The sequence below is a fragment of the Dromiciops gliroides genome, chromosome 2 (assembly GCF_019393635.1).
Source record: "Dromiciops gliroides isolate mDroGli1 chromosome 2, mDroGli1.pri, whole genome shotgun sequence".
Lineage (NCBI taxonomy): Eukaryota > Metazoa > Chordata > Mammalia > Microbiotheria > Microbiotheriidae > Dromiciops > Dromiciops gliroides.
Window position 1 is genome coordinate 234,886,546 of NC_057862.1, and position 288,358 is coordinate 235,174,903.

At 40.2% G+C, this 288,358-nt stretch overlaps 3 protein-coding genes across 10 annotated transcripts in view; 1 reads left to right on the plus strand and 2 right to left on the minus strand.

Moving 5' to 3' along the window:
* Positions 1 to 8,887: 8,887 nt before the first annotated feature.
* IFT43 (intraflagellar transport 43) lies at positions 8,888 to 129,861 on the minus strand. Its single transcript, XM_043986802.1, has 9 exons — positions 129,738 to 129,861; positions 125,880 to 125,966; positions 94,119 to 94,183; positions 45,817 to 45,849; positions 44,852 to 44,898; positions 12,021 to 12,093; positions 11,667 to 11,742; positions 10,745 to 10,807; positions 8,888 to 9,222 (listed from the first exon to the last, which is right to left on the minus strand). Exons 1-9 carry the CDS (start codon positions 129,789 to 129,791, stop codon positions 9,103 to 9,105), a joined length of 618 nt encoding a protein of 205 aa, XP_043842737.1. The 5' UTR covers positions 129,792 to 129,861; the 3' UTR covers positions 8,888 to 9,102.
* Positions 129,862 to 145,672: 15,811 nt separating this feature from the next.
* Positions 145,673 to 186,021, plus strand: TGFB3 (transforming growth factor beta 3). The gene is made up of 7 exons (XM_043985340.1): positions 145,673 to 147,029; positions 161,840 to 162,003; positions 164,761 to 164,890; positions 173,366 to 173,473; positions 179,710 to 179,881; positions 181,679 to 181,832; positions 183,823 to 186,021. The coding sequence occupies exons 1-7, from the start codon at positions 146,678 to 146,680 to the stop codon at positions 183,979 to 183,981; spliced, it is 1,239 nt and encodes a 412-aa protein (XP_043841275.1). The 5' UTR covers positions 145,673 to 146,677; the 3' UTR covers positions 183,982 to 186,021.
* Positions 186,022 to 186,504: 483 nt separating this feature from the next.
* TTLL5 (tubulin tyrosine ligase like 5) overlaps positions 186,505 to 288,358 on the minus strand; it is a 342,013-nt gene continuing 240,159 nt past the window's right edge. For 7 of the 8 annotated variants that reach the window (XM_043985336.1, XM_043985334.1, XM_043985333.1 and 4 more), the window contains 3 exons: positions 270,737 to 270,932; positions 251,966 to 252,180; positions 186,505 to 188,638 (listed from right to left, as the gene is read on the minus strand). In XM_043985336.1, the coding sequence (XP_043841271.1) occupies positions 188,608 to 188,638; positions 251,966 to 252,180; positions 270,737 to 270,932 (442 nt within the window). In that variant the 3' untranslated portion in view covers positions 186,505 to 188,607. Of the gene's footprint in view, positions 188,639 to 251,961; positions 252,181 to 270,736; positions 270,933 to 288,358 lie in introns of those variants that run through there. The other variant, XM_043985335.1, reaches the window with a different exon arrangement.

A 288,358-nucleotide genomic window follows, 5' to 3' on the forward strand; every position in this document is an offset into this window, starting at 1 on the left:
GAGCAGCTAGCCTGCTGCTTTTGCCTTAAGAAGAAGCTTCCTTAGTTCTCTGGATGAAGTCCTGACCCTTGCTCAGGAATCCAATCCATAATCCTCAGTACAATTGCTGATAATAGATAGCACCTGATTACTAACTAGATTGATGTCAGTGGACTTTTGTCAAGCAACACCAAATATCTCGTAGCATCCAGTGTGTATTCTTAATAAATGCAGGATTGTTAGAAGGTAGTTGAATCAAATGGAGTTCAACAAAAACAAACCTAACATCTGGGGAAACTGAGATGCCCGGAAGTTCAATCATCTTTCCATTCTGCCCTACATCCAGCTACCATACACTCAACAGGTCCAATTCAAGTGATCCAAGGCATTTCCAGGGAGTTTCACCCACAGGAGCTGACAATGCTCCTTTGTCAAGCCTGCATACCTGGTACATCCCAGCCTGGCTGGGAGCAGGAAGGGAGGAGCTGGAGGTTGGCAACAGGATCACGGCTTCTTGTTTTCCTTTCTCTCCACTGCAACAATAAACAGTTCTGTTTCTGGTGGCCCCAAACCCCCAAGAATAGGAAATGCAGCAGGGTGGAGAAAGCTCCCTTTCACATGTTTTTCTGCAGACCCAAGATCCCAAAGGCCTGACTGACCAACAAAAGGAAGAGAAGAGTCTACACAAGATCAAAGATTTAGACCAAGAGAAGGTCTTCGGGACCATCTAGTCTGATCCATTCATTTTATAGATAAAGAAACAGGTCCAGAACACAGGACAGACAGACTACAACCCAGGTCTACCACTGATCTTTACACTATATGCTTCTGTAAAATATATATAATAAATATACATGTATATATAATGTGTTATATACTATAATGGATCCATCATTAAAATATAGAATATATTCTAATATATAAAATTTTATATATTAGTACATGTTATTTATTATTTATTATATATACACTATATAGACATCATATACTGTATATACAATGTATACATTGTATATACACACAATATACATACATGTGTATATTATATATTATTGTGGGGTAGTTAGGTGGCACATTGGATAAAGAATTGGCCCTGAAGTTGGGAGGACCTGAGTTCAAATATGACCTCAGAGACTTACTAACTGTGTGACCCTGGGCAAAACACTTAACCCCAGTTGCCTTAAATATCTGGGGTCATCTCCAGTCATCCTGATCAATATCGTGTCACTGGCAGATATAGTCACTTCAGATGGCTCTGGAGGAGAGAATGAGGTTGGTGACCTTGCACAGCCCTCCCTCACTTAAATCCAATTCCCTGCAAGTCATGACATCACTCCAATGTCATGGGGTCAAGAATAAAAGACAAAAATAATATATTATTTTATACATCTCATTATATATGCATATATTCTATTATGTATATATTACATATTATATAGGAAATGTCTTTTGTCCCTCTTTATATCCCCAGTGTTTAGCATGGCATCTGGTGCATATGTGTATATTCTTATTACATACTATATAAGAATGTATAATATATTACATATATAATATAGTAGTATTCTAATATAGGAATAATACATCTCATATATGAATATAATATACACATAACATAATAATATATACACAAGAAATGATATGCACACCATAATATGTTATGTACATTGTATATAATAGAATGTTATAGATTAAATTCTATATTATAAATTATATAACTAATAAATATATTCTATTCTGTGATATAATATAATATATTATCTAACAAATAATGTTACAATATTATATATAATTAATATATAACACATATAATCACAATTTTACAAAATGTCGAGCTGGAAGGGACATTAGAAAGCATTCAGTTCAATCACCTTATTTAACAGATGAGGAAACTGAGGCCAACAAAGGTAGTAAATGGCAGACCTAGAACTCAAACTTGGGTCCTCTGACTACAAATGCATTCATCTTTCTTCTGAGTCGTGCTCCCTCTGGCAAACCTAGGGCTCCCAAGGATGGAAGGACAGAGAAGAATGAAGTAGAAGAGCCAGACTCCCCCTTTCCCCCACTGGGGTTCTGGAATGTTCCAGACTGCAGTAGCATCTCTGTTGGGTTTTTTTGTTTGTTTGTTTGTTTGTTTTTTAGTGAGGCAATTGGGGTTAAGTGACTTGCCCAGGGTCACACAGCTAGTAAGTGTTAAGTGTCTGAGGCCGGATTTGAACTCAGGTACTCCTGACTCCAGGGCCCATGCTCTATCTACTGCGCCACCTAGCTGCCCTGCAGTAGCATCTCTGAAGTTATTGTACTGTGTCAAAGACTCAATGGGAAACATTTCTCATTAGCAGCAACTTCTGATGTCTGCTTAGAAGTGACAGGGTACTAGTCCTGGTTAAACGACTATGGGGCCAAAAGATACCTGAATGTTAAAGGAAGATACATCAACATCCGTTTAATCAATGCTATCCACCTCCAGAGAGAGAGAATTGGTGAACTCTGAGTGCAGACTGAAGCATGCTTTTTCCACTTTATTGTTCTTGCTTCTTTTTTTTTTGAAACATGGCTAATTTAGAAATACATTTTACATGACTTTGCATGTATAATTGATATATTACTTGCTTTCTCAATGGTTGGGGAAGGGGCTGGAAGGAGGGAGAGAACTTGGAACTCAGAATTTTAAAAAATAAATGTTAATTTTTTTAAAAATCCATTTGATCATATAGCCAATGTCTCTTCAAAAAATTTAAGTAGGAGTAGGAATGCTATGCAAATATTTCTAGCCTTTATCTCATACTCCTCTCCTTCACATACTTGATATTTCAGCCAAACTGGACTACTCAGAATCCTTCATTGTCACTCTCCCTACTCCCATTCCTGTATCTTTGCTCCACCATCTCCAGTGTAGAATGAACTCCTTTCATGTCAGCCTGTCAAAGCCCTTCCCTTCCTTCAGGATCCAATTCAAGTGCCTCCTCCACCAAGAAATATTTGCTGACATCCTGACCCATTTCACATAATTTCTTTCTCCACAAGTTTCTCCCATCATTTTATCTTAAACTCCTCCCTTTGCATTTAATACATTCTTCATTGTGGCATAGGTATTCGGGTACACGTGTCACCCACTCTCTCCAATTAAATGGAAAGTTACTTAAAGGTAGCGTATTTCCTATTACATCTCTGAATTACCTGTGTCTATAACAGCGTCTCACACATAAACATGCTATTAAAACGTTTGCCCAATGTGAATTCATGTTCATTATTTCATCATTGAGGCTTCATGTTGCTGTGCCTTGTCTGCAGGTTCAATGAGACAGTGAACTGGGATGCACATTCCTATCAGGTGATTCAGAAAATAGTACCTTGAAGTAGATTCTGTGACCATAAGCTAAGATCACAGGATCACAGAAAGATGTCTCCCAAGTGCTGTTCCCAACACCCAAGATCCTGAAAACCTGAATGACTAAAGAAACAGAGAGAAGAAAAACCTAGAGAAGTTGAGAGGCTTGTATAGAACTGGAAAGGATCTTTGAGATTATGTAGTCCTGGAGTTTTTAATGTCGGGTACACAGAACCCCTGGGGGTTCTTGGATAGACTTCAGTGGATCTGTGAATTTGGATGAGGAAAAAAAATACATTTTTCTTTTCATTAGCCTCTAACCGAAATTTAAATGTCCTTCAATTATGAATATTAATAATAATAAGTAGGGGTCCATAGGCTTCATGGGAAGGGGTCCATGACACAAACACAAAAAATCTTAAGAACCCCTGCTCTAATTCAATCACCTCATTTTATAGGGGAGGAAACTGAGGCCTGAAGAGAGAAAGAGACTTGCCCAAGGTCACACAGGTAGGAAAGAGCAAAGCCTGGATTTTAATTTCAGGTCTTCCTAGTCCAGATGATGATGGTGGTGGTGGCAGTGGTGGCGATGATGATGACAACGATAGTGATGACAACGATAGCTATGATATAATGTGTCCCCAAAATGTTAGGGTATTTTTTTATATATATTTTTCTATTTATTGGTGTGGTTTTTTTTGCGGGACAATGAGGGTTAAGTGACTTGCCCAGGGTCACACAGCTAATAAGTGTCAAGAGTCTGAGGCCAGATTTGAACTCAGGTCCTCCTGAATCCAGGGCCGGTACTCTATCCACTGCGCCACCTAGCTGCCCCCTAATGTACTTTTAAGTTACCAAAACTAGTTTAAAACTCCACTAAGACTTTTGGGATACTCTGTGTCTAAGGGCTTTAAAATTTGTAAAGCACCTTACATACATTATCTTAGAACTTCATGACTACCCTGTCAGGTAGGTACTATAGGCATTTTGCAGATGAGGCTCACAAAAAAGGGTAAGGGGGCTGGTCTGTGGTCACATAGCTGTTAGGTGTCAGAAAAGATATTGGCAACAAAGTGAAGAGGAGATGTTCTAGAGTAGAATGAGTCACTTTAGAGTCAGGAAAACCTGATTTCATTAGTTCACAAATACTTGGCTGTGTAACCCTGGGCAAGTCACTTAAGCCTCAGATAATTCTCCAAGTCACTAAGTCATAGATTAGAGGGTGATCTGTATTGGTTGATGGAGTTTCCTCATTAGAACACTAATGAAATCACAGGTAGGGGCTGGAAAAATTAAAATCCATTCCTATGTAACTTTGTGAGGTAGGGATCAGTTCACTGTATCAACATGAATGGATATGATTCTCCCATTAAGGGGGCAGCTTAACTGGGGAATATCCAGAGAACAGTTGCTGGTTGACCACATACCCTTGTTTCCTCTATGGTTAGATACCCTGAGGACAAGGACTGTCTTCTGCCCCCTTTTTGTATCCCTTTGCTCAGTGAGAGGCACACAGTAGGTGCTTAATAAATGACCAATTGGTTGTTCTTTGTGTTCATCCTGCTCTACCATTTGGGAACCTACATGCATCTTTCAACCTGTAGCCGCCACCCAAGGACATCTCCTCCTCTTTGCCTGGCAACCCTGACTTCCCAGGCATGGCCTTTCAAATAGAGGCCTGGGACAGTCATAGCATCCTCCCAGTCATCCAAGGTTGAAACCTTGGACTTTTTCTTCCATCTCTTTTAGCCCTAGGGGACTTTCAATCCATTGCTGAATCCTTACAATTTTCTACCTGAGCGACTAGGTGACACAGTGGATGGAACACCAGGCCTGGAGTCAAGAAGTCTTGATTTCAAACCCAACCTCAGACACTTACTAGTTTGTGTGACACTGGGCAAATTAATTTAACCCCTGCCTGCCTCAGTTTCCTCAACTGTAAAATGAGAATAAATAAAAACAGTACCTACCTCTCAGGGTTGTTGTGATGATTAAATGAGAGAATATTTGTAAGAGTATTTGTCTCAGTTCCTGGCACATAGTAGATGCTTAATAAATGCTTCTGATAATAACAATAATATTAACTAACATTTATATAGCTCTCATCTCTACCTCTATATCCTCTCTTGCATCTGCCCCCTCCTTCCTACCCTATTCACACCTCCATCATCTTACTTTAGTTTCTTTTAACTTTTCACCTATGGTACAAGGGTTCTCAGAGTGTGGCCCAAGTACTCCCAAAACGTTTTTAGGGAACTGGGGAGGTCAAAACTACCTTCCTAATATTACTAAAAGACATTTTAAGTTAAAATATAGTAAATATCACGAGATGTATTTTAATTAGAGCCAAAGTGGTCTGCTAACACTTAGCACCCAGCACATAGTAGGTGGTTAATGTTTATTCACTGGCCATTGTTTCCCCACCTCTCCAGCTTCTGTGTATTCCCTTAGGCCATCCTCAATGCCTATATTGCATTGCCTTTATATTCCCACCTATTGAAATCCTTTTCTTCTTGAAAGCCCTGTTCTGGATGCCACCTCCTCCTTCACTAAGCCTTCCCTGATCTCTGCCCCTTCCCTTCTCTCTCCTTTTTAATGACTTTCTTATAGAACACTGGACTCCTCCTTTCCCTTATCACATTTTTTTTAATTTTATCAAGCACATTTGTGCATACTTTATCCCCTCCCTACCCACCCCCATCAGATTGCATGTTGATGGAGTGCAGGAAAATCAGAGACTAGCCCAGTACCTAGTACATTTTTTTCTTTCAGTAGAGGCCTGTGACTTCATTAAAATCCTTGGTGAGGCAATTAAGTGTAATAGGGTGCTGGATTTAGGAATCAGGAAGACTTGAGTTCAAATCTAGCCTCAGTCATTTATTGACTGTGTGACTCTGGGCAAGTCACTTAGCCTTGTGCCTTGGTTTCATTATGACCTATAAGATTGGGGGTAGGGATGGAGGTGGCCTCTGCCTCTAAGGTCCCTTTCAACTCTAAATCTATGATCCCATAGCTATCGGCCTGCAACTTCAGAGAGTTGTCTGGATGCACTAAGAGATCTAGTGACTTGCCCAGGGCCATCAGACAGAGTCACTTTAGAACCAAGACAATCTGGTTTTGAGTTCCATCTCTTTGTATTTAAGAGCAGTGTGACCCTGGGTGGGAGGTGGGATTTGAACCCAGTCTTCCTGACTCTTGAGTCCAAAACTCTATCCACTAGGTGACACTGCCTCACCGAGTACACAGCAAGCATTTAATAAATGTTTATTTCTACAACATCAGCAAAGAGGGCTAAGATCTGTGATTACCTGAACCCTACTAGGTCAGCATGGATACCTGGCCTGTGGAGCTGAAAGGCCAGAAATGCTAATTCCCCACATAGCTTTTCCTAACTCATTGCTCATTTGGCCCTTCCCAGCCTAGATTGCCTTCCCAAGCTCATCAGCTTCTAGCTGAAGCGGAGTGGAAAGAGCAGCAAATGAAAGGATGGATCAAAGACCCAGCTCTTGCTCAGGTTGGATGGAGGATCCCTGAGGTTGGTTCTCAGGTACCTGGGGTGGTTGAATGAGCCAGCAACTGAGGGAGCGGTGATATCAACTGTTCCCTCTTGGTTACAGAATGACTTGGGTTCACGACAAAACAGACTGGATGGAAAACCTCTTGGCAGTCATGGGATTTGCTCAAAAGAGGAGCTATGTTGGGCTAGGATTGTGATTCCAGAAAGGAAGGGAAAAGGGGACCCCAAAGCCACTAAATCCCTGAGTTTATAATTAACGTGAAAGCATCTTCTTTTTTCTGAACCAGAACTGCACGGCTCACCAGGGGAAGGGCACCGTGGTAACACAAAAATAACCCCCCAGTGGGTTTTTGATGTGCGGATCCTCTTTGTTTTTCTGAATTTTAATGAAGGGCTTTCCAGGCGGGATGAGAGAAGTGCCCAGCCTTCCCTCTGGCCGAGGAGCTGGGCTCTGTTAGCTGGTTGCTGGGTTGTGTGGGTCTGTTCTAAGCGGTGTCTCCAAGAGGCAGGCAGCCGGGGTAGGGCTCAGATGAGCTGCCTCAGTGGGAAGCAGATTAAAAAAAAAAAACAAAAAACAAAAATTAAAAGATCTTTCTCTTCAGAGAAAAAGCCTGGCCTCAACTCTAGATTTTGGCTCACTATAGGAGAGTAGGCTTGTGGTGCTGGGGTGGGCGGGCAGGTGGCTGGCATGGGTAGAAAAGGGAAATGTTACTTTTGTGAACGGGCAGGGGACCCTTCAGGTGAGGGGAGACACTCCATTTCTTAGATTGAGGCATGAGGAGGCAGGAGAGAAGGCATAAGATGGCGCATTTAATCGTGTTTACTGACTTTACCTAAATGGGTAAATGAATCTTTCTAGTTGATGCCAAAAGATGCACCCGGGGAAAGCTTTTAAGGAGCCTTGGGTAAGGATGCTAAGGAGGATCCATATGGAACAACACTGTGAGCTATGGGAGCCAGAATCACAGTCACTGGTGACTCTCCTTGAGTGAGTGAGTGAATGTGTCAAAGTAGGACTCCGGGCTATCATCCTACTGATGGTGTCCTTTCCTAAGGATCCCAGGCTCTTACATTTAGAGTGGGAGGGGACCTTAGGGGCCATTAATTGCAATCCCCACTCCTCCAGTAATCCTCTTATTTTACAGATAAGGAAATTGAGACCAAGAGAAGTAAAGTTGCTTGCCCAGGGTCTCACAGCTCTTGTGATAACATCTGAACTCAGGTCTCCCTTATTCCAAACCCAGTAGGAAGGCTAAAGAATTTCCCAAAACGGTAGAATTGTCTGCTTTGTGCTCAATACCACATCTGGCTTTCACCTCTGACTCCCCAGAAGCGGTTATATCATTTGAATTTGAACTGCATATTTCCACTGGGATGCAACCAATGATCACATTTAATGTAATTATAACTTTGAAAAGTACAAATTCAAATACATGAGACCACTTCCAAGGATTCATTATTTGCACTAATTGAGACTTAGTGATAACAAGGGTCTCTGCCAACATCATCAGTCAAGTACTAGAATGCTCTCTCTTCAGGCCTGTATCTGGGGCAGTCCCCACCTTCTTCTTCTTCTTCTTCTTCTTTTTTTTTTTGGCAGGGCAATGGGGGTTAAGTGACTTGCCCAGGGTCACACAGCTAGTAAGTGTCAAGTATCTGAGTTCAGATTTGAACTCAGGTCCTCCTGAATCCAGGGTCAGTGCTTTATCCACTGTGCCACCTAGTTGCGCCCCCACCTTATTCTTAACCCTAGTAAATTGTCACTTATGGTCACACAAAGACCGTGCAAACCTCTGATCAGATCTAGTGCCCTGGGGAATTCTTTAAAACACAGGGCTCTGTGCACAGTAAGTGGCTAATACATGTTTGTTGGATTGAATTGTCCAGTTTGATCTGTCATTCTACCTTCTTAAAACCCAAATTATGCTTCTTCACCTTCTCCCCAATGTAGCTAATTCCTATCAGGCTACACTCTAAGACCTCTGTCCCTCAACCTTGAAGCAGCTCATGGAGGGCCCGGGTATTCTTGCTAAGAAGATGGTTAGAGAAAAATGGGAGAGATGCTCACTGGACAGTGAAGCGATTTATTGCATTTGAAATGATCCAGTATTTTCTGCAGAGAACACATGGATCTTCGTATTACAAAATATTCGATATAAAAATCCAGGCTCCCGCCAGCATCTGACTCTTTTTAGTTTCAGGCTTAGAGCCTTTTGTCCAATACAAAACAGTGATTATTATGTACAGGGGTGAAATAGGCTCCAGTCCGAGCGAGAGTTCAGGCGTGTTTCGGCTGCCCAACATTGTCTTCTTTCTCTGACTGCCCAAGATCCCACTCGGTGAGAAGCTCTGAAGATACTTCAGTGTAGAGGTGATCCCAGTCCCAGCTGACGTCATCCTGCCAAGAGAGGCAACAGCGCATCAGAGAAGAGCCTCTCCAGCTTCTGTCACAACCGGTCTCTCATGCCTGCATGAGGCCAAACTGGTATCAAGCCTGAGCCTGTGTGCATCTAACCAGTGATCAGGGCACAGAGAGGGAGCGAGGGGGGCACTTGGACAAGCAATACCATTTTTAGTCCCTCGTGTCAGGTAAGTGGCTTTATAGGGTTCAGGCCTCTTAACATAGGTAAAATTTAGAGCTGGATATGGATGAGTTAGTTCCTAAGGATCCCTGCCCAGCCCCTTACAAAGTTCTTCCACCATCATTGGCAGCACAAGTTCCCAACTATTTATGTCCTGGGCCCTGAATAAGCTTGCCTCCCCTTAGCACTCAGGAGAAAATATACAATATTGGGGCAGCTAGTTGGCGCAGTGGATAGAGCACCAGACCTGGAGTCAGGAGGACCTGAGTTCAAATCTGGCCTCAGACACTTGGCACTTACTAGCTGTGTGGCCTTGGGCAACTCACTTAACCAGAATTGCCTCACCAAAAAAAAAGTGTAAAAAAAAAAAAGAAAATATACAATATTGCTAGGCTTCCTGGTATGGAGAATTTTAGCAAAATAAAATAAGAGCACTCAAGGGCTATAAACTAAGAAATATCAGTTGGAAGGTGTGCTAAATGCCACAAGGCTTAAAAAAATTGGGCCAACGTTTTCTATCTGAATTCCAAGAAATTCCAACTGACTCTCAGTCTCCACCTCCTTCCTATCCCTCTCCCTTTTTTCTTTTTTTTTTTAGTGAGGCAATTGGGGTTAAGTGACTTGCCCACGGTCATACAGCTAGTAAGTGTTAAGTGTCTGAGGCCAGATTTGAACTCAGGTACTCCTGACTCCAGGGCCAGTGCTCTATCCACTGTGCCACCTAGCTGCCTCTCCCTTTTTTCAAACCCTGTTTTCTCCAAGAAGGCTCCTGTTCACTACAACAGAGAGCCAAGCAAGATGTATGACTGAAAGTTCATCCTTTCAGCCCATCCTTAAATCCCAGCCCAAGAAGCATAGATTCAGGGGTTACAGAGTATTTTAAAGAGGCAGGCATGGGGGCAGCTAGGTGGCGAAATGGATAGAGCACTGGCCCTGGAGTCAGGAAGACCTGAGTTCAAATCTGGTCTCAGACACTTGACACATACTAGCTGTGTGACCCTGGGCAAGTCACTTAACCCCAATTGCTTCGCAAAAAGAGAGAGAGAGAGAGAGAGAGAGAGAGAGAGAGAGAGAGAGAGAGAGAGAGAGGCATGGGACTCTTGAAATCTGACCAAACACTTAATATAAATACTTTTTGGATGGACTGATTATCAGTTTGTTAGATGATTTGGAGTTAAACTGATAATAACTTCTCTGTGTCTCCATAAAGGAGCATATTGGGCACTTAGGAATGTCACAGAGTGTTTCAAGGACAGCTGAGTATAAATGCCTGAGTGTCCTAAGCTGCTCAGGAAGAAGGCCTTCTATCAGCTTCTGGTGCTACCATTATGTCTATACCTCTCGAACTTCATGCTCTGGAGCAAGGACTTTGGTGAGGAGTTTCAGATCGATCTCTCCATCCTGTGAATAGGAAAAAAAAAAAAAAGGTTCATCCCAGCTGGCTTATTTGCATTATTCCAACTGACCTTCTTGCAAGATGGCAAGAGTCAGGCTATGTTTGATTCCGCCTTAAATAGAAAACTCCAGGGACAGTTAGGTGGCACAGTGGATAAAGCACCAGCCCTGAATTCAGGAGGACCTGAGTTCAAATCTGGCCTCAGATACTTGACACTTACTAGCTGTGTGACCCTGGGCAAGTCACTTAACCCTCATTGCCCTGCCCCCTTCCAAAAAAAAAAAAAAACCCTCAATGGTATGAAATAGTGCATTCCCCAATCCAGTGTTACAAAAATCTCCCAACGGAAAGGTAGAGCTATGGGCTGATTCTACGGCCTGTGCAGTGGAGGAAGCACCACACCAGTGCAGGCTCTTTTTGGTATGCATTGCTTGCACACCATTGCTAGGGGAGAGTTGGCACAGAATCCCAGATTGGAGCTAGGAGGCATTAACATCATGAGGACAGAATAGGCGCTGTATCTGCCAAGACTGAATGGAAAGAGCACAGTTGCATTTGGAAATCTGGAAATATGTGAGGACCAAGGAACTTAGACCCATAGAACAATGTGAGATCTTTCAGTGGCCCAAGAGGACAGAGTTAGTGTCATGGGAACTTGCGACTCAGGACATAGGAAGGCAGCGGGGGTGGAAAAGAAATGCCTGTGCTACTTGGCCATTCGGGAGCAGAGATATTCATCTTGAGGTGTGTTTTGCTTGTTTTGTCAAGTAAAATCACACGTGGGAAGCTCGATGTAGATATTAGCTGTGATTGTGGGTATTATTATCAGTACTAGTACTTATTTACAGAAGCCACTCTACTCACTAGTGTCTGGAAGGCAGCGTACTTCATCAGGTCATTGTCTAAGTCACGATAAGTCATCACCCGATTTACTTGGATGCTGCAGAAGAAGGATGTAGAAATATCAGGACCAGCCCATGGAAGCCTACCGCCGTGCCAAACAGCCAGCCAGTAGTACTCTCATGACACTGAGGGAGCACACTCAGGCATGACAAAATGAAAACCTGAGGGGTGAATCCCAGCTCTGGCAATGTTGGCAACCAATGTTCTCTCAAGGAGCCAAGCTCTCCTGCAAATGGCAGATGTTTGGAGAAAACAAAGGACAATTCAGCTGGTTCCCTTCTACTCCTGCCTAGGTTTCAACCTCATTTCTCTTACCTGGGAGGGGCAGCCACTTGCAGAACAAAGTCTTCTTCCTGAACCTCTTCTAGGTCTGGGATCACTGGAATATCTGCAGCATGAGACAAATAAAAGAACATGAGGGACGTGAAAAGAATTCCAGGGATGCTTTCCCTTTCCTGCTCATAAGGGCTCCCACTGGGATTACAGACCCATGGGGGACATCACGCCATTCCTCACATGAGTCATAACAATCTAGGATTGATGAAACTATCAAACATATCAGCATTTTACCATGGCTTGCTTAGAGCCCCTCGTATGACACCTGACACAAAGCCATTAACACCAATATTCTCCTATTGATACTATCTACTTGTTGACTCTGGAATACCACAATCTTCAGAGAATCAGAGCTGTGAGAGCCCCAGAGGTTAATGGAGAGAGACGATGTGTTGCCAATAACAATCTAAGCACAGGAAGTGTCACAGAAGAAAGAGGCAGGTGGAACTGCCTGGGCACTACTTGGTGTCCATGCATAACCGAAGATATCTGGGCTTGGGTACATTCTCTACAGAAGAACACAGCAGATAGAGCACTAGACTTGGAGTTAGGAAGCTCTGACGTCAAATCTGGCCTCAGCCACTTCTTAGCAAGTCACTTACCTCCTCTCAACCTCAGTTTTCTTATCTGAAAAATAGGGATAGCAATAGCACCAATCTCCCAAGTAGTGGTAAGGCTCAAATGAGGCTTTCCATATGGAAAAGCATTTTGCAAACATTAAAGTGCTATAGAAATGCTACCAATTGTTATTCTATGAAGAAGGTATGGAAGGGTGCATTCTGCAGCCGAGGGGGGAGAGGTCACAGATTCGTAGAAGTATCAGAATATTGCTTACTGCCCCATGTCTAGCTAGAGCACCCTAATGCTCCAAGAGGTGTCTCTTCTTCCTCAGATCAAGGATTCTGAATGCTCGAGTTTTCTCTATTCACAAAAGCAAGACAGACAGACAGAGACAGAGAAATCGGGAAACAGAGAGAGACTGAGAGGGGGAAAGTCAGACAGAGATAAGAAACAAAGAGATAAACAGAAATAGAGACAGACCGAGGCAGAGAGACAGACTGACAGAGTGACAGAGACAGAAGATGAACAGAGAAAGATGGACAGAGACTAAGTGCAAGAGAAAGAGACAGAGGCAGATAGATCAATAAAGAGACAGAGACAGACAGATGGACAGAGATAGTGAGAGATAGACAGGCAAATAGACAGAGAGCCAGAGACAGAAAGAGGGAGGGAGGGAGAGAAAATGGCCACTGGGGTGGGGGTTCAACTGCACCCAGGTCATATTGTAGACAATGAAACAGAAATAACCAGAGAAGAGATTAGTTGAGCTGGTCAAGCAGGGACCATTCCTCTTAGGTGTATAGGCTGAATTCAGTTGTGGGTTTCTTTTTTTTTTTGTTTTGTTTTTAGTGAGGCAATTGGGGTTAAGTGACTTGCCCAGGGTCACACAGCTAGTAAGTGTCAAGTGTCTGAGGTCAGATTTGAACTCAAGTCCTCCTGAATCCAGGGCTGGTGTTCTACCCACTGCACCACCTAGCTGCCCCTCAGTTTTATTTTTAAAAGAAGAATGCAATCATTCCAGGAGCAGCTAGGAAGACTCCTGCCACTTTCAGACTATTCATTATTTAGACTTTGAGATTGCTCTAGTCAAGCTAAGCTGGAATATATAAATGTCAGCTCCAAACCTGGTGTCTATTACTACTCCCAACTGTGGAAGAGAGAGACACTGAGACTGGCAGTCAGAGAGAGACAGAGATAGAGAGGACAGAAAGGGATGGGAGGGGATAGGAAGAAGGGAGAAGAGGAGAGGAGAGGAGAGGAGAGGAGAGGAGAGGAGAGGAGAGGAGAGGAGAGGAGAGGAGAGGAGAGGAGAGGAGAGGAGAGGAGAGGAGAGGAGAGGAGAGGGAAGGGAGGGAAGAGACAGAGACAGAGAGAGGAGAGAGAGAGAAAGGAGAATTTTTAAAAATGGAAAAGGAGGTGGATAAGATAAAAAAATAAAGGACTAGTAGAGAACATTAAAAAGGTGACAAAAGGGGCAGCTAGGTGGCGCAGTAGATAGAGCATGGGCCCTGGAGTCAGGAGTACCTGAGTTCAAATCTGACCTCAGACACTTAACACTTGCTAGCTGTGTGACCCTGGGTAAGTCACTTAACCCCAATTGCTTCACTTAAAAAGAAAAAGTGACAAATGCCATACCAGCTACTAAACTATGGCTATAATGACCTGCATGTAGGGGGAGCACATTTATTTTTCAATGGTCATGCAGTGTCCTTTATCTGAGAATGAGGAGTAGCTTTTAAAATTCTATCGCTTGTGCAAAGAATAAAGTGCTTTTAAAAAAACAAACTGATTTGCTGTGTATGCAACATAAGCATCCAGAGCTGGGTGCAAATTCTGCTCATGTGGCTCTCCAGCAGCCCCAGTAGACTCCTGGGGCAGCCTGGGCCCCAGGCCCAACGCGGCCATCTTGCTCCAGCCCCACAGTATTGTAATGAAGAGGCTGGCTGCTCTGCACTCGATAGGTTACATGTCATTTTTGGAAGGAGCCAGTGAGCTGCTGTCTAGTTCTCCCTGACTGTATTGCTGCAGCCTGAGATGAATATTCAGGAGATGGAAAGTCAGCTCTACCTGCTGGGTCTGGGGCTCAGGACAGGGTTTTCCGAAATTCCATTCTCCCTCTACAACTCTTCAGTTTTAGGGTCCGATCTGTCAACCCTGCCCAGCTTCTCAGAGCTCTAAGGAACAGAACTTCCGCCCAATGTCCACTCTGCCCCTCTGCAGGCGCCCGCCTTCTTGTCTGTCCTCCCCTTCCAAATGTGCACACAGCGCAGTGCTGGCCCATCTGTGACAGATCAGAGGTCGGCTCAGGCCTCGGCGAAGGGGCCACTCGCAGCTACACTGGTGGGCTGGCCACACAGTGGGATTTCTCTCTAATTGGCTGCCTGGCGCCCAGCAGAACCCAGCAAACTGCCTGACTGGGACAGAGCCTGCAATGACAGCAAGGCCGAGACAAGCTGGAGCGTTCCGGTACGGTGACAGCTTGAGCCATCTCAGCAGAGTGAGGCCAGCCAACTCCCCAGCTCCCGCCCGAACAGGTGGCCATGAAGCCATTTTCAGACTCAGGCAAACTTCAAAGAACCTAAAAAAATAGGCAAGTTCTGGTTCACAAGTCACAAAATACATGTGCGCAAAGGAAGAGGTACTTAGAGCTCCCCTACTGCCCCGCCCTCCACAACAACAACAACACACAGAAACACAACAACACACACACACACACACACACACATGTAATGACCACACAGAAGGATCCAGAGAAGGAAGCTACATATAAAGAATGTCTGGGACTGTCATACAATCATCTATGCTAAATGATCTGACCCTACGCCTCTAGAAACTGACCTGGAAGTCTAGGGTTGCTAATGTTATTTGAGACCCAGAGGGTATTTTTTTTTAGCATTTAAAAATTCAAACAAAAAAGAAATTTTTGACAGGGGTTACATAAGATTCTTGGTTGGTGTTTAGTCATTTTCAGTCCTGTCTGACGTTTTGTGACCCTATTTGGGATTTTCTTAGCAACTGTACCGGAGTGATTTGGCATTTCCTTTTCCAGCTCATTTTAGAAGATGAGGAAACTGAGACAAACAGGATGAAGTGACTTGCTCATAGTCACACAGTTAGGAAGTATTTTATTCTTTACTAAGGTCCTACTCAAAAGCTTCCCTCACCTCGGTGTTGCAGAAGCCCCCAGCTTCCTTAAAAGCTTTGCCAACCGGAGCAGCTAGGTGGTGCAGTGGATAGAGCACCGGCCTTGGAGTCAGGAGGACCTGAGTTCAAATCCGGCCTCAGACACTTAACACTTACTAGCTGTGTGACCCTGGGCAAGTCACTTAACCCCAATTGCCTCACTAAAAAAAAAAAAGAAGAAAGAAAGAAAAAAAAAAAGCTTTGCCAACTAATCACAAGCCCTGGCAAGGCCTCACCCTGCCACAAAGTCTTTATGTACAGGCCCATGCTGTATGCGTATGGTGGAAGAACCAACCTAGTTAAGCTTAAGAAGAGAGAGTGCTGACCCTGGAGTCAGGAACATGTAAGTTCAAATTCAGTCTTAGACCCTCTTACTGTGTAACCTTAGGCAAGTCGCTGTCTGCCTCAGTTTCCTCATTTATAAAAAGGATATAGTAATAGAAAAGCACCTACCTCCCAGGGTTATTGTAAGAACTAAATGAGATCATATTTGTAAAATGCTTTGCAAACTTTAAAGTGCTCATTAAATGTTGGTCATTACTATTATTGTTACTAGAAAGCCACATTATTAGGCTGGCCACAAGGTGATGGATTTTTTCAGGATAGCAACTGTCAAGAGAGCCTCTCTGGGGCAGCTAGGTGGTACAGTGGATAAAGCACTGGCCCTGGATTCAGAAGGTCCTGAGTTCAAATCTGGCCTCAGACACTTGACATTTACTAGCTGTGTGACAACTCTGGGCAAGTCACTTAACCCCAAATGCCACACACACACACACACACACACACACACACACACACACACACACAAAGTGAACGTCAAGAGAGCCTCTCTCGAGTCAGTGGAAGGGCCGGACAAAGCCTTGATGTTCTGAAGTGTGTAAGATACAGTCTATGACTTGGTTCCAATACCAATGAAAGCCTACCTATCCATGGCTCACATTCATGTTGGAAAGTAGAACAAGCCATCTTCTGCAATTAACTTTAAAAGCATGCTTCCCTTTCCCGCCACTGCTAATCAAATGTTAAACCTCTTGATTAAACAGGATCTTGATCTTGGTCAGTGACTGGGCAAAGACAGCAACTGTTATTTATTTAGCAAATCGACTCCTCTATCAGCTGGACAATTCTCTCTTAGAAACATAGACTTGCCACTTATACAGCCTCATGAAGAGGCAGCATGTTATAGTGAATGGAGGATATGCTCTGAAATCAATAAGGCCTGGGTTCAAGTCTTATCTCTGAAGTGGGGGGGAAGCAGAAGGGAAGAAGTGTTTATTTTAGTATTTACCATGTGCCAAGCATTTGGCTAAAGGCTCTACAACATTATCTCGTTTGATCCTGACAATAAACCCATGAGATAGGTACTATTATTATCCCCATTTTACAGATCAGGAAACAGGCAAACAGAGGCTCAAACAGAGGGTGACACAGCTAGTAAGTGTCTAAGTCCAGATTAGAACTCTGGTCTTCTTCTTTTTTTTTTTTTTAGTGAGGCAATTGGGGTTAAGTGACTTGCCCAGGGTCACACAGCTAGTAAGTGTTAAGTGTCTGAGGCCAGATTTGAACTCTGGTACTCCTAACTCCAGGGTCGGTGCTCTATCCACTGTGCCACCTAGCTGCCTCTCCCTTTTTTCAAACCCTGTTTTCTCCAAGAAGGCTCCTGTTCACTACAACAGAGAGCCAAGCAAGATGTATGACTGAAAGTTCATCCTTTCAGCCCATCCTTAAAGCCCAGCCCAAGAAGCATAGATTCAGAGGTTACAGAGTATTTTAAAGAGGCAGGCATGGGGGCAGCTAGGTGGCGAAATGGATAGAGCACTGGCCCTGGAGTCAGGAAGACCTGAGTTCAAATCCGGTCTCAGACACTTGACACATACTAGCTGTGTGACCCTGGGCAAGTCACTTAACCCCAATTGCTTCGCAAAAAAGAGAGAGAGAGAGAGAGAGAGAGAGAGAGAGAGAGAGAGAGAGAGAGAGAGAGAGAGAGAGAGAGGCATGGGACTCTTTCCTCATCTGGGAGTTCCCTCTGCCATTTAAATTGCAGGTTCCATCCCTATCCCTAATGAACATCCCTCAGTACCTAGAGTGCCCTCTATTAGTCAGGGGTCCCTAAAGACCTCTACCTATTTTTTTGGGTGACCAGGCCAATTGAGAAAGAATGACAAAGTGTGCAGACCATAGGGATTCCTGGAGACACCAGTCTTTGGGTCCTTGGGGGGGTGTGTGAGGGGGTGTTTCAGCAGTTGAGGAGCTTCCCTTACTATATCTTATTAAACTTGGACCCAGAGAGCAGAAGGCGCCCAGGTGATCTCAATAGCCACAGAGGGATGTACCTTAAATATAAAGACAATTAACAAAGAAAGCCCCTTGGTTGCAATTAGACAAAATGATTCCCAATTCTTTGAGCTAAATTGCCATTTTCCTTTTGCGAAGGTGGCTTTTCTTTCTCATTTTCTTTGTTCTTTGTGGCTCCCAGGCTCCATTCCTCCCCCCCACCCTCCTCCTGTGGTCACAGATTGCTATGCCATAAGCATAGAATTCAGATTAATGACTTGATAATGATGGATTTACATAGAGAGCATTCTTCACTCAGGAAGATTCCCAGTCTATGGAGTAGAGGCACTGTCGGGAAAGCAGCCTGTACCGCAACACAGCCACCTCTGGAGGGGAGGAAGCTCCATTTCCTTTCATTCCCTTGTTCTCTAGTCACTTCACATGTGAGGTCAGAAGAGGAAGAGGAATCCAGTCTGTGACTGAACTGCTTTGGGGGAGGAGAGTATGACCATTACCATCACCGAAAACTGGCCAGAATTCTGACATTTGTATTTCATGTCACCTCTTACGACACTGTCCAAACATTGTCATTCTCCTTGTCCAAATCTTCTTCTTCTCCTTCTTCTTCTCCTTCTCCTCCTCCTCCTCCTCCTTCTTCTCCTTCTTCTCCTCCTCCTCCTCCCTTTTTTTTTTTTGCAAGGCAATGAGGGTTAGGTGACTTGTCCAGGGTCACACAGCTAGTAAGTGTTGTGTCCAAGGTCAGATTTGAACTCAGGTCCTCCTGAATCCAGGGCTGGTGCTTTATTCACTGCGCCACCTACCTGCCCCATGATACTAGTGCTTCTTAAACACAGATATTCATTCTTCATTCTTCTCAACTTACTTATTGCCTCGGCTGCTAACACAGGCTCTCCTTCCCATATTTTGCTGGCATGTCTGCAGCATACACAGCCAGCAGGGGGTAGTAAAATCATTCTCAGAAGGTAAATGCAGAAAACTACCCATTGACCAAAATTTCATGAGAACCTACTATGTGCAAGGTTCTATTATGGCTTTCCAAGTACATAAGACACAGTCCCTGACCTTGAGAAACTTACAGTCTACTTGAGAGGATGTGATATATGCATATAAAAAGCTAACGATATTACAAAAACGTGGAATTCTTCAAGCATTTGCATGCTGTTTTCATGCAGAGGTCATTTTAATATTCTCAGCATCATTCCAATTTCAGTGTATAGGTACCTGTCCCCAAACAGTTCTTAAGTAGGATTCTTTATAAGAGAGAAGCAAAAGCTCTCCACGGATACTTTCTGGGGCTCTACTATCAGAATTACCCTGCCTTTAATTGATTGTGCTAGATAACTTGTTTCTCAAGACCTCGTATGAGAGGCTAGCTTTATCATTGCCATTCCATGTCTGGGAAAATAAGGTGCCAGGTTGTCGTGGCAAAGGCTCAGAGCTGGCATTCAAATCTGGACCCCTGAACCCCTTTCCTTTAGGGCTCCCTCCTCTGAACACAGAGCCTATGCAGAGTAATGTACTGCCCTACCAGAGATGACATTTAGGTTGCCGAGAAGAAAGTTCTCCAGGGGGTACCTAGACCAATGCATGAGTCAGGAATGCTCTATGTTATCCTTGCACCATTTGAGCACAAGTTTCTCCCAGGCATCCTCTCTGTAAGAGGGATGCTTTGCAATAACTGATAGGAATAGGACTACACTTGTGATCCCACTAACACAGGGAACTCCTGCTGCCAATGCTGGTCAGGATCTTCTCTGCAGCTTCAAGAGGGTTGTCCAGAGCAGAGATGTCAATCACAGGCCAATCCTGCCCAGCTGCACGTAACTGGGAAACACTGAACAAAATGAATGAAAGTGTGATAGAGCATAGACCACATTTAAGTTGCCCTATTTCTATCTGAGCTGGACAGCCCTGGCCTTGAGCACTGAGAAGTTAACAGATTTGCTTAAGGTCACACAGTCAACGTGTATCAGGGGCAACACTTGAACCCAGGTCTTGTTGACTCAGAGGCCAACTTTCCATCCGCTACACCGTGTTCCTACTTCTCAGGATCTAAAAGGAAGTTAAAATATTAGCCTTACCAAATAAGTAGCAGTTGAGACGCCTGGTTGGATGCTCCCTTCTTGGGAATGTTCTGTTAATGACAGCTAGCATTTATATAGCGGTTGATGGTTTTCAACTAGGGGCAGGATGGGGAGAGAATAAGCATTTCTATGAGCCCCACTCTATGCCAGGGGCTGTCTTCACAACCTCATGGGGGGGGTAGGTGCCAGCCATTATTATACTCGTTTTACAATTGAGAAAACTGAGACAAATAGAGGTCAAGTGACTTGCCCAGGGTCACGAGGCTGGTGAGTGTCTGAGGCCAGGCCTGAACTGACTCTAGCTACTGAGCCACCTAGATGCCTTCTAAAAAAATCATTTGATTTCATCCATATAACAGCCTTGTTGGGTAGGTGCTATCATTAACCCCACTTTACAGATGAAGAAACTGAGGCCGACAACCATTAAATCGCTTGCCGAGAGTTAGGCGTTTAGTGGGTATCTAAGGCTATATTTGAACTCAGGTCTCCTGACTCCAGTGCTCTATTCACTGTACAGCCTAGAAGGGATTCCTGTGCAGATCAGACTAGATGACCCCTAAAGTCCCTTCCAGGTCTAAATCTATAATCCTGGCACCTCTGAGGGCCAATTCCTATGCTGGGACTCTAATCCTCTCATACCTGGGCCTGTGTTTGAGCTCTATTGAGTCTTACTTACCTTTTTCTCCTCTTGTATCTCTGATCTGCCTTGCACGGTTTTGAAATAATTAGTACAGAATTATGTACTTCAAAGGTGCAATGTGCATGGCTAAAATAATTGCTAAGAGCCAAATTTAAAGAACTGAATCTTCGAGTGGCCGAGTTTATCAAGAAAGGTATCCCATGAATATTAAGAAGCGTTACCTTGCTTTCCTTCTGACACAGTGTGACACGGGTCTGCATGTCATGCCAATTAAATGCCCAAGAGAAGATGATGGTGGGTCTTAGATAAGTAGAAGTATTAAAATACTAGATCACCACTGTAAATAATTAAATTGGGTTTTCAAAGATCTGAAAAACTGGCAATCACATTCATCTACATATTTATCATTACATTATGTTATATTTATATTACATTATTATTACATTAAAGCACTACTCTGCAAAGTTCCAGAAAAGAGTCATTCCAGCTTGTGAAAATGGATTATTTTTTTAAAGCCCCTTACTTGGTTTGTACAAACTTTCCCTTTCAAAATAGCTTGCAATGGATGTTATGTGATGCATTTTGTAAGGCCCTGAATTAAGGACTCACTTGTCTTTATAGAAAGAGATGTCCTTGAGCCATCAGCAAGTTTCTAAAGAACACACATTGAGAATCCTATATGTTCTTTACTGTAGAGAGCAAAACTTAAGCCATTTTGCAAGAAAAAAGAGAACAAAAGCTACATTTCAGCCTGACCTCTAAGCCACAACCCAGGTAAACGTCCTTCAGGAGAGGATCTGCCTACTATACTATATTCTTCCAGGTTTGTCTCTTTTGTTGATTTATCTTGGTTAGTGATTTTTGAATGAGATTTCCTTGTAGAGTCCATCAGATACCATTCTTTGTTTGGCCCAAGAGGGTTGTTTGAGAGCTTTCCTTTTCTATAATCCCTAATACTCCCTTCATCCTGATACCTTACCCAAAGGGTAAGAATAAATCACAGCCATATGTGACCACTTAGGGATCTGTATTGGCCTTCAGTGAATTTTAGCTGAGTTTGTAGCCTCATTGAAAGTATAAGCAGAGGGGACAACCTTTCTGCTGGGATGACCTCTTTCACTTTCTTAACTAAGCTCTGACCACAAGGAAAAATCTTCCCATAGACATATGTCCTATTTGATCATATTTGATCATTCCTTACATCATTCAACTGTCTTTCTAGTAGCCTGTCCATAGTCAATATGTCAAAGGCATATTATTAAATGCCAGAAATTTTTAATAACAAAAAAATATAAGATTTGGAGATACTGCTTAAGACCACCCCAAAAAGGTTGGTACAGTTAGACACCTGACTAGCTCTGTCCACCAAGTCAATGGTGGGATGAAATTAGAAGAACCCCCGATAGCTGATAAACAAAAGGAAATAACTTCTATTATTGGAGAAGGAGAAGATAACTTCAAACCAACGATCATTATAATTTTTCTCTGCTGCTGCAAAACTTTGTTTTACTGAATGCTGTTACCTTCTGCATCACGTATGGGGAATTTTAAACAGCCAAATGGAAGAAGGTCTGATTGAAGATGAAGTTAAGTGAAAGAAATTGGTCTCATTTAGCACATGACAGGATTCATCTGTGTTCCCAAGTCCACTGAGGTAGCATCATGGGCGTTTCATATTCATGAGCTGCTGCGACACTATGTCCCCTCATTTACAAAGAGCCGTGTTCAGCAAATTCCGTCCCTGTGGACACTCCGTGCATTTCATGGTCTTGTCAGAGAGACATCAAACACTCCAGTAACCAAATACCAGAAAATGGCTTTAATTAGTGGATCTCAATCGTATAAATAATTTTTTTTTCTAAGTGGAAAAAATGGAGAATAAAAAAAAAAAGAAAGAAAGAAAAGTGGAAAACGATAGGCAACAGGCTTCAAAAACCTGAAGGAACAAGGGAAAGAGGCAGACCCTGTGGAACACACAAACAAGCTCGAGGTCTCTTGGAAGCCTGACACAGTCCCCTGTGCAATAGCTGAATCAGAGAACAAGGGGGGCAAAAACAGCTCTCCAGGCACCTGGCAGGCCCATTTTATGAAGGTGCATCCCTGGTGATTTCAATTGATTATGGTTGATTCCAGCCTGCCGGTTGCAGTTGCTGACAAAGGGAGAAAAGAGCAAGGAAGCCCCCACTGGGGCAGGGCAGGCACAACAATAGGACCTTAGAAAGCTGAGAAAAGAAAGTATAATATGGGTCATAAAATTCAGTGAGAAGGCTGCTGGGAAGGTGTGGTACATAGCCCCACTCTGGGACAGTGGTCATGGAAGATAAGAGAAATTCTAGGAGATACTGCCACAAGGAGGGTGCTAAGGAACACTGTAGGTTTCTCATCAGTGTTCCATATACTGAAATGCCAAAGAGTGTCTTTGCTAATACTGTTGCGGGCAGGGAGGGGTGGGGGAGAGAGAAGATCACAGATGGGCAGAGAAAGATCAAAATAGGTGGCTAGTTCAAGCATGAACTTCAAACTGTGACAAACTCCCTTGCCTGAAAATAGATTGGTAAAAAGGCTTCTGAGTTGGCCTGGGTTTCTAAGTTAAGTGAGTCTCTGGTTAATTCAATTTGGGATTAGTGGGATCATCTAGGCACAAAATGGGAATTTCCTGAGAAGTTAATATAGCTCAAATATTAAACTCCTGATGTTGGAGGGTAGAGATTGATCACAATGACCATATATGTACCACATCCACCCCCACCCCATTCATTCCTAGTCACATACCCAGTCACCAAAAATTCTACCAGAATCAATACTAAGGTTAGTCAAACAGGAATGATCTTCCCAAACTACTCAAAGGGTAGGGTGGTGGAAGGTCTGGTAAGGTCCAGATGGCAAGAATTTTGACTGTCAGCCTAGGACCCAGGGCCAAAGAACTGACCAATGCGACTCCTAGGAGTGACCTTTATGACATTACTGGAAGGCTAATACTTAACTTTGTTGAGGAGATTCACACCAATAATGGTTGGTAGAAATGAAAACCAACTAACGACTATAGAAAATAGTTCTACAAGAACATAAACTCTCTCAGAATTTCATTAGTAGTTAAACTTCCCCTTGTTTTAGTATATATTTTTTTTCTCTGAAGATATGCTAAGGACAAGTATGGGTAAAGAAACTGAAGAAGAGATGAGGAATGGTGTGTGTGTGTGTGTGTGTGTGTGTGTGTGTGTGTGTGTGCAGGGGGGGGATGCTGGCCAGAAGAGAAGTGATGTGGTATTAATGTAACAGAGGAAGAGCCTTCTCAGAACCTCCTGTGGAAGTATGTTAGAGACCAAGCATATCTGATTCTATTTCATCCTCTTCATGTTACATTGAAAAAAAAAAAACAAGACAAACTACATTTCTTTTATGCTAAATCCTTAGGTTTTGTATTTTTTTCCTTATATATATTTATTAAAAAAATTTGCCTTTGATCGGTGCAACCCGTGACATCCCCACATACAGAATGCTTCTGAGAAGTTCCCTCTGCACAAGGCCACTGCTGGTGACAGCCAGCCGGTTTTGATCACAGCCATCCCGAATCGGATTTTCATAAGATAGATGAGGAGTCTCACTGCTGCTCTCTCTCATATCAGATGAGAAACAGGGGGGGAGGGGGAGAACGGGTCCTGAGGGAACATCGCAACAATCAAGGGCTCCGTGCTTCTTTCTCTGTCCCTCCGCTGCTGCAATTTTCAAAGGAGTTTGCCTCGGGCAGTTTTAAATGATGGTGTCTCAATTCTGTAATCATCTTTCAAGAGCTTTTTCTTAAAGGGTCTTTTAGGTAAACCTAGTCCGTCAACTACACTTATGGGCTCAGCAATCACATTCCCAATATGAGTCCCTCTGCTTGTGTATATATAGATATGTATATGTGGGCATATATACATATACACACGCATATAGTGCACATATGTGTATTTGTAGAAAGCAAGTAAAATCCAAAGATAGAAGACACCTAACTGGCCACACTCGGTTCATCTCTTACGCAGCATAAGAAATCATGGGTAATACTGCTTATTCCCCAGTGTTTTGTCAAGTACAGGTTTTAATTTCTGAAGTGAAGGGACACTCCTTACAAACTAATCTCCATGTATGTTGCGTCTCATTGAAAAGACTTCTCTAACCAAGGGCAACTGTAAGTTACGTCCTAAACCATAGACTGAGGTGATTTAACAGACAGAGCCGACTCTAGATGCATAAATGTGCCTGTCTCTTCCCATCTAATCTAAGTGATATCTGGCTTCCAGGTACATGGAACAATACACTTGGAAAATTCAAACTAAAAGATAATGAAGTATTGACTATTAATGATGGTACTATTCACCACCAATTCCAGGTCATGGCTCCCTCTTTGGCTTCACCCATAGCCCATTCTATGTAACCCTCAAACACCACCTGTCTTTCTCCTGATTCTTTCCTTGTTGCAAAACACAGCACATCTCCACACAGTTCTTATCATTGGAAATAGGTGTCTTTACTTACAAGTCTGAACCCCAACTTCTTTCTTAGATAAATCATCAAATTCCTACGCACTATATTGTTTCCCTAGGGAGTTGGTCTCCCTACTGGAAGCTTGTCAGCATTCAGGTCCTCTCACATTCTCATCTACTCTTTGTGAAATATATGGAATCAGTCTGAGTGTTCCTCTAAATGGGCCACCATTGGATGGGATGGTAGATAGAATATGGAGACAGATACGGAATCATTCAGAACGAAGCAGGATTAGCCCTACTCTGTCCTTATTCTGTCCTCCACATTCAATTGGACCAGAACCAGAGCTGGTATAGAATAAATAACTTGATCTCTGTAATGATCTCAGAAAGATTTAACTCTTTTACTTTCATCAAGTGCTAATGTTAGGCAATTTGTAATTTATCACTTTCCTCCAAATGGACTTCGGCATGACAGAATGCTGACAGTGCTTCCCTTTTTCATGCTCCTGGAGGAAGGTTAACACAACCTGCTTCCAATTAAAGCACACACACACACACACACACACACACACACACACACACACACGCACACACACGCACACGCACGCCCCAAGCAATGATATCTTTTAGTAATGAGTGAGCACTCTCAAGACTCCAAACCAGGTTTCAATTTTCCTATTCATCTCTTCACAAGGGGGAAACGCAAGCAAATTACTCGAATGAATTAGCATGAGGGGAAAATTCCTTACAAAGAAAGTCGATTCATAGATAACTGTCACAGTCAGTGAGGTATGGATAGTAGCACAAAGGGCTTCCCATGAATGAGGAAGGTCTTCTATCCTTTTTCTCTCTGTGTCTGTCTGTCTGTCTGTCTCCCTGTCTCTGTCTGTGTCTGTCTCTGTCTGTCTGTCTGTGTCTGTCTCTCTCTCTGTCTGTCTGTGTCTGTCTCTCTGTCCCTCTCTGTCTCTCTCTGTCTCTGTCTGCCCCTCTCTCTCTCTCTCTCTCTCTCTCTCTCTCTCTCTCTCTCTCTCTCTCTCTCTCTCTGTCTTTCTCTCATCAGCTGCTACAGGTTCAATCATCACCTCTATACAATGGCTCCTGGATCTGCTAGCCTCAGTTCCTTTCCTTAACCTCAGTCCTGAGCCTCAACAATTACCTCCTGCCTCTTTCTGTTTTGTGGCATCTCCCATTCGATAAGCGTAACATAGAACTCAATATTTTCACCACCCCAAACCATCCCCTTTTCCAAATATCCCTATTTCTATGGAGGGCACTACCATCCTTCAATTTACTCAGGTTTACAACTTCAAAGTCCTTCTCAACTCTTCCTTACACTTCACCTTTCACATCCAATTTTTGTTCTTTCTTCCTCCCTTGTACATCTCTCATTTGTCCTCCCCTTTCCACGTACACAGCTATCATCCTTGTTCATGCCCTCATCACCTCCTACTTACACAGCGGTACCAGCCTCCTGATTGGTCTCCCATCCTCCAGCCCCTCTCTTCTCTGATCCATCCTCCTCACCGTCGCCAAACTGCTATTCCTAAAGCACAGTTCTAACCATACCGCCCTCTGGCTCCTGAAGCTCTAGTCATTTCTTCTTGTTTCTAGGACAGGGGTTCTTAACCATGTGTCTGTGAACTTGTTTCTTTTCTTTTCTTTTTTAACAATTTTGAGGACTATTTCAACATCATAGATTTCCTTTGTAACTTGCATTTAAAAAACATTATTCTGGGCAGCTAGGTGGCTCAGTGGATAAAGCACCAGCCCTGGATCCAGGAGGACCTGAGTTCAAATCCGGCCTCAGACACTTGACACTTACTAGCTGTGTGACCCTGGGCAAGTCACTTAACCCTCACTGCCCTGCCAAAACCAAAACAAAACAAAACAAAAAAAAACCCATTATTCTGAGAAGGTTTTGCCAGATTGACACAGACAGTCCATGGTGTAAACAAGTCAAGAGCCCTTGTGCCAGGATAAAATCCAAATGCCTCTTCTGGACTTCTAAGGCTCTTCACCACCTATATTTGAAGGCTTCAATCTACCTTTTTTTTTTGGCCTTTTCTACATTTCTTTCCTTGACTCACTCCAGGTTTCAGCCAAACCAGCCTGCTTGCTGTTCCACATAAATCACATGCCATCTCCTGATTCCGTGGCTTTGTGGAGGTTGTCCCCAAGCTTAGAACGCCTTCCTTCCTCACCTCTGGCTCATAGAATCTCTAGCTTCTTTCAAAGCTCAGCCCCAAGCCAAACATCATTCTCAACGTTTCCCTCAACTTTATGACTTTTTTATGGCTAGTATAAAAAGCCACCCTTATTCCACAACATTTATGAAACCCAAAGCACTGCATTAGGTGCTTGGGAGATACCAAGATAAATAAAGTATGATTACATCAGGTCACAGGAGCAGTGTGGAATAAATGCTGGACTTGGAATCAGGAAATAGGGTTCAGATTTTGTGTCTGATACATATCGGCTATCCTTCAACATTTGATCGCCTCCAACAACTCTCTAAGACTATAAATTATGGGTCTTTTGTGACAAACATAGGTGGAAGGAGCACCTAAAGCAACAAAATCACAGGTCCTTGATGTATGTCAGTTTTTCTCATCTAAATCTTCACAGAATAAAGTTATTCTCAATTTCCCTTTTCCTCACTGATCCTTTTCTGATGGCATACCTAGTACTTGATAGATGTCTCATAGCTTCTGTAGGGTTTGTAGGACATGTCTTCATATGGGATACCCCAACTTTTGGGTTACCTCCTTAAAAAAATTATAATCACTACCATTTACCCTTTTAAGGTTTTGTAAAGCACTTAACCTATATTAACTTATTTGATCCCTACAACAATCCTGGAAGGTAGGTACTACTATTATTCCCATTTTACAGATGAGGAAACTGAGACATGGAGAGGTTAAATGACTTTTCCAGGGTCACACAGCTAGTTAAATGGCTGAGGCCTTCCTGATTCCAAGTCCTGTTGGAGTATTCTATCCACTGTGCCACCTACCTGCTTACTAAAAATAATTCTATCACGTGAAGACTCTGGATTGCATCTTAAAGCTGCTCAACATTTGGCAAAAATGTATAGACAATGGCTGACAAACCCATTTTAGGCATCAGACCTAACCAGGTCAACATCAGAGAATAGCAAAGGCAACATCTTGTTTATTAGGGTGCATATATAATGAATCCATTTTTCTGTAGGATGTAGGTGTCAATATGGCTTTAATAGTCTATTGACAAGGAACTGAATTCAGGCTCCTAATTCACACATCCTTCTTTAGTGACTAAAATCAGCCTCTTCTTGTCCTTAGATTATATCATCCCAATGGATGGGGTTTTCATGGACATGTTCATGTTAGCAGAAGTTCTAAGATGTCATTTATAAAAAACAATGATAACTCATATTTGTACAGCACCGCATAACAACTTTGAGCAAGACTATCTAAAATCCTTAACTACTCAATACAATACAATTCGATACAACTATCGAATAAAGTCTGTCTGTGGGCTTTTTGACAGTCTCTCATGACATCCTTATGGACAAGATGGAGCGGTATGGACTGAATGATATTCCACCTTAGTGGATTTAGATTAGGTTGAACAAGATCCAAAGACTTTGGTCCCATTCTGTTAAAAAACTTTACTGATGCCTTAGGTGCTTATTACATTTATGGATTATTATTCTAATACTGACTTTTTTTAAGATGTGAAAGGTTGGAGAGAAGCTTATGTCTCTCACATAAACCCTAAAAATATATAGAGAAAGGCCCTAGAAAGACCAATGATAAAGAAAGCTAAATACAGAAATAAGCTCCTCTCCCCAGGTCATTACAGCATCTAAAATGGCCAGAAGAAAGGCGAAAGCATCAAGAAAGCTGGAAGGAGGGCAGCTAGGTGGTGCAGTAGATAGAGCACCAGCCCTGGATTCAGGAGGACCTGAGTTCAAATCTGGCCTCAGACACTTGACACTTACTAGCTGTGTGACCCTGGGCAAGTCACTTAACCCCAATTGCCTCACCAAAAACAAACAAACAAACAGAAAGAAAGAAAGCTTGCTCGACCTCAGCCAGAAGCAAAGTCAGGCCAGGGAAACAAGCCCAAATTCATACACCTAGACCTGAAACCAGCAAGTGCTCTGAAGAGAGAGGTACTAAGTCAACATGAACTCCAATAATAAGGGGTCTGTAGCCTTATCCCAGCCCCAGCCTGTCAGAACAAAAGTGGGAGACGGAGCTAGTCCCAAAGAGACACACAGGGAGCCCGGGCCCCACCAGCCCTAACTCCTCAGAGCACAATTTGTTATAGCAGTATCAGGGACGCTTGCAAAGGCCTGAGACTAATGGGATCTCCCTCTTCAGCATCCCACTGAGGGCTGTCAGGGCCATAAATAAGGGACAGAACCAACTCCTAATTGGGGATTGTGCACAAAAAGTAAAATACTGGTCTATACCAGAACCCAGAGTGGTCTGGCAGGAGACAGAAATGAGCGATTGAAGCAGGGAGTGGACCTGATACCAGCCACACCATCCACATTGGCAGGGAGAACAGCAGCCAAAGTACAAAGGAAACAGGACCTACATAATAAGGTCTACCCACCCCAAACAAGAGAAGACAGGTAAAAATATGAGAAAAAGAAAGAAATACCTAACATAATGAGGAAAAACTATGGGTTAGGACAAGTCTAAGAGGTAAATCTAGAAGAGGAAAGCAACCCAATATAACTACATGTAAAGCCTCAGAAGAAAAAAAAAATGGCTTGGCCGAAAGAAAAACTAGAAGAAATGGAGCAAGAGATAAGAAATGGAATTACAAATTAAATTATAGTTCAACTGGAAGAAAGTGAAAAGAGAACAAACAACTTAGAATAGAAGGTGGAAAATCTTAACAAAGCAGTGGACTCCCTGGAAAACTAGGGAAGAAATGGAAAAAAAGGGAGAAGAAATTACTATTTTACATAATGTGAGCATACAAACATTTAGGAAAGGATAAGAGAGTGGCAGCTCAGGACCTCATTCTTATCTCATCCAGGCTAGGGAGGGGTGAATATACACAGAGTTTAGTAGAAAAATACTTTAAACTCAATAGGGAGAGACAAAGAGGAGAGAGGGACAAAAGAGGGAGAGTAGAAGCTAGGAAAAAATAATCACAAGAAAAGTTAAAGTCCCCTTCAAGGGGTCAAACTTTAGCTGAGGACTAAAGAGAGACAGAGAATGTATAAGAAGCACAGATCAGTTATTATGTGTGTGTGTGTATATATATATATATATAACCTATATCAGATTACCTGTTGTCGAAGGGAGGGGGAAGGGAGGGGAGGGAGAAAAATCTGAAATTGTAAAGCTTGTATAAACAAAAGTTGAGAACTATCTTTATATGTAACGGAAAAAAAATAAAATACTTTAATAATTAAAAAAAAAAAAGAAGCACAGATCAGGGCCTGAGCTTGGTTAAAATATGAGGGATGGGAAATACAGAAGAAAAAAAGATCATTTCAATTACAGACTACTGTTATTGATCAGATTTCCTTTCTTTCTCCTCCCTTCTTCTTTGTAAGAGAGGAGGAGGGCTGGGAGGAAAAGAGGAAAAAATATAAGGATAGTATGGAGGGAAATATACAATTTAATAATCATAACCATGAATATGAATGGAATGAACTTACCCATAAAACACAGTAGCGTAACGGAGTGGATTAGAATACAGAATCCAACAAAATTTTGTTCACAAGAAACATACTTGAAGCCAAGATTGACATCGCTTTAAAGTGAAATGGAGCAGATTTTTTAATTCATGAGGCAAATTTTAAAAAGGGGGTGCAAAAATGATTTCATATAAAGTCACAGTAAAACCAGATATTATTAAAAGAAATAAGCAATGAAATATTATGCTGAAATGCATCTGAGATAATAAATTAAACCAATATCTAATATATATGCAACCAAGAGTTTGGCATCTAAATTCATGAAAGGTTAATCAAATTACATAGAAAAAATAGACATCAAAATTATAATAATTAGGGATGTTACTATGTCCTTTTCAGAACTAGACAAATATTTTAAAAATAAATAAGTGGGGGCAGCTAGGTGATGCAGTGGATAAAGAACCAGCCCTGGATTCAGGAGGACCTGAGTTCAAATCCAGCCTCAGACACTTGACACTTACTATCTATGTGACCCTGGGCAAGTCACTTAACCCCCATTGCCCAGCAAAAAATACTACTACTACTAATAATTAATTTGATTTAATTTTTAAAAAATATATAATTTAAGGATACAAATGGAATTTTAGAAAAGTTAAATGAGAGAGATCTCTGGACATTACCATGTAGGAATAGAATGAAATATATATATTTCTCAGCTCTGTATGACAACTTTACAAGACTTGAACATTATTCTAGGACATTAAAAACCTCAAAAACAGAAGCAGGAAAGCTGAAATATTAAATACATCCTTACTGACAACAATGTAAGAAAAAGTATAATCAATGAAGTGTATTTAAAGAACGAATTCAAACTTAAATGGAAACAAAATAATTTAACCCTAAGGAATTGTTGGGTCAAAGAATAAATCATAGAAATAACAAATAATTTTAGAAAATGACAGCAATGAGACATGTCAAAATTTTGGGGATACGAAGTGGTCTTATAGAAAAATGGACATCTCTAGACATTTCCATCAACAAAAGAACAATTCAATAAATTGGGCACACAGCAATAAAGAAGTAAAAATTATAACAAGTATAAAAATCCAACTACATATAAAAAAAATTTTCTGAAAATTAAAGAAAATATAAACTTGGGAAAACACTACTGAATTGACAAATAAAGCTAGAGGCTGTTTAAAAAAACAACAACAGAGGGGCAGCTAGATGGCGCAGTGGATAGAGCACCGGCCCTGGAGTCAGGAGTACCTGAGTTCAAATACCGCCTCAGACACTTAACACTTACTAGCTGTGTGACCCTGGGCAAGTCACTTAACCCCAATTGCCTCACTAAAAAAAAAACAAAAACAAAAACAAAAAAAAACACAACAACAACAGGGGGCAGCTAGGTGGCGCAGTGGATAGAGCACTGGCCTTGGAGTCAGGAGTACCTGAGTTCAAATCCAGCCTCAGACACTTAACACTTACTAGCTGTGTGATCCTGGGCAAGTCACTTAACCCCAATTGCCTCACATAAAAAAAAACAAAAAACAACAGACACATACCACAATAAGCTCCAAATAGATATATGACCTAGATATAAAAAGTCATAATATAAATAAACTAGAAAAGTAGGAAAGGAGATACCTTCCACTCCTATGGTCAGGGAAAGACTTCTTGATCAAACAAAGAATGGCAAGATCACAAGAAATAAAGTGTATTATTTTTAATCACTTAAAATGGAAACATTTTTGTACAAACAAAACCAACAGTTAGAATTAGAAGAGAAAAAGTTAATTATGAAAAGGTCTCTATAGAAAATCTATATGCTAAAGGTCTGATATCATATAGGGAACTAACACAAATGAACACAAGCCATTCTCTAACAGATAAACAATCCAAAGATATGAACAGGGAATTTTCAAAGGTTAAAAAAAGAAAAGCTTTCAACAGTCATGACAAAAAATGCTCCAAATCACTAATAACAAAAATTCGTATTAAAACAACTCTCAGGTTGCATTTTATGCCTATTAGATTGGCAAAGATGACCAAAAAAAAAAAAAAAAAAGGAAAATGACAATCATTGGAGGAGTTTGGGGAGGACAGGCATGCTAATATGCATTAGTGGTTAGTGACTGACCATTGCTTTAAAAATAAATAAATAAATAAACATTTTTATTTAATGTTTTCAGTTCCAAATTCTATTCCTGCTTCCCTCTCCCCCTAAAGTGGTAAACAATCAGATATAGGTTACATATGGACCATTGCTTTTTGAAAGCAATTTGATACTATATGTCAAGTCACTAAAGTGTGCATACTATTTTGTTTTTTAATTTTTCATTACTTATAGGATGACAGGATCATAGCTATGGAGCTAGAAAGAACTTCAAAGGTCATTTAGTCCAACTCTCTCCTTGAGGTAAGGTTAACTGCTTTTCCCAAGTTCAAAAGGTAGTATGAATAAGAGGAAGAATTTGAACCCAGGTCTTCTGTCTCAGAGCTAGTACTCTTTCTATTATACCATGATGCCTCCCATTCTGAATTTGACAAACACACACACACACACACACAAACAGAAAAAGAGGATTGCACATGAAACTGTGTCTCATACACAGCTTGGGTTTGGGTTTTTTGTTGTTTTGTTTAGCACATTAGCTCCAAAACTGTCTCATTTGTCTGTTTGTGCATAACTCTTGACTTAAGAGATCCTGCCATTAGGCTTGGCCAGAGGTGTGCTGGAGTCAGCTCATACCAGCTTGAGAGAACTAATTGTTAAATTTCTAGTGCAAGCATTTACACCTTGGAAATTGGCAAATACTATAAATCAAGGTCTAATTTATTGTCTTGTTGATTGTCTAGACTTAAGAAAGTAATGGAGAAGATGTTAATAATGCAAATTAAATTTAAGTGTCATGGAGTTGTTAAATATTTGTCATTACACCCCTACTTATACCTCAAAAAGATAAAAGAGTAAAAAGACCAATAGATAAACATAAATTTAAAGCAGCGCTTTTTTGGTAGCAAAAAATGGAAACAAAGTAGGTGTTTATATATTGGGATAGCTGAACAAATGAATATTATCATGCCATATAAAATAATAAAAGGGATGGATTTTGAGAAACCTGGAAGATTTATATGAACTGGTACAGAGTGAAGTAAGCAAAACCAGAATAATTTATGCAATGACTACAAGGAAAGTAAAGGGAAATAATGGTGAAGAACTCTGATCAACACAATGACCAATCACAACTCCAGAAGGTATACAGACTAGAGGTTCAGAATGAGACATGCAACTTCAGATATAGACAAATGTGAATTTATGTTGCATTACTATACTTGTTACAAGGAGAAGTCTTTAATTTTGGTGGGGAAGAAAGTTGGAGATGTAGACAGTGATACAAAAAGGAAGAAAAGAAAGAAAAGAACCCCAAAGTAAACTATTTAAAAATATAACCAATAGAGCAGATGGGAGTTCAGAAAGGAATACAGATGAGCTGGAAAATATCATAACTACTATGTTAAATTTTAAATAGACAACAATAAAATCAAGCTGTATATTGGTCAGATTCATAGTTTCTTATGCACTCTTCTTTTGTTCTTTGTAGAAGGAAACATTCATGTTTATTGATGCTTGCTAAGTTTGTAATAATAAAAAGAAAAATCTTGAAAATTAAATTTATGAATAACATAAAGTTGAGAAGTATAGTTAACATACAAGATGGCAGACTTAGGATCCAAAAAGAGCTTGGCAAGCAAGAACAATGAGATAAATCATATAAGATGAAATTTGGTTGGGGAAAATGTATAATTTGACACTTGGGATCAAACAATTAATTGATTTATGCAATACAGAATGGCGGAGGTATAGGTAGATAATAGCTCATGGGGAAAATATGAGGCTTTTAGGGGACTCAATGATAGTCAAAAGTGTGATACAACATTCAGAAACAGTAACATGATTTTTATACATATATATCTTCTTTATGTATGTATGTGTATGCACGGATGTATGTATATGATTTCATACATGTAGGGAACTTGTGACATGGAAGCTCTCTGATTTGATGTAGGCTAGCATTGTGTCAGTAAGTCACAGTCTTTTTTTTTTGGAAGGGTAATTGGGGTTAAGTGACTTGCCCAGGGTCACACAGCTAGTAAGTGTTAAGTGTCTGAGGTCGGATTTGAACTCATATTCTCCTGAATCCAGGGCTGGTGCTCTATCCACTGTGCCACCTAGCTGCCCCAGCAAATCACAGTCTTAAAGAGGGGTCTGGGGCATTAGGAGATAACATGACTTGCCTGTGATCACATGTTTCATATGCATCAGGAGCAGGACTTGAGCCCTTACTGATCCCAAGGCCAACCTTCTAAGCGTTATGCCATACATGGAATTGTACCTTCATAGGGCGTAGAACCACAAGGATTAGAGGTCTACTGTACTGCCTGCGCAGGTTAGATGCCAACTGGAGGACGATGTGCAGTTCTAGGTGTCACATTTTCAAAGCCATGTTCACAGGAGGGTGTTTCCAGAAAACACTGCCCAGGAGGGTGAGGGTAACTTCAAACTACATCATATAAAGATTGAATGATGGATCTGGGAGCTATTTAGCCTGCAGAAAAGAGGAATCATGGGAAATATGACATCTCTCTTTAAGCAGTTGCAGGGCTGTTGTGAAGAAGAGAGAACAGACTTAGGATCACAAGATTTAAGAAATATTAGGGACCTCAGAACTCATCTAGTCTGGACCCTCAATTATAGAGAAGGTCCAAAGAGCATAAGGGAATTGCCCAGTCACAAAGGTGACATAGCAGACCTAGGATTTAAGGAACTAAGATCTCCAATTCCAAAATCAATGTGTATAGTATTTTTTGTTTTGTTTTGTTTTGTACAGTATTTTTTTAACTGGGAAAACTATGAACAATGGCTAAAAATAATAGACAGGTCCAGATTCAAAATAAGGAAAAACCTACTTGTCATTAGAGCAGATCAAAAGTGGAATGGGTTGCCCCAGGAGGTAGTTGAGCCCCACATGACTAGAGGTCTTGGAACAGAGTTGGGAAAACCCCCTGTTGGGAATATTGAAAAGGCATTACTTCTCTTCTACTGATTAGACTATATGACTTCTGGCCTCTCTTCCAACTCTGAGGTTCTATGGTCATTGTACTGCTTTGGTCACTTTTAATTTTCTTTAGAGCTACTATAATGCTAGTTATAGTAACAGTGATGTGATGACCTTCACCAATTCCACCAATAGCCTCACAATGGCATCCACCTGACCTGACCCTGTTGGCCCAAATTCTTATTTCATGAGATTCCTCCAGCATCTTTTCCTCATGCCTTTCTGATGCTGCTGAATTTCTTCTCATCCATTTCTGGGGAAATATACCACTGGGGGCACTGCCACCTTAATTTCCCATGTTCTGAGCACCCCGCATGATCCTTTAGGTCTTGATAATCCATGCAAACTCATCAGCATCCACGTTTCAATTCACATGGCCCCAGTGAGGCTCTTTCCAGTTTTTCTGAAACTGAAGGCCTGTGACCTGCTAAGAAATGTCTCTCTTTTGAATAGAATTCTCATGCTGTGCACCAATTGCCACAGGCACAAGAATACATTATCCACAAGTAATTTCTATAGATTTGATGGAAAAGAAAACACATGTAGAATGAGAGAGTCTAATTGACTGATGATTCTGGTCCACGTCACTGGAGCTTCCGTCTCATCTTCAGCTATTCCTTCTGAGCTGGGTGCCAAATGGGCTGCCCTCTACTCTGGGCCTTTCTTTACCACCAAACCTTAATGTGCCTGTAGACAAGGCTGCAGAGCTTAAGAAACTAGGGCCAATGACTTAAAAACAATTAAATAAATGGACTGAAACACATATACTCCAAATATTCTAAGAAGTGAAAGGCTCTAAAAACAAACTGAAATTCATTGCTGATAAGGACCAAAATTACTTCTTTCTAAAAAAAGGTGGGGGGCACAAGAACAAATGTACAGCTTAATATACAAATATGCAGCTTAATCCCATAGGCAACTAGGTGGTTCAATGAATAGACTACAGGATTTGGAGTCAGGAAGACCTGAATTCAAATTCAACCTCAGATACTTACTAGCTATGTGACCCTGGGTATGTCACCTAACCTTTGACTGCCTCTGTTTCTTCATCTATAAAATGGAGATAATATTTGGGGGTAGCTAGGTGGTGCAGTGGATAAAGAACCGGCCCTGGATTCAGAAGGACCTGACTTCAAATCTGGCCTCAGACACTTGACACTAGCTCTGTGACTCTGAGCAAGTCACTTAACCCTCATTGCCCCGCAAAAGAGAGAGAGAGAGAGAGAGAGAGAATATATTAGCACCTACCTCTCATTGTGAGGATTAAATAAGATAACATTTGTAAAGTGTTTTGCAAATCTTAAAGCATATTGTGGTATTATTATTTTATTAATTTTAATTCAATGAACTAGGACAAAAGATAAATAAGGGGATAATACTAAGACACCACTTAGCAATAATACATAAATTCAAGTCTCCTGAATGTAAATGAATTATACCCCAAGAACTTGGAGATATGATTGCTGACCTACTGTCTGTGATCTGTGGACAATGTGAAGACAAGCAAATGTCTTGCTTTTCAAAAAAGGAGGAGGATTCCACAGATAGGTAAGAATGACGTCGAATCTGAGTGGAATTCTAGAATTACTAAAAATGAACACTCAAAAAGGAAAGCAATTGGGGATAGCCAAGTGGTGCAGTGGATAAAGAACTGGCCCTGGGTTCAGGAGGACCTGAGTTCAAATCCGGCCTCAGACACTTGACACTTACTAGCTGTGTGACCCTGGGCCAGTCACCTAACCCTTGTTGCCCCCCCCCCCCCCGTCCCGAAAAAAAGGAAAGCAATGATTATATGGAGCTAGCCTGGATTCACTGAGAACAAAGTATAACAAATTAACTTTCAATAAAGGTTCTATTGTTAGTGTTCATTTCCTAACTTTTTCTGTTTAATATGGCAGATGGGTATTCTTCAATGACCCTGAACTGTACTAGTCCTTCTATCTCTTCTACTTCCCTTCAAAAAATTACCCTAACGACTATTTTTATTTCTTAAAATGAGCTTGGTAGAGAGGCAGCATGGGGTCATGGGAAGGGCATAGCTTTTGGAGTCACAAAACTTAGGTTAATGCCAAGGCTCTGACACTTATGTGCATAATCATGAACTTAAATTTCTATGTCCCTGGGTTTCCTTATTTGAAAAATAGGTCAAATAAAACTGTTATGAACTACCACATAGTCTTATTGTGAGGAAAGGGTATGGTGAATGGTAAAGTTCTTTGGGTAGATGGGATGATAATAAAGGATGACAGAAGGAAGGTAATGGGGCTCAACTCTCATCTTATTTCTGTTTCCTCTGCCAAGGAAAAGGATCTTTGGACTGTAAAGGAAACAACAAAAATGGTGACTGGGAAGATAAAAAATATAAGAAAGGAAATAGTAAGAGAACAAATAGGTGTTCTTGGTAAGTTCATGTCACCAGACCCAGACAAACCACATCCCAGACCATTATAAGAACAAGTAGATGTGACTGTGGGCCACTGTCAACAATCTATGAGAGGCTGTGGCAAATGGAAGAAGTGCCTTTGGACTGGACAAGGCTAAATGTTCCAATTTTGAGAAAAGGGAAGAGAACGGAGTCTGCATTCTATTGCATCCATTGAGCTTGCCTTCCACAAATAGTTTCATAGTCTTAGGGCTGGAAGAGATCATTTTACAGGTAAAGAAACTGTGGTAAAAATTATTTGTGGTAAAGATTAATATCAGAAGTTTTAGCGGAATCATTTGAGAGATTGCGCATGCTACTGAAGCAGCTTTTGAAGGACCTCCCTTTTGGGGAGGAGAATGCAAGGAACTTCCCTGGACGCTGACTTAAAAGTGAGGGGAGGAATGGAAGTTCTCTCTCTCTGGAGGTGAACTTAGCAGCTACGGAACGGGATTGAACGGAGTGCACATGGTTTGGTGTTCAGTATTTTCAGGGATTCAAAGTCTGGCAGGCAGTTTGGGATTCTGTGAGTTTTATAAAGGAATAGACTAAGTTTAGATCTAAGATTATTCATTTGTATTTCTCCTTCCTTATTTCCCTAATTGGTTTCAGCTCTTGTTGTCTAATTAATTCTCAAGCAATAAATTTTTTTTAAAAACTGATTCCTCACAGATTAAAGCTCAGTGGCTCCTTTTTCTTATTGGTCTGTGATATATATATATATATATATATGAAAGTTAAAGGGGGAGATTAATGCTCCATATATCCAATTTGGCTCTCACAAAACCAAGACTCAAAGAGGACACATGACTTGCCCAAGATTACACAAATATAAATGGAGAAGGTAGGATCTGAACTCAGGTACTCCGACTCTAAATCTAGAACTCTTTCCAATTCCTGGTAAAATTCTAGAAAAATTAAAAGAAAATTTAGTAAATATCAAAGAAAAGAAGTTAAAAAAACCCCAAAAGAGTCAGCATGGCTTCACAGGGAATAGGTCAGGCCAAACTAATATCATTTTGTTTTTTGATAGGTCTATTATATTGTGCTAATAGGCTGATCAGGGAAATTTTGGACTTAAATGAAATGAAATATAGACTTTAAGCAAGCATTTGACACAAATCTCTCATGGTATTCTTGAAAAAAAAAGATGGCAATGTGTAGGCCAGCTGATGGCCTGATTGGATGGAGGTAGAACTGAATGGCCAGAGCCAAAGAGGAGTCATAACAGTTCCATGTCATGAATACAATGTCTGTCCTGTTTGAACATCTTTGTCAATGACGTATATAAAGACAGAGATGGGCTGCCTCTGGAAGAAATGGAAACCCCATCATTAGAAGTCTAAGCAAAGTCTGGGAGGCCATTTGTCAAGTGATATTATGGAAGGGGGTCTTACTCTGGTATAGGTTAAACCAGCAGGCAGGGGTACTAGGGGATACAACATGGGCAAACAGAACCAAATGCCAGGTTATGCAATGCTGTTTGGTTAGAATGCAGAATGCATGGAATAAAGATAGATTGGACCTGTGATTTCATTAAGATTGGATACTTCTGGGGCAGCTAGGTGGAGCAGTGGATAAAGCACCGGCCCTGGATTCAGGAGGACCTGAGTTCAAATCTGGCCTCAGACACTTAACACTTACTGGCTGTGTGACCCTGGGCAAGTCACTTAACCCCAATTGCCTCACAAAAAAAAAAAAGAGTATCATGTAATAAAGAATAGCAAAAGAGAATCATAGAATCACAGAGTTGGAAAGAACTTCAGATGTCATCTAGTATTTTAGTTAATCCTTTACTTGAACAAGAATGAATCCCTTCTACAATATCTCAGACAAGTAGCTTATCCAGGTTTCAGTGGAAGATCTCCAGGTATCTGGCAGTCAGATGACTTGCCCATATGTTGGTTGTTGTTTGTTTGTTGTTTTTTCCATCACATCTTGCTTCCTCTCCATACCTTAAAATGCCAATAACTCTTAAGTTCAAGGGCCTCCTTTTCTCCCTCCACTAAAGCAGCTCACAATCCCTCTGTGACAATGGAAACAAAAATTCATCACCCAACAACTAATCTGGTACTTAGCCTCTTTGAAATTAGTTAGGCTGTGGAAAGACTTACATGAACTGATGTATTGTGAAGTGAGCAGAACCAAGAGAATGTTGTGCACAGTGAAAGCAATATTGTTTGATGAAGAACCGTGAATGACTTAACTATTCTCAGCAATACAATGATCCAAGCCAATCCCAAAGGACTAATGATAAAGCATACTATCCCCCTCCAAAGAAAGAACTGATATTGATAGAACACAGACTGAAATATTCTATTTTTCACTTTCTTTCATTTTTTCTTCTATTCAAGTTTTCTTATACAAAATGACCAATGTGGCAGTGTTTTACATAATTGCACATGTGTAACCTTTATCTGATTGCTTACCACCGCAGAGAGCGGGGAGGGGAGGGAAAGGAAGGAGGGATAGAATTTGGAACTCAAAATTTTAAATAATTTTTTTAAAAAAAGAAATTAGGTTGGTTCTCAAATGATGAACAAATAGTTCATGCTCAATCTTGGTAAGGGTCTACCAGAACTTTGGGTCGAAAGCACAGAAAACCTTGGAAAACCCATTGCCATTTCTCTGGGCCTCAGTTTCTTTATCTGTAAAACAAAGTCAGAGTAGAAAACATCTGAGGTCCTGCCCAACACTAAATCCATTATTTATAATTAATCTCCACAATATAAGCCCTGACAGTAGATAGTAGTGTTTCTCTCTCTCTCTCTCTCTCTCTCTCTCTCTCTCTCTCTCTCTGTCACTTTAGAAGGATCATAGACTTAGAACTCCAAAAGACCCTTGAGATCATCAAGTTTTTACAGGAAGGTAGGGAAACTACAGAGAACGATGTAATTCAAAAACAGGTATGAATGCCCATCCATTCCAACGAATAGGAAAAGCTAAAGAATAAATCCCCCAAAATAAGAGAATCCCAGAAAAAAAAATTTTCATTTCTTGAGAGAGGAAAAGAGGCATATGGATTCCAGTTTTATTTCTACTTTAAGTATTCTTCTTTCATTTTTTATTTCTCCAAATGAAAGCTGACTAGGCTCCAAAGTGGTTCCTTGTGGGAAAAGGGCACTGGAAATGGTCAGAGACTAGAGAAGGCAGGAGAAAGGAGAGTCTAGAGACAGCAAAGCGGAAATGAGGGGAAAACTGAGCCTGGGAGAGTGGGAAAGATAGACTCCTACAGATAGCATTTTTCTCATTCCACTGACAGCCCAGCATCTCAGATCTCATCCAGCTTCATTGCTTGGCCATGTTCGGCCACTTTTACCCATTTTCCCTGTTGACACAGACAGAAAATTGAGCAATTACCCTTAAACTCCACTCTTTCAGATCACTCAGATTGCTACACTTACTGAATTAAGCCCCTAGTCGCCCCAGGCTAGAAGTAGCTCAACAGGGCCTGTCCTTTAGGAATTGAACATTTTTGGTGGGGTTGGTCATGAGGCTTTATTATTCCTAAGGTTGTCAACGTATTTAATCCTGTCAAAACATATAACCCAGGATGCAAAGAGGGAGGGTTCTCTTCCTGAGTCCAACACAGGGAGGTGGTTTGGTGCCACACAGAGGTTGCCACTGTGAGCCATCAGAAGGGTGGCCCTTATTTATCATGTAGCACCCCTGTTTCAGAGCTGTGCAGAACTATGCCACATTAGCAGTGACATTGTTAAGCCTGAGAAGGATGGGGTTTTTTAGCCTGTTTTCAAAGGCTTTCAACTTAATATAAGATTTGGGGGGGCTGACAGTTCTCTTAGAATCTGCAGTAAGCTCACAGGTAAATTATGTCAAATTCAGCTCCAATCCCAATTGCATATTTTGATATTTTTTTCAATTGAAACTTTTTGCTTCTTTTTCTTTTGCAAATTGAGAATGTTTTTTCCTGTTTACATGCCTACTAAACTCTCTTCTTTAACATGACAAACACTACACAAGCTTAATTTGCTGTAAGCACAGGTCTCATAGTCCCATAGAGGTGGAAGAGACCCTCAAAAGCATTTAGCAAATTTCTTATGTTTCCTTTAACAGATGAGGAAACTGAGGCACTGAGGCCTTAAGTGTCTGGATCAAGGCTAAGAGCCAGTTAGTAGCAGGGCCTGGACTTATATTAAGTCTCTCTCCCTTCAGTTTCTTCATCTGTAAATGGGGATAATAACACTCATAATTTTTCCTAGGATCAAATAAAGATAGCATGTTTTTAAAAAGCAACTTTGTAAACCTTAAAGCACTGTATAACTATCTGTAATTATTATAGTTAATTGTCTGGAGGCAGTCAGGTAGCAAATAAAGTGTTGGACTTGGAATCAGGAAGACCTGAGTTCAAGTTCAGCTCAGTTTGCTCATCTATAAAATGGAGAAAATAACAGCACCTATCTCCCAGGGTTGTTGTGAGGATGAAATGAGACACTAACTGTAAAGTGCTTTACAAACCTTTAAGTGCTATAGAAATGCCAGATATTATCATAACATTATAACTGCTGCCCTCTGTGAGAGATTCTAGTCTCAATTATGCCACTGCCATAGAATCTCAACTCTGAGTAAATTGCTTCAAATCTCCAGTCCTCGATTCCTAATGTGTAACCCAAAGGGTTTGACTGATCCTTTCTTTGTTCCTAAGGGTCTAAGACTCTAGGAAATGATGTTATCAGGGTGGGGGCAGCTCTTAAATTCCAAATATGTATAAGCTTTCACATTCAGGAGTTTGGGGTTAGAAACTGTGTGAGTTAGTCTGTGGAATTCTCCCTTTCATCAGAAGATTTGGGAAGGAAGCGAGATTCTGGGAGTCTTCTGAAGATGGTGCGGTCAAGGCCTAAGAAGAAAAAGCATAACAGCCCTTGGAGTGAAGAAGAAAGGTGCTACAAATCTAAGGAAGAAGGCATAATCAGCGAACTTGGTTTTCATGGATTTAATTCTTCCTCCATGTTGTGTTTCATTAGAAAGTTCCTTCCAAAAGGCCACAGAGCAATTTTTCCTGAATTTAATGGGTTTTTTTTACTTCCTTTTCTTGAGCCCCCAAAAACTACACATAAGCTTTTATACAGTGTTGGCTAGAGTCATCAGCCTGTTTCCAAAGGTATCAGTGGATCAGATGGCTCCTACAACACACAGCCATTTGCAAGATTTTCTTTTTTTTTTCCTTTTTCTTTATTTTTTTAGCGAGGCAATTGTGGTTAAGTGACTTGCCCAGGGTCACACAGCTAGTAAGTATTAAGTGTCTGAGGCCCGATCTGAACTCAGGTACTCCTGACTGCAGGGCCGGTGCTCTATCCACTGCGCCACCTAGCTGCCCCCATTTGCAAGATTTTCAATGCCAGTGATCTGTCCTTTGGAGCGGTTCCCCTCCCCTGGCTAAACTCTTAGGGCTCCTGGATCGCTGTAACTCCTACAGTTTAAGACAGGGAGGAATTGTTAGCCATTACATTTTCTATGCCTATTGTCCTGCTAGTTTCTTAACAGCTTTATTAATGTCCTGGCTCAGACCCTGCCTTGTCAAGTCCTTCAGCTGTTTCTCTTGGTTGGTCCTGCTGCTGTCTGGTGACTGAAACAGAAGATGGGACTACAGCGGAGAGGATGGGCAGATCAAAAGCCTGGCTGGGGCCCAGCAGGAATGCACAGCTGCCAGGTCAGTGCTGGCAGAAGACAATTTCACACACATGTTAGGGAAACCAGATTTTGGAAAGTGAATTACAGGGCACCTTATTTAATAGTGTCATAAGGGATTATTAGGAGGGTGGAGAGACTTGGCAACTGAAAGGGTTTGGGGTGAAGTCATATAGCAAGATCTGGCAACCAGGAGTAGGCTTGTCCTTAAGGGATGCCAGAAGAGCTGTAGTTCAAATCAAGTGGAAAACTGGGAACCACAGGAAGAATGATTAAGACTTATGGCTAGGGTTTTCCATAGTCCCAGGGCATGCACTGAACTCCTGACCTTTTGGCTTTTTGATCTCACCTGGGACTTACCTTCTTTCCTTCTGAGTCTGGTTCTTGAATCTAAATTGAGGCCCTAAAACTATTGGTGTCTTCCCTTTCATTCTGTGCCTTGATTTCCAGTGATCCTTGTGTACACAAAAGTGACCGCCTCTGGATTTTTGAAGAATCTGTATACTCTTTCTTATTGTATGACATAATCTTGATAGATAGACAGACAGATGGATAGATGATGGATGGATAGACAGATGCTCTCTCTCTATGCACATACATATATTCATGTGTGTACGTGTGTACAGAGATCATGTCTCTATTTCATACCTCGGCTGCACCTTGGCTACAATCTGGTTTCTTTCTTGTCTTTCTGCTATCATCCAAGGAACAGCTGTAGTTGCCCATTTGCCCAAAGGATGACTCACCCCCTCCATCATCAGATCCTTCCATGCTCCGTTGTCTGAGGCGCTGGCTGCTCCCCACCACAAAAAAAAAAAAAAAATCAGGAAAAAATTTCAAATACAGGAATGGAAAACAAAATTCCCTACTTTCCCTACTTTTTCTTGTTCCAATGCCAAATGAGCCAAGAGTTTTCCATCTTCTGTCATCTTTAATTTGATTTAATTCAACAACGCTTTATTAAGTACCTACCAGGGGTAAGGCATTGTACTGGGTGCTAGGGATACAAAAATGAACCCATCTCTGCCTTCATTCTACATTCTGCCTTGAATGTGAAGGTCGTAGGGCCAGACAACTCATTTTTTTTACCCTCCACATTTAACTAGGAACGCTTTACTTTCAATAAAGACCATGGGAGAAGATTTGAGATGACAAACCATGAAATCAGAATAGAACAGAAACGCTCCTTTAAGATGGCAAAGGTAGAGTGCAGGTTCCTTATGCCTGTCAGTTTTAGTGAGGCAGAATGTACAGGTTTCATCTTTTTTTTTTTTCTTTTTTCTTGCGGGGCAATGAGGGTTAGGTGACTTGCCCAGGGTCACACAGCTAGTAAGTGTCAAGTGTCTGAGGCCAGATTTGAACTCAGGTCCCCCTGAATCCAGGGCCGGTGCTTTATCCACTGCACCACCTAGCTGCCCCCACATTTCATCTTTGTGCCAGGACTCACACTTCTAAGGCACAACCCAGTTGATCAATGCCAGGCTCTACACTCTTAGTTCCAGAGAGCAGCATGAGCCATGATCCAAGACCGAGATTTATCCTCCCAGCCCCAGACTATAGCCAAATTAGCATTCACAGTTTCCTAGTATTATAAATTGCATGCTTGAGCCTCTAGTGTTCACTCAATATGGGTGTGTCCAATTTAAGAATATGTACTGTTGACAAAGGCACTAAGATATCACTAAATTCTGTAAAAATGTGGAAAACTTACTCTTCTACTTCTTCAGCAACCTTCCTTCCTGACCTGTAAAGATAAGAAAAGAAAGGCTTATTAAAACCTAATGTCATGGGGGACAAGGATGTGTGTATGTGTGGTGGGAAGGTGTGTCAGGGAGGCCTAGTCAAAAGAGGCCCAAGAAACACACTGGTCAGTTAACTATGACCTCATTCATGATCTACAAAGTCATTTTGGATGTAACTAAACTCATCTTTCCCTCTAAAACCTGCCCATTCTTCTGATGTCCATACTTCTATTAATGAGAGCACCATTGATCAATAAGCGTTTATTAAGTACCTACTATACTAGGCACAAATGCTAGACATGATCTACCCAATAACCCTGAGAATCATCTTTGACTTTTCCCTCCATATTATCCTCTCACACTCAACTAGTTGCAAAGAACTGTTGATTCTATCTATACAAAGTCTAGTAAATCTGTTTCACCATCATCCCCATCCTATTGTTGCCTCCATCCCTAGTTATGTTTTTATCATTTTTTTCTTGGACTGAAGGACAACAGCCTCATAACCAGTCTCTCTTCTGTAGTCTTTGCCCCTTCCATTTTATTTTAAACCAAAGTATCAGGATAATCTTCCTAATGCATAATTCTGATCATGCTATCTATACCCTGCCCCTGCTACCACAAGCCTTTATAACCACTAACAGAATGAAGAATCCCGTTTGCTGACAAGAAAAAAAATCCAGACTCCAACACCCTTCAAGGACCTTCATAATCTATTTCCATTTTCCTCTCTTAGAATACAGTCTTTCTTAACAAGAGAAGTATTTTCATATCAGTTACCTAGAACTGACATTGTTCATTGTATTACTGCATTTATCTAAATTCAGTTGTCTTTAGTGGTTTCCATTTACATAACTGCAACCAATGTATATATTGCTCTCTGAATTTACTTTCTTTGCTCTCACTTCATATAAATCACCCATTATTTCTCTGAATTCTTCATATACATTTTTTTCTTGCAGTGCAGGTATATTACATTGTACTCATATACCACAATTTGTTTAACCATACCACGAATTGAAAGGCATATACTTGATTTCTAGCGTTTGACTGCTACAATTAGTGCACATTTTCTCTTTGAGAATATATGATAGAAAGCACATTTTGAAAATTTTAGCATTTTTTTCTTCTCTTCTGTATATTTTCATTCCCAATCAATTGTGCTTTCTTTTGTTTCTTTGGTGAGATTAGCATTTCAGTTTCCAGTTTTTCTATTCTGTCCATTATTTTGCTATGCAGACCATAAATTCTGCTCTCCAGAATTGCAATTCTCTTTTACACTACAGAAACAGTGTACTGTAGTTCCATGCGCTTCTCAACTTCCACAGAGTCATCAAGTGTTGGGTTGTTTTACTTTGTTTTGCAGTGTTTATTCATTTTTATTGCCTGAACTGGAGGCCATATTTCCTTCTACTGTTAATACTTTCCATATTGATTTTTCTGTTTATATTATAGGTCTTTCAGTTTCCTGAGATCTTTAAGAATTTCAGTCTCCCCACCTACTCCCCATCATTTTCCCCTATTGCTCACTTGCTAACTCCCTTCCCTCTCTGATGATGATTTCTCTGGAGGATGGGTCTTCAAGCATCTTAGCTTCCTCCTATCATGCTTCACTAGCCCCAAGTGACTTCTGGGGGAACAGAAGTATCCCTGTCAGGTGCTGGGCTTTTTCTCTCTGGTTGAGTGGAATGTCAAACCGCTCCCCCCCCCTACACACACACACACACACACACACACACACACACACACACACACACACACACACACTGTCCTGTTCTGGTGTCCCAGCAGTAGTAGTTCAGAATCATTGCATTGCTGCTACTGGGTTGGCTTCTATAGTCTGGATCTCTGAGGCTCTAGGAGGGGTGGGGAGAGTCAGGGTGTAGGGTTGAACTCTGTTTCAAGCCCAAACACATGTCCTGCCCCCTTCCCTCTGTTCCTCTGCTCACCTACAGACATCTCTTGCTGCACAGAATATTGTCGTAGAATTGACTTTCATGGCCCCAGGAAAATTCCACAGCCTGAAGCCCAGATCTACATGGCACTAGAAGGAGGGAAAGGGGGTTACAGAGGTGTGGGACTGGTTTTGTTGCAAGTCTAATGGCGGGGTATTGGGTCACCTAGTGCAGTCTCACTGCTGAAATGAGATGGGGGGACCTAGGAGAAGAGAAACTGTGTGAGTTCATTTTTTTAAAACCTACCTTTGGGTTCCTAGTTTCCTAGGCCATGGAGACACCTGAAGTTATTTTATCTTTGGCACATAATTTCTTTTAGAGAGATCTGAGAAATCATAGGGATCAGAGAAAATGGCTAATCTTCTATCTTGTTGGTCAATAAAAGTTTGTACTTTTTTAGAAGTTGCTTATATCTTTTGACAACTTATCTACTGTATAAAGTCTCTTATCCTCATAAATTTGTGTCAATTCCCTGTAGATTTTTGCAAATTAGATATTTATAATGGTGAATGTGGTTTTATTTTTCCCCAATTTGTACCTTTTCTTCAAACAAATCTAGTCTAGTACAGTGATTTTGTTCATTTAAATGGCTTTTAATTTTATGTAATCCAAATTATTTCTTTTGTCTTAAATAATATCCTCTATCCCTTATTTGGTTAAAAAGTTTTCCCCTTAACCATATTTGTCCTTTTTTTCTAATTTTTAAAAAATGTGACTTATTATATTTCAACTCAGTGTCCATTCAGAATATATTGCAGTATATGACATGAGGGGTAGTGTGGTGTAGTATTTTGGGAGGCAGTCTCAGACTCAGGAAAATCAGGGTTCAAGTCCTCAGACATATATGTGTTATATAATTCTGGGCAAGTGACTGAACCTCTCAGTCTCCTAGGCAATTATTCAAAACTTCAAGCTGCAGAACATGTGCCAACTCATAATAGTAGAAAGGGAATTCTCGGAATTCCCTATACCAACCAATGAAATCAGAGGTATGGACAAAAGCAAATGTGTAAGATATTGATGTGAAACTTTTTTCTGCCAAATTGCTCTCTAGTATAGAATAAGGACTTCCCCAGTAATCTATGTTCTTAAGTTTAGCAAATGCTGAGTCACTGGAATGCTATAGTTATATATATTATATTCCATTATCTACTTTTAACCAGTACCAAATGACAATTATTGCTTTATAATATAATTTTATCTCCAATAATCTGATGAGATCATTTTCATTTCCTTTTTTCTTCCTTTTTTCCCTTAAAATTCATAACTTTATATTTCTTAATATGCATTTTTATATTTTTCTCTATTTCTTTAAAGTTTCTCCCTTGCTAGTATGATTGACATAGTATTAAATATGTAGGTTAATTTATGTAAGAATATAATTTCTATTATATTGGTATGGTCTAGTAATGAATATTGAATAACTCCAATTATCCCTAACCTTTTTTTCTTGATTTCTATAAAGACTGTTTTATAGTTGTATTTATATAAGATCTCTCAGTTCTTTGGTAGGTTAACTTCCACACAGTTTATATACTTTGCAGTTCTTTTCTTTTTTTTTTTTTTTAATTTTTTTGCAGGGCAATGAGGGTTAAGTGACTTGCTCAGGGTCACACAGCTAGCAAGTATCTGAAGCCGGATTTGAACTCGGGTCCTCCTGAATCCAGGGCCAGTGTTTTATCCATTGTGCCACCTAGCTGCCCCCTTTGCAGTTATTTTAAATGGAATTTTTCTATCTTCTCTCCTATCAAAAAAATGCTGACTATTTTCTGGATATTTTATATACTGCTACTTGGATGAAGCAATTGTTTTGATTAGTTTATTTTGTTGGATAAGGAGTTTTCTAAATAAACTATCATGTCATCGGCAAACATGAACAATTTTGCCTCCTCTTTGTCAATGTTTGTTCCCTTAATTTCTTTCTCTTGTCTTGTGGCCATAGCTAGCAATTATAGCAATATGTCAAATAAGAGTGGAGAAATGAAGCATCATTGCTTCATCCCCGAACTTTAAAAGAAAGCTCTAAGTGTTTCTCTTATCATAAATAATGCTAGCTGGGGCAGCTAGGTGGCACAGTGGATAAAAGCACTAGCCCTGGATTCAGAAGGATATGAGTTCAAATCTGGCCTCAGACACTTAACACTTACTAGCTGTGTGACCCTGGGCAAGTCACTTAACCCCAATTGCCTCACTAAGAAAAACAAAACAAAACAAAACACCCCACAAAAACATAAATAATGCTAACTCTAGATTTGAGATGAATGCTGATAATACATCTGTTTTAAGTGTTTTTTTAAAACTGAAAATGCCTTTTCTGTATTGATATAATCATGAAGTTTTTGTTTTCATTGTTTATATGATTAATTGTGCTAACAATTTTTACTAATGTTGAACCATCCTTGTATCCCTGGTACATTTTGAACTGGGTCATAATGAATACAACCAAATCCCAATTAGTGCGAACAATGAATACTTTTAAGTAGTGGTATTTTTCAAATTCACACTACATATTTCCATTGGACCAAAACCAATTACCATATTCTACTAATACATGTGACCACTTCAGGAGAATTATTTGTCAAACTAATCAGGACCTAGCTGTAATTTTTTTTTTTTTAAGATTGCTACAGTGGCCATTGCTATTAAAGGTACCACCATTCTTCCAGCCACCTAGGTTCAGAACCTCAGATTCATCCTTAACTCTTCACTCTTCTTCCCCCTATATATCTGACCAGTTGTTGAATCTAGTCAATTCTACCCCCACTACATCTCCAATATACTTATATACAATATATCAAAGAGCCACCACTTTTAGTTGGGCCTTCATCAATCTCTCACTGGACTTTTGCAATAGCCTCCTCATTGATTTCTCTAAGTCTCTCCCTACTCCAATCTGTCCTTCACCCAGCTACAAAAGTGATTTTTCCTAAAGGGTAGATCTGACCATATCACTATTCTAACTCAATGTATTCCACTGGGTCCCTATTATGTCTAGGGTCAAATACAAACTCCTCTTTTGGACATTCAAAGGACTTTACAACCTTGCCTCGACCTACCTTTCCAGGCTTATTTACATTTCTTCCCTTCATATGTACCAAAGTCTAGTCGAACTGTCCTTCTCACTGTTCTGTACACATGGTACTCCACCTTCCACCTTTGTGCCTTTATCTGGCGGATCCCATACTTGCGATACACTCTCTTCAACTTTGCTGAGAAAAATATCTAGTTTGCTTCAAGGTACAGCTCATACACTAACCACATGAAGCTCTTCTGGAAAGATCAAGCATTTATTAAGTGCTTACCCTATGTCTGGCATTGTACTAAGCAGTGGGGACAGAACTACAGGGAAACAAGACAGTCACATCCCTCGAGAAGTTTACATTCTTTTTTTTTTTCTTTTTATGGGGCAATGAGGGTTAAGTGACTTGCCCAGGGTCACACAGCTAGTAAGTGTCAAGTGTCTGAGGTCAGATTTGAACTCAGGTCCTCCTGAATCCAGGGCCAGTGCTTTATCCACTGCGCCACCTAGCTGCCCCAAGAAGCTTACATTCTAATGGAGAAAAACAATACAGAAAGAGGTGCTCACAATAAGGGATAGGGAAAGAGAGGGAGATTGTATAGCATGATGAAGAGATGTCCAGGAAATGCCAAAGAGTCCTGGTCCCTGGAAGGTTATGGTGAAGAGCAGGGAGACACAGGGATGAAGTCCAAGGCTCCAATGGGAGATGGATGAGGATGATGACTGGAGAGCAAGCAGTATGGAGAGGAAATGGCAGGGAATTATCTCTCCATTCGCTAACACCTTCCTCCCAAAATTTCTTGTCTCTTTTTTGTATATTTTATGAATATGCACAAAGGAGATTTAGCAGTATCAGACCTTAAAGTATACTATAAGGCAAGAGCTTTGCTGAAGTGTAAAATGGATATTATTATTATTATTATTATTTTGCGGGACAATGAAGGTTAAGTGACTTTCCCAGGGTCACACAGCTAGTAAGTGTCAAGTGTCTGATGCCGGATTTGAACTCAGGTCCTCCTGAACCGAGGGCCGGTGCTTTATCCACTTCACCACCTAGCTGCTCCTAAAATGGGTGATTTTGACCATTTAAAATTAAAAGTTTATTGTATAAATAAAACCAATGTAGCCAAGAATAGAAGGAATGCAGAAAATTGGAGGAAAAAACCTTTCATGGACAATCTCTTAGATAGGATGTGATTGTGTTGGAATACTGCTGTGATGTAGGAAACAATGAGTTACTTGATTTAAAAACACATGGAAAGACTTGGACCTATGAAGGAAGATGCTATTCACCTCCAGAGAAAGAGATGACGGGGTAGCTAGGTGGCACAGTGGATAGAGCACTGGCCCTGGAGTCAGGAGTACCTGAGCTCAAATCCGGCCTCAGACACTTAACATTTACTAGCTGTGTGACCCTGGGCAAGTCGCTTAACCCCAATTGCCTCACTAAAAAAAAAAAGAAAAAAAAAGAAAGAGATGACAAGTGGAAATATGCACAGTATGGTCTTCCATACATGCATATATGTATGTGTATGAGTATTATATAGATATCTATATATATGTATATAAATATGCATTTAATTGAAGTCTTCTTTAGGGCAGGGGGGTGGGAAGTGTAGTGGGGAGGGAAAAATAAAGTAAAAAATGCACAGCAGAGAACAAAAGAAAACCTACAAAGAAGTAAAGAAAAGCTGGGTAGCTTTGAAAACAATGTGTAGTATTATTATATAGGTTTTCTTGAAATGGAAATTTATTGTTTTATATTGCATCCTCTCATGTTCTGCTGTATACATGAAAATGTTCTTTTTTTTTCTTTTCTCATTTTCTATTTAAGTTTAAAAATGAATTAAAAATTTAACAATCAGGAAAATAAAAGATATGCACATCTTGTTGCCTGGAGCTAGACTTTAAGTTTCTCCAGGACAGGAACTGTTTCACTTTGGGTTCTGTATCCCCAGAACTTTGCACAGTGCCTGGTGCTTAATAAATGAGTAGGAACTTGTTTAAAAATTTTGAATCAATATTCATTAGTCATATTTGTCTTTATTTATCTGCTTTTTGGTCTGCTTTATCCTCCTTGGTTTGGTTAGTAGGTCAATATTTATCTCAAGAAAGGAGTTTGGCAGAATGTCTTCTTGCACTGTTATTATTTTTTTTTTTTTTAGTGAGGGAATTGGGGTTAAGTGACTTGCCCAGAGTCACACAGCTAGTAAATGTTAAGTGTCTGAGGCCGGATTTGAACTCAGGTACTCCTGAATCCAGGGCCGGTGCTCTATCCACTGCGCCACCTAGCTGCCCCCCTTGCACTGTTATTGAGAATAATTTATGTAGCCTGAGCATTAAATATTCTTTAACCTGGATTTGGAGTCAGAAGACCTGAGTTGAATATAAATTCCCCATTTACAGCCTGTGTGATCTTGGGCAAATCACTTAATCTCTCTGGGTTTTAGTTTCCTCATCTGTAAAATTAGAGGGGCTTACTAGGTGATATCTTTGGTTCCTTTCAGCCTTAAGTTCTAATAGTCTATGACTCTAAGAATTCAGTTGTAGATATATCTAGACTAGAATTTTTTTTTCCCCTTGATAGTTCAATTACGGCTTGTTTGATTTCTCTTTCTGAAACGGTTTCTTTGCTAATTTGGGAATTTTACATTTTTAAGCTATTTATCTATATTCTTTTAATTTTTTATCTTTACTGGCACATTATTTGGAATAAGAATTCCGATAATTTTCTTTTTTCTCTAATAATTGTGAATTCATCATGTTCATTTTTAAATCTTAATTTATTTTCCTCTTTTGAAAAATCAAATTATTCAATAGCTTATCAATTTTGTTAGTTTCTATTACTCCTTTAGTCTTTTTTTTTTAAAAATCAGTGTAACAATCTTTTTGCTTTGATTTCTCCTTTGATTTTCAAAATTCCTCCTCTTGTTCTTACCTTGATGCTACTGATTACAACTCTCAACACCTCCTTCTCTAACTGTATTGTTCCCTCCCAAAGTTCTAGATCCCTAAAGTTTATTTTGTTTATACCAGTTTGATCCCAGCCTCCTCCCATAAACCTCTCTCCTTATTCTTTAGTCTGAATGACATTACAATAAATATTAATTCTGTTCTTCCCACTACCTGCTTTTTCCCCCTTAACATCTACTACTCCCTTCTCCCCCTTCAAGGGCCTTCCACATAGATGTTCTCTCTTTATTGTCTTGATAATTCTCACATGGTGTGAGACTCACTCCTCCTTACTCAGCTTAGATGAGAATGGGATTCTGAATCTTTCCCCCACTTCAATCCCCTATTTACCATCTTTTTGTTGGAAAGACCTTTATCCGTGGAGCCCCAATCCTAGAAGTATTCATTCATTCATGAAAGAAGCAGCGTGTTGTGATCTCAGTCCAACATCAAAGGATCCGGGACATGTCTAGGCCCTGCTAGTCACAATCTGCTTTCTCTGGAATCATCAGATCATCCCCATCCCCCTCAGTTCCCCAACTCACAAAATTGCATACACTGGGTCATAAGCTCATAGATTTATAGCCAAAAGGGACCCCCAAATATCCATTAAGTCCATTGGCTCCCCTTAATTTGTTAAATTAAATGACTTGTTCAAAATCCCAATAGTAGTAAGTGGAAGAGCAAGAATGTACTCTACCCAGGCAGCTAGAAGACATACTAGATAGTACCTAGGGTCTGCAATCAGAAGACCTTATTGGACACTTACTAGCTGTGAGACCCTGGGCAAGTCACTTAAACCTGTTTTCCTCAGTTTCCTTCTCTGTAAAATGAACTGGAGGAGATGGCAAACCACTCCAGAATCTTTCCCAAGAAAACCTCAAATGGGGTCACAGAGAATTGGATGCAACTGAAATGACTAACCTCGAGTTCCAAGTCTAGGAATCTAATAACTATTTCCAGTTGACTCTATTCCTCTTTTCCTTCCTCACTATTCCATGACTCCTGTTTCAACTCCCTGTCCCAACTCCCCAGTCTCCCTCTTTGAATGACATTTGTCTGTGACCATCCATTCAATTCTTCTCTTCTATCCTCCCTCCATGCTGTTACTTTTGTTTGGCTCTTTTTTGTGCTGCTATAAGGATTCTTTTTGTTTTTTCAGTGGTTCAAAGACAAAGTGAGAGTTCTTTTAAAAAAAAATTTTTTTGTCCTTTTCTCCCCTCCTTCTCTCTCCCCCTCCCTTCCTTTCTCTTTCCTCTCTTCTTTTTCCCTTCCTCTCTCTCTGTCCCCTTCTCTTTCTCTCCCTCCCTCTCTCTTTCTCTCTTCTTCCCCTTCCCCTCTCTTCCTCTTTCTCTATCCTATCTCACCCAGGTCGGAAGTCTGTTTTTCTGACCTGGGTCAGTCTGCCAGTCTAGTGACTCTCTGCTCCAAGGGGCTCATTATATTGGTGCTGGACTTAGCATGGTCATTTGATCAGCTTCAGTATTAACATAGCTAAAACTCCCAATCCTTCAGTCTCAGCCTCCCCAGCAGTAGGGACTACAGGTGTGCACCACCATATGCAGTTTTATATTTCTTAAGGTTTTTTGTTTTTGTTTTGTTTTGCATATCAGATTCCCTGCTCACCTCAGACTTCTAAGTCCTCCCTTTTGCACACACACACACAAAATGCACCCTTTTTCTTTTCTTTTCTTTTCTTTTTTTTTTTTTTTTGGTGAGGCAATTGGGGTTAAATGACTTGCCCAGGGTCACACAGCTAGTAAGTGTCAAGCATCTAAGGCCGGATTTGAACTCAGGTACTCCTGAATCCAGGGCTGGTGCTCTATCCACTGCGCCACCTAGCTTTCCCAAAATGAACCCTTTTTCAAGCACAAATCCCACCTTTGTCCATGAAGCTTTCTGGGATGCCCTGAACTGGAAAAGATTTCTCCCTCCTCTGATCTCATAGCACCTTGATATTTCATTAAAATACTTATCATGTTCTAATTTGTATATTTATCTATGCAATCTTATCTCTGGTACCTACTAGACTACAAATTCCTTGAAGGTAGGGACCATGTCTTTTTTCTTATTACATCTCTCCCACAACTTGGAATGGTGCAACCAAAAATGCCTGCTGAATGAAAAATCATTTTACAGAGGAGAAAACTGAGGCACAGTGAAGCTAAATAAATTTTTCCAGGTGAGAGCTAGTTAGTAATAAATTTAATATTAGAGAACAGGTCTCCCACATTTCACATTAGGTACTAAAACATGCATGTGATGATGTGACATGTCCAAATATTATCCAAATGTCTTTTTTTATATAAAAAAGCAGATTTTCATATGCTCCTAAGGTTTTGTGACAGCTTTTTGTACTTGCTAGAGCTATAATCAGTTCTCAACTCTCTACAGTTATTTATGGAGGATCTAGAATAATATGGAGAATTTAAATCTATGCTTAGTTGTCCAAACTTTATTTTAGATATCAATTTTAACTTTCTCCTCTAACAAACTAAAACTGTTCCACAATGTGGCAGCAGAATTGACAGGTGAACATTTTACACACCTCCTTAAACTGCCCTCTCTCTAGTGGGCAGGGACCAAAGGCTAGCAAACTGGAGACAGGGAGAAAGCAAAGCAAGAGGCCTGGATGACCCACTAACACAAAAATCAGAGAATTCACCTTTCTTGATGGTACACGATACAAATAGATGAGTGGGTTGAAGCTTTAAGGGACTGGTAAATAGTAGCTCTCTTGTTCTCGACCCCAGCAAGCCCAGAAGTAATTCAGTTCAGATTAGGGATGCTTGTTCAATATTCAAAATGTAAAACATGAAGGTTGCTGAACCAGCACTTTGAAAAGTTAATTAAATGCCAGATTTCTTTTTAAGAGATACTCCATCACTTGCTGATTGCTTTGACCATTTTACAGAATGAAGTTTTAACTCTGTACAATGAAAGTAAATATTCTCCCCCACCTTCTGCTCCCTGGAGACAGAGTAACATGATTGGGAATATATTGTCTTTTTTCCCCTCCCTATTCCGGCATGTTATATCCCCAACTTGCTCAGAAAGAGGGAAGTAAATGTAGTCACTGTCATATATCAGTGTTTCTCTTTTCCGGATAATGTTGAATCTGCTATAGTATAGGATTATTTCCTACACCTATGTGGTTCTATAAAGGAGGACAGACCTTATCCTCTGGGTATCATGGCACCATCAATCTCAGACTATGCATAATGTTATCAAGTCAATATCATATTAAGGATTATGATGATAATCACAACTGGCCTTTACTTGGCGTCGTAAATCTTGTTAAGCACTTTACCTGCATTCTATCACTTTAGCCTCATAACAACACTAGGAGGGAAATATAGGTTTAACCCCCCTTTTATATATAAAGAAACTGAGGCTCACACAGTCAGTGTCATACGTGAGACATGAATTCAGATCTTCCTCAATCCAAGGGCAGCATTCTGTACAACACTTCTCTCCTAAGGATGATGACCATTCAGATAAGGTAGGAGGGAAAATAAGAAATAGCAGAGAGATGGTAATCATTAAATGAAGAAGTACAATTTTCTTCATATTCTAGTCTTTATTTTAAGAAAAGATTAACGGGGTGGGGGGGGGGTGGCGCAGCTAGGTGGTACAGTGGATAAAGCACTGGCCCTGGATTCAAGAGGACCTGAGTTCAAATCCGACCTCAGACACTTGACACTTGCTAGCTGTCAAATTAAAACAAAACAAAACAAAGACAGCCCCTGCCTTCAAGGAGCTTACATTCAAATAGAGAAAACTGCATATATAGGAGAATGGGGGTCAGAGAGGGGCATATTGTTGTTACAGGGATAATGAGTTGCATCACAGGAGGAATAGATTGACACATCTATCCAGGAACAATGGCAGAGTTGATTTGATCATGGTTCATGGTTACTGAACTAGAGGGTGGGAGGGATTGGAGGAAAATGTATATACGTGCATTGTACACAGATAGATGCTTAGTAGGTTTGTCAAAGTGAATTTTTATGACTTGTTTTAAAAAAATTTTTAGTCAGTCTCTTAAGAGAGAGGACACTTTCTCCCTCACTGTGACATCCTGATGGAAATTTGAAAAGTCACAATTATTTTCTAAGGCCACTCATCTTCCATTAAGTTTTTGTTTTTTTGTTTTTTGTGGGGCAATAAGGGTTAAGTGACTTGCCCAGGGTCACACAGCTAGTAAGTGTCAAGTGTCTGAGACCGGATTTGAACTCAGGTCCTCCTGAATCCAGGGCCGGTGCCTTATCCACTGTGCCACCTAGCTGCCCTGGCAATTGTACTTTTAAAAAATTCTTACTCTGCCATTATAGGGCATGATGGGAGAGAAAGAAGAGCCCTACCATGTTCTAAGCCATACTTAGCAAATACTTGCTGACTCCTAGAAATTGCATGGTGTAAGGTTTATTATTCCTTCCCATCTCCCTTTTCATTTCTGGGGGTACATATTGGCTCTCGAGACCAGGAAAGGGTGTGTCCCACTATGGAAGCAAGTTGGTCTTCAACACGCCAGCAGAAATACCGCAGTCTCCTTGGGGTAAACTTTAAAAAAAAAAAAGAAAACCAGGATTCCCCTGCAAGTGGTCATAGGACTTCATCTTTAGCTTTTACAGGTTATGTGCTGAAGGGTGAAAGACAGTCCTAATGTAGACATCATCTATGTTAAACTGTTTCTTTCTCATTTAATGGAATACCGCGGAGATCTAAATGGAGATAAAGTACCACGGCTCAGAGAACAGCGAGGATGCTATCTTTATGCAGCATGACAATGTTCAGTGGTTAATTAGACACCGTTAACCTATTTTAGCAGGGGACATAACTGGGATAAATGGGGGGAAATGTCCTTGAAGTCTCTTAATATCCACAGTGCATACAGGACCCTAGATTCACCTTCTCGCTGCAGGACAGAAGCATACTTAAAATATAATAAAGGTTTGATTGATTGATTGATTGATTGATGCCAAAGCACCAGGCAACAAGAATCTGATTTGGAGACGTGGATGTACCTGTTTGAACCTATCCCCAATCTTCTATGACCTTTGTTCTATAAAGGGACATGAAAGATTTGGGAATCTTATCTTGTTTCCTGGTTAGAAATAACCAATAAGGATTATTAAGACAACTTGTTGCTGATGGAACAGGAGGTAAAACTGAAGGAAGTATCCCATATAAATCAAGTTACAGCAGGAAGCTTTGTACCTGGCAGTGACTGATTAGTGTCTGATCACTCAGTAAATGGAATTATGTGAAAGACGTTACTAACTAAATTGGTACCCAAATCACTTGAATAGGCTTGTTAAAGTCTTAGAAAAGAAATCACCCAAATATCCTTTCCTTACAGGTAGTTTTTTTTTTTTTTAAGTGAGGCAATTGGGGTTAAGTGACTTGCCCAGGATCACACAGCTAGTACATGTAAAGGGTCTGAGGCCGGATTTGAACTCAGGTCCTCCTGATTCCAGGGCCGGTGCTCTATCCGCTGCACCACCTAGCTGCCCCACAGGTAGGTTTTTAATCTTGAAATTTCAAAGTGTTCAATATCAACTTAGTTTCTTTAATACCTCATAGCTTACAAATAAGCACGACTTCTAGAATAATTAAGGAACACAAAGGAAAAGTTATTTATTTTAAGGCAATATGACAGGGCACAGAATACAAGATTTGGGACTATATGGTCTGGACAATAAGTTTTCACAGAAAGAACCAAAACCTAAAAACAAGAAAAAACTTGTTATTCTAACTTAGAATTAACTGTGAAAAGGAATATGACAACAAATCTATGTTGTTCTTTCAATATCAGATTTTAGACAGGCCAACCAATTTCATTTGCTTCATGGCCCTCCTAAAACCTGAGTAAAACCTTTGATAAAAAGTCAGAAACTTCGCAGGGCCATGGATTGAGAGTGGTAAAGGTCTTTAGAGGTCATCCAGTGCAAGCATCTAACTTAATAGATGAGGAAACTGAGGCACAGAGACTTTAAGCTACTTGCCTAAGGTCACACAAGGTTGGCAATAAGCCACAGAGGTAAGATTCAAACTTAGATACTCCAAATCCTTAGATCTTCCGCCCCATTGTACCATGCCACTATCTCTTATGGGACTTGCTTTTTCCTGAGCTAGTGAATATTCTCTCAATTAGGTATCGCCTGAAAACTGATGCCCTTCACAGTTTTCCCATGATTCCCAGGATTACTTTCATTCACTTATGTTTAGTTTCTGGGAATTTGTTGGATTTCTCTCTTGTCTACGCTTCAGCAAGAATTCCCCAGGCTCAGAATCCCTGTACTCAGGGGTTTTAGCCCATATTAGGCTACATTCGGTTTCCACCTGCACAGTTCATTTAGAAAAAAAAAAAAAAAAGCTTCCAGAAGAGAGATGAAAGTATAAGTGGGTCTACTCTCTACAGGCTGTCAAGCTCTATGCCTCCTTCTAAAGGTGCAGCCAATCCTATTGGCTATTACTGAGTCAAGTTTGCCACCTGCTGGCCACATCCCCAAACAACATCTTTAGTTCCATTGAAGGTGAAATTACTACTATTATAACACCATTACTTAGAACCCTACATAGTCATAATAATATTTCAAGACACATTAAACTCTGAGGAAGAATATAGAAAGATTATTTATGTATCAATTGGGAGAGAAGGGGAAAAAGGGAATTCAGTTTCTCTTGTTGCCTCTAAAGCTCAGATATTAAAAACATGGATCAGGAGGTATTTGTTTCATGTCAACAATGAGTGGAAGCTATCATTGTTAAGCATTTAGACTAGAAATTCGCTTCAGAGAGCTTATTATATGTAGACAAATGAAGATCACTTGAAAAGAAAGAAGCAAAGCCTACCATTTTATTCAGTCAAGTTAAATGACTTGCCCAAAGGTCAAATTTTCTATCTTTGTGACTTTTGGCAAATCACTTCATCTCTCCGTAGCTCATTTTTCTTATAGCTGAAATTACCTTTAATATACCTGTACCTCTAAATTTGAAGTCCTGTGTGTGGTCTTCTGATCTTGAGTTTTTTTGTTTGTTTGGTTGGTTTTTTTGTTTTTTTTTTAGTGAGGCAATTGGGGTTAAGTGACTTGCCCACGGTCACACAGCTAGTGAGTGTTAAGTGTCTGAGGCCAGATTTGAACTCAGGTACTCCTGACTCCAGAGCCGGCGCTCTATCCACTGTGCCATCTAGCTGCCCCTGATCTTGAGTTTTAACCCTAAGTAGATGGCACAATGGAAAGAATGCTGGACCTGAAGTCAAGACTCAACTTCATGAGTTCAAATCTGGATTCAGACACTTACTAGCTGGTGACTCTGTCACTTCACCCTGTTTACCTCAGTTTCCTCATCTGTAAAATGAGCTGGAGAAGGAAATGCCAAATCACTCCAGTATCTCTGCCAAGAAAACCCCCAATGGGATTACAAGAGTCAGAAACAAGTAGAAAAAAAAAAAGACTTAACAGCAACAGATAGCTTCTCCTGGAGAGACTCTTCTGGTCTCTAACAGATCAATCTGCTTGGATTTTCTTGTCTACCATTCACATTCAGCAATTATTTTCTTTGCTCCTAATAAAAGCCGAACTTATGCATGCAACTAGCCTTACCCTGTGTGGATAAAGAGGGAAGAGAATGGGTAATGGAAGAAGGCCACAAGTTGAAAGCAGAGGCATCACATGAAATCTGGCTAACAGTCTCCAGGAGAGCAGTACTTTATGGAAATTAAATTATTTGGGCCAGGTACCACAGGTTTGGTATAATAATGCATATACTCCCCTCCATGTTAAAAGGATCAAAGGCAGGATGAGACATTGGGATCACGGTGGCAGGTCCAGAAGACCAACAAAGTAGGAATGAGAGCCGTGTGGCATTACTATCTGTGGGCCATGCTGTGGTTTTGCTCTTATAATCCTCAGCTTGCACCCTTTGAATCACTACTAAAAGTGGCTCAAGCAACCATATTTCAAAACAACCACTCCACTGTGCAAGAGCAGTTGCAAGAAGAGAAGCTATCGAGCCAGGAATAAGGTCCACCAGTAGAATAGGTAAGGGTCATGATCAGAGTTCACTGGAAGAGCCCAGGAACAGAAGAGCAGGGAGGTCTGCAGGTCAAGAGTATTTTAACAGAGGAACACGAAGGAGCCACATTGCACGCGTATGTTAATGCATGCTCTGTGTGCCTTCGTGCTTTTTCTTTCATGAGTCACCTGGAAACAAAATCGCTTTCAGTAGCTTTTGGGATAAAAGAATAAAAAGAGAAAAGAAATAGCTGTGATGTTCACAGATGTGTTTTTATTTGGGGGAGATTGAGTTCATCAAAGGGAGAACAAGGAGATCATTGATGAAGGGGGAATTTTAACCAATGACAGGCATTCCTAATCACTCCCTCTTGGCTCTTAGCCACACGCACTGCAAAACAAGGCCCTCTCAGCAGAGATGAGCTGGCCCGGGAGACTGAACTTTTCTTTGCTTCAAAATGTTTTGTTCGACTCATATGATCAACATCTCATTTCTGTTAGTATCCCAGAGGATGGAAGTCAAGACAACTTTACTAGGACAGACTTCACATCACACAAATGGTACAATGCAGAACCCCCTTTCTAACTTAACACACTCAGTTCTCACAGTTTCATCCAGGATACATTTTAAACACCAATCTTATAATAATAATGATGATAATATTAGCACTTAACTTAGAAGCTTTTAAACTATTAAAGCTTCCGATTGCACTAAGACTTTTGGGGACAAGGCTGCATGGTTTACAAAATATCCTACAAATAATATCCCATTTTCATCCTTATAACCACCTTAGAAGGTAAGTATTATCATCATTCCCATTTTGCAGAAGAAGAAACTAAAGCAGATAGTGGTTAAGTGACTTGCCAAGGGTCCCACAGCAAAGTATCTGAGGTAGGATTTGAACTCAGCTCTTCCCAAATCAGGGCCCCAGAACTCCATCCATTGCATCATGCATCTGCCTCTCCTACTTGTCATTCGCTATTAGAAAAATGGCTTTGAGGAAGTCACTTCATCTATCTGATTAAGTGAATTCTTGGTTTCTTCACCAGTGAAGTAAATGTGTAGGGCTAGATGATAACTAAGGCCCCTTCACTGCATTCCCTTACCAGCCCTGCCTTGACAACCTTTTACCACCCACCACCACTTGCTCTCATTTACTACAGTATCTCTAGTCTGAAAACTATCTAGTTAGGGGACTGACATTTATATAATACTTACTATATGCCAGGCACTGTGCTAAGTGCTTTTAAAATTATTATCTCATTTGATCCTCATAACAACCCAGTGAGTTATTATCACCATTTTACAGACTAGAAAACTGAAACAGACAGGAGTTATGGGACCTGCCCAAGGTCACACAGCTAGTAAGTGTCTGAATCCAGATTTGAACTCAGGTCTTCCTGACTCCAGGCCCAGTGAGCTATTCACTGAGCCACCCAACTGCCTCTTTGTTGATAACAACCACTACCACCACCACCACCACTACTAATACTGTTTATATAGTGCCAGGCATTGTATTAATTGCTTTTACAATTATTATGTCATTTGATTCCTATAACCCGGTAAGGTGGGTGCTATTATTATCCTCATTTAACAAATGAGAAAACTGAGGCAGACAGAGGGGATATGACTTGCCCAAGGTCGTATAGCTAGTAAAGTGTCTGAGGCTGGAATCTGAACTCAGGAGTCTTCTGACTCCAGGCCCAGCTCACTATCCACCAGACCACCTTACTGCCCCTTCACTGACAGCTCTTAAATCAATCTCCCCCCTTTCCTAGCTCCAAATCACCGCCTAAGAAATGACAGTTTAGTTGACACCTTGAACTCAACCTGGCACAGACAAAAAACTCAGCCTCTCACTCTTCAGAGAAGGCACTAAAATCTCTGTTTCGTGGCACTCTTAGATGAAGCTCTTCTCTCCTTATTCTCCTCTTCCTCTTTCCAGGTGTTGCCCTATTCTATCATTTCTTCTTCTAGTAGGAGTCTGTAACCCGGGGTCTGTGAATTTAAAAAAATATATTGTATTTCCATAGAATTGGCTTTCTCTGCAATCCTATGTGGTGTGGGTTTTTTTGTTTGTTTTATGCATTTTAAAACATGGTTCTAAGAAGGCTTGTCTAGGTTTCCTCAGATTGCCATAGGGGTCCTTGAGCCCCCAAAAGGTAAGAAGCCCAGGGGCAGCTAGGTGGAACAGTGGATAAAGCACTGGCTCTGGATTCAGAAGGACTGGAGTTCAAATCTGGCCTCAGACACTTACACTTACTAGCTTTGTGACCCTGGAAAAGTCACTTAACCCTCAATGCCCTGCAAGAAAAAAAAAAGAAAGGTAAGAACCCCTAATATAGCCCATTTCTAAAGTTTTACTCACCTTTTCTATGCCCCTGCTCACACAATGAACCATAGTTTAGTATCTGTTTTTCACTTTCATGTTTGTTTGTTTGAATTAAGCTCCCCGTTTACCTCCTTTCTGCCAGTTAGAATGATCCTTCTCCTTTTCGTTCCTGTTCAGTGACATCATACTTACTCGGTAGAGCCTCTTTCCCTGGCAGCCCAGCGCTGTCGGAATCACACTTAACCTCGAGCTCTTGACTGTAAGCTTCCCTGCTGTGTTACTGGGCTCTTCAGCTCCAGCTTTCCTATAGTCTTCAATGCTGGCTCATTTTCCCTCAACAACTTCCAAATCAAACAATCAGAGAAGGGACCTTCGAGATCAGGATCTGAAAAGTCACCTCTCTCCATGCCTCCAAACCCTTTCACAAGACTTGCCTTCCTCTGGGAGGCTAAAATCCCCCTCTATGCTGCATACACGCCTGACCCCGCTGTACCACACAGCACAGTCATCAATCCTTAGAGCAAGGACCTTCTCATCCAGCGAATTCCAAATCCAGGCCTGACTGGTACAGGCCATACTGTTTCATAAGTGTGAAGCAGCATGGAGAACTGGACCCTGATCCAAATAGAGAGGGAACCAGACAGAACAATAATGCCTAGCATTCATATAGCGTTTGAAGTGCAAAGCATTTTATAAATATTACCTCACAATAACCCTAAGGAGTAGATGTTATTATTCTTTTTTTTATTTTTATGGGGCAATGAGGGTTAAGTGACTTGCCCAAGGTCACACAGCTAGTAAGTGTCAAGTGTCTGAGGCTGGATTTGAACTCAGGTCCTCCTGAATCCAAGGCCAGTACTTTATCCACTGCGCCACCTAGCTGCCCTGGTAGATGCTATTATTAACCCCATTTTACGAATAAGGAAACTGAGGCTAAGTGCAGTGAAGGCATTTGTCCAGGGTCACACACTAGCATGTCTGAGGCAGGATTTGAACTGGGGTCTCCTTGACTCTAAGTCTAGTGGATAGAATGGATAGAGCTATCCACTGATCCACTCACACATTCATAATTGGTACCAGATCATCTTATGGACAACTAGGCGGCATAGTAGTAGATAGAGTAGAGACCTTGGAGTCAGGAAGACTCATCTTCCTGAGTTCAAATCTGACTTCAGACACTTACTATCTGTGTGACCCCTAGCAAGTCACTTAACATTGTTTGCCTCAGTTTTTTCATCTGTAAAATGAACAGGAGAAGGAAATGGCAAACCACTCTAGTATCTTATGACCCAAATGGGGTCACAGAGAGTTGGATGTGACTGAAAAATGACTCAACAACAACATCTTAACATGGTCTCTTAAAAGGGCAGCTATGTGGCACAATGGATAAAACACCAGCCCTGAAGTCAGGAGGACCTAAGTTCAAATCCAGCTACAGACACTTAACACTTACTAGATATGTGACCCTGGGCAAGTCACTTAACACCAATTACCTTGCCCTCCCCCCAAAAGGATAGTCTCTTCAGGAAATGTAAAAAAGGGGGAAGAGACAGAAACAGAATGTAGTCTGCCAGGGAATTACTACCAGAGGAGATAGCAACATATTTGGGCAATGAGGAAGGCAAAAATTTATCATGGACTGGGAGAAAACATCATGCCACAGCATGGTACAATCTTTCCACACTTTGCACTGCAGAAGAGGAACCTACATTTTAGGACATAAACTTTTTCATCTATGAGTCCCCCTAGTGCTGTGCACATAATAGACATGATAAAATCTGCTGACAAGGTAACAGACTTTGCACATTGCCTGCTTTGATTAAAAAAAAAAAAAACCTTCAATACTTCCCTTGTGCACAAAGAATATGTGACGAGTTGGGGAAGTTATACTAGGGATTCTTCTGGGTATAGATCGGACAAGATGTACCCTTCTGAAATACTGTAATTGTGTGGCAAAGTGCACTCTCCTTACTCTTGGTTTGTAAAATCTCTGCAATGGACCTTTACAGATCTCTCCCAATTTATCTCTTCTCTGCTTCAGGCTGGCCAGAATACTTACTTACAGAATACTGTCCCCAGAACATGGCAACCATTCCTGCCTCTATGATTTGGCACACCCTTCCCTTGTCTCCATGCTCAATTATCTAATCCTCCATCAATGCCCATCTCAAGTCACACTACCTCCATGAAGTCTTCCTCAACACCACTAGGTCACACTGCTCATGGCTCTTTTCTGGGGGGGGGGGTGGGACAATGAGGGTTAAGTGATTTGCCCAGGGTCACACAGCTAGTAAGTATCAAGTGTCTGAGGTTGGATTTGAATTCAGGTCCTCCTGAGTCCAGGGCTGGTATTTATCCACTGTGCCACCTAGTTGTCCCCACTCATAGCTCTTGTTTGTTTTTTTTTTTGGGGGGGGTGGGTTTTTTTGTTTTTGTTTTGCGGGGCAATGGGGGTTAAGTGACCTGCCCAGGGTCACACAGCTAGTAAGTGTCAAGTGTCTGAGGCTGGATTTGAACTCAGGTACTCCTGAATCCAGGGCCGGTGCCTTATCCACTGTGCCACCTAGCTGCCCCCCCCCACTTATAGCTCTTAATAGACCCATATGGCACTGATCACCTGTATCACTCATTTGGCACTTAGAATGACACCCAGTACAGTTATCCCTTCCACATCGTGACTTTCCCATCACAGTTTTAATATATCAAGGACTGGCATAAGAAATTATATGGTCCCACCAAAAAAAAAAAAAGAAAAAGAAATTAAATAGGAATTTTGGGGGAGTCTTGCAGAAGCTGCAGACGACACAGAAAAGCCTGCAGATGATACAGAGCCTATGACCAAATACTTAACCTAAATTTTATAGTAAGGCACTGTAAACACCCCATAAAAGAAAAAAATCAGACTTCTTCTCTGATATAAAGGTAGAGACAAAAAATTTTACGTGGATTTTCCAGATCACAGGGGCGCCACACCTCTAACCCCCACAATGTGGAAGGCATAACAGTCTTGTGACATCCTCATCTTCATATTCTCCATCCTATTATTCATATTCCTTGCCACTCCTAACATTTAAGAAACCCTTACAGCAGGGAACACGGTCTTATGTTTCTGTGTCCCTAATACCCAAGGCATATAAACATGATGTAGTGATGGATCACAGAATCATAGATTTCAAAGCTGTAAGGAGCCTGAGTGGGCATCTGTCACTTAGCCCAAACCCCTCGTTTTATAGATGACAAGATTGAAGCCTAGAAAGGTTGAGTGATTTGAGCAACATCACAAAGGTAGCAACTGGCAGAGGAAAGATCTGAACCAAAGTCAGGGGCAGCTAGGTGGTGCAGTAGATAGAGTTCTGAGCCTGAAGTCAGGAGTTCAAATCTAGCCTCAGACACTTATTAGATGTGTGACCCTGGGTGAGTCACTTAACCCTCTCTGCCTCAGTTTTCTCATCTGTAAAATGAGGAGAAGAAAAAGGCGAACTCCTCCAGTACCCTTGCCAAGGAAACCCCAAATGGGGTCACGAAGAATTGGACACGACTGAACAATAATAGAGGATCGAAAGTTTAGAGCTGGAAGAGACCTCGAAGATCCTGCCTAAATTGGACACTCTTCCCACACCACACATATCTTCCCGTGGTGGAGGTGGTGATAATGAATGCACTGAATACTAATGATCAACCATCACCACCATTTACTAAGACCAATGTCTGCATCTCATTATACTAAGTACTATAGGGGCTTACAGAGCTGGATTATATAGTGTCTTTGTCCTTGAGGAATTTTTTTTAATACAGAAGGGGAGACAAGCAGTGAACCAAAATTATATATGTAAATATATACACATATGTGTTTGTACTGTGTGTATACACAGATGCATGCATGCATGTATCTAGTCAAAATACACATTCATGCACATCCAAGATGTGGAAAGTGCAAGGGGATTAGGGGCTTCGATTTCACTGGGGAAATGGGTTTTCTGCAAAGTCTTAAAGGAAGATAGGTAGATGGGAAAGAGAGAAGTCTGCAAGAAGTGAAAAAAAGCTGGAGAAACAAAGGTCTCTCCAGGATACCTGGCAAACAGCTTTGTGGGGCCAGAATCAAAGGAATCAATGCTGTCATTTCTGTCTCCACCACCACCTCTCAAATACCTCCCCTTCTCCCTGCTCATGAAGCCACCACTCTGGTTCAGGCCCTCATCACCTCTCACCTGGACTATTGCCTCCTATTTGATCTCCCTGCCCCAAGCCTCTCCTCACATCGATCTGTCTGCTACAGAATCACCAAAGGGATTTTCCTAAAGCTCAGAACTTACCTTGTCACTCCATGCCCTCTCCTCACTTAATAAACTCCAGTGGCTCCCTATTACCTCTAGGATCAAAATGCCTGAAATGCCCTCCTTCCTCACATCCATCCGTCAGCTCAAACAGCAGCTTCTATGTGAAGCCTTCTCGGATCTCCCAGCTGCTAGTGCTGTCCTTTCCCAAAACTACCTTATAAACCAAGTAGATGCCCATCTTTTGGGAATGGTAAAACAAATTGTGGTACATGAATGTAACAGGATATTGCTGTGCTGTAAGAGAAGATAAACGTGTCAAATACAGAGAAGTATGGAGAGATCTGTATGAAATGATGCAGAGCCAAGAAAACAATGTATGCAATGACTTCGACGATGCAAATGGAAAGAACAAACCACCTCAAAAAAGTGAATGTTGTGAAATTATAAAGAGCAAGCTTGGATCAAAAGAAGAGATATAAAGATAACCCCACACCACCCCTTTGCAGAGGTAGGAGGAGGTCCACAAGGGTTGTAGATTGGGGATATTTTCAACCTTTTTTCAGCATGTTGATCCAAAAGACTGACTTTTTCCTCTTCTTTTTTTTTTCCTTTAAAAATACTATTTGTTGGGTCAGCTAAGTGGCACAGTGGATAAAGCACCGGCCCTGGATTCAGGAGGACCTGAGTTCAAATCCGACCTTAGACACTTGACACTTACCAGCTGTGTGACCCTGGGCAAGTCACTTAACCCTCACTGCCCCATCCCCCTAAAATATTATTTGTTATATAGAATGATTCTCTGGGAAAGGAGAAGGGAGGAATACAAAGCAAAATTATGTTGATGTGAAAGTCACAAAATATCAAGAGAAACATAAAAACCTATTTTGTATTCATTTTGTACATAACCCATACAGATGCACATGTCATCTCCCCTGTTAGATGATAAATTCCTTGAGGGCTGGGACTATTTCATTTCTGTCTTCGTATTCTCAGCACTTTGCACTATGCTTGGCACATAGCGGGTATTCAATAAATGCTGCTACTGGTTAGTCCAAAGGGACTATCAAAAGTCATCTTGAATTCCTAAAGGAAACCACATTTGTCCAACTGGTGATGATTTCTTTGGAGACAGGGGGGTAGAAGGCAGCAGATCTCCCACTCTACAAAGCTGAGGGCCATTCTAGACAGAGGCTATAGACAATCCCTAGGGATAGAAAGCCCTCAACAACATGCAGTGGACAAAAAGACCCTAAGGGATCTTCCTTCTATTTGCTGAAAGACTTTGGGGGAATTTTCGGTGCTGTTAGGAACCAGGCCAGCCGATTCCACCTGCTGCCTGAACCAGGTGTTTGCCTCCCACAAGATAGCAAATGGGTCTCCTAGTGAAGGAAGCTGGTTCAGAATTTAAGTGCTCGAAATGGTCACAGCAGCTCAGAGGTCTCTGGAGCCCTCTGCTGGGGACCTTGCAAAATGGCCATTTCCATTTGTTTTAGGAAACAAGGATCACTCACTGGCTTAGAAAATCCCTGATTTAGAGCTGGAATCTGCCCGGGAGGTCATCTGGTCCAACCCCGCCCCCTCATTTCACAAATCAGGAAAATGAGGGCCAGACAAGTGACACGATTCGTCCAAGCTCGCGCTGTTAGAAGTGGCAGGGCTGGGATTTGAAGCTGAACTTTCCGACTCCAAATTCAGCGCTCTTTCCAGGGAACCACACCAGATTCTGCAAAGCTGGGCAAGAGGCCAGAGCACAAGGGAGGTGCTGGTGCCTCCACAGATCACACACGACAGAGCTAATTTGTTCCAAAGTCGGAAGCCTGCTCAGATAAGGTAGGGAGGAAGAGCGAGCAGAAAGGATGGAGGATAGAGCTTTCCCCCAGAATAGGCCCTGACAAAGGCTTCCCAAGAGTTTGTACCAGGGGACACCAAGAGGCCAGGTTTGGAATGAAACATTTAGTGAGGTCACTTCCCTTCTATGGACTCGGTTTCCTCATTTGTAAAAAGAAGTTGGACTCTGGCCTCTAAGGTCCAAATGACCAGGGCATGGGAGTGCCCTGTTCCTCACCTAAGAGTGCCTTTCAATTTCCAGACTCCGTGTCTCTGCTCACGCCATTCTCCTTGTGTGGAAAACACAATGCATTTCTCTCTAATGAAATCCTGCCCACAGTTCAAAACCCAGCTTGTCTTCCTTCTTCCATACAGCCATCTCTGACTATTCTAGCCCATTGGGATAATTCTGTCCTCTGCACTCACAGCACTTGCTGAGGAAATAAGCATAGTCTGCCTTGAGAAATCACTTGATTTTTTTCAATTGTTATTTGATTCTTGCATTGTTAAATGCTTATGACTTTTTAAAACTATACTGTATGGTTTAAGCTCTCTAAATTGTAAGTTCTTAGTAAATCATATTGTAATTGAATATAGCTCTCTGCATCTAGTAAGCTAAAACCCCTCCTTCTACAGGAAGCTTTCCCAATCCCTATTAATTTTAGTGTTTGCCTTCTGTGGATGATTTTCTATTTATCCTATATATAGCTTGCTTTTATATCTTTGTTTGCTTGTTGTCTCCCCCAAAAGACTGTGAACTCCTTGAGGACAAGAACTGTCTTTTGTATCCCCAGCATTTAGCACAGTGCCTAGTATAATAGTCGGTGCTTAATAACATGCTTATTGACTATGTGACCCTGGAAAAATCACTAAACCCCTTTCAGCCTCAGTTTCCTCAACTGTAAAATGGGGATAATCATAGCACCCGCCTCACAGGGTCATTTCTGAGGATCCAATGGGATCATTTTTGTAAAAGGCTTTAGCACTGTGCTTAATAAAGGCTTGTTGCCTTTACCCTTTTTGTACTAACGAGGTTTTAGCACCTTTTCAAAAAAGGAAGAAAGTAGGGGAAAGGAAGGGGTGCACAGAGTCAAATCTCCCACTCCGTTTGACTCGAAAGCTCAAGTTTTCCATCTTTTGGCTAACAGATGTTCTAACTGCTTTCCTCACAACCCTGTACCCCAGGAAGGGCAACCTAAATGCCAGAATCCCAAATCAAGAAACAGCTATACCAAGAAGCAGGATCAAGCGACAGCACCGACCGCCTGGGAACAGATCCAATTCCTGACGGGCAAAAGAATGATCATTTCCGATGTCTAAATGAACCTAATAATTTGCCTAATTAAGTCTTTGAACGGCAGCATTAGCCTGCTCTCTCCATGGAAGTAGGCAATTCACTTAGCTCTCACCTTCTCAAAAGCCTGGCAGCCACACAGCAACTTTGGAGATAGGCTGAGTGATGGGATGCCAAGGGCTTGTCTCCTCATCCATAATTCTCTCAGGGACATTCCCTGTTTCCCAGGGAAACAGGTTGCATATACATCAAAGATACTCAGCAACAAATGTTTATAGAGTACCTACTATAAGCAAGGTATACAGGTGCCGACAGGGATACAGACAGGTAAAAGACAGTCCCTACCCTCATGGAGATTACAATCTAATGGGAAGGCATGGCAGATGAACAGATAATTAAGAATCCTTCCGTCAATTAACCATACAAAGAAATGAATCATAAATATCAGTTAAATGGTAAAGAAAAAAATCATCTCCCAACTACTTGCTTGGGAATACTTCTCTCTATAACTATCTTAGAGGGAAGAGAGAGAGACGGCACCTTAGAGAAAAGGATGAGACCCAAATCAGTCTTTTCTAACAGGGTTTCTTAAACTTTTTTCCATTCAAGACCTCATTTTGCCGCCCCCCCCCAAATTTTATGCAACCCCAGGTATATGGGTATATAAAATAGATATACATAACCTTTTACTGTTGCCAAATTTTTTTTGCAACCCCCACATTCAGTCACATGACCCCACAAGGGGTCACAACCACACCTTAAGAAGCTTTGTTTTTAAAATCTCACCTTTCTGGGGCAATTGTATGTTTTCCTTAGTATGTGATAGTGATTCTACTGACTTCAGAAAGACACAGGCTACTTATCTAGTAATGGGAACAAATTCACATTGAGACATCTACATTGTCTTGCCTTTGTGACAATTAGCATCCATCCAATTAGTTGCTAAATCTTGTTGATTCTACCTCTTGTGTCTGTAACCTCCTTTCCATTTTTCCTATTGCCACTTAATCCAGGCTTTCATTATCTCTTGCCTAGACTATTATAAAAGTCTCTGGACCCATATTCTTGTTTCCACTTGTAACCTGTCTTCAATCCCTTCTTTACTTCATTCTAGACGTATCTTCCTTATGCACACATCTGATCACATCACTGCTGCTCAAAACCTGCCAATGACTCCCTATTTTGATGTTATTCAGTCGTTTTTCTGTCATGAATGACTCTTTGTGACCCCATTTGGGGTTTTCTTAGCAAAGATACTGGAGTGGCTTGCCACTTTCTTTTCCAGCTCATTTTACAGATGAGGAAACTGAGGCAAACAGGGTTAAGTGGTTCCACAGCTAGTAAGTGTCTGAGGTCAGATTTGAACTCAGGAAGATGAGGCTTCCTGAATCCAGACCCAGTGCTCCAACCACTATGCCACCTAGCTACCCCAATTCCAAACTCTTGAAGGTTACAACATAACTTTTTTACCATACCCTCTTTACACTGCTAAATTAGACTACTTATTACCTTCTAAAAATAGCCTGTGTTTCTCCCATCTCTGTACCTGCGCTTATTCTGGTCCCTCCATTTAGAATGCCCAGCCCTTACAATTCTGTTGCTTTATCCATCCTTCCAAGTCCTTCCCACAGAATCTTTCCTGATCAGAAGTGAATTTTCTGTGCCATGAACTCCTGTAGTACTTTGCATATTATCACACATTTACCTTCTGCTTTTTAAAAAATAGTTATGTGCAACTGTAACCTGTGACCCCTTAACTAAAGTTCTGGGTTTATATCAATTGGGTTCTATCATGGGGATCCCTTGTATCAATCTCTCTTTGGCTCATACTCCCACTCAGGGCTTTACCTGGCAATACCAGAATTTGGCTTATGCCTCCGTCTATAAAAAGTTAAGGCCCTTGGGGGGCAGCTAGGTGGTGCAGTGGATTAAAGCACCGGCCCTGGATTTAGGAGGACCTGAGTTCAAATTCGACCTCAGACACTTGACACTAGCTGTGTGACCCTGGACACTTAACCTTCACTGCCTGCAAAAAGAAAGAAACTAAGAAAGAAAGAAAGAAAGAAAGAAAGAAAGAAAGAAAGAAAGAAAGAAAGAAAGAAAGAAAGAAAGAAAGAAAGAAAGAAAGAAAGAAAGAAAGAAAGAAAGAAAGAAAGAAAGAAACCAAAAAGTTAAGGCTCCTCTCCTCCCCTGAAAGTCCTATGGTTAGCATAACATCAAGTATAGAATAGATTCTGTCTCTCCCAACAAAAATCACAGGACACAAACAATGTTTACACCCAAGGCGAAAGTCAAATTGGGGGCAGCTAGGTGGCACAGTGGATTAAAGCACCAGGCCTGGATTCAGGAGGACCTGAGTTCAAATCTGGCTTCAGACACTTGACACTTACTAGCTGTATGACCCTGGCCAAGTCACTTAACCCTCATTGTTCCACCAAAACAAAAAAAAACAGTAAAATCAATTTCTCTTCTCTCTTTGGTGAGTCCCATGTTCCCCGGTAACATACATTATCCACTCAATCTTTGGTTTCCAAAGTGGAAAGTGACTATGGATTTAATTATTATTTCATCATTATCCCATCCTTTTAAAGTAAATAAATAAATAAAATGCTTTAAGATTTGTGAAGAACTTTAATATTACCTCATTTGATCCTCACAGCAACCTTGTGAGATAGGTGTTATTATTATCCCCCTTTTTACATATAAGGAAACTGAGACAAACAGAGATTAAGTGACTTGCCCAGGGTCACCCAGTCAGTAAGTATCTAAGGCTGGATTTGAAGTCAAGTCTTCCTGACTTCTAGGCTTGTGCTCTGTCCACTGTGCCAACTGATTATCAATACAGAAGTATACATACATTGTGCTTTTTTTTTTTCTAAGCGAGGCAATTGGGGTTAAGTGACTTGCCCAGGGTCACACAGCTAGTAAGTGTTAAGTGTCTGAGGCCGGATTTGAACTCAGGTACTCCTGACTCCAGGGCCGGTGCTTTATCCTGCGCCACCTAGCTGCCCTACATTGTGCTTTAAAGTGTTTTCTAGAGAGGGGAGGGTGTGCAATTAGAAAAGTCTAGAGTCCATTGTTTGAACTCCTCTTGTTAGCGTTAAAAACAGGAATCACTAGAGTTGCCCACCTTCTGGACTGGCACATTCCATACAAATCCCAGCAACGGGACAAGGTCTGGGCTTAGTCCTCTACATCCCGGCTCTCTTCCTTGTTCTTCCTCTGCTCTGGCTTCTGCTCAATCTAGGGACTTCTCCCTTGTGTACAGGAAGCTTGGTCCAGGAATTCTTTTTTTAGGAACTCTGTTCCTGTTTAGGAAGTTTGGCAGCTCCAGGACCATTGTCCTACCACTGTCTGCTCTAGAGCCATGAAGACCCATGCAACTGATGGGGCTAACTGGGGACACATGCTTTTTCCAGGAAATGAGAATTTGTGTGTGTGTGTGTGTGTGTGTGTGTGTGTGTGTGTGTGTGTGTGTGTGCATGCACAAACAAGCATGGTTGAAACTGGCTCCTCTCCCTTTCTCTGTTTTAAAGTCCAAACTCAAGGTGGTAGCTCAGTAACTTCATTTGCAAAGAGATGGGTGCAAAGTACCAAAGAACTTCATCATTAAGGCAGAGCCAGCCCAGTGGTACCTGAGACAAAGGGAGTTGATACCTTGTTCAAGAGAGATCCTCAATGCCACAACAAAAGCTTTCTCTCTGTTTCAACCTAGATAAGATTCCTCAGCACTTGTGTTGTCAAGGAATTTCATACCTAAAGGAGGCGCAGGACAGGATTCAGGGGACTTTCCCCAGCTCCTCCTGAGGCACACTTTCTACACGACTTAACTCCCAACTAGACAGTAAACTCTAGGAGGTCAAAGCTGGTGTCTTCATTATTATATGTGGGGAAGTTAAAGACAGTGTTTTCTTCATTGTAATATGCGGAGTGTTCAGGGAGGACCATCACCTCTGCTATGTATACACACACACACAGCATGTCACACAGCATGACACACACACACACACACACACACACACAACACATACACACATATCTGTGCATGGTGAATACATAACAAGTATCTGTTGAACCGAAATAGATTACCGAAAGCTGAAGGTTTGGGGTTCCCTGCATTGATAATTTAATAGAGTGTCTAGAATGGTCAAACCCCACAAATGCGGCCTCATTTACAACACACAATAAAGTAAAATCTAGAAACCCAGGGTTTTTTAGAGTAGGAATTCCTATGTCTTTTCCCAGCTTTAATTTCTGGTTGAACATTTGAAACTAATCAACCCCATTCCCACGGGTGAAATGTCACGAGAGGCTGAAGAGGTTGATGGGACAAGAGAATTCCCCAAAAATGGGACACAAAATGATTGACACCAATGGAGAAATGATGCACCAGTTTTCTGGGCATGGCTGGTTGATTAAAATGGTTTTGCTTTTTTTTTTAGGATACTTTTAGGAGTCCCTAAACTCCTTCCACACCTTCATAGGCCCAATTGTATCACAAGCCCACCCTAGGACCAACAGTTAGGAACGGTTAGCTGTAAAATCCCTTCTATACACTGGCTGGAAAGGACTCATAATAATGAAAATAATAATGATAATGATAGAATTTACATAGAACTTTAGGGTCTGCAAAGCACTTTACACATTATCTCATTTTATCCTCACAACAAGCCTGGGAGGTAGGAACTAAATTAATATCCCCCTTTTTGAGAAGACAAAATCAAGGCTTTGCAGATGACAAAACCAAGGCAGAGACCAAGTGACTTACCCAAGGTCACACAGCTAATAAATGTCTGAAGCTGAATTTGAACTCAAGTCTTCCTAACTCCGGGTCCAGTGCTCTATTCCACTGTACCACCGAGTGATATATTAGCTGGCTGGTAGAACTTTAAACAGCCTTATAGAAATGCAGTTGATATGTTATGGTTAGCCCCAAGGCCTCAATCAAAATCATGTTCTCTTAAGCCTCAGGTTTGTCCCTAACCACAGTGAGAGTCTGCCCAGGAGAATTATTTCATCTGTCTCTAAACTACAAGGAGAAAACCAACAGTAGACATTTGACAGCCACGGTACTTTAACTTTCCAGAGCAGGAAGTAAAGTTTCTGAATGATATAGCACGTGCGGCTTTGGGGAACAGATTTCTATTCCCTTCACTTGGGAAACACATGACAGATTTTCAAGATTCCAATTATTTCTGACTTAGTCATTTGCACATGCAAATTGAGTTTATGACACCAGGCACGACTCCCCTAGCACTAGGTTCCAAAAACTATAACTTCAACCATTCCTGCTTGTTCTGCACCTGACATCCCTGTCCTATTCCAAAGGAACATGGGACAAATATGCCCAAACAGCATTTCTCAGTGACGAAAAAGTAGTCGGTCACTAAATATTTGTTCCATGCCAACCGTGTGCCAGGCATCGTACTAAACGCTGGGGATACTAAGAAAGGTAAAAGCCGGCCCCTGCTCCCAAGGAGCTCACAGTCTAATGGAGGAGATAACATGCAAACAACTAGGTACAAACAAGCTAAATTGGAGATAACTGACAGAGGGAAGGCACTAGAATGAGGAGGGATCAGGGGCCAGTAGAAGATGAGGTCTTAGCTGAGATTTGATGGGAACCAGGGAAGGCAGTAGGTAGAGATGAGAGGGGAGGGCACTCCAAGCATGGGGGACAGCCAGAGAAAGTGGCAGCAGTCGGGAGATGGAGTGTCTTGTTCGAGAAATAGTGAGGAAGCCAGTGTCTCTGGATCAAAGAGTATGTGGGGGCTGGGGAGGAGGAGAAGTAGTAACAAAATTGGGGGGAGATTGTCAGGAGAGGATAAGTAATGAAAGCCATAATATTTTATATTTGATCCTGGAAGGGATAGGGAGTCACTGAAATTAGATTGGGGGAGGGGATGGGGAGAGAGCTGGATATGCTCCAATCTCTTCTTTAGGGAGATCACTTTGGAGGCTGAGTGGAGGACAGACTAAAGAGGGGAGAGATCTGTGGAAGAGAGAACAACTGGCAAGCTATTATACTAGCCCAAGTGTGAGGGATGAAGGCCTGCCTCAGTGTCAGAAGGAGAAAAGAGGGCTTATACAAGAGATGCTGCTGTGAACAAGGGCTTGGTAATGACCATACTATGTATTAGAATTCCCCTTCTTCATAGGGGAGTAGGACGATGGAGTCACACAACAACCAGCCAATGAGAAGGCCTCTGAAGCCCAAACCTCCTTGACATACCAGTGATCCTTTGCAAGTGAACTCTAGCTGAATTTGGAGATGCCTATAGCTGCCAGAAACCACAGCAAGGGCAACCTTGAGCAGAACACTCAAGACCTTGCTCAGGACTTTCTAAACATCCTTCTGCCTGGCTTACTGTGTCTACACATGTCCTCTCCCTTATCCCCAGCTCTCCACCCTTTCTTCACTCCCATTTGGCAGCTGAAGAATTCTCTCTCTTTCTTTCCCTGCTCCTTTCTAGGATCTTCTCTCCTCTACAAGCCTTTTCTCAGAAAAGCTTTTAATTGGCATACCTGACTCTGTTTTATTTCAGGTCCCTTTATTGGCTCCAAGGGTCTTTTGTTAGTACAAGGGTAAAATCAACAGGCCTTGGTAACAGACTGGATTTTGGAAGGGGATGGAGCAGGGGTGAGAAAGAGTAAGAAAAAGAGAATGACACCTAGGTTACAAACCTGAGGGATTGGGAGGAACGTGGTGCCCCCTCTGACAGTAAGAGAGGAGTTTGGGGGACAGCTAGGTGGCGCAGTGGATAAAGCACTGGTCTTGCCTGGAGAGAGAGAGAGAGAGAGAGGGAGGGAGGAGTTTGGAAGAGGGAAGGTCTTGTAGCTAAGAGTTCCATTTTGGACATCCTGAGCTTAAGATGATCACAGGATAGGGACAGCTAGGTGGCGCAGTGGATAAGGCACTGGCCTTGGATTCAGGAGGACCTGAGTTCAAATCTGGCCTCAGATCCTTGACATTTACTAGCTGTGTGACCCTAGGCAAGTCACTTAACCCCAACTGCCTCACCAAAAAAAAAAGATAACTATAGGATATCTGATTTTCCGTTTTAGATGTCCAATAAGCAGTTGGAGATGTCAGGCTTCAGGTCAGCAGAAAAGTTAGGGCTAGATAAGTAGATTTGCAAATCATCAGCATAGAGATAACAGATCAGCATAGAGCTGACAGATCTCCAAGTGGAAATTGCACAGAGGGAAGAAAGAGGACCCAGAATGGAGCCCTAGGGGCCTCCCAAGGTTAAAAGGTGGCATGACCTGGAAGAAACAAAGGAGATTGAAGAGGAGTGGTCAGATAGTCTATCCTCCCCACCCTCTTTATGATATGGAGCACAAGCAACACATTTAAAACCTTGAGCACCTTTTCCATAGGATCCCAGTTAGGAATGCTGAGAAGGACTGAAAGGCTGCTTCTCAGACATAGGAAATGTCATGCCTGATGCCTGGTCACAGATTCCTCTATGGATAAAAGTAATCAAAACAATGACTCTACAAACTTCAAAACCCAGCAGAAAACAGATCCATCATCTGTAAGTGCCATTTGTCCTACTTCCAAGGCACTATCAGTCTTAGGTCAAGTAAGAGAAATATTGGGAAAGTCCGCACATATCCTACTTAAGCGTGTCCGGTGTATTTTTCATCCTTTCACTCCAACACTCATTTTTAGCAAAATGGCAACCTAATTCCACCTTTCAATCATACCTTAGAATCCAGAGAAATCAATACACTACAGTAGTAAGAAGATGTCAAAGAGGGATGAGAGGAGAGGGACTAAGCATTTATATAAAACCAACTATCTACCAGGCACTGTACTATGTGCTTTACGATTATCTAATTTGATCTTCACAACGGAACTTCAACAACGATCCCTTTTTTGCAGCTGAGGAAACTGAGACAGCGCTTTAAGTGACTTGCTCAGGGTTACAGAGCTAGCAAGTGTCTGAGGTCAGATTTGAACTTAGGTCTTCCTGACTCCAGGCCCAGTGCAGATAAATAACACAGTAGTCTTTTATTATTTGTCATATCTGATACCCTAGGTGTGAAAAATGTTGCTGCCACATCATTAATTGTGGCCCAAGAATGCCACCTTAAAAGAAACTTTTATGTCTGAAAAAAAAAAAAAGGCCAGGTTGTGACAACAGGGTGGGCCAAAAGTCATGAAGGGTTTCACTCTTTTCACTCCTTTATTTTTTGTTTTTAATTTATACCATAGCATCACACATAGTATATGTAGGAAATGAATTTATATTATGTGTGAAAAATCAAATCTCATAAATGTCAAAGGATAAAGAAAAAATAATTTACAAAAAGTTACTAAGACATTGTGACTTTTGGCCTGCCCTGTACAAGGGCAGCAGCATGGTTTCAATCCAGTGTTAAGAGACTGATCACAAACATTTATAAAAATTTTGTTCATGGGAGGCAGCTAGGTGGCGCAGTGAATAAAGCACTGGCCCTGGATTCAGGAGGACCTGAGTTCAAATCCGGCTTCAGATACTTGACACTTACTAGCTGCGTGACCTTGGGCAAGTCACTTAATTCTGATTGTCCCGCCCCCCCCCCCCCCCAAAAAAAAATTGTTTGTTAGACTATTTTTTTCCACTTCAGCATCCAGGCCTCCAGAGACCATGCCCTGAGGGTACCAAGCCTTTCAATGTTTCAGATTCTTGCCCTGGGACTATGTAGTGTAGATGATCAAGCACCTACTATACCCAAGAGGTAATCAACCTTGCTTCTCCTTGATCATTCTCTTTAATGCCAGCACCCAATTGTTCCCTGTCTACTTCTAAGAGCATTACCATTGCTTCTAGGAAGGGGGTAGACATATTAATCCAAGGTGTCAAGGTTCCACTCACTTGTTCCTTGAGGACAGGAGGCTATCTCTCTTTTGAATCTTTAGTATGGTGCCTGGCACATAATAAATGTTTAATAAATACTTTTCTATTCATTAATCCATCTGAAGTGGGAGAAAACTACAGTTTTATGGCAATTATGGCAATGCATCCTTCCCCTAAACAAGATTTGGAATAGTTGAAGATCTGGGTGAAGGGCAAGGGGTGAAAGGGATAGTTTGGGGAAATTTCTTCAGTAGCACCAATCCATGTCATCCATATGGAAATACACATCCCACTTTCCCCTGCTGGATGGGGAATGTTTTGTTGTTTTTTTTTTTCATTAGAGAGACTGGGTGTTAGTCACTTCATTTTTAGCAGTGGGTTCACTGTTAACAAAATCTCACGAAAACAACACAGAGGCCTCAAGGAAGTGATCCTCTTTCAAAGTTACTTTCTACATCTTAAGCAAAAGATAAGTCCAAAGCAAATAGCCTACCAACTGGAAGTCTCCATAGAAAGAACTAAAACTGAGACTACTGCTAAGAGAATTTCTAATTGACTAAGAATCCAAAGAACCAGAATCAGGTTCACTATTGATAATATAATCTTCCTGGGACTTCATTTTCCCCTAGTGTTAGATCTGACATGACATTCAGCTCCTTGTCCATCTAATGGGACCATGGTAAGAATAAACTAAATAATAATTGGAAAGGTTTGTTTTTTTTTAAGCTCCTCAGATTAAAAATAAACCAAACATTTAACTTAATCATACTCTTCATATGTATTATCTTGGGCTTAGAATAATGAAGAATTTTGCACAGCCCCAGCCAACAATGTTCTTGAGACTGAACAACTCTGTATTCCTAAGCCCTCACTCACTTAAATCCAATTCAGTACAAGTCATGGCATCACCCCAAAGTCATGGTCCTCTTCAGAGAAAGAAGGACAAAAAACAACAAGATATTCCTAGAGAATGCCTAGCTCACCACTGGGGCATATCAAACCAGAGTATGGTGATGCTGGTTTAAAGGAATGGAATACCTCGCCACCACCATGCTCACCTAAGAGCTCCTCAGCTTCTGAGTTCTTACCTTTTGCTTCTACAGGCCAACAAGAATGTAAGAACCAGCTGCGACCAGCAAAGGTGAAGGGACTGCGCTATGGGCAATGACATAAAGGAAGAGGACAGAAGCCCTTTAGTATTCCTTGAACATCTTGGCCATTAAAAAAAGAGCGGGGGGAGCGCAAGAGAGAGGGAGAAACTCTGGGCCTGACACACTGCAGCCTGCCTGCCATCTTGATGTCCTTGATGCGTGCAGATGGTGTGGAAGTGGCTGGCACTAGAATAACCCATGAGAAAGAATGAGAGGCCAATGGAGATTTATGTGAGGAGAGTGAGATGGACAAGGTAAAATTGTCAGGAGGAGTTGTTAGAAAGTAAAATATATTGTGACAATTCCACTCCTGCCGTTCATCAATAAACTGACAGATCATTTAGTGTCAATTAGGAGTGATAGATGGACAAGTCCCCATGATCCTGGGCCAAAATTAATGGCTGGGAGGGAGAGGGTGATTGAAAATGACGGCTGACATTGAGAAGAAAGTCCTGAAGGTCCCTGAGGGGCCATTACTTGCCTCATTCCCTTGCAGATCAATGCAGGGACAAACCCCAAAACAGACACTTTGAGACAAAACTTAATCAGACTTCCTTTTCTTCCTTCTTTTTCTAAGTTTAGCCCTGCCTTGTTCGGCTTTGTTCTTCTCTGCTGGCTCTGTCCATCCCAATCAACGGCAGGAGGCTATGGGGCAGCCCCCTGCCTCCTTCTGTAGGCCTGTCCATGGTGATGGGTGACCCTCCTCTAGGCTAAGAGCCACCAGAAACCCTTGATTTGGGTGTAGGGGACAAGACAGGTGTGAATGCTCCCAGAAATAGACACGTTTGGGGCAGCCCTTGACCTCAACCCAGGTCAACCTCGCTGCCCATGAGGAAGCCTTCTATTTCAGGTTCTCAGATTCTCCCAGCCTGAATCACAACATCAAAGGACTTTGCTTTAGAGCTAAAAAGGACCTTCGAGGACGCTGAGTCCAGGCCCCCTCATATTTGCAGATGAGAAAACTGAGGGAGGCGAAGTGACTTGTCCTGAGGTGGGATTTGAACCCATATCTTCCTGACTCTGGGTCTAGCACTCTATCCGGTTTTTCTGCCTCTTGGGTCATTTTACATGGATAAACCACAATGACATTTGAAAGCCGTCATTCTTTCCCAGGGGGTTCAAGTTCACTTTTCATCTGTAAATTCCCTAGATCTACCCAGGGCCAGAATCTGTTGAAAGAGCCCCACTCTAGCTCAGGATTAGGCTTTTGCTCATTTTGCATGTAAATCTGTGAGTCTATAATGGCCCTGTCATGGTAGGCTTTTCCCTCACCCCTGGGGCCTTTGCTTCCTGCCACTTGGAATGGCTGGAGGAGGCAAATGCTTTTAATATAAATAGAGGGGCTGCTAGGCATATCACCCTATATAGTTGACACAATTTATTCAGGGATTTCAGGTAAGGGTAGACTGAGCTTCTATCAATGCCTTAGAAGAGTCTTTGGACAATAAAGGTGATCAAAAGCCAACCTCTTGTAGAATTGTTCTTACAGATGTTAAGAACATAATAGACTGTAGCCTCAGCAACAAACTGTCTCCCCATTGCCCACAGAATAAAATCCAAATGCCTCTGGCTGGAATTCTGGGCCATGGTTCCAACTTAATCTTCCTGTATTCCGCTACACAAATCCTCTGCTGCAAGCAGACTTGATTGACTTACTGTCCTGACTTTATTCATACCTGATTATAGCCTCATCTCCATACCATTTTCTCTACCTGAAATGCCCTCCCTACTCCTTTCTAGGTACATGTACTTTCTACCCATCTTTTTAAAAAATAATAAACATTTTTATTTATAGTTTTGAGTTTCAAATTTTATCCTTCTCTCCTTTCTTCCTTCTTTTCCCCCCTCCCTGAGGCGATAAGCAATCAGATGTGGGTTATGCATGTGCAATTATGTAAAACATTACCATATTAGTCATTTTGTACTAGAAAACTTGAATAAAAGAAAAAAGTGAAAGAAAATGATAATGGCATGCTTCAGTCTGTGTTCAATCAATATCAGTTCTTTCTTTGGAGGTGGATAGTATGCTTCATCAATAGTCCTTTGGCATTCATTGTCTTGGATCATTGTACTGCTGAGAATAGTTAAGTCATTCACAGTTCTTCATTAAACAATATTGCTGTCACGACAAATTTTCTCCTGGTTCTGCTCACTTCACTATACATCAGTTCATACAAGTCTTTCCAGGCTTTTCTGAAATCATCCTGCTTGTCATTTCTTATAGCATAATATTATTCCATTCACCATCATATATCACAGCTTGTTTAGCCATTCCTCAATTGATGGGCATTCCTTTGATTTCCAATCCTTAGCCACCACAAAAAGAGCTGCTAGAAATGGTTTTGTACAAATAGGTCTTTTTCTCTTTTTGGGGATGTCTCTGGGATATAAACCTAGCAGTGGTATTGCTAGAACAAAGGTTATGCACAGTTTTATAACCCTTTGGGTACAGTTTCTATTCATCTTTTGAAGACCCATCTGAGCTGTGAAGTTTGACCTGACTACTCTGCCCACAGTAAACCCCTTTTTCTCCCTCGTCCTCCTTGGGGACTCCCAGAAGTACCTAGCATATAGGACCTTGCAAAGAGTTGGCACTAAATAAATATATATGGATTGATTGTTGATTAAAATGCCTGGATTCAAGAGCAAGCTATCCTAGGCTCAAATAATCCCCATGAAAGTGTATTGCTGCTACCTCCTCCTGTATGAAGTACTGAAGTGACTGAACACCAAGGTGGACCACTGTTACCTTCTATTTCTTTAGTGTACTTGAGATTAGGTAGAGAATTCACAGAGAATCTCTCTGCCAGGGGTAAGGTCTCTGTAATGATTGGAATGACGCCACCTACTGGAGACTTGCTGTGGAGAGCTCCACCATGAGGAAAATGCCTCAGAGGCATTGTGGCTTTTCCTTGGCGTCAGGAAATGACGTTTGCTCATGGGTGCTGTCTATCAAGTCTACCAGCCAATCAACTGGAGGAGCCTCCTATGGTCTGGGAGGAGACAGGAAGGAGGAAAGGGAGCCTGCGCAGGGAGCGCTGGCCTTTTTTGGCTTCCGGACTTGATGGTGGTGGGGGCAGAGGACTTCACAGGAGATTTGAGGAAAGATAGGAATGCCAGGCTGTTAGAATTCTGTTCTCAATCTTTTTCTTTCTATTTTCCAATAAACCCTTAAAAACCTAAACTCGTTTTATCAGTGATTTTTAGTCAGTTTCCCCCAAACTGGGGGAACACATTAGAATCCACATTTAGAATCTTAAATTACACAGTCTCCAAGTGGAAATCTGCAATGATTATTTTTGATGGTTCAGTCATGGCATAGTAGATTGAGTGCTGACTTAGGAAGTCAGAAAGACCAAGGTTCAAATACACCCTAGCTGTATGATCCTGGGCAAGTCACTTAATTTCTTTGACTCAGTTTCCTCAGCTGTAAAGTGAAGAGGCTGGAAGTGATGGCCTCTAAAGTCCCTTTTAGTTCTGAATCTATGACCCCGTCATACAATAATAATTCCAAACTTAGGACCACAATAGGGATCTATGCTAATTTTACAATCCTATAGATTGGCATAAGCATTAATAATACTAATCCCTCCTAATTGTTGTAGCTCTTTGCAGGACATTCCTCTAAGACAGGGAGTGTTGTGGGACCCTCCCCCCATGGAGGCTCACACTGAAATCCAATGTCGGGGGTGGCATGGGGGGGGTCACGGAGACCAGTTCTACAGCATCAAATGGCTATTTGGTGGTCACACTAGTCTAACTTCTGGGCTATCATGTAAGATTTAGAGCTGAAAGGAACTTTAGAATCATCCAAGACCTTCCTTTGAGGCCCAGAGGAGTTAAGTGAGGAGTTAAGGTCCAGGGTTTCCTGGGTAGTAAACAGCAGAGATGGGACCCCAAATCCAAGGTTCTTTCTACTACAATACACTTTCTCTGTGACATGGGCTAGCCAGTCCCCTCTACTTCTATGTACTCCAGATGTTAAGATCAGCCACCCAAAAAGGGAGAGACAAAAAAAAAATCAGATTTTCTGGTTTTGGTGGAACAACACGGAGAATGGAGGGAGTGGGTACCTACAGGATGAAAAATATCAAATACTCCTGACCAAAAGTATATTTGTTTTCTTGTTGTGGCCCAAACAGAGCCAGGATGGTCTTTTCTCCCCCCCCCCCCCCCCCATGATGCTTCTCTTTCCCACTAACAAGCATTCTGGTAGTGAGATCAGTGACATAAAAGGGAGCTCCATCTTCTGTTCACTGTTGCTGCTGCAACCACAGTGAAGGAGGTGGAAAGTTAAAAGTGCTCGTAATACCTGCCAGAAAGGGATCCTAAGAGCAGAGGTTTAGAACATGAAGAGGTTTAGAGCATCACGACTCTCCAGTCTAAGTCTCATTTCACCGAAGAGGAAACCAAGGCAACAATAGCTGCCCCTATACGATATCCTTTTAACTGCATCCTTTTAACTGCATCATGGAAAGGAGAGGATGAAAAAGACAATTAATAATAATAGCCATGGGGTGGCTAGGTGGCACAGTGGATAGAGCACCGGCCCTGGAGTCAGGAGTACCTGGGTTCAAATCCGGCCTCAGACATTTACCACTTACTAGCTGTGTGACCCTGGGCAAGTCACTTAACCCCAACTGCCTCACTAAAAATAATAATAATAATAGCCACTATTATTATTATTATTAACCATTATAGCATTTATATAACATTTTAAGGTTGGCAAAGCACTTTACCAACCTTATCTCATTTTATCCTCACCATATCCCTGGGAGGTAGGTGCCATTATCATCTCCATTCTATAGATGAGGAAACTGAGGTAGGTAAGAGTTAACTGGCATGTTCCAGGCCCTAAAGCTGGTAAACGTCTGAGGCTGGATCTGAACTCAGGTGTCCCTGACTGCAAGTCCAGAGCTCTATACACTGTGTCATCAAGCTGCCCTCTAGCCTGGTGAATAGCCAAACAGAAGGAGGTCATTTATGAAAAAGGAAAGGTGACACGGAGTCAACATTTACAAGTAAGAATGTCAAAGTCTCCATAATCCACTAAACATCTGAAATGATTTTCATATCCCAGGTTCCTTTGGTCCCTTTAGAACTTTCAGGGCAGCTAGGTGGCACAGTGGATAAAGCACCAGCCCTGGATTCAGGAGGACCAAGTTCACATCCAGCCTCAGATACTTGACACCTACTAGCTGTATGGCCCTGGGCAAGTCACTTAACCCTCATTGCCCCACCAAAGAGAGAGAGAGAGAGAGAGAGAGAGAGAGAGAGAGAGAGAGAGAGAGAGAGAGAGAGAACTTTCAGCCACGTAAGCATGGATAAACTCGTTAACTTCTCTGAGTTTAAGTTTCCTCATCTGTAAAATGGGATGATCACCTTTCCCCACCTATCTCACAAGGCTATTGTGAACCCTGGATAAGATAATACATGTAGAAAGTGCTTTGTAAACCACAGGATGTTACACAAAAAATAAGTTGTTCTTAAAGAGTGTAACTGAAGGTTTAATACAGCAAATGCTCATAATATGCCTGCTAGAAATGGATCCTAAGAGCAGAGTTTTAGACCACAGTTTTCTTGTTATGACCCAAACATAGCCAGGGAGGATCAGGAGGTACAAATAAAAAGTTTTTTAAATGGTTGCAGGGCAACTAGGTGGTGCAGTGGATAAAGCACCAGCCCTGGATTCAGGAGGACCTGAGTTCAAATCTGGCCTCAGATACTTGACACTTAGTAGCTGTGTGACCCTTATTGCCCTGCAAAAAAAAAATGGTTGTGGCCCTTGAGAACAAGAGTAGAAGATGTTTGGGGATTATACAGAAAGGGATGGGTAATCACTGCTCTGTTTGGGCCCATGGATCAAAAAACTCCCCAAAATCCTACTGACAAAAGACTCCCTTCTGCCTGTTCCCATTTGCTACTTGGGGGGAAAATTAGAAGTAAAAGGATAAGGATCCTGCTTGGAGAAGAGAAAAAAAAAAGAGTGAAAATGAGTGAAATGAGAAAAATGACAGTGAGAATGAAATGAGCTAAAAATGTCAAGAGAGGCAGGAAAAGGATAAAAAGATATAGGGGAAACTGGGGGGTGGAGGTTCTAGAAGTGGGGAAAGGAATATGGGAAAAGAAATGATGGCTGGGGACTGACCTCTCCCTGACCCCAGTACCAGCCCTGATGATGCTGTATTACACATAGGGACTCAGAGTCCCTGATCACACTTAGCACCTCTCTCTCTTCCCTTTCCTACTGACAAGTATTTTGGTAGTGATATCAGTGACATGAATGGGAGCTCCAGCTTATGATATGATATTGTATATAAGGTGGCAGCTAGGTGACTCAGTGGATAGAGTGCTAATCCTGGAGTCAGGAAGACCTGAGTTCAAATCCAGCCTCAGACACTCACTAGCTGGGTGACCTCTGCTTCAATCCACTGAAGGAGGAAATGGCAAACCACTCCAATATCCATATGGAAAACCTCCTGGACCGTGTAGTCCATAGGCCCACAAAGAGTCAGACACAACTCAACAACAACACTGCATGTAACTTTTATTTATTTGTTACTGATATTCAGGGTGGGGGAATCTGTGTTTTATTTATACTTTATACCACTTTCAATACCTACCATAGAACTTTGCACACAGTAGGTGCTTAACAGCTATCTGTTGAATGAATGAATGAATCTTTAAATATCAAAAGGGGCAGTCAAGTTACTACCCACCTGAAATGAAGAGTGCTGGACAGGTGTGATGCAAGAGCTCTAATTATGATAGGAGGAAGACAAAAGGCCAGAGGGTGTTGGATAAGCAGGACCTAAGGATCAGCAATGACTTAACACTCATTAGGTTACTACCATGTGGCAAGGACCACATCCTAAGCATGGAGAAGGTGCAAAGAAAAAGTAAAAATGGTTCCTGCCCTCAAGAAACTTACATTGGGGTGGGGGTCGGGGTGCATATAAAGAAATAAATATATATATACAGGATAAACAGAGAATGGATGAAAGATACCCTTACATGGGGATGACACTCATGGGAAGGACAGAAGCTGGATGATGCAATGGATTGAACCTTGGTCTCAGGGAAACCTGCGTTCAAATCCTACCTAAGTAAGATCTAGCTGTGGGATTCTAGGCAAGTCACTCAATGTCCACCTGCCTCAGTTTCCTCATCTGTAAAATAACATCTCAAAGTGTTGTAAGGATCAAATGACTTAAAGCAAGTCACTTTGCAAACCTTAAAGTCCTATATAAATGCTAGCTGTTATTATTGTTGCTATTGTTATTGTGATAGGGTTAGGGTTAGGGTTGGAAGCGATGACCATCATCAACCCACACCTCAGTAGGGGTCCCCTCCACAACAGACCTGATGAGTGGCCATATTGGCTTCACCTGTGGAGTTCTGGTAAGTTACTAACTCCTGAGACAGCCCATTTCACATTGGGACTCCACTAATTGTTCAGCAAAACAGATAGGAGGACTTTAAAAATAAAATTCTGATGGCCTCAATTATAAAAACATTTTAATTTGTGAGAACAAACCCCCAAATATTTAGTTTTCGAAAGCAATTTATTATGTTGTTTGGTGGAAGGGAGTGAATTAGAAAGGAGGTGGGCTTCCTGTCATTCAGGCTCTGGAAGGTTTACATTTCTTGCAGTGGATAAAGTTCTAGGCCTAAAGTTAGCAAGACTCATCTTGCTGAGTTCAAATCTGGCCCCAGACACTTACTAGCTATGTAACCCCGGGCAAATCACTTAACCCTGTATGCCTTCCTTTCCTTATCTGTAAAATGAGTAAAAGCAGCCACATGTAGCTAACGATTAAGTATAGTGCTCCACAGTTAAAGAACTTGCTTGCTCTCACTCTTTTTTATTTTAGAATTATGCTACAGGATGTTGTGCCTACTTGTTGGTATCTGAGGCAGGATTTAAAGTCAGATCATCCTGAGTGCTCTATCTACTGTTTAGTAATTTTTCAGTCATGTCCAACTCTTAGGGTTTTCTTGGCAAAGATACGGGAATGATTTGCCATTTCCTTCTCTAGCTCATTTAACAGGTAAGGAAACTGAGGCAAACAGAGTTAAGTGATGTGCCCAGAGTCACACAGCTAGTAAGTGTCTGAGGCTAGATTTGAACTCAGCAAGTTGAGTCTTCCTGACTTCACGCCCAGCACTGTATCCACTGCACCACCCAGCTGCCCTATCTCCTCAGCTACCAAGCTATATTAAGATCTGATCATTTTGTCAGGAAGGTTAAAGACTCAGAAAAAAAAATAAAAACTTGCAGAAGATGTGAAAGTAAACAAAACAAACAAACAAAAAGACCTAGGATGAGGTCAAGAAAAAAAGGCAGAAATAGGATAGATACCCAGGGCAGATAATACAATATTAATGTCAGATAGGAGCGCAAGCAAAACAAGCAATCCCCCCATGCCTGCCACCACTCCCCCAATCCAATTTAACAAACATTTCTTAAGCACTTACTATGCCCAGAGCACTGTGCCAGGTCCTGGGGGAAATCCAAAGTACAGATAAGACATAGGCCTTGCCTTTACAGAACTTACAGGTTAGTAGAGGATGCAATAGCATTAACAACTCTAAATCAGGGTTCAGAATCTTTTGTGAATCAGACCTTTGCCGGTCTGGTAAAGCCGACAGATCCCTCTTCAGAATTAGGTTTTTGAACATATAAAATAGAACATTGAGGAAATCAATTATATTAAAATAGTTATAAAAAAAGGTCACAGACCCTAGGTAAAGAACCTATCCCCTAAATGACACAAAAGTAAGTAAGCATTCCAAAAATGATCACAAAGAAATGTTCATTACCTTCAATTTATGATGATTTTACTCTGGGGTGTTAAAGCCATTCGATGTTCTAATAACAAAGAAATTAAAGGAGGAGGGGGTACAATGGAAGGTGTGATGTGTTTGGAACCAGAAGACCTAGGTTCAAATCTTGCCGCTGCTGTTATCTACCTACATGATCTTTGGCAAGTCACTTCACTCCTTCTTTAAGGTCCTCAGGTCAGGCCACAGTAAAATGAATGACTCAGACTAGAGGACCTCAAAATTCCTTTTCATCTCTAAATCCATTGTTGTCGTCATCATTGTCATCATCATCATCGTTGTTGTTGTTGTTGTTGTTGCTGAATCATGTCCAACTGCCTTCATGGCTATTGGGACAAATTATTTTCATCTGCCCATTCTTCCTGGAGAGAAGTCTTCACATGCTTGGGATAGATATCCCCCTAACTCATATATGGGTTTGAAGCCTGTGGGTTGCCCTCAACTTATTTAGCCTGCCTGCCGAGTCGGTTTTACCAGGCTGTGGCCTCTGGTCAAGCTTTTTGGAGCCACAGGTGAGAATTGAGTGCCAGGCAGATACCAACCTTTAGCCAGGCATATGTATTTCCAAGGCAACACCTAGAATGATGTCTGGTTGATGTAGTAGACTCAGCACTGTATCTAGAGTCAAGAAGTCCTGAATTCAAAACCGGCCTGAGACACCTACCAGCTGTGTGACCCTGGGGGTGGCACTTAACCTCTGTTTGTCTCAGTTTCCTCATTTGCAAAAAGGGGATAATAATAGCATCTACCTCCCGGGTTTGCTGTGAGGATAAAAAAGAGATATTTGTAAAGTGCTCTACAAACTTTAAGGTGCTATATAAGTGCAATGATGATGATGATGATTGGACTGAACACAGTTTTATTTGCTTTGTTTTAATTAAATATTTTTCAATTATCAATATATCCCAAAGAACTGCAAAGAAAAAAGGTAGCCCCAGCCAACCCCTGTTTATTCAGGAGAGTGCCTACTAATGAAATGCATCACTGAAAGAGGTGAGTCCGGGGTGAAAGAATTCAAATATTTTAAGGTATGATTTTCTACAATTATATGACTGAAAGGAAATTTCTGTTAATTCCCTCATTCTACAAGAAATTTCTTCTCCCTGTTAAGTTTCTTCTGTCCTTCACTGAAAACCAATGGGATAAGTTACAATAGGAGGTCATGAGTTCCTTAACACTGGGAAGCCTTCAATCCAAGGCTGATAGGCAACTGTTGGAGGTATGGTGGGCAGGAGTCATACCTTGGGAAAGGGTTGTATACTCTGTTACTCTATGATTTCATGACTCTGTGTGGTTTACTGACCTTCCCTTTTCAACAAAAAGGAAATCTTGATTCATTTTTATATGAGGGGGAAGGATAAGGACAAGGTAAAAAGGGTGGGTCAAGAAAAAACCTTTGACAACCACCACCTTGTCCGCATGGCTGTGTAGCACAGGGGTTCTTATACTACCCTTTTGTGTCATGAACCTTTTTGGTGATCAGGTGATGCCTAAGGAATATGTGCATACAATAAAATTCAAAATGAAATACAATTTAATACAATTTTAAAAGCCCAAGGAATAAATGCATACAAAAAATTACAAAGTGACCTGATTCTATTGAAATACAGTTATCGAATTATTTTTCCAAACAAGTTCAAAGACCCAAGGTTAAGAATTTCTGGACAGAATAATGAATACAACTTAGGTTAGTTCCACTCTTCTAAGTTAGGAAGAAACGTTAATAGTTCAGTTTCAAACACCTCGTGTGATGGGACACTGGACACTTCTCAAAATAAATGTTTGAATTTCTGCTATTCCTACTCTGGTCATCAAATGACAAGTTCTCCAATGTAAACTTGCCGTGAAGAAAAACTCTGATATTCAAAATGATCCTTGCTTTTTTTTTTTTTTTCATTTAAAACAGTGTCCTGAACAGTCTCATATGAAAGTGTCTAGGTAAATTTTAACCACACCAGGGCTCTTGCAATCTTATGTTAAAAAAAAAATTTGTGAGTATGTGTATATATGTATGTATGTATATATCTCTATATATGTACATATGTGTATATATGTTTATATAAGTATATATACACATATTCTCTTGCAATCTTATATAAATATATGTGTATAAGTATGTGCACATATCTATCCATCTATCTATCTATCTAGTCATCCTCCCTAGTTACTATGCTATATGATCAATGCCTGGATATGATATTTGAAATAGTCTCAGAAGTCAAATCGAAGAATCATAAAAGTAGGAAGGCGTTGCCATTACCACAGGAAAGGGAGTGTGAAAGCACCTCTGACCTATAAGATTGTTGTTTGTTCATCCTTTCTACTTGAAGAGGACCAATGACATCACCATGTTGGGGTCAAGGTACAATGTGGCTGATCAGACCAATACAAGCTTGGAAGGCTTTACCACAGGTCAGACACAAGTAGTCTGTTTGAATATCTGGGATGGAGATGTCCCTAGATTTGTGCAGCTCGTGTTTCCTGTGAGTTACTGAGATTCTGCTTTACCCACAGAGTACAGAGCTTTCTTTGATGCGGGCACACCATGCTGGGCAGTCCTGTGCCAGTGATTTCCACATCTCACAATAGATTCCAAACTTCTCCAGGGAGACCTTGAGAGTGTGCTTAAATTGCTTCTTCTGATCTCCATGTGATCACTTGCTTCCAAGGTAAGAAAACCCATCCATAGAATTCAACATTTCTCTGTTTGCTGTAATTTGCCAACTGATATAGAGCAACCAGGGATTGCAGCAAGTAGAGAGCTGGACCTGGAGTCTTCCTGACACACAAAACTCCCTGAGTTCAAATCTGGCCTCAAACACTTACTAGCTGTGTGACCCAGATCCAGTCACTTAATTTTTGCCTGTCCAGTTTCCCCAACTATAAAATGGGGATAATTATAGCAGTCATCTTTCCAAGGTTGTTGTGAAGATAAAATCAAATATTTACAAAGTGCTTTGCAAACCTTAAAGTGCTATATAAATGCTGGCTATTATTATTATTGTTGTTGTTGTTATTGGTTTTTTTTGGGTTTTTTTTTTGGTTTTTTAGTGAGGCAATTGGGGTTAAGTGACTTGCCCAGGGTCACACAGCTAGTAAGTGTGTGTTAAGTGTCTGAGGCCAGATTTGAACTCAGGTACTCCTGACTCCAGGGCCGGTGCTCTATCCACTGCGCCACCTAGCTGCCCCTGTTGTTATTGTTAATATTATTATATTCCACCTGAAGCTTATACTCAGCGCTTATCTTAAATGTAAGATATCAGCTGAGTAATATATGTGGTAAGACTAGTGTTTCCCAGACAAATTTTTTTCTCCCATATAAAATATTAGGAGGCTGTACCTAAAAGGAACCAAATCTCACACACACACACACACACACACACACACACACACACACACACACACCCTTCCCCCGGGTCTGACTGGCCTCAACTTTCCTGATACAGCTTCTTTCCCTATCCCAACATGCCATCCTCCCACCCACCACCACCACCAGCAGCAGCAGCAGCCAACATGGAGTAGGCCCAGGACAACGTTTCCCCTAGAACCCGATTGGCCCCAGCTTCTCTGACATGGCTTTCTGGTTATCTAGGAGCATAAAAACTATCTTTTCTGATAGAATAATTTGTGCACTGAGGAGTCCCACTGGCCACCCAACCTTTCCATTGCACTTTGGGGATTTACTTCCAGTAGAACAAATTTACCAAGACAAGGAAACGACCATTCTCACTGTGAAAACTCTGGGTACTCACTTTGAGACTTTCACAGAATCATCTGCCCATCCTCCTTGTCGTCGGGCTGGCTTTGGTGGGGGACCCTGTAAAGTGGGGGGAAAAGAAGAAAAAGCCAAAACAACATAGTTATATATAAGTTTGATGACTCTAACTATAATTTGTTTTTTAAAAAAATCTTGTGGCAATCCAAAGAATTACATAAACTGAAGTCAAGGTATCTTTTGTCTATTGAAAAATTTGTTCATAGAACCAAAACCATGTCTTCAGGAGAGAGAATGTGTTAACTAATACAAAAACTGAAGTATCAAGGTTCTCAGCCTCCTTCAAACTCTGCTTTTGTTAAAAGTTCACAGAGTAATGTTTTCATGAACTATATACTTGGCTCAATAAAACCTGTGTTGATTATTTAGGCAGAAAATAATAAGTTGCAATGGAGCAGTTGGGAAACCCAATTTTAAGACTTCAGAACATAAGAACTGAAAATATTCAGTGACTGTGAATAACAACATCTAACTGAATGGGGGGTAAATCAGAAGTACCAACATAGAGACAGAAAAGCAGCTTCATCATGTGTGTGTGTGTGTGTGTGTGTGTGTTTCAGGGCAATGAGGGTTAGGTGACTTGCCCAGGGTCACACAGCTAGTACATGTCAAGTGTCTGAGGCCAGATTTGAACTAAGGTCCTCCAGAATCCAAGGTCAGTGCTTTATCCACTATGCCACCTAGCTGCCCCAAAGCTTCATCTTTTTTGGTTTAATAACCAAGAATGAACTGGCAAAAACATTAATTTATAATTAATCAATAAAGAATATTAATTACTATCAACAAACTGGTATTAGTAAAATTCATAATTCATAATTAATTATAAATAAGTAAATTAATGAAAATTAATAGTAAAAGTGACTAGCAAAAACATAAATTTTGTTTTCTAAGAAATTTAAATATTTATTACTGTTTTCAGTAAATTTTAGAAATGTCAGTAATATTAATGTATTGAAATGTTATACTCATTGAAATTTCCTATGAATTACTCAAAACTTTAAAAAAATGCTTTATTAATGATAAAAACAAAAGCTTTAAATCTAGAAGTACCCCCCCCAAAACCCCAACTTCCCCTTTTGCCAAACAATAAAAACAAAAACAAGTTAAGCAAACCTATATGAATGAGGCTAAAAAGACTAAGTATCACCTCTGTTTATGGTTTACTATATTCCTTAACAGAGAGGAAATGTATTTTCATAGCAGTCACCTGGAACCAATTCTGGATACCTTTTGTATTTGATCTAGATCTAGTAACTATTCAATATATTTTTCTCCAGCTTCTGTTTTGTGCATTAGTTCATATTAGTCTTCCCGTGTTTCTCTGAATTCCTCATGCTTGTCATTCATTAGATCGTAAACTCCTTGAGGGTAGGCAGTGTCTTTTGACTCTTTTTATATCCCCAGAGCTTAGCACAGTGCCTGACACACAGTAGACATTTAATACCTGTTTATTAATTTATTATGGCACACAATACTTCATTACATAAAAATGCCACAGTTTGTTTAATTATTCTGACCAATTAATGAGCATATGCTTTGTTCCTAACTTTGTCCTACTACAAAAAAATATTTCTATGAATAGTCTGGAATATATGGCACCTTTTATCATTAACCTCTTTGGTTAAAAGTCCAGTAATGGGACCGATGGGTTGAAGGGTACAGTCAGTGGTGTTATTTTGCATAACTCCAAATTGGCAGGTCTAATTCAAGGCTCCCTGGATTAGTGTACCTGTCATGCTTTAGTCCTTACCACATTACTATTTCCTTCCTTCACCATCTTTGCTAATGTGATAGGTTTGAGGTGATTGACTCAGAGTTGCTATAATTTGGATTTGTCTTCTTATTCATGATTAGGAGCATTTTTCTACATAGTTGTTGATATTATCAGTTTATTCTCTTGGATATTGTTTGTTTATATCCTTTTATTTGATTGCTGACCTTTGGGGGAATGGCTCCTAGTCTTATATGTGTGTCTGTTGATTCCCTATAGATTATGGGACATTAGTTTTGGTTTTTTATGAGCTGTTTGATGAAAATATTCTTCTTAATCTCCAGTTTTACTTTTTAACCTAGTCTATGACTTTTTTCTGAGTACTAGTTTTCAAGGTGTCAAAACATCTTTTATCGTTTCTATTTAAGGTAGTGTGGGGTAATGGAAAGAGTGTCAAAGCTGGAATTAAATGTAAGTCCTGGGGGCAGCTAGGTGGCGCAGTGGATAGAGCACCAGCCCTGGAGTCAGGAGTCCCTGAGTTCAAATCTGGCTTCAGACACTTAACACCTACTAGCTGTGTGACCCTGGGCAAGTCACTTAACCCCAATTGCCTCACTTAAAAAAAAAAATGTAAGTCCTGGCTCTGTCACTGATTAACTGTCTAATCTGGGAAAAGTCTTCTGAACCTCAGTTTCTTTGTCTGTATAATGGAGATGATACTATCTGGGTATTGTGAAGATCCCATATATAAATGGCAGTCATGCTAGTATGCCATGAAGGAGGGTAGAAAGGACATTATTCTTCTTCTCTAGAGATGGAAACCCATGAGCAACACAACCAACATCCTAAAGTGCCACACTGAATCCTTCTGCATAGACTGCAATGGAACATGCTGTCAACTCTCCAACAAGAAGCTCTGGGGGGCGGCTAGGTGGCGAAGTGGATAAAGCACCGGCCCTGGATTCAGGAGTATCTGAGTTCAAATCCGGCCTCAGACACTTGACACTTACTAGCTGTGTGACCCAGGGCAAGTCACTTAACCCTCATTGCCCCGCAAAAAAAAAAAAAAAAAAAAAAAAAAAAAAGCTCTGAACTACTTCAATTCCAGTCTGGTGCAGTGCAAAGAACACTGGATGGGGGAATCAGGAGACCTGGGTTCAAATCTCAGCTCTGTTATTAATCACTTGTGTGACCTTGGGCAAGTCACTTAATTTCTCTGGGCCTCAGGTACCCACATATATAAAATGGGATGGTGTTTTTTTTTAATCTTGTGGCAATCCAAAGAATTATATAAACTGAAGCCAAGCTATCTTTTGTCTCTTGAAAACACAAAATAAAGATCAATATTTGTCAAATGGATGAGGATGAATGCATGAGAAAGAGGGTGAAAAATGGTTGGAAGCTGAAAAAGAGGCAGATTAAGGCTTAGCATTAAAAAAAAGAGTTTCAAAATCTTGGGATTTAGACTCAATGACTTCTGAGTATTCTACCAACTACAACATTTTATGAATCTAGTTCCATCCATGGTTCCTAGCCAGATTGGGAAGGGGAGAATCAGTTAGCATTGATCATATGTACCCTAGAGAGCACCCACCCTGAGCTCAATACAGTGCTGGATACTGAAGAGGACAAAGAAAAAGAAATGGAACCTACCCTTGAGGAGTTTACAATTCAGATGGGAAAACAAGATTTGCACATATGAAATAACCAGCAAACAAAACAAGGGAGTATATGAACAAAAACCCGAACTAGGAACAATGGGCAGAAGTCGCAAAGATGAATTTAGGGTTGATGTAAGGAAAAATTCCTTAACAATTCAAGCTATCCAACAGTGGAATGAGCTGCTTTGAAAAGTATTTCATATTGGAAGGAATCTTAGAAATTGCCCAGTCTGACCCCCACCCCCCCTTATTTTACAGAAGAGACACATGAGGCTCAGCATTAATGGTTCCTTCTCCTTGAAGGCCTTTGAGCCAAGACCAGAAGACCAGTTGTCAGGGATGCTGATTTGTTCCATTATGAGTCGGAAAAGACTTCGGTCCCTTCCATCTTTGAGATTTTCTGATTATCTAAACTAAATGGGATGCTATGTGATATAGACCATTAAGTACTTAGGAAGGAAATAAGCATTTATTAAACACCTACTATGTGCCTGGTACTTTGCTAAGCATTTTATAAATATTATCTCATTTGTAGACAGCTGATGGACTCAAAGAGCAATGTGAAGCATGTTTTTCCCCTTTATTTTTCTTTATTTTTTTTTCAGAACATGACTAATATACTTTGTATGACTTCTTATGTATAATGTGTATCCTATTTCTAGCCTTCTCAATGGGTGGGGAAGGGGCTGGGAGAGGAAGAGAATTTGGAACTGAAAGCAAAAATAAAATTTAAAATAAATATAATCTCATTTGATCCTTATAACAACCCTGGAAGACAGGTGTTGGTCACCATTTTACAGCTGACAAAATTGAAGCAAATGAAGGTTAAGTGACTTGTTCAAGATCACACAGCTAATAAGTAAGTATCTGTGAATCACATTTGAACTCAAATCTCCAGGACCTGATTTCAAATCCAACCTCACACTAGCTGTGTGACTCTGGTCAAATCACTTAACCCTGTTTGCCTCGATTTCCTAATCTGTAACATGAGCCAGAGAAGGAAATGGCAAACCACTTCCAGCATCTTTGCCAAGAAAACCCCAAATGGGGTCACCAAGGGACACAACTGAAAAAACTGAACAATAACAACGTTAGGACTCAGGCTACCTAACTGACTCTAGGCATTCAAAGGATGAATAATACTTCTAGGCATTCAAAACTGAGATAAAATTCCAGGAAGGGTAAAAAACGTTAGGAAATGCTTAATGGAGGAAGAAAGCCTAAGCACCACCTTCTTCAGCAAAAAGGGCCACTGCCCCCACTCCCAAACTAACTAGTATTTAACTTCTCCATATCTATTTGTGTTTGTCATCTTTATATTTACATGGTATGTGTATTTTATATGTTCTTATTGTATCCCTAATTAAAGTGTAAGCTCACTCTAGTAGGGATTGTTTCATATCTCCTAGTAGTATTCCCAGCAGTGTCTCTTGCACATAGTAGGTGCTTAATCAATACCTGTTGATTGATATGTGAGGGATGAGTCGCACAGACAGGACAAAATGTATGAGTAAAAATAATTAATACAAAATAAATCAACCTGCTTCTGAAATACAAGGAAATAATCCCAAGAAACACAATGGGAAAACAACTTCAAAATTTGGCAGGCTATATCCCCCAGGTAACGTTACCCGGGCTCATTAAAAAAAAGGATTCTTAAGAGGTCCATCACCAAAAGAGACAGAAATAGGAAGGGGGTGACGGCAGCCCTCAGGCAGCGCATCCCGCGTGTTCTTTCTTGAAAGTCAGAGTCATGACTATGAGTGTGGGAAATGAACATTGCCTGCCAGTGGCCACTGCCTGATGGAAGGAGGGGGCAAGACCCCGCATAGCTCCATATGAGAAGCAAAAATATTCATTCTCCAAAAATAAACAGAGAGCAGGAATGATTGGGAGTAAAGAGATGGAAACGCAAGGCTGGAGGCTACAGTCCCGAAATACCAGGTCTCTTCAAACGAGATCGTGGGAGAGGCAGAGAGGAGATTCAGGAGAGGGAATCTTTATATGGCCTCATCAGAATGGGCAAGGATTCAACTATCTGGAATCACCATGTCATACAGAGTTCTTCAGGGGACAGAGATTTTTCTGATCTTTATATGGCTCCCTCAGATTCTTAAAATGCCAAGCCTGAAAAGATGTTGTGGTGCCAAAAAAGGAGTCTTTTGAGTTTGGAAACTTCTCGTACACACCAGAAACCCCAGAAAAACCCCATGATATCTATCGGCCTATGAATAAGTCTCCGCCTCCACCCCTGGAATGACTATAGTTATTATGCACCCTGGTTCAAATAAGCACTCTGAACAATGACACAAATTCCCAAGACCCACACCATGCCTGCTCACCAAGCCCAGTGGCTCTTATAGGAAGATGTTATACATTGCCAAACATTAGCCACTAAAGGGAAATATGATCCTTCATCACTCCTTCCTGGTAGGGACAGCCTGGGACCCTGAACCCAAGAGCCCTGAGAATCGCAGGATCCCTCAAGCCAATGGACCTGCTTCCAGCCCAACCCCCACTGCCATGAGGGAAGAAATCATTGTAGAGTGGGAGTCCATCTTCTTCACCACCCCCCAGCAACAACTGCTGACCAAATGTCCACCAACAGTCAGACTGGCACATGAGCTCTGGCAGTGGCAATAACTCCCCAAACACCATTGTTTCTTCCAGTCTGACCCTCATAGCCAACATGCAGGAGAGCATCTCCTATGCAGCAAGAGCCAGCCATCACCCACAGCCACACACAGGGCAGGCAAGCCAAGCTTGCTGAAGCATCAGGGCTCCCTGAGGGAGAGGCGGGATGTCTCTCCAGTGTGCCGGGCGAGTGGCCACCGCCACCATCTTGACCACCATCTCCCCTCAGACCCTGGGGGCTTTTCCCACATGGTCATTTCTTTACTAATATATAATACTAATTAATAATAAATGTTTACTACCAAAACAGGTGCAATAGCCATTAATATACAGTAGTAATAATTTTAAAAACACAGTCCTGGGGCAGCTAGATGGCGCAGTGGATAAAGCACCTGCCCTGGATTCAGGAGTACCTGAGTTCAAATCCGGCCTCAGACACTTGACACTTGCTAGCTGTGTGACCCTGGGCAAGTCACTTAACCCCCATTGCCCCGCAACAAACAAACAAACAAAAAAAACAGTCCTGCCAGCTCCCCACCAACCCTTAACATGCACCCATCCCCACCCCCAGACCGTCTGTTTGAGTTTGAAACATCTGGTATGGAGGATAGACTGAGAGAGGAATAGAATGGAGGCAGGGAGGCCAGTGAGAAGGCTATCATATAGTCAGGGTGGTAAGTAATTAGGGCCTCAACTACGATGGCAACTGCATGAATGGAGAGAGGAGATGAATGTGAGAAAATTGGCAATTGGCTAGATATGGGGTATAAGGCATAGGAAAGGGAGGAGGACGAGTCTAAGGGTTGCAAACCTGGCAACCACTTTTCAACTTTGATTCGTAATAAGTTCAGGCTCTCCCCAGAACTCACTTCATCCTGTAAATAGAGAGAATACGTATTATGAATTTGGCCGGGGCCGGGGTGGGGTGGTGGTGGGGGAGGTGTTTGTTTTTCGTGGAATTTGGGTTAATGAAAAGTGATGTACTGTCTCAGCTTGTTATTGAACTCTATGTAAAATCATGCCCTTTCAGCCAAAGCGGACATATTGGAAATGGTCAATTCTGGACTATAGGGAAGAAACCCAGATCCCAGGGATCCGGATGAACAAAAGAAAAGACTCAAATGCCAGGATGATGGTTGTTTGTGGTCACTGTCTGACTCAGAAACTGGCTCATTTTACATTTGTTATTCTAAGCTGCTTCCCTCTTCATATGGGTACACGGATACAAGATCAGACTTCAACATCTCAAATCAAGAGTACACTGAGGATTGGGTATGTTAATCCTCCTATGTGGTAGGCCACATTCCTGAATAGGTGGGTCTCACTCCACACTCTGAAGAGTCAGAAAACAATTCTTCAACCAAAATGTCTGCTTGATAGACCCCCCTTCTAAAAGTAGAAGCTAATGGAGTAAGTGTTCATAAAGAAAAGTAAAATCCCTCTCGATCTAATTTATCCTGACTTCCTGAGAACCAAAAGATGGTTTTACATAGAATTAAATACCGATCTGGAGGCTAACACTATTAAGCAAAGAACACCACTAAAACTGTGTGGTGTGAAGGGAAGAACTAAACTGTGGGTTAAGAGGCCTGAATTCCATGCTGTTATTTTGCTATGTGACCTTGGGTGGGTCACCTGCTGGAGGGGGTGAGCTCAATCTCTAAAATCAAGTCTCTAAAATTCAATGATTTGTATGAATTAGAAACATCTTAGGACCACAGAACAGACATAAGTATGGGCAGTAGGAATTAAGGTATAGTGTTTGACATGATTTTGAGCTGGTGACATGGTACTGGGAGCAGGAATTGGGGGTGGGGGTGGGGTAGGAAGGCCCTAGGATGAAAATGAAAATAAGAAACCATGATGATTTGATTAAGGGTGGAGGAGCTACTGTACGCTACTTGACTAGAGAGGAGGCGGCCAGAAGAGGTTTAAGAGCAGGGTGTAACCACTAAAAGGAATTTTTCCACTAGGTCTTAGTGGAAATATATTAAGTTAAATTCATTTACTTAGGAATTAGAGAGACTAGGTCAGGAAGATCTCTTCAAGTTACAGACCTGGGGAGTATTACAACTCATACATCAGAAGTTTCTTGGGGATGAATTCTGTGCTCGACTCAACAAAACAGAAAGGGCATTCCTTCTTCATTGTTTGGGTGGGGGTGCTGTTTTCTAGGCTAACTGATAAAACCTCTCACACACAAAAATGTAGTCCTAGTCCTAATTTTTGTTTACTCAGCCCCTGGGAGAGTTGGAAGAGAAGGGATATGTTTACTTAGACTATGATAAGCAAAGCAATGCTGAGAGAAAATTGTTAAAAGCCCAAGCAGTGGGTTAAACTGAGTCACAATGTATTCAATTAGTAAACTACCTGTAAGGCAGCTGGGTGGCTCAGTAGATAAAGTGCTACTGACCTGGAGTCAAGAAGACCTGAGTTTAAATCTTGACTCAGACACTTATTAATTATGTGACCCTGGGCAAGTCACTTCTGTCTGCCTCAGTTTCTTCAACTGCAAAATGGGGATAAGAACACCTATCTCCCAGGGTTGTTTGTGAGGATCAAAGGAGATAATAGTTCTAAAGTACTTAGCACAGTATATTAAGCACATAGTAGGTGCTTAACAAAAGCTTGTTCCCTCCCTCTAAATGACTAACCTTTGTGGAGTGGTCCCCATTTCTTAACATTCAAACTCGGTGATCAATTCATGGCTTGGGGAAGGGATAGGTACAAGCAAAAGGAATAAGACCAGACTTTAGAGGAGGAGACCTTAATCCTTCAGGAAAATAGCAGGGTAAAGTTAGCAGCATCAGAACACCAAGAGCCCATTTCATCACTGGCTCTAACCTACACAGCTTTCTTGAACACCTAAACTTTAAGGAAGGCTGGGCCAAGTGAATAAAGGAATCGTGCCTCAGTTACCCACAGGGAGAGATGCATTGGAACAAGCATGCCAATGGCTGCAAGGCATTTGTGATCATGCTTCCCCCAAATCAAAAGAATAACCCAAATGCCTGGACCAATGACTCATGAGATGGTGCTGCCAGCATTTTCTCTTAAAGAGATTAATCCAAAATTCCATCACAATTTTGAAAATATTTCCTTAAAATTAAGCCTGAATTTTCCTATTGTTTTGCTACTTCCATTGGTACCCTTCAGGGTCATCTTGAATAAGTGCTCTTGCTTCCCGGATTCTATACCTTCTAGATGCTTACTTGTGGACAAATACCATATTTTTCCACATTCACTCCTATTCAGCCAAAATAAACATCCATTTAAATCTTTCATCACAAATCAAATCCTCCGAGCCTTTCATCCTTGTTGTGATTCTTTGAACTCTTTCCAGGTTGTCAGCGTGTCTCTAGTTCTTATGTAGCCACAAAAGCATAGGGTACAGTCGATGTGAGTTTCCCAGTACTCTAAGAAGAATCATCTCCAGCCACCTAGGCTATGATGAATAGTCTAGACTTGCTACCTCAACCAAACCCAGAGAGGAGCAAGTTTTAAGTTGTAAGAGACGGGCAATAAAATATGTGAAAACTCTGGTACTTTCAGAAACCCAGTGCTTCATGGGTCATGACAATGGGCAAAAACAGAAAACTAATGGATACCGCTCAGAAAAAAAAAAAAAATCCAGTCACCAGCTGACAACTTCTACAGCCCTACCTCAGGTGCATGGTGTCATCTCAGGTCAAATGTTGCTGCCCCAGGCCCTCTACCACTTCACAATTTGCTCTTCACTCTCTGGGGTAGGAACACTTTGGGAAGACACCGTAAGTGCTAAGCAATGGCCACTGCTGTCAACTTGACATTTTTGCAAGAATTTTCAGAGTCCTTGCTAGCCTCTGTGCAAATAGGCCAGCACAGGTTACAGACAGACAGGTATACCACAGTTAATTTATCTACTCAATACTATAACACACCCATCAGTACATAATGGATATGGGACAATTCTAGATTATGTGTGTCTATATGTGTGTGTATATATATATACACACATGCATACATACTATATAGATACATATGTACACATATACATACTATGTGTGTATATTTTACATATCCATATATATATATACTTTATATACTATATATGTATATTTCATATTTTTATGGAATTTAATATGAGTGCATGTTCTTCTTGTCTCTCTCGTTAGAATGTAAGAATGTGTGTGTATGAGTTTATGAGTCTTCCAGACTCCAGGCCTGGCACTCTATCCACTGCTCTACCTAACTGCCCCCTGGCACATAACAGGTACTTAATAAAATTCTTGCTGATTGATTAGCCAATCCTTACCAGCTTCACTTTATCTGAGAATTTGACAAACATGCCATTCAAGTCTTTATCAAGTCACTGACAAAAACATGTAATAGAACAGAGCCAGTGATGGAGCCCTGGGCCCCACATGGCTTACCTCCAGGTTGACATGGATCTATTAATCAAATACTCTTTGGGATTGGTCAGTCAGCCAAGTCCACTTTTCTCTAGATAAATTGAACTGTGACCTTGGACAGGACATGACATCTTAAGACTTTAAAGAGACCTAAGATATCAGCTAAGAAAGACAACACCATACTGAACTATATCATCCCTGAGACATGGTCTTCTATTTCTATTTGAAAACTTCAAGCAAAGGTTTGCAAGGCATTGTGATCTATTTTAGGATAGGTTAAACTGTTCTGATGTTTTTTACATCAAAGGGAAATCAACTTCCCTATTACTTCCATCCTCCTTATGCTGTGTAGAGCACAGTTAAAGCAACTATCATATCAATAATCTCTCTGTATTTCCAGTTCCTCATCTGGAAAGGGAGATAGCAGCATCTGTTCTATATGTCTTAAAGGACTGTTATTGCGAATAAAATGAGATGCTTCTGATAAGACAATGCCCCTTCCAAATCTAAAACTCTAGAATGTGGGTGTCAAAGCATAAATGTGCTGTTATTGATTCTATACACACTATAATTGATGTAGAAATAAGAGATTTAGAACAACAAATGTACACTGACTCTGAATGTCAAAATAACAATGGATAAATTGGAAAATAAACACCAGAAAATAAAAAAGCAAGATTAGAAGGGGACATAGAAACAAACAAAATCCTTGTTAAACTTAAAGCGCTGTAAATAATCTGAAGCTTATGACTGATGTCTGGTGTCATTTTTGGTTTGTTTCTTTGAATTTTTTGTTAATGATTACTGGATAGTCAGAACACTAATCACAATAAGGGATTTAAGTTAGACCCAAGGAATGGCCTTTGTCAGGAATGCCTTAACAAAAAAGAAAAATCATACCCATACGTCTTACTCGGTCTCATTATGTTTCCCTTAATTCAACTTTTTTTCTCTCTCACTTTCACATTATTACAAGTTTTAAAAATAGATGCTAGTCTTAAAAATTACAAGATTTTTTTATCCAATTAAATCATCAGTCTTAAAAATTACAAGATTTTTTTTATCCAATTAAATCATTGTCTTAGCCTCAGAACCTCAGAACTAGAAAAATCTTTGTAAATCATCAGGTCCAATACCTTCATAGGACCACAGATCTATAACAAGACAGGACCTTGGAGATAATCTAGTCCCTAGCTTCTTAAACTGTGGGTTGCCACCCCATATGGGCTCATGTAACTGAATGTGGGAGGCACAAAAAATTTGGCAACAGTAAAAGGTAATGTATACCTATTTTATAGACCTTATATAGGTCTATATGTGACTGGGTCACGTAAACATTTCTCAGGCAAAAAGGGGTAACGAGTGGAAAAAGTTTAAGAAGCCCTGGCCTAATCCAACTCCCTCATCTTACAAATGAGGAAAATGAGGCTCAGGAAGATTAAATCTTTTGCCCACAGTCATATAAGTAGTAAATGACACAAGTGGTATTTAAACTTAAGTCTAGTGATTTTAAGTTTGGTGCTCCAAGTTCCACTGAAATCTTTCTACTTTCTCACAAGAGTCCTTGGACAAGGGCACACAGCCAGTTAGCAAGAGCTGACATAAGAACTCAGGGTCTCCTGACTCCTGCATCAGTTCTCTTTCCTCTAAACCATCCTATCTCATAGTTCATTGTAATCCTCCAATCTGCAAAGGTGATCAAAAATAACTCTAAGCTAGCAATCAGAAAATCTAGGTCTGGTTTCTAAATTGCCTAAAAATAGGAAATATGTGTTGTTATCTCTCTAGTATTCATCCCCAAGTCCCAGTACAATGCTCTACATACAGGCTGCATTCGGTAAATGCTGTGATCGAATAGCTATGCTATGAGTAACCTTACTAAAATTATATAACCTCTCTGCTGAAGTCTATTTCCTCATTGGAAATAATGCTTGCCCCAACTTATTTCACTGGGATGTTGTAAGACTGTGTGAAATCAAACATGAAAATTATTCTCATTCCATTTATTCTTACATTCAGCATCCATTTTTAAGAGCTTGCTAGGTATGTACAAAGGACCATACTAAGCACTAAGGAAGATATACAAGATAATTAAAATACGTACGGCCTTTGCTATCAGAGAACTTACAATCTAGCAGGAAGGATATGCCATATATTTGTACGTGTAATAAAGAGCCCTGTTCTTAATCATCTGCATTCCCTGCACTAATGCATACTGCAAATCCTCTAATGTCTCATGGGTTGCCACAGGCAAACGAAATCATCATATGTTGGTCAGCCTTGGAGTAATGAGCCTCTCCAAACTTAGCCAAGATAATTATGGTGGTAGAAATGGTTTGTCAGTGATAGGTCCTTTCTTTTTGGTTAGGATCTATCAGAACCTAGCCTTCGAAAACCCATAGTCACTTCCATAACAACATAAGGCAATAAATAGAGTAGGACTTTAGTGGGAAAACTATACAATAACTCTTCAGAAGAAAGGTTTTATTGAAATCCAAAGGACTGCCAGATTCTAGTTTCTATTTTGAGTACAGGACACTAACCTCCTGGGGACACAAGGGGCAGAGGACATAAAATCTGAGCCTACAGTTCATTTTTTTATTCTTCCCTCTGGGATGAGAAGTAGTACCACAAGGTAACTACCACACGGTAAGATGGAATGGATATCCCTTATGTTATGAGACCTTTTAAGGCTTAGCAACTACAATACCAGTATAGAATTTAGTAATCAGAGATCCTTTTCCCATTAGAAAGCAAAAGGATGTCAATGGTACCCTAACGGTCTGCCTACCTTGCAGATGCAGTAAAAAGTGGTTTGAATCAATAAACAAAGCATTTCAATTGTTTAGTCATGTTATAGACCTAATTAAATCTCTTACTTCACTCCTTTTAAGTCCATGATGTCTCTAAATCAAAATCAACCTTGCTGCTTTGCATCAATCTGAATCTAAATTCTTGTTATTTTTATGTGTAAGTTCTTTAGTTCCTTTCTTCATTTTTTGACAGACTTTGTGACCTTAACAAATTGGAAAACTCTAGCTCTTATAATCTTAATAGTTCTATTAGATGAGGCGATGCTGGACTAGGTAGCCAAAGAGACCTAGGTTTGAGTCCCAGCCCTGACTTAAACACTCACTAGGTGACTATCAACCATATAATGTCTAGATGATCTCTGAAGGTCCCTTCTACATCTAATATTTTATGACTCATTCTTCTTGTTAGAGAAAGTGTTTGTTGTGGCCTTTTGGGATACTCCAAAATATTTATCCTTTTAGTAGCTAGGTAGTATGGTAGATAGAGTACTGGACCTGGAGTCAGGAAAACCGGAGTTCAAATGCAGCCTCAGAGACTTATGCAAACAACGGGCAGGCGGTAAAAAGCACCTATCTTCCAGGGTTATTGTGAGGAGCAAGTGAGATAATAAATGTAAAGCATTTAGCACAGTGCCTGGTCTATAATAACTGCTACATAAATGTTAGCTATCATGATCATTACTATCTTTTATTGTATCGCTCTAAATTGCCCAGTTCAACTATAAGCCAACCCTCAGTTTTACAAAAAGTCGCATAAATTCATTTTACACATACAGTAAATAAATAACTTAAGAACTACGGATAAGACATAAAACCCCACCCCCACCACGCAAGGCAACCATTAATTATTATATATTTAGTATACAGCAAAATGGGCAGCTAGGTGACACAGTGGATAGAGCAGCAGATCTGGAGTCAGGAAGATGAGTCTGGCCTCAGATAGTCACTAGGCTGGGTGACCCTGGGCAAGTCACTTAACCCTGTTTGCCATAGTTTCCTCATGTGTAAAATGAGCTGGAGAAGGAAATGGCAAACCACTCTAGTATCTTTACCAAGAACACCCTAAATGGGGTCATGAAGAGTCGAAACACATTTGAACAACAAAATGCAGCATTATATACAAGGTATCCCCAAACTCTTTAACTTAAATAAGCTTAAAACTTTGGGGATACTGTGTGTGCATGAGTGTGTGTATAAGTCTCTGTGTGTGTGTTTTTATACACATATACTCAGGTTTTACAACTCCAGGTATATTCAATATACAACTATATAGTGTATTCTATATAATGTATATAGAATACACTATTGTAACACCTCCATGATTTGAAAATGTGTTAGGCCAGGGTCACTCACCCACGGAAAGTTATTCATCAAGGATCACATCCATAACAGTCATCTAACTTGGGGTTTGGGCTTTGGATTTTGTTTTTCATGTTGTTGTTTTTTGTTGTTGTTGTTGTTGTTTTTCGTTAGAAAGTATGGTTTTGGTTTTTTGGTTTATTTGTTAGAAAGATTGAGAGAACATTAAAACCTTTTACTCCCATACCTTTATATGAGTGGGGTACAAATTTTCTATTAAATAAACATGATAATAAAATATATCAGTTCCATATTATGATTAGTCTAGGGAGTGATATAAAGGGAGAAGCGCATGCCAAGAGTGAAAGGGAAAGATGGGAGACAACAAGCTGAAAAGAGAGGAAGACAGAGATGGGCATATACACAGAACACACAAAAATCCACAATGGAACACGGAAGAGTCACACATAAACACACAGTCACAGAAATGCTGATCAGGAACAACTGAAAGTCAAATGGAGAGAAGGGAGACGATGAGTATAAGGAGAAGCTTAGTAAGTTTTATGGTAAATATCTTTATGTCACACAGGTCATTCATTCAGTAGGTCACTCCACAAGGATTGAGTGTGAATAATAGAGGGAGGTTCCCTGCCCTCCCAGAGCTTCCAGTCAGGGTGTGCTTGAGAAGCCAAGAACCCCATCACTGACCTTTGAAATACTGATGAACTCTTTGGCACTTTAAATAGTACTTTCTACACTGGGAAACGACTTTAAAGCATTTATTTTCAAATTTCAAGTGAAGCTTTGAAATAAGAGTTTATTTTCTCATGCTATTCTAAAGGTTAATCAGGGATGTACGTTGGAGGAAGAACTCCCTCACGTTTGGAAAACCAGATGTTCTTGAAATTGTCTTTTCCTCATTTTCAACAGAAAAAAAAAAAACCCTAAAAACTTCTGGCTTTGAAAAGGAAAAAAAATGGCTAGTATTATACCAAGAAAAAGGTCTCCCTTGGTGAAAATATCTTTATCTTGTGCCTTTGGAGTATTGTGGAGACAAAGACAAAGCCATGTTACAGTTTCCACATCCATCAATAGAAAGGAGACCAGCTCTTGTTATCTGTTGGTTTTTATGACATTCAGCTGACAGTGGGTGGGTCTCCCAAACAATTATGGGCTTTAATTCTTCCCAGTCATTCCATGTCTACCAGACTCCCTAGCTCCTCCAAGATTGATTTTCTTTAAGGAGAATGCCAATATACAACCATTACTTTTGAGCAGTAATGGAGCAAATACTTGGAAAGTCCTAACAAGTATGATCATACCACAGTCTCTGAAACTAAAAACTAGCTGGGTCCCTTCCAATGGTCCACTTATTTCAAGGAATAATCAAAACATTGAAATTCCAATACAACAAAATAATCTAGCAAGTCTTTTGATATTTTCTGTAATCAGACATGACCTGTTATTGTTAAATCATGCGTAGGTGATGAAATCGCCCTCCATGTTCCCCCTCCTGCCCCATGCAGCATTTTGTTTGAAGCTCTTTTATATGCTTCCTGTGTATGTGTCATAGTCCCCTGCTAGACTGTAAATTCCATGAGAGCAGAGACTATATTATGTCTCATCTGAACTTGGTATGCCTCCCGGCGGCTTTTATAGTACTTGGCAAACAGCAGGCATTTAAAATATTTGTTTAATTGAACTGAATTAAATGATCTGCACCTGTGAGAGTAGCTGGGAAGTCCCAAATTCATATTCTTATATTTCTCCCCCTACCTTTTCACTATGACTTCTGAAGCAAGTGAGTAGTTCATGGGCATTAACAGCTCTTGAATCATTCATCTATACTTAATGAGAAGTGGACCCTAGATGACGTCATTCTTTTTTTTTTTTAATTTGGAAAGTCTTTTTAAAAATCGTTTTAGGCCAAGAAGTGGGCCTAAATTCAGGCTCTGCCACTGACAACTTGTTTTTCCTTGGGTGACTTAACTTCTCTGTGCCTCAGTTTCTTCATTTGTACAAATGAGTTTTTGTTGTTGTTCAGTTGTTTTTCAGTCATGTGCAACTTTTCGTGACCCCATTTGGGACTTTCTCAGCAAAGATACTAGAGTGGTTTGCCATTTCCTTCTCCGGCTTACTTTACAGATGAAGAAACTGAGGCAAACAAGCTCAAGTGATTTGCCCAGGGTCACCCAGCTAGTAAGTGTCTAAGGCCAGATTTGAACTCAGGAAAATGAGTCTTCCTGACTCCAGGCCCAGCACTCTATCCACTGCACTGCACCACCTAGTAGGCAGGGTTAAATAATATCTAAGGTCCCCCTGTGCCTCTAAATCTATGATCCTATGGACCTCAAGTCTATGGACCTCTGGTCAAGTTATTTTCAGAGTAGAGTGTTTACTAGGGATTGAGTTCCCTTCAGTTTATAGCATAACTATCCATCTTCAGAGTCACTTAGAGGAAAGAAAGGGTGAAGGCAATAAGCATTTATATAGTGCCTACTATGTACCAGACATTTTGCTAAATGCTTTTACAAATAATTATCTTATTTCATCCTCACAACAACCTTATAAACTAATATGTGGGACTGGATTTGAACTCAGTCCTTCCTAACTCCAGTCTCAGTGCACTGCCTACCTTTAGGAACATCTATGATTTCCTGGATCTCAGTACAACTCTACCAATTCAGAACACAACTCCTGGAGTGGTCCACCCTCTAATAATGACTAAAAGGCCCATCACTGGCCCATGCTGGAAGCCATTCAAGCTTGGTGATTCACTGTCTTGTGTTTTGAGAAGTCAAGGTCACCTCTACACCATGATGAAGCACCAGGGGAGAACTTGAGTGGAGGAGTTAGGAACGGGTAGGACCAACTAAGTTCATGCTTATTTATGGCAAATCCAAGCTACTGACCCAATCAACAAAAATGGGGTTTGGGGAAAATGTCAAGATGCAGACAATATTAGAGCATCACAATTTTTTTACACTAACCAGTAGAGCACAGAAAAAACACACACAGAATAAGTATGATGATAACAGAGCACTGACGGCAAAGTTGCATTGTTAAATATGTCTAGCCTTTAGGTTATATGATCTGTGAACATGGCTAGTGGAATGGGTCCAAGTCATAGTGAACGACCTCAATGAGCTGGGAGTCTCTAACTACAATGATTTGTTTATGATAATCAGCCTCCAGACCCTACTGGACTTATCATTTCCCCTGATTCGGCCCCCTCTAGACCAGTAGGCCTTAGCATCACCCTTCCACTGAATTCGTCAGATAGCCAGACTTTGCTCTCCATCCTGCCATCTTACCCTGCCTTTGCGCCTTGCCTTCCAACTTGCCATTGTGCCCTCTGGTCCCCTGGGCATTGCCTATAGTACACCATAAAGACCTCAGGATTTTGACATTTGCCCTGTAGCTAAATCTTCCTATGTGGACCTCACCACCCACCCTGGCACCATTAGAATGAAAACTTCTCAAAGGTGGAAAATGTCTGAATTTTGTATTTATATCTTTAGCCCTACACAGTGCTTGATGCATAGTAAGATCCTAGTAAGGTTTTTAATTCACTTATTCATCCACATCGAATTAGTTATAACAAGAACATAGTAAAAAAAGGTTAGCAATGGTCTGTGTACCAAAGATAGCATGAGGGCTAACTTTCTTTTTTTTCCCTTTTTTTTTTTTTGTGGGGCAATGAGGGTTAAGTGACTTGCAATTGGGGTTAAGTGACTTGCCCAGGGTCACACAGCTAGTAAGTGTCAAGTGTCTGAGGCTGGATTTGAACTCGGGTCCTCCTGAATCCGGGGTTGGTGCTTTATCCACTGTGCCACCTAACTGCCCCCGGGGGCTAACTTTCAATAGGACTTCCCAGCCTCCACTACCATGGTCCACAAGCATGACCTCAGAGACACACACAACAGCATTATCCCTAATCTCCAAGGTCAGTGCACTCATTTTCCCCACCTCTGATTCTCAGGATTCAATGTAGTCACTCTCAAGCATGCCACCTTCCACCATTTACCTTTTGCAAGCCAGAAAAACATGGGCCACCAACTGTAACACCCTACTGTTAAAAGAATACCAACCAGGGGGCAGCTAGGTGGTGCAGTGGATAAAGCACCAGCCTTGGATTCAGGAAGACACGAGTTCAAATATGACCTCGGACACTTGACACTTACTAGTTGTGTGACCCTGGGCAAGTCACTTAACCCTCATTGCCCTACCAAAAAAAAAAAGGATGCCAACCAGGGGGCAGTTAGGTGGCGCAGTGGATAAAGCACTGGCCTTGGATTCAGGAGGACCTGAGTTCAAATTCAGCCTCAGACACTTGACACTTAACTAGCTGGCCACTTAACCTTCACTGACCTGCAAAAAAAAAACCAAAACCCAAAAAACAAAAGGATGTCAACCTCTAACAGAATTTAAGGGAGTAGAGGAAGAGGTCAATGGTAGAGGCAGGAGGGGACTACTATGAATTTCACTTTTCCAGTGGGCCAATTTAACCCAATTCCAACTCCTGTGAATAACTGGGTTTTGTTTTTTTTAACCTTTTATAGTGTTAAGATCATATAAAAAGAATAATAGTACTTTCTACCTGTGAGGATTTTAAAGCATCCTTTGAGCACTAACTTTATTTTCTTTTAAATATGTTATTTTTCCTCAATTATATATAGAGAAAAATTTTAACAATTTTTTAAAATTTTGAGTTCTGAATTTTCTCCTTCCCTTCCTCCTTCCTTCATCTCCCCTCTCCTTGAGACAGTAAGCAATTTGTTATAGGTTATACATGTTCAATCAGGCAAAACCTATTACCATATTAGTCATGTTGTGAGCCCCAACATCTGCATTGAGATTAAAAAGTGTTGCTTCCTATTTTATAGAGAGGGAAACTATAGCAGAGACTGGGAAGAATTAGTCACAAAGGAATACTGGAAAACCAGAGCCATAGCTAGAAAGAGAATTCCTACGTGTTGATTTCAAGTTCCATGCTCTAACCCATAGACCACATTCCCTCCCACACATCTGCAAACCCCTGGGATAGGACAGTATTGTACATCTCTGCACCCAAACAGAGGGTTCAAAGCTGAAACATGCAAAGCATGACATAAAGTGTGGAAAACGCATTTTTTTTAATGAACAATTCCACACTGAATTCCCAGTATCCTTTTGAAATGATGGTATCAGCCTTCATCCACTCCGGCCGCTTGGAGCAGGGTCTACGAAAAAGGCTGAAAAATGTGACCAATGGGGAGGGCTATTTTTTGTGAGAAAAAGGAAAAATATCACCAAAAAGGGTCAGCAGATAACCCTATTGGGCCAAAAATAACTGCCCTGCTGGCAGGCCAGTCAGAAAACGGGGAGGGAGGGAGAGACGTAATGCAAGGCACCAGAGGAGCTCAGGGCTGATGAGGCTGCTTCCAGATGAGGAAGTTGGCCTAATTTGGGAACATGAGTCCAGCAGCATTTCTCAGATTCCTTCTAGAGAATTTGGCTAACTCTCAATTCAGCAGTCCCAGGAGGAAGGGTGAGGAGATGGAAGAGGGATTTGGGGGGGAGGGGGGGATAGAACAAGAGAACAGCTGTGACTAGCGCTTCTCCAGGCAACTGGAAGAGCAAAGGGAGAAAATATCATTCTACTCCAAAGAGGTTCAGGTGTAATTACACATAATGTCTCCACGTGTTTTCCAAAACACTTTCCTCAGATGGAGTGCCAGGAAAATAATCCACGAAACTAAAGTTAAACCAGGCAAGGTGACCCACACCTGCATCACAGCCGCTGGGAAGGAAGGCTGAGGCCAGCAGATCAGGAGTTTTGAGCTGCAGTGGGCTTAGTCCATTGGGTATCCACCCTAGATTCAGCATTGATATGGTAAGCCTTGGGAACTAAGGACCACCACATCACAAAACTGGTCCAAGGTGGGGGTAGCTAGGTGGCACAGTGGATAGAGCACCGGCCCTGGATTCAGGAGGACCTGAGTTCAAATCTGGCCTCAGACACTTAACACTTACTAGCTGTGTGACCCTGAGCAAGTCACTTAACCCCAATTGCCCCACAAAAAACAAAACCAAAACAAAACAAAACAAAACAAAACAAAACAAAACAAAAACTGGTCTAAGGTGGGAAACAGAACAGGTTGAAGTTCCTGTGCCAATCAGAGTGGGATCCAGCCCTCAATTAACTCCTGCACTTCCAGACTTGGCAAAACAGTCTTTTAAAAACAAAACAAGGGGGCAGCTAGATGGCGCAGTGGATAGAGCACCGGCTCTGGAGTCAGGAGTACCTGAGTTCAGATCCGGCCTCAGACACTTAACACTTACTAGCTGTGTGACCCTGGGCAAGTCACTTAACCCCAGTTGCCTCACTAAAAAAAAAAAAATTAAAAACAAAAAACAAAAAACAAAAAAACAAAACAGGAAACAACAACTTAAAGCTAAGCCAAGAGTTGAAAAGTCCCATGGTGATGTTTAGTAGAGCACTGAACTGGATCTGCCAATCTACTGGGTTGTCATTGAACCCCAGACACATTTCTCCAGTAACAGACTCCTGTAGAGTCTGCCTAAAACTCAACATTAATAGTAACAGGTTTGGGGGCAGCTAGGTGGCGCAGTGGATAGAGCACCGGCCCTGGAGTCAGGAGGACCTGAGTTCAAATTCGGCCTCAGACACTTAACACTTACTGGCTGTGTGACTCTGGGCAAGTCACTTAACCCCAATTGCCTCACCAAAAAAAAAAAAAAATAGTAACAGGTTTAAGCCGCATTGATGGTGAAAGCAATAACCTGCTATATCAGGAAGAGGCTGGAGCAGAGGAGCCCAGTTTTAACACCACGGGCCCCTCTCGCTAGAGAAACTGACCCATTGGGCACATGGCAAAAAACGAGTCGAGAGAATCTCCAGTGGGATAGTCACGGATGACACTGCCAACTTGAAGAGCCAATGGAAGAACAAAACCCAAATGGAGAAGGGCATGCCATTCTGCAGGGTGGCGAGACACTGGAGTCATAAAATCTCTCATTCGGTGCTGGCAGCACATTCTAGACCAGGGCTAGGAAAATGACATGGTTTTCCATTTTCTGAAACTGTTAGATCTAGTGAAATTAAAGCTCTGAATTCTTTCCATCTTACAATGACAGAATTACCAAAATGATAGAGGAGAAAGAGCAGTTCTAATGATCTAAAACATCTCTATAGAGAGGGTGAAGAGTTTAGCCATAGCTCAACCGAACAACAGGGCAGAAAATCCTTAGTGGTCACTGACAGAGAAGAGAAGATACACAACTGAATTCATACAGGCAACTCAATCAAGCACCCTAACACACAGTTTTCTTTTCATCAGACTCCCCTCAAATTTAAAAGGCAGTTAGCTAGGTGGCAGAGTGGATAAAGTGCCAAGCCTGAAGTCATGAAAGACTCATCTTCCTGAGTTTTAATCTGGTCTCAGACACTTACTAGCTGTGTGACCCTGGGCAAGTCACCTAACCCTGTTTGCCTCAGTTTCCTCATCTGTAAAATGAGCTGGAAAAGGAAATGGCAAACCACTCCATTGTCTTTGCCAAGAGAACCCCAAATGGAATCACAAAGAGTCAGACACGACTGAAGTGACTCAAGAACAACAAATTTTAATTTAAAAAGTGATGAGAAAAATAAATATTTTTAACCTACAGAAAATAATTCTTTACTTTTATCCTCAATTTAAAAAAAAATCCCACCTTTTCACCATTTGTCCAAATCCTAACTACAGGGCAAAATATCACCCAAATCATTTAGACAGTAATCCTAAGCAACCATTCTAGAAAAAACCACTGGTGACATGTGAAAATTAAGCCAATTTCCAAGAGTGAGAAAGATGACTAACCTGTCATCCTTCTTACTCTTTACATCCTTGATACATGACTAACCTGTCTGTATTAAGGGCCTACTATATACAAAGTACTGTGTTAGATGCTCAGAACCGAAAGATGAAAAAAAAATAAACAAGCCATAATCCCTGTACTCAATGTGCTTTTACTGCATAGATTACTATAATACTATTTGGAATAAGTTGACAGGAGTGAGTGATGAGAGATAGGGGAGGAGGGGCAAAGGACTTGAACCACATTCAACAGTGGAGATGAGAGATGGCTTCAGGGAGGAGGTGGCCCCTAAGCTGAGTCCGTAAGACTTTCAACACATTGAGATATGCATTTTCAGCACATGGAATGGGTGGTCCAAATGCATCATTATCATACGGAGGACATTCCTGATGGAACTGGAATTCCACCAAAGCTCCCCACACTGGACTTGTAAACCTCAGAATTATGTTGTTCCTTACTGGCCTTCTGTGAGATTTGGACAGGAGGGAAAAAATTCAAAAGAAATCTTCTATTCTTTATTATTTCTTTTTTTTCCTCCCTCCTTATCTCTGGCTTCCTTGCCTTCCTTCAAATCCCAACTGACATGCCACCTTCTTCAAAGAGACTATCCCAATCCCGCTTTATGCCAGGACTCTCCCTCTGTTGAAGAACTCCTGTATTTATCTTTTTCGTCCTGTATTTATCCTCTATTTCTTTTTCATACATTGTAGCTTGCTTGCTGTCTTTCCCATTAGACTGGAAGCTCCTTGGGGTCAGGGACTGTGTTTTGGCTTTCTTTGTATTCCCAGAGTGCCTGGCACCTAGCAGGTGCTTAATAAATAACTCAACTTACCTCTTACTACCATTGTTCCCTATTGAAGAGCTCTGTATTTCCCCAAAGTCACCTTACCGTCCCTTACCTCCTCCTCCTCCTCCTCCCTTCCACAGAGAATCTCAAGGGAATCCTTTGAATGACAGACACACCGGGAGCACTGTAATGTCCTGATCAGGAGCTGGAAAACTCTTGTGAAAGTTTAGAGAAGGTCCTTGGCATTTGAGAGTGCCACTGACCTCTCTTATTAAAATGTCAGCATTAGTCATAAAATGACTAATTACCCAAAGACTCTTGCAAAGGCAAGCTACTTGTTAGAAGAGACTGCTGGTTGACTCCAGAGCAGCAACTGCCTACCTAAAATTCCCTCTTTCACACATTTACCTATTCTACCTTCATCCTAGAATGTGGTCAGCAAGAGGGTAAAAATAAACGTATAAAGTAATAAATTCAGAAATGGAATGCAAATGGGCACACACACAAGTCTCAGCATCTAATTTTAGAAGGAAAAACGGGGAAAACGGACCCACACAGCAGAGAGAGCAGCCAAGTGTGTGGGAGGCTGCCCATACGGCTTTAGACCTGAATTAACCCAGGAAGAGAAGGAATTGAGATCGGAGTTTTTACCTGTTACGTTAATCACTTAGCCACCCTTAGCACGCAGAGGCCCAAGTTAGAGAGTTAAATATTCCTGGGGCCCCAGTCATTCCAGAAAGTGAATGAACCCTGAACAAAGACATCAAACTTTCTGAGTCTGATGCTTAAAGTACTTAAAGTTACTCCTCTCTAGCCAGTGTGCATGGGCTCAGTGAGCAAGCATAGTGTTTCACTCACCTTAGGAATTTAATACAAATGGTTATTGAATAAACAAATGAATTAATTCAATTTGCTCTTATGATGTGAGTGCGACATAGAAACAGTGGCAGCGAATCCTGTTAGCCAAACCCAGAAGTGCCACAGCTAAGCAAGCAGTGCCTGCATGCCTACAACTGGAAGCTAAGACTTACTGGCAAATATCTGGGCAAATGATCCCTCATCCTCAGTCTCTAGAAGGTGATTGGCTCTGGGGAAGGACTAGGTCAGGCTCTCCTTTCAGTTCAAGATGCTCTGGGTCAAACAACAGGCTCTAACACTTTTACTTTTATTCAACAAACATTTATTAAAGACCTACTCTGTACAGTGCATAATTGTAAGTGCTCAGAATTAAATGATAACAGGGAAAGGAATAAGCATTTATTATTAAGTGCCTACCACGTGTCAGAGGGCAGCCAAGTGGCAGAGTAGATAGAGTGCCAGGCCTGGAGTCAGAAAGACTCATCTTCCTGAGTTCAAATCTGGCCTCAGACACTTACTAGCTGTGTGACCCTGGGCAAGTCACTTCACCCTTTTTGCCTCAGTTTTCTCATCTGTAAAGTGATCTGGAGAAGGAAATGGCAAATCACTCTAGTATCCTTACCAAGACAATCCCAAATGGGATCACCAAGAGTAGAACCCGACTGAAATAACTGAAAAACATTCAACTACTATGCTAAGAACTTTACAAATATTATCTCACTCGATCCTCACAACAATCCTGAGAGGTAGCTGCTATTATGATCTACATTTTATAGTCGGGAAAACTGAGGCAGACAGAGGTTAAGTGACTTGCCCTAGTAAGTGACTGAGGCTAGATTTGAATTCAGGTCTTCCTGACTCCAGGGCCAGTACTCTACCCAGCGAGTCATCTAGCTGCCTCTGTTCAAAAGAAACCCTGCTCTATAGCATGCAGCTCTCTTATATTATTCCAAGTCACCCAACATCACACAAATAATAATTTATTTGGTTTTTAATCATTCTAACATGCTTCATATATGTTGTCGCAGTTAGTCCTTATAATAGTGTTATAGATTAATAAATGCTAATATTGTGATCTCCCTTTTAATGATGCAGAAATTGAGGCTTGAAAGTCACAGTCATTTATTTATATATACTACCCCATACATACTTCCCTACTAACAGAGATTCCTTCTGAAGTATATTGCCCAAGGTTGTAAACATCATGCTACCATATGAGACATGGGGCAGAATTATACTGTGATGACCATGTCTCATAATGGATGCCACTCCCATCATGAAAGACCAGTAGGCAAAGTATCCAGCATAGTAGGCCTAGTTCCATCTTTGCCTCCATGGAAGAGTATAGAAAATAGAGATGACCACACTGGGCAATTGCTCCATTTGTCTCTAAGATCATCTCATTTTAGGAGCACTGCAATGCTTCACAGGAAGCAGGAACCCCCAATGGAAAGATCCATCTCCAGTGTTTTGTTGCTTGTTTGTTTGTTTTTACTATATGAAAAGAATTTTATGCTCCAAACTTTCCTATTTCTTAGGTTTAGCCAGTTCAAGAGCTTTGTATAGAACAGGGTCGCTTAAACTTTTTCCACTCAGGACCCCTCTTCACCCAAGAGATTTTTATGTGACCCCAGATATATAGGTATATAAAATAGGTATACAATCAAACATCTACTAAGAAATATATCATGACCCCCCACATTCAGTTACGTGACCCCATATGAGGTCATGACCCACAGTTTAAGTTTTGGCATAGAGGAAAGGGATAGGTAGAAGTGAAAAGATGAGACAGTTAGGTTCAGTGAATATAGCACTGGGCTTGGAGTAAGGAAGACCTGAGTTCAAATCCAGCCTCAGACACTTACTAGCTGTGTGACCCTGGGCAAGTCATTTAATCTATGTTTGCCTTAATAGACTGGAGAAGGAAATGGCAAACCACTCTAGTATCTTTGCCAAGAAAACCCCATGGACAATCTGGACCATGGGATCATAAGAAGTTGGGCATGACCAAACAACAAAGATGTGCTCGAGTCAACTTGAACCAGCTCTTGAGAGTCAATTGTTAAATTTTTATGTGCGCATTTACACTTGAAAATAGTAAATTCTACAAATCAGGGCTTAACTTATTGTTTACTTAATTGCATAGAATTGAGAAAGTGATAGAAAAAATGGTAAGGATGCAGATTAAACTTAAAATTGTGTCATGCACACTTTTTTTTTTTTTCTGGAGAGCTGGTTGTTAAATATTTACCAGAACACCACTGATAGAAGAAATCCTGGAATCCAAGAAAGAGGTAGAGAATCTAAAAGTTGGAAGAGATGTCGAAGTCAAGCCCATACCTGCACAAGAAGCTATGGGGTCATAGCTTAAAGATGTCTCAGAGGTCATTTACTCCAACTGCTCCATTGCACAGATGAGGAAACTGAGGATTAGAGAGTTAACTTAGCTGAGGTCACATGGAGCTCAAGTGGCAAATTAGGACCCAAATTCTAATCTAGTTACTGCAAGTTCAGGAGCCTTTCCACTAGACCACACTGTCTCATGTGGAGAATTTCCAGGCAGGAATAACCCTCTACTAAAGAAGATAGTGGGGCAGCTAGGTGGCGCAGTGGATAAAGCACCGGCCCTGGATTCAGGAGGACCTGAGTTCAAATCCAGCCTCAGACACTTGACACTAGCTATGTGACCCTGGGCAAGTCACTTAACCCTCATTGCCCCGCAAAACAAACAAACAATCCCAAGAAGATGACCTTAAGATGTCATCTTAGAGCTAGCAACAACCACTGAGAGGAAAACTGGGGATAGTAGAACATGCCTCCCAGATTTCATGAGAGCCAATTCAGGGAAACAGTAGCTATGATTGCATGATCTGAGATGAAAATTCAATTCGATTCAAAAAACATTTCTGAAGTGCCTAAAATGAGTAAACACCGTTCTGGATGCTGAGAATACAAAGACAAGACTGATATAATCCCACGCCCTCAAAAAACTTACATTCTATTGGGCAATGGCAATATATTCATTATAAGCATAATTTAAGGGAAAGGACACTGGCAAGGAGGGAAAATGGGGAAGAGTTCAAAGTTGGCGATGAAGGAAGATCAGATTCCTGAAAGGCAGAGAGATGAGGGAGTGCATTCCCAGGTACAGAGGATGGCTTGTGGCAAATAGAGACCAAACCTGTAGGACCAATTTTCAGGAATAGCTAGGAGTACAGTTTGGCCAGAAGAGGAAAAAGTAAGTAAAGGGAAATGATGTGAAATAAGTCTGAAAAGATAGGTTGGAGCCAGATGGAAAGCCTTCAGTGTTATGCTGAGGAGTTTGTAATTGTAATTCGAGAAGCAACAGGGAGCCATTGAAGGTTTTTGAGCAACAGAATGGCCTGGTCAGACCTCCTCTTTTGGAAGGTTTGAGCAGCTTCCTGGAGAGAGAATTGGAGGCAGGGGATCCTTTAGTAGGCTATTACAGTAGCCCAGGTAAGAGGTGATGAAAGCTTAAACTAGAGTAGTAGCTGCATGAGTAGAGAGAGCACAAATATGGGGGGATAGAACTTGACAACTGGATAAGCAGTGAAGGAGAGTAAAAACACGGAAACTGAGACCCTGAGTGACTGGAAGGATTGCGGCACCCTCAGAAGAAATAGGAAAGTTGGAAGTGGGGAAGTGGAGATTAGGGGAAGAATATAATGAATTACATTCTGGAGATGCTAAGATGGGTAGAAACATCCAACCAGAAGTTAGTGCTGTTTAAATGGAATTCCAAAGATTGGGGCTCAAGATATCTATATATCTATATCTATATCTATCTATACATATATAGATATATATGTATGTATGTATGTGTGTATATATGCATGTATATATGTGTATATATATATATATATATAGAGAGAGAGAGAGAGAGAGAGAGAAAGAGAGAGAGAGAGAGAGAGATTTGTGAGTTATTTGAAGCTAGACTAAGAGGTCATCAGAGAGCAATGAAGAGATCTCTGGTGATCACTGAGGGAGTACCCTGAGTACCCTTAGTTGTATGGTTCACACTTGGGACTACAAAGGCTGAGAAATAAGGGGCAGTGGATAGAGCACCAGGCCTGGAGTCAGGAGGACCTGAGTTCAAATCCTGCCTCAGGCACTTACCAGCTATATGACCCCAGGCAACTCATTTAACCCCAACTGCCTCCCAAAAAAAAGAGAGGACTGAGGGCAGGAAGGAGGTGGTGAGTGAGTAAAGGCTATGTGTGTACATGACTATAGCTATCTGACAGACAAAGGGAGTAGAGGCAGGATAACTTTAAGTGAAACTATGATTAAGTTACGGGTTTTTTTTGTTTTTTGTTTTTTGTTTTTTATTAGTGAGGCAAATGGGGTTAAGTGACTTGCCCAGGGTCACACAGCTAGTAAGTGTTAAGTGTCTGAGGCCGGATTTGAACTCAGGTACTCCTGACTCCAGGGCCGGTGCTCTATCCACTGCGCCACCTAGCTGCCCTAGTTACAGGTTTTTTTTTTGAGAATCATGGGGACTAAAGCATCTTTTGGGACAGAAAGAGATTCCAGAGATAAGGACTAAAGATGAGAGTGGTTGATGACATATAAAAACTCCTAAAAGAGATTGGGATTAAGGACACAAGGAAAGGGCCTTTGGCACAGTGTTGACCACCAACAATACAGTGCAGTGGAAAGAGTGATGGATTGGGAATCAGAGCACTTGGGTTCATATCCTGGCTGGCCACTGCCTGTGTGACTTTCAGCAAGTCACTGGTCCCAAGTTTCTGCCGCTATAAAATGAGGAGGTTAGACCAGATGCCTTCTTATAATCACTTCCAGCTCTAAAGCTTTGATCCAGTGAGGCCCTCAGGGAGGAAGAAGAGGATAGGTGAAAATCATACATTACCTTTGAGATTCAGAGTACTGAACTCTTTGAAAAGGGATGGAGACTAAGTCCATATCACAAAGAGATCAGATAAAAAGGAAAAGGACGTATTTGTACAAAAATATTGATAGCAGCTCTTTTGTAGTGGCAAAGAACTGGAAACTGAGGGGATGCCCAGGAGTTGCAGAATGGCTGAACAAGTTGTGGTATATCATTGTAATAGGCTACTATTGTGCTATAAGAAAGGATGAGGGGGCAGCTAGGTGGCGCAGTGGATAGAGCACCGGCCCTGAATTCAGGAGTACCTGAGTTCAAATCCGGCCTCAGAAAGTTGACACTCACTAGCTGTGTGACCCTGGGCAAGTCACTTAACCCCCATTGCCTTACAAAAAAAAAAAAGAAAGAAAAAAGAGAGGATGAGCAGGATGCTTTCAGAAAAACCAAGAAAGGCTTACATGAACTGATACAAAGTGAAGTGAGCAGAACCAGAAGAACATCGTACATAGCATTGTTGTACAATAATCAACTGTGAAGGAATCAGCTCCTCTGATCAAGACAATGACCCAAGACAATTCAGAAGGTCTCATAATGAAAGACCATTTTCCACCTCCAGAGAGAGAACTGATCAATTCTGAATGCAGATTGAAGTATAATTTTTTCACTTTTTCCTTGCTTTTTTTGTAACATGACTAATATGGAAATATTCTGCATGATTTCTTATGTGAAATTTATATCATTTGCTTGCCTTCTCAATGGGTTGGGAAGGAGTGGAAAGGAGGGAAAGAATTCTAAACTTGATTTTTTTAAAAATTTATCTTAAAAATAAATAGATAATAAATTGATTGTTAAAAAAAAAAGAATGGAGAGTGATCCTGAGACTAGTAGAGGTCAGCAAGAATCTGGACAGGATTATATGGATGGGTGAATGCTAGCTCACAGGAGAAGAAACTGTATACTTGATGATGCCGGGGGAGGGTCTCCAAGCAGTAAAGGAAAGCAAGGTCCAATACCTCCAACTCCAGGCTCAGTGAGTCAAGGGTCCTAAGAATAGGGGCAAACAGTACTATAGAAGGCGGCCAAAGAGGGTAGATGACTCAAGAGGGGTAAGAGTCCCTCAAAAAAAATGAAATCCTAACAGGAATAAATATGAGAAGACATTTCTGCTCCCTCCTTTGACAAAACAGCAGGTGTGGATGGAGGGTCTATTGTGTGGAATGAAGCATCCAATGTGAACCTTATTCAATGTAGTTTTTTGTTTTTTTGTTTTTTTTTTTTTAGTGAGGCAATTGGGGTTAAGTGACTTGCCCAGGGTCACACAGCTAGTAAGTGTTAAGTGTCTGAGGCCGGATTTGAACTCAGGTACTCCTGACTCCAAGGCCGGTGCTCTATCCACTGCGCCACCTAGCTGCCCCACTTCAATGTAGTTTTGATGTTTTTTCTCTTCTTCTTTTTCTGTCTTTTAAAAAAAATTTTTCTTTGTGATAAGTAATGGCTCCCTGGGAGGCAAGAGAAAGAGGGTTATAAGAGAATATAAAATATTTTTTATAATTTTTATTTTTATTTTATAAAAAAGATAAGCATTCAGAAGACTAAGAACCCACATGGAATGAGTTGAGACTAGTAAAAATATTAAAGATAAGTGGGATGCAAACTACGAATAAGCTCCTTTAGGGCAGTTACTGTTCAAGTTTGTTCTTGGTACCCTTGAGCAAAATGCCTTGAACATATTAGGTGTTTGTTATTTCTGTGTTTCAGTTGTTTCAGTTATGTCTGACTCTTCATGACCCCATTTGAGGTTTTCTTGGCAAAGATACTAGAGTGGTTTGCCATTTCCTTCTCCAGCTCATTTTACAGATGAGGAAACTGGGGCAAACAGGGTGAAGTGGTTTGCCCAAGGTCATACAGCTAGTAAGTATCTGAGGCCAGATTTGAACTCAGGTCTTCCTAACTCCAGGCCTAGTACTCTATCCACTCTGCCACCTAGCTTCCCCAATTAGAAACTTAATACATGTTTATTGCATTGGTAACAGACAACAGGAAGCACTTAAAAAAAAAAAAGTTACATTGGAAATGAGAATCAATAAGAGAGGGAGGGGGCAGCTAGATGGCACAGTGGATAGAGCACCGGCCCTGGATTCAGGAGTACCTGAGTTCAAATCCGGCCTCAGACACTTAATACTTACTAGCTGTGTGACCCTGGGCAAGTCACTTAACCCCAATTGCCCCGCAAAAAAAATAAGAGAGGGAGCCAGGTAGGTGATTCAGTAGATAGAGTAGATAGGCCCTCAAGTCAGGAGGACCTGAGCTCAAATCTGTCTCCCTCCAAGCTCCCACCCCACCCCCAAAAAAAGAGAGAGAGAAGAGATGGGCCCATTGCCCAGGGTGGATAATATGTCAATAGATGATGGGCATGAAGCAGAAACAAATCAATTCAACCTCAATTCGAGTCAACAGATGTTTGTTAAACAAGCAACTACCATGGACAGAGCACTATGCTGGGTGCTCAGAGACCCAGAGGTTAGTTCAAACACAGTCCTTGCCCTCATAGAGTTTCCAGTGTTCTGCCACTTCCTGCTCAGAAGTCAAGTATCTAAGACAGGAATGGCCAAAGCAAGATATGGGAGCAAGACACCAGGAAACCCCTACAGGATGTTTTTATACAAAATCCTAAGGGCTCCAACGGCAGGAACAAAGGAAGCACCAGAAAGTAAATTAGGAAGCCTGAGTTTGAATCCTCATCCTGCCCCTGATGAGCTGTGCAACATTCAATGCACAGGTAAGTTCCTTCCTGAGGCGATCTCCGAAGGTCCCTTTCGGCCCTGAAATTCGATTGGCTTGTTCTCCAGGTACCTACCTCTCCGGGCAAAGAAGAATTTTTATTGGCAAGCTGATTCTCTGATTGAGGTGATTCCTGGTGAGCTCGTCGACCCATTTTTGCTCCCTGTTAGACAAAAAAAAAAAAAAAAAAAAGACAGAGAGGACACTGGTGTCAGTTACTTTCATAATGACTATAGTGTACAGTGAGGAATCTGGAAATGGTTGTGAAGACTGAATTTTCACAAGGGAAGAAAGATATAATCTGAATAGCTTTGGCAGGTTTTGCATATCCTTAAAATAAGCAACTTGGGTACATTCTGTGGCAGAGCAGAAAAGCAATTCATTCTCGTGAGCTTTACCCCCAAAGTCACAAAGACTAGAAGCTAGCCTCTACTAAATCCAGAATCACAATTTCTAGGGTGGACTATGATCTCATAGCACAACTTAGGGAAAAGAGATGGAGGACTCCACATCTAACTGCAGGGTTTTCAGGAAACCGGATTTCTAAGCTGCAACTTGGCATGAGTATAGTTACCAAAATATTGTTGGAAAACAGGTTTCCTAGATTTTGTGGCAGCCGACACCAGAGAAACACAGATGGCAACTGTTTTGACTTGTACCCTATTTCAATGTGCATTTAGAGACATCAGCCAAGGGAGATTCTTTTAAGAATTTTGAGGGGGCAGCTAGGTGGTGCAGTGCACCGGCCCTGGATTCAGGAGGACCCGAGTTCAAATCTGGATTCAGACACAATACTTACTAGCTGTGTGACCCTAGGCAAGTCACTTAACCCCAATTGCCTCACCAAAAAAAAAAAAAAAAGAATTTTGAGACAACCCAGTTTGAGGTGGGGGACATTTTCATTTCTGGGTCATCAAATCTGACATTTGCAGGTGTTTCCCAGAGTTGCTTTTTGAGCCTCAGTACCCTAGAGCTTGTTTTGGATGTCCTAAACCAAACTTGGCTGAGTCAGACAAAATTTGTACGAAGTACTGAATTCTGGAGAGTTAGGTGGGATCTTTTTGTTTTGTTTTGTTTTGTTTTTGCAGGGCAATGGGGGTTAAGTGACTTGCCCAGGGTCACACAGCTAGTAAGTGTCAAGTGTCTGAGGCCAGATTTGAACTCAGGTACTCCTGAATCCAGGGCCAGTGCTTTATCCACTGCACCACCTAGCCGCCCCCAGGGTGGGATCTGAAGAAGGTTTTTGCATCATTTAAAAACCCTAAGCTTTTCTGTTTTTCTCAAGACCTAAAATAACAACATACCAGGTAAAAAATAGTATGGTTATCCTAAATTTCAATGCACTTTTTAATGATACAAACATATGGCTGACCTGGGAGTCAGGAAGACCTTGGTTCATGTCCTGCCTCTGAGATAAACTGGCTGTGTGACCCTAGACAAGTTACTTAAATTCTCGGTGTTCTCTGCCAACACTCCTCTAAGCCTAGAAGATTCAGAACAGTTACCGCTCTTCACTGATTCAGTTTCCTCACCCAGAGACCCTCCCCCCACCAATTTTTTTGATCCAATAAATTTGTTCTTAAATGCTCTTTACAATTTTTTTTAATAGATGTTCATCCTAGGTACTCAAGTTTAAAACTGCATAAAGACTTTATGTTTTATGAAGACCTGGTATAACTCCAAGGTGATATTACTTAGTTACATCACAAACTCTTGATGATAACCTTTGGTGGAAAATTCACCACCATTAATGCGCAAGGCACATCAAATCTCCTACCATTACAATTCAGTTAGTTGGTGAGACAAGGAAAATGTATGTCACATCTAATATGCATATTTTGGAAGCCACTGGATACCATTGAATCTTTTTTTTTTTAGGCAATTGGGGTTAAGTGACTTGCCCAGGATCACACAGCTAGTAAGTGTCAAGTGTCTGAGGCCAGATTTGAACTCCCGTACTCCTGACTCCAAGGCTGGTGGTCTATCCACTGCACCACCTAGCTGCCCCCATTGAATTTTTCCACTGGGGCCATAATATAGGCTATTTATTAGGGCTGCAGTCTGGAAAACCTGACTTCAAATCCTGCTTCAGCTATTAGCTGTGTCACCATGAACAAGTCACTTAACTTCTGTTTGCCTCAATTTCTTCAAGAATAATAATAATAGTGCCTCCCTCCCAGGGTTGTTGTGAGGATCAAATGGGATAGTCATAAAGTCCCTGGGACAGATTAATAAATACTTTGATATTTAATGTTTGTTCCCTTCCCTCATTATGACTGAGGATTTTGCAATGAAATACAATGACCTGCCCTTAGGCCAAAACTCTCCGACCCTTTGATGAATCTAATTTAAAATAATTGTGATAGCCAGTACAAAAGGAGGAAGAGGATGCCCTTTACATTAACTTTTCTAGTTTAAAAAAAAAAAAAGGTGAAATTGCTAAAATTGGGCCAAATGAGATTAGTGTCTGATTTTACTGGGTAGACCTCAAATTTAGTCTAATTTAGGGGCAGCTTCACCCTTATGATTTGTGTAAATGGTGAACCTGGGAAATACCTTGTTGATGAGTTTGAGAAGGAGAGGGAGTCATTTTGGGGGGGCAGGGCAATAAGGGTTAAGTGACTTACCCAGGGTCACACAGCTAGTGTCAAGTATCTGAGATTAGATTTGAACTCAGGTCCTCCTGACTCCAGTGCTCTAGCCACTGAACCACCTAGCTGCCTGGGGGGTGTCATTTAAATGCACATATATACACAAATATATATCGTTTTCATTAAAGCAAGCCAACCACTACAAGATCCTCCATTAATGCGGGACAGCCCCGGTTCTTGGGCTGGCCTAAACATCCCCTTTTAAATCTAGAGATTCTCAAAGTGTGGCCCCAGTAAAACCTTTTAAGGGTTCCAAGAGGTCAAAATTATGTTTTGTAATAATACTAAGATATGGGGCAGATAGGCAATTGGGGTTAAGTGACTTGCCCAGGATCACACCTATTAAAATGCTCCATCTTTTCCAACTACCTATCTGTATGAATCCAGATTTTCTCTATACTGCAACTGTATCAACACATAGAATGCTGAAGCAGATAACAGAATCTAGGTGTCTTCTATCAAGCCAGACATTAAAGAGAATGCAGATATGTAAAACAATGCCGTTCTCACTAATCTGTTTTGTTTTGTAAAACAGTTATTTTTCATAAAATGTCGTTTATGTTAACATGCAATGCCTGCATTTAAAGAGTTTAAAATTTTTATCAGCCTTGGTTGGTTAAAATAGTAAATATCAATAGATATGACTCACATAAACAAAAGCTCTTTGGGCATCCTCAATACTTTTTGAGAGTGTAACGCGGTACTGAGACCACAAAGTTTGAGAATCGATACCCTACTCCAAACCCCTCAGTTTTGCAGATGAAGAAACTCGGGTTTGGGGTGTGGAAGCGACTTGCCCAAGGTGACAACTCTCAGCCTCAGGTCGGTCTCGTGGCCATCACTCTGCCAGCTTCCTCCTTCTACGTTAGGGGTCCTTGGACAGATTTCGGGAGTCTGTGAACCTGTTGTTGTTTTTTGGGGGGTAGAGGGGGTCTTTTATTGTAATATAAATGGTTTCCTTTGTCATTCTATGTATTTTATTTTAGCAGTTAAAAACTTTATTCTGAGAAGGGGTCCACAGGCTTCCCCAGACTGTCCAGGGGTCCGTGACACAAAGAAGGTCAAGGTTAAGGACCCCAACTTCTAGGTCCTCGTTCTCTACTCCTCCCAAAGGTCCCGCCTGACCCTGCCCGGACGCCCAAGTTCAGCCAGAGGCGCTGGCCCAGTCCGGTATCTCCGGCGTCCCCTCCTCCCCCAGCAGGGGGGAACTAGGATGGGAAGACCCGGCCGGTACGAGGCTGAGCCGCCGCCTCCCAACCCTCCCCAGCCGGCCCCGTCCTCACTAAAGAGGCCGATCCGCGGCGCTTCTCCTCGCTGAGGTCCAACACATCCTCCATCGCCACTGCTGCTGACGTAGCTTCCGGGAGCCCTGGCGCCCTGATCGCGTCCCTAGCAACCGGTTTCTCCCTGCCCAACCAGCTATTAAAGGGACCGCGGCTGATTTTTCAGGGGTCTTGGCTGCCCACTGAGGGAGAGAGAGGGAGGAGAAAGGGAAGAAAGAATGAAAAAGGGAGAAGGGAAGAGAGGAGTGAAAAGGAAAGGAAGGGAGGAGAGAAGAGGAAGAGAAAAGAGAGAAGAAAAAAGAGAGGAGAGAAGCAGAAAATGAGAAGCGAAGGGAGGAGTGAAAAGAGAATGGGGAGGAGAAGGAAGAGAGAAAGGGAAGAAAAAGGAAAGAGGGAAAGAAAAAGGGAGAAGAAAAGGAGAAGGGAAGGAAGGAGGGAAAGGAGGAAGGAGAGGAAGAGAAAGAAAGAGGAAAGAGGGAAAGAAAGGGGGAGGAGGGAAGGTGAAAGAGAGGAGTGAAAGGAAAGGAAGGGAGGAGGGAAAGGAGGAGAGAAGAGAAAAGGACAGGAAATAAGTAAAGAGGGAAGGAGAAAGGAAGGAAAGAGGGATGAAAAGGAAAAGAGTGAAGGGAAAGGAAAGAGAGGAGTGGAGGAAAGGAAAAGGGGAAAGAAAGGAAGAGGAAAAGGGAAGGAAAAGGGAGGAGGTAAGAGGAAAGGGAGGAGTGAAAAGGAAAGGAAGGGAAGAGCAAAAGGAGAAAAGAGGAAGAGAAAAGAATAGGAAAGAGATATAAAAAGGGAAGAGGGAGGGAGAAAAGGAGACGGGAAGAGAGGAGGGAAAAGAAAAAGAGCGGAGGGAAAGGAGGAGAGAAAAGGGAAGAGAAAGGAAGAGGGAAAAGGGAAGGAAATAGGAAGGAAGGGGAAAGGAAGGAGTGAAAAGAAAAGGGAGAAGGTGGAGGAGAAAGGAAGAGGAAAGAGGGTAGGAAGAAGGGAGGAAGGAAAGCAAAGGGGAGAAAGAGGGGGGTAAGGAAGAGAAGGAAGAAAGAAAAACCTGGGCAGAGAGGAGGAGGGACGTGTTCTTTCCTAGTTCCAGCTGAGTAACACTTCAGGGAATTCTGCCCATCCCCCTGGGGAATAGACTATTTTCTGTTCCTACTCCAATTCTAGTCATTGCCTCAAGCATTTTCTCCTACTAAAAACCACTGAGTTTTCTCCTGTGGGACTGAGTGAACATCTAGGGTCATAGGATCAAGTATTTAGGACTGAAAGGAACTTTACAGGCCATTTATTCCAACCCCACTCTCCTCCCAGCACCCCTTACTTTGCAGATGAGGTCTAAAGCCTACAGAGATTAAGTGACTTGCCCAAGGATTCACACAGGGCAGGATTTGAACGCAGGTCTCTGACTCTAAAACTAGTGCTTTTTTCTCAGCATAAAATTGCCTCTAGTTAACCTGTCCAAAACTGAGGAAGATGGGTTATTAAAGAAATAACAGACATAAACGCCGTATGCATGTATCCTATTACGGAACTGTGTTAAGCTTCTTGAGGATAAGGGTCTAAGGTGCATTTCATTTCACGTTCCCAGGGTGCTTCACAGTGCCATGTACACAGTAGGTACTTAATAAATCCAATTCAATATTTATTTAGGTTCTGTTTTGTGCCTCACAACAACTGTCATTGAGCCCAAGGGGCTCTGGCTTCCTCCTCTCCCTCACCACTAAAGTACACTGGGAAAGATTTATTTAAACCTTAGGTTTGGGTTCATGTCTATTATATCCCCAAAGTGGGAGTAGAATGATATTTAGTATATATGATGTAAATCAGGAATGGGACAGTTATTTGTTTCCTACATACAAAATATTCACAGGTATGCAGTAACAGAAAGGAAAGCAAGCTAAACAATCAGTTACTGTTATACTCAGCTAGGAGGTTGATACAGAAAACCTCCAACATAAAGCATTAATGGGACTGCTCTGTACCGTCAGCCTCAGGAGACATCTTTTGGCAAGTCAGGCCACACACATTGGGCTCATCCTTCAGAAGGGAGTCAATTTCTTCAACAGCACTGGAGTCGTTTCTTGGAAATCATTTTGTAGTGAAGCTGAGACCTACAGAGGACTCAAGATCTCTGGACCTCTGGATAAGGTCAATTACAAATCTTGACACTCCCATCTGTGGACTGATGTTCAGTCATCTAGGATATTCCCCACCCCAGATTTCTGAATGCTGTCACCCAAAGGGTCCTGGTTGGTGCTTGTTAGCCTTCATTCCCAAAGAGGACCAAAATGACATCATTATGTTAGAGTCAAATTACAATGTGTCCAGCTGTGGCTGATCAGACAAATATGAGCTCTGCATATTCTACCACAGGTCCTGCAGGCACAAATAGTCCATGTGAACACTTGGGATTGATTCTAAGTTTGCCCATCTTGAGTTTCTTTTGAGCTACTTCAATTCTGCTTTGCTCATAGAGCACAGCACCTTCTCTGATGAGGGCACACCATGGTTGGCTCCCATGTCATACAATCAGTTCCAAAGTTCTTGAGAGGACCCCTTTATCTCTTTTTCTGACCTCCAGGAGAGCACTTGCCTTCTGTGAGTTCTCTGTAAATTAGTCTTTTAGGCAAGCATATATGTTTGGCATTCAAACACTGTGGCCAGTCCATCAGAGTTGAACTCTCTGTGGTACAGTCTGAATGCTTGGCAATTTAATTCCAGAAAGGACCTCAGTGTCAGGTACCTTGTCCTGCCAGGTGATCTTCAGAATTGTCATAAGACAATTCAAATGGAAGTGGTTCCATTTCCTGGCATTGTGCTGGTAGACTGTCCAGGTTTCAGAAACATACAATGCAACAAGGTCTCTAGAGTGTCAAAACAAGAGAGAATCAGGTGCTGAGTGGCTTCCTTTTTAAAAGCCCACTAATGGGGGCAGCTAGGTGGCACAGTGGATAAAGCACTGGCCCTGGATTCAGGAAGACCTGAGTTCAAATCCAGTCTCAGACACTTGGCATTAGCTGTATGTGTGACCTTGGGTAATTCACTTAAACCTCATTGCCCCTCAAAAAAAAAAAGCCCACTAAGCCACTTGATGAGTGGCCAAGAAAGAGATTGCTTCACCATTCTTGAAGAATCCAAGGGTGTAGCTAGCATAGGAGGTAAGGTCAGCTGGAAGCAATCAGGGAAGCTCAGTGCAACCCCCAGTCACTTGTACAAAGCATTGAAGGATAGACAAAAAATCAAAGAGTCCCTGCCCTCAAGGAATTTATAATCTACTGGAGGAATACAACGTGTACAAAAGTAAGTAAATACAAAGTATATGTAATAGAAACTAATTTCAAGAGGGAAAGAGAGTTAATGAGTAGGGGAGCTAGGCAGAACAGTGAATAGAGTCCTAAGTTCAAATTCTGGCTCAAACACTCATGGTGTGGCCTTGGACAAGTCACTTGACCTCTGTTTACCTAAATTTCCTCATGTATAAAATTGTTGTTATTTAGTCATTACAGTTCTGTCCGATTCTTCATGATCCCATTTGGGGTTTACTTGGCAAAGATGCTGGAGTGGTTTGCTATTTTCTTCTCGGGCTCATTTTCCAGATGAGCTCATTATACAGATCTATAAAAGGGGGGTGAATAATAATACCACCTGCTTCCCAGGATTGTTGTGAGTATCGAATGAGATGGTAATTTTAAAGTGCTTAGCATAGTACCTGGCACATAGTAAATGTTAGCTATTATTATTAATATTTTATTGTAAGAGGGAGAGAGTGCTAATGACTAAGTCAGTCACAGAGGACTGAGTTGCTCTACTTGAAGTCAAGTAGACCTGAATTCAAATCCAACTTCAGACACTTACTAGCAATGTAACCCCTGCCTCAGTTTCCTCAACTATAAAATGGCCATGATAAAGGCACCTACCTCTCAGGTTTTTGTGAGCACTAAACAAAATAACAAGTAAAGTGCTTGCAAACCTTAAAGTAATAGATGAGAGAGAGAGAGAGAGAGAGAGAGATTGATTTAGATATGTGTGGATATATATACACATATATACATCTGTAATATAAAAATGCTAGCTTTTAATCAGACAGGACCTTGTGTCAGGGTTGGTAAGGTATGCTTTGAAGAAAGATAGAAATGGGGACAGCTAGGTGGCACAGTGGATAAAGCACTAGCCCTGGATTCAGAAAGACCTGAGTTCAAATATGACCTCAGACACTAGACACTTACTAGCTGTGTGACCCTGGGCAAGTAGTCACTTAACCCTCATTGGCCTGCCCAAAAAAGAAAGAAAGAAAGAAAGAAAGAAAGAAAGAAAGAAAGAAAGAAAGAAAGAAAGAAAGAAAGAAAGAAAGAAAGAAAGAAAGAAAGAAAGAAAGAAAGAAGGAAAGAAAGGAAGGAATTCTGCACTAAGGAGTTGAGAAGATACTTTATTCCTGACATAAGAGGATGCCTGTGAAAAGGTACTAAGAAAGGAAAGGGAACGTTCTATATGGTGAACCACTAAAACACCGGATTGACAAAGAGGTCAAAGGGGAATCATGAAATAATACTGGAAAGATAAGTAAGAAGCAGTGGTTTTAAATGCCAGGATGAGAAATTTCTATTTTAGCCTAGAGGCATAAGGGAGATATGGAAGAATTTTGAGGTAACTCTGTAAGATCTCTTGTTTTAGCGATTGTCAGTTGGCACTGGCATGGAGGATGAGTTGGAGAGGAGACACAATGGAGGCAGAAGACCAGTCAGGAGTCTATTGCAATAATCCAGAGATGACGGCCCAGACTAAGGTAGAGGATGTCTGAGTAGGGAGAAGGCAACAGGTGAGAAAGAGGTTGCAAAGGTACGAGTGACAAGACTTGGCAACCATTTGGATATGGGGGTTGAGGGCAAGGGAAGAGTGAGGAGTAGCTCTTGGGTTGAAAGCCTGAGTGACCTAGAAGGATGATTAGTGCTAACAATAGAAATAGATAAGTTAGTGGGAGAGAGGGTTTAAGGGAAAAGAAAAGGTGTTTTGATTTGGACATATTGAATTTAAGATGCTTACATGAGTGCCAGGTAGCAATGACTAACATGCAGTTGGTAATGCAAGACTAGAATTCAGGAGTGAGATTAGGGCTGGATGCTGTACATGGATTTGGGAGTCATCTGGATTGTTATTGGTGTCTGACCCCTTGGGCCTTAGCACATCAGTTCTTTCTATCCTCTACTATCTCTCTCTCTCTCTCTTTTTTTTTTGATGAAGCAGTTGGGGTTAAGTGACTTGCCCAGGGTCACACAACTAGTAAGTGTTAAGGTTCTGAGGCTGGATTTGAACTCAGGTCCTCCTGACTCCAAGGCTGGTGCTCTATCCACTGTGCCATCTAGCTGCCCTTCTCCACTATCTCTTAAAGTCTATCCAAGTTCGTGTTCATTGTTTTCATGAATGTATATATATATAATTCTCTGCTGTCCCCTTTCCCTTTTGCCTTCAATCTTTCCTAAAATCAGGGTCTTTTCCAATTACTCCCAACTTCTCACCTAGATAAAGATGACGATTGAAATCCTTGGGAGCTACTAAGATCACAAAGGAAAAGAGTATAGCTAGAAGACAAGAAAATCCAGGACAAAATACTATTTTTTAAAAAATTTGAATTGACTTTCCTTCAGAAAGTTTACACCCTAATAAAGGAAATTCAACCAATCAGTGAATCCCCTTCCCCACCAAAAAAAAAAAAGGTATGATGATATTGTCAATTGTTTAATTCATTGATAACATCAAAAGCCAGCTTCTAGTTAATAAAGCTGGAGGTGGGTACTAGGATGAGGGTAGGGATGGGTTATAAGCCCCACCCAGTCTCTTCCAATCACAGCTTTCAATCTCATTAATAAATTAATTCCATCTAACAACATTCTTTGAAAGCCTCTTTTGTGTTAAATACTGTAGGACAAGGCTTCTTAAATTTTTTCTACTCATGGCACCTTTTGGCCTGAGAAAATTTTTTATGACTCCGGGTATATTGGTATATAAAATATCTGTACATAGTCTTTTACTGTTGCCAAATTTTTGTGATCCCCAAATTCAGTTACGTGAACCACAGTTTAAGAAGCTTTGCTAGAGGCAGCCATGTGGGACAGTAGAGAAAGCACTGACCCTGGGTTCAGGAGGACCTGAGTTCAAATCTGGCCTCAGACACTTGACACTTACTAGCTGTGTGACCTTGAACAAGTCACTTACCCCTCATTGCCCTGCCAAAGAAGAAGAAGAAGTTTTGCTGTAGTACATACAAAGATAATTAAGAGGCTACTTTCCAGGAGTTTGTAATCTAATGGGAGAAATTACCAATGTAAAAAAAATAATAAATGAATATAATATAGCCGCCCTTATTGGCTCACTCTCCCAATCACCACTTGCCCTAGCAAGTTGGGTCCCCCAAAAGGACAGCTGATCACTTTTCCCTTAAAAATGCTAGGGTGTAACCTTGAGGGCTTATTGCTTCTAGTATTATTCTCATAAGAACCACTATCCAGTGTACTTCCCCACCCCAGTATTAATCAGCCAATTGATAAAAAATAACTTTTACAGAAGGGAATTTACTGAGAAGATACAGCAAGGACAACTGGCCCAACAGTTCTTCTATCCCTTCTAACAATCCCCACCAAATTCACTTTAGGAGCAAAGTGCTCCCTTGCTCATTCCAGGGCTTAGTATCTCAACCGACAAATCAATGCACCATTAACTGGGTTAAGGTCAAGGCTGCTTGCCTGCTCTGCTGCTCCTCGCTGGACTCAACTGCTGCTTCTCTGGTGGTCTCTTCCACTCACTTGAGTTGCTAAGTAAACCTCTAGTGGCTTTTCCAGAGTTTCAAAGTCCACATGGTTGTAACCAGGTCAATTCCAATTTGGTTACTTAGTCATTGAAGATCAGAAAAGAATAAACATAACAGAGACAAAAGAAACAGGAGCCATGCATTCAGGGACACATGGTGGCCAGGTGTGAGAGAGGCCCCCATCTACTAACTCAGAGCAATCCTCCTCACTTGAAAGGTGCACAGAAGAGGGGAAGAGATATTTCTGTAGTCACAGTTCTAGCTTATCATCCAAGTCAAGTCAACAAGCACTTATTACATACCAGGTACAACACTAAAAAGGACAAAAGGCAGTCCCTGCCCTCAAGTAGCTTACATTCTAAGAGAGGAAATAACAGATGAGCTAATGTGTGCATACAGTATGTATACAGAGTAGATGAAAGGCACTTTGAGAGGGGGAGGCATTAGCCAATCGAATGACTTTTCATTGCCACACAGTATAGCAACAGAAAACAGGGTTTCTGAGCAAGTTCTGAAATGCAGGGAAGGGTCCTTCATTACAGATACCCAGAAGCAAACTTTCTAAGCCTCCACATGTAAGATTGGGACCTGGCAGAGTATATTGAGCATGCCCTGGATAACCCACTAAGAAGGGCAAATCCAGGAATGTTCTAAGAATTAGGCCCTTACCCATTATAATAATATAGACATAATACAAAGCAGAGAATTTTAAAAGTTATAAAGCGCTACAAAAAAATTTCAAAGGTGAGAGATATTACTCCAGGCTGAGGATATCAGGGAAGATGTCCAAGGACAGATGGTGGCATTTGAGCCTGGTCTCAAAAGATAAGAAAGATTTCAGTTGGCAGAGTTATAATGGGAAGAGGACATTGAAAGTTTCTGAGACTGGAGAGCAAAGAGAGGTTTTGGGGAACTGTAAACAACCCAGTTTGGCAGGAGCAGGGGGCCCTAAGGAAAGGAATAAGGCTGCAGAAAGGGGGAGAAAGCCAATGTGAAGGGCACTGAATGCCAAGCTAAAAAATTTGGATTTTAGTGAAAGAGTCTGAAATTTTGAATGTTGGGAAGGTAAGGCATAAGGCTGTGAGAGGTGATATTCATGCAAAAGTCATGAACAAGAGGGGCAGCTAGGTGACACAGTAGATAAAGTACTGGCCCTGGATTCAGGAGGACCTGAGTTCAAAAGCCAGCCTCAAAAACTTGACACTTACTAGCTGTGTGACCCTGGGCAAGTCACTTAACCCTCATTGCCCTGCAAAACAAAAACAAAAACAAAAACAAAAATAAATCATGTACAAGAGATGTCATCAGCAGGAGGACAACATAGGTATAAATGAATCCTGGACTGCAGGTAAAAGACATTTTGTTCCTGGGAAGGGCTTGCTCTAGCCCAAATCATCAGAAGATATAATGTTTTCTATTCTCAGAACAGAATTTTTTTAAAAAAATTAATCCTATGCTCAGTATTCCCTCCCCAGCCTTGTGCTCCTAAACACCAGGTCCCTACAAAATTTAGGTACTTATCCTGAGTCCCAGGGCTTCTGGACCCCCATATTTCTTTCTCTGCTCCATAAAAAAAATGGGTACTCCTAGGTTAATGAGCTATATAATAATCTACTAAGGTGTGCGTGAGTCGGTAAATCACTCCTCTCACCCCCATCCCCTAGGTAAATTAATGGTTAACCCTACTTAAAAGGTCATATCATGGGGAGGGAGAGAGGAGGTTTGGTCTCAAAGGCTTTCTAGCACCCATCAGATATAATGGAATGTAAGCTTCTTGAGGGGAAGGACTGCTTCATTTTTGCCCTTGTATCATCAGTGCCCAGCACCATATCCAGCACATAGTTTTCCCTTACACGGAGCTAGAACCTGCCACTCTGTGACTTCAACTGTTTCTGGTTTTCCCCTCTGGGGCCAAATAGAACTAACCTATTCCCTCTTCCACAAGATAGCCCTTCAAAAACACTTGAAGACAGGGATCATGTTCCTCCCTAAGTCTTCTCTTCTCTAGGACAAACAGTCCTCAGTTCCCTCAGCCAATCCTCATGTGGTGTGGTTTTTGAATCCTTCATCAACCTGGTCATCTCACGCTGGATGTTCTCCAATTTATCAATGCTTGTCCTAAAATGGGACATGCAAAACTGGACACAACAATATAGAAATGGTCTGACAAAGGCAAAGTCACATCTTTCTTCTAGGCACTACATACAATTGGTACCTTCATGGGGAAAATACTGCTATTTTTCATATAGATAGATGGATGGGTGGATGGATGGATAGATGGATGGATGGATGGATAGGTGGATGGAGAGAGAGAGAGAGAGGTAGATAGATGATAGACAGACATAGATACAGATATATGTTGTAACTCACTATTAATCTTTTTTACATGTGTGTTTTTTATATCTAACATTTATATAGTGCTTTAAGGTTTTCATAGCACTTCGCAAAGATTATCTCATTTAAGACTCACTACAACCTTGAAAGGTGTTATTTTCTTTTCTTTCTTTCTTTCTTTCTTTTTTTTTTTTTGGTTTTGTTTTTGCAGGACAATGAGGGTTAAGGGACTTGCCCAGGGTCACACAGTTAAGTGTCAAGTGTCTGAGGATGAATTTGAACTCAGGTCCTCCTGAATCCAAGGCCAGTGATTTATCCACTGCGCCATCTAGCTGCCCCTAAAAGGTGTTATTTTCATTTTAAAGCTGAGGAAGCTGAGGTGGGGGTTCAGTGACTTACCCAGTGTCACATAACTAGTAAGTGTCCAAGACCAAATTTGAATTCAAATCTTTCTGGCTCCAGGTCAGTTTTGTTGTTCAGTCATGTCTGACTCTTCATGACCAATTCAGGAATTTGTTTTGCTTAACTTTTTGTTGTTATTGAGTTGTTTCAGTAGCATCCAACTCTTTGTGGCCCCATTTAGGGTTTTCTTGACAGAGATAACTAAAGTGGTTTGCCATTTCCTTCTCCAGTTCATTTTACAGATGAGGAAATTAAGGCAAATAGGGTTAAGTGACTTGCCTGCGATCACATAGCTAATAAGTGTCTGAGGCTGTATTTGAATTCATGAACATCAGCCTTACTGATTCCAAGCCCAGTGCTCTATCCACTTTACCACCTACCTGCCCTAAAGGAGGAAGGAAGGGTCCTAGCAGTGTTGTTGTTCAATTGTGTCTGAGGGTTTTGGGCCCCATTTAGGGTTTTCTTGACAGAGATAACTAAAGTGTTTTGCCATTTCCTTTTTCAGCTCATTGAATGAGCTGGAAACTGAGACAAACAGGGTTAAGTGACTTGCCCAGGGTCACACATCTAGTAAATGTCTGAGACTGGATTTGAATTTAGGAAGATGAGTCTTCCTGACTCCAGATCTGGATGTCTATCCAGCGCTACCTAACTGCTCTCCTTCATTTTATAGTTGAGGAAAATGATGGACAGAAGAGTTAAAACGATCTGTCCAAGGTCACACAAATGACTGAACCAAAATTTGAATGCAGGTTGTCCAAACCCAGCGCTTTGAGTAACCTATGTGCATGCTCTCACTCACACACACACACACACAAACACAAACACACATGCTGACTTGAATTTAACTTATTTAAGTTATTTCACTTCTGTGAGCCTCAGTTTCCTCATCTGTAAAACAGTAGGGAAGGAGGCTGAACTAGAAGGGACTAGCCAGCTCCAACATTCTCTAAGTCTTTGAGACTATGATTTCATGGTGTTTTGGAGACAGTCACAGTCCAATGGAAAGGACATTGGACTCAGTTGTAGAATTTGCCCCTGTGTTTGCTACTCACTGACGGTGTGATTCTTGCCTGCCATAAAATGAGGGAAAATAATATTTACATTCTCCATCTTATAGGGTTATTACCAGAATGAAAAGATGTACTGCATGAAAAGTACTTTAAACCCACTGGCCCTGGATCAGGAGGACCTGAGTTCTAACTTGGCCTCAAACACTCACTAGCTATGTGACCCTAAGCCAGTCACTTAACCTCAGTTGCCTCCAAAAACAAAAAAAGTGCTCTAAAACTCCCCCAAACACCATATAAATGTGAGCTATAATAATTATTATCTGATCCAACTTCTTTTAAAAAAATGTGATCATTTCAAGTCCAAGGTTCCTAAATGAGTGACCTCCTTCCTTTGTCTTTGGTGATGATGACCGGCTTATGTTCTAAGGTGAAATACCCAGAATCCTTTTCCTGTAGCCTCACAATTTTATTGTGAACTCTCCCTCCAGCTTCCTCACCAAACGTAATTAAATGCCCCCTAGCCACTCCTCTTGTCAGAGGCATGTTCTAGATATACACTGACAACACTTCAAGGAAAACAACATGACCAAACTAATAAGAAAAGGCCTAAAACAGTTTCAGGGAGATTGGAGATGAAATAGACATCCTAAAATGTGAATTCTGGGCACTCAAAAAATTGGGGAAATCATAGCTTTGCTGTTTATCCCCTGATCTCTCCGCCTTGAGGAAGAGGAGACTGAATAGAGGCTAGGAAGAGGAAAAAAGGGGACAAATGTATTGTGTTCAGTTCTAGGCAGCAAGGTCTAGAAAGTGTCCAAACAAAGTAGCCTGCACGGTAAAGGGCTTGAATTTATGGCAGATGAGGATGCCTAAACAATGAATGATCGCTGCAAGCCCAGAGGAAGGGAATGAGTATGTTTCCAGCCTGAAGAAAAGAATACTTAGCAGGGATGGGATTGCTGTGTTCAGATGTTTGAAAGGAGGGGCGGCTAGGTGGCGCAGTGGATAAAGCACCAGCCCTGGATTCAGTAGTTCCTGAGTTCAAGTCCGGCCTCAGACACTTGACACTTACTAGCTGTGTGACCTTGGGCAAGTCACTTAAGCCCCATCGCCCTGCCAAAAAAAAAAAAAAAAAACAAAAACCAACAAAAAAAACCCCCAGATGTTTGAAAGGCTGTCATATTAGACATGTTCTCTTTGGCATAACTAGGAGCAGTGGGTGGAAGTCACAAAGAAGAGAGTTTCGACTTGCTATCGGGACAAACTTCCTAAGAATTATAGTTCTCCAGAAGAGAAATGGCTTACCTCCAGTAGCTGTGGATTCCTCCTCCTTACAAGTCTCTGAGAAGGAGGTAGGGAAAAAAAAGGAGAAAAAAATTTCCATAACTTTATTATATATTTAAAAGTAATAGGGGGCAGCTAGGTGGTGCAGTGGATAAAGCACTGGCCCTGGATTCAGGAGGACCTGAGTTCAAAAGTGTCCTCAGACACTTGACACTTACTAGCTGTGTGACCCTGGGCTAGTTACTTAACGCTCATTGCCCTGCAAAAAAAAAAAGTAATAGTAAGTTGTACATAATAGATTTACAGTTTCATGTTCAATCATCTTTCTAAACATTATACTATGTTATGGAAATGTTTGTTTTATGCCATAAATTAAAACAAACAAGGAAAGAAAGGAAGGAAGGAAGGAAGGGAGGGAGGAAGGAAGGAAGGAAGGAAGGAAGGAAGGAAGGAAGGAAGGAAGGAAGAAAGAAAGAAAGAAAGAAAGAAAGAAAGAAAGAAAAAGAAAGAAAGAAAGAAAGAAAGAAAGAAAGAAAGAAAGAAAGAAAGAAAGAAAGAAAGAAAGAAAGAAAGAAAGAAAGAAAGAAAGAAAGAAAGAAAGAAAGAAAGAAAGAAAGGAGGGGGCAGCTAGGTGGCACAGTGGATGGAGCACCGGCTCTGGAGTCAGGAGTACCTGAGTTCAAATCGGACCTCAGACACTTAACACTTACTAACTGTGTGACCCTGGGCAAGTCACTTAACCCCAATTGCCTCACTAAAAAAGAAAGAAAGAAAGAACAAAAGAAAAAGAAAAAGCTAGAACAATCGCTTGATATGCCTTCATTTGTGGGCAGGACTCGATGGCTTCAGAGGTCCCTTCTAACTCTGATTCTATGATCCTTCTTCCTCTTCACCCATTTGTGAAGTGGGATCAGGCCAACTGTTAATCTTGCCTTTGCATTCTGTAGCTCCCTGTGGAAATGTTAATAGGAAGGAAGGCCTGCAAACATCTGGATGACATTTCAGCAAGAGAAAATTTATCCTTTTTTATGGGAAGGGAGCGATGCACTTGCATCTGGACAAAAACGGGCCTCATTACATCAGAAAGAAAGTGCTCTGCGGTCCAGGAAGGCCGGGAAGCTCACCATTGCCTAAACACATCCCAACTGTGCCTTACTCTCTGATTTTTATTCATAATTTTCCCTACTTCTGGAATGTCCACTCTACCTTCCATTGGTTGCAATGCTGCCCATCTACCGTTCAAATGTTCCCTTCCCACCTCCATGAAGTTTTTTTTCTGATCCTGCTGACTAGAAATACTCTTTCCTTCTCAGACCTTCAGTAACACTTTGCCACTCACTAGACTCCCCTTAGCTTTTTGCACTCCCTCACCAAACTTAGCTAAATGCATCCTAACTGCTCTGCTCATCCTCTGAGGCATATCTGGGATATGCACTGGCAATATTTCATGGGAAAGAATATGCCCGAAGTCATAAGAAAAAGCCTAAAATAGGTTCAGGGAAGTTGGAGATAAAGTAGTCACTAAAATTTTACTCCTGGGCACTTGAAAAATGGAGAAAATCATGGCTTTGCTACCTATCCTCTGTCCCCTCAGCCTTGTATTAGGAGAAATCAGATGGAGACTGGGAAGAAGAAAAAAGGGGACAAATGTATTGTGATCAGGTCTAGGCACCAGGGTTTAAGAATCATATTGATATGCTAAAGAGTGCCTTGTGAAAGGCAACCAGGATGCAGAAAATAAATGCAAAAATGCATTTCGTTTGCACTTCTCGAGTATTTTTTATTTTTTTAAATATGTGATAATCTCTCTAAGCTTACTGAGAGGCAGTGTGGCATAATGGATAAACATTTTTTTCAAGTTCTGCCTCTGAAATTAATTGGCTGGTGACGGTGCACAGTCTTCAAGACTCTACAAGTTGGAGATGTGTTGTTAATGTTCAGTGGAGAGTTCCCCACACTGCTGAAATCACAGGACTTGACTAAAAAGTAAAAGCTTACTGAAAGCAGGGATTATGGCTTATTTGCCTTTGGGTTTTCCCCAGAGACTAGCATTTTATTAGATTGTAAACTCCTTGAAGGCAGGGACTATTTTTTGCCTCTTTTTGTATCTCCTAAGTACAGTACTTGGCACTTAGTAGGTACTTTGTTGTTCAGTTGTTTTTTTCAGTCACATCCAACTTTTGTGACCCCATTTGGGGTTTTCTTGGCAAAGATACTGGAGTGGTTTGCTATTCCTTCTCCAATTCATTTCACAGATGAGAAAACAGGCAAATAGGATTAAGAGCCTTGTCCTGGGTCACAAAGGTAGTAAGTGCATGAGGATTTGAATTCAGGTCTTCCTGACTCCAGGCCAGACACTATATCCACTATGGCACCAAGCTGCCCCACTAAGCACTAAGTAGGTGCTTAATAAATATTTATTGATTAATTGATTAATAGTATATTGAAGTACATTAAACGGTTCATTGAAATAACTGAACACTTAAGAATTTTATAGATATTGGACACCTTGCATTTACAATACATACCTCTCCGCCCCACCCCTACATCTACACACCACATCCCCCAGTCCTTTATCTTGAATTCTCCCCTTATCTGTTTCTGCTTTTCAAATTGCTTCAGATCTAGGAAAGGGGCTAGCTAGGTGGCTCGTTGGATAGAGCACTAGCCCTGGAGTCAAGAGGACCTGAGTTCAAATGTCACCTCAGACACTTACTAGCTGTGTGACTCTGGGCAAATCATATAACCTCAATTTCCTTAAACATCTCCATCATCTATCTCCAGTCATCCTGATATCTATCTATCTATCTATCTATCTATCTATCTATCTATCTATCTATCTATCTATCTATCTATCTATCTATCTATCTATCTATCTATCTATCTATCTATCTATCTATCTATCTATCTATCTATCTATCTATCTATCTATCTATCTATCTATCTATCTATCATCTATCATCTATCTATCATCTATCTATCTTGCCACTGGACCCAGATGGCTCTGGAGAAGAGAGTGAGACTGGTGAGTTTGCACAGCCCTCCCTCACTTCGGTCCAGTCCACTGCAAGTCATGACATCACCCCAATGTCACGGTCGTCTTCAAGAACGAAAGACAAACAATAATAACAAGATCTAGGAAAAGAAAGGTCCCGGTAAGCTTTGCTCCCAAACCTTCAGTCAGTGTCAGAATCTGACCACCAGAGGGCAGGGTTGATCTTTTTAGAAATCCACCATCTTTCTGTTCCTCTGGAACACCTCCAAGCCCCACAAAGCCCTCTCACTCCCCAGATCTTGTCAATGAAGAAATGGTGCCAGGATCTCTGAGGAATAGAACAAAATCCCGTTAAGAAGAACATGAATCACCTCGACAATTGAGGCTTGGCACGGCCAAACTCCTGCAAAACAACTAGCAAACACGATTCCCTCAAGTCCTTCCTCTCTCTAGTCAGGGCTGTGTTTTCCTTCCACTGCCCCTCCCGACCTGCCAGAGGAGGGGCCCCTTGGGTTAGAAGGTTTTCTTTTTTTTTTTTTTAAAGGAAGAATTGACAGCTGGGGGGGGGGGGCGGGGAGAGGGTGAAAGAAAGAAAGGAAGGAGCCCAAAGGAAAGATGAGAGTTGATCAGGGTAACTTTCCAAAGGAGGTGTATTAGAAAACACTGCCTGAAAAAGGGACTCCAGGAAAGAGGGAAAAAAGCCCAGTACCACGTAGAATGAGAGGATTTGCAAAGTATTTTCAAATGGGATCTGCTTTTCCTGTGCCTGTTTAAAACATTAAAATTGTGCTGAATATGAGGCTGAGTTGGCTAGTCCCTCCCTCCCCCCATCCCCAGCCAAAGACGTCATGGGAGGGAGGTATAAAATTTCAGCAGAGAGAAATAGAGAAAGCAGTGTGTGTGTGTGTATGTGTGTGTGAGAGAGAGAGAGGGAGAGGGAGAGGAAGAGAGAGAAAGAAGAGGAAAGGAGAGGAGAGGAGAGGAAAGGAGAGGAGAGAGAGAGAGAGAGAGAGAGAGAGAGAGAGAGAGAGAGAGAGAGAGAGAGGGAGGGAGGGAGGGAAGGAGGGAGAGAGAAAGCACAAGAGCTAGGGGAAGAAAATGAGAAAGAAGCAATAACATTCAAGAAGCAGGAGTACAGTGAACTGAATTGTTTTATTTTTTATTTTTATGGTTTTCTTTTTCTTTTCCTTTTTTTTTTTAAAGTGAAGCAGTGAAAAGAAGCAATGACCAAGGGAGAAGAGAAGCTAAGGTCCTGGTGACCCTGGGCGTCCAAGTGGATTATTGGGGCAAAACTGGAGGGGAGGCAACAACCAGGTGCCTAGTCCTCATTATACGTAATCCCAAATCTGCAGCCAATGAAGACAAGAGGCAGCGGGTGACAAAAATCATTTCAAAAGCCCTCGAGGAAATGTAAACCAAGGGGAAAGTATGACTGGTGTGTCTGAAAGACAAGTGTGCCCAGCGCTTCCCTCTGTCCCTAGCTGGGGAAGGTGGCCCGGCCCAGCCCAGCCCTGCCACCGGCCACCTACTTACTGGTGATCTAATTTTTTTTTTCTTCTCTTCCTTCTTCTTTTGGGCCATCCAAGGATACAGAATTTGGAATCTAAACCTTGTTCTCTTAACCTCTCTCAAACACCAACTTTGTCCCTCGTTGTCAAAGTCATATTTTGTGATCTTAGATAGCAGTTCTATTTATTATTATTATTGTTGTTTTTAACCTAAGGAAAACGCCAACATTCTCCCCATTTCTCCCTCCAGACCTCTTCCCACTACCCCCAAGCCTTCCTTACTTCCCTTCCTACCCCTGCTCGGTGCTCTTCACCTGGTTTGCCTGGAAATCACAGCCCAGCGGAACCTGTTTAGACACATGGAGAAGGATCCCAACTTTGCAAGGCACAGAGCCTGCTTCTTCTTCCTAAGCTTTGCCAACACTTCCTGGAAGTCCTGAATCTCTTGCAGTGCAGTGAGTTCATGCACCTTCCTGCCAAGCCTCAGTCTTCGGGATCTCGGGAGGCTGCATCGAAAGCTCTGCCTGGTTTTCCTAACTCCTGCACAGCTCCTGGTCCCTTTTGCCAGGCCTCGCTGCTCCCCTAGTCCCCTTTCCCCTGTTTCGCACATGAAGATGCACTTGCAAAGGGCTCTGGTGGTTCTTTCGCTGCTGAACTTGGCCTCAGTCAGTCTCTCTCTTTCCACTTGTACCACCTTGGACTTTGGTCACATCAAGAAAAAGAGAGTGGAAGCCATTAGGGGACAGATCTTAAGCAAGTTGCGGCTCACCAGCCCCCCTGAGGCATCAACATTGGCCCATGTGCCCTACCACATCCTAGCCCTTTACAACAGCACCCGGGAGATGCTGGAGGAGATGCAGGAGGAGAAGGAGGAGAGCTGCACTCAGGAAAACACTGAGTCGGAATACTATGCCAAAGAAATCCATAAGTTCGACATGATCCAGGGTCTTGCAGAGCACAGTAAGTCCCAGTTCTCGGTTGGGTGTCACCCTGGGAGGGTCCCAACTTGAGCAGGGAGACCTGTAAAGAGAGTCCAGGGCTCAACTAAAGAGTGGGCTACCCCTAGGTTTTTCTGAGCACCTAAGGCTCAGGAGGGACCAGAAGGGAGGAGGAGATGCTCAGCAGGGACTGGGAGGGAATCAGGACAATTCTGGGCCGTGTTGATCACTTCTCCCTGAAACCAAGCAAGCTCATGTCTCGGAAATAACCCCATTCAGTTAAAATCCTTGACAGTTGTTCATTTGGGGGTGGGGGGTGAATTGCACTATCTGTGGAACATGTGTGCTCACATCTATGTGGTGATATGGGTAACCGCAAGCATATGTGTCCTATAAAAAAAAAAAGGCAGAATGGGCCAGAGGAGAAAGCACACTTCCATGAGGCTGGAGACCTGGATCTTTTCCCTGGATTTCTAGAGCTCATGTGACACGTCTCTCTTTTAGTTTTTCCAATCATTCTTTGGGGGAAATAATATTTGTCATGGAATAAGGTTGGTATAGAAAAAACACCTTTTAAAGATGATAACTCTCCCCAACACACTAGTAAGCATGTTTCATGTGCTGTGTTTATGTGGGTGTATATGTATGTTCATCTGTGCTCCCTCTCACTCCCAGCCAACTCCCCACTTGCTTCCCACTCCCTCCTAGGGAATGACTGTCTTCAAATGTTCACACATTTGAGGGTGCTGTCTGTGGAACACACACCCACCAGAAGAGAGATGAGAGGAAGATTGATGGGTGTGAACTGGTTGTCTTCTAGGCTTCTCTGTTGAGGGAAAAGAAGGTCTGTTTCTCATTCTTTATGTTGATGAGATGCTTTGGTCTTATCCTGTATATAATAGCTTGGCAGACCTGGTTGTGGGTGAGGTGGGGAGCCGAGGGTGAGAGTGTGGGGTGGGGTGTATGTGTGCCTGTCCTTTTATTGCTAGTGTGCTAGAAACCAGGGTCTGTCTGTATTTCTGATGCCTTTGTATGTCCGTTCATGTGTGGAAGTCATGTGTATTAACAGAAAGGGAATTTGAAAACCCCAATACAAGTGAAGGAAATCTGGCCGATGTTGAGAAACTGACAGCACAGGCACAGATGTGAGTGACTTGTGGGAAGAGTGCTATTTGCCTGTCCTACCAGCAGGTGTCCTCATGGTCCCTGACATCCTGGACGAGAGGGAGTCAGACTTACTTGGAAATTTCAAAAAGGGAAGTGGAGAAAATCAGTGCAGTTGAGGGGCCAGATTTGCCTGTTAATTGGTGATTCAGAGAGGCCTTGGAGAGAGGGGGGAACTAAAGAGAACCAACAGAGCATCTAAGAATATCTATCACTCACTGCCTTCAAAGAAGGATGCATGAAGGATGCACTCATGCCCTGGGAGGGGGTGGAAACGAGTGGGGGTGGGGGGGAGCAAAAGAGGATTCTGTCCCCATTTAATTATCACAAATGCTTTTTTGTGTGTGTGAGGCAATTGAGGTTAAGTGACTTGCCCAGGGTCACACAGCTAATAAGTGTTAAGTGTCTGAGGCTGGATTCGAACTCAGGTCCTCCTGACTCCAGGACCAGTGCTTTATCCACTGCACCACCTACTCTGCCCCCCCCACAAATGTTTTTAAAGGAATGAAATCTTGATTCAGGGGCTTCCCCATGCCAAGCTGAGGAAACTGCGGCTGCTACTCATGGGTAAATGCTGGCTAGGATTTTCTTCCTCCTGCTTCCTGTGGCTACATCTCTCTTCCCATGTGGCTGGAGTTTCTCAGATTGAGGCTCTGGACATAAAAGATGCCTCCTCCCTCCTGGGCTCTCTCAGGGCATGCATGGCACCTTCTAGGGCTGATGCTTTTCTAGGGGTTTGGAATTTCCAGTGCCAGGCTGCACCTGCATTATTGTATACCAGATCCTAGGGAGTGGTAGGGAGGGGATTGGAGGCTAGGGGAAGGGAGGAGGACAAGAAGGGAAGGAAAACTGAGGCTGAAGGGAAAAAATAGGCATCTTCAAAGTGTGGTAGGGAAGGAGAGGGAGAGGGAGAGGGAGGGAGGGAGGGAGAGAGAGAGAGAATTATTTATGTCAATCAGTCAACATTCATTAAGCACCTACTATGTGCCAGGCACTGGGCTAAGCTGGGGATACAAAAAGAGACAAAAGTTAGTCCCTGCCCTCAAGGAACTCAAAAACTAATAGGGACAACAAATAAATAAATATTTGCTAACAAGCTCTATATAGGATAAATAGGAATTAATTAACAGAGGAAGGCATTAGAATTGAGAGGCATCAGAATTAAGAATGTAGAAGGTGGGATATAGAGCAGTTGTAGACCACAGTGTGCAAATACTATCTGTGGGATTTTCTTGGCAAAGACACTGGAGTTGTTTGCTATTTCATTCTCCAGTGGATTGAGGCAAACAGAGCTGAAATGACTTGCCAAGGGTCACACAGCTAGTAAGTGTCTGAGACTAGATTTGAATTCAGGTCTTCCTTATTCCAAGCCTATTGCTCTATCCATGGACCATCTAGCTGCCTCCACATGGAACAGTACCAGTCCCCAAATAAAATAAGGACTTGATAGGGCCATAAATTCAGAGCTAGAAGGGGTTTTAGAAGTCTAGGCTCATTCCCCTCATTTTAGAGATGAAGAAACTAATGAATAGAGAAGTGAGTCAACCAATGACATAAGAGCTACGATTCAAACTTAGATCCTCTGACTTCCAGGTCTGTTTTTTCCCTGATGCTTTACAGACATTTGCCCAAAGTTAAATAAGTAAAAACTAAGCTGTTAATTGTATAAGAAATGGAACAGAACAAAAGCAGGTCCAGGAAGAGAACAAATCCATACTAGGCACCGCACATGCAGTCAGTATATACCAATGTTGGACTGGCTCTGTGTGTGTGTGTGTGTGTGTGCGTGTGTGTAGCAGCAGCTAGAGAAGGTATGGATGCAAATACTATCTCCATAGTATCTCCATACTATAGACATGGGAGTAGACACAGAGGAGATTTTTTTCAGTCATTTTTCAGTTGTGTCTGACTCTCTGTGACCCCATTTGGGGGGTTTCTTGGCAAAGATGGTAGAGTGGTTTGCTATTTCCTTCTCCAGATCATTTATCATAGATGAGGAAACTGGGGCAAACAGGGTTAAGTGACTTGCCCAGAGTCACACAGCTAGTAAGTGTTTGAGACCAGATTTGAACTTGGGAAGATGAGCACCACCTAGATAGTCTCCAAGTAAAACAACTGGTCCCAGGAGAGGCCAAGGTACCAGCAGATGTAGAACAGATGCTAGACAGTGACCCTGATGTTAAGGAGTGGGATGGAATGGTACCTAGCAGATGTTCAGCAGGCCCAGCAGTAGGTAGCATTGAGCAGACTTAAAATAAACCCTGAGTAAGTAGCAAGTGCAGAATGCTCCTCAGGAGACACCAAATCCACTCCCAGGAGGGGCAGATGCTGAAAAGAATCCCTGGGCCTCTGCAGCAATGCCTTGCAGGTGCAAGTATAGCAGGAGCAGACCATCCACAGCTGCTGAGGCGACACCAAGGATGAAGAGTCACAGGAGCTGAGCTCCCCAGGGCAGCCAATCAGGTGCTAAGCAGACCCAGATCTCACACACACACACACACACACACACACACACACACACACACACACACACACACACACACACACACACCTCACTGATTATAAAGAAATCCAAGAGATATAGAAGAGGCAGGACAGATGGTGAGCATGCAGCAGATACTGATCACTTATAGCTTAGGGACAGACAACCCCCAATCCCCTTAATGCAGAATAGAGGTGATATGGCAACATTCCCTGCCAGAGTCTTCCAGGTTCTGAACATAGCAGGCACCAGGCCCTTGATGCCAGAGTTACTGTAGGAGAGATGATGAGGTCATGTCTCACTCCCTACATTCCTTCTCTCCCAGTCACCTTCTTTATCCAGTAGACTTTTGCAGGGAAGGGGTAGAAGGAACAGGGGGTGAGAAGATAGAGGGTGCATTCCAATCCTCTTCTCTTGGATGTAATGATGCATGTGAAAGTCATGGCAGCCTCACGGAGCCAACATGACAAACAGTGGTTGGGGAGCAGGGGTGATATGGGAAAGCAGATATTGAGGGAAAAAATGTGTAAGCATTTGGACCAGGTACAAGAGCAAAGCATGCTGCCAAATCTAGTGCATTCTCCCCAGCTTCTTGAACCTGGGAAGCAGTGGGGTAGATGGCAGTACACCAAAAAAGTGGAAACTAGAGTAGGCCCAACAGCTGAACTGCTTTTATCTGTAGCTGAAGAAACAGGAGAGAAGGAGCAAAGGCAGGTGATTGACAGTTGTGAGAAGAATGTTATGGAAGATGCTCTTAACAGGGCATCTGCCAAAGGAAAGCTGAGAATTCTGGGAAAACTGAGAATTGCATATTGCATATAGTGACAGGAAAGGATTAGACCATTTCTGGTGAGAATCCTAGACTCTCAGAGTTGTAAGGAACATCAGAATTGATCTAAGTCAATTAACTCTGTACAGGAATATTTTCTATAAGATCCTTTACAAGTCTTTGCTTATTTCCGTTTTCAGTCTATAGGATCTAATCCAACTGTATATTTGAGACATACATTAAATGTATTATTGGACTGTGGAAAGAAGGAAGGGCGGGGGGCAGCTAGGTGGCTCAGTGGATAAAGCACCGGCCCTGGATTCAGTAGGACCTGAGTTCATATCTGGCCTCAGACACTTGACGCTTACTAGCTGTGTGACCCTGGGCAAGTCACTCAACCCCCATTGCTCTGCAAAAAAAAAAAGAAAAAGAAGGGAGGGAGGGAGGGAAGAGGGAAGAGAGAGGGAAGGAGGGGGAAGGAAGAAAGGAGGGAAGGAGAAAGGAAAAAGGGAAGGAAGGGAAGAGGAAAGGAAGAAAGGGAGGAAAAGAAGAGGGAGGGAAGGAAGGTGAAGGGAAGGAAGGAAAGAGGGAGAGAGGAAAGAAGGAAGAGGGGGAAAAGGAAGGAAAAGAAAGGGAAAAGGAAAGGAAGGGAAGAGAGAAGGAAGGGAGGAAGAAAGGAGGGAAGGAAGGAAAGGAAAAGAGGAGCAAGGAAGGGGAGGAAGAGGAGGGAAGGAAAGGAGGAAGAGAAGAGAGGAGAAAAGAAGGGAGGGAAGAAAGGAAGGAAGGAGAGAAGGAAAAAGGGAGGAAGAAAAGAGGAGGGAAGGAAGGAAGGCAAAAGAAATATTTATTAAGTGTTTACTGTGTTCCAGGCACCGTGCTAAGTTATAAGCTAAGGTATAAATCTTCCTTTCAGCAAAATGATCCGTAGGACAGTATCCAGTAAAGTCTGAGCAAACCCCCCAAACCTGTAGGGAAAAGCTGGCAATTTCTAGATGGAAGTGGTCACAGAGATCATCTCCTCCAACTCTCATTATAAAGACAAGGAAAGAGGCCCAGAGGTCCAGCCAGCTGTCCAGCATCACACAAGTGTAAATCTAGTGCTGTTTTCACCCCTCTGGTCGTTTTTGTAGAAGCCGATTTGCTGTGTTGCTCACCACTACCCATGCTGGCCAGACAGCCACAATCTCTCTCTCTCTCTCTCTCTCTCTCTCTCTCTCTCTCTCTCTCTCTCTCTCTCTCTCTCTCTCTCTCTCTCTCTCTCTCTCTCTCTCCCTTTCCCTCTCCCTCTCCCTCTCCCTCTCCCTCTCCCTCTCCCTCTCCCTCTCCCTCTCCCTCTCCCTCTCCCTCTCCCTCTCTCTCCTAAAACAAAGGGCTTTCTTTACTTTTTTAATGAAGAATCCTAGCGCTCCCCACACCCAGGTGATTGTCTTGGATAACTTAGACTTGTCTTGCCAAAGGATGTCTTTTTTATTGGTCTACATCTCTACAAATGGGAACTTGGAAGAGCCTCCTCAGATTTCTTCACCATTTTTAGACAGCGGTATGTCCCTTTCCCCATTTCTTTGTAATACTCATCAGCAAAATAATTCCTTTGTACATGTTTAATGCCTATTTGGGGGGGATCATATTTCTGATTTGTAAATATCTTTATTTGACCAAAAAAGACTGCTGATGCTTACAGCATTAGATTATATGAAGACAGTCTGTAATTAGAAGCATCTGCAAAGAGAGATAATTTGTGACTCACTCACTCTTATTCAACAACCATTTCATTGTTTGCTCTGTGCCAGGCTCTAGAGATTCAAAGGTAAAAATGAAATCATTCCTGCCCTCAGTGAACTTACAGTCTCTTATGGGAGAAGGGACAATAAATACATAAAAAATCAAATACAAAATGTCTTATAAGGACACTAACATTTGGGGGCATGAGGGTAGATTTAATAAAGTAAGAGGCAATAGAGCTAGTCTTGAAGGAACCTATTTCAAAGTGGAATTGACAAGGGAATATATTACAGACCTGGAGGATGGTCTTTGCAAGGGAACAGAGGAGATGGGAGATGTGGAAGGTCATCAGAATAGGCACAAAGGAGAGGGTTTCCAAATAAACAGTGAACAATGGCCCAGGAGAGGCCAAGGTACCAGCAGCAGTAACAGGCAGGCTATTCTGCAGTGCCAGAAGGAGAGTGATGTGCAAAAAGCCTGGAAGGGTAAGCTGGAGCCTGTTGAGAAGGCAAAGGGATAAGTATTTTTTCCCTAGAGGTGAGGGGAAGTCATAGGGTAATGAATGAATGATGTGGTCTGATCTGTCCTTTAGGAATATCAATTTAATGGCTGTGGGGAGGACTGATGGGAGAGAGGAGAAATTGGAATCTGGGCGACCAATAGTGGATGAGGTCCTGGACTAGGAGAGAGATTTGGTCAGTAAAGAGAAGGGAATGGATAGGAAGTTTACTGTGGAGATAGAAACCACAAGACTTGGCAACTGATTGGAGCTGAAGGAAGGAAACAGTATGATCCTGAGGTTGTGAATCTGGAGGACTAGAAGAAGGATCATGAGTGCCCTTGACAGAAATAGGAAAGTTGGGGACTGAAGGAAGTGTTTAGGGAGAAAACTAGCTAGAGAGACCCATCAGGCAATTGCTAAGGTCAGAATATAGTTCAGAAGAGACACAAGCTGGATGATAGCTGGACCTATGATGAGATCAACAAGAGACAGTATGTGAGAGAGAGACAAAGACAGACTTAACCCACAGTTTAAGAAGTTTTGATCTAGGGGCAGCTAGGTGGTGCAGTGGATAAAGCACCAGCCCTAGATTTAGGAGTACCTGAGTTCAAATCCGAGCTTAGACACTTGACACTTACTAACTGTGTGACCCTGGGCAAGTCACTTAACCCCCATTGCCCTGCAAAAAAAAAAAAAAATTTTGATCTAGTCCAACCCCTAGCAGATAGGTGGCACAGTAGATACAGTGCTGGGCCTGGAGTAAGAAAGATTCTTCTTCCTGAGTTCAAATATTGCCTCAGACACTTACTGCCTGTGTGACCCTGGACATGTCACTTAACCCTGTTTGCCTCAGTTTCCTCCTCTGTAAAATGAACTAGAAAAGGAAATGACAAACCATTCAAGTATCTTTCTGAAGAAAACCCCAAAAAGGGTCACAAAGAGTCAAAAGCAACTGAACAAGTCCAACCACATTATTTTGCACATAAGGGATTTGAGACCCAGAAAAATAAAGAAACTTGCTTAAAGTCACACAGGTAGTAAGTAGTACAATTTAGAATTAGTCATCCAGGATTAGAATCCAGGTCCATTGGCTTCAAATCTAGTGTTCTTTTCTATACACTTTTTTTTTTTTTTTTGCAGGGCAATGGGGGTTAAGTGACTTGCCCAGGGTCACACAGCTAGTAAGTATCAAGTGTCTAAGCTCGGATTTGAACTCAGGTACTCCTGAATCCAGGGCCGGTGCTTTATCCACTGCGCCACCTAGCCGCCCCCTTCTATACACTCTTAGGACTAGGGAATGGTGCTCTTACCTCAAATACTTTTAGGAGGTGACTCATTTATGTAGGTCAATTGATTTTAAAAATAAGTACAACAATGGATTAAGTTCGTTTTTTCTTTTTGCGGGGTAATGAGGGTTAAGTGACTTGCTCAGGGTCTCACAGCTAGGAAGTATCAAGTGTCTGAGGTCAGATTTGAATTCAGGTCCTCCTGAATCCAGGGCTGGTGCTTTATTCACTGCACCACCTAGCTTCCCCTTTGGATTAATTTTTTTTTTCAGAAACAAACATTTATTTTATTTTTCAGTTACATGTAAGGGTAATTTTCAACATTCATTTTCACAAGATTTAGAGTTTCAAATTTTTCTCCCTCCCTCCCTTTCCTCCCCCCTCCACAAGATCACAATCAGGTTATATATGTACAATCCACAAGTGTTCTTTTTATCAGTTCTTTCTATAGGGGTGCATAGTAAGCTTCCTCATTAGTTCCTTGGGATTGTCTTGGATCATTGTACTGCTGAGAGTAGTTAAGTCATTCACAATTGCTCATTAAACAATACTGCTGTCACTACGCACAATGTCCTCTCAGCTCTGCTCACTTCACTATACATCGATGTTCATTAGTCTTTCCAGGTTTTTCGGGGATCATCCTGTTTGTCATTTCCTGTAGCACAAGACCATTCCACTACAATCATATAACACAGCTTTTTCCATCATTCCTCAATTGATGGGCATTCCCTTGATTCTCAATTCTTAGCCTCCACCAAGAGTTGCTATAAATATTTTTTGTACAATTTTTCCCCCTTTTCTCTTTTTCATGATTACTATTGTTAACTGTTTCCCTTCCATCCTATTCCCTTCCCCATGATATTTATTCTATTATCTGGATTAACTTTTAAATGGGACTCTGTTCTATCTCCAATTCATAAGCTCCCACTACCTACTATACCGAAACCTATAGGAAGCTTGGTTTGGAGGAAAGAGCACAGCTCAGCCAAATCAGAAGTCTTGGATTTGAGTTCCAGCTTATTCAGTGGGTGATCTTAGGCAAACAATTTAACTGAGCATCAGTTTCTTTAGCTATAAAATGGGGTTAATAATACAAACCCCAGGGGGCAGCTAGGTGACACAGTAGATAAAGCACCGGCCCTGAATTGAGGAGGACCTAAGTTCAAATCTGGCCTCAGACACTTGACACTTCCTAGCTGTGAGACCCTGGGCAAGTCACTTAACCCCCATTGCCCCACAAACAACAACAACAACAAAACAAAAACAATAATACAAACCCAGTCTATCTCACAGGTACATTATGAAAATCAAGCCTAAAAGGGACCTTTGAGGTACTCTAATGAAACTCTTTCATTACATGGCTGAGGAAACTTGAGGCCCAGAGATTCAAATGACTTGTCCCTGTCACTCTGAAAGAATAAAGGTTTGAATTGAGGTCCTCAGTCTGGGCAGCCAGGTGGTATAGTGGATAGCACACTGGGCCTGGAATCAGGAAGACCTTTTTTTTTTATTTTATTGGAGTTCAAATCTGGCCTCAGATACTTTACTATCTATGTGACCCTGGGCAAGTTATTTAACCCCATTTGCCTCTGTTTCCTCAACTGTAAAATGAACTGGAGAAGGAAATGGCAAACCACTCCAAATGGGGTCACGAAGAGTCAGACACAACTGAAAAACAATGAACAATAAACCTCTGTCTCTAGTTCCAATATTCTTTCCACTCTACCACGCTTCTTCTCTCTCTTCCCTTATATTCAACTTTACTACTAACTTAGGCCTTTCAATGATAATAAATTACTTTTCTGCCACTTCTTAGTAGAAGAGGAAGAACATTGGGTTTGGAGTCTAGTGGGCCTGGGTTCAAATTCTGGCTCAGCTACTTACAGAGTTTCCTCTGTTGATTAGTTTATGTTAACCTATATGACCTTGGCCAAATGCTGACACTCTCTGGGTCCATTTCTCCATTCTAATGCAGATTTGAAAAATATTTATTGTCAACAATGAGTAAGATTCTGTGTTAAATATTGGAAAAACAGACAAAATGAAATATACTCTGCTCTTAATTAACTCACATTCTCTTAAGGAGGAGACATATGACATAACTATAATATATTTAACATATTATAAATATAATAAATATAATCCAAAGAAAATTGAGCAGGGATAAAGTACTAAAAATAGGGGTGTAGGGGAACAGAAATCAGGAGGTCTTCATAGAGAAAGTGACACCTGAGGGGAACTTTGAAGGAAGACCATAACTCAGAGAAACAGAGATGAGGAAGGAGAGAATACATCCATGGGTAATCACCTGGATGAAGGGATGGATGGATGATACAGAGGACCAGTTTGAGGAACTGGCTAAATAATACAATTTGGCTGGAACAGAGAATTCATGTGAGGGGGTTGTAGGAAATATAAAGCTAGAAAGATAAATAGGAGACAGTGTGGAGGTCCTTAAAAGTCAGGCCAAGGAGTTTCTGTTTTATCCTCCAGGCAATGGGAAGCCACTGAAGATGTTTGAATATCATAGTCAAAATGTATTAGAATGTATTAGAAAATATTTTTTTTTGCAGCTGTGTGAAGGGTGGATTATATATTCCCTTATCTGTTTATTCATTTATTCATTTGTTTATTTATTCATTCATTCATTCACTTGTTTGTTTGTTTATTTATTTATTTATTTGCGGGGCAATGAGGGTTAAGTGACTTGCCCAGGGTCACACAGCTAGTACATGTCAAGTGTCTGAGGTCGGATTTGAACTCAGGTCCTCCTGAATCCAGGGCCAGTGCTTTATCCACTGCGCCACTTAGCTGTCCCCACATGAACACACATTAACAACCGCAGTGACATTAACAATGATTCATCCGGGGCAGCTAAGTGGTGCAGTGGATAAAGCACCAGTCCTGAATTCAGGAGGACCCGAGTTCAAATCCGGCTTCAGACACTTGACACTTACTAGCTGTGTGACCCTGGGCAAGTCACTTAACCCTCATTGCCCCACCAAAAAAAAAAAAAGTCCTTTGTTAAAACAATGATTCACCCCCATAAAACCCCATAAGGTTTCCAAACTGGTTTATATGCAGGGTGTTCCAAGTCATAGTGCAAAATTTAAGCTTTCGTAGCTTGAAAAACTTGTACAAATATTTTTAGGGACATTCTATATATCATTTCATTATTTCAATACAAAAGTATAAAAACAATTTCTAATTTTACCTAAAATGATTCCTGACTGTACTTGGCATAATTTTTCTTTCAATGTGAATTGAAATCCTGGTTTCATTATCCTCCAAACAGTTATACATTTGTTTGTCTTAATATCCGGTTCATTGATTTTCAAGGACACAACATCAAAATTACCAAATGGGAATTTCCAGACACAATCCATCTTTTCTTGAAGTTTAAAAGCCCATTTGTTTGTTTCCCGTGCTCTCTCTGGTCTTCCTCTAGTTCTCTATGACTTCCTAAACCACAATAACTAACATATTACCACCATCACCCTAAGAATTATTCAGTAAGATTATGGAACTGCTGGCAGGATGATACAGTAGACTAAATGCTGGATATATAGTCAGATGTTGCTGTTGTTCAGTTGTTTCTGTCATATCCAACTCTTAGTTACCGGATTTGAGATTTTTTTAGCAAAGATCCTGAACTGGTTTGCCATTTCCTTCTGCAGCTCATTTTACAGATGGGAAAACTAAAGTAAAGAGGGTTAAGTCACTTGCTCAGGGTCACACAGCCAGTAAGTGTATGAGGCCAGATTTGAACTCAGTAAGTTGAGTCTTTCTGACTCTGGGGTCTGGTACTCTATCCACTGTGCCACCCAGAGTCAGAAGACCTGGGTTCAATTAATGACTCTGCTATCTGTCTGACATTGGGCAAATCAGTTTCATGTATGAAAGGAGGGAGTTGGACCATATGGCCTGCTAAGGACCCTTCCAGCTCCCAGACAATGATTCTAGGATCTCTTCTGTGTTGGATCTATATCCCTGAGTTTAAATGTCATTTTCTGGGTATTCTGAAGGATCTGTACAGAAGGGCAGCCAGGTGGCACAGCAGATAGAGTGCCAGGCCTGGAGTCAGGAAGAGTCATGTTCCTGAGTTCAAATCTGGCTTCAGACACTTACTGGCTGTGTGACCCTGGGCAAGTCACTTAACCTTGTTTGCCTCAACTTCCTCATCTGTAAAATGAGCCGGAGAAGGAAATGGCAAACCAGTCCAGGATCTTTATCAAGAAAACCCCAAGTGGGGTTATCAAGAAGAGTCAGACGGGGGCAGCTATTTGGCACAGTGGATAAAGCACAGGCCCTGGATTCAGGAGGACCTGAGTTCAAATCCAGCCTCAGACACTTGACACTTACTAGCTGTGTGACCCTGGGCAAGTCACTTAACCCCCATTGCCCAGCAAAAAAAAAAAAAAAAAAAAGAGTCAGACACAACTGAAATGACTCAACAACTTTACAGAATTCTTGTCTTGTGTTAATGTTGTATAGACATATAAAATATAAATTTCTCTCCCAGGTGCCTAGCTCATAATAGGCACTTAATTAATGCTTCTTGATTGATTAGACCTTGATGTTAAAAACAAAATCAGAACAGAGAAGATTCATTGCATTTTTTTTTCTCCTCTCAGCTATTGGAATATGGGAAAAAGCAACTAGGTGGTGCAGTGGATAGAAGACTGGGCATGGAGTCAGGAAGACCTGAGTTTAAATCCAGTCTCAGACATTTATTGTGTGACCTTGAACAAGTCACTTCAACTCTGCTTGCCTCAGTTTCCTCAACTGTTAAATGGGGATTGTACCTACCTCCCAGGGTTACTGTGAAGATCAAATGAGATAATATTTGTAAAGCACTTAGTGTAGTATCTGGCACACAGTAGATGCTATGAAGGTTAGCTGTTATTATTTGCTGCTTTCACTCTTCATAAACATTTAAATTAAAATAATTTTGGTAGCTTTTGTTTTTATATCCCCCATATTTTTCAAGGTATTTCTTTTCCCTCTTTCCCAGAGAGCCATTCCTTGAATCTAACAATAAAAATAGAGAGGGAAGAAATAATTCAGCAAAACTAACTGATATATTGAAAAAAGACTGATGAATCAATAGTGTTCCCCACCTATTGTCCTTCACTTTGGCAAAGAAGGGATATGAGATATTTTACATCTCTTCTTTGGGGTCAAACTTGGTCATGATAATTTGTGCTGTTTTAATTCTTCTTAGAGACACAGAGAGGCTTGATGAGAGAGACACTAATAGATGAGAACAATTAGATGAAAAAAAAAAGACGTTGGGAGAAAGGAGCCAAATCTATCTTTAAAAGGAATAGGGCTATGGTGGGGGGAAGAGGAGGGAATAAATATTTATTAAGCATCTACTAAATATCAGGCACTACACTAAGTACAGTACATATGATTATCACAACAACCCTAGGAAGTAGGTGCCGATTTACAAGAGAGGAAACTGAGGCAGACAGGGTTAAGTGACTTGCCCAAGGTCACACAGCTAGTAAGTGTCTGAAGTTAGTTTTAAAGATTTCCTGACTCCAGGCCCAGCGCTTTATTCACTTTTCCACCAGCTACTTCCAGTAGAGTATAATATAGCTCAGCCTGTGACAGCGTGGTTGACTAGAAAGAGCCTTGAACTTGTACTTCATTCCCTCCAAGACTCCATGCTGTTAAATGGTAGTCAGATGACTTGTATGCTTTGGAAGTCCAGTTCCACCACTTACTAGTTCTGTGACCTTAGGTGAGTTGCTTAAACACTGAGCTTTACTTTCCTTACCCATATAATGGGTATAATACTACTTCCACTATGTGTGTTGTGGAGTTGTTGGCTTTGTAAACTGGGCAGTGACGCATAAACTTGTTATAAACAGAGCTCCTTGAAAAAATGGCAACCTCTTGGCATGCTAATCCCAGGCAAATGGAAGTCATTCACAAAAAGACTTGAGAGCCCCTTTCTATACAATCCGAGCTGTAACTAAGAATAGACCAAAATGTAGAGTTGGGAGGGATATCAAAACACATGAAAGCCAATCCTATCATTTGACATATGGGGAAACATTGGCTCATAAAAGTGAGTTAAACAACTCACCCAGATATTTGTACTTGTGGGGAGTGGAGGTTGCCTAGCAATGTACTTATACCAGGAGAAGAGGCACTAGTCTCCTAGAGAGTCCAATCCTGACATCCATAGAGATTGGGAAGGAGAGGGGTGGCATGGTCATAGGGGGCTTGAGGTCCATTGGGGTGGTGGCGCCTCTGTGAAACTCAGGAAGGGGGAGTCTGATACCTGGGTCATGGGCTCCTAAGTGTACAGCTAGAAAAAAATGGTAGAGGCCATAGACTGCAACCACCTAATTGTATAGATGGGGAAACCGAGGAACGGAGGGGAGGCAAAACTGGATTCTGGTGGTCTGGAGCACACTCCAAATAGCTCTGCTTCCCCCTCTGTTTGAACTAAGTGGGAGATGAGATACCTCTGCAGACGCTGCATTTCCTAAAAGCAAAAGAATTCGGGTGAAGATAAAGGGCCAGATGTTAACAGTGATGAAGATGATGAAAGCATGGCACAGAATTGAGGAAGGGCTGGGGGCTGGTCACTTGAAAGATTGTTTTATTTCCTGGGCATGGCAGCTAATACAGTGAGTTTCATGTGACCACGCATGTCCCAACTCAGCTGTCAATACTCCATTTCCCCAAATGTTTGATCTCAGTGCCTTTCAGAATCTTTCAATGTCTTCTTCTTTAGGTCAAAGCCCTCAAGCCCCTTGGTGGTCTTGAGTAGGAGGGAGAGGGAGAGCGACTTTGTTAGTCCAGTGGAGAGCTTTGGATAAGTGATGTATGCAGATGATATGATGACTTCCTAACATCCTTTCTTTCTTGTTTTCCCTTTCCCTCTTAGATGAGCTGAGTGTGTGTCCCAAAGGGATCACCTCCAAGGTTTTCCGCTTCAATGTCTCCTCAGTCGAGAAGAATGGAACCAACTTATTCCGAGCTGAATTCCGAGTCTTGAGGGTGCCCAACCTCAACTCCAAACGGACGGAGCAGAGAATTGAGCTCTTTCAGGTGAACCCTGCCCCCTCCCCAGTCACAGGTAGCAAAGGATCCTTCCCTGATGAGTGAGAGACTTGCCCCTAAGTCATATACGACATCCTCCCATTCGGAAGAGAGCTTATGCATTCTTTTTCTCCCCAATTCCTAGCAGCCCCCGAAAGGTCAGGATGGACCCTGGTATGTGACAGAAATCTTAAATTCCTAATTTCCACAAATGGGGGTAGGGTGGGGTAACTATGATGAAAAGAGTCAGAAGATCTCAATCCCAATACCATCTCTGACACCTACTCCCTCTTTGAAACTGGGCCAGGTTATTTAGCCTTATTAGGCCTCGATTTCCTTATCTTTAAAAACAAAGGGATTAGACTAGATAGACTTTGAGGTTCCTTGAGACTATCAAAAACAACTTCATGAGGTAGGTAGGACAAGTGATATTGTCCCCATTTGTTTGAAAAACAAAAACAAAAACAAAAACAAAAATAAAACCAGGACCATAGAATTTGTGACTTTCTTGAGGTCACACAGCTAGTTAGCAAGAGAGCTGAGATTAGAATTTCTTAGTCCCAGTCAAGCCATCTTTCACTTTGCTTTCTCACACATGACATTCCATCTCCAATCTCTGCCTCTGAATTGTTCACCGCCCCCCCCCCACCCCCCCCACCCCCCCCCACCCCCCGCCCATGCATGGCTTACCTCTACCTCAGAGTCTATCACTTAACCATTTTGGTTTTTGTGAGGCAATTGGGGTTAAGTGACTTGCCCAGGGTCACACAGCTAGTAAGTGTCAAGTGTCTGAGGTTGGATTTGAACTCAGGTCCTCCTGACTCCAGGGATGGTGCTCTATCTACTGTGCCACATAGCTGCCCTGCTCTTAACCATATTTTTAAAAAAAATTCCTAGCTAATACCTCCCCTGCTTGAAGTCTCATTGATTCCTATTGGAGTTTGGGCACATACAGTTTTCCCCCACTCTCCTCTCTGTGCCCAGTTGGCATTACCGCCATGCCTAGAATGTATGTAATCCTTCCTCATAAAATTCCTCTCTCCCTTCAAGAAGAGGCAGCTAGGAATTCAGGAGGACCTGAGTTGGATTCAGGAGGACCTGAGTTCAAGTCTGGCCTCAGACACTTGACACTTACTAGCTGTGTGACCCTGGGCAAGTCACTTAACCCTCATTGACCCACCAAAAACAAACAAACAAAAAATAACTCCAAATTTACAGGAAAAAAAAAACAAACAAACAAGAAGAGGCAGCTAGATGATCAGTGTTTGAGTGTTGGATCTGGAGTCAAGAAGACCTTGAGTTCAAATCCTGTCTCAGGGGTTTACTAGATAGGTGCCCTTGGGCAAGTAAGTTCCTTAACCTCTATCTGCCTCAGTTTCCTCATCTGTAAAATGGAGATAATAATAGTACCCACCTCTCCAGGCTGCTGTGAGGATCAGTTGAAATATTTGTAAAGTTCTTTAAAAATCTTTAAGAGCTTTATGTGTTATTATTATTATTATTACTCAAGATGTAGCATAAGCACCACCTTCTACATGAAGCTTTTCTTGATCCCTCCCCAACATGGGTATTTTCTCTCTCAAAATGCCTCCTATGTATCTACTTTATATGTATTCTGCATGCTTTTATATGTGTGTATGTTATTTGTTGTTGTTGTTCAGTTATGTCCAACTCTTCATGACTCCTGTTGGGGTATTCTTGGCAAAGATACTGGAGTCATTTGCTATTTCTTTCTCCAGCTCATTTGACAGCTGAGGAAACTGAGGCAAACAGGGGTAAGTGACTTGCCCGGGGTCACACAGCTAGTAAGAGTCTGAGGCTGGATTTGAATTCAGGTCTTCTTTACTCCAGGCCTGGTAATCTATCCTCTGCACCACCTAGCTGCTGATGTATGTATGTATACATACACATCTATACACACATACACAGATGTGTACATGTGTGTACACACACATGTGTATATGTGTATGCATATATGTACAATCCACATATCCACATCCACACACACTTTCCCATCTCCCCATAAAATGTGAGCTTCTTGAGGGTAGTGGTTATTCTATTTTTTTTCTACAAAGTACAGGGCTTAACACAAAGTACTTAATAAATGTTTGTTGATTAATTGATGGAGGCAGGGAAAGGGATGGGAACAAGCATTCATTAAGTGCCTACTCTCTGCCCAAGGCTGTGATAATTGCTTTACAAATATTATCAGGGCAGCTAGGTGGCTCAGTGGATAGAGAACTGGCTCTGAAGTTGGGAGGTTCTGAGTTGAAATCTTACCTCAGACACTTACTAGCTCTATGACCCTGGGCAAGTCACTTGACCCCAGTTGCCTTAAACATCTGGGGCCATCTCGTCACCCAGATAAATATCTTGCCACTGAACCCAGATGGGTTGGGAGGAGAGAGGTTGGTGACCTTTCACAGCCCTCCCTCACTTAAATTCAATCAGTGCAAGTCATGGCATCACCCCAATGTCATGGTCCTCTTCGTGAATGAAGGACAAACAACAACAAACAAATATTATCTTATCAGACTATTGCCGGTCTCCCATCTCTGTTCATTATTTCCTATTTATTGTATATATATTTTGTTTGTATATATTTACTTGTTTCCCTCATTAGTTTGTGAGCTCCTTAAGGGAAAGGTCTGTCTTTTGCCTCTTTTTATTATATCCCTAGGGCTTAGCCCAGTGCCTGGAAAATGCTTATAAAGATCGATTGATTGATTGATTGATTGAGAGCTCACTCCTCTCTCTGACCCCCAGATCCTGAGGCCTGATGAGCACATTGCCAAACAGCGCTACATCAGTGGCAAGAACCTGCCCACTAGAGGCACAGCTGAGTGGCTCTCCTTTGACGTCACTGACACAGTTCGGGAATGGCTTCTGCACAGAGGTAAGCCTTCCCCTCTCTCTGACTGGCAGGGATGGTAAATTACTTCTGACTTTCTAAGCTCCTAAATGCATCTGCACCGGCCCCATCCACAGTGACATGCCCAGGATGTGCTTGGGTTGGACTTCACTAAATCCAAGGCTACCATGAAAATGTACAAAGGATCTTGATTTCCTTAGCTGGGGGATATCTGGATTAGTCATTCTCTTGACCACCTTCACCCATGCAGATTGCCACTTGCCTGTTACTTAGTCAATCACAGGACCATGGATTTAAAACTGGCGGAGGTGGGTGTGGGGTGGGGTGGGGGAGGTGGAGGGGGTGTGGGAGGAATAATTTTAGAGGCCATTGAGTCCGACCTCCTAATTTTATGGATGAGGAAACTGAGGCAAGTGACCTGGTTAATAAGTATCTGAAGCAGGATTTAGGGCACCTAGGTGGTACAGTAGTTAGAGGGCCACACATAGAGTCAAAAAGACATCTTCCTGAATGCAAATCCAGCCTCAGACACTTACTAACTGTGTGACCCTGGGCAAGTCACTTAACCCTCTTTGCCTCAGTTTCCCTATCTGTAAAACGAGCTACAGAAGGAAATGGCAAACCACTTCAGTATCTTTGCCAAGAAAACTCCAAACGGGGTCTTGAAGAATCAGACACGACTGAACAATCACTGAAGCTGGATTTGGACCCAAGGTCTTCCTGACACCAAGTCCAGTGCCCTGTCTATTACTCGGATCCTGTTTCTATTTTGTTTAAGGGGCATGAGATGGTAGGTTAGACTGAGGGGTGGTGGGTTAAGGTTCTTCCCCAAGCTCTAAGTGTGGGAAGGGCACAGTCCCGTCAATGCTGCCTCATTTCTCAGTCACCCTATTCTCGGCTGTTTCCCTAAGAAAATACAAACAATTCCCTGTAGAACATGCCCTGGGGCTTTTCATTCAGGCAGCATTTCATAAAAACCTAACAAAAAGGGAACAGAAAGGAGAGGCCTACGAATATTAAATTCCTCTTAGAGTAACTGCCTGATGTTAATTAGGTTCATCTGGATTTCTTTCTGTCGGTTTATTCTCATGACTGCCATGCTCTGAGAAGTTTGCAGTGACCTGTATTTCTAACCACCTCGATTGACTAAGCAATAGACAGGTTGCAGTCTGCATTACTGGAAGTGGTGGAGGGAGCAACCACTCGGGGAGTTCCTCGGGTGAGGAAATGAAAGTATATTTTCATAAATTCTTAATACCTAGTCACATGGGGAGCCTAGGGTTTAGTGAAGTCCATTCCAACCACACCCCTGGCATAAGTAATTATGTAACCCATGTTTATTAGCTTTTCCAAATATACATGGGTCCATCATTAACTAATTATAAGATTACTTCTGTTACTGAACCTCTTTGTTTTCCCAAAGAGAAATATTTCCATGAGAGAGTGTGGAAGGTAAACAAATGTCTTACATTTATATAGCATTTAAAATTTTTGTTCCATGTCCATATGTGAATTTAACTATCAAAAACAACCTTCGAGGGGCAGCTAGGTGGTGTAGTGGATAAAGCACCAGCCCTGGATTCAGGAGGACCTGAGTTCAAATGTGACCCCAGACACTTGACACTAACTAGCTGTGTGACCCTGGGCAAATCACTTAACCCTCTGCCCCACCAAAAAAAACAACAACAAAAAACCAACCCACAAACAAACAAACAAACAAAACCTTAGGTGGTAGGTGAGGTAGGTTGTCCAGTCTCCATTTGCTTGGAGAAACAAACAAACAAACAAATAAACAGAGGGTCAGAGAATTTGAGTGACTTTCCTGAAGTCACACAGCTAGTTAACAGGTCAGTTGGGACTAGACTTTCTTTCTTTCTTTCTTTTTCCTTCTTTCCTTCTTTCCTTCTTTCCTTCTTTCTTTCTTTCTTTCTTTCTTTCTTTCTTTCTTTCTTTCTTTCTTTCTTTCTTTCTTTCTTTCTTTCTTTCTTTCTTTCTTTCTTTCTTTCTTTCTTTCTTTCTTTCTTTCTTTCTTTCTTTCTTTTTCCTTCTTTCCTTCTTTCTTCCTTCCTTCTTCCTTCCTTCCTTCTTCCTTCCTTCCTTCCTTCCTTCCTTCCTTCCTTCCTTCCTTCCTTTCTTTTTTTTTTGGTGAGGCAATTGGGGTTAAGTGACTTGCCCAGGGTCACACAGCTAGTGTCAAGTGTCTGAGGCCAGATTTGAACTCAGGTCCTCCTGAATCCAGGGCCTGTGCTCTATCCAGTGCACCACCTAGCTGCGCCCCCCCCCATTTTATATTTTTTAATGATTTTTTTTTTCAATCAAAGAAAATCTGGCTTCTCTCCTTCCCCCAGCCCCTCTGAGAAAGAAAGAAAGAAAAAGAAAACCCATGTTTTAAACATACACAGTTAAGTAAAGACGCAAGCAGGTGGTACAGTGGATAGAGCACTGGGCCTGGAGTCAGGAAGTATAAGTATATCTTCCTGAGTTCAAATCTGGCCTCAGACACTTAGTAACTGTGTGACCCTGAGCAAATCACTTAACCCTGTTTGCCTCAGTTTCCTCATCTGTCAAATGATCTGGAGAAAGAAATGTCAAATCACTCCAGTATCTTTGCCAAGAAAACCCCAAAAAGTCCACAAAGAGTTGGACATGCCTGAAACAATTCAACAACAACAAAAAGTTAAGCAAAACAAATTCCTGAATTAGCAAAATGTCCAAAAAAAAAAAGCTTTAATTTGCACTGTCTATTACTTCTTTATCTGGAGGTACATAGTATGTTTTATCATGAGTTCTTTGGAATTATAATTGGTCGTTGTGTGGATCAGATTTTCCCAGTCTTTCAAAGTTGTCTTTACAATACAAATTGTCTTTACGGTACAAATTGTTCTCCTACTTCTCTGTTCACTTCACTCTGTATCAGTTCATACAAGTCTTCCTAGATTTCTCTGAAACTGTCCAGTTCATCATTTCTTCCAGCACAATAGTATTATACCACATTCATATATTATAAGTTGCTCAGTCATTCACCAATTAATGGGCACTCCCTCAAGTTTCTATTTTTTTTGCAACCACAAAAAAAGGGCTGCTATGAATATTTTGGTACAAATGGATCCCTTTTTACTTTCTTTGATCTCTTTGGGGTTTAGGGCCAGTAGCTGTATCTCTGGATCAAAGGATAGGCATGGTTTAATAACTTTTTGGGGCATAGTTCCAAATTGCTTACCAGAATGGCTGGATGAGCTCATAGCTCTGCCAACAGAGAATAAATTTACCTGTTTTTCCATAGCCCAAGCACCATTTTCTGCATGAAGCCTTTCCCAGTTTCCCCAATTGCTATTGCCTTCTTCCCATGCAGACTATTTGCACTTAACACCTTCATATATAATTGTAATCTATTCATTTTATATTTATGGTGAATACATTTAAATATAAACTTGTCTCCCTCCTTGTAATTCACTCTCCTTACCCTACCAGGTAGTAGGCACTTAAATCTTATTATTTTCAAAATCACACATCTGGAGAGCTGAATTCTTAGTTTTCTCAGTATCATGATAAAGTGAAATGCTGCAAAGTTACAAATCATTCTGGCTCTCAGTGAATGTGGGGACATTGGCCCTGTCTCCACCATTATTTATCTCTTTTCCTCCTTTTTGTTCTTCATGATTTTTTAAAATCTTTCCCTGTGACTTCCTGCATACTTTCTTTTCAAGATCTACTGGCCAGACAAATTTCCATTTATGTGTCTCTATTTTCACTTGAGCCTCCTCCCACCTGTATATCTCACCTTTGGCCTTCTAATTCATAGGATCACAGTCTTCAAGCTGGAAGAGACTTTTAAATGTCTTCTAGTCCAACTTGTCACTCAGTGCAGGAATCACAAATACAGCATTCATGGCATGGTTATCCATACTGACCTTGAATATTTCTAGTACTGGACAGGTCATTGTGACATAAAGCATCTTGACAAACTCCTCTTGCCTCTATCTGTCTTAATTGAATAAAAGAGTCTGCTAATTGCATGATTAGGAAGAGCCTTTTTGATTATTCCCCTAGATCTGGGTACAAACCCAATTAAAAAAGGCTTCTCCTAAGGGGGCAGCTGGGTGGTGCAGTGGATAGAGCACCACCCCTGGATTCAGGAGGACCTGAGTTCAAATTCGGCCTCAGACACTTGACACTAGCTGTGTGACCCTGGGCAAATCACTTAACCCTCATTGCCCAGCCGAAAAAGAAAAAAAGAAAAAGGCTTCTCCTAATCATACAGTTAAGACTGGAATGGGCCACAGGATATCTATGCACACTCTGTGGTCTGTCCAAGATACTTCCATTCCCAGCCCTTGATTGATACTCATGTTCTCCAGGACATTCATAGTTACCTTGTATTTACTTCTAATTTGTTCAATCTTTTGATTTTATCCTTTCCCCCAGAGTCAAGGAGCACTCATTAAGCACCTATTGTGTGCCTGTCATTGTGTTAGGTACGGAAGTAGACCGCAAATAGAAACCAGATTGAAGTTGTCCTATAATTTCTCGTTTTAAAATTCTGAACTACCAATAAAATGAAATACCAAGGAAAAGGAACATTTCCATATACAAAGTAGAATGGGGGGAAAAAAGAATTGTACATGAGCCACAAGTCTCTATTAAATACAGCTTGCTTTTCTGCTTAAGTATATAACACATTTTTTCTACTATTTTTTAAATTGTTTTTAGTTGCTTCATCAAACCATTGAATTATATTTGTTCTATTTTAATTATCAAGGGGTCTGCTATTGAGTCAGGTTTTCCACTATCTGACCTAAGCTATTTATTCTTCTTCCAATTTTTTCTTTTTCCTACAGAACTTTTATTTCATTAAAAAAAAAAACCACTTCTTGCATCATTTCTTCCAGATACTCTTGTGGTGCTTGTGGCCAAGCTATTTTTTTTTTTTAAATGAGGCTTTGCTGGTATTAGCTATTTTCTTTTAAGCTTTCCTCTTTCTTTCTTTCTTTCTTTCTTTCTTTCTTTCTTTCTTTCTTTCTTTCTTTCTTTCTTTCTTTCTTTCTTTCTTTCTTTCTTTCTTTCTTTCTTTCTTTCTTCCTTCCTTCCTTTCTTTCTGTGAGGCAATTGGGGTTAAGTGATTTGCCCAGGGTCACACAGCTAGTAAGTGTCAAGTGTCTGAGGCCAAATTTGAACTCAGGTCCTCCTGACTCCAGGGCTGGTTTTCTATCCACTGTGCCACCTAGCTAACCCCTTAAGCTTTCCTTTTGAAAATCTCTTAATCCATAATATTTCTTCATAGTGTTCAGTGTCTTCTTCTGTTATGCATATCTCCAACCTTAGGTCCTGATCTGGGACTTTGTACCAGGATCATGCTCTGCCCCATCCCACACTCTTAGAGGGTGTAGTCAGGCTCTGTTTGGACCTGAACTCAATCTTCTGAGTTCTTGCCACTGGCTTTTACCTTCTCTGCTGGGCCTGGGCTCATAGTACCAGTGGGCATCAGTGTCCCCAGTTAGAGCTCTGTGGTTGGCTTCCCCAGTAGGACACTGCTGTAGTCTTCTATCCCTACTATGGCTTCCCTGGTCAAAGATGCTACTGCAATCTGTTCTTCCTAGAGTTTTCCCTGTTGGTGCATCCTTCTAGGATAGAAGCTATGATAATAGCTGAAATACACACACACATACACATATCTTTTAAGTCAACAAAGTACTTTAAATACATAATCTAATTTAAATCTCACAATAACTCTGTTAAGTCCATATAAGTATTATCCATTTTACAGGTGAAGAAACTGAGTCAGAGAGGTTAAGTGACTTGTCCCAGGTCTATGCTTCACCAGCAAGTTGACTCACCGTCCTGACTTTTATGCCATACATTATAACTAATAGATGCCTAATAGGACAAGTATACAAAGAATGCAAATTGGGGGCAACAAGGTGGTGCGGTGATAAAGCACTGGCCCTGGATTCAGGAGGACCTGAGTTCAAATCCGGCTTCAGACACTTGACACTTACTAGCTGTATGACCCTGGGCAAGTCACTTAACCCTCATTACCCTGCCCCCCCCAAAAGAATGCAAATTGCCCAGATTATGATTTGCCATTGGATGGAATTGAATTAATCTATTAGTCTGCTATATCTTAGATAGTACGGCAGATGGACAATGAACAGGACCCAAAATTGAGCAGGAAGATAGCAGGCTTTATCCCTTTTGGAAAAATGCATAGGACTGTCAATGATGCCAAGTTGCTCCTTGGTACCAAAACCAAACCAAACCAAATCCCTTTTAATATCAATATTCCCTTGCTATATGAATGTGAATCATAGAAAACTCTATTTTCTGAAGAATAAAATTCATACATGAACCAAAAGGCAATGTGTGTGTGTATGGTGGGTTTGAATAGGTGACCACCTGTTGCCATAGATACCTCATAGACAAGAATTAGTACAAAAAGGTGGCATAAAAAATATGTAAGAGGAAGCAAACCTGTCATGTCTTTTTGAGATGAAGGGATAATTGATGGATAGCCTAAGAAGTTGCACTGATGCCTATGAAACGTTAAAATATCTACAGCAGGGATTTTTAGCCTAGGGTCCATGAACTTAAAAAAAATGTATAATTGTATTTACATGTAACAGGTTTCCTTTGTAACTCTGTTTATTTTATTTTATGCCTTTAAGAACTTTATTTTGAGAGGTAGCTAGGTGGCACAGTGGGTAGAGCACCGGCCCTGGATTCAGGAGGACCTGAGTTCAAATCCGGCCTCAGACACTTGACACTTACTAGCTGTGTGACCCTGGGCAAGTCACATAACCCTCATTGCTCCGCCAAAAAACAAACAAAAAACTTTATTTTGAGAAGGCTTCACCAAACTGCCAAAAAAGTTCATGGAACAAAAAAAGGGTTAAGAGCCCCTTCTGTATAGTAAGGCCTCTGGCAAGTTGAATAGATTGACTATTGGGGAGTTACAGAAGGACCTGGATGAGAATAGCACAAGATAAGATGGTATGAAAGGTTATGATCTATGCCAACAAAGGGAATATCTACATTGATGAGATTGTGAACCTATTGAAAGATTATACTCAATATCCTACTCTACCTAAAGTAAGAAGTTACATACTCTCCCTTCATCTTAAATTCTTCTATGAGTTTTTCCTAATTAGAAGATGAGTTTCCTTGTAATAGCACCCTCATCATCCAAAAATTTCCAATTCTTCCTCTTTAAGCTGCCAAAGAGTACAGGTGTTCCTTGATAATATTGTCGATAATAACACGGAGCTTGCATTAAACCCCTAATATGATGCTTCATTGTGACCAGAGGATGGCTCTTGGTTCCTGAAGGCTGTGATGGAGAAGCATCTGCTTTGGTAGTACTAAACTCAAAAGATTTTTGAGTATGGATCCAGTTCCAATTAATGTGAATTAATTCAATTAATGTGAATTAATGTGAAATGGTCCCATTATTTGAATTTGTGTGGTATATTTCTATTGGAATACAATATATATCATAAAAGTATAACTTTGAATAGTGTGAATTAGAATATGATCACTTCTAGGGGATTTATCATTTGCATTCATCAGGACCTAGCAGCTGCTACATAAAAGCACATTTGTTTCCAATAGCCAGAAATTTATTTAAAAATACCCACCAATAAACAAATGAATGAATGAATGAATGAATAAATAAATAAAAATAAAAAATTAATGTCTTGGGGCAGCTAGGTGGTGCAGTGGATAAAGCACCAGCCTTGGATTCAGGAGGACCTGAGTTCAAATCTGGCCTCAGACACTTGACACTTACTAGCTATGTGACCCTGGCAAGTCACTTAACCCTCATTGCGGGGCGGTGAAGGGGGGGAAGATGGGGCGGAGGTGTCAGGGGATCGGGGAGAATGTCTGAAACAACTGGGGAGAAGTTCTCAGGAATAGAAAAGAAATGTTTTTGAGCAGAGAGCTGTTCTATAAAAGTCTAATAACAAACATAAGAAAGTGCCCCCAAACATTCATTGATGTTAATTTTTTCATAGTAGGAAATGAAGTTGCCCTCCAATAGATTTCTTCATTGAAGATGCTCTTAGTAGCTGTTCATGAGTTCTAGAAAAAGAGGAAAGGAGACTTAATTGTGAATTTCTTTGTGATTCCTAGAAGGACATTATATCACTAGAAGTACTGACAATGTATAACCATGAGAGGAGGGACTGGGTCTCATATATTCTTGGATTTTTCTCCCAACCCCTGACTCTCATCTAGCACAACACCTTGTACATAGTAGGTGTCTATTTAATGCCTATTGAATGAATGAACGAACGAACGAATGAATTCTTGGAATATCTTTTCCTTCTGAGGACAGATTACTCACGATAATTAGCTTTTGGGGCTTCTTCCACTTTCCAATGTATTTTATAGAGTCCTACTCTTCCTCTTGAAAGGAAGGGGTCTGGGTGTTCATCTGTGCTGATTGTGTACTTCCCCAGGAAGTAAAATTTGTTTCTCACAAGCTGTGTCTTTTCTCCACAGAGTCCAACCTGGGACTAGAGATCAGCATTCATTGTCCATGTCATACCTTCCAACCTAATGGAGACATCTTAGAGAACATTCATGAGGTGATGGAAATCAAATTCAAAGGTAACAGTGCCGGTCCATACAGATGGGCCTATGGAACTAAATGCATTGAATTAGGTGGGGAAGAAGATTCCAAGAATGGGAATCAAGGTCCCAGGCACAGAACTGTTTGAGTGCTGTATACTATCTCCCAAATTGTTTGTTGCTATTGTTTGTTTTTTTGTCCTTTGTTCTTGAAGAGGACCAATGACTTCAGGAGAGTGATGATTTGACTTGCAAGTGGATTAGAATTAAGTGAGGCAGGGCTGTGCAATCATCAGCCTCACTCTCTCTCTTCCAGAGGCATCTGAGTCCAGTGGCAAGATATAGGTCAGGACGATTGGAGATGACCCAGAATGCAGTGAGAAACCTTGGCCTTTTTAAGCTAAGGTCTTTCCCAGGTCTCAGTTTGTCTGAGACAAATCATCCATTCAGTGATTTAAGGCTAGGTAAGAAATAAGGCAAAAGATGTACTAGTTTGTCTACTCAAAAAACAAACAAACAAACAAAAAACCCAACAATCTGGAAGGGGAAGATCCTCACAGTTTCTGGCCAGAACAGAAAAAAATTGCTATTTACACTCACTCTGAGCCATCAAAACCCAAACAATGAGCAGGTGAGGCTTGGGCTTGGACCTATTACTGGCTAATCAGTGACAGTCAGAGTGATGTGGGTGTAAGGCATGATCGAGTAACTTCATAAAAGGCTTTATTAGAACCTAGTTTTCCAGAGCTCAGTTTCAAGAAACCATAAATGAAACTACGTGGGACAAAAGAATTAATTGTCCCAGTTTTTTTTTTAAATGATAGAAATATAAGTAGGGAAGAGAGAGAAAAAAAGATCTAGCCCTTAAACCCCAAGATGTATTATAAGGTTTAAGAGATCAAAATTTATATTCCTTTGGGCAGAACAGGGAATCATGCCCTTTCATCTCCCAAATGTATGTGAATGAACATTAGTCTAAAAACAATAACCCTTATCTATATAGGCCTTAAAGGTTTGCAAAACACTTGAAATATTGCCTCACTTGATTCTCATAACAACCTTCTGAGGTAGATACTATTATTATCTGTTTTTGTTTCTTTTGTTTTGTTGTTTTTACCAATAAGAAAGCTATAGCTCCAAGGGGTTGAGTGATTTGACCAGGACTGCTCAGCTACTAAGTGTCTGAGGCAGGTTTCAATCCCAGGTTTTTCTGAACTGTAAGTCTGGCATTATATTTATTATGCTTAATAAGTGATTACCTTTTTGTTTGTTTGGGGTTTTTTTTTGTGGGGAAATGGGGGTTAAGTGACTTGCCCAGGGTCACACAGCTAGTAAGTGTTAAATGTCTGAGGCTGGATTTGAAATCAGGTCCTCCAGAATCCAGGGCCTGTGCTTTATCCACTGTGCCACCTAACTGTCCCCAATAAGTGATTACTTTTCATATGAAAGAAGACATTCTAGTAGGCAGGCATATGAATTCATTCCTACATTCTTTCAAGAAATATGTATTGAGGGGCAGCTAGGTGGCACAGTGGATAGAGCACCGGCCCTGGAGTCAGGAGTACCTGAGTTCAAATCCGGCCTCAGACACTTAACACTTACTAGCTGTATGATCCTGGGCAAGTCACTTAATCCCAATTGCCTTACCAAATAATAATAATAATAATGTTTTTTAAAAAAGAAATATATATTGAGTTCCCATGTGGTTCTTGCCTGATAGTGCCATGTATATATTTTTGTTTTTGTTTTTTGTTTTTTGTAGGGCAATGGGCTTTAAGTGACTTGCCCAGGGTCACACAGCTAGTAAGTGTCAAGGGTCTGAGGCCAGATTTGAACTCAGGTACTCCTGAATCCAGGGCCGGTGCTTTATCCACTGTGCCACCTAGCTGCCCCCGTGCCAGGTATATATGACATAGCTAAGTGGTATAGAGGATAGAGTGCCAGGCCTGGAGTCAGGAAGACTAGTCTTCCTGAGTTCAAATCTGGTCTCAGATTTGAACCTGTGTGACCTTGGGCAAGTTACTTAGCCCTGTTTGCCTCAGTTTCTTCATCTTTAAAATGATCTGGGAAAGGAATTGGCAAGCCACTGGAGTGGTTTGCTCCAATATCTCTGCTATAAAAACCCCAAATAGGGTCACGAAGAGTCAGACATGACTGAAAATGACTAAACAAAATATATGTGGAATGCTGCTGGGCTCTGTATTTTTTTATGTTGTACTTTTGTTTAAATGGGAAATCTAGAAAAGTCATTTCTGCATCTAAATATGTTTCTAGGAAACTTTGCTCACTTGTGCATACTGGTTTTCAGCTCAAGTTGCTCTTTTTTCATTCATTTTCCCAGCTTTGGTGATTGAGGCATGCCTGAGGTCAGGCAACTTGTCCAAAGCTGTGTTGACACAGTGGTTTGGCTAGGAGAAGATACAGGAATCTCTTGGCTTCCTGCCCTAGGCAGTATTCTTAACCCCTCTGGGTTCTGTTTCAGAGCCTGCTCTTCTAGAATGCCAACGATCTGACAACTTAATCGTATAATCTTAGACTCACAGAACACATGCAGGGAGAAGCTGAAGGCTCGTATAATTCATAGCTTCTTTCCTATGGGCAAGGTTGTGCTTCATACACTTCAAATCTGTGGATATTGATCTTACTCTGCAAGGTGGTTTTAGTATCTGTTTTATTTATTCTAGGCAGCTAGGCAGTACAGTGGATAGAGAGCTGGGCCAGGAGTCTAAGAGATCTGAGTTCAGATCTGGCCTCACACACTAGCTGAGTGAACCTCAACAAGTCACTTGACCTCTGTCTGCTTCGTTTTCCTCCACTGTAAAATGATAATAATAAGAGCACCTACCTTCCAGGGTTGTTGTGAAGAGCAAATGAGATTATATTTGTACAGCACCTGGCTCATAGTAGGCACTTAATAAATGCCCATTCTCTCCCCGCTCCCTTTCTATTTTTCTATGACTTTCATGTCTCACAATATTCACAGTCTAACCACCCTTCCTAAGGCCTAATTTTCGCTTGTAGTCACATAAATGAGTTTCCTCTTTTCTCTCGATATAAATGAAGAACATCTGATAGCTATTCTCTATTAAACATCTCTTTAGCCTTCTCTTTTTCCAATGAAAAGGGCCCAATTCTTTTCTGTTTTTACCTTGTTTATCATATTAGTTATCTTACTCTGGACCCCATCCATCAAATGAGAGAATAAACTATAAAGCACAATCTAAGTATAAATTATTAACATCCATGTTCTTTTAAAAATAAAATTGTATTTCCCCCTAATTACATGTTAAAACAATTTTTAATATTTGTGGGTTTTTTTACATTTTGAGTCCCAAATTCTGTTTCTCCTCCCTCCCCCTATAGTAAGCAATCTAGCACAGGTTATACATATGTAATCACATAAAACATTTCCATATTAGTTATATTGTATAAGAAGACTCGAGCAACAACAACAAAAAGAAAGGGAAAAAATAGAATGCTTCAGTCTGTATTCAGACAATATTAGTTCTTTCTTTGGAGGTGAATAGTATGCTTCATCATGAGTCTTTTGGTATTATCTTAGATCACTGTATTGCTGAGAATACCTGAGTCATTCACAGTTCTTCATCAAACAATATTGCTGTTAGTGTATACAATGTTCTCCTGGTTCTTTTCACTTCACTTTGCATCAGCTCATGTAAGGCTTTCCAAGTTTTTCTGAAATCATCCTGCTTGTCATTTCTTATAGTATAATAATATTCCATCACAATCATGTACCATAGCCTGTTAAGCTGTTCCCCAATTGATGGGCATCCCCTCAATTTCCAATTCTTAGCCAAAAAGAGATGCTATAAATATTTTTTTCCAAAAAGGTCCTTACCCCCCTCCTTTTTAAAAATCTCTTTGGGATATGGACCTAGCAGTGATATTGCGGGATCAAAGGGTATGCATAGTTTGATTGCCCTTTGCTCTCCAGAATGGCTGAATCAGTTTATAACTCCACCAACAGAGTATTAGTGTCCCAGTTTTCCCCACATATCCTCCAACATTTACAATTTTCATTTTTTGTCATATTAGCCAATCTGATAGGTATGAGGTGGTACTTCAGAGTTATTTTAATTTGCATTTTTCTAATCAATAGTGATTTGGAGCATTTTCACATGACTATAGATAGCTTTGATTTCTGTGTCTGAAAACTGCTTGTTTTTATTATCCTTTAACAATTTATTTGGAGAATGACTTATATTCTTACAAATTTGATTCAGTTCTCTATGTATTTGAGAAATAAGGCCTTGATCAGAGATATTTATTGCAATTCTTCCCCTCCCCCCAGTTTTCTGTTTTCCTTCTAATTTTAGTTCAGTTGGTTTTGTTTGTGCAAAAAACTTTTAAATTTTATATAATCAAAATTATCCATTTTACATTTCATAACACTCTCTATATCTTGTTTGATCCTAAATTCTTCCCTTATCCTATTCTATGCTCTCCTAATTCGTTTATGGTATCACCCTTTATATATAAATCATGTACCCATTTCGACCCAAGTTCTCTTTAGTTGTGACATCTTAGAATATACAGAGTACTCTAATGATACTTGGACAAAGCCAAATATAGTTGGGAACAAGATAGCAGAGTGACACAATAGCTGTCTTCAAGTATTTGAAAGGCTTTTATGTGGACAAGAAATTAGACTTGTTCTGATTGGTCCCAGGAAGCGTAACTACCACAATGAGTGAAAGTGGAAGAGAGACAAATTTGGGCTCTATAAGGAAAAGTGTAGAGGGATAGAGTCTAGAACTGTGATTTTCTTGGTATAGGGAACTTTGAGTGAGAAAAATTTACTTATTCAACTTCTTCTGCAATAGTCTTATAGAGAAGCCTACAGCATTGCATTAAGTGACTTGCCCAGGGTCACTCAGACAAATATGTCTCAGAAGAGGAACTTGAACCCAGGTCAACCTGACTTTAAGGCCAGCTATTTATCTACTATACCATGTTTCTTCTCATGCAGGAACTTTCTCATAATTAGAGCTATCTAAAAGTGGAATGGGATGTCTTATGAGGTAGTAGGCTCTCCTTCATGGAAGGTGTGCAAGTGGAAATGGGGCCAAAAGTTTTTGAATCTTGAGTGGTATACAGCCTTTGAGTTGGCATCAAGCTTTTATATCTTTAGCAGCTATATTCTATATATGTGTGTGTGTGTGTTTCCTTTTAGAATTTTTATTGCTAATCTTTTATTTTTATATTACTGACATTTCCCAATATGTCCCTTCCTTTTCCCTTCCAGAGAACCCTCTCCTTTGTAACAAAGAAGAAAAAAAACAAGAACCATCCTGGCAAATTATAAACCAAAGCCAACATTATATTCAGTGTTCTCTATCCATAACCATTCTACAAAAAGACAAAAAAAGGGAAAGAGGTGCATTCTTATAGCATTAGAATATAAATATAAATATATTCTTTTTATTGCCCATGCCAGAGTGTTGACTGGTTGGTTGATCCCTTCTCTGAGGCCACTCTTTGTCATTATAATAATCACATAATTTTGTTTTGATTTGCTGTTGTTTCTTTTTACATGGTTGTAGTTATTATGTACATTGTTTTCCTATTTCTGCTTACTTCACTTTGAATTTGTTCATTTAAGTTCCCCCATGCTTCTCTGTATCCTTCATATTCATCCTTACTTATTGGGCAGAAGGTAATTCCATTACATTCATATACCATGATTTATTTTGACATCTACTCTGTTTTGTGGTCTTTATTTCTTCCCTTCCCTTCCCTTCCTTTTTCTTTTTCTTTTCTTTTCTTTTTTGCTGGGCAATGAGGGTTAAGTAACTTGCTCAGGGTCATACAGCTAGTAAGTATCAAGAGTCTGAGGCCACATTTGAACTCAGGTCCTCCTGAATCCAGAGTGCTTTATCCACTGCACCACCTAGCTGACCCCACTGGTCTTTATTTCTACAGAAAGAGCTATTCTGAATATTTTAATTGTGGGTGGTATCTTTCTTATTCTCTTAAAAATTCTTGGGTATATGCATAGCAGTGGAATCTCTAGTTTTGTACCTTCTATGAATCATCATTATTTTTCTATTTGAATAGAATGGATGAATGGTCTTAAACTCACCCTTCCAGAATAAACTGCTACCACCTTTTCAGTATATAGTTTGAGCTGGACTGGAAGAAAAAGGAGCCTTATTATTGCAAAATTTTAAAAAGCCACCAAATGTCTTTACCTTTTGCTTCTCTCAAGTTTATCTCTCCTAAATGATGAACATTCTACACTCCTTTCCATTTAGGTGTTGACAGTGAGGAAGATTATGGCCGTGGAGATCTTGGACGACTGAAAAAACAAAAGGACCACCACAATCCTCATTTGATTTTGATGATGATTCCTCCACATCGTCTAGACGGTCCAGGCCAGGGAGGACAAAGGAAGAAACGGGCTCTTGATACCAACTACTGCTTCCGGTAATCCTCAATCCACATGGGAAGTTTCCCTTCAAGTTGTGTGAAGGCAGATTCCATTGAAGGGATGAGTAAAGGAAGAGAGATATCAGAGAATAGTGGACTGAGAGCTAGCCTTGGAGTCAGAAAGACTCATACTGGCTGAGTGACCCTGGGCATGTACCATAGGCCACTCTCTGACTCTGAGTTACAAAAGAGTTGTTGATCTATATTGGAAAAGGGAGTCCCCATAACCAGTCAAATCACAGTTCCTGCCAAAAAACCAGAGATAGAGAGACAAAAGGAGGAAAAGAGAAAGTACAGTTACACTTAGCTTGGATTAGTTTTCTTCCCAGAATTCTCATGTCATGGTAAGTATTTGGAGCAAAGTGCAATGACATGTTTGTCCTTAAGTTGTTTTTTTTTTGTTTGTTTTGTTGGTTTGTTTTGTTTGTCCTTAAGTTGGTTTTTGTTTTTGTTTTTGTTTTTGTTTTTTGAGGAGCAATGAGGATTAAGTGACTTGCCCATGGGTACATAGCTAGTAAGTGTCAAGTGTTTGAGGCCAGATTTGAACTCAGGTCCTCCTGAATCCAGGACCAGTGCTTTATCCACTGCACCACCTAGCTTCCCCCTGTTAACTTTTTTAATCCCTATGAAGGGTTCCAGGGATAGGAGAGTCCCAGGAAAAAAAATAGGCAGATATAGGGTTGTCTTATTTGTAAGAGATTGTGAGCTAAAAAGAGCTAAGCAATTGAACACTATTAAATTTTGCTTGTTTTTTTAAGGTGGGAGATTTTATAAGCCTTTCCTAGCCAGTGTGGCTTAAAGACATACCATTGACCAGACAACATGTTCTGGTGTTTGAGGTCCTTTAGGTAAGAGGGAGTTCCCATTATGGAAAACCCCCTTATCAATGTACATAGGCAACTTGTCTAGAATATATGGCCTCAGAGAGTACCTGGGGCACTGGATTTAAGTGACTTTCCAATGGTTATCAGGCTAGTATTTGTTATATCTTCCTGATCCCAAGCTCAACACTCTATGCCATGCTGTTCTCTCCAAAGTACTCATTAGAAGAAAGGTTGGGCAATAGCACTTGACAAGGTAGACTGTGGATTTAGCCTAAACATCCATTTACATCACATGAACTGGGCAAGGCCGTGTCAATTTTTGGAGATGTAATTTGAAGATGGTCAACAGGGCCATCTTCAGAGAGGCTGTCTGTTCATAATTTCTAGTACTTGATTTGGCAAGAAACTTTTCTGTTTGTGTAACCTTTTACTTGTAGATAGGTTATATGGACTGGGCAGGGCCACCTTTACAGATTTATCTTATATTTAGGATCTTCTGTATCTACTAAGTAGGCAGCTAGGTGACACAGTGGATAGAGTGCTGGGTCTGGAGTCAGGAAGACTCATTTTCCTGAGTTCAAATCCTGCCTCAGATACTTAGCTGTGTGACTCTAGGCAAGTCACTTATCCTTGTTTGCCTCAGTTTCCTCATCTGTAAAATGAACTGGAGAAAGAAGTGGCAAACCAATCCAGTATCTTTGCCAAGAAAACCCCAAATGGGGTCATGAAGAGTTGGACACAACTGAAAAATCACTGAACTGAACATACTTACCAATTGGGTCTTTGGGGCTCTTGTTGATTACTTAAGGATGGATCTTAGCAGGTGCTCACTTAACACATTTGAGTGTTAACCAGCAGAAACTTTTCTAATGATTGTGAAGAGATCATGGCAAGTTTAATTATCTTTAGTGAAATTCCTTTTATTTTGGAGCCCCTCTCTGGATTTTTATATGTACATGTTTTGTTTCAGGAATTTGGAGGAGAACTGCTGTGTGCGTCCTCTCTACATTGACTTCCGACAAGATCTGGGCTGGAAGTGGGTCCATGAACCTAAAGGCTACTACGCCAACTTCTGCTCAGGTCCTTGCCCGTACCTCCGAAGCGCAGACACAACTCATAGCACGGTACAGGAAATGTTGCCTATTCTACCGGTTCTCAAGGGTTAAGCACATTTCAAGAACATTTCATTAGTTCTGATGATCTGGGCATTGGCCTTTTAGACTCTTCCTAGTCAAATTTGACCCCCTTGGATTCCCTCCATGGTTCCAATTAAAAATGGTAGACTTTTATTCCCACTTTGTCTAAAACCTCCATGGTGTGGAGATGAAATAACTATCCCATTTTTACCCCAGATGATAGGATCATAGGACCGTAGATTTAGAACTAAAAGTAACTTCGGAAGTCATCTACTTCACTTGCCTCATTCGTGAGGCCCAGACACATCATGTAACTTGCTTAGGGTCACACAGGGGTAGCAAGCTTTAGTGAAGCAACAGAGATCCCTGAATGTAGTTGGCAAAGCCAACTTAAAAGCCTTAGATTGGTAAAGATCAGCAAAAAGTTGGGATTCTATTGCCTTGCAAGTCACTACCCCTGAAGATCAGCAATCAGAACAGTTCTAAGGAAAGGTACTTTGAAACCTAGAAACGAAACTGTGGCCAGAGAGACTGAGGGGAGCAAGCAACCTTGAAGCTGGCCTGTTGTTCTCTTTTTCAAATAAGGATGAGGAGAAAAATGTGCAGAAATTTATGGAGAATGACTCTCCATTGCACATTATTAACACCAGTCTCTTCATGCCGGGGCCCAGGATATTTGTTAGTTTGTGGGACCCACAAACTAAAGGACCAAAGGTAATGCTTTAAGTCAGGGGTTGTTAACCTTATCCCTCTGGTTGTTCTGGTGAAGCCTATGGACCCCTTCTCAGAATAACATTTTAAAATGTTATACAGTAAGTATGAAGAGATTCAATGATGATAGTAAAACATGATGTATTTTTTCCCCATCTCAGTCCAGGATCCTCTGAAAAGGATGCACCCCAGGTTAACCCGTGATTTAATGGGTTCTCCTAGAGCCAAGAGACTTAGATTTCATCTAGTTCAAGTCTCTCATTTTACAGAGGAGGAAGCTGAGGTCTGTGCAAGAGCTAGCATCATAAAAATGAAATTTATCTTATTTAGACAGCGTAAGACTGTTCCCAGGTAATTCTGGTGAATTCAATTGACAACTCTTCCCCCCCCCCCCCACATCCAGGGCAATGAGGGTTAAGTGACTGGCCCAGGGTCACACGGCTAGTAAGTGTCAAGTGTCTGAGGCCGCATTTGAACTCAGGTCCTCCTGAATCCAGGGCTGATTCTGTATCCACTGTGCCACCTAGCTGCCCCCTCAATTGACAACTCTTAAACAAGCCTAAATCTGATTGCTTCTCCTGTTTTGGATGGGCACTGGTCATTCATTTGTGCTGATATATATTTAAAAGAAAAATGAGTGAAAACTCTTTAAGCAACACATATGGCTATTTTATTACTTGTTCTGCCACAGAGGAGAGTTCACAGTATAAAAAAAAAAATCATCTGTGCTAAGGCCTAGTGTTGTATGCTTTTTTTTTTTTCCCCAGAGCAATGAAGGTTAAGTGACTTGCCCAGGGCCACACAGCTAGTAAGTGTCAAGTGTCTGAAGCCGGATTTGAACTCAGGTCCTCCTGAATCCAGGGCCAGTGCTTTATCCACTGTGCCACCTAGCTGCCTCCTTACAATTTTTTTTTTTTTGGTGAGGCAATTGGGGTTAAGCGACTTGCCCAGGGTCACACAGCTAGTAAGTGTCAAGTGTCTGAAGCCGGATTTGAACTCAGGTCCTCCTGAATCCAGGGCCAGTGCTTTATCCACTGTGCCACCTAGCTGCCTCCTTACATTTTTTTTTTTTTGGTGAGGCAATTGGGGTTAAGCAACTTGCCCAGGGTCACACAGCTAGTAAGTATCAAGTGTCTGAGGCTGGATTTGAACTCAGGTCCTCCTGACTCCAAGGCTGGTGCTCTATCCACTGCACCACCTAGCTGCCCCGTGTCGTATGCTTGATTGGGACTTGGCTTCCTCGCAGTGAAAACATCTCTCTTCCTAGGTGCTGGGGCTGTATAACACACTAAATCCTGAGGCGTCTGCTTCACCTTGTTGTGTGCCCCAAGACCTGGAGCCTCTGACCATCCTGTACTATGTTGGGAGGACCCCCAAAGTGGAGCAGCTATCCAACATGGTGGTGAAGTCCTGTAAGTGCAGTTGAAATGCTGCCGGCCCTGCCTGCGACCAAGAGAGAGGGAGAGAGAGAGAGAGAAATAAGACCCAACACAACTGCTACCAGGAAAACACCAGAAGAACAGACTTCACCTAGAGTCTGGGAGAGCACAACAATCAGCCCAGGACCAATTGCTGAGACCAAGGCTCCCTTCTGGAACATTTTTTCTTTCTTGCTAGCTCTGACAATGACTGTGTGAAAAAAAAAAAGGGTGTGGGTTTGGCTGGGGGAAGACCAGTGTCTCCAAAACACTTGGATTTTTCTGTGATGCTCTTTGTGCACGGTAGGGAGAAGGAGGCAGGTGGCAAATCAAGGAGTTTTGCTATGTTACAGTTGAGAGGTAATGTGGGGAAAGGAAGAGAAAAGTGTAGAAAATGTCCGAGAGGGAATGACACTTTCAATCTGAGTTTAGGTTGGCTCATCGCTGCTGCCCATCCGTCCTTGGGAATCTGGATTCATTTTCTTGGAGCCACCCAAGGCATTTTCTTTCATATAGATCACCAAGAAGGGAAGATCCCTAGAACTGGACTCTTATTGCCTGGGATCAGGGTTGTTACTCTTGCAAATTGTCCCTTCTCCACTCATCACTTTGCATTCTTGGGTCAATAGAAGGCTATAACCCAACTAAGAGAACCCCTGAGCAAACACCTGAGCCCTGTGGGTATGTTGAACTCCGGAGTATAGGGCTGGCTGACTGTACCCTAAGAACTAATCCTGTCTGCCCTTTGGGCAGTTCCTCTCACTCTCTTCCTTAATCCACTCCCTCTTGGAGTTTTTTGCTAGACACCTTCCAGGTCAGGACGGTCATATGGATTTCAGATCCATGCAGCCCTGGGGTGCCACGGGCTCCCCACCCTAGCTCCCAAAGACCTTGTGTTCATTGGCTGATCCTGGAAGCAGGTACTGTGGCACATGAGGTATTTGGGGGGAAATCTCATGTGTCTCTTATGCATTGATTGACTTGGCCCTCGACTCACATGGGCTGAGGTTTTTTTAAAAAAAAAAAAACACACACGCAAATATTACTCTCAAAACCTTTGTATTAATATTTTGGGGGGAACTTGAATCATTTCATCTTCTAGGAAATAGCTCATGGAACATTAAAAACTTTGTTCCTAGGTATAATCTTTATGTATTAGAGACCCTCTTGTCCCTATTCCCACCTCTACCACTCAACGTAAACTGGAACCTGGAACAGAGGATCTTAAAACTCTAATAACATTGCTTGAGCATGAATGCACTGGGGTCATACTGCCTCTGAAATAGGCATTGTGTATTGCAATGCCTGCTCCCACAATGGTGCTCCAAGGTATATACACTCTTACTACCAATGAGGAATTCTCTCGGATATGGAGAATGTCAGTTGGTCAGACTACATGAAACAGATAGAAATCTATCCCCTAGTAGGGAAAGATAGATACAAACATATTCACCTATATACGAACACTTGCATACATATAAGGATAGGATTCAGTGTATAATCAATCACTATTACAACATGTCTGCAAAGTCACCAGAAGATCAATTCGAATGTCTATGACAGATGGCCTAAGAACACCGTCGTTATGGTATTCTGAGCACGGACTGGAAATGACTAACCAGGAATGCCTTTACAACAACAACAAAAGGTTGACTATGGATGGTGTTTCTAGAGTTAGAGACAAAGGAGCGCTCATTGCTTTAAACCTCTACCATGAAGGCCTCTGGACTCCAGAGAAGTTTCGAGTTCTACTTTAACACTGCCTCTCAAATGCCTAGCAGGTATCATCCAAGCAGGAAGGAGGCAACCTTAATCTCATGCTGGAAACAACTTTCCTTGCAGTACTGAGATCACCTTACCCAGTGGTAAAGCAAAAACATAAGCATCAAGTGCTAACATTTGTAAATTCTCTTTTAATAGAAGATAAAAAGAGTGTAGGGTTTGGAAGGTTTTTTTTTTTTTTTTGGTTTGGTTTCTGTTGACCCCTTCTGGGGTGCTCGTATGCTGAGCTGCCGTGGAAATCTTTATTGCTATCCTTATATTTCTGCTTTAGCCATGGCTGGACTGCACAAGGGTTCCTCGGCTTGATGCTGCTCTAAGGAACATCAGGCTACATGTCATTCAGTACCTCCAATTCCCAACATCTCAACCTGCCTTTCTACCAACAGGGGGTCATTGGTCTCCTTTTATGGAGACACAGGGGGAACCGGGAGATGGCTTTGTCCAAGATGAGCTTTGTTCTCCCAGATAACCAGTTTGGGATTCTACCCACTACCTCTCATTCTGGTTGGTCTTGACGCTAGTCAGAGATCAGTAAGAGGTTAAGAAAAAGTTAGGGTCTTCCTGCCATTCACTTGTCCCTCCCTCCCACCCTCCAAATGTCTCCTCCCCTAGGAAGTCCTGCCCTGCAGTAACACTGAAATAGCCAAGTGTGGGTTGTCTCCTGTAGGCACAGGAGAGAGGCTTCACATGAAGCCGGGTAACTAACTGTACTTCTTGTGATACGCCAAAGAAAACAGACAACAGTGTGATTCCAAAGATATTTTTTTATGGAAGAAGTCTTCTCTTGCCTTAATCACCACATGCAAATACGGGCAGGAATCTGGTTGCCAGGATTGCGACTACATACACCATTTACAGGGACTATAAAAACGGGAATAATCGACTCTCCATTTTCATACATACATGTTATTTATGGGGGTCAGGGGGTAAAGAGGAGCACCAGACACATTACCACAGTCTTGGGAGTGGGGTTTGGAAGGGGAGGATTGCATGGACTATTTAGCTGCTTATTATGAGCTGCCCAGTGCCAATAAAATTGCTTGGAAGCACTTGGATAAGTGACAGGGTGAGATGTGGAGCCTCATATCAGCACCTGAAAAGTCAGGAAGAACATAAAATATTCCACTCTGACTTGATTATTTTCTTAAGAAGTTCTGACCATTTCCCCTATTCTCTACAATCCTTTATCATGGGTAAATGCCCCGGATCTCCATTTACAAATACAAATTATGGTAGATTCCAGATAACCCCTATATTCCCAAACCTTCATATCAAAGGGAAAGGTAGAACTTGACTTTGTGCCCCAACTTAATTCATGGCTGAATGGAAAGAACCACAATAGATGTCCCTCAAGTTAATATCCTGGGCACCAGCAACATCTGGAACATACTCCTGCTCCCTTCACTATAACAAATAGATCTTGTCACTCTAAGTGATTTTTTTTTAACAGAGGCAAAAAAATGCACCATACCCTTTGTTTTCATTCATTAAAAAGAATTTTCAAAAGCTGCTCACAGTTAATCAAGTCTCTTTTCTTTGTCTTTGTTGGAGGTGATTTTCAGTTTTGTTTCCAACTCTGGTCTGTAACACCTCGTTTTGTAGCCCTGCACTCTGTGGAACCTCCTTCATGTGGCTAGATGTGCCCATTGGCTGTCACCACGGTCAGGAAACACCACCAAGCTCCCCGCTATGGTACGGCAGAGCTGGGGAGGGTGAGAGTCACAGGGGAGACAAAAACCCCCAAAGTGGTTCGAGCCTAAAACACCAAGCAGTTAAAGGCCTTATTCAGGACAAAGAAGCAGGGGAAAGTGAGGAAGTGAGAAAGCAGAGAGTTAGAGTGAGAAACTTCTTAGGTCCACTCAGTGGGTGTTTTGCACCGTTCTAATGGATTGTTTATGTCAACAATGTAGCATGAGGAAAAAATTAATGTGCAATTCAAGAATGGTGTCTAACCTCCCCCACTCTTGTGTCATGGCCTGATGGGGAGATACTTGTGCAGTTATGAACCCCTCCCACACCACCTTCTGCCTCCTGCCATGGCTCATAAGCTACCATTGAGGTGTATGACCATAGCTACATTTTGTCTGAACAAAACCTAAAATCAAAATATGGCAAGGTAATGCACATCTCCAAAATTAAAAATTTTTTAAATGTCCAGCAATTAACTAAAACAAAAAGTTGGTCACATTTCAGTTTCACTTGTGAATGAATACTGATTGGAGGGAAATTGGTTAAGTGGAAAAAAAATAAAACAAAAATAGAATTACTTTGTCAATATTAAAAATCAGTCATTCCAAAACGGTGCTTTACCTTGGTTCATGTGGTCAACACACTCGCCTTTCTCCAATGGCTGGTTACCATGTTATATGTGCCCTTCATGCCCTTCTTTGAAAGGGCTTATAAACTTTGTTAGTAATGATGTTTGGTTCCTAGGGTTATATAAAATAGGAGCTTGATAATGAATCTGAAAGAAGCGGAAGCAAAATGCAAATAGCCAAAGAGCCTCTGTTTTATATCATCTCTGCCTGGTAGCAGAAGAGGGAGAAAGAAGACCTAGGCAGGTGGGGGTTGGGGGGTAGGGAGAAGATAAAAGGTAAAGGGGAAAGGTCCATTTGTGGCTCTGTCAGAGAGAATCCGTTGAACTGCGTACTGTCATGTTCCACCAAAACCCAGCTCATCTTTTCTTTAGTTGTCCCAGGCTAGGCTCTTTAGACTGGTAGGGAGAAATCTGCTGCCACCTTGGTCTGGGGATAATGATGCAAATGGGAAAAAAGATGGGCCCCTTCTAGCTATGGTGGCTGCTCCATCCTTATCCTTCTACCCAGTGGTGTTGAACGGTCTCTTCCTCCATATCAGTGGTTCATCACGGGTTGCAAGCAGGAGCTGAAAAGACAAAAACCCAAAAGTATAAGCAACTGTGCTAACAGAGAAATAGATTGATTTTCTGCAACACCTTATTGGTCCAGCATAATCAGGGGATGAGGTACACGGAAGTGAATTTTCTGTTTCACTTAGCATGCTGCTTCGGGTACTAAAACTTTAATTTTTTTTAAAAAAAAAATCACTTTTGATAATCAGCTTTCTAAAGTAGGTCAAATTGTTCACTACCTTCTTAGAGGAGACGAAACATACTTTCATGTTTTCTGGATAACTCAGTCATTGGCATGAGCATTTATTATAGAAAATACGGCTGCATAACAAACTGTTTGCTATGGTTTTACTTTTTTTTTTTTTTCCTTAAGTTTTGCTGTTTCTTCCTCCATCAGGCTGATTGCTTTCATTTCTTCTGCTGTCAATGTGCTTTTCTGTAAGACTTACTCCCTGCTCCTCTAACAATCGAACATGAGCTGGAAAAGACAGACAACCAAATCTATCGACTTTATTCTTTCTATCGAGGATACCAGAGTCCAGTCACCCTGCTCCGCAGCCTGAGTCATCCTTTCCTCTTCCATCTCCTTCACAGTAACTGCACTGAAGCAGCTACCAACTTTTATCGATTTGCACATCTTCCCCCCCATCCCCCCCCATCCCCTTGTTTCTATTCACTCAGCCTATCTTGGTTCAAATCTTGATCACCTCTCCTCTGGACTATTGTAACTGGTATTCCTGCTTCCAGTCTCTCCCTTCAACAATCCATCTGTCACAAAACTGTCAAATGAATATTCCTGAGAATGGCTTGAACCTGTCACTTCACTACTGAAAAACTTCAGTGGTTTTCTATTGTCTCAAAGATAAAATAAAATTCCCTCTACCCGGCAATTAAAGTCCTCCACAAACTGGTTCCCACTTACTTTCCTAGGCTTACTTCCTATTATTCCCCTTAATCAATTCCATGTTACAGACAAACTCTACATTCCAGGCTTCTATCTATTCCTGTATTTCAGTCATGTCTGACTATTCATGACTCCATTAGGGGTTTTCTTGGCAAAGATAATTGGAGTGGTTTGCCATTTTCTTCTCCAGTTCATTTTGCAGATGAGGAACTGAGGCAAACAGGTTTAAGTGACTTTCCCAGGATCACACAGCAAGTAAGTGTCTGAGGTTAGATTTGAACTCAGGTCTTTCTGACTCCAGGCCTGGCTCTCTATCCACTGTGCCATCTAGTTGCCCCACTATCTATTCCTAGAATATGCATCTATCTCCATGCCTTGACCTGGGCTATCTTACATACTTGGAATACATCCTCTTTCACCTCTGTCACTTAGAACCCATAGGTTCCTTCAAGATCCAGGTCATGGGCTATTTCCTACTTGAAGTCTTTTTTGATCTTTTCAGCTGTTCATGTGGTCTCCTTCATTAAATTATAATTTTGGGGCAGCTAGGTGGCGCCGTAGATAGAGCACAGGCCCTGGAGTCAGGAGTACCCGGGTTCAAATCCGGCCTCAGACACTTAATACTTACTAGCTGTGTGACCCTGGGCAAGTCACTTAACCCCAATTGCCTCACTAAAAAAAAAAAAAAAAATTGTAATTTTTATGCATCCATGTTCTATCCTTTCTTTTTTGTCTTTGTATTCTCATTGCCTTGTCTACTGCCTCACATGGAGTAGGGGACATTACAGACATTTGTCGAACTGACTAAGACTATGAGGAAGGGCTTATGGGCTAAACTGTGTGATTTAGTAAGAGGGGATGTTTCTAAAAGTTAAGCTTTGCTGAAAATCTGCAATGTAGAGTTCTGTCATAACTTAAAATTGCCATTAAAACATTTTACTGTGTTCTAGGGAGACAATGAAGAGGGAGAGATGGACCCCATATATACACAGGCAAGCCTTAGATTATTAACAGAAGCATGGAGCCAGGAAAACAGCTGGAAGACACCTCAGAGATAAATTAATCCAACCCACTCCTTTTCAGATGAGGAAGTGAAGGCTAGGGAAGGCTAAATGACTTTCCCAAGGTCACATAGGTAGTAAGTAGCAGTGCCAGGATCCATACCCTTATCAACATCTTCAGAGAACAATGGACAAGACATGACTGTCAAAGGGATGGAGGCAGAAACTGTAGACTCTTAAGATGTTTCAACTGTAATAGGGTGAGGGAACAGAGCTGGCATCCAACCTAGGGCTATCGCTATGCCCCTTTGGCTCCACGGCCACAATTTTATCAAATTTCTCCCCCTCAAGATTTTTGAAAACTAGCATTTGATGAAAATCCTCTTCTCTCCTTCTTCCCTGAATGTCCCCGTGGGAAGCCATCTCATCCTTCCTCTGAGGATCTTCTGGGATTGATTTTTCATGATACTCACTTGCCATTTACTTATAGACTTAGTTATCATTTTACGTCTTAACTTTCACGTATGGGTGTCTTGTTGATTCTGCTCCCACAATGTCCAACACATCTGTTCCCTTCTCTCCACTTACATGGCTATTTACCCCCAATTCAGTACCTTAACACTGCTTGCTTGGACTACTGGCTATTTAATTGTCTCCAGTCCCTTACCTCTTCAAAGCTGCCAAATAATCTTCTTAAAGCAGAGGTTTGATCATGTTATTTCCTTATATTGCCACTAGAAGAAAATACAAACTAGCCTTTAAAGTTCTCAATAACATGGCTCCATGGGGTATGTGATAAAATAATGGGATTCGCCAGACACCCAGGGGCCTCACCTGATTGATTTAGTATTGTTTGAACTGGGTGAGAATGAGAAACTAAGGACCTACTTAAGGATGATTGGATGGAGGCCACACCTGGCCGGCCCTGTGCTTGCGTACTACTGACATAAGCAAGAGACCACTCTCAACCAACCAGCTTGTAGGGCCTTCCCTTTGGGGGAGGGAGAGAGAAACTAGGAAGTGGACGCTCGCTGATAGAAGAACTTTCTTTTTGGTGAGGAGGAACGAGCGTGGCAGCAGATGATGGAGAATGGTGGGGGGGCAGGGCTCTCAGTCGTTCAGACACTGGCAGGGTGGTGAGAGATTTCATGTGGGCTGCTAGGAAAGGAAATTGCTCTGGCTATACTGAATTAGATCTGAGCTAGGATTTCCATGCTATAAGGAATCTGTTCTCAATCTCTCTTCACTAACTTAATGTATATTTTAATAAACCTTTAAAAGCCTAAACTCTTGCTGAATTTATCAGTGATTTTAGTCAGCTTCCCCCCAAGACTGGCGGGGGGGGGGGGCGGCGCAGATTAGAACCCACAATTTAGATTTTAAACAATACAGGTAACTAGGTGGTACAGTGGATAGAGCTCTGTCCCTGAATTCAGGAGGATCTGAGTTCAAATTCAGCCTCAGACGCTTACTAGCATTTGACCCTGGGCAAATAACTGATAGTCTCAAAAAAAATAAAAGATATAACACACATAAAAAACCCAATATGGCTCCATCCTTACTTTTCCAGACTTTTCTCACTGCCCCCCCCCCCCCATCACTATTCTCTTTCACATATTCTATGTTTCAATCACCTGGATTACTTGCTTTTTCTAAAACTTGGTTTTCCATTCCTTAATCCATGCCCTTGAATAGGCAGTAACCCATATCTAAAATGTACTCCCTCCTCATTTCTACCTTTTTAGATCCTTAAGTTTCTTTCAAGACTCATCTCAAGTATCTTCTTAAAAAAAAACAACCACAACAGGGGCAGCTAGATGGCGCAGTGGATAGAGCATCGGCCCTGGAGTCAGGAGTACCTGAGTTCAAATCTGGCCTCAGACACTTAACACTTACTAGCTGTGTGACCCTGGGCAAGTCACTTAACCCCAATTGCCTCACTAAAAAAACCCCCAAAAAACCAAAAAACACAACAAACCCCAAACTTTTCCTGATCCTTGCCATTAGTATTCTCCTCAAATAGTCTTCCATTTACTTATTTGTTTACATGTACTTCCGAACAGAACTTATGTTCCTTACGGACAGGGACTATGTGACATTTTTGTCTTTGAATTCCCTGTGCCAAGCATGGTGACGTGTACCCATGAGAAATGCTTGTTGGGTTGAATTAAATTTCCAACAAAATTGTAAGGGTAGGGGAAGCATGATTTGTATTTTTTTTTTTAATATTCCACAGTTGCCTAGAACAGTGGCATTCACCTGATAGGTATTTCACAAAATAACTGTTGATGAAATGTGAAATGATCAATACTAATAATGGTGCCTAAAGAACAGTAAAAGGTTTTCAATTTAGGAATTGAGGTTTTCAAACGCTTTGCAAATACCAACTAGTCCCTCTAAGGCAAATAGGAATCAAGTTTTACAACTTCCTAGCACTTAATTTCTAGCCAAGTATTCCAACCACCAGTCATCTGTCCCAAGAAAAGAGATCATCTTGCTCCATGTCTATGTGCAACTTTGGCCTGTGACTATCAGCTCAGAAAAGACTTAGACTTAGTAACAATCTTTTCAGTTAGTGTGTTTCACATTTCAAGAAGTATTAAAAGATAAACACTTTAACCAATGCAGTTAATTTGTCTTTGATGTCAAAAGATGATAATGGAGTAACATTTTAAAATGGAAATTAATTCAAAAAGAAAGATTATTTTTTAAAATTTAGTATAAGCAATGGTAAACTAAATGCTATCTGTGCTTCAGGCCCTTCCAAATGCCCAGGGCTTGTGCTATGCTGGTATGAAAAGAGACAGAATGAATGAATCAACTTTATTTATATCATGAGTGAGTGACAAGAGCAAAGAGGGACAGCTGGAGAGTGGAGTCCAACCTGTTGCCCCGTCACCTTTCTGGGAATGGCTCCAAAGCATTGGATTGAACAACACAGGCGCAAGAGCATCAGATCCATTTCATGAAACCCCGCCTGGGTGTTACCCAGGCGCCAAGCACAGCTGCAAAGGGTATTGTTTAGTGCAAGAGAAGGCGCTGAGTAACTCTGAAATATGGCCCTGGGGGGAGGAGAAAGGAGCTGAATAATCATGGCAGCACTGCAGAACTCCAATCTAACCCCTAAGAATTTCTTTCTTTTTTTTTTAAACATTTATTATTATAAACTTGAGAAACCTTACAAAATAAAGAGCCTAATGAACACTCCACTCTAAATAATTACAAATTATTTTCCAATCTTTGGAAATACACCTATATATGTTTTTACATAGGTTTCGGTGTACATATAACCATCTTAGGCTCTGCTTTTCTTAACATCATTTCATATATACCTTCCTTTATATTCAAGAACAGAGGGTTGAGGACTATAATCACAGTAAGCATGAGAAGGAAGAGAAAATTGCAAAGGTGACAAAACAGGAAGGAAGTAGAACAATAAGATAGGAGCCAGGGTCAGGGAAACTAAGAGAGGAGAGAGATTCAAGGGGATAAGGGAGGTGTCTGGTATTAGGAGCTAGAGGATTCATAGTGTTCCTGAAACGCTTTTTTAAAGTTTAAAACACCCTATATTTGCTTAGCACTTTAAAGATACATTTGCTATTAGCATTCTTTAAAATAAGTTTCTGATTTCATGGGGCTATGGACTTATGGAGTCGAAAGGGATCTCAGCACAACCTAAAACTTCCCTAATAAAGAGTGGTCCAATTACCATGGGAAGACCTTCATAATAGAGAACTCTTGAAACTTTTGAGGTAGCCCATTCCATTAAAAATACTTTTAATTGATAAATTTTGTTTTAACACATTCTGTCAATCCAACATGTTTTTAATAGAACATCCACAATGTACAACCTCACCCCACAATGGTTAAAGAAGAAACATAAAGTTGTGACAGAGATTGGCAGTACATACAACTTTATATTTTAGTAATTTTCTGATAATTAAAAGGAAGGATGGCATATACTTTAAAAGTTAGTACCAATATTTTGCTATCTGTGTTTTGTTCCTATTTAAATTTATCTTCACTGATATAACTCTAGTAACTGTGTTCTTGTGGTTCTGCTTTGTTCATCCTGAATCACTGCACAAAAGTCTTTTCATATAGCTTTGAATTCTTCATTTTATATATTCCCCATGGCATAGTGGTGATATTTTGCACAATGTATCACAATTTGTACTGCCACTACCCAGTTGCTAGACAAAGTTCATATTTCTTCCCACCCCCATTTTTTAAAGATTACAATGTGCTTAGATAAATATCTCTGTACAGATAGGAATTCATTTTAGTTGTCAATAGCTTCCTTATGGTATAAACTCAAAAGCGGGGTCACTGGGTCAAAGGGTATATGTTTAGGATTTCTGCATTTGCCTTCTTGCATTTGTTTACAAATTCTTTGGGTCCTGGCACATGATCAGTTTTTAGTTAAGTTCCATGGGAACTTGAATGATATGTATATACTTTAAGTTTTCCATTCTGAAATCTCCATGGGACTATCAAATCTAGTTCTTCCAACATTTTTATGCCTATAATTTCTTCCTTATTTATCTGTTTTATGGTCTTTGTCAAGACCTAAAAGAGAAACATTACAATCACTTTTGATTGGTGTCTTACAAAGTTTTTTTTTTTTAAATGCAGTAATCTTTTCCTTCATTATTGTGTTATTTGGTACATATATAAAGTTGATATCAGTTAATTATTCATGGTGCCTTTAATCATACTAGAGTTTCCCTGCTTATATTTGTTGTTACCTCATCCAAAATCACGATTATAATTCCTGCTTTTTCAGGATTCAGCTGAATCACGATAGATTTTATTCCTGACCTTTACCCTGAATCTATATAAATTCTTAAGCTTAAAATGTGTTTCTTGTAAGCAGGAAAATGTTGCATTTTGCTTTCTAATTGATTATTTGTTTCCTTTTTATGTTGAATCTAACTCATCATCATTCAAGGTTATCACTGTTGTTTTCTCTCCATGAGATCCTTTTTATTCAATACAAGAGCATGTTTTATTTTGTTTTGTTTTTTTTAACAGCTACATCGTATTCCCTTTATTAACATACTCTCCCTTCTCTAAACATCTTGCCTCTCCTGCCCACACCAAAGACAAATCCTGGTATTCTATTTTTACTGAAATAATTTTTAATCATTTTTGACAAAACCAAACAAAAAGCATAATTAGTAATGACCCTCTTACTCCTACTCTCTACCTTTTTGTTTAAATTTCACTTGTGGAAACCCTTTTCAAGAGATATTATCTTACTTCTCCCACCTGACTTCTTTTGATTCTCTAGATAATCTAGTTCTGCTTGCTCCCCTTTCAAAGGATTCTTTCCTAAAATTTCTAGTTTTTGTCTTTATCCCATGTTTTGTGGGACTTAAAAGCTACAATAGATATCATCATCTTCTTAGGGAGTATTAATATTGCCCTTCCCAGTTCTGTATTTCTCATTAAGATTTAAATTTTCATACCTTATTGAAGAACCTCATTTTTGCCTGAAAGAATATGTTCAGTTTTGTGGGAGAAGCAATTCTGTAGTGCAGGGAAATTCTCCTGCTTTTTAAACTATCACATTACAGTGGATTTTTTCCCCTTCCCATTTATGTTTCTGGTTGAGTAGTCTTGGGTGATTTGAATTGGTGTATATTCATTTACAAATTGCTTCCTTGGGACTGCATGTAAGATTCTCTCTTTGATAGTGAAACTCTTAAAATGGCAACTATATTTCTGGATACGTTACAGTTCTTCTCTTAAGGTTTTTGTGGATTTCATTACTCTGCATTGTACTCCATTTCTAGTATTCTTGGGAAATTTTCTTGCATGAATTCCTTCAATATAGTATTCATACATAGTTTATTTGTAGTTTTCTGGAAGCCTAAGAATTCAAAGATTGTTTCACCAAGTTCTGTCATCTAGTTCTCTTGCTTTGTTTTAAAGAGATAGGAAGTCTTCTTCCAAGTTTTCCATTTTCCACCATCTGTTTGCTTTTCTATCTCTAAATTATTTTTGGTTCTGCATGAACCACTCTCCTCCTCAGATACTTTTTCATTGATATTTTCCACCATATTTTCTACAATGTCAATTTTCATGTTCATCTTTTTGAATTCTTCCTTTATCTATCTTATTTCCAACTGCATAATGCTATTATAAATATTAAGTCTTCCTTTATATCTCTTACTGTGATACTAAACAACTTCAGAAAATTTTGCAGTATATCCAGTCTTTCTTCCAGAATAGTAGTTGCTGTTTTAGTCTGTTAACTTTTCCATGAGGTTCTCTCTTTAAGGGTTTCTTATATTTAGCATTCTTTCTTTCTTTTTTTTTAAATTGCATTTGTCATTGTTTTCAGATGGGGAGCTGGGATTATTCACAACTACACAGTCTGATAACTTGTTGAGAGTCAGTCAGTTAGCCAGCCCATTCCATTTTGGGACATCATTAAATTGGTCAGAAGTTTTTACTTATATTGAGCCCAAATCTTCCATTTGACCTTCACCATTGGTCTTAGTGTTCTGCCCTCTGGGTCCAAGTAGAACAAGTCTAATATCTCTTCCACATGCCAACTCTTCTAATATTTGAGCACTGGCTAGTTGTTTTTGTTTTGTTTTTCATATCCAAAATAAATATCCCCCAATTTCACCAACTGATCTTCATACAGAATGTTTTCCAATTTTTTTGCTCTCAGTACCCTTTGTCTGAATGGGCTTCCAGCCTGTGAATGAAATCTATCTTCTAAATGTTCCCAGATCAATCAAGATGTGGTTGGACCAAGGTGGGGTACAACAATTTAATTGACTGGTTGCACTAATAGATTTGAAAATCAACATTAAGTCAAATTATCTACATAAGGAGGAAACTCCATTCTTTTTTCCCCCCATTCTTTATTACATGGGCCTAAATGCTAGGCAGCAATTTATTTATGTGTTTTATGTAGCCAGATACATTGCAAGGCAGTAATAATGAGGCCAGCTTATATTTAAAGTGTTCTATTCTCCCAAACAAATAGCACTCACATAACTGAATCTGGTTCTCTTATTAAGAAGGAAACACACAACTCACTTTTTTGCTGGCCTATTACTTCCTTTGGACCATTAAAAACTATGTGTTAATTTGCCTTTTCCAGTATATGAAAATGGTACCATATTCTTTTAATCACCTCTCATTTCAAAAGACCATCTCAATGATTATTTTTAAAGCATGAATACAAGGCTGAATGAAAAGATATGGAGCCAGGGTGATAGTTTTAATCCTATGTCATAAATGGTAAAATGAAGCCATTGAGAAATGACATGTCAACAGTTGCTCAATAAGATATATTTACTCATGCTGTTGTTTTCTAGGCTGAGAGTCTTCTGAGGGCAGTTGGTCTGTTTAATTTAGTGGATGATGGTTTATGCACACAGATGTCTAATAAATAACAATTTCAACTCTGTCCCTCTTTACACCTCTAATAGAAAAAGAAAGTCTGGCTACATAAAACACAGAAATAAATGAGTATTTGTTCATGTCAAGCCATCCTTTACCCAGATCCTCAGAAATAATCTTTCAAATGGACATATTTGGTTATATCAGTGCCCTGTCAAAAAGAAAAGAAAAGAAAACAAATACAAATCTTCAGGGGCTTCCCAATGATTATAGGAAAAAATACAAACTTCATAACCTAGAATTTAAAGCCTTCCAGTCTGGCTATAACTTACTTTTTCAGCCTCATTTCACATTCTTCTTCCTCATGTATTCTACATTCATTGTAAGCAGTTCTCTAACCTCATCCTATACTTGCCTGGCTTTATACACAAGTCTACCTTCATGCTTAGAATATACTCCCTCCTTGTATCTGGCTATTAAAAACTACAATTGATCTCTTTATTCTCAGATTTTCTAACACTTTGTTTTTGGTTTTTGGTGAGGCAATTGGGTTTAAGTGACTTGCCCAGGGTCACACAGCTAGGAAGTGTTAAGTATCTGAGGCCAGATTTGAACTCAGGTCCTCCTGAATCCAGGGCCAGTGCTCTATCCACTGTGCCACCCAGATGCCCAAGGCTTATAACACTTTGTAATGATATCTCTGTTGCACTTAACAGACACTTTCCTTACATTATATTGAATTGCATATGTATATGCCTTATTAGGTAGATGAGGATTGGCACTGTTTTTCATTTTGTTGAAATGATTTAATATTTTGGATGTGTGTATGAGAAAACAGAATTAAAACCAAGGCAGGAAGGGTAAAGGAGAATGGGAAAGGGAAGACAAATTTAAAACACAGCATGAGCAAAAGTACAGAGGTGGGAAAGTATAGAACAAGATCAGGTGGGAGAGCTATAAAGGTCAGTAGAGGGTAGAATACAGAATGGATGGAGTATACAGTACACTGAGGGAAGGCAACAATACGAAGTAAAGCTGGAAAGATGGGGCGGTACCAGATGGGGCGGTACCAGGCAAGGCAGAGGACTTTGAACTTTTCTTGATAAGTTGTAGGGAGCCTAATTCAGGTGCTACTTTCTCTAAAGATCAGATACCGGTTTTCCTAAAGTAATCCAAAGGATTGAATCGCTTTTTTACTTAAAATCTCTGACTAAAGCAAGACAGAAATCGGCTGAATCAAAAACAGAATACGGTAATACAAGAACCAGTGATACCTTCTGTATTGTGTATCTTGCTATTATTGTCTCCTCTGTGTCCATTCCCACTGCCCCATCCTGTAGACTGACTTTGCTTTTTGCCTGAATTACTGCTCTAGCTTTATTGTAACAAGAGCCCAAACTGGTCTTGGTGCTCCCTCCCTCTAATCCCTCCCCAAAACATAAGGGCAGATTTACTTTTATTAAAATGCCACTCTAAGATGTCAATGCATAGCTTTAAAAAAAATCCAATGGCTTTCTAATGTGTACAGGATGATGTGCAAACTCCTTAGTCTGGCATTCAAAGTTTAGGTTTAAATACAGTTTTTATTACATTTACAATATTTCCAACCATGCTGTTCTATTTACTATTTTTTAAACGTGACTTACTCTAATCTCCAGTTCTCTGTTTATGCTGTTCCCCCAACTGGATCCCATGGGTAATACTATCCATGGTACAAGGTCCAGCTCAAGTTTCACCTCCTTCTTGAGGCTTCCTCTGAAGAATCTAGCCAGAAAAGAAACCCTGAGGGTCTTCCCTTCCTGGATTGATTTTGGTTGTTTGTTTTTTGACTAGTGTGCAGTGGACAGAGCACTGGTCCTGAAGTTGGAAGGACCTAAGTTAAAATCTCACCTCAGACACTTATTAGCTATGTGACCCTGGGCAAGTCACTTGACCCCAATTGCTTTAAATATCTGGGGCCATCTTCAGTCATCCTGATATTTATCTTGCCATTGGACCCAGATGGTTCTGGAGGAGAGTGAGGCTGGTGAATTTGCACAGCCCTGCCTCCCTTAAATCCAATTCAGTGCAAGTAATGACATCACTCTGATGTCATGGTCCTCTTCAAGAATGAGGAACAAACAACAATTTTGACTAAGTAAAAGAGGCCTTTCTTTGCCTCCCTTCTTACCTAGCTTTAATCACTGAATGGGTGTTGCCTCACTCAAATTAAGAAGACCTGGGGAAGACCTTAGTTTAAAAAGGCCAAGGTCTCCCACTGAATCTGGGGCAATCTCCAGTCATCCTGATCTATTTCTTGCCACTGGACCCAGATGATTCTGGAAGAGAGAATGAGGCTGGTGACTTTGCATAGCCCTTCCTCACTTTAATCCAATTCATTACAAGTCATGACATTATCTCCCTGATGTCATGGTCCTCTTCTAGAATGAAGGACAAAAGACAGATGAATGAATGAGGACTCTATCCACAATTATCTTGCTTTCCCTTTATTTATAGTACTTATTCCTCTTTTTTAAAAAAATTGTTTTAATCAGTCAATATCTACCTTCTGACAGACCCACACTAAACTGAGAACACAACAAAAACAAAACTTATAACGTATATTTTTAAAAAATGCATATTCAAATCAAATTTCCAAATTGGCTATGTCCAAAAAATATTTGTCTCATTTTGCTGATAAGAGTTATATGCAATAGTATTCTATCACATTTATATACCAAACTTCTTCCCCAATTTATGGGCATTCCTTTAGATTCCCATTCTTTAGTGGATAGAGCACCAGCCCTGGATTCAGGAGTACCTGAGTTCAAATCAGGCCTCAGACACTTAACACTTACTAGCTGTGTGACCCTAGGCAAGTCACTTAACCCCAATTGCCTCACTTAAAAAAAAAAAAGATTCCCATTCTTTGACACCTCAAAAAGAATCATAAATTTTATATCTTTAGAGTTTATTTTGTTTAGGGCTAATCTCTTCCTTACTATCACCTCCCTCTGATTCCCCCTGTCCCCTTTCCCCTTTTCCTCCTATTTCCCTGTTGAGCAAAACATAATTCTGCACTCAACTGTATGTATGTGTTCCATATTTTGTTGAGTTCAGATGAGAGTGAGATTCAAGTGTCAGCCACTTCCTTTACTCTCTTCTCACTGCTTGCATAGATGTCTACTTGTGTACCCTGATTATGTGAGATACCTTTCCCTAAATTTCCTTTCTCTTCTATGTATATTCCCCGTAACCCTCATATACTCCCCTTACCTTTCTATTCTTTCCTTTATATCATGAAGACATTCTCATTCCTAGGCCATGTCTAATTGGACTCTCTCCATGAATCCTGATGATGATGGGACACATGTATCATCTCCTCATATCTGAATGTAAGCAATTTATCCTTGTTTAGTCCTTTGTCATTGTTAATTTGGATTTACCTTTTGATGTTCCTCCTCACTCCTGTGTTTGAACTTCAAAGTTTTTACCCAGGTTTGGTCTTCATCAGGAGTGCTTGGAAGTCCTCTTTTTTTTTTTTTTTGCAGGGCAATGAGAGTTAAGTGACTTGCCCAGGGTCACACAGCTAGTAAAGTGTCAAGTGTCTGAGGCCGGATTTGAACTCAGGTACTCCTGAATCCAGGGCCGGTGCTTTACCACTGTGCCATCTAGCTGCCCCAGAAGTCCTCTTTTTAATTAAAGATATTATCCCCTGTCTCCCCCCACCACTCTAGCATTATACTCAGATTATCTGAGTAAGTTATTCTTAGTTGCAAGCCTTTGTCTTTTGGAATATGGTATTCCAAGCTCTCCATTCCTATATAGTGGTGGCTGATAAATTGTCTGAGACCCTGACTGGGGTACCTTGATACTTGAATTCTTTTTTTAAATTTCTGGCTGCTTGTAGTGTTTTCTCTTTGACCTCAAAGCTCTGGATTTTGGCTATGATGTTCCTGGGAATTTTCATTCTGGGGTTTCTTTCAGGAGGTAACCAGTAGATTTTTTTCTATTTCTACTTTGCCCTCTAGTTCTAAGAGTTCTGGGCAGTTTTCTTTTTTTTCTTTTTTTTTTTTTTTAAGTGAGGCAATTGGGGTTAAGTGACTTGCCCAGGGTCACACAGCTTGTAAGTAAGTGTCTGAGGCCGGATTTGAACTCAGGTACTCCTGACTCCAGGGCTGGTGCTCTATCCACTGCGCCACCTAGCTGCCCCCAGCAGTTTTCTTTTAAGATTAAAGATTAAGGATATCTAGGATCTTTTTTTGGCCATGCTATTAAGATAGTCCAATAATTCTTAAAATTTTTTCCCCTCAATCTGTTTCCCAGGTCAGCTGTTTTTTTTTCTTTGCTATGAGATTATATATTTTCTTTTAAAAATATTTTCTTATAATTTTTCTATTTTTTTTTTAGTCTTTTGACTTTGTTTTAATATTTCTTGTTGCTTCATGGAATCATTGGCCTCTATTTGGTCCATTCTAATTCAGGGAGTTTTGCTGCTTGGGTAAGATTTCATACTTCTTCTGGCAAGTTATTAATTTTGTTTCCAATTCTTTCTACCATAGTTCTCATTTCTTTTCCATTTTTTCCCCTCAAGTATTCTCATTCCCTTCATAAACAAACAAAATTTTTTTTGGGGGGTGGGGCAATGGGGGCTAAGTGACTTGCCCAGGGTCACACAGCTAGTAAGTTTCAAGTGTCTGAGGTCGAATTTGGACTCAGGTACTCCTGAATCCAGGGCTGGTGCTTTATCCACTGTGCCACCTAGTCGCCCCCAACAAACAAATTTCTTAAACTATTTAAAAAAAAATTCTTGCTTTATCTCTACCAGGAATTCAAATTGAGTTTGTGCCCAAGCTGTGTTTTTCTCTGAGGCATTGCTTGTAGATGCTTTGGAGTCATTCTCTTCTCCTGGGTCTGTGTCTGTAGTGTCCATTTTACCAATAAATAACTCATTATGGGGGAGTTCTTTTTGTGTTTTCCCATTCTTCCAGCCTATTTCTTGACTTTGGACTTGATGTTAGGGCTAAGCTTTGCCATACTTCTGGGGGTAAAGTCTGGGCTGGAACTTTTGCTGCTTTCTTGGAGTACTGAATATTGGGTAATTCCAGGATCTCAGGGACAGACTGAGGAGCTGCAAACTTTTAGTGCTCCCATAGTGATCTGATTCAGGTCAAAGTCTGATTGTTGTCCTTCTGGTCTGAGCTCTGCAAGTCTCTGACCTATGACTGGGTCTATGCAAGAGTAGGTTGCTGCTGGATTCTACCCCTTTTAGTCAGCTAGGAAGCTCTTATTGGTTCAGAGTATCAGGATTGTAGGCTCCACTTTGGTCTGGGATTCTGGCTCTGATTATTCCTTTGCAGGCTAGGATAAAGGCTGTGAAGTAAGACCTTGCTCTGAGTTTAAGGCCTGAGCCACAACACTGCTGCTGGTTTCTGAACTTCCTCCTTGCTCAGTACCCTGCCCAGGGTGTCCTTATCCAGGAATACTACTCCTCTGTGAAGATCCCCTTTCTCAAGCCACCCTGGATATGTGGGCAGTGAGTGACAAAGCTACCAGTTAGCACCTGTCCTTGTCACAGTGCTTGGGTATGGGTTTGGGGTTGCCCAGTGTGAGTCTGGGACCTCCTCCTGCCCTGGTGTACAGCCTCTCTCTGGAGTGTTCATGAGTAGTATGCTCCTGGCCTGACCTGTCCCATCTCCAGTATCAATATGGGGGACAGGCACCTCCCTGTCTGTCTCCTTATGCTGAGCTGACCTGGACAAATGACTCATATGACTTTTTCAGGATTTCCTCATCAGAGTTTGCTCCTGTTATATCTTCTAGATATGTTTGGAGAAGATTGTGGAGGGAAGCTCACCACATGGCTTCCTATGACTCTGCCATCTTTGCTCCACCATATATAGAACTTATTCCTATATAATTCACTTGACACTTAACCATACACTGCCTTGTATAATTTTTTGACTTTTCCTGTTCTATCTCTACAGCTAGATTGCAAGTTTCTTTTTGGTTTTTTTTCCATAAAAGTATTTTATTATTTTCCAGTTGCATGTAGAAATAGCTTTCAACATATTTCTACAAGATTTCTGGTTTCAAATTTTTCTCCCTCCCTCCCCAAGACAGCAAGCAATCCGATATAGGTTATATATGTACAATTACATCAAACATATTTCTGCATTAGTCATGCTGTGAAAGAAGCATCAGAGCAAAAAGGAAAAACCTCAAAAAAAAAAAAACAACCAAAAAAAATAGTATGGTTCAATCTGCATCTAGATTCCATAGTTCTTTTTTTCTGGATTTGGAGAGCATTTTCCATCATGAGTCCTTTGGAACTATCTTGGACCATTGTATTGCTGAGAAGAGTTAAGTCTATCACAGTTGATCAACACACAATGTTGTTGATATTGTGTACACTCTTCTCCTGGTTCTGCTCATCTCAGCATTAGTTCATGTAAGTCCTTCCAGGTTTCTCTGAAATCTGCCTGCTCATTGTTTCTTATAGCACAATAGTATTCCATTACATTCATATACCACAACTTGTTCAGTCATTCCCCAATTGATGGGCATCCCCTCAATTTCCAATTCCTTGCCACCACAAAAAGAGCAGCTATAAATATTTTTGTACATGTGGGTCTTTTTCCCTTTTTTATGATCTCTTTGGGAAAAAGACCTAATAATGGTATTGCTGGGTCAAAGGGTATGCACAGCTTTGGGCATAGTTCCAAATTGCTCTCCAGAATGGTTGGATCAGTTCACAGCTCCACCAACAATGCGTTAGTGTTCCAATTTTTCCACAGCTTCTCCAACATTTATTATTTTCATTTTTTGTCATATTAGCCAATCTGATAGGTGTGAGGTGGTACCTCAGAGTTGTTTTAATGTGCATTTCTCTAATTAATAGTAATTTAGAGCATTTTTTCATATGGTAATAGATAGCTTTGATTTCTTCATCAGAAAACTGCCTGTTCATATCCTTTGACCATTTCTCAATTGGGGAATGACTTGGATTCTTATAAATTTGATTTAGTTCCCTACATATTTTAGAAATGAGGCCTTTATCAGAAACACTGGTTATAAGAATTGTTTCCCAGCTTTCTGCCTCCCTTCTAATTTTGGCTGCATTGCTTCTGTTTGTACAAAACCTTTTTAATTTAATGTAATCAAAATCATCCATTTTAGATGGCAAATTTCTTGTGGCCATGGCCTAGGTATCTTATATTTCTTTAATAGTAAATTAAAAAATTTTTTGTACTGTGGTATCTTATTTTTGAGCATTTTACTTTCAAATTGCTTTCACATATATTATCTATTTTACATATCCCATAGTACTATCCATATAAAAACATTTATTAAATGATTTAACAAAATCTGTTGCATAGAGTTGAACCTATAAATTAAAAGAATTGACCTCTAACATTGCATTGTGACTCTGGGCAAACCACTTAAGCTTCTGAATCTCAATTTTCTCATCTCTAAGACGGGGATAATAGCATTTCCCTACACACCTCCCTAGGTTGTTATGAGGATTAAATAAAATCACGTGAAAGAACTTTGTAACTGACAATTTATATATTGTCTATTTCAATTAGATTGCTACCACTGTTGAGATGTTAATGAGAGATGGAGGGATTTTATTTGCTAGATGTGACTGCAGGAAAGCTGTAAATCTTGACATAATTATAATATTTGTCTTTTAAAATGAGAACAGTATGGAGATGACAGTAGTTAGCATACTGACCTGGGAACTGAAGTATCTGTGTTTTTAGTCACTGATTCATTTTGACACTGAAACTACTTAATGTGTCGACTTCTTTAACCTGTGAAACAGGGCTCTACTTCCACTTTATGAGTCAGTCACAGGGCTAGCTTTATGCCTTAGTAGGTCTGGCAGCGTCATACCCATTTCCCCAGACCTCAGTGGCTCCTTGTTTTTAACAGATCATATAGAAAGTCTTCTCTTGGATTATCTTTATAATCCAATCTTTGCCCACTTTATTTCCCTCCTCATGCTCTGAGCTAACTATACTGGCCTGCTAGCAGTTCTCAGAACCCACACACTCTTTCTGTGTCGCCCATCTCTGTGCCTCTGCCCTGACTTTTCCCCGTGCTTGGAATGTCCTGTCCCCTCACCACTGCCTCCTGATTGCCCAGGCTTCCTTCAAGACATCTCAACTCCCACCTTCTGCAGGAGGCCTTTTACAGTCCCCAAAGGTGTGAGTGCTTCCTTTCCCATATTACCTTCCATCTACTTTCTATGTATCTAGTTATTTATAAGTTGTCTCCCCCGCCCCGCCCCCATCAGAATGTACCCTTCTTCTGCTTTGAGGGCAGCTACTCTTTTTTGTGATTTTGTTTTGTTTTGTTTTGGCCTTTCTTTGTGTCCCCAGTGTTTAGCCTAGTGCCTGAAACATAATAATGAGGAATCAGACAACTGCTCTGAGTTCTTTGATATCTTTACCTGAAAAGTGCCATGGTACAATGAAAACAAGGATGGATGAGGCATTAAGAGATATGGGTGGGGCAGCTAGGTGGCACAGTGCATAAAGCACCAGTCCTGGATTCAGAAGGACATGAGTTAAAATCTGGCCTCAGATACTTGACACTTACTAGCAGTGTGATCCTGGGCAAGTCACTTAACCCTCACTGCCCTCCAAAAAAAAAAAAAAACCACAAGAGAGATATGGGTTCTAACTCTGGGCTATTATTAACTCCTTGGGGGTCAAAAAGCTTTTAGTTGTTTTATCTGCAAAATGGGTACAATCAAACCCAACACATCCAAACAGGGTACTGTCAGACTTGACTGATATAATGAAATCATGTATGTAAGAGGGCTTTGAAAAGTGAAAAGAACTGTATAAGTACAAAATATGATGATTCTTAGCTTTATTTTTGCATATCCTTATCTCATAACCTGTCTTGTCCTTTAGGCCTACTTCTGGGTCATATGGACCATTTTCTGCTGTCTCAGGTTCCCTTCTCTTCTCTTTTCTTTCTTTTCTTTTCTTTTTTGTGGGGCAATGAGGGTTAAGTAACTTGCCCAGGGTCACATAGCTAGTGAACTGAGGTCAGATTTGAACTAAGGTCCTCCTGAATCCAGGGCCGGTGCTTTATCCACTGCGCCAACTAGCTGCCCCTCCTTCTCTTTTCACTCAGGATACCAAGACTGTCATTTTCTTGCCACAATCATTTAGATTCCTTGTTATTCATTATTTACTACTTTCAAACCTTCTGCTTTAAAACCAAATCTCCGGGAGAAAATCTACTGTGAAAGGCAAAAAGCTCTAGGTTCATAGCATAAATCCATGAATATCCTCTAGAAAACACATGGAATCAGGATTATCTTTGTCCTCTGAAAGGAATAATAGTAATAACTGGCCTTTCAGAGTAGGGAAAATATAGTCATGTATGTTGCACAGTTTATCTTGGAACTGTACTCTGCTTTTTAAAGAGATTTGGACAGATTGCATTGGCCAAAAAACAAGGCTAGGAAAACTTGCACTGTTGTGTCGAAGGGATACAGCAGGGAATTCAGATGGTTTACATGCTGATGTAAAATTCCATTTCAAGAGCTTCCTTTAAAATAATCAGTGGAAACAAGTTCAAGTGAGGTCTCCAACATAAGCTTATGGGGGCAGGGGGCGCACATTTAGAAGGATTCCAGCTTAAGAAATCTATGGTTTTTTGGAGTCAATGCTCAGATACCGCCTCCTATGGGAAGTCTTTTCTCTCTCCCCCACTGCCCGCCCCACCTCAGCTGTCAATGCTGCTTCATTCTTCAAAGCACCTTATATTTCATCATCTGTGTACATGTTCTGTTTCCAAGTTGAACATAAGATGGCTGAGGACAGGGGCTTCCCTCCCACCCCAATTTTTGTCTTTGCCTGCCCAATGCCCAGAACAATGCCTTGCATACTAACTAGAGGCCTGATAATTGTTGAATCAAGTTGCTGAAGCCCCACCATCTTATGGCCTTGTGCCAAGCTTTTTTGAGGAAAACTGAAATGAACCCCAGAATCACTCCATCATCTTGTTAGCGTGCAACCAACAGATAACAGGAAACAGCTTCTTCCTTTCATAAAACAAAAGCAAAGGGAAACTCCAGCACATGAAAAAAAAAAGTTCCAACAATCCAGGAGCTGAAGCTCAAGTTAGATTTTTTTGATATATTATAAGTGGGATCCCCTTACATTCACTTCATAGCTAAATAATGAGGTGGTTATGTTGCTTACATCATCACACTCACAGTGATTCTACTTTTCTATGCCTGGTTTCTTTGGGGAAAGGATTAGGAGAGAATGGGCAGAATAAGGAGAAGGAAGCTGTGTAGCTGATTTGGAGGGGGGTTTGGCCTTGAGGACAGGGCAAAAGCCTGAATATGGAGAGAAAAGATGTGAGAGAAATTGAGGACAATTTGAGAAATGAAGAGTAGTAGTGGTTAAGGATTCCTTGCAGTAGTAATCAGGCAACTATTACCTCAGTTACTAGTTATTAGGGTGATCTCATTGCTGCTGTTGTTGTTGCTTTGGCCTTCATTCTCGAAGAGGACCATGACATTGGGGTGATGTCATGACTTGCAGTGAATTGGATTTAAGTGATTTAAGTGAGGTAGGGTTGTGCATAGTCACCAGCCTCACTCTCTCCTGAAGAGCCATCTATCTGGGTCCAGTGGCAAGATATACATCAGGATGACTGGAGATGACCCCTGATGTCTGAGGCAGTCAGGGTTAAGTGACTTGCCCAGGGTTACACAGCTAGTAAGTGTCAAGTGTCTGAGGCCAGATTTGAACTTACATCTTCCTGACCCCAGGGCCAGTGCTTTATCCACTGGGACGTCTAGCTGCCTCTAGGGTGAATTAATAACAACAACAGAGAGGTCTGTTGTCTTTCAGGGGACACATATATAACCCATAGCAGAAGTCTTATCAAAGTGAATGACTGCTACTCACTTAGGGCGATTCGCATAGACACAAATGACAAAAAAAAGTCAAAGATTACAAAGACTGTCAAAGATTAGCAAGAAACTGAAGACTATTGGGGCACAGGTTGTTTTTTCTTTACAGCTACCCACTGCCCAAGGCAAGGGCTACAGAAGAGAGAAACTAATTGGGAAAACGAACAGTTATTATGTGACAAGGAGATTTGGACTTCTGGAACAATCTAAAATATAAGAAAGACAGGTTACTGGCTAGGGATGGAAAAAACCACAGAGGTTGTTAGCAATATATTTGTTGGAACCAGGAGAACAATTCATGTAACGTTTATAACAATGTAAAGTAAAATAACTGAAAAACTTGAGAATCCTGATGGATTCTCAATGACCAAATCATGATACCAGAAGACTCATTATGCCTCCCTCCTCTTAGAGAGATAATGGACAAGGACTATAGGTGCAAAGTGAGACATCCATGGCCAATAGGCAGTCTTATTTGCTTTACCTTACTTGTATTTGTTACAAGGAAGAGCTTTTCTTTCTTTCTTTTCTTGGTGGGGGAGGTGAGGGGAATTTATAAAGGGGATTGGGAGATAGTGCTATAAAATAAAATAAAGTATAAATGAAACAGTAAAAATACACAGGAAAGAGCAGAAAGGAATTCGGAAATGGACACAGATGAGAACGGCAGTGTTGGAACTACTGAGTTAAATCTAACATAGACTTAATAAAAGCCAAACTGTACATAATAAAGATTCATGGTGCCACATATAATCCCCCCCCCGCCCCCGTTCTTCTTTGTATAAGGAAATGTTCCTATTCATTGACATTTTACAAGTTCACAATAATTTTAACAATATATTTTTTTAAAAGGATTGTGTTTGCTGATTGTCTTGCAAATCCAGTCAAAGGGGCTTTAAACTAAAAAGGATGTAGCAGGAGGAAGATCGTCAATATATTTACCAAGGTATTTACCATGGTGCTTAATAGCAATGAGGAAAAAAATAGCAAATGAGATACCTAGAATCTCTCAGGAAAAAAAAATCCAAGAAAGGAGCCAGTAGTAAAAACCATGACTTCAAATGTCACATTTAGGCAACAAGAGGAACTAGAGGTTCTAATGCAAGGAGGCAAATTTGACCCCAGTTGATCACCAAGATTTGGTGGGATGAAACCCATGCTTGAAATAGGACTCGTATTCTAAAGAAACAGAGAAAAGGAGTGGAGGCTATTGTTTATTAATTAATTTGGAGGCAGGTAGATGAAACAGTGGATAGAGTGCCAGGTCTGGAGTCAGGAAGACCTGAGTTCAAATCTGGCCTCAGGTACTTTCTAGCTGTGTGACTCTGGGCAAGTCACTTCAGTTCTGTTTGCTTCAGTTTCCTCATTTGTAAAATGGGGATAATAGTGGCAACTACATCTCAGGGTTGTGATAAAGAACAAATGAGATAATAATTGTAAAGTACTGAGCACAATGTCTGATACACAGTAAGCGCTATATACATGTTAACTATTATTAGTAAATAGTATTCATAAAAAGAAAACTCAGGAACCACAGTAAGGAATCTTGATTAAGAATATTTTGGTAAAGGTCAATGGAGGGAGAAACAAAAGTGATTTTGCCAATGAAGTATACTATGGAGAACCTGGACGGAAATAAGAAATCGATGATGTGGCTGGGAAACTGATCACAAGTCTGGTGCAGAACCATGATATAGCAGTAATGGGAGACTTCAGTCATCTAGACACCTTATAGAGTTCTGGATCAAAAGTAGAGTGGTAGGTAATTCTTGATTTGCCTTAGTGACAATTTTATCCTTCTAAATGTAGAACAACTAACAAAGGTAACTTCTATTTGGATCTAATTCTCATTAACAGGGTGAAAATTCAGGTTGCTGATGGGGGAAAGATGGGAACAGAGAGAAAGTAATTTCTCCCTTTTATAGTCTATGGGGGAGGAGAGAAAATCCTGTCATAATTTGACTGTCAGGGCAGCTAGGTGGTGCAGTGGATAAAAGCACTGGCCCTGAATTCAGGAGGACCTGAGTTCAAATCTGGCCTCAGACACTTGCTATGTACTAGCTGTGTGACTCTGGGCAAGTCACTTAACCCTCATTGCTCTGCAAAAAGGAAAAAAAAATATATGTGTGTGTGTATATATATGTGTGTGTGTGTGTGTGTGTGTGTGTGTATACATATATAAAATTTGACTGTCATCCTATATTTTGGGAAAGGAGATTTCAAGGGTTAATAAGAAGGCCAGATAGGCTCCCATTAACTAAATTCTACAAGGGAAATCAGCCTAGGTACAGTCTGAAAGCACAAAGGGAAACAGTTCCAGTGAGGAGAATAGAATCTGTATGTAGTATGTAAGTTCACAGGGAATTTAGCAACCAACTTGGATTTTTAAAAAGATACATTCAGAAGATGGGAACAAGGGCAGGTAACAAGAATGGAGGTATGAGTGCAGTGTGGTCTTGTATAATTTGTCAGGAGTGCTAAAGGTCAGAATATACTGAGGATGCCAAAAGGAAGTTTATAACCAAAAGGTTTTTTTTTCTTTTTTTTTTCTTTTTTAAAACTTGGTGGAAAGAGAAAAATCAAAGAATGGACGTGGTAGCTACTTGGGACGAGATTTTTTTTTTTTGGTGGGGCAATGAGGGTTAAGTGACTTGCCCAGGGTCACACAGCTAGTGAGTGTCAAGTGTCTGAGGCTGGATTTGAACTCAGGTCCTCTTGAATCCAGGGCTGGTGCTTTATCCACTGTGCCACCTAGCTGCCCCATTGGGATGAGATTTTAACAACTAACAACAAGGAGAAGGCAAAGCTGCCCAATATCTATTTTGCTTCTATTTTCTCTGCCAAGGAAAACGACTCTTATATTGGAAATGAAAGAATAAAGGGGTTAAGGGCAAGCTCATATGCAACATAGGTAAAGAGCTAATAAGAGAGCACCTGTTGTGTTTGATACATTCAAGTCACTTGGCCAAGATGAACAACCTAAGGACTATCTACTCTGATTCACCTTATTTCTACAAATTAGAAAATTGAGACCTAGATAAATGGAGTGATTGTACAAGCCCATACATCTCATTAGAGACATGGCTGGGACCAGTGACCCCTGGTTCAATGTTCTTTTCTATAGACTATACTACCAAGAGACTATTGCCTTCCATTTTATACTCTACTAGGTAGGGAGGTATAAAACTGATCTATACCCAACTTCTGGCCACCTACCTAGGCATAGAATTTTCCCCTTCATTTATGAGGGACAAGATGATTTTATGTGAGACTGTTTGTCAGCTGCTATGTGGCCTTAGGATAACTGGATAACTGGAGGGGAGACAGCAGGAAAAGCTCCCTAGGATGCTTAAAAGAAAAATGGATTTATGCCAAGGATAATTCTTGGAACAAATGTGAAATCAAATACTTCACATCCCAATCCCTTCCCCAACCCTGTCTAAAAGGGAAATGAAATAGCAGGATTAACCTACTCTTTACCAAACCTTGCTTTGTTTCCTTCAAAGTCCCATGACCCAGGCAGATCCCATTTCCTGTTACTTTCTCTTCCCTACGGTAATGAAGGGAGTGCCCAGGACTGGAGAAAGAGGCTGTTATCATAATCAGTAATCACCAACAATGAGGGGAGTGGCTGCTGGAGAAGCACTTAAACAAGTAGCAGCAAGTTAATATTAAAACACTTACATAGGCTGATCTTTCTATATTAACAGTATGGATTATTTATTTGCAAAGCAGAGATGGTAAAAAAAAAAAAACCCAAAACACCTTAGAAGCTACTAAAATGGCCAATCTTGGAATAAGGGAGGAATCAGATGGAGTCTTTAGACCAGTCTGAACAAAACACAGGTGTGTTAGAAAGTGGTTTGCAAATTCCTTTCAACAGAGACAGTAATATACTTTAAAGTGAAATAGTAAGAGCTATTCCCCATTACATAAATGGTCAAAGGACATAAACAAAGGCTATAAACAAGGTATCGGTAATAATGAAAAAAATGCTTCAAATAATAGTTACAAAAATGCAAATTAAAGAAACTGAGGTTCTACTTCACACCCACTAGATTGGCAAAGATGACAGAAAAATGATAACTGTTGAAGGAACTTCACTGTTGGTTGAGGTGTGAACTGGTTCTGCCATTCTGAAAAATAGTTTGGAATTATGCCTCCAGACTTACTGAAGATCAAACCTTTTGAACTAGCTATACCATTATGAGGCCTATGCTCCAAAAAGGAAAAAGGCAGGAAAAGGATCCATATGAAATGAAATGAAATAGTAAAAAAGTATGGACTGAATGAATAAAATGAGTGGAGAAGAACAAGCAAGTCCCAATGAGCTTCAAAGCAACTTATTTATTATTCTTATCGAGTGCCATGGTATAGATTCTACTCTGAGTGGTTAACAGTTCTAGAGGCTTGCCCACTATCCTAATTTGGCAGTGAAAAACTAACTTTCCTTGACACCTTAAAAGTTATAGTATCTCAGCAGGATGCATACACAGTAGCTACATCTTTTTTTCTGATGTCAGGTTCAGCTGAAAAGTGTTTGCCATAGGGCAATCTCTGGTGTACCCCAAAGTATTCTGTGCCAACTCAGTGATTGATTGGGTTCACTCAAGGTATCTCCAAGAATCCCCCTTCAAAGTCCAAACCACTTGTGTTGTCACATCAAAAGGGAGTAACAGGAGAGTAAGATGGGAGGGGTGTCTATAAACAGTAGAATTAAAGGGATTAGCATTGAGAGCCAAGCAATTGGTAGGCAGCAGTTCAGAAACCCATTCTCAGCTGCTCCTACCCATGGATTTGGAGGAAGAGGTGAAGCATAAGTCACTGAAACTATAGTCAAGGTCTCTCTTTGTTTGGTACTGACTAAAGCAACAGAAATACATTGCAGCCGGACACCTTTCCAAACAGGGAGAGCACAAGTGAAGCCAGACGCAGGGACAGCTGCTGTTCACTAGAAATGCTATTTCACTTCAATGGGTGCTTTAATGTGTGAAAAGCCTGGTTATGTGGCCAAGCTCAGCCACCTTTTCCCCCTGTGCTTTATGTAAGACACTATGTCAGTAGGAGTTGATACAATTTAATTATCTATAATCAGAAACTAGGCTTCTGCTTTGAGGATTATTTCACCTATTTTAAGGTCTGGGTCAGCAGGCCCTGTGCCACCATTTAGCTCTCTCCAGGGCTATTGGCCAAAAGGTACCATGCTCAGGGAATGTAAACTAATTTGAATACTTGTCCAGGCAAATCAGAGTTAGGAAGGTACATTTTGTTGTCCTCCAAAATGAAAACAAACAAAACGACCCCAATATAAAATTCAAAAGTCAGATAAAAATTATTTCTAGCTTACTGTTGTAGATTGTTCTTTTAGCTTCACTTCATTCATTCATTCATTCATTCATTTAATTTACTTATTATTTTTTAAATTAAGCTTCCCTTTATTAGTGTGGATAATCAGGAAGATTTTTTTAAATGTACGAGTCATGTTAGAGAACCTCAGGAAAGTTTAGGGGTCAGAGAAGAGGCTGCTTCTGTAATTAAGGAAGTGAACAACCTAACTCATGTTATATGATCTGACCTTACCAGGCTGAGCACAAATCAACAGTTTTGGTTGTAATCAAATATTACACAAAATCATTATAGTACAACAGTCATTAAGCATAACTGACTGTAAAATTAGTGTCATCATTACACTGTGTAAAGCAGTTGTGTCTTCTCTTTTTGTTTTCCTATTCTCTAGTATTTGCAAACAGCAACAAAGCCTATAGTTTCCCCCATATCAGACATAATTCAATCCTCATTAAGTAATTAAGCTGTTTGTCTTGCTTTGGTTTTTTGGTTTTTTACAAAATCTTATTATTTTTCAAGCTAACCCCATGTACACAATCAACACTAGATAGTTGAAAGGTAGTACAAATATCAATTAAATATACTAAATTATTATTAATATATTCATTGTTTTTCAAGAGCAGGGACTGTCAAAATTTTCTATTTGTATTAGCACAGTGGTTGGGACATAGTAAGTATATAATAAGGATTCTTTCTTTCTGTGTCTTGATATCAATCCATCCATTTACCTGTCTATCTATCTATCTACCTACCTACCTACCTGACAGTCCCCACTTTCAAAAGTTCACATCCTAATGGGTGAAGACAGCACATAAAGGGGAGCTTGGAAGTTGGGGTGGGGAAAGGGAAGAGCAGGCACTTGAACCCATGTCCTTTGAAGCCAAACATATCACTCTGTTATGGTTGAATTTAGCTGTCATCTTGGCTGACAGACTGGGAAAACAGAAATGCAAAATTAAGCTCATTCAACAGGTCATAATTCAACCTTCTTGAGAATAAAGGAACAAGACAGAAACTGATCTTAGAGAGAAAGATGAGGGCTACAGACCATTCCTGGGACAGTTTGGAGAGAGGAAGGGGAACTGGGCAAAGGAAGAGGCTGCTCTGAGATCTCTTTCCAGACCCCAATTCATGATTTGATGACTGGAAGCACTCAGCTTGAGTTTTTCAGAAACTTCTGGCTGACAGGTGCTCTTGCCTCCAGGTGCTAGAATTCTGGACAAACACTAAGGTCAATGGATAAGAGAGCCTGAGCCCTAGGCTTTTCAGGATGTTTTGGAAAGGAAAAAGTGCACCTGATCAACTATTCCTTCTAGTAGGAGAGGAGGAAAACATCACTCCCATGCTGGGAACTCATTCTTTGTACTCCGCTCTGATTTAGCCTTAAATATAAGGAGAGTAGATTGAATGGTATAATTTAAATTGAGGATTCTACCCCCAAGTTTCAACACAAGATTCAACCTCCCCCCACCCCAGAATTTTTAACAATTAGAAATTCATTTTGAGTTAACAAACAATGAAATCCAAAAAGCTGATTAAACTTCTGTAGAGAATGGTACTTTTATTGACTGAGTGGCCCAGTGGATAGAATGGGGCCTGGAGTAAGGAAAACATCTTCCTAAGTTCAAATCTGGCCTTAGATATTAGCTGTGTGACCTTGGGCAAGTCACTTCACTTAGTTGGCATCAGTTTCCTCATCTGTAAAATGAGCTGGAAAAGGAAGAAAGGTCAAACCATTCTATTGTCTTTGCCAAGGAAACCCCAATAGGGTCATGAAAAATTGGATGTGACTGAAAAAAACTGAACAACAACAACAACAACAAAAATTTGGAATTTAGGACATTTCAGGGAAGAACAAAGATTGCAGGGCCCTAAAGGGCAGAGGTGAGAGGATACTGGGAGCCAAATGTAGCTGTTACTAGTCAGTTTGTATTCTACCTTCTCCTCAGGCCCTCACTGTTCTAGACAGGACAAGTCAGTTTCTCTAGTCCCAAATAGGAGCCTTAAATTGGTGTACTGAATTTAGAGGAATTGTTCTTGTGCCTGCTTCTTGAAATAGATCTTCTGGATCCCATGGTGTTTCCCCCATTTCGGGGAATACCCTGACAAAAGCTGGCTCTATGGTGAAGCAGAAAGAAACTTGGAGATGTTTTATAGAGACAGGCCCAAGAATAAATCTAGCCCACCTGGACCCCAAAAGCAAAACTAGGAAAAATGAATTCAAGTTGCAAAGAGGCAGATTTAATATAAGGAAACCTCCTAACAGTTAGAGCTATTGAAAAGTGGAATGGATTGACTCAGGAAAGCATGGGCTCTCCAGTCATTGGAGGTCTCTAAGAAAAGGCTGGATGGCTAGTTATTGATTATCTCACAGAAAAGAGATGCCTGTTTAGATATGTTTTGGATCAATTCCCCCCTGAAGGTCTTTCTAAGCTTTAGGGATTTTGTGGTTCTATGATTCTTTGAGTACAAAACAGAAGCTATTATGCACTCATGCATGGTGGTGGAAAGCATGATGATCATGGAATCAGGAATGCCTAGGAAATAACTGTAAAATTTTCCAACTTGAGAAAACTCACAACATATAAGCGATTTGATATAGTATACATGTGTAGTCATTCAAAACATATTTCCAGATTCACCATGTTGCAAAAGAAAACATAGACCAGAAAAAAAGAAAGAAACCCAAGAAAAAGAAAGAAAGTAAAAAAGTATGCTTTGATCAGCATTCAGATTCCATCAATTCTTTCTCTGGAGGTGGATAGCATTTTTCATCATGAGTCCTTCAGAATTGTCTTGGATCATTGTATTGCTCAAAATACCTAAGTACTTGTATATTATTGTATATTATTGCTGTTACTGTGTACAGTGTTCTCCTGGTTCTGCTCACTTCACTTTGCATCAGTTTATATAAGTCTTCCTAAGTTTTTCTGAAACCATACTGCTTGTCATTTCTTATAGCACAATAATAATAATGATCAAAATTTTTGGTTAGAGGATAGCACTCAGTTGCTAGCCGATTCATTTATCCACTATTAATCTAAGGGGATGTACTGAAGGGGTCAGGTCTAAGCTGAATATTGTCTAACACTGTAACTGATGATGGAATGCATTCATGAATATTTTTCTAGAGACAAGATAGTAAAGGGGAAAAGAGCACTGGACTAGAAGTTAGGAGACCTGGGTTCTGATTTTGGCTCTGCCACTAACTAGCTTTAAAATCTAGACAAATCACTTGTCACAGAATGGTATCTATCGATATCTATCTTGTTTAATCTCTATATGAAAGGAATCCTTAATATAATGTAACCAAAAAGTGATCATCTAAGCCTCTGTCTGAAGATCTCTGATGCAGGGAGACCTCACCTTCCCCAGGCTGGTTTTAGCATCTGAGGCCCTGAGCTTTAGTCTTGCTCTGGTCATTTCTTTGGGCCTCAGTTTTCTTCTATGTAGAAGAAGAGGACTGGACTGAATGACCAGTGATGCTCTTTCCTCTTCTAGTCCTATAACCCTAAGAATGCCCTCTCACTTCTGAAAGGCAGCCAGATATAACTGCTGGGAAGTTTTTCCTGACAGTATAACTAAATTTGTCTCTTTGAAAATTCTACCTTCTGGGGCCAAACAGAACAGGTGTGGTCTCTCTCCCCGATGACAGTGCTTCAGATACTGAAATACAGCTTTCTTGTACCTGAACCTTCTCATCTCCAGGCTAAATATCCCCATTAACAAGGGGAAGGCCCAAGACTAACTTTGGTTTGTTTGGACCCTGATAATAGAACTAGGAACCATGAGTAAGGAGATACAAAGAAATGGATTTAGGCTTGATTGTAAAGAAAGCTTTTCTAAGAATTAGAATTCTTTTCAAACAAAGGAAAATGACAAATGGAGGGGAAGTGGAAAAATTGGGACGCTAATGATTGTTGGTGGGGTTGTAAACTGATCCAACCATTCTGGAGAGCAATTTGGAACTATGTCCAAAGGGCTATGAAATTGTACATACTCTTTTACACAGCAATATCTCTACTAGCTCTGTATCCCAAAGAGATTTAAAGAAAAAGGGCCTGTATATACAAAAATATTTGTAACAGCTCTTTTTCTGGTGGCAAAGAACTAACTATTGAGGGGAAATGGCTGATCAAATTGATACGTGATGTGATGGAATACTATTGTGTTATAAGAAATGACAAGCAGTATAGTTTCAGAAAAACTTAGGAAGACTTATATAAACTGATGCAAAGTGAAGTGAGCAGAACCAGGAGAACACTGTACACAGTAACAGCAATAATATACAATAATATACAAGTACTTAAGTATGTTGAGCAATACAATGATCCAAGACAATTCTGAAGGACTCATGATGAAAAATGCTATCCACCTCCAGAGAAAGAATTGATGGAATCTGAATGCTGATCAAAGCATACTTTTTTACTTTCTTTCTTTTTCTTGGGTTTCTTTCTTTTTTTCTGGTCTATGTTTTCTTTTGCAACATGGTGAATCTGGAAATATGTTTTGAATGACTACACATGTATACTGTATCAAATTGCTTGCCTTCTCAGGGTAGGGAGAAGGGAGGGAAGGAGGGAGAAAATCTGGAACTCAAAGTTTTTTTTTCCAATGGTAATTTTTTTTTTCATGTAATTGAGAAAAATAAAAATCTTTAAAAAGTTCTTTTCAATCCATTCCCCACAAAATTGCTATGGTGAGTTTTCTAAAGTATAAATCTTACCACCTTCTCTACTAAATAAACTTCAAAAGCTCCCTATTACCACTGTGAATCAAATAGAAATTCCTTTGTTTAGTTTTTTAAATCCTTCACAATGTAACTTCAACCGACCTTTCCAATTTTATTATACATTACTTCCTTTCCAGCACCCTATGGTCTAGTATAACTGGAAGTCATACTGTTCTTTACACATGATATTCCAGGTAGTTCAGTGTCTCTTAGATTGGTGTGCCCCATGCTTGGGATGCACTGTCGCCTAATGGTCACCTCTCCCAATTCTTGTTTCCTTCAAGACTACTCAAGTGACTCCTTCTACATGGAAACTTTCCAGATTTTCCCCACTAAAAGATGATAATGCCCTTCTTGATCTCTCCCCCAAATGTGCCTTATATCTATTTTGTATAAATTTATGTATATTTATTTATGTATGTGTTGTCTGTTATAATAGAACATAAGTTCCTTGTAGCCAGGGACTACTTCATTTCTGTGTATCTTTAGCAACTATCAGAGTCCCTGGTACATGGTAAGTGCCCATTGATTGAGGTTGTCATATGACATCGACTCAAGGCTTCTTACCTCCCCTGTTTTCCCTCCTTTGGATGCTCTATGGTTTAAATAGAGGCAGCCCAAACGAAAGAGATACGCCAAATGTAATCTGAATAAGGTTGAGTACAGAGGGCCTAATAAACTCCTTATTCCTGTATGCTATGCCTCTATTAATGCATCCCAAGACTACCTTCTCAAAGCCTGTTTCCATGACTACAAACAGGATATAACATCTATTTATCCTCAGGTATATCCTACCTCTTAGGGTTAGTGTGAAGATACAATGATGTAATCATATACTTGAAAATATTTTGAAATTTTAAAGTATTATAAGCAAATAAAATATAAAGTGCAAAGGGAAAGTTCATAAGCAAGGTGAGAAACATGAATAAAAATGGTGACAACTTTGTACTGTGAAAATGAGTACCACAGTAGTAACACACACATTTCAAATAACTAATGTTTATGAAAAGTTAAAATTTGCCTTACTTATGAAAGTGTTATTATACTTTGTGGCTATGGTTCTCAAACTGTACTGTAGCCCCTTAGAGGCACCATGGGATAATGAATATTTTAAATTTTTGAGAGAAACACGGAGATACTTGATACCTGTTGGATACTAGCTAATGATCAATAGTGTCAAACTTAAATAGAAATAGATCTCTGCTACTCCATATTGATTTAGAAAACTACAAATTAACAATATCTATGTTGTATTGCATTTTTATTTATTTTGTGAAGCATTTCTCAACTACATTTTAATCTGAGCTGTTTGCCTTGGGCAAGCTACTTAAACTTTTCTCAGCTTCTCTGTAATATGGGGTTAATAATAGCATTTACCTCACAAGGTTGTTAGGAAGATCAAGTGAAAGAACATATATAAAACTGTTTGTAAATCTCAAAGGACATTATTATTATATAGCTAGTTGTTGTAATTCAAGGTGACTGAACCTGAGTTAGGAAGACCTGAATTCAAATTTAGCTTCGAATACTTACTAGCTATGTGACCTTGCTTGGGCAAGTTGCTTAACCACTGTCTGCCTCAGTTTCTTCATCTGTAAAATGGGTATAATAATAGCACCTACCTCTAGGGTTGTTGTGAAGGGAAAATGAGGTAATGTTTGGAAAGTGCTTTACAGACCATAACGCACGCAAAGACACTAGCTAGTATTATTTTTCAAGAGTAAAATTTATATTAGACAGAGAAACACTGACCAAATTATTGGGTAGGTGGGGTTTATAATCTACACTGGTAGAAGGAAAACTACAGGGGTGGAGCAAAGATGGCACAGTGAAGTCAGCAATTTTGATGAGCTCTCGCAACCTACCCCTCTGAACAACTTTAAAAAGGGCATCAAATTAAATTCTGAGCCAGTTAACTAACAAAAAGTCACAACGAGTCATTTTTTATTTTCAGAAAGAGAGGTCTGTGGATAAAGGCATGGGAGGTGGCTTGCAGCACAGCACAGCTGTGGGCCTTGGAGGCAGCAGCAGCAGTAGCAATGGTGGCAGCACTGGGAATGCCCAATGCTCAATGTAAGGAGAATGAAGACCTGGTCAGAAAGAGATTCCAGGCAGACCCCTGAGCTAGTAGTTCCAGGGCAGAGAGGAATGACTATTGTTACAAGGGAGCAGGGACCCTAACTGGGTAAGAACTAGAACAGACTAGAAGGGCAGTGACCAGACCAAAGCCAGGATCACACCATTTTGGAAGCACTGAAAACTATATCTAGCTGTGAAAATAGCAGGCCATAAAAGCTTGAAGCTCGGGCCAGTCAACCCCTACTTCCCCAGAAGTGAGCAGAGCCCAATTCTAACATAAAGCCCAAAGTCAAGATATAAGTTGGAAAAATGAGCAAACAAACACACACACACACACACACACACACACACACACACACACCATTAAAAAAAAGAAAGAAAACCTAATATGGTGAGAGGGAAGCTCAAAGACACAAACTCAGATGACAATGACCTAAAAACATTTATAAACAAAGCTGAAAAGAAAAATGCAGATTGGATACAAGCCCAACAAGAATTCCTAGAAGAGCTAAAGACAGTGATTTTTAAAAGAGCAAAAAAGATGATTTTAAAAATCAAATAAGAGTGATAGAAGAAAGTTTTTGGAAAAAATCAGAGTAATGCAAGAAAATTATGAAAAGAGAATTAACAGGGGGCCGCTAGGTAACACTTACTAGCTGTGTGACCCTGGGCAGATCACTTAACCCTCATTGCCCCACAAAAAAAACCCCAACAACAGTGAAAAGAGAATTAACCATTTGGTAAAAAGGGCACAAAAATACTGGAAGGAATACCATACAATGATGGAACTGTGGATCTTTGAAGTTTTAAAGGATAAGAGAACAAAAAAGATAAAGGAGGTATTTAAATTCAGTGATTCTTCAGAATAATGCTATTCTTCATATCTGTGTCATGGTACCACCTTAAATGATGAAGTTCTTTTCATATATTTGTAACTCAATTCCTTTGAATGGTATCTAAAATGAAATTTGCTAAATTGAATTCTACATGACAAATAGTATATTATAGTGAATGTTCGGTGTACATAAGAACTTGTCATGGTGGCTGGATGGCCTTGGCTTTGAAGATATATCCACTTTAAAACTGAAGAAAGAAGGAGATAAATTTAGCTTCAAGAGAGGTTAACTGTAGTGGATTAGTTATAAGGAAGAATTTCCTGACTGTGAAACTTGTTAAGAAGTAGAACAGGCTGAGGAAAGCCTTGGTATCTCTGACACCAGTTGCTTTAAAAAAATATAACCTTTCACCTGTCTGGGAAGGTTTAGGTAGATTCTTCCCTGAAGGCAGGGAGACAGACAACTAAAGCATCTTCTAGTCCTGAAATTTGATCGCTATACAGTGACTATATTTCCAAGGCATCAGAGACTGAGGCCATTATCAATCAACCAACTCACTGAGTATCAACTATGAGTCTTACATTGTACTAGATACTCTGGGGATACAAAATAAAAGCTTTATTAATTTTAAAAGAAAGACAAGATATATACAGTGGGAAAAGTCAGAGAACAACTATGTGATAAATTATATGGTACAGACTGCAAGGCTGGGCAAGTCTTCATGGTGGGCCTTGAAGAATGAGATGGGTTCTGTTAGGAGGGGGGAAACAATGAGGGTATTCCAGGTAAGAGTAACAGAATGAAGGAGAGAATGAACCTGTCATGCCAGGGGATCAGTAAGGAGACTAGTTTGATTGGATTATAAAATTTGTGCTGGGGCAGCTAGATGGCACAGTGGTTGAAGCACCGGCCCTGGATTCAGGAGTACCTGAGTTCAAATCCGGCCTCAGACACTTGACACTTACTAGCTGTGTGACCTTGGGCAAGTCACTTAACCCCCATTGCCTGAAAAAAAAAAATTGTGCTGAAGAATAGTGGGAATTAAGTATTAACAGATGTAATAAGGGGATAGACATCAGAAGAAAAAAAAATGGGCTTTAAAATCCCAGATCCTAATTTACAGGCTCAAAAATAATTAACAATTCAATAAATTAGCAGCTCAGTTATCAACAATGTAAACAAAAGCTTTCCTTAAGCTTTTCCTTCAGGCATCTCTTTATGTATACTTTGCTCAAATTATATCCCAAATTATAGGGAATACAAAAATAAGACAGGGTAAAACAAAGGTCCTTCCCTACAAAAGAAGTTAATTAGGAGTAGCTTCACCTACCAAAGAGGTATTTTTCTCCAAACAAAACGAAATGATCACAGTGACATCTAATTGGGTGCTATCCTCACCTTACTATTTCCCAACCAGATTAACTTCCTAGTTTATTATCACCTGAAACATTCTACCCTAAACTCTGCATTTCATTGATAGAGTTAAAGGGACATTCCAGCTCAGCATCAGATAACTAGATAACATGGATTCAGGTTTCAAGTCAGGAAAGTCCCTTCCCTATCTCTTTAGATCTATGGCCTTAACCAGGAATACTATAGCATATGACAGATGAGTATGTATAAGGAAATTCAAATTAAGAAATACAGTCTATGAATGGAATGGAATTCTATTGTGCTGTAAGAAACGATGAGCAGGAGGAGTTCAGAGAAACCTGGAAGGACTTGCATGAACTGATGATGAGTGAGATGAACAGAACCAGAAGAACATTGTATACAGTGTCATCAACATTATGTGTTGATCAACTGTGATAGACTAGATTCTTCTCACCAATACAAAGGTACAAGAAAGTTCCAAAGGACTCATGATCAAAGAGGCTCTCCAAATCCAGAAAGAAAAAAAAACAACAACTGTGGAATATGGATGCTGATTGAACCATACTGTTTCTTTTGTTTTTGGTGATGTTGTTTTTCTTTTTTGAGGTTTTCCCTTTGTCTATGATTCTTCTCTTATAACATGACTAATGCAGAAATATGTTTAATGTTATTACATATATATATATAACCTATATCAGATTACCTGCTGTCTAAGGCTGTCTGGGGAAGGGAGGGAGAAACATTTGAAATTGGAAATCTTATAAAAACAAATGTTGAAAACTATCTCTACGTGTAACTGGAAAATAATAAAATACTTTTATTTTAAAAAAAGAAATACTATCCATTCTCTTTGATCACTCCCTTTGTTCATATATGTGTATATGTATATATGTGTATATACACACACATATATATGTATATATATTATATAGATACATTCACACACTAGGTGGCATTTCTAAGGCCATGCAATAATAAAAAAACACTATGTGCATATTCAGTAGCACCCCCTTGGGAATCACTCCTCCAATTTGCACTCATAACAGTAGTGAAGCTCTACAGAGGCAACTACTACTGTAGGTCCTGGGGCCAACCCTGTGGGTGACTACTTATGGGTCCGTCAGCCAATAGACTCAATTAACTCTTAGAAAACATATTTACTCAAATGGAATGGCAAGAATAATAGTTACAAAGTATTTTCCCCCAAACCTGGGGTATATCCTTTCATAAATACTCAGAGCTGGTAACAGGGACAGGGCATAAACAAAATATAACAGTAATGAGCCACACATGTAGGATCCATGTGACCAAGGCAACTCATAACTGAAAGAGTAGGATCTCAATGTCCTTTCTTTCTTCAAAAGGTCCTCACAGAGTTCACTGCAGAATGAGGTGTCAGTGTTGGTGATGGATGAGTCACTCCATTGTTAGACTAAGTTGGATACCCAAAGTGCATCCCAATTGGATAGATGGCTCAACTGAGTTTGCTTGTCACAGGGCACAATCTAGCTTTTGGATGGGTCAATCCACTCCCAGGGTAGGATAGGCAAGGTATCTGACTGACAGGCTGGCTCCTTATTGGGACAGATCAATCTATTGGACTCCCTCGTCTGTCTCTTCATGGCCAGCTACAATCTCTATCACCCCCAGACTCAGGCTCAGCTGGGTATTAACTATGCTATTTCAGTTGAGATGCTACTGTGCTCTTGCAGATAACTTTGACTTAGGATTTGTAGAAGCCTCTGTTCCCTTAACTTTCTAGGCAGACTGTGGGAAACATCTAGCCTTTCCTAGTTGACAATTCTTCCTGGTTCAGAGCTGAATTTCCTAATTTATGGTGATCACCCAGTTACATTTTCCAGATTTCAGGTGGGTCTTATGCAAAAAGGGTGGCTGGGGAGCAGGGTAGTGATGCAGTTTACTATTGAAGCAAGTTCATGATCTCAGCCTTTTCATATGTAACTGAGTTACTTAAACCCTCAGAATTATTCTAAATGTACAGAATATTCATTTAGGCCTGTGAGGGCCTAACTGTTACATTTAGAAGTTTTTGTCCTTGTCCCTTGTGACTTTCAACTTTCTAAAAGTCTAAATGGGTCATAGCCTCATACTTCCTACTTGTAAAACTCTCCTTTCCAAAGATAGGTCTAGAATACTGTGTTATTTTCGACAGCAAGGAGGCACACTCTATCAAGTGCTAGACTTGGAGTCAGGAAGAACTGAGTTCATATTTGGTCTCAGATACTTATTGGTTGTGAGACCTTGGGCAGTTCACTTAACCTTTTTCTTGCCTCAGTTTATTTATCTGAGAAATGAGAGTAATAATAGCCTCTACATCCTGGGGTTGTTGTGAGGACAAAATAAGATATTTAGAAAGCCCTCTGCAAGCTTTAATGCACTATCGATCTATCTGCCATTATTATTGGTGTAGTTGTTTTCCAATCCAATAAACATTGATTAGGTACCATGCTAAGTACCTGTAGGTTACAATTAATAAAGAAAGCCAGTCCTTGCCCTCAATAAAGCTTATGATCAAAAGGAAGAGGTGACATATACAATAGGAAGCAGGAAACATCAAGAGGTATCTGCTCTGAGAATGCAGTTTCTGCCCTCTATAAAAGAAGACATTGGGAGGAGTTTGGTACTCTGCCCTCCAGCCCTCCAAACAAAGGGGAGGGGAGACTGAGGGAGGTCATGTCAATCCAGGCTTGAGTTAGCAAGAGTGTGGTGATTTAAAAAGTGATGAGCTGTCAGGGGCAGCTAGGTGGCGCAGTGGATAGAGCACCAGCCCTGGAGTCAGGAGGACCTGAGTTCAAATCCGGCCTCAGACACTAGCTGTGTGACCGTGGGCAAGTCACTTAACCCCAATTGCCTCACACACACACAAAAAAGTGATGAATCTGGGAGTGCAGTTGGAATGCTTGTGGGTTTGGTTGTTGTCAACCTTTTAGGTTTTACTAGTTCTTAAAGCTTTAAAGTTGGGGAGACAAAAGTGTGTTGCTACAAACTCTTGGGAGTAAGGAGAAAGATAGTAAGTAAGGTATACATAACTAGGTCTGGATTAGTGTCAATGATGAATTCTTTGAAGTTGTTGCATTATTTAAATTCAAACTTCGCACTTCCACTGAGTTGGAACCAATGACCATATTTTACATAATTATAACTATGAACAGTGTGACCACTTTAGGGGATTCATTTTTTAAAAAATTCTTTTAATCCACCTGGATTCCCTATGCCCCATGGAGGTTAATTCTCAATCTTCTCTGCTCTCTTTAAGTCTCCTACACTATTCCTGCCCCCTCCCTCTGAGCCCCAAACTCAAGACTTATCTTTTACTGATTAGATAGAGACTATTCATTCTGAGCTTCCTCTTCTCCTCTTCTCTAAGACATCTTAAAACCCCTTGACATCATCCCTTAGTCTCCTTTCCTCCATTCTCTGACCACTCCCTCCTCCTTGTGTGTTTTCCTCAGCACTGCTATCTCCCTGTTTGCTTCCTACCTGTCTGACTGCTACTTCTCAATCTCCTTTTCTTGTCTCATCATCCACATCATATCCCCTAACTGCTCAGTAGTGAAGTCTGTGGTTACCAGGTCTATTAGCAAAATTCAATCATTAAAAAAAATCAGGGCAGCTAGATGGCGCAGTGGATAGAGCACCGGCCCTGGATTCAGGAGTACCTGGGTTCAAATCCGGCCTCAGACACTTAACACTTACTAGCTGTGTGACCTTGGGCAAGTCACTTAACCCCAATTGCCTCCAAAAAAAAATCAAACTGGGGCAGCTAGGTGGCACAGTGGATAGAGCACTGGCCCTAGAGTCAGGAGTACCTGAGTTCAAATCTGGCCTCAGACACTTAACACACACTTACTAGCTGTGTGACCCTGGGCAAGTCACTTAATCCCAATTGCCTCACTAAAAAACAAACAAACAAAAAAAAATCAAACCAACACTTATTGAATGCCTGCTGTGCAAGGAGCACAACGTTAGGCACTGTGTGAAAGGCAGAGTTTTTGTAAGACATGATCCATGTCTTCTTAAGGCTTACAGTTCTGGTGAGGAATATGCTATGCAAAAAACCCCACATAAAATAATATATGACAAGTGCAACAGAAACGTGCAAAGTGGGAGGTGAAGTCCTGGAGAGGGGAAGGGGAAGGTCGTTACCAATGAGGGGGGATCAGTGTGTACATTCTCTGGATATCATCTAAATAAGGGGTAAAATTTAATTAAGCAGAGGTTGTTTTATTAAAAATTAGTATATAATGAAGCAACCTGAGAGACAGTGGTAGTATAATGTATAGGGTACTAGACTTGGAATGAGGAAGAACTGAATTTGAATCTTGACTTAAGACCTTATTAGCTGTGTGCTCCTGACAAGTCATTTAACCTCTGTCTGCCTCAGTTCTGTCACCTGTAAAATGGGAGGGATAAGGCAGCTCGGTGGCACAGTAGATAGAGCACTGGCCCTGGATTCAGGAAGACCTGAGTTTAAATCTGACCTGACACTTGACACTTACTAGCTGTGTAACCCTGGGCAAGTTACTCATTGCCCCACAAAAAGAGAGAGAGAGAGAGAGAGAGAGAGAGAGAGAGAGAGAGAGAGAGAGAGAGAGAGAGAGAGAGAGAGAGAGAGAAATTAGATGGCTTTTAAGGTCCCTTTCAGTTCTAAATCTATGACTCTATGAACTGTTTATTAATTCTTCCTAGGTCATTCGAAGCTACTCAATTCAAAGATTTCCTGATTTCTTGTGATGTGAATTGAGACCATTATCATTACTGTTGTACCTATCTGGAATCATGGTACTTCTAATGAAGATTGTGCATAAATGGGGCTGAACCAACTGATGCGTGAGCAATAACCCTTCTAGACTACATGTCTACGAAGATTATCCCCTCTTGATAAGGAGATTGCTGTATGACACAGCTCTGCTTTACCTTGTAGACAGTCAAGAGTCCTGCTGAATAGACAGCTCCCCATTTCAGACTGCTGCCTGCCAGGGTGGTGCTCATATCACTGTTTCCCAACAGCCCGCAGTTATGAAACAAAATCTGAAGCTGCATTTCTGTGTGCTGTGACATACTCCGTGTTCATACCTGCTCGGCATGTGGTCCTGCCACTTAAGCTAACCAGTAAAGACAGCATCATTCATAGTCTATTTTTGTTCTGCTCAGTAGGGCTGTTGGACACTTCAATGCTGACAAACAGGCTACATCCTAGACCTCACTTGTAGTGATTCTAGTTAATGATAGGTTTCTAGCAGACATTGATGAAACTCCTCAAGAGGACTAATGCTAAATATCAGGTTCAAGTCTCTCTTTCAGCTATTTATTGGAACTCAAAATCTGTAGGTGTGCATTGAGTTCCCCTGGTGCATGCTAGCACAGGATCAAGTCATGAATTTGATGCTGTCTTTTCAATCTAGGAAGAGTATTTAGGGGTGGTGGTGAAGGGGGTTATGAGGTCTTTGAACTCACATTTTTTACATTTATCTTCTTCCCCTGGGAAACTCTGAAGATAAGTGCCTATCAAATAAATTTGCAAATGTTTCTCCAAGAATAGAGTATAATCATTGGATATATTAGTGGGGACAGGAAGGGAGAAAGAAAATGGGTCTTTAAACCATTTAGGTTTCATAGATTTTTCTAGATTCTTTTGAAGATTTCAGCAAGGAAAAATTATATTGGTTATAATTCTGGCTAAGCATGGAACCAGCTTCCCTATAGGCACTCATGGCAGATCTGTCCCTCAAAATACGACCTTTCCTTTTTTAAATTAGTTTTGGCAATTGTACCTTCAGCTCATTCTAACTCATACATCAATGGCAATTCTGAAGAACTCAAAAATTTGATCCTTTTCATTAGAAAGACTCAAAAGAGGATGAATCACAAAAAGAGAGAAAACATTTTTGTTGTGGACCAGGGATTTCATTGGTGAGGGAGCTCCCTGGTGGTGAAAGTCCTCTTACTGAGGCAGAGGAGCATCTCCACAACTTGTAGTCCTAGAGAGTTGCCTGGTATTGCTGAGAGGCTAAATCAACTTGCCCAGGGTTACTCAGCAAACCTTTGCAAGAGGTAGTACTGGAACATAGAACTTTCTGCTCCCCAGGCTAGCTCTCAATTCACTCCTCCATGCATGGTACATTTAATTTTGTTTAGCTAAAGTTGGAGCCTATCTTTGCCCAACTTTAGCCTGTCTCCTTTTCATAACAGAGCATTCTTTTCAGAAAATAGAATTATTCAAATGTCTGCAATGAATATTTTTGTTATATGGGGAGACAAATACAAGAAATTCAAGTTATCATTGACATAGGAAAGCCCAGATGTGGCCTCTGGTTCCTCCTTGCCCTAAAATTCCAATTTCAGTCAGAAAAATTTGAGACTCTGACATCCTCTATACTAGAGAGATTTCTTACTGCTGCAGAGCCACCTACTGGTGTGCTCATGTAGAAATAGGCAGGCTGAGTTCTAATACTGTGGAGCAAACACAGCTTTTGGGATTATCTATATGTTTCCTCTCTCTCTCTCTCTCTCTCTCTCTCTCTCTCTCTCTCTCTCTCTCTCTCTCTCTCTCTCTCTCTCTCTCTCTCTCTCTCTCTCTCCAAAGTCTCAACCTCATTTTCATTTAGATAACTCCTCTCAGTATCTACTCATTAAGACTTCGTGCTATGGAGCAAGGCCAGCAAGAAACATGAGACAAGATTTCAGCTTACTCTTACCGTTACCTTAAACTGGCCCTTATTTCACCGACTTTGACTTTCTCTGTCCTATAATTGCGGCAAGAGCTCCAGGAGGGGTGGGTAAAGGTTTGGATCGTGCGAAAATAACCTGAGGAGCATCCAAAGATCCTGAAAAATGGGAAAAATAATCCTACTTAACTGGATCAAGGGGATCTTTCCTTCTAGACAGGGCCCATATCCATACCCACTCCTTTACTTCTTTACTTTCCACCAAGTTAATCATGGGGAAAAATCAATTCGGACCTCTAGGAACACCTTTAACCATTCAGAAGAGGTACAGTCCAGAGGCCAGGAAGACAGGAATTCCATTTGGGTCAAGTATTTGAACAGCTCTTTTCGATGCTGAAAATTTTGACTGGACAAGGAGTTCCAAAAATTATACAATACACTTGGGGAAAAGAACAATGACCATTAGTGGGATCAGTGTTTAGCTGAGTCCTGCCACACAAAGATGCTCCCAAGGAAGTCCAGGGCAGTTTTATTAACTATTGGAGCATTCTTAGTTAGTGTATTCATGGGTGTTCCCTTCTGCCAACTGAGTTCATTAACTAAAATAATCTCTTTTGTGTATATTTTTTATAACGTATTTCTCATACTGTCTCAGTGGAAGTTTACTTCCTTCAAAAGCAGGAAAACACATACATACATACACACACACACACAGACACACACACACACAGACACACACAGACACACACAGACACACAAAGCAGGGAAACACTGGTATACTGGCTATGGTTTCTCCATGGTAAGCACTTGAGTTTCCTATGCTAAAGCAGATGTGTACCTACAGCTTGAAGCAGCAAATATTTAGCAAGAAGATTGCCTTGTCTCATGACTTCTCACAAATGAAATCAATCACAGAACTTTTATAAGGGACTGCTAATTCCCTTCCCCCACCTACAGACTAACAAGACTTATAAAAGTTTGGCTCCAGCATGGGAGAAGTTTATACAGTGGTCAAGGGGCAGGGGTTAGGGAAGCCAGCTCTAACCATGTGTGGCTTCAGACCCCACATTAATGCTGGTTTCTACTGTCAAGTCGGCATGAGAAAAAACTTCAGTTGCCTAATTTGCTGGTCTCCTGCTATTTTATTTAACCACCACCACTTCAGAGGTCACAGAAAGTGCCCTGACTGACTATAGGAGAAAAAAAGTCAGCATCATTTACTTTAAGTCAAAGACATGCCCACTTTCTTCCAAAGGTTTTTGAATTTATGTGCTCCTTCACATAGAGAATTCAGTATGCCTGTCCTGAGCTAGCAATACCATATGCTTCTGAGTCTACTTTTAGAGCTTACAAAATCTTAATGTATCTGAGTGGGGAGCAAATGAATGAAAAATGTATGGTTCTTTATATTTAATATGATGTTACTGACCCTGTATTCATAAACCATGGGCTTGGAGTTGTTTTTTAATAGGCAGAGTGGTGTGATCATTCATTTTCTTTTATCCAGAACCCCTTGTAATCAATGGCATAAAGTAGCCAGACCTAATTGTCTAGGCTTAAAAGTGGGGTAAGAGGTTAAGGAACAGCTTTTCTCTATGTGAAGTTAACTAAATCTTCCAGAAATTAATCCTGATCTTACTAATACCGTGTTTGATTGTTTTTTAAACCAATTGAATGAGCTAAATCATGCAAGTAATGAACAAATAATCTACAAATACATTTCAGATTAGCACTATATGGATAGGACTTCCAATTTCTGGGTAAAGTTAGATACATCTTATGATGTGTTAATGTTGCCAAGTCCTCTCTCTTGTGAGTTTAAACAACGACTTGGCAGTTGTTATGTTAAGTTTCTACTGTGTCACAAAAGTAGGTCTATACTTATGGACTCTTTTGAGGCTTGTCATTAATATAACCAAAGTGAATTTTAATAAACTATTAAAAATGCCTGAGCATCACTTGCTGATATTAAAATTGGTGTTTCTAATGCTAAAGGATTAAGAATCCTAGGGAAGTCAAAAGAGGGAATTCAAAGGGCTCATGGAGCCAGAAAAATGAAATCATATCATTTGATGACAAAGACAATACAATGGGACCCATCTATTGATTACAGCTTCCACTAAACAGCTTCCATCAGCTTGCATGCAAAGTGTTTTATTTAATATGCTTCTTGACTTTGTATTTGCTGCCATTTTGGTTAGTTAGGATTTAGTCTATTAATTAGACCTCAAAACCAAATGAAATAATTTAAAAATTCATATATTCTCAGATAGTTTCTTTTCTTTCTTTCTTTCTTTCTTTTTTTTTTTGCAGGGCAATGAGAGTTAAGTGACTTGCCCAGGGTCACACAGCTAGTGTCAAGTGTCTGCAGTTGGATTTGAACTCAGGTCCACCTGAATCCAGGGCCAGTGCTTTATCCACTGCGGCACTTAGCTCCCCCCTCAGATAGTTTCTTATGAAATCCCACTAAATAGTCCATTACCAGCTAGGCTAGGCTCCCTGCTAAGTGATCATAATTCCGACAAATGATACCCTAGACCTTCATTTCTTCTCGGTCATGGCTACTGGCTTTTGTGAAATGTAACAAATAGCTTCTGGTCTTTGTTAAACTATGTCTAACAATGTCAGTTTAGGTATTCAATACTTAAGGAATGATCAACTATGGTAGGTAAAATCTTCATGTTTAAAATACAGGCACCAATTTGTAATATTTTGCAACACTGGGAAACCATTAATACCCTTAAAACTATGCCCAGGAAACTCTTCAGTTCTAACATGTCAAAAAGCTTTTAAAGAAAAAGTATCTGGGCAGTGAGGGGGTACAGTGGATAGAGCACTGGCCCTGGAGAAAGAAGGACCTGAGCTCAAATCGAACCTCAGATACTTACTAGCTGTGTGACTCTGGGTAAGTCATTTAACTTCGATTGCCTCTAAAAAAAAAAAGAAAAAAAGTATCCTATCTTAAAATTTGGGCCATTTAATTCCTTGAACAATTGACTAGATTTCTTTTCTCAGCCTGAGTATGAACTTTGCCAAAGCAAAGGCCTAAATACTTTTACCCTCTCCCCGTAAACTGAAGAGTTGATATTTACCTCTAGACTTTGTGATGGGCATAAATGACCTAGCATTACTAAGGCTGGTCTGGAGTCCATTCAGCTGTCCTTCTGTGGAGGCCGTCCTAGCACACAAAAGAACCTCATTAGAGCTAAAAATGTGAAAATGGAAAGGCCGTCAAAAACCTAGTCTCAGCCCTCCACCTACAACACTATTAGATGACACTTGTCTTACTGAGGTCCAGAAATGATGGCTTGCTTTTATCTAAACTTATTCAGGAGGAGGACACATCATTCATATTTGAAAACTTGGATGTAGGAGCCACACAAAACACACTATTGAAACTCAGACCCTGTGGGCTCCTGGTAAACGACTCCACCTGATACTTGGCATCCTCTTACTGTATATATTCTGTTTGTGCTCTGTTAATCTCCACGTGCTGAAGAGCTGCATGGTGAATGATTCTCCAGTGGTTTCCTGCATGTGTGCTTACTCTATTTTCTCAGCTAGACTATGAGTTCATTTGGGAACTTGCACTTTAATTCTTCTACAGCTTCTACACAGTATGTTCAATTAATGTTGTTGAAGGAATGCCTTTTGAGAGAACTTTAAAGAAAAACAAAAAAGGGCTGGAGGAAAACAATGAGGAAAGATATTTGCAAACCTTAAAATGCCACATAAACATGAACTGTGAGTTACAACATGAAACACCAAAGTTAGAGTAGACTTGCAGCAGATAAAAATAGACACTACGTGATACTGACCTTTCCTGGTTAATGAAACCTGAAAATCTCCAAATTCCCCTTTCTCCTTATTTCATTTGAAAAACAAAGAAACAAACATTTGATTCTATATTAAAATTATCCCCCCCACAAATGAGAGGGTACAGTGTGAGCCAGTGAGTAAAGTTTTCCTTGAACAAATTTAAACTATATAGTAGGAGATTTCTATTTAGGAAGATGATATATATTCATGTATATATTTAAATACATATGCAAATATATGATAGATAAATATGTATGTTTGCATATGTAAATCTAGAAAATATACTTAATTTTTTAAAACTTCAATCAAAAAAATCCTATAAGAAACAAAAGCAAACAACAACATGAAGAAGAAAAAGCATAGAGACATGCAATACAGCTACTGAAGCAGCATCTTGAATCAAGCCTCAGGTTTCGGGTCTGACACTATCAGGAGTCCCTTAAAACTAAATTACATAAAGGTTGTTTGGAAATAAAGATTAAATGTAATTTCTTTTCAGGTGTCTACCAAGCATCATGCAAACTAAACATCAGAAATATTTATATATGTATATATGCATGCATATATATATGCTTTATACAAATATATTGTTATAAAATGTATACATATAAAACAATATATGTGAAATACAGATATATAGAATATAAAGTCTATATATATATGTGTGTATACATACACATTTTTGGTTATTGTTAAGTTACATTTACTTATAGTGATCATTGACATGTGGCTTTCTTCTTTGTACTCACTTCATAAGCTTATGGTAGAACAAATTGGATTCTATTATGTCTTCCACATAATTGACATAATTCCTAATATAAAAACTAATAAAGATGCTAATGTAAAGGAGTATTTAGGCTCTGGAAGATAATGGCAGCAATCTGATATAGAGAGAATTCTGCACAATATGGTTTTCTGGGCATGATCACTAAGAGGTCGATATGTGGAATAGCCTAATACACTGGAGAAACTGCTATTCACTTAATTTAAATATACTTTTTTGGGGGGGCTACTGACGTCTTATATTATATCTTGGAAAGTGCCAGCAACAAAGGAAATAAAAAACTTACAGATTGGGCACTACCTATCAGGACAACTTATTAAGGACATATTGGTGTGGGATAATGAAACTTCTCACTCCTTAAGAGGCGTGGTTCAACTCAGAGCAAAGGCTGAAATATGATTACCTAGCTTTTCAGGACTCTCTTTCTGTAGCTCTTGGAAATGGCACTACTCAGTTAAAGGTTAAGAATTGAAGCCCTAGCGAGAGCTCAGCTGTGGCAGTGCTTAATTAAGGCACTTTGCCAAGGATGAACTGCTGCAGCTGCCAAAAAATGTCTGAAAAGGCAGGATGCCTGATTAACCTAGCACTTAGTAACTAAAAAAAAAATGTGCTCATGTGTAGCAGCAGATTATGAAAGGGATTCTTATAATAGCCACGTGTTCCATGCCCATTTCTTTCTGTGGCAGCTACTTTTCTTGGGACTTGGTTGCAGTTACCCCATGTGAATGTACCAAATCAGAGCCACTTGTTCCATTTCCTGCCTATATTCCCCTCATTTCTTCCACTGATGATTTTTCTGAACTTAGTTTTCTGACATCAGAATCTTTCATGAATGTCATTCTTTTTTTATTTTAAAAGGATAATTTATTAATTTTTTTCAAATTACAATCATATTTTCTTTTAACACTGGTGTTCTGTATGTATACATACACATGAAACATTGTGTAGGCTTATTAAAATTAATTTAAGCTGGGGGGTTTCTGGATGCTTCAACTATGCTTCAGAATTTGTTGATTGTTGTTCAATGCCAAATTGGAAAACTCAACAAAACAAAAACAATTGTTTTGCATGACTATACATATTTGTAATGGGTTCTATTTTTCTTTTTTTTCTTTCTTTTTTTTTATAGTTTTAGGTTCCAATTTTTATCCCTTTTCCCCACCCTCCCTTCCTTTCTTCCTAAGGCAGCAAACAATCAGATATGGGTTATATATGTATGATTATGTAAAACCATGAGTGTTATTCTTATGCTGGGTATGATTATATAGCTCTTCTGAACATTTAAAAAATAGCTGATGGTATACAGGATGTCTCAAAAGTCTTAGTATAGTTTTACATTTTATAGTAACTTTAGAAATATTTTTAAAAAAGAAATATTAATGCTACAAACTTAAAATATCATTTGAAAGTTTATTTCAACTTTTTAAAACATTTTATCTAGTTTTGTGAATTTTGCATAGTAATTAAAATTTTTTTAATAATATGGGGACTATCTGTGATTAGATATTGTATATGCAACAGTTTCTACGTAATAGAGGAGGTACTCTTGCTTGGTCACCCCAGCCATCTGATCTATTTCCATTAAACTTTTTCTTGTGGGGTCATGTCAAAATTGTCATGTCTTAAGGCTAGGATTACAAATGAAATCCTTTCAGTCTTCCTGTCTTCAGGATGAGAAGAATTCAATTGAGTAGCAGCTGATAAATGTTTTTTACAAAGTTAAATAGCTGACCAGAGTGATTTTTAGTACAAGGCAATAGTTATGTAGAATTTTAATAGGAAACAACCATATTTTTAAATCGTACATAATCAACCTTAAAAATTTGGGGGGAGGGGCAGCTAGGTGGTGCAGTGGATAGAGCACCAGCCCTGGAGTCAGGAGGACCTGAGTTCAAATCCGACCTGAGACACTTAACACTTACTAGCTGTGTGACCCTGGGCAAGTCAACCCCAATTGCCTTACCAAAAAAAAAAAAAATTGGGGGGGGGTTAAATTTGTAGTATTTATACTTCTAATGTTGCTAAAGATTATAATTGTGCTAAAACTTTAAGGGCTACTAGATTTGTTGCATTTGCTATTTCATCTCAGTTATTAACTGCAAGGTGTAGTATCAAGTGCACTAATTTGGGAATGAGAAAACTTGAATTTGATTCACTGTTCTAGTATTTAACAGCCATGTGGCCTTGAAAAGTGATCTTTCTGGCCCTCATCTAGAACACAAGTTTATCTCCAAGTTCCATTATAGCTATAATCAGTGTACAGAATATACAGTATAATTAAGTGTAGGGAATATACAAATATAGAAGATGTATAATTGGGAATTCAGGAGAATAACAGTGGGATCAGAGTATATATGTTAAAGACATCCATCAATTTCAAGAATTTACAATGAGTAAAGGACCCAAGGCTCATTCCTCCCATCCCCAGCCCCACCCCACCTGACCAACTAAGGCTCTTCTTCACATGCTTCTTCATAGGACTCTCTGTTTTATTTTTTGGCTTTTTCTCCTGTTCTTTCCTTTGGCTCAATATTTGATCAGTGGAAACTTTCCTGTAAGTGATATCCTTTCTAAAAGTTCTGTTTTGTTCATTACTTCCCAAGACTGACTCCTGTTTGGTGCTATACTTTTCCTTTTAGGTTAGCTTTCAATGTCTTTGTTCCTTTCTGGTTCTCTTACAAAGGTATTATTTTTCCGTTCAATTGGCTCGCCAAAAAAAAAAAAAAAGTTTATCTTGGACATATGCCATCACATTAAGGATATATGGGATGAGAAGAACTCAAAATGGAATGTGACAAATATTTTCCAAAAAGACAGATATATGAGTAAGGTGAGAACTTGAAAAGTTGATTTGATCAGGGCAGGGACACGGAAAATGAGGTATCAGTGGTCCTTAATACTAAGACCCCAACTACTATATACTATTGGTGATTTACTAATCACTACTTACTAGTGGGTAGGGCATGAGAGCCAACTTCCTTAAGAAAAACAATGAAATATCGAAAAGGTCAAACTAAACTATAGATCATGACTAAAAAGAATCAGGTGGCATAGAGGATGGAGTACTGGATTTGGAAGAAGCAATGTCTGGCCTCAAGTGCTACCACAGGCAATTACTAGCTGTGTGACCATGGGCAAGCAAGTCCTTTAACCCCTATGAATCTGAGGCAAATATTCAAAATGACAAATTATAGATCAAATGTCTCCCCCTATGGAAGGGGTTCACCCACTGGAAGATATCATTTCATGAGATCAAAAGTCCTTTATGCATAACAGTAATACAAAAATGTCTATCTTATAACCATCCATTGAAGGCCCAGTAAACTACCTCACAATTTTCCCTACAATATAATTATAAACACCTGCCACTGTAATAAGTAATATATGTACAAGAAAGTCTCCTCCTTTTACCTTTCAACCTAGAGATAACATGCAATACTCCACAAAGGGAGGTCAATATCCAGGGATTTATGTGTCTGGAATATTTAGCATATTTATTAATTATGGTCGTAGCTAAAATCAAATTAATATACATTACTTGCATGTGTACAATGGGTTGTTCCCTAGCACCACAGTTGAAAGACAAAGAAATATAAGGCATGTCCCTGTCCTGGATAAACTCACAATTCACAGAATCTGACAAGTGCCCTACTACATTTTGGAATAGGAGATTTCAAAGGGTTCATAGCAAGGGCAGATAGGCTCCCATTCACTAAAATTTTATAAGGGCAATCAGTCCAGAAGGGAGGGGAATTTAATTTAATCCCAAGAAATAAATTCTGAAGCCTCATTTCTATTTCCTGTAGGAATATTTCATTCTCTCCAACAATATGGAATGTGGAGAAACATTCTTCAGTTAAATCTTTGAGTTAAGGATTCTAGACAAACTTGTGAACATATAGTTCAGTAACAGCAAAAAAAAAAAAAAGATTTAAATAATAACTGGTCAAGGCAACAATTGAAGGCATGTCCAAATTAGTTAAATGTATTATATAGAAAATTACTATAAGAAATCATATGGACCATAGACCTTTGGGGGACTGTTACAAACATATAGGTCAAGCAAAACAAATTTCCACAATGTTCATATATATATATATATGGGTATATGCACATGTAATATATGATGTCTATAATATATAATATAACATAATAATATAATGATATACACATACATGTATGCACATGTGTATGTATGTGTGTAAGTAAATTCTTCACTCTGAGTCCTTCACTTTCCTACCTGGAAGTAGATGAATCTGATTGTGGCTCCTCAAAACTTAAATTCTTTCTTTCTGTCTGCTTGCAATATTTTTTCATTGACTTGTCTGGAAGTGCTGGATTTGGGTTTCTTTTGGAAAGTGACAGGTATATTCTTTCTCTTTCCACTTTGAAATAGAAGTTCTGCTTCTGAGAGCTCTCGGCAGTTTTCTTTTAAGATTTCTTGAAATTTGATGTCTAAGTTTTTGTTTTGGTTATCGTGTTTAAGTAGTCTGTTTCTCAAAGTTTTTCTCCTTGATCTGTTTTCCCTGTCCGTTGTTTTTGCTATGTTTTGTTTTATGTTTTCTTCTATTCCCACCTCCCTTGCCAAAGTCTTTTGATTTTGCTTTAATATTTCTTTTTATCTCATGAAGTCATTTGCTTCTATTCAGTCCATTCTAATTTTCAGGAAATTTGTTGCTTGGACAAAGTGTTGTACCTCTTGTAACAAGCTTTCCAATTGCCTTCCCGATTCTTTCTTCCATAGCTTTCATTTCCTTTCCATCTTTAGCTCTCTAGCATTCTCATTTCATTGACAAAAACATTTTTAAATTAAAAAAAAAACAAAGCAAAAGGTTAACTTCATCTCTTCTGGGAATTCTAGTTAAATTTGTGTCCATCCACGTTGTACTTTTCTTTGAGGCTTTACTTATAGATGTTTTGGAGTCCTTTTCTTCTTTTTATGGTGGGATTCTTTTTTCATTTGTTCATTTTTCCAGTCTATTTTCTGATTGTGGACTTGATGTTAGGGTTGGGTTTTGTCATACTCCTGGAAGGAAGATCTGAGCTGGTCCTGTTGTTCCTTTCTTGGGATACTGAATGTTGTGTTATTCCAGGATCTTACCTCAGGCTATGCACCTGCAAGCTATCAGTTCTTCCAGAGTGGTCTGATCCAGGACCAAGTCTGATTGACTGCTGTCGTCCAGATAGTTGCCCTGAAAGCTCCTAAAACTGAGTTTGGGTTGGAGCAACAGTAAACTGCTGCTGGGCTCAGTCACACTCTGCCACTGAGAAGCTCTGTTGGATCACTGATGAAATTTCTGGTTTCCTCTGCATTTAGGATTGTTGCCCTGGTTACTGTTCTATAGGTTTCAGAGTCACACTGCTGCTTCTTGCTTCTGAATCTGTTCCTTTCTTGGTAAACCATCCAGGCAGGGCCTCTCTGCCTGGGAAAGCCGCTCCTACATCTGTATGCTCTTGATTTGTGTCTCAGAAATGGGTAGTAAGTGATAAGGCTGCCAAATGGAACCTGTCCCTGTAGAATGACCCTGGTATGGATCTGGGGGTGCTCCGGTATGGGTCTGGGTTCCTTTTGCTTTTAGTCATGTGCTGAGTGCTCCACACAGCCACTCCTGCCCAGACTCCATCCCTAGAGTCTACAAAACTCTCTGTCTCTTTATGCTGACCCGGGCTGGAAAAGTTACTCACTGTGACTTTTTCTTGTATTTCCCCATTGGGATTTTCTAGATCTGTTTGGAGGAGTTTTAGGGGAGAGCTCGCTATACAGCTCCCTTCTACTGTATGACCTTTGCTATGCCCATCAGAATCTTAGCCTTTTTTTTTTTGGCGTGGCAATGAGGGTTAAGTGACTTGCCCAGGGTCACACAGCTAGTAAGTGTCAAATATCTGAGGCCGGATTTGAACTTAGGTCCTCCTGAATCCAGGGCTGGTGCTTTATCCACTGTGTCACCTAGCTGCCCCCCAGAATCTTAGATTATTATTTTTGTTTGAATTACATGCTCCTGCCTTCCACAGTTGGTAATATCTGTCAATAAATGGCACTATGTTTGTATTTCCATAGTCTTGCCATCAGGGATTTTCACTTGCTAATACAAAGTCTGGTATAAGATCTTATGTAAAATAGCAAATAATTAACAAAATTTCACAACAAAACAATGAAGATGATTCTAGGTAATGATGTGCTATTTTCTTGTGAGTTTGTCAGCAGTGTCAACAGATATTATTCAGCACTGTACAAATGATATTCTAAAGCAGACCACATCTTTAAAGTCACACAGCTGAAGGAAATAGAATGCAGGATCTTATGGTGCTTGGTATTTGTTGATTATAAAAAAGTTTATTTAGCAGAGCAAAATTTCATCATAAAAGCTCTCCTTCAACAAGGCATCTTCAGTTGTTACCTTAAAATCATATAAAACTCCTTGAAAAATATGCAAAAAGAAAGATAACCCTTTAAGTGCTAATATCAAGTGAGGCATAAAATAAAGAAATATAAATTCACCCAAGGTGTTTGTCACTATTATGGAGGGCATATGGCAAAGTGAAAAACAAACAGGAATTACCTATAGATGGTAAGGACCTCCATTAGCTCCTATATATGAATAACATCTGATAGCATCCAATCCTAGAACAGTGGGGAGGATCCTATAATAACAAGAGAATTAGTCCTGATTATCCCCAGGAAAAAAAATCTAGTGGATGAAAAATGCTTAATGTCCAGACAATGACATAGAATTAGATGCACAACCTACAGATTTGGTCCATGAGGACACATCTCAAGCAGAAACTGCTGATAGTCACTGAAGTGGATCAAGAATTGAATAAGAGAAGGGGAATAGGCTAGCTTGTCTTTAAGAAATTATGAAGGGGCAGCTAGGTGGCGCAGTGGTTAAAGCTCTGGCCTTGGATTCAGGAGGACCTGAGTTCAAATCCGGTCTCAGACACTTGACACTTACTAATTGTGTGACCCTGGGCAAGTCACTTAACCCTCATTACCCTGCAAAATTTTTTTTTAATTCCTTTAAAAAAAAGAAATTATGAAGTACTTTTTTTTTTTTAAGTGAGGCAATTGGGGTTAAGTGACTTGCCCAGGGTCACACAGCTAGTAAGTGTTAAGTGTCTGAGGTCAGATTTGAACTCAGGTACTCCTGACTCCAGGGCTGGTGCTCTATCCACTGAGCCACCTAGCTGCCCTATGAAGTACTTTTAATGACTCTAAGATTCTTCCTGAAACAAAGACCTATCTTTTTAACATCAATATTTTTTCAGCAATTACATATGGCTATTAATCATATAATAGCACAACTATCAAAATTAAAATTGTACATCATACAAAGAAAGGTGAATGTGGTGGATATGAACAGATTGTAACATATTACAAACAAGGGATTACATAAGAGATTCAGTGTAAAAGATATCACCAGAAAGATGTAGGACTAGAAAAAGAAGTGATCTGTTCATGCAGCAAGAGAGAGATAGCTAAGAGGCATCCCACGCACTGGTCTACATGTTACATCATGACAATTTGACCAACATGTTGGGTGAACCTCTTATGGAGGATTAATGGAAGGACAGGTCAAGAGCTTCACTAGATATAAAGGCATGGATGGATTGCTATGTGTATCACTGGAAGCCATAGTCATATTTATGAGATCCCACATCTATTGAAGTACTGATATGTTAGGTAGTAGGAGTATAAAGAACAAGAGTCATGCCCTATGCAGAACTGCTGAGAGTAATATATATATATATATATATATATATATATATATATATATATATATATATATATATATATATTCATGCTCTCTCTCTCTTTCTCTCAAGCCCATAGTCAAGTATTGCTCTAATAATGTGCTGGTACCTTTCTCCTTCACAGAATTTAAGGGCTGTAGGGCACGTTCAAAGCATACATTCTTTACTTCAACCTGTAGTTGAACATACCCCTTTACAATGTCCTTGACAAGTGGACAAGTGGTTATCCAGTCTTGGTTGGAGAACTAGCACTTACAACCTCTTGAGGCAGTTCATCTACTTTTTTCTTTATATCAAGTCTAACATTTGATTCTCTACAAATTCATTGTTCTTAAATCAACCCTCTGGGGCCAAGCAGAACAAATAGTTCTTTAAGCACTTTAAGGTTGTTATCATATTCTGATATAGTACTGTCTTTTGTAGGCTAAGCATGCTCAAATTTTTCTCATATGGCCTGGTCTCTTGAACTTTCATTAAGCAAGGACATACTCCAGTTCAGAATGATAGGACCATAGATTTAGGGCTGGAAAGGATCTTAGTGACCATCTATTCCAACTTCCTAATTTTATAGATGTGCAAACTGGAGCTCAGAATCGTACAAAGTCACACAGATAGTAAGCATCAGAGGTTGAATCTGAACCCATATCCTATGATTCCAGAGCCTGTGCTTTCCCTTCTTATAATGTAGGGCCTAGAATGGAGTACAGGAGCTATGGTCTGACCAGAGCACTCCCTTGTCTTGGAAGCTCTTCATTTCCTCAGGCAGCCCAAGATTGTCTTGCTTTCTTGGCTGCCCCATCATGTGGCTGATACATATTGGACCTGCATGCCCCTCAAAACACATGGATCTCTTTTATAGGATCAGATATCTAAGCATGATTCTCTTGTTTTGTACTTACTTGATTTTCTGAATCTAAATGTAAACACTGATATTTATCACTGTGAAATTTTCCTTAACAGCCTATCTTTCTAACCTATGAAACCCTTTTTGGATCTAGCCTCTGTCATCCATCATGTTTGCTATCTCTCTCTGCTTCATGTCCTTTGCAAATCTAGCCAGTATTCCTACTATGGCTTCAACCAACTCATCAGTGAAGATGTTGAACAGCATAAGGTCAAGGAGTTTGCTGGAGAGTGTTCACCTCTCAAGACTCCCACTCAAACTTACATTAACCAGAAATGACTACACTTTGAACATTCAATCACTTCTGCATCCACCTAAATGGGGGATCCTTTGGTCCATATCTCTTCATATGGTGCACAAGGACAACATAAGACTCTGTCTAAGCCTTTGCTGAACTTTTAAGTATATCATAGCTATAACAGTCTCCTAATCTATCAGTCTACTTGGCCTATCAAAAAAAAAAGACAAAGTTAGTCAGACACGAGTTGTTCTTGATGACCTTCTCATGTAGGCAAAAGGCTCATAAAACTTTTAGTATTCTTCTGTTGTATTTTGCTGAAAGAAGCCAACTTCACTGGCTCATGGTTTATGGACTTTGTGGCTTTATTCCCTTTTGAAAATGGAGGCAACAAATATCCATGTTCAGTTAATAATAAAAATAGTAATAATGCAAAACATTTATTTATTTAAGTTCTTTAAGGTTGTCACAGTACTTTATGTATATTAGCTCATTTGATTTTCATGACAATTTGAGGTAAGTGCTGTCCCCATTTTTACAAATGAGGAAAATGAATCTGAGAAGTTAGTTGATTTCCCCAGGGTCATAAACCTGATACTTGAGGTAAAATTGGAACTGAATCTTCCTGATTGCAAATTCAAGCTGCACCCATTTTTGTTGTGGTTGTTGAGTCATTTTAGTCAACTCTTCATAAACAACCATTTGGGGTTTTCTTGGCAAAGATAATGGAGTGGCTTGCCATCTTCTCCAACTCATTTTATAGATGAGGAAATGGAGGCAAACAGGGTTAAGTGACTTGCCCAAGGTCACACAGCTAGTAAATGTATGAGGCCAGATTTAAATTCAGGGAGATGAGTCTTCCTGACTCCAGGCTGGGCACTCTATCCACTCTGCCACCTAGATGCCCACATATACTTACTCCATTTAATTGTAAAGTTCATGTAAATGATGATGTAAAAAAATGTAGTTGTTTAAATTCTCTATTTCTTACTCTGGTAAAGGTTCAGGTATTTTATAGGTTTGTAAATATTCATGTAAGTTGTTAGTTTTAGTGGCATATAGTGGAGCAAATATTATTTTAATAATATACTATGTTTCATCTTAAATTTTTCTCCTTTTTCATTCTTGATACTTGAAATGTTTTTTTTCTTATTTTTAAACTATACAGTGTTTTGTCTATTAAAAACCTCTCCTCCTGGTTTTATTTACTAATTCAAAATTTAAAAAAAATTATTAATTTTTTTTGATTTTTAAGATTTCTATCTTGATGTCTGGGATTTAAAAATGTGTTGGTAGTTTTTTTCCCCTTTTTTTAAATATTCAATTTGTCAAACAATTTTTTCTTTCTTCTGCTAATGAAAGTATTTAGAGATACATTTCCCTCTAAAGATTGCTTTGGCTGCATTACCAAAATTGTGATACGATGTCTATCATTTCTATTATTTGTTCTTTGACCTATCAATTCTTTAGGATTAAGTTATTTAGTCCCTAGGTGATTTTTAGTCCTCTTTACAATGACTCTTTATTTAATTTTTATTGCATTATGGTCAGTAAAGTATGTTTTTAATATTATTGTTTTCCCACATTTCTTTGTCAGGTTTTTATGTTCTGATGCATGGTCTCTTTTTGCAAAGGTTTCATGGGCATCTAGGAAATATACATATTCTTTCTTATTTCTATTCAATAAACATCAGGGCTTTAGCATTTCTTTTTGTTTTTGTTGTTGTTCGTTTGTTTTTTTTTTGCAGGGCAACAGGGGTTAAGTGACTTGCCCAGGGTCACACAGCTAGTAAGTGCCAAGTGTCTGAGGCTGGATTTGAACTCAGGTCTTCCTGAGTCCAGGGCCAGTGCTTTATCCACTGAGCCACCTAGCTGTCCCCTGGGGGTTTAGCATTTCTAACTTTTCATTCCATTTAGGTACTTAACTTCTTTCCTGTTTATTTTTTAGATAGATTTGTCTAGCTCTGAGAAAAGTATACTGATATCCTTCCAAATAGTATAGTTTTACTATTTATTCCTATAAATTATTTAACTTTTTCTTATAGTATTTACTTATTATGCCATTTGGTATATGCATCATTATGTACTGAGACTGACATGGCACCTTTCAGGAAAAAAAAAGTAGTTTCCCTGTTTATTGCTTTTAATTAGATCTACTTTTTCTGTTGCATTGTCTCAAATTATGATTACTTTTTATTTGAGTTCAGCTGCAGTATAACAGATTTCATTCCAACTCCTTATTTTAAGTTTGTGTGAGTCTTTATGCTTCAAATCTATTTCTTGTAAGCAGCTGACTGATCAAGGTGGCAGTTACTGAAGGCTGGGGTGACTGTGGCAATTTCTCAAAATTAGACAACAATGATGTTTACTGCATAAATCGACTCTTCATTTCACTCGAACATTTAGAGGCCATTTTAGTATTATTAACTGCCCTAATTTCAATATTATATATCAGGGAATTGGGAAACCTGAGGAAAGGGGGAGAGAAGGGAAATGTCGAGTCCACAGAGCAGTCAGAACATACACAACATTTATCAATTAAGTCCACCATCCTATATAGGAGCAATTCATGGCATCCCAAAACAATTATAAAGGTAGCATCAAAGATCACTGATCATAGATCACCATAACAGATATAATAACAATGAAAAAGTTTGAAATAATGCAAGAATTACCAAAATGTGACACAAAGCTATGATGTGAGCACATGCTGTTGGGGAAAATGGCACTGATAAGACTTGCTGACTCAGGGCTGCCACCAACCTTCAATTGTAAAAAATGCATTGTCTGTGAAGCACAATAAAACGAGGTGTGCCTGTATATATTTTTCTAGTTCTGCCACTAATAAAAACAAGATATATATATATATATATAGATATATATCTATATATATCTCATATTACAGATATGTATATATAGTGTCCATAGGTTTCAAAATATTTTCAAGCATATTATCTTATTTGCTATTTGTGACAACTCAGCAAGTCAAATATTATTATTTTGGGGTTTTTTTGTGACAACTCAGCAAGTCAAATATTATTATTTTTATTTTTCGTATGAGGAAATTAAGGCTCAGAAAATTTAAATGGTTAGTTCTAGGCCACATATCTAGAAAGTGATATAGCTAGGAGTAGAACCTGAGTCTTCTGACACCTTGTTCAATGTTTTTTTCATGGCACTGTGCTGGATTCTCTTATTAATTTAGTTATGTGACCTTGGTACAGTCACTTCGGTTCTCTATGCCTCAGTTCTCTCATGTAAAATAGGCATCTCTACCTTAAAGCCTGCTAGGAGAGCAGAAGGATGTCAAGTGTGTGAAAGTGCTCTGAAAACTGCAACCCACAATAGACTGACAATGAGAGTAACAATAATAACATATCTACATAGCATTTTTTTTTATAAATTACCTAGTAAACAACTCTTTATTTGATGAAAATTGCTTAACAAATTGGAAAATAGTCTGGCAAAAAATAAGTTTGCATAGACTAGTATTTTATACCAAATACCAAAATGCATTCAAAATGTATATATGAGCTGAACATTAAAGCTCATGTCATAAAAAATTATAAGAGAAGCAGATCATATACCTTTTATGGGTATGGATAGGTGATAAATTCTTTTTTTTTAAATAAAGTATTTTATTTATTTTTCCCATTACATGTAAAGATAGTTCTCAACTTTTGTTTATACAAGCTTTCCAATTTCAGATTTTTCTCCCTCCCCCTTCCCTAGACAGCAGGTAATCTGATATAGATTATATATATATATAATAACATCAAACATATTTCTGCATTAGTCATGTTATAAGAGAAAAATCAGAGCATTGAGGAAAAACAACAGCACCAAAAACAAAAGAAATAGTATCTACATAGCATTTTAAAGCTTACAAAGTGCTTTCCTCACAATAACCCTATGGAGAGAGCAGCTTAAGTATTTATTTTAACCCCCATTTTACAGATGAAGAAAATGTGGCTCAGAGGTCAGAGCTTGTAAATGCTGGAATTCGGATTCAAACATATCTATCTCCCAACTCTTAAACTGGGTGAGTACAGGTTGCATTACAATATGCTGCTGCCCATATATGCCAAAGGACTTTGAAAAAGTCCTTATATTATAGAAATGCAAGGTATTTTTCCATAGAAATATTTTATTATTTTCCAGCCACATCCAGAGATAATCCTCAATACCCATTCCCACAAGATTTCCAGTTTCAAACCTTTCTCCATTCCCTCTTCCCTCCCCTCTCCCCCAGACAGTAAGCAATCAGATATAGGTCACATGTGCACAATCACAGTAAACATATCTCTGCATTAGTCAAATACACCTTTTATAAAAATACACATATACTATACTTTGTGTAATCCTGTTAGTACTCAGATTTGGCTATAATATGTATCCAACCAATGCGGCTCCTGAAATACAGCAACTACTTAAGAGTAAAAGGCTGATGTGATACAGTTAGATCAAATATTAGTTCTAAAAAGATTCTACTGTAAGAAAAACAACAACGTGATAAAATCTATTTACAAACCTCTAAAAATAATAATCATGTCACCTCTACAAGGGAGTTTGACCAATATCTTAAAAATATAACATAGGAATTTTTTTGGGGCGGGGGGGGGGGCAGGGCAATGGGTCAGTGACTTACCCAGGGTCATATAGCTAGTGTCAAGTGTCTGTGACCAAATTTGAAATCAGGTCCTCCTGAATCCAGGACCAGTGCTTTATCCACTGTGCCACCTAGCTGCCCCCAACATAGGATTTTTGATGTTTTTTTATGATTTCACACAAACTTAAGCCTTTTCAGCTTTCTGATGCTTATGCCACCCAAAATTCAGATTGCATTAATATGTATTATACTTTCACCTACTCACTTAACACTTAATTGCTTTCCTGTTCCCATTTACTCACTCATGTTTGCATGGTAATGATCACATGCAACTCCTATAGAGCAGGGCTTCTTAAACTTTTTCCATTCTCAATCTCTTTTCTCCCAAGAAACTTTTATGTGAACCTGGGTATATAGGTATATAAAATAGGTATACATAACCTTTTACTGTTGCCAAATTTTTCACAACTCCCACATTCCGTTACTCAACCCCATATGAGGTTGCAACCCACAGTTTAAGAAGCTTTGCTATAGAGGACATTTCAACTCAATCTCCTCTGTCACATGGCTAGAAATGGAGATCATTCCACTTACACAAAAGTATTTTAGTTCATCTAAGTATTCTTTGGAGTTTTTCTTGTGGCAAAAAAATTGGCCAAGTTAACAAGAGTTTGGGGTACTAACTTTTGTGCTTTTCTTTGCTATCTGTGTTTTGCCTATGGGCCTAGGAACTAAGCACCTCAATTTGTTCAAGTTTCTTTCTCCATCTTTTTTTTTTTTTTAAGTATGATCCTGGCTCTGAGAAGGAGATTATTTGGGGTAAAAAGGTAGTTTTAATGCAACTAAGTGCTTAGAAGAAATACCATAAATAGTTTCAGGAAAAGGATTTGAAAAAGGTACTAAATTATGAGGTGCTGCAAAACATCAAAGAAAAAAAGCTAGAAAATGTAAAAGGCACTACCAAAATGAGAAATGTGAATTTCTTAATAAATCCAACTGTGGAATTGACAAAATTGGATTAAGCTTGAGGAAATACAAGTGAAGAACTGAGATGCCATGCCAGGGAGTTGGGAGTAAGGGGGAAGGATAGTATAAGAAGGGTGGGGTGGAATAACAGTAAAGCAGAAAGGATTAACAAAATTTTGTTCAAAGTGTGTAATCTAATGTGCTCATTTAAAATAAGGCCTTCACCAGAGCAGGCAGCAAATTCTTTTGACTTTTGATTAAATTATTTGATGAGAAACGTGCTTTTTGTGCAGTTGTTAGATTATATTTCTTAAATTCTGAAGACATTTTTTTGTTTTTTTTCTCCCTTCTGTACATATTGGGAAATTGGAACCTATAGAACTGTCTATTATCAGAAAGAAATTAAATTCAGTTGTCCTAATTCTCAACTTCTTTTGCAGCGGCCTCCAAATCACAGACCTTTTATGTTATATTGCACTCTGAATGCAACATCATGAATATGTGGAAACTCTGGGGCCTTTGGAAATTGCTTCCATTTTTGTCATATGCCAAATTCTATGTTAGATGTCTGATGTTCAACCAAAAGGCAAAGGATTTCATGAAGTCAAAAGTTGATTACAATTTCTCACTAGTTTGCATCTCATGACGTAACTTTAGAATTCCTGAGGGTGACTCGGCATAACCAGTCATAACTGATGAGAACTGATTAATCTTCATGGAGCCATACTGGGGGCAGTAATCAGCCACAAAAAAACGGAGCAGCAGATTTTTCAGGCAGAAAGACGAGATAATAGAATAAAAATTTCCTGCTGTGGCATCTTAGTCTGAACATCAACTATTAACCAGGCTCCAGATTGAATGATCTATTAAAGACTCCTCTGGAAATAATAACACTATCCGGAGATGTTTCACATCTAGAGATGGGCTGCTGCAATAAGCAGATTTTGTGTTCATCAATAAAAATCAGTTAAGATGAAGCTGACAGCAAGATGAGAAAAACATGGGATTTGAAAATGGTGGGCTTGTAAGACACTCTATGTTCTATACAAACAAAAAGATTTATTTAAGTTCTCTATTAGCATTGAATTGGTTTCAGAGACTTGTATTGGAGTTTTAAAGGCAAATCGGAAACTATTTCCTGGACTGACTCCTCACAGCATGCCTTTTGCTACTTGGATTATATTTCTTAAATTCTGAAGAAATCTTTTTCTTTTCCCCCCTTCTGTGCATTTTTGGTGCTGAGCTGTATCCGGTTTTCCCACACTCCCGCTTGTCAGAGAGAAGAAACCACAAAAATGTAGCAAAGCAAAGTTTGTCCAAAGAGCTGCAATTCCATCTCTGGAGGATAAACATTCCTAGTGCCAAGAAATGAGTACAGTACCCCAGCACCTTCAAATATATAGCCCCGCTGTGTGGTATGGGACCCCACCTACTCACCAACACAACTGGTCTTTCTCATATGGTAGTATGGACTATCTTAGAATAGACTAGAGTTACATCAAGAGAGACCAACCTGTCAGACATGAAAGTCATACACGCACTAACCCTACCAGCTAAATGTCTGCTTTTCAAAAGCTCTTAAAGATAATCTGGTATGAACACTAAAAGGGATTTGGCAAAGAAGGCTGGAGTTCCTTCCCAGTTTTACCAGTGACCTTCATCCATGAATTTCAGTGTCTTTATTAATCCTGCCTTGGAACTCAGAGAGAACCAGATCTGAGACCTGGGAGAAGCCTTCTGGTCCAATCCCCTCATTTTAAAGTTGTGAAAACTGAGGTCCAGAGGTGTTAAGTGACTTGCCCAATGTCACCCAGTCACTTAAGGCAGAACTGGAGCTAGAACCCAGGACTCTTGACTCCCATTTCAATGTTCTCTCTGTCAAGTTTGGCCAGTAAACATTATTTGTGTCCAAGAAAGCTATTACCCTTGTAAGTCCAGGATTTTGACTTTTCTTGGATTGTGTGGTGATTTAATAATATAATTCAATAGCCACAAAGGACATCTTTTGACTCAGATGCTGAATCTGAATCAAATACAAAAGAGGAGAAGCAGCAGTTTCTTTCTCTGGGTTCCAGATTCTTTGTTGGCAACTAAAGTTGATCATGCTAAGTACCAGTAAACATGAGTCCTTAATGAAACACAAGGGAAACAAAGACAGTCTCACAAGGCAAATACACTACTGGAAAAGCATCTTCCATAAAGACACCCTGAAAAGATCCTCATTTTAAAAATGAAGGCAAAGAGCAAAGAAACAGTACTCAAGTTTGTATCTAACTAGCACCAGAAAGGTTGGAAGTGGAGTTGGGGATTCAGCCTTCCAGAATTAGATTCAAGATTGGAAAAAACCCCTCTTTTTAATGTATTAAATGCATCCTATAAAAGACATAGAATATTTCACAAAGTCTATTGAAACTAAAATCAATTAAATGACTTCATCTAACTGATATCCAGGTCTATATCTTCCCATTAAAAAGCCTGAAAAAAGATGTTTTTCTTAAAACATAAAAGATTCAGACTCTGTAGGAAAGTTTGTCAAAGTAAGTATGCCCTTCATTTCTGGAAATCCAGATGTCAAGACTGCTCTCATTTGATTTCAGTTGTGGTGGTATAGCACAGGTAGGCCCTCAGTACTATTCATTGAGCACCCACTCATTCACATCAGCAGGGAATCACAAATGAAATAACAGATAGTCTCAATCTTCGGGAAGACTAAAAACCAACAAGGGCAGACATAATGAAAACACATTAAAATACATTCTACAAAATAAGACGAAAATCGATGAATAACAAATTATGAATATACCAAAAGCAATGCATCTGATTTCTCCTAGTTTGCCTAAGTATTTACCGTGAACGGTAACAAGAATGATTTAGCAAAGACTAAGTATAAGTACTTTCTCCTCAAAACAACAGCCTTGTCTTTAAGGCATAGTGAAGGAAGGACAATAATCCTATAATATTTTAGTGATGCGATACTATCGTCTAGACAAGATATTGACAAAAAACAACTTACTTGGAAACTCTTTGTGATGACATCTTCCTAAGCACCTGCTTGTGATTGGGCGGGGGTTTGGGGACCAAGGATGAGGAAGAATTTGGAGATGGCACCACTTTCTGTGGCAGACTGGTAGGCTTCTGGCCACTGGCAGTGGCACTGGAGATTCTGTAGCCTGCATTATGTATAGACCACAGATTGGAACTGGGTAATATGAGATTGCCAAAGATTGCCTGCAAAAAGAAATGGGGGAAAAGATTGATGCCTTCCATTAATTATAATCCACTTGCTACAAGATTCTTTTACATTTGTCTAATCACAACAGTGATACTGGAGAAGTTCAATGAAACACAGAATTGGTTAACATATAAATTTTTTGTAAGAAGCCCTATATTGTTAGCCCAGTTTCAGATTTAGAGGGAGTGATGGCCAGGAATTGAGGAATGGTATGATGTATGAGATAGAAATGAAAAGACTTGAGCTCTTGTCATTGCTCTACTACTAATTAAAAATAAGGGAGAAATGAGATAAATAATACCTATCTATTGGGAAGACAAAATTAGGTAATTTAGGTACAAGCAATTAAATGTAAAATCAGTAAACTCAAGAATGCTTTTAATTGGAGGATAAGCTAAAATAGCTAACTCACTGAAGATCTGGAAATCATGAAAGTTAACATTTATCTGAAAGAAATGAGGAAAAAGTAGACTGTGTTCAATGCAGCAGTTGTGTAGATAGTGCTCACATTGGCTGATTTATTTCATTTATAGCTCAAGGTTTTCTGTGTTATTACATTTCAAGTTTCAGCACTATTTGTAATAGCAGATAATATAAATCAATTTCACCAAAATTCTGGTTGTGAAATAAAATTATGGAAAAGAAAAGCAGTAACACAATGATTATATTACCTAGTACTTTTCAGAAAAGTTTTTTCAAGCACTTGATTCCATCTCTAGCTATTCTATATTAAACCAGATATAGAGGTAGTTTTATTTCTCCACAAGTTAACCAATAGAGAGGGAGAGAAGGAAGACCTACATCTAAAGCATTCCTCAAAATGTGTTTACATAATCAGGGAACTACCATCAGATGGAGAAACTAATATAAATTACTACAGTGACAACTCAACTATATTCTCTAGTGTTTTGAAGTTTCTACTTTTCTAAGCTCCCAATATTCTCCCAGTTACGCAGGCTCACTGCTTCGGTGTCACATTCCCAACTCCTTACTCTTTCTCACAAACACTAACACCACCACCACCACCACCACCACCCTGCCCCCATATCCAATCTATTGCTGAGACCTGTTAATTTTACCTTTGTGACATCTTTTGTACGTGCCCCCTTCTCTCCTCTGGCATTGCCACCACCCTGGTATGGGCCCTCATCACCTTACCCCTGGCCTACTACAATAGCCTGCTGGTAGGTCTGTCTACCATAAATCTCTCCTTACTTTAGTTCATTCTCCACTCAGCTGTCAAAGCGCTTTTCTTAAAGCACAGGTCTGACCATATCATTCCAATACTCAACAAATTACAATTACCTATCACTTCCAGGATTGAGAATAAAAACCTCCGTTTCACTTTCTTTTTATTTTGGTGAGGCAATTGGGGTTAAGTGACTTGCCCAGGGTCACACAGCTAGTAAGTGTTAAATGTCTGAGGTCAAATTTGAACTCAGGTCCTCCTGAATCCAGGGCCAGTGATCTGCCACCTAGCTGTCCTCTCCATTTCACTTTCAAAGCCCTCCCTCCATAACACTGCCAAGCCCACAATGTTTCCAGTCTTCTTACACTTCTCCCTCACTTCCCATATTCTCTTAGACTCCTTGATGCTTGCCTCCTTAATATTCCTTAAGCATGACACTTTATTTCTTGACTCTGGGCATTTTCCCTGTTGGTACCCAATGCCTGAATGCTTTCCCTCTTTATCTCTTTTGTCTCCTGGCTTGTCTTGGGCCCCAGATAAAATACCACCTTCTACAGGAAGTCTTTTCAGATCCCCCTTAATTCTAGCACCTTCCCTCTGTTGGTACTTTCCAGTTGATCCCGTATATAACCCATCTGTACACAGTTATTTGCACATTGGTCCCCTCACCAGATTGTGTGCTCCTGAAGAGCTGGGACTGTCTTTTGCCTTTCTCTATATCCCCAGTGCTTAGCATGGTGCCTGGCACATAATAGGTGCTTAACATGTTTATTAATTGAGTGACTTACAAGTTAGAGTCTGAGAAGGAAACCTTAGATAGAGTTAGCTGGACATGGAATTCATCATCAGATGGAGAGAGAAAATAATTATTCTATATTATAAGGGTCTGGAGAATTCGTCAACATTTCAAATGAAATGACTAATCTACATTTAGTCATCATTGAAAGGTAGAAAGTTCTATATATCTTCCTTAAGAGTACGTTTGTGGGGCAGCTAGGTGGTGCAGTGGATAGAGCTCCGGCCCTGGAGTCAGGAGTACCTGAGTTCAAATCCGGCCTCAGACACTTAACACTTACTAGCTGTGTGACCTTGGGCAAGTCACTTAACCCCAATTGCCTCACCAAAAAAACAAACAAAAAAATAAACCCCAAAACACAAAAACAAATGTTGAAAACTATCTCTACATGTAACTGGAAAATAATAAAATACTTTTATGAAAAAAAGAGTAGATTTGTGGGGAGCAGCTAGGTGGCTTAGTGGATAAAGCACTGGTCCTGGATTCAGGAGGACCTGAGTTCAAATCCAGCCTCAGACACTTGACACTATCTGTGTGACCCTGGGCAAGTCACTGAGTCACCTCAGTGCTCCACCAAAAAAAAAAAAAAAAGAGTAGGTTTGTGTCATTACCCAAAAGTCTGTCTTTCAGCACTGATTTATACATAGCAATTAGTTTTGTGTTCTTCAACATATTTATCTTTGTCACTAAAAGTAGATTTGTCTTCTGGCCTTTTGAAAACAATCATTAGCTATGGAAGAACCTTATTAAGAGGAATAATTATGTTGTATAAAAATATACACATTATTAGTCCTTTATTAGAATCAACAATATGGTATCAAAATAGCAAGTTGTTATTTATATTTCATTTGTAAACTCATATAAAGATTGCATTTCATTGTACTTTTTTTTTTTTAAGTGAGGCAATTGGGGTTAAGTGACTTGCCCAGGGTCACACAGCTAGTAAGTGTTAAGTGTCTGAGGCCGGATTTGAACTCAGGAACTCCTGACTCCAGGGCTGGTGCTCTATCCACTGCACCACCTAGTTGCCCCATGACTTCTTTCTTGGGTGTGGGAAATAGCTATGTTACAGAGAGTGGACTCAGCAAACCACAGTCTGAAGATTGGCTGAGCCCCAGGAGAAAGACAGGAAAGGCCCTTCTTCTCCCACATGTGTCTGGCAAACATAAGGGCACTCGTGGGTGGGACGGAGGAGTTTCTGATAGACAGAACACAGACTTCAACTTGGAAGGTGAAAGGGGGAACAAAATCTGGGATCTTTCACCAGTAAGCCAGTACTGTTCACTGATTAAATCCTTGGGAGGCTTTGCCAGAAAACTCTCCTCCCTTCAGCCCTCACTCAGGCTTCATAGTACTGGATCTTGGACTCGGATGACCACCTGTGGTGAAATAATTGCCCAGATTCATAGTTAAGAGAACTGAGGAAGAAAATAGAGGTAAATGACATATGGCTCTATTTTTTTTTTTACAATGGGTACCCTTTTCTTGTTAAAAAAGAATATTGTTTTTGTTTTTATATCCCTTGAGTTTTCCCTCATATCCCTTCTCCTACCCCCTCCCAGAGAGTCATCCTTCATAAGAAAGAGTAAAAAACAGAAGAAAAAAAATTCTAAAAAACTAGCCAACATAATGAAAAAATCTGGCATTATAGGAAGTGTTTGACATTCATGGTTCCCAGTCTCTGGAAAAAAGCAGGGGGTATGTATCTTCTCACATATCTTCTTTCGAGCCAAGTTTGGTCATTATAATTTCAGTTTCAATTGTTTTGATATTGTTGTTCTTTCCATTAACTTTGCTAGAGTCACTGTATATGTTATTTTCCTGATGATACTTACTTCACCTTGTATCAGTTCAAATATCTTCCCATGTTTCTTTGTACTTCTCTGTCATCATATTTTTATGGCAGAGTAACAGTGTACTATATTCATGTACAATAATTTGTTGAACCATTCCACAGTCAATGGGCATCTACTTTGGGGCCAATTTTTTGCTACCACAAAAAATGCAGCTAAAAATATTTTGGTGTATACTGACTCCTTTTTTTGTCATTGATGGCCATCTAGCAATAGAATCTCTGGGTCAAAGGATATGAACTAAAGATTTAGTCATCCTTTTCACTTAATTCCAAACTGCTTTGCAGAATGGCTGGACCAATCCATGGCTCTGCTAACAATCTGGGCCTGTCTTTCCATTCCACAACACTGACTTTTCTCATTTTCAATCATCTTTGACAATTTGCTGGGTGTGAAGTAAAACCTCAGAGGGTTGTTTTGACTATTTCTCCTTTTATTGAGTGACTTGGAACAGTATTGTACATACTTGCTAATAGTTTGCAATTCTTTTGAGAGCCATTTATTCATACCCATTGTAGGTCCTTCACACTTAACTCAGGAGGTAGGGACTTCCAGGTTTTGTTCTCAGGATGCACAGTCTTTTCATGACTCAGACAAAGTCCATATTACATAACTACAAGGTATGCAAACATATTTTAATGTGGTTATTTCTGGTTTCTAAAGCACTCAATTGTTTGTGAGCCTGGGCTGAGATAGCAAGATGAGCAAAAAGACTGAGCACAATTTCTGGATTCAGTTACAAAGTCTATACTAGTCAGTCATAATTCCGACAGAGGAGGGGCAGAAAAGCTTCAGCTACTGTTCAAACAAAAGGGCAGCAGGGAAGGCCAGAGATGGACCACCCAAGGAAATAAGGCAGCATCTCAAGTTGCCAAAGTTACATGAAACTCTTCCGTGTATCCTTCTATCTCTAAAATGAACTCTTCTTCCTTTTAACTCTCTTGAGAGGCTCTTAATAGTTCCAAATATCTAGTCCAGGGTAGATTATGAATACAGGTCGTTGAGTAAGCAAAATAATGAAGGAGATATACAACTTGCCAGCCAATCAGAAGTCAGGATACTGCTATCACACAGACAGAAGTTAACCAGGCTATATGGATATCACATCCATAAACTTTTTCTCATTCGAAGTAGCATCTTCCCAAGTAAACTAATCAGGCATAAAGCCACAGATGCTGAACTTTATATCAAGTAATTTGCTTCTTTGTCAAATAGAGACCAGATAAGACTGTGGTTTCTTTCAGATTTTGAGAACAACGCAGCACAGAAAGTGTTAGACTTCAGAGTCAAGAGATAAGCATTCAAACTCTACCTCTAAGACTTCGTAGTTTGTGACTATGGATAAGTTATTTGTTATCTTTGTAGAATGGGCAAAATGATATGGATTGTACCTATTTCACAGGGCTCTCATGAGAAACAAACGATAGTGTATGTAAATGCCTGGCAAACCTGGGAAGTGCTGCACAAGTGGCAGATTTTTAGGTTTTGTTGGATATTCGTTACTGTAGTGAACTCCTCTTGAGGAAACCTCTACCAGTGCAGATAAGCATGGGGAATTCCCTGCACCAATATATAGACAGTTTAGGACCTGGTAGATATATCTTAGGGAGTAGCCTGAAGTACTTATAGACTAAGTGTCCCTATACACCTAGAGACACAGAGCTTGTGATGAGGAGAAAGAATCTGAACCAAGGTCTTTCAGGCCCCAAGACCAACACTATATCCACTATACCCATACTGCCTCTATCAATATTTTTATTATTTTCTCCCAATAAGGTCTAGTACTGCGCCCTACCAGCAAGCAACTCAATAAATATTGTTGACAGAATGAATGGGTTAACTCTTTTAGGCAGCTTCTAAAAGTGTCTTAATCAATGCCAGAGAATAATTTATATGTTCTGAGAAAATGTTTTATAAGCTGATGTTGACTCTTCTGGATTACTTCTCTCTTTTATGTTTGAAAAAATATCTTTATTTGTTGATTTGCTACTTAGACAACCTGGTGACATATCTCTTTTGATTTTCCTTGTAAATCAGTTTATCCTACCTTTAATCATTTTTCCTGCTCTTTTTTTTTCTTTAACCTCTCAAGTCAATGAACTAATTTTCAAAGCCTTTCTCAACTGCCTAAGTCAGCAAAATGTGTCTCATTGTATTAGCTCCTCCAAAGCTCTGTTACTTTCAGATTCTTCATTTTTATAAGACCATTTTCTTCATTTCTGTACTTGACACAGAAAAATGACTCAGATTGGTAGTGTTGAATCAGCTTCTGTACTTTCTCCTATCTAGGAATTAGTTTCTTGTCAGATAATTGTGTGAGGCTGTATTTCTCATTTATGTTTTCTGATTAATGAAAGTTGTTTTTATCTAAGGATTCATATTTATATTAGAATGTTTCTTGATAATGTCCAACATCATGTAGTTAATAGTAACAAATAGTACTAATTAGTAGTAAGTAATAAAACAATATCTGAGTTTCAGTTTTTTCATCTGTAAAGTGAAGTTGAACCAACTGATCTTCTAAGATCCTTTCTGACTCTTTATCTATAAATCTATAAATGTGGTAAGAAAATTACTTAGTTTTATTGCCTTCCAAGGCAATATATCATATTGACCAAGAAAAGAATAAGACTTAAATGAGACCATATTGTTCTGGGATTTAACAAGTCCTAAATTCATATTTAATCTAATACTAAATCCCTTTAAAATTGAAAAAAAAGTGCCTTTCTTTAAAGCAAAATTGGAAATAAGCCATTAACTTGTTTGGTCAATTACAGGTCCTATTTTCTGTGGTCTGTGGATGGCATTTTATTTACAAATTTTAATAATTACTTGTAGATAGGACTAACTATACTGTTCGTATCTTTGTTTAAATAAATATCTCATTTCATTGGTGTAAGAACCTCCCTCATTATGCTGGGTCCTTTTTTATTTACCACTCAGAAAATACATCATCACATAAACCCTAGAGCCACATGCTCTGGAAGCATTTTTCATGTGGCCAGGGGCCACAAAATGAGGAGGTCTTGTCTTTCGCCCATCTTGCACAATGGTACTCCTGTTAGTTCCTCACATGCCCATAGACAAACAAACAGACATCAGAGTGAAATGATGGAAAGAAGCTGTTCACTATGTGGCTGCAGCTGAGCAGATTTTTGAGGACACGGAGCATGGTAGAAATGTTCATATAAAGGACAAGAGCTATCTTCAATTGACGGTAAATGGAGTGCTCCTCCATGCATCCCAAGCCTTTGAATTCTGCCAAATCACGTTTTATAATGTGATTTCAGAATTTTTTGCCTTTTCTTCCTTAACTCTGAGGCTTCTTTGGATAAGTCTACTAAAAACTGCTGTAACTAGATGAGGACACTTCTCAATCAATCAATCAAAAATCCTTAAGCTGTATTCAAAAAGTCTTTAAAAGCCATTTGAAGAAGTAAAATAACTTCAAACAAGGGGTCTGCTTTGGTTGCTTCTGAAATTTCTATACACTCTCTGGATCTTATATAAAAGCATCAGGTTGGCTAGTGTGGGAGGTGCCTCTAGAAACGGAGCATGTGTGTTCTCCTTCCCCATCCCTTTCTGTTTAGAAGAAACATTACAGGGGGCAGCTAGGTGGCACAGTGGATAAAGCATCAGCCCTGAATTCAGGAGCACTTGAGGTCAATCCTGGGCAAGTCACTTGAAGGAGGAGGAGGAGGAGGAGGAGGAGGAGGAGGAGAAGAAGGAGGAGGAGGAGGAGGAGAAGAAGGAGAAGAAGAAACATTATAGGTTGCAGGGTCTAGAGAAGGTTGGCATTCCCACCTCCTTACCAGTATCCTAAATGGCATCCCTAGATCCCTGGGCAGCAGTGTCTACATTGCCATGAGCTAAGGGGAGATGAAGCTCCTCACTCTTCAAGAAGCCTGTCTGGAAAAGAGAACACTAAAAGGAATTTCTTGAGTACTTCATAGGATGAGAAACAAAGACTTTTAGCAACCAGGAGCTGGGAGTGACTCTTCAGCTATGAGTGCTTTCTAAGTCTGAGCCTACTCTCTCCCTCAAATCTGTATGTACTTATGGGAGAGGATGTCACAGACCTTGGGGAGGGAGGATTGTTCTGTACCGGCTGTTCTTTCTGTACCATATTAGTAAATACCTCTTTCTAAAAGCTTCCTAAGGCTGGCTAATGAAATGATTCTCAAGGGATAATCTTGGAGGGAAGCACTCTGGTGGGGCTCAAGCCAGTGGCATGAACAAGTCACCTCTGACCCTTAAAGGGTACTTCTAGAACCCTAAGACAATGATGTAGTCTGCTTTGCTCTGGGAAGGTGAATCATCAGTGGTAGCTTCAATGAGCTGCACATAATATTAGTAACAACCAACACAGTAGTTGTAACAGTGGTCAAGAATTTATAGCTAAAAGGCATACTAGAACAAACCATCTTACTATTTAACACTGTCATTCAGATACCAAAATCTCAAAGTATGAGCACAAATGTAGTTTTTTTGTTTTTTTGTTTGTTTGTTTGTTTTTGCAGGGGGCAATGAGGGTTAAGTGACTTGCCCAGAGTCACACAGCTAGTAAGTGTCAAGTGTCTGAGGCTGGATTTGAACTCAGGTCCTCCTGAATCCAGGGCCGGTGCTTTATCCACTGAGCCACCTAGCTGCCCCCAAAATGTAGTTTGAAATAAAAGGAGAAGTATTAGAATTTATAAAGACTTAAAAATCAAGTAGAATACCCTTAGCTCAGGGTCGACCATTAAGAATTTGTATGTTGGGGCAGCTAGGTGGTGCAGTAGATGGAGCACCAGCCCTGAAGTCAGGAGTACCTGAGTTCAAATCTGGCCTTAGACACTTAGCACTTACTAGCTGTGTGACCCTGGGCAAGTCACTTAACCCCAATTGCCTCACTAAAAAAAACCCCCAAAACAACAACAAAAAAGGATTTGTATGTTAACTAGGGTGGCCATAGCCCAAAAAATCAGCACCAAGGGGTCAGACTATTTGTGATGAGTTTCTCTGTGTTTAGCTAGGCTGGTTCTTGGAAAGCAGATAGAGTCTGTTGCTGGGACTGTACTTGATGCCAAACTGGCTTGGAAGAATCTGGCAGAGCTTGTGTTCCTTAGCTCTTACCTTAGAGAAGTCAGGGTCATTTGTGTGCCATGATAAGGCATCTGAGGTGCACAACCCAGGCAGGAGTGGATAGGCTATGATCTGTGTACTGATTTTAAAATGTTCTATAATTTACACTGGCACTTCCCATACCTGATCTGAATGAACTGTATTATATACTATATTAAAGTAATAATTGTACTACTATCAGATCCTTATAAATCCATGGTTAGCTTTAAGGTACCCCCCTAATCTGTCAGTAGGAAACTCATTCCAATATGAGGGGGGAACTCTATCATAACACGGGATTTTTACAATAACTTTTTCCTCCCCAGAAGAGTTGAAAGCACTTCTACATATATCTTATTTATCTCTCTCTACTTCTCTCTATTGTCTCATTTATTCTCACAATCTCCCTCTAGAGTAAGAAAAAACATGCTTGTTAAGTTTTCCCTGTTTGGGCCAAATTCAGGTTTGTTATTGTATCTCCCTTGGGGATATCTGATAGAAGGCCTTTCTACAGGCACAAATATACTGATTGTTTCTTGTTAGCCATGAGGACTCTTTTAATTGATCATTAGAACTCTATGGATATGTTTAATGGGCAATACCCTGTCCTTTAGGACTATTTTTTCTGCTGGTCTTGAAGTGTAAGGACAATTCTCTCTGAGCCTAAGAATGCCTATGCCCAGTATGGGGCTGCCTCCTATTTTGTCTTCTTTCCTTTTGTACAGTGCCTTGTGAGAGCTCAAAAGGCACCTTACATCTTTCCCCTGCAGGGTACCTGAGCAGCTGGATATTGGCTGCCTAAGCAGTTAAAGGAATACAGTGGAAGAGGCAGACTGGCCAAGAGATGAAGAGTTGTCCAAAAAGAAGAGGAATATGGGAAAGAAAGACTCTACTCACCAAGGATCAGGCTAGACTCAATGGAAATGAAACTTAAAATCACCAATTAGCTTGGTTGCAAATGTTGCATCGAGGCCTCTCAACAGATTGTAATCATTCTATGATTCTTTATTGCTTAGCATTCCTTTTCCTGTGTAGGAATAAAACTGCCTATTGTATACCTGATTCAGGTTTGTACCCTAGATACCTTTTTACTTCTTCCCCCTTGCTTGGGGAGGACCCCTTTGACCAGAACCTAAAACAGAATTATTCTTAAGAATCTTGTGGTGGGGCAGTATGGTGGTGGTGGTGGAAAGCTCTAGGAGCCTAATTTCACTGAGATAGAAAACCCTAGAGCAATGAATCCAGGGTAAACTATGAAGGCAGGTAAAAACCAGTGACTGCTGCCAAGCCCTGTGTCCCCAGATTAGTGGTATTGGGCTGGTTGCTGTGTTAATAGGATGATCCTAGGGCAATCTGCAGTAGAGAAACAAGAAATAAAGATTGTTACTAGTTCCTGACAAAGGTCATAAAAGAAAAAAAAATCAAAGGAGCAGGAGACTCTATGAGTTCCAAGTCAACCAACGCACCCCTGGGGCCTCACTATAGACATGTAATCTTGCCTTCAAAGTTTCTAGGACTAACCTTGTTTGTATTTGCCTTCCATTAAGCTATATGGTGATGAAGATGTCCTGGCAGTCACTGCGGCATGCTTGCTCTCTTTCTGCCATGCTGAGAAGCGAGCATATTATTGTTGGCAGAATGAAAAGAAGACCGAAAACTCCTGCTGAGATTCTCCTCCCTTCCCTCCCTTCCCTCTCCCCAACACAAACACACAGCTGCTGAAGTTCTCTGAGAACAGTATTAATTCCTGCATGGAGGCAGAATTTTTCTAGGCCCTAGCCCCATGCAATGAACTTTTTTGGATCAGAGTGGCCGGAATTGGTTATGTGTGTGGATCCATTCCAGACCTGAAAGGTGATAGGTACACATATGCCTGTAGACACTTTGGGCACACACACGTGGGCACAGACACACACATACACACTGTCACCAAAGAGCACATTACACTTTCGATGCTAGAAAGGGTGTGAAAGCCTCGCTAAGCTCAGCTTCTCCTGGCCCCTGCCTGTTATAGTCACGTTGGTCTCTGTTGGCCCTGCTTCAGGAATTTGGAAGAGTGCTCCCACTCTATATCCAGGCTGGTTCAGAAAGTGGTAGAAAGGCCAAAGTCAAGAAACGAATTTTCCTCTCGTTTAAAGTGACCCTGCTATCATCGAAAATTAAGTCATCTAAAAATTGAAGAGTTTTATCCCAGACTGCAGGAGGAAGAAGGATGGATAGCGGTGGGAGGAAAAGAGAAAAGTTTTAAAAACAAACCAGTTTTTTTAGTTAACGGAAACTTCAGGAGTATTGCCTTGGCCATCAAAATATACTTAATTTTTCTGCTTTCTGAACTGCTGGACTCTTTTCAGTTTGTATGAGGCAGAGGAGAGAGTGGGAGGGAAGGGGAGAGGGGGTGTGAGCAGAGGTTTAACAAAGGATCACTTTAACAGAAACTACTGAGTAATCGCTCTGCACTGCGCCAAGAATAACATCAGCTCAATGTCAGCAATTAGAATTGGGTCAGTTAGGCCCCACAGCCAGTATGGCCCTCCTCCTGGACCCCAGCATGGAGAGCTACTAACACTGATGTCATCACCAGTCTCCATTGCTCATGAAAGACCCTCAGACAGAGATGAAAGAAAGGCTTTTTGCATTTTCCTTGAGGGGTAATAACCCAGAATGGGGGGGAAAAGGGGGAAAGAAATTGAGGTCAACAACTCAGGAAACACACATCTCTGTGTATTTATATGTATATCTAGAGCATAATATAGTAATATAGTATTATTACATATACGTATATTGTTATATATGTTCAGAGAGATGCTATGGATATTTTATAGTCATTAGAATACAAATGCAGATGCTAAGATTGTTTTCAAATAATCTTGATCCAAAAGGGGTTAATTTACTTACTTGTCCACTTATTCATTCGGGTAGTATAGAATCAGAGGACAGTGAAAGAAATTTCCATCTTGAATCCTAGGCCCAGATATTAAGGGGCTGCTTGCTGAGCAGCACTAGGGAAAGTACAGCAACAGTGGTAGAGAGCAAGAAAACATTTAGATAACCTATTTATGAAGAAGCAGTGGCAGAAGGGGAGAAAAAACAATGAAACAAAAGTTCCTAGAGAAGAATCTTTGCCAGACAGTTTGTATGGGAGATTCTGTGCTTTCAGCATTCAGATGCTCCCTTCCAAAAGACAGCAAACGACCTCCCGGCCCCCTAGCAGAGAGACCTTTTCTAACAGTGATGCCCCTTAAGATGATCTGAAAAACCAGTACAGGTCTAGGATTTACAGAGGGTGATAAAGAGGTGAGAGGGGATTCTTTCTCTCCTCACCTTTGCTTCTCTGGCTTTCATCAAGTCCCAACTAAAATCCCAACCTTCCAGAAGAAGTGGTTTCTAGTCCCCCTTTTTTGGTTTTGTTTTGTTTTGTTTTTGTTTTTTCGGGGCAATGAGGGTTAAGTGACTTGCCCAGGGTCACAGAATTAGTAAGTGGTAAATGTCTGAGGTTGGATTTGAAGTCAGGTCCTGAATCCAGGGCCAGTGCTTTATCCACTGTGCCACCTAGCTGCCCCCACCTAGTCCCTTTTAATATCATTGTCTTCTCTCCGTAGATAATCTCCAATTTATCGTGTGAGTGTATGTTTATACAGACATACAGACACACACACACACACACACACACACACACACACAGAGAATATAATACACACATATATGGAAAAGAAACTGGGGTAAAAATACTCAGAAAAGAAAACACATTTCTGTATGTATGTATGTATATATGTACATCTATATTATAATACATGTTATTAATGTAATTTCTATATGGCTGTTTTCACTTTGCCTCCCCCATTTGATCATGAGCACTTTGGGAGCAGGGACTGTCTTTTGCCTTTTTTTGTATCCCCAGTGCTTACTTAGCATAGTGCTTAGCACATAGTAGGTGCTTAATCAATGCTAACTGACTTTCTCACAAGCAATAGAAATGTCCTTTTTTTCCTTCTTGCTATCCACCAATTGTCCGAAATTCTATTTCTCTCCATGTCTTTGTCCTGGGACTGTCTGTCAAATGGCTCTGAGGTACTTTCAAACCCATGTCATGGGATAAATCTTCTCCTAGGTGACATGTAAATGAGAATTTGATCATATTGTTTCACACCATCTTTTGAATATGCAATATAGGATATCAGAAGCATAGATTTAGAGCTAGAAGGTACTACAGATGCTCTTTAGTGTTGCTGCTGTTCAGTCATTTTTCAGTTATGTCCCACTCTTTGTGACCCCATTTGGGGTTTTCTTGGCAAAGATACTGGAATGGTTTTCCGTTTTCTTCTCCTGTCAGGCTATCAGAGATTAAGTGACTTGTCCAGGGTCACACAGCTAAAAAGTATCTGAGGCTGGATTTTAACTCAGGTCTTCTTGACTCCAGGCCCAGTGTTCTATTCACTGAGACATCAGCTGCTTCCAGACTATTTAGTACAACTTCTTAATTTTACAGATGATGAAACTGATAAAGTAAAAAAACTCATCACAAGTAGTAAGTGGCAGAACAAAGATTTGAATCAAGGCAACTGGATACTGCCTTCCAGACCCAACTTCCAAATACATCTTGGACCTGATCTATTTCCATCCCATTTGTCTAATTTGGGCTTTTTGAAATAAAAAATAAAACAAAACCATACAATACTTTGGACATTGTAAATACTCTGACTATAGTCAAAAGTATAAAAAACTTCAAAATATAAGATGAGAAAGGCTGTGTAATCATAACCAAAACCATTTTAAAAATTGCTATTATCAATATTACCATTTTTACTAACCACATTTTAATTTTACTTTAAAATGTTAAGTTTTATTATTTTACTATTTACTAATTTACCATTATTACTATTACTAAATTATGTTACTAATCACTAGCGTATGGTACTGTTCAAGTTATTACAAAGCAATCTCTATAATCCTTAAACAGTAATTTTATATTAGGCCCCCAGTTAACATCCTTTTACAGGAGAAAAGGACTGAGAGTCTCTTGCAAGTAAATGCTAAGAAAGAGCTTGCATCCAAATGGCCCAGAAATCTTCAAACTGATGCAATGTATCACTGACTAGTCACACTTTAGAAAAATGAAGCTATGGCTTATAGAATCTATTAGAGAATGTGACAACTTGATCCAAAGTCTTAAAACTAAGGGCTGATGGGAAGCATTGGTCATGCTCACTGTACAATCAATTGATGGCTCAACAGATAAGTGATCATCTCTACAGCACACCACAAACCATCTTTCCTCAGGAGAGGAGAACTGACACTGAGGTAGTACATGATAATTCCCCATCAGAAACTGTTTCCCCAGTTACAGATGAGGCCCTGAAGAAAGGGGAGTATGTTAGGGAGAAAGGGAGGGGAAATACACTCTTTTGGGAAAGAACTGCTAAAAATGTTTCTAATGTTTGTTCTATTTCCTCTTCTGTTTCAATTCAACATTTCTTACTGATTCTATGAAGTAGCTCATCTGGTTTCTATTAGGTAAGTAATTAATGAATAATTAGATTATAAGATTATAGATTTAGAGGTGGAAGGAACATCAGAGGTTATTTGGTCCATCTTTCTCATTTTAAAGATAAGGAAACTGAGGCCCAGAGCTCAAGCTCAACACAGGTAGGTAGGTAGGCAGGTAATGAGTGTCAGGAGTGGGGTTTAAGCTGAGTGAGGTCTTCTGATCCTAGGGCCAGGGCTCATTCCACTAGCCCATGCCAGGTGGTTTTAGAAATCCTCAATTTTATAACGAGATGGGCAATCAATCAACTTGGTGAACTCTCATCGGAAAAGATTCCCCCAAAACAATGCAAATCACAAAGGTTAGGGTTAATGTGGTCCATGGGCTATATGCCATTTGATGCTCACCAGAACCCTATGAGGTAGGTAGGATGGGCATTAGGGTAGGTAGGACAGGGAAACAGTTTCTGATGGAGAAAGTGCTATTGTACAGTGCATTGGGAATTTATCATAACTTGATCCCTGTTATAGGCATAGTGAAAAGTGCTTTGCAAATGATCAATTGTTAATTATTATATTATAAATTATCACTTATTTTACATTATTGTCTCCATTTATTTGACTAAGGCATTAGAGAGATGAAGTGACTTGTTGCCAAGAAATGTCTGACAGAGAACTCAAACCCAGTTCTTCTGATGCCAGGTGCAGCGTCCTGACTTTTATACTCTACATAGGTTCAGAAACAGCAGTTTAAAATATCCATGGGGTCCCATTCCTTCTGTGGAGCAATTCCAGATGTCTTCTGAAATATGCCATAAGGTGCTAAAAATACTGGACAATGGGTGGAATATCTAATAGGACTTTGCTGTTTTACCGATTATTCCACACTTTTCAGATGAATACAATTCAGCTCCTTTGTCCACACTTTCAGAATTTAATCATCGTTCAGCTGACAGGGGAGGAGATGGATATATATGTAAATGTGTGTGTGTGTGTGTATACACACACATATGCACATACACATTTTTGGTGAATGGCTTTTTGTTCTCTCTCCAGAAGACATAAGATAACTCCCTACCTGGGAGTTCTGCATACTCCCTACGAAAGAGAGTCTGACAGAACTGGAAAAAAACAACAACAAAAAACATATTTGTTTATATAAATCACAGGTCAGTGAAATACACTGGTATAATCCGAAGTGACAATTATTTTTTGTTTTGTTTTGTTTTGTTGGTTTTTTTTTAGTGAGGCAATTGGGGTTAAGTGCCCAGGGTCACACAACTAGTAAGTGTCAAGTGTCTGAGGCTGGATTTGAACTCAGGTCCTCCTGACTCCAGGGCCTGTGCTCTATCCACTGCGCCACCTAGCTGCCCCCGGTGGCAATTATCTTTATCACAGCTAACCTTTATATAGCACTTTAAGGTTTACAATGTACTTTACAAGTATTATTTCATTTGATTCTTACAGGAACACCATAGGGTTGGTACAGGTAGGCTTCTTTTTTTAAAAAATTCTCTTTTTACAGATGAGTACTGAGGCTCATAGAGGTAAAGAAACTAGCCCAAGGTCATTGGACCTGGGCCCTCTTCATTTAGTGATTTCATTAGTATTTGTGGATTGAATGATCATCTCCATGCTGATGATTCTCAGATTTACCAATTTAGCCCTAATCTCTCTGCTCTCTGCCCTCTAGTCTCACACATCCAAATGTCTCAAGATAGATGTTCAGTAGATATCTTAAGATCGACGTGTCTAAAGCTGAATGACATATCCTTTGAAACCCTCCTCATTTCCAAACTTCCCTATTACTGCTGAGGGTACCACCATGTTCCCAGGCACCCAGACCTGGGGTATCATCCTCACCTCTTCACTACCTGTTACTCCATATTCAATCTCTTGTCAAGGCCTGTCAGTTTCACCTTTGGACCATCTCTCAAATGTGCCTCTTCTCTCCTCGGATCTTGTCATCACCATAGTGCAGGCCCTTGTCCCTTCAGGCCTGGACTACTGAAATAGCCTCCTGGTGGGTCTGCTTTCATCAAGTTTCTACTCCAATCTACCCTCTATTCAGCCATCAGAATGCTTTTCCTAAAGCTCAAGTCTGACCATGTCATTTCTATACTCAATAAACTCCAGTAGCTCCCTATCATTCACAAGATCAAATTAAAAACCCTGTCTGGCATTGAATACCCTTCGTAAAATAGTCCCCAGCCCTTCCCCCCCACTACCCTTCCAGTTTTCTTACACTTTATGCCCCTCCTCACCCCCAAATACTTTTGATGTAGTGACAATGGTCCCCTTGATACTCCATTAACAAGACACTCCATCTCTTGGGTCCTCAAATTTTCTTTGGCTATCACTCATATCTGGAATACCTCATCTCTACCTCCTGGCTTCTCCAGTTTCCTTCAAGAACTAAATAAAGTCTCACCTTCTAAAGGAAGCCTTTCCTAATCTCTCTTAATCCTAATGTCTTCCCTCTGCTCATTATTTCCTGTTTATCCTGTATATAGCCTGTTTGTTCATATTAATTTCCTTGTAGTCTCCCCCATTAGATTGTGAGCTCCTTGAGGGCAGTCATTTTGCCTTTCTTTGTATCTCTAGCACTTAGCGGAGTACATGGCACATAGTAGGCACTTAATAAATGCTTAGTGAGTGCTTGACTGAGAAGTAGGAAGTGACATAACCGGAATGTGAACCAAGACAACATGATGCTTCTCTCCAGCCCCTACATCTAAATACATCCTGGACCTGATCTGTTTCCATCCCACCTAATTTTAGATTTCTGAAATTAAGTGAGTTGTCCAGGGTCATATGGCTAGTAAGTATCTGAGGCAAGATTTAAATCCAGGTCCCTCTAATTCTAAGTGCCCTTCTCTCTAATCACACAGCTGCCCCCGAGTTTAGGCCCTAATTGCCTCCCACCTGAACTAGTGCAATTGCCTCCCAACTTGTCTCCTTGCCTGTGTCTCTTCATTCCAAAACATCCGGCTTCCAAAATGATTTTCCTAAAGAGCAGATATGACCATTCCCCTCCCCCCATGTCCCATACTCAACAAACTCCAGTGGCCCCCATTGACCTCCAAAATAAAACATAAAATGTCTCCCTTTATCTCTCTCTCTCTCTCTCTTTCAACTCCATGCCTTTGAACTAAATGGCTGTCTCCCATATGTGGAGGACATGGCCTCCTGCCCTGTCCCTGCCTCTTAGCTAGCCCACCTTCCTTCAAGACTCAGCTCCAATTTTCCTTTCTGCAGGAGGCTCCTCCCCATTCCCCCATCTGCTGATACTTTTACCTTTCTTATTAACTTCTGTCTAGTCTCTCTATGTCTTATAGAGATCTGCTTATTTCCATGTTGTCTCTTTCATTAGACTATGAGCTCCTGTTTTGGGCTTTTCTTGTATTTTCAATGCTTAGTACTAAATAAATACTTGTTTACTAGCCACTATATTCAATTGCCTTGCTGAATTCTATGTATGCAAGTGCAGTGTGTTCTTATTTCTCTCTCTCTCTCTCTCTCTCTCTCTCTCTCTCTCTCTCTCTCTCTCTCTCTCTCTCTCTCTCTCTGTAATTGGGGTTAAGTGACTTGCCCAGGATCACATAGCTACTAAGTAAGAGGTGTGTTCTTCTTTCTCTAAGAAACACAGGCTGCTGGAAGCAGATCCACAGGATGGGAATGCTTTCAAAAGGAAGATGTTTCCTCAAGTGGGAGAGAGAAAAGTTCCTTTCCTAAACCCTTCAAATTCTGTGATTTGATTACTCTTCTTTTTACAACCTTCCTTTCTTGTCAAGTGTAACTGGCTTCAAGGGACAAGACAAACTAGGCTACACTGAGAATAACACACTAGATTCAGTCAGAAGAATTAAGGTGGCTCAGTGAAACCTTGATCATTTAGTCAGCATTTCAGCATTTCTGCTCCAAATAATTCTTCTGGGGCACAGACTCAGCAGATTTTCTTTTTCAAAGGATGAGCCAATGAAGTAGGGGTAGAGTTAGTGTTCTGTTCTATCCTGGGTCCTAAAAGGAAACTTCTGCTGGGTTATTCCTAAAGTTCATTAGTGCCCTTGACTTTTCCCCATTGATGGAAAGATGGCTTCATTTCAGGGGCTGGTCATTTCTCTAATTACCTGGTGCCGGGCTCGGCTCTGGTCAAGCAGCTGCCGGGACTGAAGTTTTTGTTGTTCAAGCTGTTGCAGGGCAAAGTGGAGCTGATAGCTGCCAGCCGTGGGATGATACTTGTGTTGTGGCATCACCCCTGTTGCCTTGTTGTATGCAGAGTTTTCTACTTCCCCTTCCCAGGCAAAGCCACCTGTTTGCATATTCCTGAGAAAAAGGGAGAATATATTTCTTAAAGACATCATATTAAGAAGCTAAAACCCTCAAGAAAACACCAGTCTCAGGCAGAACCAAAAGGATCTCAAAGATGAAGTCCAATGCAGGCAAGTAAACTAACGGAAAAGACTAGAATAGAAAAAATGCCAAGTTAGGGCAAACCCACAGACCACCCAGCCCAGCATTTGGGCTCTGATGGTACCATAGGCAATTCTGTGGTAGAGCATCATAAGCCCCAAAGTGTTTTATGGCTGAATTAGTATAAGAAAAGCTGAGCTGGTCTAATTCACTTTGAGACCAGTGTGAACATATCTTGAAATTATCTTCTTCCTGACAATAACTAGACTTGAATCTCAAAACTACTTCCTCTTATGGGCCTGATGGGACTATATTACTCAAGTTAAACAGACATGATCCAGACATTTAAAGAGTTTACTTTCAAGGATGTACAAAAATTCAAGAGATATATAAACAATAGAATCAAAATACTAAGAAGTGTATAAATATTGTAAGTAAAATTCCAATACAGCAAAATAATAATCACATATTATTAGGGTAGAAAAAGTGGCATAAAAGTTACATGCTTGGACAGGGAGAAGTCAAGGCAAAACTAACTATATATAGTACTGGTGCAAGACTCTGAAGTTGAGATTAAAAAGTACTTGGCATCTAGATAACAAAGGGCAAGGATGTGTCAGATGCAGAAAACAGTTGATATAACAAGGCCTAGTGGTGACTCCAATGAATGGGACAAAAACCTGGGGGAAAGTGGTAAAACTAAGCACACTAAAGATTCTCACACCAATTAAAGAGGTATTACTTCGAACTGGAATGAATCGATAATAATCAATAATATATAATTATATAAATATATAATATAAATAATTATATGTTAACTATACAATCATAATATAGAAATGTATAATAAAATAATGAATAAAAAGCTTCATTGATTTTTAGAGCTGAATGAGAGCTTAAAGAAAATTCACTTCAACCTCCTCATTTTACAAATGAGGAAACTGAGGCCCAGATTAAATGACTTGGTTAAAGTCACACTGTTAAGCAGTGACATGGCACAACTAATACCTACATCTCTGGATTTCTATTTCAGTGGTCTCTCCACTGCATCATGTTGAATTACCTTTTAAAAATAACTGAAGTATAGAATAGGAAATACATAAACTATGACAACTTCATAATGGGTCAGAATAGCCTAACCATCAACAGAACATCTGCTCCTACCAGACTTATTGACTTATAAGCTATTCAGACATGTGGTGGTGGTGGTGGTGGTGGTGGTGGTGGTGGTGGTAGTAATAGTAATAGTAATAGTAGTAGTAGCAGCAGCAGCAGCAGTAATAGTAATAGCAGTAGCTAACATTTATATAGTACTTACTACAGGACAGGAACTATGCTTAAGCACTTGGTAATTATTATCTCAGTTGATCCTCACAACAACCCTGGGAAGTAGGCACTATTATTATCTTTATTTTACCTATGAGGAAACTGAGGCAAACAGAGGTTAAGTCACTTGCCCAGGGTTACACAGCTAGTAAGTGTCTGAAGCTGGATTTGAATTCAGGGAAGTTTTTATACTATGGGCAGGTGGGTTCAGTCTTACTTTCTAAAAGTTGCCATATTATATAGTAGATAGTAGGTCAGAACCAACTTCTACTATTTACCAAAATAAATGATCAGAATAAATGGGTCCTCAGGACTATAGGGGAAGAGAAAGAATAATAAATGAGGAAATGGACATTAGGAGGGTAGCTTTTAGCAACTACACATCAACAGAACGGACTAGAACATCATAAACTTTTACTGTCAAAGCTGTTTTTCCTCTCATCAGTAACTTAAGCCCTGCCTCCAAATCTCAGAAGGAAAAGTTTCTCAAGCAAGTAGAGACTTTCTGTAAAAAGGCAGGAATTTTTACAGCTTAGGACAGGGTGGGGGGCAGGGATAGCTCAGCTGTGAGGCAATGTGATAAATGCCAGCAGGGACTTACTTGCTTTGAAGTGCAGTGTGCCTGACCCAGGCCACAACCATTACATGTATAAAGGGCAAGCCTTTGGAGTTTGCAGTAAGCAGGTGGTACAGTGACAGATATAGAGACAGCCAGGTGTTATAGAAAGACTGAGGCAATCCTGCAACCTGATCTTTCTTTAAATACAGGTGCCTATATATACACACACACACACACACACACACACACACACACACACACACACACACACACGTACATATGCACACATTTATCCCAATATACACACACATATATATCTAATACATATATATACACAGACACAGACAGACACAGACACAGACACAGACACATACACATACATTTACACTCTAATTTAGATTTCTGAATAGGTTCGGTTTCAATTGAAACTCCTGGCTCTTTTTCTTGGTTTACTATCTTTCTGGGGCAGCTAGGTGGTGCAGTGGATAAAGCATTGGCCCTGGATTCAGAAGGAACTGAGTTCAAATCCGGCCTCAGACATTTGACACTTACTAGTTGTGTGACCCTGGGCAAGTCACTTAACCCTCATTGCCCCACAAAAACAAAACAAAAAACAAAACAAAAACTATCTTTCCATAATAATATTATTTATTTCCACTCTATCCAAAATCCTGATTTCCTCCATTGCTCTCTCTGAAAATACATTCAATGTCTCCACTGCTCTCTGTAGGATATATAATGCAGAACTGGTAACATTGTAGTGGGAAAGGCATTGGCTTTGGAGTTAGAAGAAGGACACTGGAATTATGGCTGTATGTCCTTGGGAAAATTACTTAATCTCTCTAAGCCCCAGTTTCCTCATCTGTAGGGTGGAAATAATAGCTGTTCAGCCCTATCTCAAATGGTTGGTTTCAGGATTAAGTGAAATAAAATTTTTGAAAAGAACTTTTTGACATTTGTAAAGCATTATATAAGTGCAATGGATTATTACAAATAATGATACTTTACACATAATGCAACATAATATTTTTCCAGGACAGCCTATATAGAATGAAAGGAGTTATTTGAAGTGCCGTCAGATGGCATAGACCTGCATTACAAATGGAGTGCTGTGTCTTTTTTATTGTTAAATATTTTCTTCTCTCTGAATTCTTCATAATCACTGTATCTTATAGTTCAAAATTATTAAACTATATTCATGTGCCACAATTTCTTTAGCTCTTCCCAAACAAATGAGCACCCATTTTGTTATTGTTGTTGCTATAAAACATGCTATCAATATTTTGGCATATATGGGTGCTTTCTATCTGTCTTTGACTTCCTTAGTATGTATGTATGCCTTGCAGTGAAACGCTGGGTCCAAAGATTATGGACATTTTCATCACTTTTTTTCATACTTCTAAATTGTTTTCCAGCTTTATGTCAAAATTTCTATTCATCTTCTTCCTCAATACCTGTGGTAGGCAGCTAATACTGGGCAATATTTATAAGTACCAGCTAGAAAGGGAGGGGCTGATCCTCCCTATGATCCCTCCATTTCCAACACAGTTTTCTCTCTTTTTTTTTTCTCCCATTTCAAAGTTGTCAAAATCTATAGTACTCTGAAGCTTTACGTAGGAGGATCTATCTCAACTATTTTATTATAAGAAGATGCCCGAAGGTTATCAGCTATGCAGGAGAAAAATCTTTGAGTTCCTATGAAGAAAGACAGTGCCGATTTCAGGTATAATAATAATAATACTAATGTAAGTGAGCTATGCTGGGACTTGGAAGTAGTCCTTTAGGGAAAGAAATTTGCCTTCTCGTTGTTCAATACCACTCTACTTTATAAAAGGCAAACAACCATACTATTCCACTTATTAATCCTATAGGTCACATCCCAAATCAATTTTTCAAACATCCAATTTTTTGTTCAAACCTATTCTTGCCGCCCTAAGTTATAAGTTGATCATCCTTAATAATCTAAAGTATAAACTCATTCTAGCTACTATTATTCCATCTCTCTTCTATTCTTCATATGTAAACTTAAGGAAAAGATTGCTTCCTGCCTTCCTTCTTTTCTATTTTCTCCTCAAAACTGTTCAATCTGGTTTTCATCCATACTGTTCCAATGGCTTCCTTCTACTCAAAACCTAAGTTTGATAGGTTGCTCAAGGGCAAGTAAGTAAAAAAGACCCACGTGCTCTTCAGAATTATCCTGGGACCACAAAGGGGATCAGACTCCTAACTTGTAGAAAATACTGAATTAGAGACTTTTCTCTTTTCATATGGTTTACCATCCTTGGGTATTACACACTCTTGTAGCTAAATCAAAATTGACATTGGTTGAGGGTGGGTATATGAAAACAGAAAAATAAAAACTATTAAAAGCCTTTGACTTTTCATTATCATGTTAGTTTTCTCATCAATCTTACATAGCAGCAATGTATTGATCCATTCATGTCTGTGGATGTATATATATATATAATTTTATTGTCTTTTGGGTTTATAAGTTGCATCTCATTTCTTGTTTTTTGTGATAAATCCTACAATTAACTTTCTCCATATATTAGAATTGCACAATAAGCAATGTGTGTGAGTGTATTCATACATACACATACAAATATATGCATAAGGATTTAGATGAGTGTCTATGTATAGAAAGAAGAGAAGGCAAATATGGTTAGGCACAAAGATGGTATAGAAGGACTTGTGGAAGAGGTGAGAAAAGTAGGTAGGGACATGGTGAATACAGATAGCTGAGGAAATGGGATTAATATATTAGATGAAAATAATAATACCACTTAAAGTATGGAATGGTTCAGATAAAAATCTTAAATGGATATTGTATTACATATATGAATGACATTTAATCCAGGATCATCAGATCATGTAAATCTTTCCATATTTTTCAGTATTCAGCATATTCACAGTTTCTTATAGGACAGTAATATTCTATTGCATTTATATGTCCCAATTTGTTTATCCATCCCCAAAAGATGAGCAACTACTTTGTTTCCAATTCTTTGCTACAGATATTTTAGTGTTTATGGGGACATTCTTCTTATCAATGACCTTGCTGGAGTAGATGCTTAGTAGTAGAATCTCTAGGTCAAAGGGTATGGACATTTTAATCACTTTATAATTCTAAACTGCCTTTTTAAAATGACTGTACCAATTCAGAGTTCTAACAATGCACTAGCATGCTTATTTTTCCATAACTGCTCCAACACTAACCATTCCCATCTTTTGTCATCTTTGACAATTCTTCAGGGACTGAGGTGAAACCTCAGTGTTTTGATATTCTTTAATTTGTTTTTGTTATATTAGTGATTTGGACCATTCTTTCATATAGTTGTTAATAGCTTGCAATTCTTTTGAGAACTGTTTCTTAATATCTTTTGATCACTTATCTTTGGGGAATGATTTTGTTTTTATACCTATTTGTAAGTTTCCTATATATCTTGGATACTGTGAGTCTTTGATACCAAGATTTTTTTTTAACCACTGAACTACTTCCTTTCTTATCCTAAATAGAGAAGAGGCATTACCATCTTTTTGCCAATGTAGAGTTCTTTCCTAAGTAATGTATGTTTTCAGATTTATTGAAAAGAAGTTTATTTTGTGTCATTGGTCTACTTATCTATTTTTTAATCAATACCAAAAAGTTCTGATGACTGTTGTTTTAAAATGCAGTTTCAGGTCTACACTTCTACCTTTTTTATTATTTCCCTAGAAATTATAGATATTTTGTTTCTCTAAATGAATTGTATTATTGTATTGAGTTTTATAAAGTATCTCTTTTATAATATGATTGGTATAGTATTAAAAATAAATCAACAGGGGGCAGCTAGGTGGCTCGTGGATAAAACACCCGCCCTGGATTCAGGAGGACCTGAGTTAAATCTGGCCTCAGACACTTGACACTTACTAGCTGTGTGACCTTGGGCAAGTCACTTAACCCTCATTGCCCCACCAAAAAAATTTTTTTTTTAAATTAACATAGGCAGCATTATCATTTTTATTATCTTGTCAGAGCCCAGCCATGAGCACTGAATATTCCTCCAGTTATTTAAGTTGTTCTTTATTTCTTTAAGGAACCCTTTGTAACTGAATCTATATAAGCATTTTATAGTTATAATTGAATGGTATTTTCCTATTACTACTCTTGGATTTTGTTATTATTATGTAGCAATGTAGTTGATTGTTGTGGTTTTATTTTATAGTTTTCAGCTTTTGCTGCAGCTATTGTCTCAATTAGTATCTTTGCTGATTGCCTAAGGTTTTCTAAGTAAACTACCATGTCATCAGCAAATAGGGTTTATTTTATATCCTCTTTGCCCATCTTTATATATTAACTTTCTCTCTTCTGTTTTATCACTAAGAACTATATAAAATTATTAGTGAGGAGTGTGGGCATCCTTATTTTACTCTTGTATTTACTAGAAAAGTTTCCAGGGTAGTATTCCCATTGTATAATATATTGCTTGCTTTTGGTTGCAAACAGATTAAAAAAAAAAAAAAAGATCCCTCGGGGCAGCTAGGTGGCGCAGTGGATAGGATAGAGCACCGGCCCTGGAGTCAGGAGGACCTGAGTTCAAATCCAGACTCAGACACTTAACACTTACTAGCTGTGTGACTTTAGGGCAAGTCACTTAACCTCAATTGCCTCACCAAAAAAAAAAAAAATCTCTCTATGCTTGTACTTGATAGGGTTTTTTTTTTTTTAGCATAAATGAGTATTATATTTTGTCAAAGAGATTTTCTGCATCTATTGAGATAATCATATTATTTTGCATGTTTTTGTTTTTAACATGACACTGTGTTGTTTTCCTAATGTTAAACCATCATGGCATCCCTGGCAGAAATTCAAGTTTGTTTACCTTCTTCCCTGAATTGTTATAATCTATTTGTCAGAATTTTATATAAAATTTTTGAATTTATATTCATTACTGATACTGGTTTATATTTTTCTTCCTTTGCTTCATCCTTTTCTGGCTTAGTTATTAGTACTTTATTTGTCTCAAAAAAAGAAGTATTATAGAATAGTTATTTTTCCCAATTATTGAGAATAATTTGTGTAGCAATGGTATTAATTGCCTTTTTAAAAAAATGTTTATTTATTTATTGGTGAGGCAATGAGGGTTAAGTGACTTGCCCAGGGTCACACAGCTAGAAAGTGTCAAGTGTCTGAGGTCAAATTTGAACTCAGGTCCTCCTGAATCCAGGCCTGGTGCTTTATCTACTGCACCACCTAGCTGCCCTCAAACAATATTGCTGTTACCGTAGATAATTTTTTTTTTTTGGTGAGGCAATTGGGGTTAAGTGACTTACCCAAGGTCACGCAGCTAGTTAAGTGTCTGAGGCTGGATTTGAACTCAGGTCCTCCTGAATCCAGGCCTGGTGCTTTATCCACTGCACCACCTAGCTGCCCCTCCTTATTTGCCTTTTAAAACAATTAAAAGATTATCCTGCAAATCCATTAGCCAACAGGCTTTTCTTCTCTTTTTCCTTTGTTCATTGGTAGTTTCTTTATAGTCGGTTTGATTTCATTTTTTTAGCCTGGGTTATTTAAGATTTCTATTTAAGCTTCTGCTAGTTTGGATATTTTATAATTTTGAAAGTACTCTTCTATTTCTTTTGTGTTCTACATTGTGTCAAAAAATAACTATGCAGAATAGGTTCTAAAAATTATTTTTATTTCTTCTGTTTTTGTTGTGATTTCATCTTGTTCAATTTGCCATTTTATTGATTTAATTTTTTGTCCTTGTCTTTTTAATCAGGTTAGCTAAAGGTTTATCAATTTTGTCAGTTTTTTCAATGAACTAACTTTTAAGATTTTTATCAGTGATATATTTTACTTTCTAGTTTACCTGTTTCTCTTGCAATTTTCAATATCTCTTTATTTCTGCTTATTTTGAGGTTATTTGTTGGCTTTCTTATTTTTAAAAATTACACTTCATTACTTTTCATTTCTTTTTTGTTAATGTATGCTTTTAGGGATAGAATTTCCTTCCTAAAGATTATGTTAAAAGAATCCCAGAAGTTGTGGTATGTTGTTTTGTTTATTATACTTTTCTTTCAAATAACTATCACTTTTGGGGCAGCTAGGTGGCGCAGTGGATAAAGCACTGGCCCTGGATTTAGGAGTACCTGAGTTCAAATCCGGCCCCAGACACTTGACACTTACTAGCTGTGTGACCTTAGGCAAGTCACTTAACCCCCATTGCCCCACCAAAAAAAAAAAACTATCACTTTTATGATTTGTTCCTGATTTCATCATTAAGTCTTCATTTGAATGTCTTTTGTTTATGCTTCCTGAACAGATTATAATTTTTTTCTAAGCATTATGGTCTATGAATGATTTACTATTTCTGCCTTTTCATATCAATTTGCATTTTCTCTCTGACCTAATTAGTGATTAATTTTTGTAAAAGTTCCATATGGTGATGACTGTTATGTGCCCACTTAAACTGCAGAAGGAAAGTAATGTGTTCTAATGATCAATTTAAAAGTCTTTTGGCTTTAGTTTCTCCAACAATTTACTGAATTCTACATATTCCCATTTATCTTTCTGTTAGATTTATCTAAAATGGAAAAGAACATTAAAGTTTCCCAACATTACTATATTACTATCAATGTCTTCTAGTAATTGTTATTTTTTTCCTTCATGAATTAAGATGCTAAGGCATTTGGATCATGTGTGTTTAATGCTGACACTGATTTGTTGTCTGTGATTCTTTACAATGTAGTTGAATTCTAGTACAGTGTAGTTTCCTTGCTTGTTTCTTTTTCATATTGTGAATTTTTGTTTTTCCCTTTGTCTGAAATCATGTTTACAACTCTTGGTTTTACTGTATTCACCTGATGCAGAGTAAAAGCCACTTGGTTTATTCTGTGTATGTCTATTTTTTGATGTGTTTCTTTTAAGCAATAGATTGTGGGGTTTGATTTCTTTTTTAAATAATTATTTTATTTTATTTTATTTTTTTTTAGTGAGGCAATTGGGTTTAAGTGACTTGCCCAGGGTCACACAGCTAGTAAGTGTCAAGTGTCTGAGGCCGGATTTGAACTCAGGTACTCCTGACTCCAGGGCTGGTGCTCTATCCACTGTGCCACCCAGCTGCCCCAGGTTTTGATTTCTTATCCAACATGTTGCTTGTTTTCATTTAAAATATTGCTTAATCCATCATATTCAAAATTATGAAAGATAGGTTTATATTTTCCTCCATTTGTCTCTGGTTTTTTCAAATAAGGATTCCTCACCACCCCTTTTTCTTAAAGACAGTACTTTGTCTCTTGAGTTATATTAACTCCTATCTTGACAATTCTAATTCTACAGGCTCTCTTCCCCTTCCCCTAATTCTATCTCCCAAACCCATTTATTAATCCCTTTCCTTTATTTTGGAGCTTTATTTAACACACTAATTGTTTTCTTTATTCCTTTTATCTAGTTCTCTTTTTCCTCTGTTAGTTAAATAAAATCCCCCTCTTTCATTTCCCCTTTGACTTATTTGTTTATGGTTTTTTATTTTCATTTTCTCCTCTTTTTTTCTAAAAAGGATTTCTGTTTCTCATTCTCCTTTTATCTTTCTGTCTATTCTATACTTTAATTCTTTGATTCATGGCTCTTATATTTTATTCTTTAGTCTTTATATTCCTCCTGGAATGAAAACATCTACAGTATTTTTTGAGTTCCTTCTCCTAAACAGTTTCTTTGTAGATTTTGTCCCTTTCCCTCCTTTTTCTATCATGCTTCACTCTTAGAAGTGTCAATTCCTGAAAGAGATAGAGAAGATGAGATAGAAGTTTCTATTTCCATAACAGAAACTTTCTCATATCCATAATCATGTAGTTTATTATATTACCCCCTCTTCTCCCTGTGATAAACCCCTCCATCCTCATCCCATTTGCTATGAATTCTAGATTCATGCTCTTTCACCCTTCCAAATGTCAGTTACCCTCAAGAGCACTGATACTCCTTTTCCCGAGGAAGGATATTGTCCATGGAGACATCAGACTCTTAGAGAGGTAATGGTCTTTTTAAGGACCAAATCCCTGAAGATTATACCCTTTGTAAAGTCCCCATCTGCCATTATAGAGTCTCTCCCCTAATTATAGTGTTCTTCAGTGGAGCTCCTGAATTCAGTGGAACCAATGAATCAAAATTTTCCCTCTATTTCAATCCCTCTTCTTGCTACCTCACTTTTTTTTTTTCTGAGAGACCACAGGAATTCTTTCCCCTTTAGTGTTCACTATTGATTTGAATAGGGTCCATCACACTTCTCCTCACCTTCTTCCTATCCTTTCCCCTTTTATGTACTCTCTCACACACACATTGATTTATTTACAGGCAGGGGTGCTGTAATATTTAGTACATATTGCTTCCTCCACTAACAATTCTACTTAACCTACTTACACCTTCATTCTTATCTCTCTGTGTACTTTAAGAAAGAAATCTTAGTGGTCTTTCTGTTGTTATTTTGCAGCTATTGTTATTGATTTTAACCTCATAGATATCTTTTTCTTTATAGTTCCCTCTTCTCCTCTCCCTTCTCTTTTTTTTGGATAATTTATTTAACAACTTGTGCCTTCCTTTACTGTGGTATTTGTCTAACTTTCTTGTGTTTCTGTTGTCTAGGGTGTATGAAAAGAAAACAATTTGTCTGCTTCCCCCCCCCCCCCATGTCTCTATTGAACAGCCATCTTTTTTTCATTCATAATTAGCCTCAGGTTGGCAAGGCATGTCACTTTGGATTGCATCTTGAGCTCCTTTGATCTTCAGAACACATTACATTTCCTTCTGCAGTTTAAATGGGTGCATAACAGTCTTTTTTATTCAAATTTCTTTTCCTTTATTTTTGAAGGCCTTTCACCAAGTTGTTGACAGAATTTGTCATTTGTCATTGGAATTCTTTTTTTCTTTTTTGTAGGACAATGAGGGTTAAGTGACTTGCCCAGGGTCACACAGCTACTAAGTGTCAAGTGTCTAAGGCCGCATTTGAACTCAGGTCCTCCTGAATCTAGGGCTGGCACTTTATCCATTGTGCCGCCTAGCTGCCCCTGTCATTGGAATTCTTAAATGTAATCATCCTATGTATTGGAGTTTGCGATATGGACTTGTTTTTTGTTTTGTTTTTCCAAACAGGAGATCTATAGATTCATTTGATTGCTTCTTTGTTTTCTCTGTTCAGACATCCTGGGTAGTTTTCATGTATTATTTCTTTTCTTTTCTTTTTTTTTTTTTTTTAGTGAGGCAATTGGGGTTAATTGACTTGCCCAGGGTCACACAGCTAGTAAGTGTTAAGTGTCTGAGGCCGGATTTGAACTCAGGTACTCCTGACTCCAGGGCCGGTGCTCTATACACTGCGCCATCTAGCTGCCCCTCATGTATTATTTCTTGTGCTGTGGTTTTTAGGATATTCCTCTGAGAGACATGCTCCTTAAATTGTTTCTATGCATCCTGTCTTTAAGATCAACCTGTTTAGTTTATATAGGATTATTTAAAATGTTATGTCTTTTTGCTTCTCTTCTTCCAGACTGTCCTTCACTTCTGTGTATCCATATTTCTATTCAGTATTTTTTCCATTTCTTTGTAGAGATTTGCCAGCATGAAATCATGTTTTTCTATTTGGCCAATTATTTCTGTGGTACAGACAATCAATTCTTGTATAATTGTTATTGCTCTATTGAACCATTCGGAACATTCTGCTATGATTCCATGGTCCTTTGGGAATCCACAGGGTTCTTTGTCTCATCAGGAGTTGATTCATTTTCCTTTGTCTTATAATACTCATTCAGAGATGTTTGGATTCATTTAGATGTCCTAGAAGCCAACTTTCCCTTTTGCTATTAATGTCTTCTCTGTTGAATTATCTTCTTGTGCTCATTGTTTTTAATTGAGTTTTCTTCTTCCTGAGATCTTTATTAATTTTTTCCCTTATATTTTCATATATTGTTCATTTTCTGAATCCTTGATGGAACTTAAAGCTGTCTCATCCTCCTCTTACTCTGGGAAGTTCGCTTTTCATCAGCTTCAGTCCCTGCTCTAAGTAACTTCTAGGGGACAGAACTGGCCCCAGCTGGATGCCAATACCTTTCCCTTCAGTCCTGGTGGAACCACACATACATGCCTGTGCCTACCTCATTTCCTTCTGTTCTTTAATTATCTGGATGAGCACTGCTGCATCATAGCACAAATTAAAACCCAGGCAAAGCATGCTTCCTATATCTATTACCTCTGCCTCTTAAATTAGGAAGGGGGGAGTGGAAGGGCAAGGAGATAAAAGTTAAATTTCCTTTCTTATTGCCTGAGAATGGTGGGGGTAGGGTAACAGAAGGATGTGCAGGCAAAGATAATAGCAGTAGTAGCAAGGGAATTACTGAGTAGATCCCAGACCCCAAGTCCATGGGTTCTGTTGGCACTCTACCAGAGTGTGGGGCTAGTAAGTGAGTAATAAAAGAGCATGTTAGGGATTAGGTACTAGCCTTCTCTGTTGTTAATTCATCAAATTCCTTCTTAGTGTTCTTGGTGTCTTAGTCTGTGGAGACAGCTTCAATTTACTTTATATCTTGAGCCTAATTATTATTTTGGGAAATTCTGAGAGGTCACAAGGATTAGAGAAAATATCTAGTTTTCTATCTTGTTGATCATAAACAGGAAGAGGTTCTTAATCTTTTTGTGCTATGTACCCCTTCAGTAGTATGGTGAAGTCTATGGACTCCTTTACAGAATAATGTTTTTAAATGCATAAAATAAAATATGAAGGATTACAAAGGAAACCTATGATATTATAACAGTTATCAAATTATATAAAAAACAAATTCATGGACCTCAAGTTAAGAATTTGTGCTTTAAGGTGAGACTAAAACCAGACAAATAAAATTTAAAACAAAGCATAATCAAGGTAGCCCAGGAAAAGTAAAACCAGAAAATTATTTGGTGGAAAATCATCAAATTAATGAGAAGATAGCATCTAAGAAATGTAAATATGAATTCTCTTGAAATATAAGCATGTTTTCTAAAAATAAAGTGGAATAAGTTAAGTGGAATTGCACAAAAATCATGCTTTCATAATGGCAGGTGTCTGGATTTCTATGAGAGAGTTCATGCTAAAATGGTAATTTTAAAGGGATCTTCAAAAACTAAGTCACTAAACTTGGATAGGGGTGGCTAGGTGTTGTGGTGGATGAAGTCAGGAGGACTTGAATTCAAATCTGGCCTCAGACACTTACTAGGTGTGTGACCCTGGGCAAGTCACTTATCCTCTTTCAGTGACAGTTTCCTGACTTATAAAATGGAGATAATAATAGCATCTACCTTGAAGGGTTATTGTGAGGAAAAAAATTAGGTAAAATTTGTAAAGCACTTTGCAAAATTTAGAACTCTATATAAACACTAGCATTCATTATTATTGTTGTTGTTGTTGTCGTCATTGTTATTTTCCATTTGAAGACTATGACAGTCAGGATCACATAAGATTTAGTAGCTATCACAATACATAAGCAGTAAGCATGGAATGAGATAGTATAAAAGGCCAGAAAAAAAAAACCCGCTTATAACTGAGTATAATTATAAAAGGAGAAAAAATGGATCTCGAAGGAAATAAAGGACTTATAAGCATTCAATAAAAGAAGACCAGAGCTGAGCAGAAACTTTGAAATAGAAACACAGGGGACAAGAAAAAGACAAAAGAGTAAACATAATGATAAATTATTAGTAACTAAGCAGGGATAAACGGTTTACATTCTAATACTAGGAGATGACACATGTTGTCCCCTCAGAACCAAATTATCATCATCATGAGTGGTCACAGAGGAAATCTAATATGACAGAAGTTCTGTCTGGAAGTGTTTTTGTTATGTTTTGAGGATCTTAAAGAATGGAAAAAGCTAAGGGAGATGGGAAAGAAAGGGTATGGGGTATGCAAATACAGAACTGTACAAACAAGGAAGAAGAGCTAGATGGGGGGGGATGGGCTACCTTTGGACCTCACTTTCATCTCAACTGGTTTAAAGAAGGGAATAATACATACACAGTTGGGTGTAGTGATATAAATTTTATTCAACAGAGAAATAGGAAGGGAAGAATAAAAGGAAAGGCAGAATAAGAGACAGATCAGTGCTAATTTTTTTTAAGACAACTAATCATGATAGGTAGATTGCAAAGAAGGGTATAAAAGGAAAGCAATATTAAAAAAATACTCTGGCTGGGTTCAGGGTGAGGGAAAGAGAAGAGGGGCAGGGAAGGAAAAACATTAAATTTAGAGCACTATTGCTGAGGCTTTAAGGGTGGGACAGGAAAGTCACATCCACCATGGTTCCAGAGGACTTGTGATGAAACATGCCACCCTCCTGAAAGAGTGGTGATGGATTCAGGGTGCAGACTAGGACATATCTTTTTAGACATGGGAATTTGTTTGACTTGACTATGAATATTTTTGTTTCCTTTTTGTTGGGGAGAGGGGGAAGTGGGGAGAAGAGGGAGGAGAAAGGGTGAACTATTATGATTTTTTAAAAAAAAATTAACTTAAATAAGAGGGTATAGGTTGAATACAGACAAGAGTAGGAGGTAAAAGACCTCATAGCAACCTAATTTTCTTGTTCAAACAACTTTAAAATAACATATGAAATTGATTTCTGGAAGGGGAGAGCCAGCAAAAGGTTAGGTGAGATATTTTTTCAACCTAAGACAACCTAAGAGGTCAGCAGGGTAGAAGCCAGTCCAAGGCACATACTGTGGAAACACCAGTGGTGGGGCTTGAAGGTGGCTGCAACAGCAGCAGCTTTGGGAGTTCTCAGGCCAGAGATGACAGGGGGTTGGACAAATGCTCAGAAAGAGATTACAGACTGGCTAAAATGATAGAAGGGGAAAGTGACAAATGTTGGAGGGGATATGAAAAAACTGGGTTGCAATTGTGAACTGATCCAACCATTCTGGAGAGCAATCTGGAATTATGCCCAAAGAGATATTAAACTACCTATACCCTTTGACTCAGCAATACCACAACTTGGTTTATTTCCAAAGATAATTAGGGGAAAAGGAAAAGAACTTATATGTTCAAAAATGTTTATAGAAGCTCTCTTTGTGGTGGTAAAGAACTGGAAATTGCAGGGGTGCCCATCAAATGGGGAATGGCTAAACAAACTGTGCTATATGATTGTGATGGAATACTATTGTGTTATAAGAAATGATGAGCTCAATGATTTTAGAAAAACATGGAAGGCCTTGCATGAAATAATGAAGAGCAAAATGAGTAGAACCAAGAGAACATCATATGCAGTAATAGCAATATTGTTTTAAGAAGGACTTTGAGTAAGTAAATAAATTATTTTGACTATTATAGATACCCAAATGAACAATAAAGGACATATAAAGAAAGATGCTATCTGCATGCAGAGAAAGAACTGATAAAAAGAAATATGCATACAATAAATTTACATATATAGTGTACATATATACATATAGTACATATTTATATTCTATATGTGTAAAATTATTCTACATACATACATGTACCAAATATGTAAAATTATTCTATACATATTTGTCTAATGATAGCCATCTCTAGGGTAGGGTGTGGAGAAAAGGGAAGACAAAAATGTACATGATAATTTTGTTGTATCTTTGAAAGGAAGAGCAAGTTGTGCATAGCAGATATGCAGTTTCATGTGCTATCGTATTTATTATACTTATTTTCAATTTATCCCACAAATTCAAATTAAAATTTATAAAAATTAAGGGAATGCCCATCAATTGAAGAATGGCTGAAAAAGTGGTGGCATATGATTATGATGGAGTACTCTTGTACTTTAAGAAACGTCAAGAGGGATGGTTTTATTTTTTAAAATGAGAGGGGGCGGAGCCAAGACAGTGGAGGATAGGCTGTGACTTGCCTGAGCTCTGCCCAAGACCCTTCCAAATACCTTCAAATAATGCTGTAAGACAATTCCTGGAGCAGCAGAACCCAAAAAAGTACAGGGTGAAATCATTTTCCAGCCAAAGCCAACTTAAGACGGTCAGCAGGAAAGGTCTGTTGTACTGAGGTGCAAATGGAACAGTCCAGCCAGGCTGAGCCAGCACAGACCCAGCCCCAGCAAACCACAAACAGGCCTTGGGAGCCAATGAATCAGCAACAACAGCAATTGCTTCTGGAACTCTTAGCCCACAGACAGCAAGGGAGTCAAACAAGTGGCCAGGAGATTACAGGAATCCCTTTGCTAGCACTGAGGTAGGACTCTGTTGTTTACCCATACTCTGATCCTGGTCACAGTCTTGGGTGGAGGTCCCAGGGCAGGGAGGAGCACAAGCACATCAGAGCTTGTGGACACAGTGGAGCAGGGACTCTCCTCAGTTCCAGGGAAGAAAAGGCAGCTTGTGGTTGCTTGCAGACCAGAGCACAGGCCAGGAAAGTAGTAAACATACCTCTCCTTAAATCATACCACCTTGGAAGAACTAAAAACTTACAAATCCCTAGAAGTATTTCTGAAAAGTGAATCTACTTTTTTTCCAATCCAATCCAACAAAAATGGCAATTCTACCCAAATTAATTTGCTTATTTGGTGCCATTCTGATCAAACTACCAAAAACATTTTAGAGATCTAGAAAAAAAATCACAAAAAACTCATTTGGAAGAATGAAAGGTCAAGCAGATCAAGAGAATTAATGAAAAAAACAAAACCATGTTAGATCTATGGATAAGGGAAGAATTTATGGACAAACAAGAGATAGAAACAATCATGGGAAAGAAAATGGATAATTTTGGTTACATTAAATTTAAAAAGATTTTGCACAAATAAAGCTAATGCAGCTAAGATTAGAGAGAAAGTGGGAAATGGGGGGGCAAGATTTTACAGCAAGTTTCTCTGATAAAGGCTTCATTTCTCAAGTATATAGAGAACTTAGTCAAATTTATAAAAATATGCATCATTCTCCAATTGATAAATGGTCAAAAGATATGAATAGGCAGTTTTCAGAAGAAGAAATCAAAACTATCTTTGGTCATATGGAAAATGAAAGAAAGAAGGAAGGAAGGAAAAAGGAAAGGAAGGAAGGAAAGAAATGAAACAAAGAAACAAAGAAAGAGAAAGAATGAATGAATGAATGAAAGAAACAAGGAAAGAAAGCAAAGAAACAAAGAAAGAAGTGAAAGCAACTAGAACCTTGAAGTGGCCATGTCATTAGGATTAGCCAAGAACAGATGTGTATGCTGGATTTTGTGAAAGTCTAGCTCAGAAAGTTCAGGAAAAATATTGGCATGATCCCATTAGTCAATTAAATTCGATTAAAAATGAAATAATGACAATATAATCCCAAATTATCCCAATGTGGACAGAAAAGGGAAGGCATATAATTAACAAATAGATTCATTATCCATTAAGATATCAATGTTGTCCAAGCCAGTTCAAATTAAAAATGGATATAAAATATGAACAAGATTTCTTTCATTTCTACACCTCCACTACCATGTGACTT

What these genes read in the sequence shown, in the direction of transcription:
- TGFB3 (XM_043985340.1), top strand. Translation starts at nt 146,678, where the DNA reads ATGAAGATGCACTTGCAAAGGGCTCTGGTGGTTCTTTCGCTGCTGAAC. An exon ending in AGAGAATTGAGCTCTTTCAG is followed by an intron (nt 162,004 to 164,760) that starts GTGAACCCTGCC and finishes TCTGACCCCCAG; the next exon opens with ATCCTGAGGCCTGATGAGCA. An exon ending in GATGGAAATCAAATTCAAAG is followed by an intron (nt 173,474 to 179,709) that starts GTAACAGTGCCG and finishes CTTTCCATTTAG; the next exon opens with GTGTTGACAGTGAGGAAGAT.
- IFT43 (XM_043986802.1), bottom strand. Translation starts at nt 129,791, where the DNA reads ATGGAGGATGTGTTGGACCTCAGCGAGGAGAAGCGCCGCGGATCGGCC. An exon ending in GATTCTGTGAAAGTCTCAAA is followed by an intron (nt 45,850 to 94,118) that starts GTGAGTACCCAG and finishes TTATCTTTACAG; the next exon opens with GTCAGGAAGGAAGGTTGCTG. An exon ending in ACGCTGCCTTCCAGACACTA is followed by an intron (nt 10,808 to 11,666) that starts GTGAGTAGAGTG and finishes TCCTATTCACAG; the next exon opens with GATGGAGAGATCGATCTGAA.